General features: G+C 47.4%; 15 protein-coding genes and 1 long non-coding RNA gene across 30 annotated transcripts in view; 6 read left to right on the forward strand and 10 right to left on the reverse strand.

The window, feature by feature from the left end:
* Window positions 1–3,637: 3,637 nt before the first annotated feature.
* On the reverse strand, window positions 3,638–6,436 carry VPS37D (VPS37D subunit of ESCRT-I). 2 transcript variants are annotated; one of them, XM_053995641.1, is made up of 5 exons: window positions 6,267–6,436; window positions 5,238–5,409; window positions 4,647–4,729; window positions 4,360–4,509; window positions 3,638–4,263 (listed from the first exon to the last, which is right to left on the reverse strand). In XM_053995641.1, the coding sequence occupies exons 1-5, from the start codon at window positions 6,387–6,389 to the stop codon at window positions 3,991–3,993; spliced, it is 801 nt and encodes a 266-aa protein (XP_053851616.1). In that variant the 5' UTR covers window positions 6,390–6,436; the 3' UTR covers window positions 3,638–3,990. The 2 variants fall into 2 exon arrangements, with proteins under 2 accessions (XP_053851616.1, XP_053851615.1); XM_053995640.1 differs by having other exon boundaries at window positions 3,638–4,509.
* Window positions 6,437–8,334: 1,898 nt separating this feature from the next.
* Window positions 8,335–14,300, reverse strand: LOC128817459 (fibrinogen-like protein 1-like protein). The gene is made up of 4 exons (XM_053995942.1): window positions 14,297–14,300; window positions 12,025–12,168; window positions 10,001–10,063; window positions 8,335–8,969 (listed from the first exon to the last, which is right to left on the reverse strand). Exons 1-4 carry the CDS (start codon window positions 14,298–14,300, stop codon window positions 8,335–8,337), a joined length of 846 nt encoding a protein of 281 aa, XP_053851917.1.
* Window positions 14,301–18,436: 4,136 nt separating this feature from the next.
* LOC128817460 (fibrinogen-like protein 1-like protein) lies at window positions 18,437–20,696 on the forward strand. The gene is made up of 3 exons (XM_053995943.1): window positions 18,437–18,440; window positions 18,929–19,048; window positions 20,056–20,696. The coding sequence occupies exons 1-3, from the start codon at window positions 18,437–18,439 to the stop codon at window positions 20,694–20,696; spliced, it is 765 nt and encodes a 254-aa protein (XP_053851918.1).
* A 2,050-nt stretch (window positions 20,697–22,746) lies between these two features.
* LOC128817461 (fibrinogen-like protein 1-like protein) lies at window positions 22,747–24,977 on the reverse strand. Its single transcript, XM_053995945.1, has 3 exons — window positions 24,955–24,977; window positions 24,373–24,578; window positions 22,747–23,777 (listed from the first exon to the last, which is right to left on the reverse strand). Exons 1-3 carry the CDS (start codon window positions 24,975–24,977, stop codon window positions 23,149–23,151), a joined length of 858 nt encoding a protein of 285 aa, XP_053851920.1. The 3' UTR covers window positions 22,747–23,148.
* Window positions 24,978–27,066: 2,089 nt separating this feature from the next.
* Window positions 27,067–32,072, reverse strand: SPACA6 (sperm acrosome associated 6). 4 transcript variants are annotated; one of them, XM_053995628.1, is made up of 9 exons: window positions 32,014–32,072; window positions 31,136–31,210; window positions 30,725–30,793; window positions 30,557–30,580; window positions 30,393–30,470; window positions 29,818–29,921; window positions 28,272–28,425; window positions 27,819–27,966; window positions 27,067–27,262 (listed from the first exon to the last, which is right to left on the reverse strand). In XM_053995628.1, exons 2-9 carry the CDS (start codon window positions 31,173–31,175, stop codon window positions 27,169–27,171), a joined length of 711 nt encoding a protein of 236 aa, XP_053851603.1. In that variant the 5' UTR covers window positions 31,176–31,210; window positions 32,014–32,072; the 3' UTR covers window positions 27,067–27,168. The 4 variants fall into 4 exon arrangements, with proteins under 4 accessions (XP_053851603.1, XP_053851600.1, XP_053851604.1 ...); XM_053995625.1 differs by lacking the exon at window positions 32,014–32,072 and adding an exon at window positions 31,747–32,004; XM_053995629.1 differs by lacking the exon at window positions 32,014–32,072 and adding an exon at window positions 31,493–31,570.
* Window positions 32,073–32,122: 50 nt separating this feature from the next.
* Window positions 32,123–32,580, forward strand: LOC128817244 (uncharacterized). Its single transcript, XR_008440134.1, has 2 exons — window positions 32,123–32,342; window positions 32,451–32,580. It is a non-coding gene; the product is annotated as an uncharacterized LOC128817244 (long non-coding RNA).
* Window positions 32,581–35,399: 2,819 nt separating this feature from the next.
* LOC128817240 (glutamine-rich protein 2-like) lies at window positions 35,400–41,908 on the forward strand. The gene is made up of 16 exons (XM_053995622.1): window positions 35,400–36,162; window positions 36,460–36,540; window positions 36,625–36,672; window positions 36,908–37,012; window positions 37,200–37,291; window positions 37,436–37,550; window positions 37,703–37,909; window positions 38,153–38,284; window positions 38,507–38,581; window positions 38,893–39,057; window positions 39,214–39,326; window positions 39,948–40,013; window positions 40,300–40,365; window positions 40,953–41,094; window positions 41,265–41,358; window positions 41,661–41,908. The coding sequence occupies exons 1-16, from the start codon at window positions 35,908–35,910 to the stop codon at window positions 41,837–41,839; spliced, it is 1,935 nt and encodes a 644-aa protein (XP_053851597.1). The 5' UTR covers window positions 35,400–35,907; the 3' UTR covers window positions 41,840–41,908.
* A 1,935-nt stretch (window positions 41,909–43,843) lies between these two features.
* LOC128817462 (uncharacterized) lies at window positions 43,844–52,067 on the forward strand. Its single transcript, XM_053995946.1, has 8 exons — window positions 43,844–43,906; window positions 44,415–44,768; window positions 45,051–45,482; window positions 46,235–46,390; window positions 46,630–47,515; window positions 48,314–49,042; window positions 49,749–50,682; window positions 51,911–52,067. Exons 1-8 carry the CDS (start codon window positions 43,844–43,846, stop codon window positions 52,065–52,067), a joined length of 3,711 nt encoding a protein of 1,236 aa, XP_053851921.1.
* Window positions 52,068–52,477: 410 nt separating this feature from the next.
* LOC128817239 (glutamine-rich protein 2-like) lies at window positions 52,478–58,673 on the reverse strand. Of its 2 annotated transcripts, XM_053995620.1 has the most exons (16): window positions 58,224–58,673; window positions 57,846–57,926; window positions 57,714–57,761; window positions 57,374–57,478; window positions 57,095–57,186; window positions 56,836–56,950; window positions 56,477–56,683; window positions 56,102–56,233; window positions 55,805–55,879; window positions 55,329–55,493; window positions 55,060–55,172; window positions 54,373–54,438; window positions 54,021–54,086; window positions 53,292–53,433; window positions 53,028–53,121; window positions 52,478–52,725 (listed from the first exon to the last, which is right to left on the reverse strand). In XM_053995620.1, the coding sequence occupies exons 1-16, from the start codon at window positions 58,476–58,478 to the stop codon at window positions 52,547–52,549; spliced, it is 1,935 nt and encodes a 644-aa protein (XP_053851595.1). In that variant the 5' UTR covers window positions 58,479–58,673; the 3' UTR covers window positions 52,478–52,546. The 2 variants fall into 2 exon arrangements, with proteins under 2 accessions (XP_053851595.1, XP_053851596.1); XM_053995621.1 differs by lacking the exon at window positions 58,224–58,673 and having other exon boundaries at window positions 57,714–57,763; window positions 57,846–57,885.
* Window positions 58,674–63,302: 4,629 nt separating this feature from the next.
* Window positions 63,303–71,193, reverse strand: LOC128817134 (glutamine-rich protein 2-like). 3 transcript variants are annotated; one of them, XM_053995340.1, is made up of 15 exons: window positions 70,709–71,184; window positions 70,333–70,413; window positions 70,146–70,247; window positions 69,812–69,916; window positions 69,534–69,625; window positions 69,275–69,389; window positions 68,869–68,991; window positions 68,580–68,654; window positions 68,105–68,269; window positions 67,836–67,948; window positions 67,149–67,214; window positions 66,797–66,862; window positions 66,068–66,209; window positions 65,800–65,893; window positions 65,366–65,612 (listed from the first exon to the last, which is right to left on the reverse strand). In XM_053995340.1, the coding sequence occupies exons 1-15, from the start codon at window positions 70,961–70,963 to the stop codon at window positions 65,500–65,502; spliced, it is 1,707 nt and encodes a 568-aa protein (XP_053851315.1). In that variant the 5' UTR covers window positions 70,964–71,184; the 3' UTR covers window positions 65,366–65,499. The 3 variants fall into 3 exon arrangements, with proteins under 3 accessions (XP_053851314.1, XP_053851315.1, XP_053851316.1); XM_053995339.1 differs by lacking the exon at window positions 65,800–65,893 and having other exon boundaries at window positions 63,303–65,612; window positions 70,709–71,193; XM_053995341.1 differs by lacking the exons at window positions 65,366–65,612; window positions 65,800–65,893 and having other exon boundaries at window positions 66,085–66,209; window positions 67,149–67,336; window positions 70,709–71,187.
* A 1,595-nt stretch (window positions 71,194–72,788) lies between these two features.
* On the reverse strand, window positions 72,789–77,278 carry LOC128817135 (E3 ubiquitin-protein ligase RBBP6-like). Of its 5 annotated transcripts, XM_053995342.1 has the most exons (8): window positions 77,011–77,278; window positions 76,700–76,769; window positions 75,613–75,651; window positions 75,101–75,137; window positions 74,936–74,980; window positions 73,921–74,009; window positions 73,635–73,805; window positions 72,789–73,102 (listed from the first exon to the last, which is right to left on the reverse strand). In XM_053995342.1, the coding sequence occupies exons 1-8, from the start codon at window positions 77,174–77,176 to the stop codon at window positions 73,021–73,023; spliced, it is 699 nt and encodes a 232-aa protein (XP_053851317.1). In that variant the 5' UTR covers window positions 77,177–77,278; the 3' UTR covers window positions 72,789–73,020. The 5 variants fall into 5 exon arrangements, with proteins under 5 accessions (XP_053851317.1, XP_053851318.1, XP_053851319.1 ...); XM_053995343.1 differs by lacking the exon at window positions 75,613–75,651; XM_053995344.1 differs by lacking the exon at window positions 73,635–73,805.
* A 2,052-nt stretch (window positions 77,279–79,330) lies between these two features.
* Window positions 79,331–177,103, reverse strand: CLIP2 (CAP-Gly domain containing linker protein 2). 3 transcript variants are annotated; one of them, XM_053995335.1, is made up of 21 exons: window positions 177,069–177,103; window positions 174,174–174,312; window positions 172,869–173,033; window positions 171,706–172,736; window positions 168,456–168,656; window positions 140,546–140,764; window positions 119,477–120,015; window positions 109,527–109,651; window positions 104,479–104,692; window positions 103,354–103,551; window positions 102,123–102,226; window positions 100,007–100,067; window positions 95,985–96,089; window positions 93,535–94,479; window positions 91,224–91,281; window positions 89,808–89,891; window positions 89,259–89,415; window positions 88,011–88,170; window positions 86,898–87,083; window positions 83,856–83,918; window positions 79,331–83,354 (listed from the first exon to the last, which is right to left on the reverse strand). In XM_053995335.1, exons 6-21 carry the CDS (start codon window positions 140,655–140,657, stop codon window positions 83,343–83,345), a joined length of 3,123 nt encoding a protein of 1,040 aa, XP_053851310.1. In that variant the 5' UTR covers window positions 140,658–140,764; window positions 168,456–168,656; window positions 171,706–172,736; window positions 172,869–173,033; window positions 174,174–174,312; window positions 177,069–177,103; the 3' UTR covers window positions 79,331–83,342. The 3 variants fall into 3 exon arrangements, with proteins under 3 accessions (XP_053851310.1, XP_053851312.1, XP_053851311.1); XM_053995337.1 differs by lacking the exon at window positions 95,985–96,089 and having other exon boundaries at window positions 171,706–173,033; XM_053995336.1 differs by lacking the exons at window positions 168,456–168,656; window positions 171,706–172,736; window positions 172,869–173,033; window positions 174,174–174,312; window positions 177,069–177,103 and adding an exon at window positions 158,128–158,201.
* Window positions 177,104–177,219: 116 nt separating this feature from the next.
* Window positions 177,220–185,159, forward strand: RFC2 (replication factor C subunit 2). The gene is made up of 11 exons (XM_053995547.1): window positions 177,220–177,448; window positions 178,586–178,655; window positions 179,443–179,484; window positions 179,860–179,966; window positions 181,081–181,182; window positions 181,901–182,001; window positions 182,721–182,878; window positions 183,239–183,304; window positions 183,772–183,852; window positions 184,193–184,306; window positions 184,952–185,159. Exons 1-11 carry the CDS (start codon window positions 177,330–177,332, stop codon window positions 185,060–185,062), a joined length of 1,071 nt encoding a protein of 356 aa, XP_053851522.1. The 5' UTR covers window positions 177,220–177,329; the 3' UTR covers window positions 185,063–185,159.
* Window positions 185,160–189,604: 4,445 nt separating this feature from the next.
* Window positions 189,605–205,095, reverse strand: LAT2 (linker for activation of T cells family member 2). Its single transcript, XM_053995650.1, has 13 exons — window positions 205,048–205,095; window positions 200,065–200,167; window positions 198,489–198,528; window positions 196,974–197,017; window positions 196,102–196,156; window positions 195,422–195,465; window positions 194,647–194,685; window positions 194,054–194,084; window positions 193,861–193,919; window positions 193,361–193,426; window positions 192,525–192,587; window positions 191,592–191,694; window positions 189,605–190,411 (listed from the first exon to the last, which is right to left on the reverse strand). Exons 2-13 carry the CDS (start codon window positions 200,147–200,149, stop codon window positions 190,393–190,395), a joined length of 648 nt encoding a protein of 215 aa, XP_053851625.1. The 5' UTR covers window positions 200,150–200,167; window positions 205,048–205,095; the 3' UTR covers window positions 189,605–190,392.
* A 6,849-nt stretch (window positions 205,096–211,944) lies between these two features.
* On the reverse strand, window positions 211,945–223,454 carry EIF4H (eukaryotic translation initiation factor 4H). 2 transcript variants are annotated; one of them, XM_053995417.1, is made up of 7 exons: window positions 223,350–223,454; window positions 217,873–218,054; window positions 216,884–216,948; window positions 216,676–216,775; window positions 215,944–216,009; window positions 213,931–214,089; window positions 211,945–213,810 (listed from the first exon to the last, which is right to left on the reverse strand). In XM_053995417.1, exons 1-7 carry the CDS (start codon window positions 223,406–223,408, stop codon window positions 213,674–213,676), a joined length of 768 nt encoding a protein of 255 aa, XP_053851392.1. In that variant the 5' UTR covers window positions 223,409–223,454; the 3' UTR covers window positions 211,945–213,673. The 2 variants fall into 2 exon arrangements, with proteins under 2 accessions (XP_053851392.1, XP_053851393.1); XM_053995418.1 differs by lacking the exon at window positions 215,944–216,009.
* A 1,673-nt stretch (window positions 223,455–225,127) lies between these two features.
* The window catches only part of MYBBP1A (MYB binding protein 1a), a 56,993-nt gene continuing 3,007 nt past the window's right edge, over window positions 225,128–279,113 (forward strand). Inside the window, exons 1-24 of the mRNA XM_053995874.1 lie at window positions 225,128–225,471; window positions 225,653–225,748; window positions 226,611–226,694; window positions 227,087–227,161; window positions 227,581–227,688; window positions 228,531–228,721; window positions 229,009–229,176; window positions 229,362–229,479; window positions 231,965–232,254; window positions 232,903–233,010; window positions 233,597–233,722; window positions 234,459–234,662; window positions 235,291–235,399; window positions 235,796–235,886; window positions 236,945–237,096; window positions 237,811–237,900; window positions 238,532–238,657; window positions 239,351–239,515; window positions 240,559–240,716; window positions 241,567–241,701; window positions 242,915–243,020; window positions 245,279–245,410; window positions 246,967–247,035; window positions 268,398–268,511. Coding sequence (XP_053851849.1) covers window positions 225,145–225,471; window positions 225,653–225,748; window positions 226,611–226,694; window positions 227,087–227,161; window positions 227,581–227,688; window positions 228,531–228,721; window positions 229,009–229,176; window positions 229,362–229,479; window positions 231,965–232,254; window positions 232,903–233,010; window positions 233,597–233,722; window positions 234,459–234,662; window positions 235,291–235,399; window positions 235,796–235,886; window positions 236,945–237,096; window positions 237,811–237,900; window positions 238,532–238,657; window positions 239,351–239,515; window positions 240,559–240,716; window positions 241,567–241,701; window positions 242,915–243,020; window positions 245,279–245,410; window positions 246,967–247,035; window positions 268,398–268,511 — 3,342 coding nt within the window. The 5' untranslated portion in view covers window positions 225,128–225,144. The remainder of the gene's footprint in view (window positions 225,472–225,652; window positions 225,749–226,610; window positions 226,695–227,086; window positions 227,162–227,580; window positions 227,689–228,530; window positions 228,722–229,008; window positions 229,177–229,361; window positions 229,480–231,964; window positions 232,255–232,902; window positions 233,011–233,596; window positions 233,723–234,458; window positions 234,663–235,290; window positions 235,400–235,795; window positions 235,887–236,944; window positions 237,097–237,810; window positions 237,901–238,531; window positions 238,658–239,350; window positions 239,516–240,558; window positions 240,717–241,566; window positions 241,702–242,914; window positions 243,021–245,278; window positions 245,411–246,966; window positions 247,036–268,397; window positions 268,512–279,113) is intronic.

Genomic DNA, 279,113 nt, shown 5'->3' on the forward strand with positions numbered 1-279,113 from the left:
CCTGCTTTGAGGATGTATCCAGTCCCTAGAACACAGACTGCAGCAGCAGCTGAGCTGTCCACAGCCCCTCGTGGCCTGTGCCCTCAGGGGCAGGGTGAGGTGGCAGTTTCAGCTGGGGACTTCACCATGAGCATCCCGAGGCCTTTGCTGGGAGGAGTGTGATGGTCGCAGCAGGGATTTCTTCCTCCTCAGTCTCCAGCCCCCTGGGGCCGTTTTTACACATATTCTAGCACATCCTACCCCTCACTTCCTTGCCCTGTGGCTCCACATTTCACTTGCCTGCAAGTGATGTATTGTATTCATGTTGCATGCTTGTCCTCCTCTCTCTTACCCCTGGTACCAGGTTTTGCCAGCTGTGTGTCACCAAAAGGAACTGCCCGAGGGTGAGTGGGTGATGGTGCCTCAGCCATCATCCCATGCCCACCCAGCCAGGCCTGGACTGCTATACCCTGCACCTTCACCCCAGGGGTTATTTTGCTGTTGCTCATTCCCACCCTTAAATCACTGACAGGAGACATCAAAGGGAAGCACCAAAATCTGAGTAGTTAACAGCCACTTGGGAATTTGATGCTGTGACTGGAGCTAAGGAAGTCTAAGCTCCACAGTGAAACTTAAACAAGCTGGATGGAGCCTGATGGCTCCGTACACTCCTACCCCAGCCCCTTTTCATGGGCTGATGTCCCCATAACTGCAGGTTTGGGGTGCTGAGCTGCCCCCCTCAGCTGGTGGGTGCTACAGCCTGGGAATGCAGGGTCTCAGTGCCTCATCAGGGCCTCCTCCTGCAGTAGCTGGCCTGCTCTTTGGAAAGGAAGGGGTCAAACCTGGCTGCTGGCAGATCTTTGTGCCAGCTGGGCTGGGGACATGAGGGGCAGCAACAGGGAGCTGCGGGCTGGGGGAGTCCTGAGCAGCAGTAAGGGGTGGCCATCAGCCTCCACCCCCCAAAAGGGGCTGGCCTGGCAGGGATGGGGGTGAGGGGACATTCCCAGCCCTCACCTGTGTGGGCAGAACTCTGCACCCCAGTCCTGCTGCTGGTGGCTCTGCCCTCCCAGGGAAGGGCTGCTACGGTTGGCAGCACCCGAGGACGGGGGCAGCTCCCCCTCCCTTCAGCAGCATCCCCTGCGGCCACTCCTCGGTTAATAGAGTTAATTGTTAATAGACCTCCCTCAGCAGCCCCAGTGGCTGCTCCGGGGGCCCCAGCTGGGGCACACTGGCACCCCCTTCCTGGCTGGTCCTACTCCAGGTTTGTACCCCTTTTGCACCCCATTGCCTGGGGGTTGTGGCTCATGGGATTCCCCGGGGGAGTGGGGGGCACCCCTCCCAGCTGCTCTGGCTCTCCTGGGCTGGGGGCTGCTCCTTATCCAGCCTGGCTTTCACAGAGCCATGGATGAGGGCTCTGGCTGAGCTCATGGATGAGCTCCCTGCCCAGCTCTGGCTCTAGCAGCTGGCAGAGGGGCTGGGCTGGGCCCAGGCTGCTGCCTGGCCCAGCAGAAATAAATGCAGGTGCACACCCAGTGGCAACCTTTCCTCCTCCTCCTCCCCAGGGTGAGCGGGAGCACCTTTACCCTCCTCGACTTCATCCTGCAGGGCAGGGAGAGCCACTGCGCAGGCAGGAGGGGCAGAGGGGTCACCCTGTCTACTGTCAGCTTCTGCCTGTGAGCCAATGTCCCTGCTGCCCTGTGCAGAGCCTTTTCCCCAGTCCTGGCTGGCCTGTGGAGGGCCTGGAGCTGTCGGTGGCAGTGGGCAGGCAGATACCCCTCAATCCCCAGGGATACAGGGTGCACCAGGGTGCACAGACACCCTCTGCCAGAGTTACCACAGCTGGGGTGTCCAGCCACCCACCTGGGGCCAGCTAGTGCATGTTCCAAACTGGAAAACTGGACAGACAAGCTGCAGGGTGGCAGGAAGTTCCCCAGGGCAGGGGCTCACCTGGCTTGGCAGCTTCCCAAAGCATCCCCAGGTTCTCCCCCCTGAAGTGGGGTGGTGGCCAGCCCAGCAGGACTGTGGGGTTGCCAGGGCCTGCCTAGTGCTTCCTGAACTTACCTGGGGTGCTGCAGGGCTCCTATGGACTGACAGACAGACAGACCACAGCAGCACAGCTTACCTTGGCGCTCAGACTGTCACTTCTAGTGCTGCAGCTCTCACAGACACACTCACCTTCCCCAGGCTGCAGAGGCAGCTGCTCACCCTGAGAGTCCTCATTCATGGGGCCACTGGGGTGACTCAGTACCTGCACAGGGCCAGGGAAGTTTGTCCTGGAGCTGGTGGCAGACCCACCCAGCCTGGGGCTGCCCAGCCCTGGGGAGATGTGCAGGGCAGGCACTGCCTGGGGAGATGCACTGCGGGAGCCTGGCTAGTTTTTGGGTGGCTTGGCTGCTTGTGCCCCATCTCATGCCTCAGTGCTGTGCCTGGTCCCCTGTGGCAGGGCAGTGACAGCCCACCAGCACTGCCTGTGACTGGGGCTCAGCCCAGGCAGGTGAGCACAGAGCCTGACTGGCAAACAGGCCTTTCATTGCCAGGCTGAGCCCAAAGTGGGACTTAGGAAAGCAGCAGGAGCTTTGTGAAACTCCAAATAGTCCAGTGACTACCACCTCCTCACATGCCAATAAAGGCACAGTGGCTGGTCCCCTATTTATGCCAGTTTTAAACCTGCTTTAACTGGTAATACTGGAATATTAGCCATAAATGAGGGCTGAAGTTTGGCATAAGGCCAGGTAGCCTCAGTGGGGGAGGTGATCAGACACTGCAAGCTAATGACCTGTATTTTGGGGTGTTCTGTAGCCTGAGCCAGGGCTTCTGCTGCTTGGGATGATTTCAAAGCAGTCTACATACCAGTGGCAAGATGCAGGTTGGGCAGGCAGTTGGGAAAGAGGAAAAGAATTATACAGCCAGACAGGCTCTGAGAGCACAAGAGTCTGAAACCAACCCAAATCTAAAACCAGCACAATGGACATGCCACAACAGGAAACAAGCACCCCAGGAGGCTGCAGCTGGAGGAACCAGGCTGTCCCCTGGAGGATGGGGAACACCACCCCTCAGACTCACCATCCATTGTGTGATACTAAGGGAAGGAACAGAAGAGCCTGGGATGAAACAGGCTGAGAGCTCAGGCCTCCTGTCACTTTTTCCAGTGAGGGCTGGTGGAATGGGGGAGGAGGACAAGGAATGACAAAGGGCACAATGGCCCCTGAGGGGATGAGAAAGGTGGACACAAGTACAGGCTGATGTGACCAGTGCTGCCAAGATGTGAGCAAGCCCAGCTGGCCACAGGGTATAACCCTCCATGGGGTGAGGGCTTTGCTGCTGGCACGAAGCATCTCGGGGCACCAAAGGCCTTCCCCATGTGCAGGGCCAAACTGGTCCCTGGCACCTCTCTTGGCACCCCACTGGTCCATGACACACTCGGCAGGCTCTGCACCCCTTGCAGGAGCTCTCAGCTTCTCCAGGGAAGTGATGTCCTGAGCCAAGTGCAAAGGAAAGGTCTGGGGGCTCCTCAGGCTGGAGAGCCCTCCTTGGCTGCCAGTCACCTCCAAGCCTGGCAAGTGCTCCCTGGTAACCCTTTCCTCCCTGCCTCTTCATAGCCAGAGCCAAAGGGCAGAGCACAGAAAAAGCACACACAGAGTATGGAAAGAGGCTTTATTTAGGAGCATGTGGCACACGCAGCGCTCCTGTGCCTTTTCCCTGCTATCCCTCCCAGCTAAGCCCACTGACATCCCTATGAGCCACCCACCCCCACTTCCTGTCACCATTCCTCCTGCTGTGGATGCAGAGACCTCCCCCTGGCAGCTCCCCAAATGCAGGACTCCCTACCCGGCCATGGCACCTGCCCCAACCAAGTACCTCCATCCCTCTGTGAGCACCCACCCACGTGCCTGCCCCACAGACCCTTTGGAGCTGTGCCTACACCACCCCCCTCCCCTCATACTCCTGCCCAGGTGTTCCTGCCCAGCCCCCGGGAGGCACGGGAGCAGGGACATCCCCCACCCCGCCCTGCTACCGGTGCGGAGGCTCCTGCTCCTCGTGCTGTGGCTGCTGCTGCCCGCGGCCGGGCTGGGGGCTGAGCACGGGGATGTGTCCAACGAGGCGCAGGGGAGAGCCCAGGCTGGGCGTTTTGGAGCAGGGAGATGCTGGCTGCTGTCCCAGGGCCGGGAGATGGTGCTTGGGAGGTGCAGCCGGCACGGGAAAGGGCACAACAGCCTCCGAGGGGATGAGGAAGGCAGGCACAAAGCCGCAGGACAGATCAAAGGTTTTGGGGGCTACTCCACTCTGCAAGGGGGCAAGGCGGGCTGGTGCCATGCTAGCTGGGGCACCTGGGCACCCCGCAGGGCCCACAGGGTCCCTGCCCACCTGGTCCTTCTGCACCTGGTCCTTCTGCACCCGGTCCTTCTGCAGCAGCTCCTGCAGTTTCTCCAGCTGTGTCCGGCAGACGTGGGAGCGTGTGCGGCTCTGGCAGAAGGACTCCAGAAAGGACTCGAGGGGCAGGTCCTGGGCCAGGAACTGCTTTATCTGTGCCTGTGGGATGCACAGTGGGACTAGAAAGAGCACCCCCTGGATCCTGGGCTCTTCTGCAGGCCCTGGCACATGGGAGGGCATGGAGAGCACTTCTTGGTAAGGAAGGGACAACAGCACAGGGGTCTCAGCTAACTCACCTCTGACTCTGCTTCGGAGGCATCAAGCTTGGCTTGGAGCTGGCCCAGGGCGCTCTGTGGACTCCACTTCTCCAGGTAAACCTCTGTGTGTCAGAAGGGGATGGGGCTGCCAGCCTTCCCCTGGGTACCCCTGCTGCTGGGGTTGCTGTCTTTCCCATCCACAAGCATCAGCTCCCCCACTCCTGAAACCCTCCCAAACACATCCCTGGAGCCACCTGCACACCACGGCTTCCATCCCACCCTGGCACAGGTTGCCCAGAGAAACCATGGATGCATCATCCTTGTAATTGTTCAGGGCCAGGTTGGACTGGGCTTGGAGCAAGCTGGTCTAGGAGAAGGTGTCCCTGCCCACAGAAGAGGATGGAATGAGATGATCTTTAAGGCGCCTTCCAACACAAATGATTCTGTGATTCCATGACTGGTCCCAGCTAAGGATTTGCTGTGTCATAGGGAGCATCATCTCCCACCACTCCTGATGATGGTTGAACCATTTCCCTGGGGTAGGGTCAAGAATGCTGAGCCCACCTGGACCCTCATATTGACAGGGGTTGCTCTGGATGTGCCTCAGCCCATAGGCTGCACCCCACTCACCCAGGCGCTGCTGCTTGTCCCAACATGCCTCTCGGATCTCCTGCAGCTCCTGGTACTTGATGGCCAGGGAAGCCTTCCCATCCTCCAGCCGTGGGCGCAGGGACAGATTCACCCTGGCCTGAGTGCAATTTGAAGCCAAACACATTTCCCGCTCCAGCTGTAGACTCTGGAACTGTGGGAATGGCATCGGGGCCGTGTGTGTCAGCAATGAGAGAAACGGGCAGAACCAGTCAGATCCAGCACCTTGCTGGACGGGGGGCAGTGTCCATCGGGGGTGAACCCTCTTTTTTTCTGCACTGTCTCCATCCCTCTGCTTTGCCTGGAAAGGGGGTGCATCCCGGGGGAATGCAGCAGCTGGGGCCGGGCTACGCAGGCTGGCTAAACCCGACCGCGGCAATCTCAGCGCCGGCTGCCCAGCCCCTCTGCAGGGAAAGCGCTCGGCAGAGGACATGGATGTCACGGAAGGGACATGCACCCTCCCCTCGCTGTGCACACACCGTCTGCACTCGGGGCCACCGAGGGAAGACGCCGAAATCGGGCCGAGAGCGATTCCACAATAACCTGCGCCCGTTTCCGCAGCGGAGCCGGGAGAGCGCGGGGCTCATCCCGGCTGCGGAAAACGAGACCGGGCTGGAGGGCGGGCGAAGGGCCGGGGTCTCATCGGATCTCGGGGATGCAGAGGACGGGGTTTGGTGGCCGTGGGTTTGGTGGCCATGGGTTCGGTGGCCCGAGGCTTCGGCACCGAGAGCCCCGCGCAGCCGCGGTCGGGACGCCCGGGCGGAGGTTCCCCCGCCCCGCCGGTGGACTCTGCGGCTCCTCCGGAGCCCTCGGGATTACGGGCGTCAGGATAAGGGCAGCGGGCGACGGAGCCGGGGCGGGCGGGAGACACCCGGCCCCGCAGCGCCAATTCCCGGGCCGCGGGCGGCTCCACCTTGCGCACCGGCACAGCCCCAGAGGAGCGAGCGGCGCACGGCTCGACCCTGCCGGCTGCGGGACACCGGCCCCCGGCCCCCCGGCCCCCGGCCGTACCTTCCTGCTTAGGCGGGCGGCGCGCTGCAGCCGCGGCTCGTCCTGCAGCAGAGCCCGGAGCTGCGCCGTGCTGAGCGCCCCGAGGCGGCGCGGGGAGCCGGGCGGCGCCGCGGGCCGGGACATGGGCCGGCTCCGGGATCGGGATCGGGATCGGGACCGGGACCGGGACCGGGACCGGGACCCCCGCCCCCGCCGCCGGGAGCCGCGCGCGCCGCCTCGCGCCCGCCGCCCCCGCCGGTCTTAAAGGAGCCGCAGCGGAGCACGGAGCGCTCCCGTTCCGCACCGCGCCGCCCCCGCCCGGGGACACCGGCGCTGCTCTCGCTCCGCGCACCCTGCACCCGCTGCGCGCAGCCCGAACCCTCTGTGAGCACCCTGCTCCCCGCTGCGCGCACCCTGCTCCCCGCTGCACGGATCGTGCACCCCGCTGTGGGCAACCTGCAGCCACTGCAGGCAAGCTGCACCCACTGCGGGCAACCTGCACCCGCTGTGGGCAACCTGCATCCGCTGTGGGCAACCTGCACCCGCTGTGGGCAACCTGCACCCTCTGTGGGCAACCTGCAGCCACTGCAGGCAAGCTGCACCCGCTGCGGGCAACCTGCACCCGCTGTGGGCAACCTACAGCCACTGCAGGCAAGCTGCACCCACTGCGGGCAACCTGCATCCGCTGTGGGCAACCTGCACCCGCTGTGGGCAACCTGCAGCCACTGCAGGCAAGCTGCACCCACTGTGCGCACCCTGCACCCGCTGTGGGCAACCTGCACCCACTGTGCGCACCCTGCACCCGCTGTGGGCAACCTGCTCCCCGCTGCACGGATCCTGCACACTGCTCTGTGCATCCTGCATCGGGCTCTGTGCATTCTGCACCCTCAGTGCACACCCTGCGCAGCCCGCAGCCCTCTGTGCGCTTCCCGCACACCGAGTCCCTCCTGCCGCCGCCGCGGTTTCGCTCGTCACTGCCGCGCGGTGCCCGGTAACAGCCTGGTGGCCTGTTACCCACTGGCTCAGGAGAGGCGGGAGCCGTGGGGCACCCTGTCCCTGGGGCACCCTGTCCCTTTGGGCACCCTGTCCCTTTGGGCACCCTGTCCCTTTGGGCACCCTGTCCCTGGGGCACCCTTTCACGGCTGGTCTGTGTGACCCCTTTGTCCCCTGAGGAAGGCTGCCCCACTTGGACCAGGAACTGCTGCCACAGGGTCACTTAATGTTTGCAGGGATTCAGAAACCTAGAAGAAAAATTCCAGGATCCCTCTAACAGCCATGTCTCCTTGCTCTACCAGCTTCTGGCTCTGGCACAGGAAAACTGCTCTTCCAGCAAACAAAATCCATCCTGGAGCTGCTCTGTGGATCCCCTCCCTATGCTGTGCAGATCACAGGGCCTTTATCACAGTGTAACTGGGTCTAATTTTCTTACATCCATGGGAAACACTCAAAGCTTTCTCTCTCTCCAGGCTGAATAACCTGGTTTAGTGGAAGATGTCTCTACCCATGGCAGGGGGTTTGGAATGAGATGGGTTTTAAGGTCCCTTCCAACCCAAACCAGGCTGTGATTCTATGATAAGCCTCAAGACTCCAGTCCTGGCTCCTGACATGGGATTTCTTGGGTCTCAGGGGAGAAGATCAGAGGTACAGAACAGATGACATTACTGAAAAATGAGCTCAAGCAAGCATGTTTATTGGATGCTTTATCAAACACTGCAGAGAGGCTCAGAGTATATGGAAATTTGGGGCATGCAGCTTTTTTGCTTTCTGTGAGTTCTGGAGACAGCAAGGAAACCCTGATGTAACTCCAGGGCTGTGTGTTTTCCTCCTACAGGGAAAGTACATGTGGAATCCACAAATTTCATAAGTGTTTTTTTAATTCTTGATTATGAACATAATAACAAGGAATCATTGGCAAGCACAGGGGAACAGAGCTGAGCAGAGGGGAGTCTGCAGTTGGAGAGGGGGACTGTAAAGTGGCATTTCATTAAAGCCCTGCTACCCTTGTGCTCCTCACTCTGCTCCAGAGAGGCTCACACTCTTTGGCCATACAGAGCCTTTGCAGAGCTGTGGACAGGAGGAGGAAGAAGCACTAACAATATGAAGCTGGTTTAATGAGGATAAGAGAGGCTTTGCAGTTCCCCTTGCACAGGTTGCCCCATGTCATGCCTCCCTTGTAATTCAGCCGCACAGAGTAACACGATGAATACCACCACCCGCCCTCATAGCTGTAGGCACAGTTCTTACTGTAAGTGTCCTGATCCTGATCCTTTGTAGAGAATTTCATGTTGTCGTGCATGTTGTTGGGATTGTCTGAGGTCATGGCATCCCCAGCTGTCCCATTGTAGGAGCCCAGCCTCAGCCGGTAGCCGTGGGACTCGTCCTCCACGCTGAACAGGTTGTAGTCTGCGAAGCTGAGGTTGTCTGCAGAGTCCTGGATGACAAACCTGACCTGGTAGACCTTCTGCTTGGCGATCTGGTGGATGTACTCGGTGCCCAGCCAGTACTCGGTGCGCACGTTCCCGAAGCCAAACTTGTAGGTGCTCCAGGACTCGGCCCAGGTGACCGGTGTGTCCCTCTGGTTCCTCTGGATGACGGTCCAGCCCCCGTGGGTCACGTTCATCTCACAGTACACCACGAGGTGGTGGAGCCCTTTGGGCTGGATGATGTAGACGCCGCTGTGGCTTCCACGGGGAATCTCACTGCAGTCCTTGGGCCAACCTGAGGCTGGAAAGAAGAGCTGGTTATTAAATCACTCTGAAAGGTTTTTTTTTTTTTTTGGGGGGGGGGTATTTATTTTGTGTCTATGTCCTTTTGCACGCACATTCCTAGGCTGCATTCCTGCCATGCGCTCACAGGAGTAAATAGAAATCTTGGCATGATCAATGCAAGAGTTGAGCTTCACATCTTCCTAGGACAGGATTCAAGCTGATGGGAACACTGCAAAAATGTCTGGTGAGACCAAGCCAGGCATCGCTGTCACCCAAGGACCCTCATCCAGGGTGGGTTGAGTCTCAGTGATTTGCCTGTGTCATGCAGATGATGCATCACCACAGACAAATGCAAATCTGGGGGACAAAGTCACTTGCTGGTACAGCACAGAGGTTTAGTACTTTGTCCCACAGAGAGGGTGACCATGACATCCATATCTTTAACAATTAAATCAGCCCTTGGGACCTCAAAAGGGCAAAGCCATTGTTGTTCTCTGGCCTTACCCAAGTAGCTCTTATGAGACTTCCTGACTTGTTGAATTTGATTATGGCCTTTCCATGCTCCAGAGTGTCTGTACCTCATACAGCAAACAGCTGAATATACCTATACACTGCTAGGAAGGAATTTGCTCCACTCCAAGTACCTCTGTCACCAGTTGTCCCCACCCAGGTAGGACCTATCTTTGGCCTTATGGGCTAATGTTGACCCAGCCAGTTCAGTAATTCTGTCACATCCAGTCTTCTCATTGACTGTGCAGTGAAAATAGGAAAATGACTAATCACCACTTCCCAGTAATGAAGCATCACTTTCCACGATAGACCTTTATCTGTAAAATTCCCCATGCAAAAGCACCTGATCAAGTACTGAGCCCAGGACACAGCTGACAGCAGAGTCCCCTGAGGTTGTGAGCTGTTGCACCTCTGCAGCCCATCAGAAAATCAGCATATTCCTGGCAGGAGCCAGTGCACATGTAAGACATGGGAAAGTTGTCTGAGAGCTCTTGGTGAGCCCAGTGATGGTGGAACCCCCAGCAGATGCAGACTCACCATGGCTCACTGGTGGGTGGTGGGCGATGTCCCTGGCCTGCCGGACGTGTCCATCACCATCATCTAAATTAACACAGGAGACAGGAGTGACTGTGGGGAGTAGACATGTCAAAAGCCTGCTAGGAAAGCTCAGTCTTATCCAGATGATATTTTTCTGTTACTGGTCTTAATTCCAGAGGAATTCACCAATTTCAGATATCAGCAAGTTGGTAATTTGGGGGAATTTACGTGGTGTTAGAGTGAGGCTAATGCTCTTTTGGTGGAAAGGATTTGGGCATACTGTGTAGGGGAAAACCCCTAATGGTGGTGGCAACACTGGGAAAATGGTTGTTAGAGTGCAGCAGCAGCAGTTAGGGACTTGGGAAGAAGAGGGATTAAAGAGAGGGGGAAGAAATGTGACAGCAGACACAGGAAAACTGGCTCAGGTGCCGGGAGTTGGGAGAGGTGTCTGTTCAAAAGGGAATTTGAAGGGTGTTGCTGGAAGAGAGGATGGTTTAGAATGAATTAATGCAATTCTTTTGCAAGGACATCTCTGTATCCACTGTATGGATGACTGTAAAACAGAAGGATCAGTCACAGGCTTATGGAATCACAAAAGCCATTCCTGTCCCCTCTCTAAAACAGACAATTAACCCTGCAGCTGCTGCTGTGACATCCTCAAATAACTGCTCCCTGCTTTCAGTCTCAGCTGGCACTGTCTCACTTCCTCCCTTGTGAAGTGTTTAACTTAAGCCTCTTGCACTCTGTACAAGCCCATTCCTGACACATTCTGCCTGCCAGACTTCTGACTTTCTGAATTTTGATATTGACTCTCTTTTTTACTCCCTTTGACTTTCTTTACAAACCTGAGCCTGTGTGGAGTGGGAAACACTCATGTGATATGGTCTGGAGGACTTTCCTACCATGGCATTTACTTTTACTACAGCCACATGAAGCTGTTCACTCATGTTTGTGTTGTAAGGCAGTCTGCCTCTGCTCCTTTCTGCCTTCATACCCCATCCCTTTGGAAGCACTCCTCTCCAAATCAAGGCTTTGGAATGCTGGCCTGTCTCTTCTGGCATGCATTCATGCTGCTGATGTTTTCAGAGCACGCTACCAGTGCTGTAGGTGAGAGATCACAAAATCATGGAATATCCCAGGTTGGAAGGAAGCCACAAGAGTCATCAACTCCAACTCCCTGCACAAGACAACCCCAAAATCACACCATGTTCCTGAGAGCATTGTGGAGCCCAGAGCACACATTCTTTCTCTATTCAGACTTGCAGTTCTTGCTGAACTCTTGTCTCAGGCTCACTGCTGCCTATGCTGGCAGTTTCCTGACAGGTGATCTGAAACCAGCACCAGACACTTGGACCTTGAGCTCCTCTGCCAAGCACACTTCTTCTTCCCTTGGAAGGGAATCAGCTCTTTCTGTTGTGCCACATCCCACCCACAACCCCTGTTTTTTTTTTTTTTTCCCTGAGCATTTCTTCAAGGCTTCCTCATTGCTTCTCATGCCTGTACGTTACTCTGTGCCATCACCTGGCTGATTGCCCTGTGCCAGTGCCACTGCTTAAACTCTTTGTATTAACTTCATTTATTTCCTCTTTGTATTGAGGTCTCCCTTGAATTCAGTTCTCCACTGACCTTGTGATTTCCAGAGATGAGAATTGTTCTCTATGTCCTCAAAACACACTGGGAGCATCTTTAACCCTTCTGCAAGGAAGAGCACATGGCCCACAGGACTCTGGGCTTGGTCTTGCTGCCAAATTGTCATTTCTCCTGGGATCCTGTGAGCTCTGAGCTTTGGGCTATTCTTCTGTCCCTTATGGACAGAAGAACTTCATGCCATGCAGGAGATGAGACAGGCAGCAAGCAGAGGGGGACCCTAAGGTTACTCTTGTTCCAGTAAGACACTCTTAGATCAGTATTTAGTCCTTCCTTGGTGTAACAGAGGTGTGGGCAGGCTGGTGAGGATGTAGGCTCTGTAGGATTTGACTGATCAGGACCTTGTTAGCCTCTCCCTGTTGCAGGGCCATACTTACTGAGCTGGGAGGACTCTGGGGGAGCATTCATAATGTCATCCATTGTGCCATTGAGGAGGTACAAGTTTCTTATGTCAACATCAGGAAAAGATGCTGCCAGGGCCAGCAGGCAGGTCAAAAGCAGGAGACAAAGGCACTGCGTAGCTGAAATGGGAAGACATTGGAAGAAAGAGGTCATAACTCTCCTATTGGAAAGCCACTAATCCCATTCAGAGTAAAACAGGAAAATAAAACTCTGTGTAGAGCTCCCTCAGAGCCACGAGCCCCATGTAGACAAGTTCATTTAGATGAGCTGTCCTATACACATTAGCAGGAGTCATTAGTGGTGGCACCTGCTGTAGTGGTTTTTGACACCAAAGAATCGACAAAACCTTGTCCAAACCCAAAGTGTCCATATTCAGAAATCTCTATAAAACTCAAGACTTGGGACTAGACATAACAAGCAGGGTGAACACGGAGGGAGGGGTCCCCTTTCTTCCCAGCTCCCATCATGCTCCCATGACACATTCACAGAATCCCAAAATCACTGGGTTGGAAGAGACCTTCAAGATCATCGAGTCCAACCCAGCCCCAACACCTCAACTAAACCCTGGCACCCAGTGCCACATCCAGGCTTTTTTTGAACACATCCAAGGACAGTGACTCCACCACCTCCCTGGGCAGGCAATTCCAGAACTTTATCATCCTTTCTGTAAAAAACTTTTCCCTAATATCCAACCTATATTCCCTTTGGCACAGCTTGAGACTGTGTCCTCTGGTTCTGTCAGTGCTGCCTGGAGAAAGAGACCAACCCCAGCTGAGCACAGCCACCTTTCAGGAGCTGTAGAGTGATAAGGTCACCCTGAGTCTCCTTTTCTCCAGGCTGAACACCCCCAGCTCCCTCAGTGGTTCCTCACAGGGTTTGTGTTCCCAGCCCCTCTCCAGCCTCGTTGCCTCCTCTGGACGCGCTCGAGCGTCTCAACGTCCTTCCCAAACTGAGGGGCCAGGACTGGACACAGCACTCGAGGTGGGACCTCAGCAGTGGTTTGAGCTGGGACTGCCCTGGGGCTGTGGGCAGTAAGACCCTGGGGTCTGGGTGGGAACCAGCCCCAGGCTGGGCTCTGTGTGTGCAAGCAGCATGACAAAGAAAGGCAGCACAGACCTCCAGGAGTTAGGGTGGATCTGGGGTAAATTATGCCCTTTCTGTGGTTATGTTGGTTATGTGGCTACTTCAAGATTTCCATAAGTGGACAGCCGTGGTCTGGTCTGCTCTGGTTCAGAGCACTAGGAAAAACCAGCACACCTTTTGCAGTATTCATGATTCCTAAAGAGTGGGACATTGTGGAGCTGCCTGCCCGTGGGGAATTCTGTTCCTGATAAGACACATACAGCTCACCTGGCAGATTACTGATGTGAATCCCTCTCTGTTCAAAACCAAGCAAAGCCAACACGTATTGTATTTCCCAGGGCTACCTGGGTTTGGCATTTGGCACCATTCTCTGGGATGCCTGAGAAGGAAAATGATCATGGATGCCAGCCTGGAACCACTGTGTGGAACTGCAGCCATCCTAGAGACAAACACCCCATTCTGGGAATGCTCAGAGATGTCCCAATCTGTCGTGCTGTTTACAGTTTTGCAGCAAGTCTTTTAAACACACTTCAGTCCAACTGATTCACTTCTCAGTTCCTACATAACATTTGGTGTGTTGATATACTTGTGTTTAGGGACATGTTTAAAGATATTTTTCCTTAGGGCCCCCAGGGAAGAAATGCTCCCCCCACTGCCAGCCCTTCCCCTGGGACTGGTCATGAAAAATCTGCATAGGAAGGAGATACAAATGAGGATCAGCCTCTTGTGGGTGTTCTGCTGGGGACAGCAATGTGCTTTTGAGCATCTGACCTCCAGATCTGGATACCTGATCAATATCACACATTCAGCAGGAAAATCTAAAAAATCCCTTTTCTACTCTAGATTATTTAACACTTTCTTTGGAGAACTGAAAATTGCAAAGAATGGTAAATACAAAACTTGTAAAATGGTCTGTGTGGCACTCCAGGGCTACACTGGTACAACCTGGAAATAGCAGAGCATGCAGGCTCCTGGCCCAGTCCCAGCCCAGGGCAGAGCAGGCACAGACAAGGTGATGGATTCAGCACCAGGATATCCAGGGTGTGGGGAGGACAGACCCTGCAGCAAAGTGCTGGGATATCCTGTGAGCTGCAGCCACACACAGAGGTCCCATCCCATCCCATCCCATCCCATCCCACCCCCTCCATCCAACAGCACACTCACCCATGCTGTCTCTGCGGGGACCCTGTGGAGCAGGAAGCTGGGTGGTTTTGGCCTGGCTGGAGGGCTGTCCAGCCTGAAAGTTATAGGGTTGAGCAGGTGAGGGGGTGGAGGCATGAGACCCAAACCTCAGCACTTGTCCTCTGGTTGGCAGCAGGAGCAGTGGCTTAGGGCTTATTTGCTCTCCACCATCAAGTGATCAGTCCTCAGACAATTAAATCTGTGTGTCACACAGGTAAAGAGCTTTCTCCAGAGGCAAAGCAAATAATTTGGTGCCAATAAGCAAATGCCTTAAAATAACCACAATTCAGTGTGCAGTGTTTCCCCAGGGAATGACGTTCTTGGGGCATCTCCACAGAGCTCAACTGGTAAGTAAACACCCAGGTGACTTTCACCTCCTGGATGGAAATCAAACATCAGGCGTAAATCACTCTCTTCAGAGTTGACATTGATCTCAACAGCCCCTGGGAGCCCCACAGACCCTTCAGGGAAGAGGTACTCCAGTGTTCCTGGGAAACTCAGCCCTGAACTTCAGAAAGTTCCACTCCAGTGCCTCCTGACACCCCTGTCCTGCCACTGCCACGCTGCCCCTTGTGCAACACGCACTGTGGACCCCCTGGCACCATGGTGGCCCTTGCAGCAATCACAAGGGAGTTTTGGGCATCATGAAGTGCCACTGATGTAAAATGGTCTCACTTCAAGCCCCTCTCTGTTCTAGGAGCACTTACACCATGGATATCTACAGAAAATGCCAGACCTCCCTTTTCCTTGGGATGGATGCCTGCAGTGTTCTGAGTTAGGAGGGCTCCTGCAGCCCAGCTGCCACCCTGGGCTGGACAGGCAGGGCTTTCTGTCACAGACTGTGTCCTTGCAGTGTGGTCACCTGGTCATGGACACTCCTGTGCCTGTGCAAAGACAGGCAGTGACCCTCAGCAGGGCTTCTCCAGCAGCTTCCAGCCAGCTTTTACAGGAGGCTGCAGCCCATGTAAAGATCAGGATGAGCAAAGCAAGGGAAAAGTCACAGAGAAGATTTCTCCAAAACACCCAGCTCTATCCTGGGCCCCAGCTCCTGTTCAGTGTATTTCATAGAAACACAGAATCCTGGAAAGGTTTATGTTGGATCTTTCTTCAAAGACCACCTTGTTCCATCCCCCTGCCATGGGCAGGGACACCTTCCACTAGACCATGTTGCTCCAAGCCCTGCCCAACCTGGCCTTGATCAATGTTTGGTTCTGTAACAGCCACAGTTCTGTTTGTTGCTGCATTCCAGGCTGCATCTGGGAAAATGCAGCCAGGAGGGAGAGGGAAGGGATTATTCACCTCCACAGGTGAGACAGCAGCTGCAGGGCTGGAGGGCTGTGTGGGGGTTCTCTGTGTAGAGCAGCAGCTTCAGCTCCAGAAGGATCCAGCTAAAGCACCAGGACAGCTGGGGCAGGAGTGCAGAGCATATGTGGAGATGCTGAGAAAGATGGGTTTGTCCAGCCTGGAGAAGGCTGAGATGGGATCTTGTGGCTGCCTAGAGCTACCTTGTGGAAGGGTGAGGAGCAAGTGGAATGAGGCTCCTCAGAGCACTGTGTCCTGCTTTGGACCCCTCATTGCAAGAAACAGACTGGAGCAAGTCTGGAGGCCACTGGAGGCCACCAGGTTGGTTGGAGCCCTGGAGCTCAGGACATGTCAGGAGAATTGGAGACAACTGGGCTTGCTCCACCTGGAGAAGAGCAGGCACAGAAGGGATCCCATTGCTGGCAGCAACCATCTTATGGGAGGACACAAAGAACATGGAGCCAGATTTTTCAAGGAGGTCCATGATAATGGGATGAGAAGCAATGGATCTAAGTTGGAATATGGAAATTCAAGTTAGAAATAGGGCTTTGCTTTAACATGAGTTTGATCAAATACTGGGAGAGGTACCCAGAGAGAGGCTGTGGGAGGTGTTCAGAGGCTCTTCTTAGAGGTGTTCAAGACTTGACTGGACAAGGACTTGCTTGAGCATGGCTTGAACCAGATGGCCTCCAGAAGTCCCTCCCAACCTAAACTGTTCCATCACCCTGCGATTCTGTGGAGGTGCACAGGGAATCATGAGAGCCAACAGACACAAGGGGAAGGAAGGGAAATTAGATTTTAAAAAATCAGCCTGAGTGTGTTCAAAGACAAAAGAAAAAAAAAAAAAAGAGAAGTTATGAGACCACCATTCCCTGACATTCACAACTAACCCAGATGTGACCCTAAACAGCCCATTCAAGTTTCACTGTTTTGGCGCTGAGGCCAAACCAGAGGCACCCAGAGATCCTCCACATCTTGGACACCCTGTGTCTCCAGTTCTCTGCAGACCCTCCTCCCCAGCCCTCACATCTTAGTTCTGGGCCCCACATAGCCAGCCCAGCTGGGGGGATTTGCCCTTTCAGGGTTAACAGCTATTGTGGCCCTTGTGGCCTGTCCTACCCAGGACCTTCCCTTGGGCCCGTGAGGTCAGTTTAAACTCAGCTCTAGAGCTCCAGTCCTCATCTGAGCCACACTGGGGGCACAATGGGGGACTCCAGTCCCCTCTCTGTCCACTTTTTTCTGGATGGATCTCAGACCTACTCTGTGGATGGTTTATTTCCTGGATGCACTGCTCACATCTCTGCCATAGCATATTTCCAGCCCTGCCCTCTGCCCTGTGTCCCTTCATCAAGGATCCTGGATCCAGCTGTGTTTGCCTCACGCTGAGACCACACTCAGCCCTTCCCACTGTGCTTGGACCTTGGCAGGACAGACATCTCCTCCTCAGCTCAGCTCAGCTCAGCTCAGCTCAGCTCAGCTCATCTCCTCCTCCTCCCCTCCTTGGCTCCCAGCCTCTCACCAAGCTAGCAGAGGTGACATTGAAGGGTTCAGATGGAACTTGACCATAGAATCATGGATTCATTAAGGTTGGAAAAGACCTCTGTGATCAGTAAGTCCAACTGCCAACCCAGCATCACTGTGTTCACCAACAAACCACGTCCTCAAGTGTCACATCCACATGTTTTTTGAATATTTCCAGGGATGGTGACTCAACCACTGCCCTGGACAGCTTGCTCCCTTGACAATCTTTTCCATTAAGATTTTTTTCCTAATATCTAATCTAAATCTCCCCTCGTGCAACTTGAGGCTATTTTCTCTCGTCCTGTCAATCCAGGAATCCCTTACCAGGGATCCATTATCTTGGAGAGGTCTGGATGCCACTGTCCATTGAGGCCTTCAAGTGGCACTGATTGATTCCCACAACATGGAAAGTTTGGTGGGAACCTCAGCTTGTCCCTGGATTGCTGTGAAGAGCAGGTGTCAAGCTGTGCCATGAAAAACAAGTCTGATCAGAAACCAACACAGAAGAGGAGGGTAGAAGGGCAACATCTTTATCTTCTTAAATTTGACTTGAAAAGGTTATGGAGCTTCCTGGACCCTCTGGCAGGAAAAACAGCCCTCCCAAATCATTTGTCCAGAGAGCATTTTGATCCAGAAGACAGAGAAACTCTTTGTCACATTTCTGGGGCTGAAGGTGGATCTGTAGGGACTCACCAGGCTAAAGACAGGGATTGGGAAGGAGAGTGCAAAGGGACCCACAGAGCCCTGTTTGTTAACTGGAGCCCTGGCTCAGAGATGCAGACTGGGCTGCAGGACACTGGCTCCAGCCCCATGACTGATCCTAAAACCTGCCAGTGGAGAGTTAGTGAGCAGGCACCTCTCTTGAGGACCTGTCCTCAACTTTCCAAGGTCATGCTTGGGACTGGTCACACAGACCTCTCCTCCTCTGCTAGTTTCCCTATATCCTTAAAAAGCTGGGTCTCTCCACTTCACTTTGATCACGGCTCTCTGGATTTTGCTCCAAGTGTGCAATTCACATGTAGTGTTTATGTAGGGACAGTCAAGAACTGAAATTCCTCAGCATGGAGGGGGTTATTCTCTACCTCTCTGGCTGGAAGCACGTGTGTCCCTCCCCTCAGCTGTGCCGTCATGGGATGTAGAAACTTCCTGAGCCACAATCTGCAAGTGCCTCCTTGTGCCTCTACAAATGATGAGTGTGAACACACGTGGGTGTGTGCAGTGCCTATAAAGCCAGCGTGGACAGCTGGGCATGGGAGGGTGCACCACTGGGTTCCTGCTCTGTGCAGCTGTGCTGTCGTGATGGGTGAGTTTCCTGCTCAGGTACACCTCACTCCACTGTGGTGCTGGGCTCAAATGAGACCTCACGGGGTGAGTATGCAAAGGCACAGAGAATGATGAGCAGGACAGCAGCTGTGAGTTTCCCTGGGAGCAGGAGGGCTGCCAGAGCAAAGCACCAAACAACACACAGGCTTGGTGCCAGCTGTGTCTGCCCCAGGCTAACTGTACCATGTGTTCCAACATCCTGTCGAGGGAGGTTAATGTGGAGACCTAAGCTTCACCTTGGTCCTTTCCCTGCTCAACCAATGCATGTGGCATGTGTGGTTGCTCAGGGATCCTGCCCCAGGCATGGTGGCATCTCCCCAGGAGCTGAGTGAGTGCAGGGTGTAGGGGGGTGCTGTTGGTCAGCACACTGGGTTTGGGTTTCTAGCCCTGCATGAGCCAGGACATTTCCTCCTGTCTGCTCGGGAGCAGTGCAGTAGGAGCCGTGGTGATGGGCATTTTCCTCCCCAGGGCTCCAGGCTGGGACACCCTGTCTCCACCAGGACCTTGTCCTCCTGCCCACCGTGGTGGCAATGCTTCTCCTCTGTGCCAGTGCTGGCCCAGCCGTGCCCACTGCCAGCCCCCGGAGTGGTGAGTAGCAGGCGGCGGGCACTGAGGGGCACCGAGGGCAGGGTGGGACACTCAGGGCTGCTCTGTGCCAGGGAAGGTGAGCAAGCACCCAAAGGGATGCACAGCACAGGAACTCCACACACACACACCACCCCTGGGCCGTGGCTTTTACAGCCTGGTTCCTGCCAAGTCACCTTCACCCCCTTGGCGGGTCCATGCTTAAACCAACAGGTTTCTGCCAAAACACCACAGCTTGGAAGGATTGCTGTGCCAAAACACCATGGCTTGGGAGGATTGCTGTGCCATGTTTGTGAGGTTCAGTTCCAGGAGAGATCATCCTAGCTATTTGGCTTTTTGTTTAGCTCTCGTTGGATTAAAAACATTCCCTTCCTCCCTTTAAGGGAAGATTACAATACCTGCAAGACCCCAGAGTTTCATGGGTTGAATTGGAATTACCCACAGCAAATTGTCTCCCATCAGACACAAACCAAGAAAAACAAATTAGATGGCAAATTAGTTTGGCTAGTAATTGGATAAATAAGTTTGGCTAGATAAATTATAACAAGCTGGGGGAAGAGACCCCTGTAAAACCAAGGCAGAACTAAGCCTTCTTATCCAATGCCATGAGCCCCAGGGAAAACATAAATTTTCATTTCATATCCTCATCCAGTGGAGCATTTTGGATACTTCTGGTCCCTGCAAGAGCTGCAGCTCAGTGTATCAAGGGCATATGAGCCAGACATACTTTGAGGACATAACTGGCAATCCTTGAGATTTTTTTCACCCTTCTTTCCTTGGCAAGATGTGTTAGAAGGCTCCAAATGAAACAGCAAATCATGAGAAATAGGCTCCAGAGCTCTTCCAGAGGCCAGTGGCTCAGACACCTTCAGGTTTCCTGAGGATGAGCCAGCGGAAAAGCCGCAGACCAGAACCACTCCTTTTTGTCCTGAGTCCTCACTGAAGCTCCTTGTTGTCCTGATAGACTCACGGACCTTCTCTCTCCCCCCACCCCGTGTTTGCTGCTGCAGCCTCAGGGTTCCCCCCGGACTGCAGCCACCTCCGCAAGAACAGCCCCAGCGGCGTGTACGTCATCCAGCCGGCCCGGTCCCCCCCGCGCGTGGTCTGGTGCGACATGGACACCGAGGGCAGGGGCTGGACGGTGGTCCAGAGGAACTCGCATGACACCGAGCTCACGTGGAAGCAGTCCTGGACCACCTACAAGTATGGCTTTGGGAATGTGCACAGCGATTACTGGCTGGGCACCGAGTACCTGCACCTGCTGACACAGCAGGGCACCTACAAGGTGCGCTTCGTGGTGCGGGACAAGGCCAACGTCACCCACTACGCCGAGTACGACATCTTCAGGGTGGAGAGTGAGGCCAGCGGCTACCCGCTGAGGCTGGGCCGGCATTCTGGCGATGGGGATGACTACCTGACCCTCTACCACCCCAAGAAGGGGGGCATTCACGACAACATGAAGTTCAGCACAGTCGACAAGGACCAGGACCAGTACAGCGGGAACTGCGCCAAGAGCTACGGGGGATGGTGGTACAACAGGTGCCAGAACGTCCTGCTCAATGCCAAAAACTACATTGTCTGGCCAGGATTCTGTGATAATGGTGACTGCGCATCCTCCCTCATCCTGGTCAAACCCACAGATGTGTGTTGACCACGCCCAGCCCCCCGGGAGTGTGGGGGTGCCACCATCCCCAGCTCAGTGCCCCATTCCCATGCCAGTCCCAGTGCACATCCTGCTCTGCCCACAGCTCCTGTTCTCTCACCAGCCAAAACACAGCAGCTCTGGGGTTCAGGAGACATCATCCGGAGTGCTGGGCACATGGGCAGCTTTGTCCCGTGCCATGATGCTGGCTGGCACTGGGGCTCAGGCACTGGTTTGGGGTGGGTGCACCCGCTCCCATCCTGGGGAGGGGGGCATGGTGCCAGTTCCCTTCCCCTGCAGTTGGTGAACCCTGCTTTGCCCAGGCCCTGCTCCTTCCCTGAGCCCTGCACACCCCACAGCTCTGCTATCCATGGTGGGAGGAATCAGCTGCAATAAACCCTGGAGCCAGACCGTGCTGCCTCATGTCTACCTGCACACAGGTGTGGGGGGATCACTCTGTCCACTCTTTAGGGTGGCAGACTTGGGGGAAAGTCAGTGTGTTAGGCAGTATTCCTTTCAATGGCTTGTTCCAGCCACTGCACACTGGACTGTGGCTGTAAGGCTACGATTAGCCAACAGAGCCAGCAAAGCCGTGAGCATGCACAACCCTCACTCACAGTTTGCCCCTGTTCATGGCTGGGTGGTTGCTCTGTGGTGGGAAAGAGAAGAAACCACCACAACCTGGAGTGGGGAGAGGGCAGTGGACTCCCTGAGGGTGTGAGTGAAGTGGGTCAGTCAGTCCCATCACTCCCTGCTGCAGACAGGGAATGTGTCTATGAAGTTCCCTTGTGATGCAGGGAAGTTTTAACCTGGGGCCTGAAAGAACCCACAGCTCCTCTCCTCTCTCTGTGGAAGGACAGCTGAGCTCAAGGAAGGTTTGTGGCTCGCAATGCTGAACAACACAGGAGTCTGGAGCCGAGGTCTGTGACCCAGGTCCTAGGGCAGCCTGCAGAGCTATGGCAGTGCATTGTTCCTGAGGAGCTATCGAGTTCTCAAGGAGCATTCTTTGGCAGCCTTGGAGGCACCTGCAGGTGGGCAGCACTGCTTCATGGGGAGATGGAGATATGAGGGTGCTGCTGGCTGAGAAAGGCTTCCCAGCTGGAGCTGACCTGAGAGTAGCACTTCTGGACTAAGAGTTATGTCTGCTGGCTTAAAAAGGCATTGGTGCTCCAGCCTGGATGCCCAACCTAACAGCAGGGGAGAGGCTGGACAAAGGCTTGGGGCTCCTGGTAAACAGCATTCCACCCAGCAGCCAGCCCTGAGTGATGCTGAGCTGCATTCCTGGGTCTCTGTTGGAGAGAGAATAGTTGCACTCCATGATCCTTGTGGGTCCCTTCCAACACAGAATATTCTGTGAATCTATGAGTGCAGCCAGTGAGACATGTGGTCTGTTCAGCGCTGCTAGACAACAGTGCAACAGTCAAACATCCTCTCTCTGCTCAGCATCAGAGACCACACCACAGGTACCGTGTCCACTGCTGAGCTGTCCAGTGCACAAGGTTATCACCACACCAGAGCACTTTCATACAGACCCAAGCTGATCCAGAATCTTGAAATTCTGGGATCCCTGCTATGTCAGGCTGTCTCAGCTCTCACACCGACCCAGACAGACCAGGCTTATGGTGCTGTGTGGCCCTGCAGTACTGTGTTCCTTTCCAGTCTCCCAGGTCTCTCCCAGCATCCACAAGGGTAATGAGGCAGGATGACACTGGCCTGGCTTTCCAGGTTCAACTGACCTGATGCTTCCCTTGCACCCTCTGCTTGCTGTTGGCTGTGTCATGCTACATTCCCTTTTTGGAAGATCCCCACCTTGGAATGCAACCCTCTTCTTTAAGTGAAAGTTTTGTCTCTAATTCCTCACCTGAGTTGTATGAAAAAATTTTCCTTTGAAAATTTTCCTTTGAAAATTTTTTCTTACAGAAGCCTCAGGTGTGCTTCTGGCAGGAAATGGGCAGCAGTTGCAAGGAGTTCCCAAATAAATGAAGGACACTGCAGGTCTGAAAGTGATTTTATTCTGCAGGATAAACACAGACTGTAGCAGGGAGTTGTTGTGGACAAGGCCTGCCCTGGGGTCAATATAATTTAGGTCAGGTTAGCTGGTGATGGTGGATGTTTTTCTGCTGAAAACATCTGTACCCACAAAGCAAAAAGAGAGTAAGACCATGCTCATCCAGGAGGATTTTAGGCTTCTGAGCACAGAGTTTTCTCCAGAAGGAACATGCTTGGATATTGCAGTGTTTATAAAGATGCATTCTAATAATATCCCCCCCAAAACCAACCACAGGTGAATGGCCAGAGACAGAGCCAGGAGTTCTGCTACTTTTCAGGACAGGAGGAAAACAAAGCAGTTCTTGATATAGAGGAACAGCCCTATTCACCCCCAGGGCCTCATCATCAAACGGGCCCCAGCAGGGCACTGGCCTGGCCATGTGCCACAAAGGGACAGAAGGGGGAAGGAGTTTTAGGGGTATGGAGCTGGTTTGATGAGGATGGCCGAGGCTCTGCAGTTCCCCTTGCACAGGCTGCCCCATGTCAGACCCCCCTTGACGTTCAGCTGCACAGAGTAACATGCTGAGTACCACCACCCACCCCCATAGCGGGAGGCACAGTTCCCTCTGTAAGTATCCTGATCCCGATCCTTTGTGGAGAACTTCATATTGTTGTGCACTTTCCTGGGATTGTCTGAATCCATGGCATCCTCTGCTGTCCCTGAGTGTGCTCCCAGCCTCAGCCGGTAGCCCTGGGACTCATCATCCAGGCTGAACAGGTTGTAGTCTGCAAACCTCATGTTATTTGAAGCATCCCAGATGACAAACCTGACCTGGTAGAACTTCTGCTTGGCGATCTGGTGGATGTACTCGGTGCCCAGCCAGAACTCGGTGTGCACGTTCCCAAAGCCGTGCTTGTAGGTGCTCCAGGACTCAGCCCAGGTGATATCCGTGTCCTGCCGGTTCCTCTGGATGACGGTCCAGCCCCTGTCTGCCCCGCTCATCTCGCAGTACACCATGATGGGGTGCAGTCCCACGGGCTGGATGATGTAGACACCACTGGGGCTGCCAACTGGAACCTCGCTGCAGTCCCTGGGCCAAGCTGGGGCAGGACACAGGGGGGTAGAACAAAAGCCTAGGCATCAGGACAAGACCTTTGGCAGAAGGGAAATTCATCTGGCCAGGGCACATGGGGGATAACCAGCTCTCCCAGACCAGAGAGGTCTGGAAGGGAGAGGGGATTGGCTTCAACCCTCTGTTCCTTTTCTGTAGGGAAGACCAACAGGAGTCAGCCCCACTGAAAGGCTCCACACTGACTGAGCTATGCTGATATCAGCCCAAGAGACTGAATACAGGCACCAGTGGGCTCCCTTGGGTCTCCTGAAAAAGGGGCTGCCACTACAGCAGGGTCATACTGGGAGGAAGGTGAAGAGGACCTAGCCCCTGCCTGTGACTAAAGGAATGGGGAAAAACGATCCCTTCGTGCACAAAGCCACCCTTCCCAGCCTGCACAGTGCACACACACACACACACACACACACACACACACACAGAGCCCTGCAGCCCGTGCTGGGCACACCTTCACCATCCTCCATCCTGGAGCAGGGCCAGGGCGAGGGACAGCACATGGTCCTGCCCTACCCAGAGCTGGCTGAACACGTACACACAAGACCAGATGCCCACAGGATGCTACCTACTGGTTCTCTTCAGAACACTCGATGAAGTGTTGGAGGGAGATTTCTTGAAGGTGTTTAGGCTTTGTGTGTGCACAGAATGGCCTGGCACAGCCAAGATGAGCAGGGAAGCAAGGAGCAGAAGACACTGAGCTGGTAGAAAGGGACAAGAAGAAAAGAAGAAATGTGACTGTCCCTCCCATGGCACCAGCAGCACAGTTACCAGGAGCCTGTGAGGTGCAGGAGGGCACCGAGCATGCTGGGCAGCATCAGGCTGCTCCCTGCAAAGCTGCCAAAGGGGTTGACAACCTGCCCTTTTCCACTTGATCTGCGGTGGACAAGTCAAACATGGGGCACTTTTGGGCAGAGCAAAGCAGCCAACAACTGCCTGAGCCAAGTTTCACTCCTGGTCCCTGGAGCAGGAGCCTGGCTGGGGTGAGCCAGAAGACAGGGCATGAGCAGCTGCTGCTCAGAGGTGGCAAGTGCCCCTAAAGGGCAGCGGTGCCACTGCTCCCCATCAGTGTGCAAGAACCAGAGCATGGAGCCTGTCCCTCTTGCTGAGCTGCCCTACCTTTGCTCTCCCTGTTGCTGGCAAGGAGCACCCACTTCCCATCCCTGTACTCACCCATTGCTCCCTGTGGAAATGCCTCTGGAGAGCAGAGCTCTGCAGTGCCGGTCACACAGAGGGATTTGTAGTGCCCTCTGCACTGGGCGGGCTGAGTGGGTCCTACCTCCCTTTCTGCTGGAAGAGATCAGGTTGGTTTCCTTTGCGCCTGCAGAAAACACCAGCTGAGGTGGAGGTGCCTGTGGCTCTGGATTGCAAAAAAAAGAATTCCCGTGCCAGCAAGAATCCTTGGAATGGTCTCTTCTGTGAGTGCTTAGTGACTTGGATGGAATTTCCCCGGGGAACAGCATATTTGCAAACTTTGAAGAGTATTGCTCAGCAAACACTTGAATGCCACAGCCACCTGCCAGGTGGAAAGCAAACACAGGTCTGTGCCTGCCTCCCACCACTGCAGCTGGCGCTGCCAGGTCAAGGGGCTCTTGTTTAATCTGCTCCAGTCCAGCCCAGCCTGGCTTTGGGTGGGGCAGCAGAGCAGCCCCAAGATCTTCAGAGAAGGGAACTGCTTTGGGTGGGGCAGTGATTGAAGCATTCTGGGGTGCATGACACAAGCAGAGGGTCATGGTGGAAGGGGTCTGTATCTGGGGGAAGCAGAAGTCTTGACTCTCCAGTGGGACACAGTCCTGAGCTGCAAGGAAGCTGAAGGGCCTGATGAAAGGTTTCTGTAAGGCAGGTGAGACAGTCGTGGCCTCTGAGCACTGGGTGTGGGAGAGTGGCCATGCAGGAGGAGAGGAAAGCATCTGCCCAGGAATGCAGTGAAAACAGGTGGATGGAGGCAGCAACAGGGATCTGAGCATGTACAGAGGGGATCTAAGCATGCTTGGAGGAAAAACAGAGGGGATGAGCATGCACAGGGGTGGTGAAGAGATATCATGGTGGAACCCTTTGGAACTGAGCACCCACAGAAGGGACAGTGGGATCTGAGCATCAATGGAGGTCAGCAGAGGGAATCTGAGGGTACCTGTTGTGAAAAAGAGGGATGTGAGCTTGCCCAGGGATGAAAAGTCAGCACTAAAGAGATGCTGAAAGGACCAAAGGAGATCTGAGTACTCGAGGAGGGGAACAGATGAGATCTGTGGGCACACAGAGAGAAATAGAGGGCACAAGAGTGTACAAGGGGAAAAAATAGCAAGGATCTGTTTGTGCAAGGAGAACAACACAGGGGTTCTAAGAGAGCACAACAAGGGGAATGAAGAGGATATGAAAACAGCTGGGTAGGAATGGAGTGGATCTGAGAGTGGTTGGAAGTGAAGCGAATGAGTAAGAGGGGATCCAGAGAAGCACTCAGAGGGAACAGAGGGAATTTGGAAACATGCAAAGGTAGAATAGTTTGGTTGTAAGGCACTCAGAAAGAATGGCAGGGACAGGCAGTGCACAAAAGTAGATCTGATACAATATCTGGCTGTGTTCAATGGGAACTTGTGAGATCACAGATTCCCCATAGTGCAATTTACCAGCATGGTCTAGCCCAGTTGAATACGAACTTACACAGTCCAGGTTCACAAATAGTGTGGTTTAGGGAAGGAACAGGAAAGCAGATTCAGGATGTTGGTGATAAATGCACTGTGGAGTGTTAATATGCATTATGACAGAAAGGACAGTAACAGGGATCTATTAGCTATAAATATATATTGACCCAGTTATATACACATAACTATTCCCAGGTCTGCTCCAATGCAGCTGGAGGTGTGAAGCTCAACCAGAGGCATCCCTTCAGGGGAGAAGGAGAGAGACTGTCCATCTGCTGATGTTAAGCAAGCAGAGATGCTTTCCCCTCCTCTTTTTGCCCTGAGACCCCACTTTCAGACCATAATTTTAGGCCAGCTTTGCTCCAGACATTGTTCTAGTCAGGGGCAGCCAAGGGACCCATCTCTTGTTTCTCAACCACTCCTATTGATTCTTGACCAATTTAAGGCAGCTCTAAAGCAAGTCTGTCAAGTTACTACCCTTCTCCCCCACCCTGCACCATCACCACCACTGAGAGCTCTGCAGCTCCAGCTGCAGCTGGAATGCCCACCCAGGGAAAGGAAATGCTGCCCAGTAGCCGATTTTAATGTCTGCAAGCCCAATAACCCAATATTTCTGTCACAAGCATAATCAAGATTTTCAGAACTCTGTATTTCTGTTTTAAGACTAGCACAAGAAAAGCAATTGCAGAAATTTTGGTCCTCTGGGGTGGATCCATGTGCTAAAGTCCCCTAGAGTGAATCCAGGCATCTGGAATCCTCTCGGGCACGCTGATGTCCACGTCTGCGGCATGTCTGACGGACACAGAGGCATTGCCAGCTGGCCCTGGGAGACAGGAGGAGGAATGGAGAAAGGGGGAGCAGAGAGGACACCCTGTTCCCATTAGGGTGCATGTGGGGAGGACAGGGACACATGGGGCATTTGGAGGGCTCAAGGGGCAACTGGGGGGTTCTCAGAGCAACTGATGGGCCTAAGGGTGAGGCTATGGTATCCTGAGGGCAACTGGGGTAACTGACTCTAACTGGTACCCCCAAAAGGACAGTGAGGGTTCTAGGGAAAACAGAGGAAAGTTGTAGGGTTTCAGGGGCAATTAGGGAATCTGGGGGAAGTAAAGACTGTCTGGAGTGCTACTGGGTGCAAGGGGGAGATCCTGGAATGGGCCAGAGGGCAAAGGGAGTCCCAGGAGACATGGAGGCTCCTGTGAATTTAGGAGTCCTGACAGTCTTTGGCCTACCCTTAGATACCTGGGTCCCCTTGTACTTGCAGGGAATCCCAAGGGACTGAGAATCCAGAGAGGATAGGGAGTCCCATGCTGGTCTGAAAAGAGCTCCAGAAGCATGGGGATTTTTAGAGTACAGTTCACCAGGTCAGGAGTACTCACATCAGCAGCAGAACGAATGCCATGGAGCCAAAACCCACAGCCAGCCCCACGGTTGGTATGTGGGTCAGGGGGGTCTTGTCATCCCAGTGCAGCACAGTGCTGAAGGCAGCCTCGAGTCCTTTCTCTTCCTCTATGCTTCCCTCTGATACTGTGGGGACCCAGACCCCTCAGGTCATGGGGCCCTGCACGCAGGGACCAGCTATCCCTGCAGCTCTTGCTCCAGCCACAGACCTCGCTGCCCCCAGTGACTCAGGCATCTGGGGGTCCCTGCTCCACCCCACATGCTCCCAGGGGAGTCAGGCACCAGGGAACACACGCTCTAATCCACCTGTCCACCATGAGCCAGGCGTCCCGGCACCCTGCTCACCCCCTTCCCGTGGAGCCAGGTGTCCCAGGTCCCACTCTGCTCCGCACTGCTCCCTGCCCCGGGGGCACTCAGCTGTCTGGGCTCACCGTTGAGGTAGAAGAACTTGCGGGCAATGGGCTTGGAATGTTCCCCGAGGCGACAGGCAACGGTTCCTGGAGCGGGTTCCTCAATGGTCAGACTGAAGGGCTTCTCTGGATTCCCCTTCAGCTCCTTGAACAGTGTCATGTCCTGTGTGCGCAGCTGGGGCACGGGGGGGACACCTCAGCACTGCCCAGACCACCGGGCACACGGAACCGCGCGCGTGCACACAAAGGCACCTCGTCCTGCACGTCCCCTTCGTGCTTCTTGCACTCCTGGCTGGTGCAGGTGCACACACCTCCCATCCCACGTGCATGTACACCCAGGGATGCACAACCAGGGTGTACACAACAGTCACTTCCTGCACGTGCAGGAAGGACTTTTCCCTGTGAGTGTGATGAGGCCCTGTGTAGCAGAGCACCTCATCCCCTCAAGAGCTTATCTGTTGTTTCTTGGCCAGTCAGATAACTCAAGCAGGACAATCTGTCTTGTAATGAGTTATTTTTGCACCACTGGGTTAGCACCGGTCTGGCATCTCCCAACTGCCAATGAACATCTTAATGTCGAAGTGAGACGTGGAAGGTAAGCTGGATTTCTGACTGACATCAAGTCACTTTACAACTATAAAAGTAGCAAGCTTCCATGGATTTTCCTGGAAATGTGTGGAGTTTCTCCTGTGAATAGGGACACCTATTTCCCAGTTAATCCCCCAGGGGTTGAGTGAAGGAATCTGTGTACATTATTGTAATTTTGGTGGTAAGTTACATTTGGCTCCTATTCAATACTATTTCTTTTGCTAGCTTTAATATAGATACCTTGATATAGTGCACTGTTCTATGTTATGCTGTAATCTACTAGTATTTCTTTTAGTTTTATACTGTGTAGTAAGTAATTCTGGTTAAGATATTTCATCTATTTTGCCTGTTCATTTGTTTGTTAAATAATTCCTTTTTATAAATAGATCTGATTTGCCATCATTAGGACTTTTGGGCCAAAATAATTTCAAAATAAAGATTTTAACTGTTGCCAGATTCTGAGGCTAAGGAAGGATTTGCCTTAATCTGAACCCATCTCTCTGAAAGAGTTTAAATTCACAAAGGAATCCTTTCTGACCCGCAGACTCAGCAGCAGGGCTTCTTTAATAAGCTTTGTCTGAAGCTTCCACTCTGCCCACGGCACCCTGGCACAGGTTGAACAGGTAAGATGTGGCTGCCCCATCCCTGGAAGTGTCCAAGGCCAGGTTGGTTGGGGCTTGAAGCAGCCTGGTCTACTGGAAGGTGTCCACACCTTCCAGGGGATTGGAATAACATGAGATTTAAGGTCTTTTTCAACCCAAACCATCCTGTGATTTTATGATGCTACACGTGCACACATGGATCAGCAAACACACATCTGGCCTGCTGCTCGTGTGCACCCTTCACACGAGCAAGCATCCTGTGTGTGCTTACACAGCTGCTACCCCCAGCACAGACAGCTGCTGTGGCAGCAGTCACTGCACCTACCAGAGCCCCCCTGAGAGTGACTCACACCCCTGCAGGACCATGTGTGACTCACATTCGGGGCAAACATCCAGGTGACGGGCAGGCCGGTGGGGATGTGGAAAGGCACGCTGCAGCGCAGCACAATGGTTTCATCTGTGTAGGTCCACAGGTCCTGCACTGGGAGAATTGACAGGCTCATGAGCTCCCATCTGCACATGCACTCACAGACATGATGGTGCTCCTGTGCTGCCTGCAGGGATGGGCAGATGTACACTTGGGCAGGTGCACTCAGTGTGGGACCATGGGTGAGAAACACGGGGAATCCCCAGAGATTTCTGTGGTGAAATCCTGTCCTTTGGATCAACTTTGCTCACTGTAATCTCATTATAATACTGAACACACCTCCATCCCAAAAGCTACCTGCCCCCAATGCATGACCACCTTTGCTGAGCACACATTCTGCATTTTTCTAGCCTAAGCCTTTAAAAGTGAAGTTAGACCACTTGACCTCAATCAGTACCAGAAGTGTGACTGGAGTCACTCAAGTGCCACCAAACATAAAAAATAGCACAAAAATAACCTAAGAATGGGATGAAGTTGAGGAAGATTTCCTTACCCTTAACACAACAGCCTCTCATGGCCCCATACCTGGGCAGTCCAGGGCAAACTGACAGTCCACGAAGCGGCAGGTAGCACACTGGAAGACACGGGCAGCTGGCTGGAATCCTGGGAAAGAGAGACTTGGTGGTCCCAGAGAAGTGGGAGATGTACTAGGAGACAGGGGAGGGCAAGACAGAGGGATGGGAACTCACCACAGGGTGGGATGCAGGCTGGAACTGGTGGGGAGGAAGCAGTGTCAGACTGGGCATCACTGGGGACCCACATCCTTGTAATGAGCCGTCAGGATTCAGCCCTTGCTCAGCCCAGATGGGGTCCCTGGGAGTTTCGCTAGGACAGGGGTTCCCAGGGTGTCCCCATACCTTTCCCCAACTGGCTCAGCTTCGCCCAGATTGTGTTGACAGCTTCCTGCAGAGACTTTTTCAGGGGCTCTGGTGTGTCCCAAATGTCCATGTAAGAAAATGTGCCCTCCCCCTGGTCCCCATAAACCTTTCCCAGACCCCACAGATCCCTTATACAACTCACTTTGACTCCATATATCCCTCCTGAAGTCAGATATATTCCAAATATCCCCTCAAACTCCCCAAGAAGCTGTATACCTTGAAACCCATATACCCTCAGGATTCCCCAAATATCCCTTTACAGCTCCCAGACCTTCATATATCCTCTATTTCACCTCCATCCCATCCCTCTTCAAGCCCTCCACATCCCACCCCCCTTGCCCCATGTTTCACATCCCATGTCCTATATATCACATCCCTCAGTCTGCTCACTCTTGCCCCTTTGATCCTCTATAGAATACATCGCATCCATGACGATCTCCCGAAGTTCCTCACGCTGTCCTGACCCTGGAACCAGTACAGGGACACAGGAATCAGTACAGGGCTAGGGTTGGAGTTTCAGGGATGGGAAGGTCCAGTAAGGTCTGGGGGTTTCTGGGTGTTCCTGAAGTCCTAAACAGGATTTAAGGAATACTGGGAAAGGTCAGGTGGCCCTGTGGATTCCTAAGGTCCTAGGTAGGGCCAAGGGGTCCCCAGTGTGTCCTTAGTCACGGCTGGGTGATTCTCAGGATTCCAGTCAGGTTTGGGATTCCCAAAAGTCCCTGGGGGCCAAGTCAGGACTGAGAAGACCTTGGCATGGTTGTGAGTCCCAAGGATGGAGTCCCAGGGTGAGTCCCTAGGGTCCCCAGTTTCCTGGGATCCTGTTTAATACCAGTGTGAGAGCCTTGGTTGAAATGGAAAACCCCAGAGGGCTCTGGGTGCTGTTCAGGGTGAGGATCTCCTTTGGGATGAATGTCCCTGGTGGAAAGGAGGGACCAGTCAGGACAGAGGTCCTAAGGCGGGATCCCTGTTGGGTTTGGTGTCCCTAGGGACTCATGACGTACCTACAGTGACGGAAGCAAGTGATTTAGCAGCCTCAACAAGGGCCTCAAGGCATTTTTTATGTCTGAATTGGTTGACAAAGGCCCCAGTAATGTCATGGCAAAGCCGTGCCCGCTGAATGGGGGGCCCAAAGCAGAGCAGGCAGGGGTTAACCTCAGGGAGGCAGGACATCAGGACCCACAGCCACAAGCCAGGGTTTCTAGGATGCCAGGGGACTAATACCAACATCAGGGCCAAAACCCACCACGCCATGACCCCAAATCTAGTACCCAAGTGCCTGAGTTCCTTGGACAAAGGCAGGGTTCCAAAGGTGGAACTTGGGCACCTGGGTTGCCAGGGAACTAGATAAAGTGGGAGGCCACACTCCAGCCAGCCGCACTGACCTCACACCAGCCAAAGGTGTGGGCAGAACCCAGCAAGGAATGTGTAAGCCTCATGTTTGAGCAGGAAGAACTGAGCCAGCCCAAGGTTACAGCAGCCAAACATGGCTGGGACTGTCTGGGGCACAGTGTTTGTATGTGTGTCCTGAGGAGATTCTTCTGCCTCTCTTCTGTATTGTACTCTTGAGCAGAGGAATGCACACCTGGTGCAATGCAAGGTATTAGATCGTTCTGCTCTCCAAAACAGAGAGGGAGAGAGAGAAACTACAAAATATTATCATTAACTACAAAGCAAAAGACTCAGAAAGCAGTTGTTGGTTTTACAGGGACAAGAGTTCCTGATGAAGGAAGCAACACATGAAAGTGTGGAGGAATGTCTGTGCTGTGACTGGAGAAAGTACACTGCAGGGATGCTTCTCACAATTATGTGTAGCAATAAAACCTTGCTGAAAGCTAGCAAGCAAATTTTGCAAAAGTGGCAGTTAATGGAACAGTCAGTGGTACTGAGAGCTCAGTAACAAATCAAGGCGGCCCAAGGTAATTATGGGGCTCTGTGGACACCTGAAGTAGAATGTATAATAAATGCTTATGGGTAATAAATAAATAAATAAATGCCTTGGGTAATAAATGCTTTTACCATCTGGAGCCATGCCTGCACTTTGATGGAGCTCTCTCCTGTGCACCCATGGCTGTTGTTGGGCTTCGCAATAAAGAATTGCCTGATCCTGAATACTACATTGTTGTTAAGTTTTATTGTGACTTTTGGCAACAGGTACACCTCCACCATTCCCCATTCTGGAGCAGTACATGGGCTAGGGATAGCACATGGTCCTGCCCTACCCAGAGTTGGCTAGGTACTGTACATGTGCACACAACATCCGAAGTCCATGGGATGCTACCTACCATCTCCCTTCAAATCATCTCCGAATCACTAGAGGGAGACTTGAAGGTGTTTAGGCTTTGTGTGTGCACAGAATGGCCTGGCACAGCCAAGATGAGCAGGGAAGCAAGGAGCAGAAGACACTGAGCTGGTAGAAAGGGACAAGAAGAAAAGAAGAAATGTGACTGTCCCTCCCATGGCACCAGCAGCGCAGTTACCAGGAGCCTGTGAGGTGCAGGAGGGCACCGAGCATGCTGGGCAGCATCAGGCTGCTCCCTGCAAAGCTGCCAAAGGGGTCGACAACCTGCCCTTTTCCACTTGATCTGCGGTGGACAAGTCAAACATGGGGCACTTTTGGGCAGAGCAAAGCAGCCAACAACTGCCTGAGCCAAGTTTCACTCCTGGTCCCTGGAGCAGGAGCCTGGCTGGGGTGAGCCAGAAGACAGGGCATGAGCAGCTGGTGCTCAGAGGTGGCAAGTGCCCCTAAAGGGCAGCGGTGCCACTGCTCCCCATCAGTGTGCAAGAACCAGAGCATGGAGCCTCTCCCTCTTGCTGAGCTGCCCTACCTTTGCTCTCCCTGTTGCTGGCAAGGAGCACCCACTTCCCATCCCTGTACTCACCCATTGCTCCCTGTGGAAATGCCCTCTGGAGCGCAGAGCTCTGCAGTGCCGGTCACACAGAGGGATTTGTAGTGCCCTCTGCACTGGGCGGGCTGAGTGGATTCTTTGAATTAACTTCATCATGTCCTTCTTTCACCCATACAGAAGACAACATCCACAGCCAAGGTGTCCAGCTGGAATGGAGCCTCCAATAAAAAAAGTGAAGAAGGCAGAGAAGCCAGTTTAATTCACGTTCTTCATTCTTCATTCATGTTCTGTATTCATGTTCTCAATTATTTCTTCTTTTCTTGTTCTACCTTCCCATTCTTATGTCATTGTTCTTTATTCATTGTTCTTATTTCATGTTCATAATTGATAGTTCACCTGTTCTTGTTCATCTTCACTGCTCTTATTTCATCTTCCAACAATCTCTTGCGAGATATATTTGGACAATAAACAGCTCAGCATTGCAAGGAACTTACTTTGCTATACTTTTCCCAAGATGTGCTGCTTATTACAAGCCTTGCCATGTCACTGGCAACTAACTTCGTTTGTCACTACTGCAGACAGCTGCCTTTGACAGTGGTTTTCTTTCTCACACTGTATGCAATAAAAAGCTCAAGAAATTAGGAATAAGAAAAAATCTTGAAAGGTGAAAAAAAGAAACCAAGGCAATAGTGATTAAAGACATAAAAGCTAAGAAGATGCGCCAGAGAGGAGTTGAAGGAGTCTCCCATAGTGACGTGTCTCACAAAGAAAGAGCAGAAGGTGGCTGACAAGGTCAGGATGCAGGAAATACATTCCCTTTCCATGTTGTCAGGTTTCCCAATGCTTGAAAGCAGATTTGAGAGTCCGCTATGGTTTATTTCCTCTGCTGGCTCATAAGTCAGCTCTGTATCTCCTCAACTACACATTGTTGCTGTAGCGCTTTGGAGCAGGAAGGACTAGGGGTGAACAGAGCATGTTTTGGAAAGGGGCAATTGGGGGTGGATGGCAGGTGTTGAAGGGAACATCTTGGTTTGTCTTCCCCCACAGTCTTGGGGACATTGGCAGGAGAAATTATTTCATTGTCTTCTTTATGGACTGTCAAGCTGACACAAAACCTGACGTGGAGGAAATTGTACAAAGGCTTCCCCCACGGAGACTCTTTGCCCTGAACTCCAGAGGAGAAAGGAGTCTATGCCCCAACAACCCTATAGCTCAGCGAGGGGCTCACGGGGGTCCTCCTGCACCTGCGGCACGAGGAACAGCAGCCCACTGCTTCCCTGGCAAAGGCTGCTCCCAGTGGATGCTCCAAACCAGGCCCTGGGTTTGCTGTGCCAAACCAGCCAGTAGCCACATCTGAAAGCCAGGTGAGAGCAGCAGGTTGGTGATTCTCTCACAGGGACTGAGCTCTGTGGGGCTGCTGGCCCTACCCGTGGCCTCTGCCCAGAAACTGCTTGGGGGATCCCTCTCTTGGTGAGGAATCAAACATAAATGTACCCTTTGGGCTTCATCTGGGCCTTTGTGGTTGTTGCGGTGCCCTGCCCGTGGTCACTCCCACTGACAGTTCACTGCACAGCAAAGGCAGGCTTAGTGCCTGCTCCACAATGCAGGAAGAAACTAAGAACATGAGATGCCACAGACAGGACACTGACACAGCAGATGAAGAACTGGTTTAGCTGTAACTCAAGTCTTAAACTGATTGAAAGAAAAATAGTGAGGCCTCTCCTGTCCTGTGAGACTTTCCAGTGCTTTTCAGTCACTAAAGGGCTCCAGATGGGCTGGGGAGGGACTTGGCACAAGGGCCTTGATTGACAGGACAAGGGGCAACGGCTTCACACTGCGAGACAGCAGGGTTAGATTGGGAATTGGGAAGAAAATCTTCCTGCGAGGGTGGTGATGCCTTGGCACAGGTTGCCCAAAGAAATTGTGTCTGCCCCATTCCTGAAAGTGTCCAGGGCCAGGCTGGATGGGACTTGGAGCAACCTGGTCTAGTGGAAGGTGTTCCTGCCTATGGCAGGGGATTGGGAAGAGAGAATCTTTGAGGTCCCTTGCAGCCCAAGTCATTCCATGACTCCATGACTTCATCAGTCTGTGACCCAGTGGCTCGCAGGGGTGAGCTGTGCTGCCTGGCAACGGGAGTTGTGATGAAAAGGGGCGTGAGCAGAGCAGGCTCCAGTCCTTGGATGGACAAGGAAGGAGGAAGGAGCCTGCTGGCTACTCATCCTTTTTATTATTGCTTTTGCTCAGCCCTGACAGAGCCAGCTGTTTAGGAAGGATTGTGAGAAATCAGGGACAGAGTCCCTGTCTGTGTGTGCAGACATGGCAACATCCCTGGACACACTCAGCCTCTCCCAGATGCTGGATCTCGCCATCGGGATGCCCCAGAAGGGAGCCATTCACTTTGCAGCCTTGCGAAAACTGCTGCAGGCCGTGCTGGAGCACCTGGACGTGCAGTACCTGAGCAGCCAGGAGCCGTGGCCGGGCCAGCTGAGTGGCCCCTCACTTGCTGACCTGGCCACTGACATGGGAAAGATGAAGAGGGAGATGGAAGACTACAAGAAACACATGTCCAAGGTAGAGGCTCTTCCCAGCCCCCCGGGGCACTCCCCCACCACACAGCCCCTCCCCACTTCCTCAGACAGCAGTGCTTGGCACTGCCCTCACTGCCCCGGCACAGCCCCTGGCAGGGGCTCTTGGCTATCTGCATGGGCTTCAGTGCTCTGGCACTGAGCCGGGCTGGGGCAGGTGGCACTGGGACTCTCCCTGCTCACCTGGATTGCCACAGGCTGCCCGTGGCAGGGCAGGGCTCTTTGGGGTGTTGCTGCCCTGGCCATCACCTCTGACATCCCTGTTTGCTGGACTGTTTCACAGGTTCTTCATGAGGAGATTGGTGGCATAAAGGCAGAAAATTCCCGCATATCAGAGGATATTAGGAAGATCCAGAAGAGCCAGGTCTGTGCAGACCACTGTGCTAGTGTCGGTTGTTTTCCTCACAGACACTCAACAACTTGCCTCTCTCACCATTTTCTCCTACAGTCCTCTATGGCAGGGAACATGAAGAAGATCCAGGAGATGCAGGACAAGGTGAAGTGCTGCTGGGAGCAAGTTTTGGGTCTGAGACAGCAGCCTCTGCTGGCTGGAGGCTCAGTACCCTTGGCCCTGCTAGATGCATGGGCTGTGCTGCCTGCAGAGCCCTGCCAGCCTGGCTGAGCCCAGCCCTCTGCTGTCCCCATGCTCCACAAACCACAGCAGGGGTCAAGGCCTTGCAGGTCCCCACTGACCCTCCCAGAGGCTCACTGCCATCACTCCTCTCTCCTAGGACACGACTCTCATCCAGGATCTCCATGAGGAGATTGACAAGATCAAGACAACACAGATGTGCATGGAAGGAGACATAAAGAAGATTAAGGAGTCCCTTGCCTTAGTGAGCTGTTGGGCCGTGTAGTCTTTAGGCTCTCATGGGGAACTTCAATGTGACTCCAAGAGCAGGGTTTGGGGTCAGGCTGTCAGGACTGGGTGGGGGGCCCTGGGGCTTTCCATGTATCTGAAGGGCCCCCATGCTGGGACAACAGGATGTCTGTGCCCTGACTCTACTGTCACTGGCTTTGCAGATGAAGAAGATGGGAGAGGACCTTAAAAAGCTGAGGCAGGATGCAGCCAAGTGGAAAGAAGAGAGCAGTAAGGAGATCTCTCAGCAAATTGAGTAAGAGGACAGCAGTGGGTTTCCTACCCTGTGGGGCTGCATGGGAGTCCAGGTGGTCTGGGAGCATCCTGGTTTGTGGGCACGGGACAGTGCCCAGCAGCCCTGCAGGGGTAACCCTGACCTTGCCCCCGTCCCGCTGGCCAGGGCTTTGCGGCAGGAGACAAAACGTGACCTGCAGAAGATGGGAGAGCAGCAGGAGATGAAGAATGCCATGCTGGAGCAGCTGGTGACAGAGACAGCCAACAAAGTGAACGAGCAGGTGAGGTCCTGGGGGAGCACTCCCACACCCCGGGCTTGGTGCACTCGTCCTGGTGGGGTTACCGGCCATATTCTCTGACTGCCTGGGGCCACCTAGCATTGTTGATTCCACTCATCCCATCTCTGAGCCAATTTCTTCTGCCTGTCCTGCAGCTTGGCGGTACAGGAGAGACAACTGTGGGCCTACTGGAGGAGCTGGAAGGGGAGAATGGAGACTGCTCCAGTTGCACCTTCAACATCAGAGCGCATTTGGGGAAGCTCCTCCAGCGCTGCGAGAAACTCCAGGAGAAGGTGGAATGCCTGGAGTCCCGGCAGATGGCCATGGGAAAGCTCAAGAAAATGATGAGGAATTGGGGCCAGGTAGGCTGTTGGCAGCATGGGGGACTGAAGACATCCCCCAGCTGGATGTGCTGTAGTCTGGGGGAGGCCCAAACTGCCCAAATTGGCCTGGACCCGTCAGCAGCATGGACAGAGATTAAAGCCTTGATGCAAACCTCCTGTTGACACTGAGAGCTCATGGCCACTGGCTGAGAAATGCGGGTCGGCCCCGGTGGAGCAGCCGGACTCCCTTTTGCTCAGTACCATGTTTTTCCTTCCCTGAAGCTGGAGCACGACCACGAGCGGCTGCGCTACATGGAGGCTACAGTTGTACGGATGAAAGGAGACTGCGAGAAGCTCAGCTTTGTTTCTGGGACCCTGCAGAAAGACTCTGAACAAAAGCAGAAAGCAATCGAGGTGTGTGGCTGAAACTCCTGTGGTGCCAGAGCATGCCCCAGGCACTCTTTGTGATTCCAGGCAGGGATCACAAGAATGCCTCCTGCCGACCCTTTCAGCACTGTGCTGGTTCAAAGTGTCTTTCCTTGAGGTTTTCGGGCAGGGGGAGTGGGTTATGTTCTCCTGGCCAGGAGGCAGCTCCAACCTTGCTGTGGTGTCATGGGTTCCTTTCTGTACTGAAAGATGCTGTTCCAGTCTCTGGAGAAGCTGCAGAAGGAGAAAACAGATGAGCAGGATGTTTTGGCAGCAATAGATGTGGTACAGTCTCAATAGGCCTCTGTGCCTGCCCAGGGGTTCCCCGGCAGGGGGACAAATGCCCCTTGTCCCGTGAGGGCTGGGTGACAGAACTGGCCTGGGGAGGGAGAGTTTCCTGAGCTCGTGGGGTCCCTCACCCTCCAGATGGTGGGACCAAATTCAGCAGGGTGACAGGGCAAATGGGGCCACAGCACCCTGAAAGGGGCATGATGGCCTGGAGGAAGCACTTCTCCCTCTGCCCCTCACGTGTGCTGGCCCTGCCTGTCATTCCTCATCTCTTTCCCCACCGCTCTCCTGCCATTCCCCTCTGCTAGAAGGCGGACAAAGCTGCCTTGGGCAGCAAAGTCAATTGTAGCCAATTTGAAGCAAATATGGAGCGTCTGGATGAGAGGATGCAGGAGTTGCAGAGCCGGATTTCAGACCAGGAGCAGCACTTCAACACTATGCAGCAGCAGCTCAACCTTGTGGTGGAAGAAAAGGTGAGGGGTACCTCTTCCCCACCATGACAAACTGGCACCTTTGGGACTCGACAGCCTGAGGCAGCATCCCTCTGAGGATCCCCCTCCGGGCTTTTCCCTGGAGAGCTCCATGTCACATCCGGGGGCAGCTGGCTGAGGCTGTGCACGTGTTCACAGCTGGATCGCCTGGAGCTGAAGACTTTCAGCTCCCAGATGGAGGACTCCTGGAGCAGGAACATGGAGGAACTTGAGAATAGGCTGATGCGTGAAAACGCTGCTGGCATTAAGAAGTGAGTGTGATGGAGATTCTGATGGCTTTGGGGACAGCCATGGTCCCGTTCCCTCCAGCTGTCCCACATACTGCTCGTCTGGTCCCCTGCCTTGGGACCAATTCAGCTGCTAAATGAACCACGGGCATGCTGATGAAGCAGCTGCACCTTCTCCTTCCACCAGCCGCAGCTTCCACACAGGAAAGGAGGCATGAGGACAGGGCACCTGCAGGACAGAGCCCTCTGAAAGCAAAATGGGGCTGTGGGTGCAAGGGCTCCCAGAAGCCAGGGTGGGAGATGGCAATGCCCAGGCAGGGCTGTGACACACAGTGTCCCAGAGCTGGGTCGTGCCCTGCCCTCCTGGCCGGGCAAACAGGGGACTTTGGAGCCAGAGAGGGGCTGAAAGGGCCGCAGGGGCTGCTTGGGATGGTGACAAGGGTGCCTGTGCCCTTCTCCTGGCTTCAGCCAGCACCTTGGGGATGGGGAGAAACAGGCTCAAAGCCCACGGTTCACGCTGCAGACGCCGTGACCCTGTGCAGTGCCCTGCCCAGCACCCGGCTGCTGCCAGCGAGCTGCTGCCTGTGTGCGGGCAGGGCTGTGGCCCCAGGAGCTCAGGCAGCCCTCTTCTCCCACGCTCCTTAGGCAGCTGCCAGTCCCTTTCACGTGCCTGTCCTGTGACCGCATGCTCACCGTGCAGGTTCCTGGCCAGTGAGTAGCACCAGTGCATCGAGGGCAGCGGGGCTGTGATGGGGGGAGATGGGTGCCAGCAGTGACCGCTCTGCGGGCCACAGGGGTGACACTGTCTGCTTGGGAGGCTCTGATGTGGGGAGCCCCCTCTGCAGCCCTGCCATCAGCAGGGGTGTGGGGACTCATCCCAAGGGCTACAGGCAGCAGGATACCATGGGGTACAATCCTCTGGGGTTGGGGGTGCTGCCTGCAACAGGAACAGCTTGTTTGTCCCCTGTCACACACCTGTGACTCCTGCCCTCCCCAGGTCCCCCAGGACACTCCCGTATTTGCAGCCGCTGCCCCCCAGCAAGGAGCCACAGCACAGCCAAAGGTAAGGGCCCTGAGGACACATCCCCAGCTCCCGGGGTACAGGCTAGCCCAGACACAGCAAGGAGGGCTCTTGCCTGGGCTGGGGCAGAGGAGCTCTGGGGGGGTGGGCAGGGCAGGGGAGCAGAAGGCAGCTGTGGAGGGCCACTGCTTCCCCCAGGTCTGGAGGGTTTTGCATTCCTTGCCTTGCACTGCCCTAGCTGGCCCAGCTCTCTGTCCCAAGGTTGCTGAAAGCACATCTGATGAGCTGTGTCTGTTTTCAATCTGAGCTCAGGCTTGGTGGGCAGATGTGTGCCTTCTGTGAAAGGCGTTCCCAAAACCAAGCCCTGCAGCTGGGACAGGCCAGCTCCTGCCCGCTGGTGCCCTGTGCACATGGACCTGCCACGGCCACGGCCAGCAGACCTGGCTGTGGGGACAGAGGCAGCAGATCCAGCCTGGTGGGATGGGCTTGGGGCTCCTGCAGCAGGTGGAGCGCAGCTGGGAGGGACATGCCCCTGCAGGCAGCACTGCCAGTCCCCTCCCTGGCACAGCAGGGTGCTGCCTGGGATGCCACAGGGCTGGGCACTGAGTGTCCTCTGCCCCATCCCACAGGAGGCTGGTGGCCCATGGCAGTGTCCCCGGTGTGCCACTGAGCTCTGGGGACCATCAGAGCAGCAGCTCCACGATGCAGAACAACAAGGCTTCCCCACAGAGAATAGGTCAGCCCCAGGACTTCTTGACAGTCCAGAAAAAGGTAGGGATGGTGAAGGTGGGGACACGGAATGGTGACTGAGTCTCGATGGCATTGCTGACTATCCAGGGGGAATCTGTGCCTTCAGTCTCCAGGCAGACCTGGGTAGGGAGGGTTATTAGGGGAAGCTGGATTGGGCCCTGCATTGCTGCCAGCTGCTCTCTCCTCCTCAGCCCAGTGTGACCCAGCTGCTGGACAGAGATGGACACATCTCAAGGGGCCGTATTGACCAGCACCCTATGGCGATCAGGACACAGCATGCATCAGGTATGGCCCTGTTAGGGCATAGGGGTTAGCAAGGACAGGGGGCTGATTATCTGCTGGGTACCAGCTGTGGGATGAGCTCTGTGTGCAGAGCTGGGCAGGTTGGGGTGGGGCTTTGGGCTCTGGAAGGGGCAGAAGCAATATGGAGGAGAAGGACTGGCTCATGGGGCAACTGAGCTTGGATCTCTTACAGTCTCTCACTAGGCAGGGGACACTTGTGCTGGCCACTCCTGAGCCAGCAGAGTTGCTCCAGCCAGGGGCAGCCCCTGGGAATGAGGGGCTCACCCTTGCCCTTCAACCCCCAGGCGCTGCCGTCTCACGAGAGCACCGGACAAGCACAGCCCCCCGACACATCTCATGGGCACCAGGGCTCGTCCAGCCTCTCCAGCCCCGCCGGACATCAACAGCCCCCAGCCAGCTGGAAAGGACTCAGCGCCCAGTGCTCGATCTGGGACATCTTGTCAGAAGCGAGAAGCGCCTGTGACAGTGGTGTTCAGAAATATGGGTTTTTAGTTGTACTAAGTTAATAAAACCCCTTAAAGTTGTAGGCAGAGCCTTGTCTCACCAGCCTCTCTCTTCCCCGGGCTCCCTGATGCTCCTTAAGCTCCTTCCCCCCTGCTGTGGCTGTGCCACCAGGCTGAGCAGATCGAGCCCTGGGCCAGGCCCTGAGGCTGCTGCTGGTCCCGTGGCGCCCGCGGGGCAGCTCTGAGCATCTGGGCCTGCTGTGGCAGCAGGAGCAGCCTGCACAGCCCGCTGCCCTGATGGGCTGGGAAGCCACGGGCAGATCCCCCTAGGGACCGGCTGGCACTGCTGGCGCTGCTGCTCCCGGGTGCCGGCCGAAATCCTTACAGGCAGCCCTGACGCCGACTCAGGAGCTGCTTGGAGCCGTGCCCGACGGCCGGCCCCGACCCCCGGCCCCCAGGTGCCCTCGTCCCTTCGTCTCTGCACTGGGACATTCCAGGCTCATTTGTCAGCTTCCTCCTCCTCTTCCTTTCTGAGCGGCAGCGTTAGGGGCTGGCCCAGCACGGCCTGGCAGCTCCTTGCCCACAGCTCCTTGTCAGGACCCAGAGCTGCTTTCCAGCCAGGCACCCCCGGGCGTGTCCCGCAGCCTGGGCCGATCCTGCCCAGTGCCGGCGAGGCCCTGCGAGTGAGCTCGGCCATCCCGGGCAAGAGCAGCTCTCTAGGCGGGGGAACACAGCAGGACATGGGGGGACACACAGGAACACACGGGGGACACACGCTGGGCACCGCTTCCCTGTGTCCCCATTCCCGCCAAGCAGCACCGTGTGCCGGGGGCTGGGTCGGATCCGAGCACAGAGGAATGTCCCTGCTGTGACCAGAGAAAGGACACTGCAGGTGTGTGGAAAAATTCACAGTGCCGGAGGTTTATGCCCAAAAGGGTGACTGAGAAGTGCTGTAATGTTATGTGGGAGGGGTTCCTGCTCTCCCTTGGGAGGCAGCAACAGTTTAGAAAAAGGTTGCCAACCAGCTGCTGCTCTCCACCCCAGAAGAGCTGTCAATCAATGTTTAGCATACTCCCCAGTTCCAGAAAGTTCTGTTATTCTGTTACCCCCATTGGCTCCTCTTAGAATACCACTCCTCCTCTGTACCCCGATTAGTTCTCTGTATGTCACCCCACTCTGTCTCCCCCCTTTACCCGTTGCCGTTGGCTGTTTTGTACCCTAACCACACCCACTTCTTTGCCCTTAATACCCAGCCCCGCCTTTCCTCGGGGCTTCCGGAGTTCGCTCCCTTCTGGAGAGTTCGTGCCCCTCGTTTCACCCTCCTGTTCCTGCGACGCTCCTAAAATAAAGACTCTAGGAATAAAGCCACTTCGGAGCCCTCTCGTCCTTACGGTGGAGCTATCCGGGTCCCGCCACATCCTCCCCGCGGACCGGCCCTCTGAGGGTTTTCCCCCGGACAGGCTGGGCACCCGGGTGAAGCCCGGAGGACTTGTATTTTAATACAAGTGGCGTCCCGAACACGGCAACCACTGCCCTGGTCACCGAGGAGCGTCTCCCGTGAGCGTCCGGATCCGTGACCCCGCGCTCCGGGATTTCAAGCGCTGTTTGCCGCCTCTTCCAGGGGCAGCTGTACTTCGATTGTTAGAAGGCTTCTGCCTCCTGGCGCTGCTGACAACTCGTGGATATCCGACCCTGCAGCTTCGGGGGAAGCACCGGATTTCACGAGACCAGCAGCACTCCACCGCCCCGCCACAGCTTTCTTCTTTTCGCCGCATCCTGTTGTTGATGAGTTTCGCTGTTCGAGGCGAGCAGCTGACGCAGGCTTTTTCTTTTCTTTTCTCCTTTTTTGCTTTGGCCGGGGATCTCTCTTGCAGTGGGAAAAAATGGGCAACCGCCTTTCCCCTGCACGACGGGAGTTTTATATCCAAGTTAAGTCCGCCCTTGTGTTGGGGAATGTTTCATTTAAAAAAGGGGTTTTAAAATCTTTTGTTAAATTTATTTTTCAACATTTTCCCGACGTCGCCATGGACGACGTCTTTTCTGTTTCGTTTTGGGGGAAAGTTGGACATTACATTTATGATGTTCAGGTTACGGGGAATTTTAAAGTGGGGAGATTTTTTCCAATTTATGATTCCATTTTTAATTTAGTTAAATCGAAAGGGGAAAGTTTGGGTCCCAGTTCTCCTACCCCTCATTCCGCCCCCCCCGCTCCTAAACCCACTTCCCCTAAGGATGGATCGGGAGACAGATCCTGCCAGAATGAGGCACAGGGTTGCTGCCGTCTCCCTGCTGCCTCCCGTCCCACCCTGTCCTCTTCTTGTGTTGGGACTGGCCACCCCAGCACGAGCCCTACCCATTCCCTTGTTCCACGAGTCCCTGACCCCAGTTATATCCCCAGTTCTATCCCCAGTTGTCATGGTTGTTCCAATGCTGTTTTAATACCTCAAAATGGCGATGGCCTCGTGGCCGGTCGCCACACAGCACAAAAGGGCGCCTCTTCCTCCTCCTCCTCATCCCCTCGGGTTCCCGCCACTGTAACAGCTCTGCCCCCTCTGTCGGTTGCCCGCCCCCGCATCGGGTCCCGCCCCCCATCAGGCATCGATTTCGGTGACGTCGGGACCCTCCCATCCTGCCTCCCTGGCCACGCCCCTGGGTGGGCCCCTGGTGGGTGGGACAGGCCTGCCGGAAGGCCACGCCCCCTCTCATGCCGCTCCCGGTTCCCACGCTACCGGAACCGGAAGTAGGCACGGCCGGAAGCAGGCCATCTTGGCCTGCAGGGTCTCCCGGCACCGGGACCCACCGGCAAGGGAGAGGCTCCGCGCCATAGCCCGCCCTGCCTCATCCTCGGAAGAGGATGAGGACAGTGACAACCCCTGGCCCACAGCCAAGCCGGGGGAGGGCTGGGCCCGGATCCGGGCCGAGGCCATTAAGGATGGGGACCTAGATCTCGCAAGGGATCTAGGTCCATTTGCGGCACCAGTTGTGCATAAGAGGGGAAAAGAGCCGAGGTGGGAACAGTTACCATACACTGAAGTAAAGGAGTTGAGGAGAGCCACAAAAGATTATGGGAGAAATTCTCCTTTCTTTAAAAACATTTTAGATCTGACCTTTTCGGGACATTGCCTTATACAACATGACCTTCGCTATATAGCGAAGGCCCTGCTGTCCCCCACAGAATTCCTTCTGTGGGAGATACATTGGAAAAAATTGATTAAGCCTCTCCTAACAAAGTATGATCTCAGGGAGGTGTTAGGAGATGGCGCAGAGGGACTTGAAGCTTTGGCAGAGGAGGGGGAATTTAGCAGACCTGAGGACCAAATTCTCCTTCCCGAGAATTTGTTAAGTGACATAAGGGACGCTGGGAAGGAGGCACTGCTGAAAATCCCCGATGGTACCACCCCTCTCCAAAACTTTTCATCAGTTCTTCAAGGCCCTGATGAAACTTTTATCAAGTTTGTGGACAGGTTAAAGGAGGCCATCTACAGGCAGATTGAGAACATCGAGGCCCGAGAAGAACTTCTGCGAAAGATGGCCCTGACCAATGCCAACCCGGAGACCAAGAAGATCCTGAGGGCTCTTCCCCAGGATCCGGAGCCTACCATCGCTAAGATGGTAGAGGCGTGCACCAAGGCGACTTCGATGGAGCAAACAGTGGCATTTGCGGTGAGCAAAGGGGTGGGGGAGGCGATGGTAGACCTGATGAACACTCGCTGTTTCGGCTGTGGCCAGTTGGGCCACATCCAAGCGAACTGCCCACACTGGCCGCCAGATAGGTCTTACCACCCTTACAACCCCTCCCCGAGACCAACATACAGGAATCCCCGCTTCCATCGGCCGGGAAACGGCAGGCAGAGCGCGATGAAGGGCCGCGCCATGACACCAAATGGCCCGTCCCAGAGCCCGGGGCTGCCATCTCTCCCGGAGAACCACGGCCCCAGCGGTACACTTCTCTGGACATCCGCAGCCAGGAGGACGGGCTCCGGCTCCTCAGAAGAACCAGGCAACTGAACTGCGCCGGTCGCCAAGTCCTCCGGACCAGCCTTCACGTCATGTTTCCAGATGAGGACTTGGTTCGCATCCCGGCGGGATTCCTGCCACCGCCCTACTGTGACTACCCCACCACTGTCTTGCTGTTAGGAGACACCGCCAACACGCCGGATGACCTCACCATCATCCCAGAGGTCGTCTACTTCGAGCCGGGGACAGAGCTCACCGTCTCCGTGGTATGTTACCACCCTCCGTTCTCATTGCCTAAGGGGTCTCCTTTAGCCCTTTGCTACATCTTGCATGTCCACACAGAAGACACCGGCATGGACCTTTCAACAGACCTTTCTTCAGATTCGGACTCTTCGGCCTTTCTTGTGCAAAACGTAAGCAGACAGAGACCTATTATTAAGACTTCTTTTGTTTTACAGGGAAAGTCCATCTCACTAGACCTGATGGCAGACACCGGCGCGGATGTTACCATCATTCCCCAAGCAGAGTGGCCTCGCGACTGGGAACTGGTGTCCCCTTGTGGCACAATCTCCGGCGTGGGAGGTGCTGTCAATTCCCGCCGGAGCAAACATCTGGTATGTGTGGAGGGGCCGGAGGGTCAAGTTGCCACAATTAGGCCTTTTGTGGTAGCTTCCAACATCAAATTGTTAGGTAGGGATGTTTTGTCCCAATGGGGTGCCCGACTTGACATCCCTAGTCCTGCGTGGGATTTTTAGTCTGGGCCACTGCGGAGTGCACCTCCCCACCGCTCAATTGGAAAAGAGACACACCCGTGTGGGTGGACCAGTGGCCCTTACCATCTGAAAAATTAAAGGCGCTCAATGAACTTGTGGAGGAGCAGGTGCGCCTCGGGCATTTAATACCTTCCGCCAGCCCCTGGAACACACCTGTCTTTGTGATTAAGAAACCCGGCAAAGACAGGTGGCGCCTGCTCCAAGACCTACGCAGGGTTAATGATGTCCTCGAAGATATGGGCCCCTTGCAACCAGGCCTTCCCTCTCCCTCCATGCTGCCCCGGGATTGGCAGCTTGCAATCCTTGACATCAAGGATTGCTTCTTTAACATCCCTTTGTATCCCGGAGATGCTCCCAGATTCACCTTCTCGGTTCCCTCCATCAACCGAGGAGAGCCATATAAACGCTATCAGTGGACCACTCTGCCCCAGGGATTGAAAAATTCCCCTGTGCTCTGCCAAACTTTTGTGGCTCAGGTCCTTTCCCCGGTCCGTCGCCTCTTTCCTGAGGCAATCTTTTTGCACTACATGGACGACATTTTAATTTGCGCCGCTGACACGACCTACTTGAAAGCGGCCTTGGAAAAGACAATAAAGACCATCAAGGACTCAGGATTCCAAATTGCGGAGGAGAAGATCCAGCTGTCATCCCCCTGGAAATATTTGGGCTTCCTGATCACGGGAAGGACCGTCGCGCCCCAGTCCCTCACCATCAAGGACAACCCTCAAACCCTGCGGGACTTGCAGCAGCTCTGCGGCACCATCACGTGGATCCGACCGCTCCTAGGACTCACCACAGAGGAGCTGTCGCCGCTGTTCCAACTGCTGAAAGGCGACGGCGACCTGGCATCCCCACGCCATCTCACCCCGGATGCCCGTGAGGCCCTGGAGAGAGTCGCAGCTGCCATCAAGTCCCGCCAGGCACATCGGGTCGTGCGGTCCCTCCCCATCAACTGTGCCATCTTAGGTAAGTCCCCGAACTTACATGCCCTCTTATTCCAGTGGGACGACAGCCAGAGGGACTCACTCTTAATCATAGAGTAGTTGTTCCTCCCACATCAGCCTGCAAAAACGGTTACACCTTTTCTGGAATTAATGTCAAAACTTATTATCAAGGCCCGCCAGCGCCTCCGGACCCTCGCAGGGTGTGACCCAGCATGCATCTACTTACCATTAAATTTGGACCAATTGGATTTCCTCTTACAAACAAATGAAAATTTACAGACTTCGGTAGACAGCTATCCTGGTCAAATTTTAATACGTTATCCCAAACACAAACTTTTTAAAGACACCTTGTATTTGGCCCCAAAATCCTACAAAAGTAAGATTCCATTGAAAGGTGCTCTCACGGTGTTCACTGATGGGTCAGGTAGATCCCACAAGTCAGTGATCACCTGGAAGGACCCGGACAGTCAGAAGTGGGAGTCTGACGTCCAAATAGTTCAGGGTTCCCCCCAGATCGCTGAGCTTGCAGCGGTCGTGAGAGCCTTCAAAAAATTTCAACAACCTTTCAATCTCGTCACTGATTCGGCATATGTGGCCGGGATAGCAGAAAGGGCTGAACATGCCCTGCTCAAAGAAATTCACAACAAAACATTGTACAGCTTGCTCTCAAAACTCATTTGGCTTATCTCACACCGGAAGCAACCGTATCACATTCTGCATGTTAGGTCACACACAGACCTGCCAGGTGACATCACTGAGGGAAACCGGAGAGCAGATGCCCTGGCAATGCTGGCCACCTCCACCTCTGTAAACCCTACAGTTCTAAGACCCACCTTGCCAGATGTCCACATGCAGGCTAGGATGAGCCACGCCTTTTTCCACCAGAATGCTCCGGCACTTTGCCGTCAGTTCAAAATCTCCAAGGAGCAGGCGCGGGCCATCTTAGCCACCTGCCCCAATTGCCAATCCCACGCCTTACCATCCTTAGCAACGGGGGTTAACCCCCGGGAATTGGGGGCATTGGAAACCTGGCAAACAGACATAACACACTTTCCCTCCTTTGGGCGGCTGAAGTACATCCATGTGTCTGTAGACACGTTCTCGGGGGCAGTGTTTGCCTCCACCCACACGGGGGAAAAAACAAAGGATATCATCAAACACTTATACATGGCTTTCTCCACCTTGGGTGTCCCTAAAACTATCAAAACAGATAATGGACCAGGGTTTGTGTCCAAACAATTCATGGAATTCGTGCAACAATGGGGCATTGACCATATTACAGGTATCCCACACAACCCTACAGGACAATCAATTGTGGAGAGAAAACATCAAGAAATTAAAAAACTACTAGAGCAGCAAAACGATTCGGCCCTTACCACAAGCCCTGTAGAGGGGTTGTGCAAAGCCCTATATGTTCTCAATTTCATGAACTGTTCAGACCGCGAGCCAAACCCCCCGATACTACGCCACTTTCACAATAACACCAGGGCGCAGTTGAAAGAAAGACCACCAGTGCTCGTTAAAGACCTTGAGTCCAGGAACATCAAAGGTCCGTACCCGCTGATAACATGGGGGAGAGGGTATGGCTGTGTCTCCACAGAACAGGGCCCCAGGTGGATCCCAGGCAAGTTTATAAAACCATACCGGGAAGACATCGTGAAGGAAAGCCACCCCCCGGACCACTCCCCCGAGACGACAGCTCCAGCCGATACCACCGTCACCTGGAGTCGGAGGAAAAGGAAGGGAAGCAGACCCATCGACACCGCCACAAGGACTCTGATAACTAATCGATACTTCCCACCGGCTTGGATAGTTTACCCCCTGACCCCATCCCCAACCATTCCTTACCCTTTCCTGTCCTACCACTTTCCTCGCTCCTCTTACCCTCACACCTGACCCCACATTTTTTCTGTTTCAATGTTAATTTAAACGGGGGAGGATGGGGATTTGAGGGGACCCTTGGTCTTATCTCTTTTTGTATGTTCGAGTTACTAGATTACCGACCACCCAGATGGCAATTACATCAGCCAGAACACCCCGCAGCGACCGGCTTCCTGCAGCTGGCTTTGTCACCATCTTATGGCTCCACCTGGCAGGAAGCTGGCTCGTGCCACAGCCCAAGGAAAACGTCTGGGTCACGCTGGCAAAGTCTATAGGACAAGAACAGCTTTGCATGGCCATGGGCAGTATAGACAATCCGTTGTCTACATGCCTGGCGGGAGTCCCCCTGTCCGAAAATGATTTTCCGTTCACAGGGATGAAACTCAACCCGGCGGACTCCTGGATGAGTTGGATGAGGACACTACCACAGGCACCACAGGAACCCCAGGAATTGGACCTACTGGGGTCCACAAGGGTCCACTTTTGTATTCGGTTTTATACTAAGGCCCCACAAACAAAACCAGGGCAAAACATCAAAGACGTAACACCAGCAAATAGAAAATACATCAATGAGTGGTGCAATTACACAAGCCCTGTGTTGTCCAAGTCCTACCCATTCCCTAAGGAGCTCCCTCGGGGTGTGTTTCTCATCTGTGGGGACAGGGCGTGGGCTGGGATCCCCTCCAGTACCAAAGGGGGTCCCTGTAGCCTTGGCAAGCTTACGACGCTAACCCCCAATAAAACCCAAATTCTGGATTGGAAGAAGAAAAGTCAATTGGCACGCAAAAAGCGATCGTATGGTGAATTTGACCCAAATTGTGATTCAGAAATTTATGATTGGAGTGAGGGAAAGAGGGTCGCCGCTTCTATTTTTCTACCATGGTACGCGGCAGCGAAAGCCCTCGGTGAGATTTCTCACCTGGGGTGTTGGATGAGTAAGCAGGCCAACGCTACGTCTGCCGCATTGTCAGACCTCTTGGCAGAAGAAGAGACCACCAGGCACGCCACCTTACAGAACAGAGCGGCCATTGATTTTCTGCTGCTCGCCCATGGCCATAGCTGCGAGGACTTTGAAGGGATGTGCTGCTTCAATGTGACATCGAAGAGCACATCCATCCAAGCCAACATCCAGCGGATCCAGGTGTTAGTCAAAGACTTAAAGACTGAAACCAGGGCTGTGGATGCGGTGAACAAGACCTTCTCCCAGTGGGGTGTTCCTGGGTGGGCCGTGCCAATCGTTAAAGGTTTAATTTGGATTTTGATTATTATTTTCTTAATTTCTGTAGCCTCAACTATCTTTAAGAAAATGTTAACGAGGAATTTGGGGAATGTTCTTTTAATAAATCAGAAAGGGGGAGTTGTGAGAGGGGTTCCTGCTCTCCCTTGGGAGGCAGCAACAGTTTAGAAAAAGGTTGCCAACCAGCTGCTGCTCTCCACCCCAGAAGAGCTGTCAATCAATGTTTAGCATACTCCCCAGTTCCAGAAAGTTCTGTTATTCTGTTACCCCCATTGGCTCCTCTTAGAATACCACTCCTCCTCTGTACCCCGATTAGTTCTCTGTATGTCACCCCACTCTGTCTCCCCCCTTTACCCGTTGCCGTTGGCTGTTTTGTACCCTAACCACACCCACTTCTTTGCCCTTAATACCCAGCCCCGCCTTTCCTCGGGGCTCCCGGAGTTCGCTCCCTTCTGGAGAGTTCGTGCCCCTCGTTTCACCCTCGTGTTCCTGCGACGCTCCTGAAATAAAGCCTCTAGGAATAAAGCCACTTCGGAGCCCTCTCGTCCTTACGGTGGAGCTATCCGGGTCCCGCCACATCCTCCCCGCGGACCGGCCCTCTGAGGGTTTTCCCCCGGACAGGCTGGGCACCCGGGTGAAGCCCGGAGGACTTGTATTTTAATACAATGTTATTCAAATAAAGTGAGAGGCCATGGGGTAGTTCCCATGGGGACTCCCAAATTGTGGGGGGATGCAGCCCACTTTTAATCCTAATTTCCCAGACACATCACTCTCTTCCTTTCCTCATTGGCTGAGGTACAGACTTCCCAAATCGCCTGCTCTGTGTTCCACTCTACTATGCACTTTCCTGCTCCCCGCTTTTATTTTTCTTTGTATAACAAAACACTATTCATATTGTATCTTTGGGGTTTTTTCTGTTAATTCAGCAATTTAATACAGCCTTGGCTTAGGTAAAGTCCCTGTCAATTAGTAACGTTTTCCAGAACTGATAATTTCTTCCATTACTTCCCTATCTCTAAATCAATGGCCCTATCTACAAGCAGATGCAGAGTCTGTTTGTAAAGACACATTCATTTTACACCTTTCACAGGGATGCTCCTCACATTGTTGTTTGGCTATAAAACCTTGACGAAAGCATTGCAAATTATGCAAAAGTGGCAGATATGTAATAGTCGGTGGAACCTTGAGAGCTCAACAACAAGGAAAGGTGGCCCAAGGCAGTTATGGGGCTCTCTGGCCGCCTAAGTAGAACGTGTATATCCCTGGCTAAAAACGCCAATACCATCTTGAGCCACGCAGGATCGGCCCAGGCTGCGGGACACGCCCGGGGGTGCCTGGCTGGAAAGCAGCTCTGGGTCCTGACAAGGAGCTGTGGGCAAGGAGCTGCCAGGCCGTGCTGGGCCAGCCCCTAACGCTGCCGCTCAGAAAGGAAGAGGAGGAGGAAGCTGACAAATGAGCCTGGAATGTCCCAGTGCAGAGACGAAGGGACGAGTGCACTTGGGGGCCGGGGGTCGGGGCCAAGCGTCGGGCACGGCTCCAAGCAGCTCCTGAGTCGGCGTCAGGGCTGCCTGTAAGGATTTCGGCCGGCACCCGGGAGCAGCAGCGCCAGCAGTGCCAGCCGGTCCCTAGGGGGATCTGCCCGTGGCTTCCCAGCCCATCAGGGCAGCGGGCTGTGCAGGCTGCTCCTGCTGCCACAGCAGGCCCAGATGCTCAGAGCTGCCCCGCGGGCGCCACGGGACCAGCAGCAGCCTCAGGGCCTGGCCCAGGGCTCGATCTGCTCAGCCTGGTGGCACAGCCACAGCAGGGGGGAAGGAGCTTAAGGAGCATCAGGGAGCCCGGGGAAGAGAGAGGCTGGTGAGACAAGGCTCTGCCTACAACTTTAAGGGGTTTTATTAACTTAGTACAACTAAAAACCCATATTTCTGAACACCACTGTCACAGGCGCTTCTCGCTTCTGACAAGATGTCCCAGATCGAGCACTGGGCGCTGAGTCCTTTCCAGCTGGCTGGGGGCTGTTGATGTCCGGCGGGGCTGGAGAGGCTGGACGAGCCCTGGTGCCCATGAGATGTGTCGGGGGGCTGTGCTTGTCCGGTGCTCTCGTGAGACGGCAGCGCCTGGGGGTTGAAGGGCAAGGGTGAGCCCCTCATTCCCAGGGGCTGCCCCTGGCTGGAGCAACTCTGCTGGCTCAGGAGTGGCCAGCACAAGTGTCCCCTGCCTAGTGAGAGACTGTAAGAGATCCAAGCTCAGTTGCCCCATGAGCCAGTCCTTCTCCTCCATATTGCTTCTGCCCCTTCCAGAGCCCAAAGCCCCACCCCAACCTGCCCAGCTCTGCACACAGAGCTCATCCCACAGCTGGTACCCAGCAGATAATCAGCCCCCTGTCCTTGCTAACCCCTATGCCCTAACAGGGCCATACCTGATGCATGCTGTGTCCTGATCGCCATAGGGTGCTGGTCAATACGGCCCCTTGAGATGTGTCCATCTCTGTCCAGCAGCTGGGTCACACTGGGCTGAGGAGGAGAGAGCAGCTGGCAGCAATGCAGGGCCCAATCCAGCTTCCCCTAATAACCCTCCCTACCCAGGTCTGCCTGGAGACTGAAGGCACAGATTCCCCCTGGATAGTCAGCAATGCCATCGAGACTCAGTCACCATTCCGTGTCCCCACCTTCACCATCCCTACCTTTTTCTGGACTGTCAAGAAGTCCTGGGGCTGACCTATTCTCTGTGGGGAAGCCTTGTTGTTCTGCATCGTGGAGCTGCTGCTCTGATGGTCCCCAGAGCTCAGTGGCACACCGGGGACACTGCCATGGGCCACCAGCCTCCTGTGGGATGGGGCAGAGGACACTCAGTGCCCAGCCCTGTGGCATCCCAGGCAGCACCCTGCTGTGCCAGGGAGGGGACTGGCAGTGCTGCCTGCAGGGGCATGTCCCTCCCAGCTGCGCTCCACCTGCTGCAGGAGCCCCAAGCCCATCCCACCAGGCTGGATCTGCTGCCTCTGTCCCCACAGCCAGGTCTGCTGGCCGTGGCCGTGGCAGGTCCATGTGCACAGGGCACCAGCGGGCAGGAGCTGGCCTGTCCCAGCTGCAGGGCTTGGTTTTGGGAACGCCTTTCACAGAAGGCACACATCTGCCCACCAAGCCTGAGCTCAGATTGAAAACAGACACAGCTCATCAGATGTGCTTTCAGCAACCTTGGGACAGAGAGCTGGGCCAGCTAGGGCAGTGCAAGGCAAGGAATGCAAAACCCTCCAGACCTGGGGGAAGCAGTGGCCCTCCACAGCTGCCTTCTGCTCCCCTGCCCTGCCCACCCCCCCAGAGCTCCTCTGCCCCAGCCCAGGCAAGAGCCCTCCTTGCTGTGTCTGGGCTAGCCTGTACCCCGGGAGCTGGGGATGTGTCCTCAGGGCCCTTACCTTTGGCTGTGCTGTGGCTCCTTGCTGGGGGGCAGCGGCTGCAAATACGGGAGTGTCCTGGGGGACCTGGGGAGGGCAGGAGTCACAGGTGTGTGACAGGGGACAAACAAGCTGTTCCTGTTGCAGGCAGCACCCCCAACCCCAGAGGATTGTACCCCATGGTATCCTGCTGCCTGTAGCCCTTGGGATGAGTCCCCACACCCCTGCTGATGGCAGGGCTGCAGAGGGGGCTCCCCACATCAGAGCCTCCCAAGCAGACAGTGTCACCCCTGTGGCCGGCAGAGCGGTCACTGCTGGCACCCATCTCCCCCCATCACAGCCCCGCTGCCCTCGATGCACTGGTGCTACTCACTGGCCAGGAACCTGCACGGTGAGCATGCGGTCACAGGACAGGCACGTGAAAGGGACTGGCAGCTGCCTAAGGAGCGTGGGAGAAGAGGGCTGCCTGAGCTCCTGGGGCCACAGCCCTGCCCGCACACAGGCAGCAGCTCGCTGGCAGCAGCCGGGTGCTGGGCAGGGCACTGCACAGGGTCACGGCGTCTGCAGCGTGAACCGTGGGCTTTGAGCCTGTTTCTCCCCATCCCCAAGGTGCTGGCTGAAGCCAGGAGAAGGGCACAGGCACCCTTGTCACCATCCCAAGCAGCCCCTGCGGCCCTTTCAGCCCCTCTCTGGCTCCAAAGTCCCCTGTTTGCCCGGCCAGGAGGGCAGGGCACGACCCAGCTCTGGGACACTGTGTGTCACAGCCCTGCCTGGGCATTGCCATCTCCCACCCTGGCTTCTGGGAGCCCTTGCACCCACAGCCCCATTTTGCTTTCAGAGGGCTCTGTCCTGCAGGTGCCCTGTCCTCATGCCTCCTTTCCTGTGTGGAAGCTGCGGCTGGTGGAAGGAGAAGGTGCAGCTGCTTCATCAGCATGCCCGTGGTTCATTTAGCAGCTGAATTGGTCCCAAGGCAGGGGACCAGGCGAGCAGTATGTGGGACAGCTGGAGGGAACGGGACCATGGCTGTCCCCAAAGCCATCAGAATCTCCATCACACTCACTTCTTAATGCCAGCAGCGTTTTCACGCATCAGCCTATTCTCAAGTTCCTCCATGTTCCTGCTCCAGGAGTCCTCCATCTGGGAGCTGAAAGTCTTCAGCTCCAGGCGATCCAGCTGTGAACACGTGCACAGCCTCAGCCAGCTGCCCCCGGATGTGACATGGAGCTCTCCAGGGAAAAGCCCGGAGGGGGATCCTCAGAGGGATGCTGCCTCAGGCTGTCGAGTCCCAAAGGTGCCAGTTTGTCATGGTGGGGAAGAGGTACCCCTCACCTTTTCTTCCACCACAAGGTTGAGCTGCTGCTGCATAGTGTTGAAGTGCTGCTCCTGGTCTGAAATCCGGCTCTGCAACTCCTGCATCCTCTCATCCAGACGCTCCATATTTGCTTCAAATTGGCTACAATTGACTTTGCTGCCCAAGGCAGCTTTGTCCGCCTTCTAGCAGAGGGGAATGGCAGGAGAGCGGTGGGGAAAGAGATGAGGAATGACAGGCAGGGCCAGCACACGTGAGGGGCAGAGGGAGAAGTGCTTCCTCCAGGCCATCATGCCCCTTTCAGGGTGCTGTGGCCCCATTTGCCCTGTCACCCTGCTGAATTTGGTCCCACCATCTGGAGGGTGAGGGACCCCACGAGCTCAGGAAACTCTCCCTCCCCAGGCCAGTTCTGTCACCCAGCCCTCACGGGACAAGGGGCATTTGTCCCCCTGCCGGGGAACCCCTGGGCAGGCACAGAGGCCTATTGAGACTGTACCACATCTATTGCTGCCAAAACATCCTGCTCATCTGTTTTCTCCTTCTGCAGCTTCTCCAGAGACTGGAACAGCATCTTTCAGTACAGAAAGGAACCCATGACACCACAGCAAGGTTGGAGCTGCCTCCTGGCCAGGAGAACATAACCCACTCCCCCTGCCCGAAAACCTCAAGGAAAGACACTTTGAACCAGCACAGTGCTGAAAGGGTCGGCAGGAGGCATTCTTGTGATCCCTGCCTGGAATCACAAAGAGTGCCTGGGGCATGCTCTGGCACCACAGGAGTTTCAGCCACACACCTCGATTGCTTTCTGCTTTTGTTCAGAGTCTTTCTGCAGGGTCCCAGAAACAAAGCTGAGCTTCTCGCAGTCTCCTTTCATCCGTACAACTGTAGCCTCCATGTAGCGCAGCCGCTCGTGGTCGTGCTCCAGCTTCAGGGAAGGAAAAACATGGTACTGAGCAAAAGGGAGTCCGGCTGCTCCACCGGGGCCGACCCGCATTTCTCAGCCAGTGGCCATGAGCTCTCAGTGTCAACAGGAGGTTTGCATCAAGGCTTTAATCTCTGTCCATGCTGCTGACGGGTCCAGGCCAATTTGGGCAGTTTGGGCCTCCCCCAGACTACAGAACATCCAGCTGGGGGACGTCTTCAGTCCCCCATGCTGCCAACAGCCTACCTGGCCCCAATTCCTCATCATTTTCTTGAGCTTTCCCATGGCCATCTGCCGGGACTCCAGGCATTCCACCTTCTCCTGGAGTTTCTCGCAGCGCTGGAGGAGCTTCCCCAAATGCGCTCTGATGTTGAAGGTGCAACTGGAGCAGTCTCCATTCTCCCCTTCCAGCTCCTCCAGTAGGCCCACAGTTGTCTCTCCTGTACCGCCAAGCTGCAGGACAGGCAGAAGAAATTGGCTCAGAGATGGGATGAGTGGAATCAACAATGCTAGGTGGCCCCAGGCAGTCAGAGAATATGGCCGGTAACCCCACCAGGACGAGTGCACCAAGCCCGGGGTGTGGGAGTGCTCCCCCAGGACCTCACCTGCTCGTTCACTTTGTTGGCTGTCTCTGTCACCAGCTGCTCCAGCATGGCATTCTTCATCTCCTGCTGCTCTCCCATCTTCTGCAGATCATGTTTTGTCTCCTGCCGCAAAGCCCTGGCCAGCGGGACGGGGGCAAGGTCAGGGTTACCCCTGCAGGGCTGCTGGGCACTGTCCCGTGCCCGCAAACCAGGATGCTCCCAGACCACCTGGGCTCCCATGCAGCCCCACAGGGTAGGAAACCCACTGCTGTCCTCTTACTCAATTTGCTGAGAGATCTCCTTACTGCTCTCTTCTTTCCACTTGGCTGCATCCTGCCTCAGCTTTTTAAGGTCCTCTCCCATCTTCTTCATCTGCAAAGCCAGTGACAGTAGAGTCAGGGCACAGACATCCTGTTGTCCCAGCATGGGGGCCCTTCAGATACATGGAAAGCCCCAGGGCCCCCCACCCAGTCCTGACAGCCTGACCCCAAACCCTGCTCTTGGAGTCACATTGAAGTTCCCCATGAGAGCCTAAAGACTACACGGCCCAACAGCTCACTAAGGCAAGGGACTCCTTAATCTTCTTTATGTCTCCTTCCATGCACATCTGTGTTGTCTTGATCTTGTCAATCTCCTCACGGAGATCCTGGATGAGAGTCGTGTCCTAGGAGAGAGGAGTGATGGCAGTGAGCCTCTGGGAGGGTCAGTGGGGACCTGCAAGGCCTTGACCCCTGCTGTGGTTTGTGGAGCATGGGGACAGCAGAGGGCTGGGCTCAGCCAGGCTGGCAGGGCTCTGCAGGCAGCACAGCCCATGCATCTAGCAGGGCCAAGGGTACTGAGCCTCCAGCCAGCAGAGGCTGCTGTCTCAGACCCAAAACTTGCTCCCAGCAGCATTTCACCTTGTCCTGCATCTCCTGGATCTTCTTCATGTTCCCTGCCATATGGGACTGTAGGAGAAAATGGTGAGAGAGGCAAGTTGTTGAGTGTCTGTGAGGAAAACAACCTACACTAGCACAGTAGTCTGCACAGACCTGGCTCTTCTGGATCTTCCTAATATCCTCTGATATGCGGGAATTTTCTGCCTTTATGCCACCAATCTCCTCATGAAGAACCTGTGAAACAGTCCAGCAAACAGGGATGTCAGAGGTGATGGCCAGGGCAGCAACACCCCAAAGAGCCCTGCCCTGCCACGGGCAGCCCGTGGCAATCCAGGTGAGCAGGGAGAGTCCCAGTGCCACCTGCCCCAGCCCGGCTCAGTGCCAGAGCACTGAAGCCCATGCAGATAGCCAAGAGCCCCTGCCAGGGGCTGTGCCGGGGCAGTGAGGGCAGTGCCAAGCACTGCTGTCTGAGGAAGTGGGGAGGGGCTGTGTGGTGGGGGAGTGCCCCGGGGGGCTGGGAAGAGCCTCTACCTTGGACATGTGTTTCTTGTAGTCTTCCATCTCCCTCTTCATCTTTCCCATGTCAGTGGCCAGGTCAGCAAGTGAGGGGCCACTCAGCTGGCCCGGCCACGGCTCCTGGCTGCTCAGGTACTGCACGTCCAGGTGCTCCAGCACGGCCTGCAGCAGTTTTCGCAAGGCTGCAAAGTGAATGGCTCCCTTCTGGGGCATCCCGATGGCGAGATCCAGCATCTGGGAGAGGCTGAGTGTGTCCAGGGATGTTGCCATGTCTGCACACACAGACAGGGACTCTGTCCCTGATTTCTCACAATCCTTCCTAAACAGCTGGGTCCGTCAGGGCTGAGCAAAAGCAATAATAAAAAGGATGAGTAGCCAGCAGGCTCCTTCCTCCTTCCTTGTCCATCCAAGGACTGGAGCCTGCTCTGCTCACGCCCCTTTTCATCACAACTCCCGTTGCCAGGCAGCACAGCTCACCCCTGCGAGCCACTGGGTCACAGACTGATGAAGTCATGGAGTCATGGAATGACTTGGGCTGCAAGGGACCTCAAAGATTCTCTCTTTCCAATCCCCTGCCATAGGCAGGAACACCTTCCACTAGACCAGGTTGCTCCAAGTCCCATCCAGCCTGGCCCTGGACACTTTCAGGAATGGGGCAGACACAATTTCTTTGGGCAATCTGTGCCACGGCATCACCACCCTCGCAGGAAGATTTTCTTCCCAATTCCCAATCTAACCCTGCTGTCTCGCAGTGTGAAGCCGTTGCCCCTTGTCCTGTCATTCAAGGCCCTTGTGCCAAGTCCCTCCCTAGCCCATCTGGAGCCCTTTAGTGACTGAAAAGCGCTGGAAAGTCTCACAGGACAGGAGAGGCCTCACTATTTTTCTTTCAATCAGTTTAAGACTTGAGTTACAGCTAAACCAGTTCTTCATCTGCTGTGTCAGTGTCCTGTCTGTGGCATCTCATGTTCTTAGTTTCTTCCTGCATTGTGGAGCAGGCACTAAGCCTGCCTTTGCTGTGCAGTGAACTGTCAGTGGGAGTGACCACGGGCAGGGCACCGCAACAACCACAAAGGCCCAGATGAAGCCCAAAGGGTACATTTATGTTTGATTCCTCACCAAGAGAGGGATCCCCCAAGCAGCTTCTGGGCAGAGGCCACGGGTAGGGCCAGCAGCCCCACAGAGCTCAGCCCCTGTGAGAGAATCACCAACCTGCTGCTCTCACCTGGCTTTCAGATGTGGCTACTGGCTGGTTTGGCACAGCAAACCCAGGGCCTGGTTTTGAGCATCCACTGGGATCAGCCTTTGCCAGGGAAGCAGTGGGCTGCTGTTCCTCGTGCTGGAGGTGCAGGAGGACCCCCGTGAGCCCCTGGCTGAGCTATAGGGTTGTTGGGGCATAGACTCCTTTCTCCTCTGGAGTTCAGGGCAAAGAGTCTCCGTGGGGGAAGCCTTTGTACAATTTCCTCCACGTCAGGTTTTGTGTCAGCTTGACAGTCCATAAAGAAGACAATGAAATAATTTCTCCTGCCAATGTCCCCAAGACTGTGGGGGAAGACAAACCAAGATGTTCCCTTCAACACCTGCCATCCACCCTCAATTGCCCCTTTCCAAAACATGCTCTGTTCACCCCTAGTCCTTCCTGCTTCAAAGCTCTACAGCAGGTTACGGGGCTTGCAATATTATAACTTTTAATTAATTTTTAAAATAAATCTTTAGCAGTGTAAGTTCAACTTTTAGCCAACAGATAGCTAAACTTCTTTTCAGAGAGTGTTATTATTAGAGTTTGATTGGGAAAATCAGGGAAACTTTTCGTTTTGCTAAACTAACACTTAAAAGCTTCAGTGAACAAAGCTGAAAAGTGGACACGTAAAATGCAGGATTTACAGCCCTCCAAGGAGTTGTTGCAGAGACCAGAAGACAAAGAGGAGATTAATAAATAAAATTCAGTAGATGCTGGATAACTCCATACCTTGGAAAAAGATAATAGAGCGGCAGAAAAATGTGGGCTAATTAGGATGAGAAGCAAGACATCTCTAACCAATAGAGGTTAGAGTACTAACTAACAAAGAGAATTATGTGATTTAGAATGGATGACCATTGATTTCTTTGTTTGCTATAAACAGGTAACTAAGTGAAACCTTTTGTGCCTGTGTGTGGCTGGAACTACCCGCCCCACATGCCCTGACCGGCACAAAGTAACGCCTAACTCGCCAATACTAAAACAATCGTGTTTGAGGATTTCTTTTATCCTGGTTTTGGTGTCTGTTTCTAGTGACCCGGATGGAACCATGCTCCTTCTTTTGCTCCATGGATTCACGGGATCGAGAGGACTCCAGTGCACTCCGAAGATTTTTCAGGGAGATCCTCCAATGCCCTAATCCAGTGAGTTCAAGGCAAAGACCCCTGGGATTTCAGTAAGGTAGTTTCAGACCCACTGTTAACTCCAGGGGGAGGAATTGTGGTAATGGCAAAAGTGGGGGAAGAGGCTGAGAGAGGGCATGCTCAGAATGTTCAGCAGGGAATGCTGGATCAATATTTCCCTCCTGCACATCCCTGGTGGGAGCAGGTGGAAAACACTGTCACCGTGTTGGTGTGGACCAACGGAATTCCAGGGAAATCAAAACAGTGGAACCAGTAAGGATTCAGCTTGAGCCTGACGGAAGACTGGTTAGGCAGAAAAATTTCTCTTTGAAGTTAGAAGCTAGAAGAAGGTTAGATGAATGAATTGCTAAGTTTTGCAAGATGGATCGCTAAGGGCACGTGAGTCACAATATAGGACACCTCTCCTGCCAGTAAAGGAGCCACATGCTAATGAACACAGGCCGGTACAAGATGTCAGAGCTGTCAGTGAAATCCTGTGAGACTTAGACCCAGTGGTAGCAAGTCCTTATACACTTTGAAGCCCAATTAAGGAAGCTGATGAATCCTGATGAGTCCACTGTTGTGGATGTTAAGGATGCTTTTTTCTGCATTGCCCTTGAAACTGAAAATCAACTCTTGTTTGTCATTCAATGGAAAGTTCCTTGATGGGCCATGAAACCCAATTGAAGTGGAGCATTCTTCCTCCAAGGTTCAAAAATCACCCCACATTGTTTGAGAACTGTCTCCATTTGAGACAAGTCAGGAGGAAACATCTCCTAAAAGACAACAGGTTTCGGCACTCCCTCCCACAGCAAGAAATTTTTTTGGAGGAAAGTGAAAAAAGTTGTTTATTTAACACACGGAGTGCAGGCAGGCACGAAAAACAGAATGAATAATGTTAAATATTCAAACCTTCTCGCTGCGGAGAAAGCTGGTGGGTTCACAGTTCTTTCTGTAGGAGTGGAGTCTGGAGCCAGGACACCCGTCCCAGGGCCTCCCCTCCGGGCTGGGGCACAGGGCTCCCGGTGATGCTCTGGTGTTTCGGGCCGGGGAAAAGCCAAACAGTTCCAGGAGAAAAAGCCACAGTCCTGGAAAAACTTCTTGCATTGTCAAACAATCAAGAATCCAGCTAAAAGCAAAGATGTACTCCCTCTGTCCATGCTGCACAAGACAGCTGAGCGAGCCTGGGGGAGGATGTGAGAAAACCACACCTCTCTCAGGCCTAGCTTAAAGTTACAGGACCCATGTCTGGGCATAAAGCAGACAATAGGGGCACAGTTTCATACTGTCACCCCAAGACAAGAACCAACGGGCAAAAGAATTGGAGCTATGGTGTTGCAGTTTGAATTTATTTTATGGATTCCTTGTTAACTGGTTCATCCTGTTGTACCCCCATGTTCTCCCTGAGTTTGTTTACCCCTGGGTTTTATTTTACCTTCCCTCAAAGCTGTCCCTCATGCCATTCCCAGCCCCTTGGTCCATCTCTTTCCCTGCCTGTCAAGGCAAGCCACGCCTTGATTCCGGAACCTTCTCTGCCACTTAAACCTTGGGCCAATCCCTGTCTGCGGCGCCCCTTTGGAATTCTCCTATTCCTGGAAGCCCCACTGGCCCATGTGACCCATCCTCTCCACCCTCCTGCCCCAACTGGCCCCAGACACTTGATGTACTCCACTCACTCCTCCCCGGAGGATTCCCTGTTGGTTAGCTGTTTGTATCCACCCCCTGACTTGTGTCTGTACTACACCCCTTGCACAGGAGTGCCTGGGGCTCTTTGTCTCAGCTCACTTCACCTGCTGTAAAGTGTTCCTTGTGGAACCTCGAGACGGAGAGCCTCCTCCTTTCTCCTCTCCTGGTCCCTGTTGTGGCTTCTGTCTGGCACCTTAGAGCAAGTGCCACTAAAGGTTCAGCCTCAGGTAAATCCCCATACCGAGGCAGTTCCCCAGTCCTGGCGAGGCGCCGGAGTTCTAAGAGCTAGCCAGGGCTCCGGCAGTCACTTCAGTATGGGAAAAGGAGAATGAAGATATCACTTAGCTACAGTGTGTGGGTGACCTTTTAATTGCTACAGGAACTCAAGCTAGATGCGTTAAAATGACCCTGAGATTCCTGAACTTTTTGGGACTAGCCAGTTGCAGGGTATCCAAGAAGAAGGCCCAAAGTGCCAAAGAGCATGTTCTGTAGCTGAGGTTCACCATTTCCCAGGGCCAGCAAACCTTGGAACAGAAAGGATGGAGGCAATTTGCCAAACTCCAGAGCCAAGGTGTGTTTGCAAGTTAAGAACATTTCTGGGAATGGGTGGTTGGTGTAGGCTCTGGGTTCTTAATTCCGGCCTATGGTAAGGCCTTTATACGCGGCCTGAGAAACCCCCAAGGAGGTGCTAGACCAAGGAGGTGCTGCAGTGGACTCCAGAATGCCAGAGGCTTTCAGAGACCTCAAGAGAGCTGTAATGTCAGCCCTGCACAGGCATTACCTGACTTGACCAAGCCTCTTGAGCTGTTTGTTCAGGAACACTGAGGTTATGGACATGGAAAAGGGCCATAAGATATATTTCCAAACAAGTGGACAGTGTAAGTTACAGGATGTCCTGGCTGCCCTTGACTTGTAGCAGCAACTGTCTTTTTAATAGAAGAAGCCCAGAATGGACCACGGGCCAGAAAAGGACTGTTCATGGCCCACCCTTTGTCCTCTCTGTTCTAGGACAAAAAGGAGGCCACTGGTTACCCCCAAGTCAAATGCTTAAGTATCGAGTTGTCCTGTTGGATCAGGATGATGTGGAGCTGCAAAGACATCTTTGCCTTGCACCCAGCCATCTTCCTGGAATCTTTACCAGAAAGAAGCTTCACAACATGATTGTCTTCTAACTATGGAGTGGCTTCGCTCCAGCAGAAGAGATCCTCTGGTAGAAGATCTGGACTGGGAATTGTCCAGAGGTGGGAGCAATTTTGTGAGCAAAGGAAAGCAGAAATTTGGGTGTGCAGTAGGGCCCAATCAAAGGCATCCCATTATCTCTTACCACCTCTGCACACAAGGCTGAGCTGCTCACTCTCTGGCAGCCTGCAATTGTCTCAGGGGAAGAAGGGGAACATATGGGCTAATTCTAAGTGTGCATTTGGAGCAGCACATGCCCATGGAGCTCTCTAGAACAAAGGTGGGCTCCTTTCAGCACGAGGATCTCCTGCCAAAGGTGGAGACATTATCAGACAACTACTGGAAAGTGTTTGTGTACCAGCCAGCGTGGCTCTCATGCCTTGTAAAGCTCATCCATTTGGAAATACATCAATCAGTGGAGGAAACCAACTGGCAGAGGAAGCTGCTAAAGGGGTGTCAGAGAAAAGCATCATAATAGTTGCTGCACCAAAATGTGTGACCTTTCAAATGTAACCCCAGAGTAACAAGCCCAAGATAAAATGCTGGCAAAATCACATGGCCCTAGATTTAAAATACTACGAGTTTTGCCCAAAAGTTTTATTAAGTAGTTGAATAGTAATTATTGCATTTTAGTGTCTTCAGTCTTCCTAAGTATTCAATGATTTAAGTGGATGTAATCTTAAAAGAAACAATTAAGATCACTTTCAAAGAGGGGAATTGTTGGAAATGATATGACTTTCTAATTCACTATTCCAGTTATTTGTTTTCATTAACTCTGTTAATAACAGCTTTACTTAATCATAAGGAGTGCAGTTTTCCGCTGGAGCATGTAGCAAGACTTTGTACAAACTGCTAGTAGTGGAACACCGTTTGGGAAAATCACTGAAACTTTTAAGTTTTGCTAAACCAACCTTGACGTGATTCAGTGAACAAATCTGGGGTAGAGAAATGGGGCTGAGAACTGGACACCAGGAATGCAGAATTTGTAGACTGTGAGGACAAGTTGTGGAAACCAGAGGTAAAGAAGAAACTTAACAAAGAGAATTCAGCTTTTAGTGTACTGAAGACAATATCTGGGAAAAAATTAAAATCATAAAAAGACTGGAAAGTGGACTAATTACCATTGTTATCAAAACCAGTAAGAAGCAAACACTTTCATTTTCATATGAGGGATTAGGCATTCTTTACTGCAATGCCAGATGTATGGGGGATTACTGCACTCAGCGTACATGCCGTGTACAGGAAAAGCTCCTGTTTAAATACTATGTTTTGCATCATATTGATAACTTTGCTCAGAAGAAACATACCTATGACAATAATTTCCCCCAAGAAATTCACATACATTCCCTCCCCTTAGCACATGCTTTCTTCTGCCCTGGGAGTCTCTTTGGCAGTCCTGGGTGCTTGGTGAACCCACAGTCATATCTGACCACCTGGTGAACTGGTGCTTCTCTGCAAATGAGGAGAAAAGTTGGTCTAGCTGGCCACTTATTCAAGTTGTGAAACCTTAGATCAATGGATTGTAGTTTCACTCCCTTCCTCGGCCGATGTTTCTCCTGGTTTTGATAGTGTAGTGCCAGCTGGTAAAATGAGCATAAGATGGAGTGTTCATTGGTAAAATGAGCATAGGATGGAGCCTGCCGGGAGCAAACAATTCTTCATCTGGCAACAGCATGAGAATTGAGAAATCAAAGCCAAAAGCAAGATAGGATATTAATTAATGAAGAGAAATATGTAATTTATAGGCAATGAGCATTAATTGCTTTGCTTAAAATACATAGTGAAAAGTTTAGAAAGTGGGTGTGCATGCTGAGTGGAGCCATTTCCATGCATCCCGGTGCTGGGAATGAAGTGATGCCTGATTGCTAATAGTAAAAACAGTGTAAGCCAGTTTGATTTATCCCTGTGTTTTCAGTGACCGTGGGAGAAGGCTCTGCCTGTCTTTCTGAAGGTTTTTTTATTAACTGAATAAAATGAAAAATTATTTCTCTGACAACAATTGTCACAGCCTTTTCTGTCTGCTGAGAAGATGTCCCTGGTGGAGCACTGGGTTCCCAGTCCTGCCCGGCTACTTGAGCGCTGTTGAAGTCTCACGGGGCTGGAGTGGCTGGAGGAGCTCCGGTGTCCTGGAGACGTGTCGGGGGGCAGAGCCTGGCCGGTGATCCCGTGAGGTGGCAGGGCCTGGGGGTGAGAGGCAAGGGTGAGCCCCCAGTCTCCGGGGCTGCCCCGTCTGGGTCAGCTCAGCCAGCCCAGGACGGGGCAGCAGGAGGGTCACCTGCTTGGCCAGAGACCCCCAGGGACCAGGTGCAGACCCAGCAGACAGCCAGTCTCTTCTCCCCCTGATCCCTGTGCCCTGACAGGGCCACACCTGGCTCATCCAGTGTCCTGGTCAGCACAGGAAGCTGGTCATTCCTGCCCCTCGGGATGTGTCCACCCCTGCCCAGCAGCTGGGTCACTCTGGGCTGGGAAGGAGAGAGCAGCTGGCTGAAATGCAGGGCCCAATTCAGCATTCCCTAGCAACCCTCCCCAGCCAGCTCCCCCCGGGGAAACTGAAGGCACAAATTCACCCTGGATGCTCAGCATCACCCTGCCAGTCCCCATTACACATGCCATGTCCCCACCTTCACCATCCCTACCTTGTTGGGGAGGGTCACGAGTCCCTGCAGAAATGCCTTGTTCCGCAAAGAGCCCTGAGTGGGTGGCAGTTTGAAACTGCTGCTCTGATGGTCCCCAGAGCTCAGTGGCACACCGGGGACACTGCCATGGGCCACCGGCCTCCTGTGGGATGGGGCAGAGGACACTCAGTGCCCAGCCCCGTGGCATCCCAGGCAGCACCCTGCTGTGCCAGGGAGGGGACTGGCAGTGCTGCCTGCAGGGGCATGTCCCTCCCAGCTGCGCTCCACCTGCTGCAGGAGCCCCAAGCCCATCCCACCAGGCTGGATCTGCTGCCTCTGTCCCCACAGCCAGGTCTGCTGGCCGTGGCCGTGGCAGGTCCATGTGCACAGGGCACCAGCGGGCAGGAGCTGGCCTGTCCCAGCTGCAGGGCTTGGTTTTGGGAACGCCTTTCACAGAAGGCACACATCTGCCCACCAAGCCTGAGCTCAGATTGAAAACAGACACAGCTCATCAGATGTGCTTTCAGCAACCTTGGGACAGAGAGCTGGGCCAGATAGGGCAGTGCAGGGCAAGGAATGCAAAACCCTCCAGACCTGGGGGAAGCAGTGGCCCTCCACAGCTGCCTTCTGCTCCCCTGCCCTGCCCACCCCCCCAGAGCTCCTCTGCCCCAGCCCAGGCAAGAGCCCTCCTTGCTGTGTCTGGGCTAGCCTGTACCCCGGGAGCTGGGGATGTGTCCTCAGGGCCCTTACCTTTGGCTGTGCTGTGGCTCCTTGCTGGGGGGCAGCGGCTGCAAATACGGGAGTGTCTTGGGGGACCTGGGGAGGGCAGGAGTCACAGGTGTGTGACAGGGGACAAACAAGCTGTTCCTGTTGCAGGCAGCACCCCCAACCCCAGAGGATTGTACCCCATGGTATCCTGCTGCCTGTAGCCCTTGGGATGAGTCCCCACACCCCGGCTGATGGCAGGGCTGCAGAGGGGGCTCCCCACATCAGAGCCTCCCAAGCAGACAGTGTCACCCCTGTGGCCCGCAGAGCGGTCACTGCTGGCACCCATCTCCCCCCATCACAGCCCCGCTGCCCCCGATGCACTGGTGCTACTCACTGGCCAGGAACCTGCACGGTGAGCATGCGGTCACAGGACAGGCACGTGAAGGGAACTGGCAGCTGCCTAAGGAGCGTGGGAGAAGAGGGCTGCCTGAGCTCCTGGGGCCACAGCCCTGCCCGCACACAGGCAGCAGCTCGCTGGCAGCAGCCGGGTGCTGGGCAGGGCACTGCACAGGGTCACGGCGTCTGCAGCGTGAACCGTGGGCTTTGAGCCTGTTTCTCCCCATCCCCAAGGTGCTGGCTGAAGCCAGGTGAAGGGCACAGGCACCCTTGTCACCATCCCAAGCAGCCCCTGCGGCCCTTTCAGCCCCTCTCTGGCTCCAAAGTCCCCTGTGTGCCCGGCCAGGAGGGCAGGGCACGACCCAGTTCTGGGACACTGTGTGTCACAGCCCTGCCTGGGCGTTGCCATCTCCCACCCTGGCTTCTGGGAGCCCTTGCACCCACAGCCCCATTTTGCTTTCGGAGAGCTCTGTCCTGCAGGTGCCCTGTCCTCGTGCCTCCTTTCCTGTGTGGAAGCTGCAGCTGGTGGAAGGACAAGGTGCAGCTGCTTCATCAGCATGCCCGTGGTTCATTTAGCAGCTGAATTGGTCCCAAGGCAGGGGACCAGGCGAGCAGTGTGTGGGACAGCTGGAGGGAATGGGACCATGGCTGTCCCCAAAGCCATCAGAATCTCCATCACACTCACTTCTTAATGCCAGCAGCGTTTTCACGCATCAGCCTATTCTCAAGTTCCTCCATGTTCCTGCTCCAGGAGTCCTCCAGGTGCTTACGGAAAGTCTTCAGCTCCAGGCGATCCAGCTGTGAACACGTGCACAGCCTCAGCCAGCTGCCCCCGGATGTGACATGGAGCTCTCCAGGGAAAAGCCCGGAGGGGGATCCTCAGAGGGATGCTGCCTCAGGCTGTCGAGTCCCAAAGGTGCCAGTTTGTCATGGTGGGGAAGAGGTACCCCTCACCTTCTCTTCAATTGCATCACTGAACTGACGCTGCACCTCATTCCAGTGCTGCTCCTGGTCTGAAATCTGGCTCTGCAACTCCTGCATCCTCTCATCCAGCTCCTCCATGTTCTCTTCAAACTGGCTGCAATCAACTTTGCTGCCCAAGGCAGCTTTGTCCGCCTTCTAGCAGAGAGGAAAGCAGGAGAGCGGTGGGGAAAGAGATGAGGAATGACAGGCAGGGCCAGCACACGTGAGGGGCAGAGGGAGAAGTGCTTCCTCCAGGCCATCATGCTCCTTTCAGGGTGCTGTGGCCCCATTTGCCCTATCACCCTGGTGAGCTTGGTTTCATCATCTGGAGGGTGAGGGACCCCACAAGCTCGGGAAATTCTCCCTCCCCAGGCCAGTTCTGTCACCCAGCCCTCACGGGACAAGGGGCATTTGTCACCCTGCCTGGGAACCCCTGGGCAGGCACAGAGGCCTATTGAGACTGTACCATGTCCATTGCTGCCATCATGTCCTGCACATTTGCTTTCTCCTTCTGCAGCTTCTCCAGAGACTGGAACAGCATCTTTCAGTACAGAAAGGAACCCATGACACCACAGCACGGTTGGGGCACAGCCCAGGATATGGGAGCATACCCCTCTCCCCCTGCCAAAAACCTCAAGGAAATGCACTTGGAACAAGCAGAGTGCTGAGAGGAGATCATCAAGAGATGCCTTGTGATCCCTGCCTGGAGACGTCTTGGGGGATGCTTCGACCCAAAAGGGGTTTCAGCCACACACCGTGATTTCTTTCTGCTTTTGTTGAGAGTCCTTCTGCAGCATCCCTGAGGCAAAGCTGAGTTTCTCATAGTCCCTTTGAATCTGCAAAAACTTGGCTTCCATGTGCTGGCTCAGCTCCCGATCCTGCTCCAGGGATGGAAGAAGAGAAGGTGCTGAACAAAGGGAGTCCGGCTGCTCCACAGGGGCAGACCCACATTTCTCAGCCAGTGGCCATGAGCTCTCAGTGTCACCGGGACGTTTGCATCAAGGCTATCATCTCTGTCCATGCTGCTGACTGGTCCAGGCCAATTTGGGCAGTTTGGGCCTCCCCCACATTACAGCAAAGCACCACACAGCATGAGGATGTGGCATGGACCTCCAACATGACCAAGCCCGGGGTGGTGGGAGTGCTCCCCCAGGACCTCACCTGCTCGTTCAGCTGGTCAGCTGTCTCTGTCACCAGCTGCTCCAGCATGGCATTCCTCATCTCCTGCTGCTCTCCCATCTTCTGCAGATCACGTTTTGTCTCCTGCCGCAAAGCCCTGGCCAGCGGGACGGGGGCAAGGTCAGGGTTACCCCTGCAGGGCTGCTGGGCACTGTCCCGTGCCCGCAAACCAGGATGCTCCCAGACCACCTGGGCTCCCATGCAGCCCCACAGGGTAGGAAACCCACTGCTGTCCTCTTACTCAATTTGCTGAGAGATCTCCTTACTGCTCTCTTCTTTCCACTTGGCTGCATCCTGCCTCAGCTTTTTAAGGTCCTCCTCCAGCTTCTTCATCTGCAAAGCCAGTAATGATAGAGTCGGGCACAGACATCCTGTTGTCCCAGCATGGGGGCCCTTCAGATACATGGAAAGCCCCAGGGCCCCCCACCCAGTCCTGACAGCCTGACCCCAAACCCTGCTCTTGGAGTCACATTGAAGTTCCCCATGAGAGCCTAAAGACTACATGACCCAACAGCTCACTAAGGCAAGGGACTCCTTAATCTTCTTTATGTCTCCTTCCATGCACATCTGTGTTGTCTTGATCTTGTCAATCTCCTCACGGAGATCCCGGATGAGAGTCGTGTCCTAGGAGAGAGGAGTGATGGCAGTGAGCCTCTGGGAGGGTCAGTGGGGACCTGCAAGGCCTTGACCCCTGCTGTGGTTTGTGGAGCACTGGGGACAGCAGAGGGCCGGGCTCAGCCAGGCTGGCAGGGCTCTGCAGGCAGCACGGCCCATGCATCTAGCAGGGCCAAGAGCCTCCAGCCAGCAGAGGCTGCTGTCTCAGACCCAAAACTTGCTCCCAGCAGCACTTCACCTCGTCCCGCGACATCTGGACCTTCTTCATTTCCTCTGCCGTATGACGATGGGCAGCCTTTAACTTTGCAATCTCTTCTTGATGCTGGGAAATAGCCATGGTCTAGGAGAAAGCATTGTCAGAGACAAGTCTCTGGAGAATGAGTGTGGGAAATATGACCTTGAGAACCACAGTGGTCTGCACAGACCTGTGTCTCCTGGAGCTTCTTCATGTCCTCTGATATGCGGGAATTTTCTGCCTTTATCCCACCAATCTCCTCACGAAGAACCTGTGAAACAGTCCAGCAAACAGGGATGTCAGAGGTGATGGCCAGGGCAGCAACACCTCAAAGAGCCCTGCCCTGCCACGGGCAGCCCGTGGCAATCCAGGTGAGCAGGGAGAGTCCCAGTGCCACCTGCCCCAGCCTGGCTCAGTGCCAGAGCACTGAAGCCCATGCAGATAGCCAAGAGCCCCTGCCAGGGGCTGTGCCGGGGCAGTGAGGGCAGTGAGGGCACTGCTGTCTGAGGAAGTGGGGAGGGGCTGTGTGGTGGGGGAGTGCCCGGGGGGCTGGGAAGAGCCTCTACCTTGGACATGTGTTTCTTGTAGTCTTCCATCTCCCTCTTCATCTTTCCCATGTCAGTGGCCAGGTCAGCAAGTGAGGGGCCACTCAGCTGGCCCGGCCACGGCTCCTGGCTGCTCAGGTACTGCACGTCCAGGTGCTCCAGCACGGCCTGCAGCAGTTTTCGCAAGGCTGCAAAGTGAATGGCTCCCTTCTGGGGCATCCCGATGGCGAGATCCAGCATCTGGGAGAGGCTGAGTGTGTCCAGGGATGTTGCCATGTCTGCACACACAGACAGGGACTCTGTCCCTGATTTCTCACAATCCTTCCTAAACAGCTGGGTCCGTCAGGGCTGAGCAAAAGCAATAATAAAAAGGATGAGTAGCCAGCAGGCTCCTTCCTCCTTCCTTGTCCATCCAAGGACTGGAGCCTGCTCTGCTCACGCCCCTTTTCATCACAACTCCCGTTGCCAGGCAGCACAGCTCACCCCTGCGAGCCACTGGGTCACAGACTGATGAAGTCATGGAGTCATGGAATGACTTGGGCTGCAAGGGACCTCAAAGATTCTCTCTTTCCAATCCCCTGCCATAGGCAGGAACACCTTCCACTAGACCAGGTTGCTCCAAGTCCCATCCAGCCTGGCCCTGGACACTTTCAGGAATGGGGCAGACACAATTTCTTTGGGCAACCTGTGCCACGGCATCACCACCCTCGCAGGAAGATTTTCTTCCCAATTCCCAATCTAACCCTGCTGTCTCGCAGTGTGAAGCCGTTGCCCCTTGTCCTGTCATTCAAGGCCCTTGTGCCAAGTCCCTCCCCAGCCCATCTGGAGCCCTTTAGTGACTGAAAAGCGCTGGAAAGTCTCGCAGGACAGGAGAGGCCTCACTATTTTTCTTTCAATCAGTTTAAGACTTGAGTTACAGCTAAACCAGTTCTTCATCTGCTGTGTCAGTGTCCTGTCTGTGGCATCTCATGTTCTTAGTTTCTTCCTGCATTGTGGAGCAGGCACTAAGCCTGCCTTTGCTGTGCAGTGAACTGTCAGTGGGAGTGACCACGGGCAGGGCACCGCAACAACCACAAAGGCCCAGATGAAGCCCAAAGGGTACATTTATGTTTGATTCCTCACCAAGAGAGGGATCCCCCAAGCAGCTTCTGGGCAGAGGCCACGGGTAGGGCCAGCAGCCCCACAGAGCTCAGCCCCTGTGAGAGAATCACCAACCTGCTGCTCTCACCTGGCTTTCAGATGTGGCTACTGGCTGGTTTGGCACAGCAAACCCAGGGCCTGGTTTGGAGCATCCACTGGGAGCAGCCTTTGCCAGGGAAGCAGTGGGCTGCTGTTCCTCGTGCCGGAGGTGCAGGAGGACCCCCGTGAGCCCCTCGCTGAGCTATAGGGTTGTTGGGGCATAGACTCCTTTCTCCTCTGGAGTTCAGGGCAAAGAGTCTCCGTGGGGGAAGCCTTTGTACAATTTCCTCCACCTCAGGTTTTGTGTCAGCTTGACAGTCCATAAAGAAGACAATGAAATAATTTCTCCTGCCAATGTCCCCAAGACTGTGGGGGAAGACAAACCAAGATGTTCCCTTCAACACCTGCCATCCACCCCCAATTGCCCCTTTCCAAAACATGCTCTGTTCACCCCTAGTCCTTCCTGCTCCAAAGCGCTACAGCAACAATGTGTAGTTGAGGAGATACAGAGCTGACTTATGAGCCAGCAGAGGAAATAAACCATCGAGGACTCTCAAATCTGCTTTCAAGCATTGGGAAACCTGACAACATGGAAAGGGAATGTATTTCCTGCATCCTGACCTTGTCAGCCACCTTCTGCTCTTTCTTTGTGAGACACGTCACTATGGGAGACTCCTGCAACTCCTCTCTGGCGCATCTTCTTAGCTTTTATGTCTTTAATCACTATTGCCTTGGTTTGTTTTTTTCACCTTTCAGGATTTTTTCTTATCCCTAATTTCTTGAGCTTTTTATTGCATACAGTATGAGAAAGAAAACCAGTGTCAAAGGCAGCTGTCTGCAGTAGTGACAAACGAAGTTAGTTGCCAGTGACATGGCAAGGCTTGTAATAAGCAGCACATCTTGGGAAAAGTATAGCAAAGTAAGTTCCTTGCAATGCTGAGCTGTTTATTGTCCAAATATATCTTGCAAAAGATTGTTGGAAGATGAAATAAGAGCAGTGAAGATGAACAAGAACAGGTGAACTATCAATTATGAACATGAAATAAGAACCATGAATAAAAAACAATGACATAAGAATGGGAAGGTAGAACAAGAAAAGAAGAAATAATTGAGAACATGAATACAGAACATGAATGAAGAATGAAGAACGTGAATTAAACTGGCTTCTCTGCCTTCTTCACTTTTTTTATTGGAGGCTCCATTCCAGCTGGACACCTTGGCTGTGGATGTTGTCTTCTGTATGGGTGAAAGAAGGACATGATGAAGTTAATTCAAAACAGTCCCTCTCCCCGCTCGTTTTCCTCTGAAACTTGGTTTGGGTGTTTTCTTTCCTCTCCATATGCTCATGTGAAAGCATCTCTCAGCTCCTGCCATAACACTGCTGCCCATGGAAGAAGTTGGTACCATGGAAAAGCTCCTGCTGCCAAGGCAGAAGAGCAGCTACTCTGTGAGTGCAAAAGCATCCAGGAGGGTCCATCTCTCTCCACTCTCCTGTGCCCAATGAACTTCCTGAGCTATGGATGGATTTTGGACTCCCTGCACTGCTGCCTCAGGACGATGGATTTGTCCTGTTCTTGTCCTGTAGTTGTTATTTCCTTGCTTGTGGAATCTGGGATTTTTAGATGACCTCTGGGATGGATCGGCTACAGTGGCAACACTCCCTGCCCCGAAGGACAGGTGGTGGCCAGGGTGGTGGCTTTGCCACTCAGACATTTCCCCATGGCTTCTCTCAGTCACTTTTGGTCAGTGCAATTAAATCCATACTTACAAATTAATAATTGGGATGGCATATTTCCCACTGGGAGTAAGCATTGCTCCCTTTGTGTTGGGGTCCTTCACCTCCACCATAAAACTCATGGGAATTCCTGAGCTCCTTTTAAGCCTAGGAACAGGGCTGGTAGATGATGATGGAACAGGACCCAAGGGTGTCTTCAGGTCACTGCAAGTGTTTGGGGGTAAAAAAAGAGGAAGGTAGGAATGTGTGTCCCTTGTCAGAGATAAACGTGATTTTCCCATGTTCTTCCAAGACCAGATTTGACCTTACCAGCACTTACTTGAGGGGCTCATAGTAACGGCAGGACTGGATCATCATGGCTTTGATCTTGTCCTCCTCTGCAGCATTGGCCTCAGCCAGATTTGGGGTCTGTGTGACAGACACATGAAGAACACGTTTGAGCCTCCACAGCCAAAGACAACAGCCTCCATGCAACCCAGGAGAGATCAACCTCTTGAGATTTTGCTTTCACAGATACTCCTTCATAAAAGCAACCAATTCAGAGATTTAATAAATGGGTGTTTCATGGACACAGAGTTTTTCTGTACAGGAACAATATCCAGATCCACCTCTCTGGAATAATTTCCATCAACATTTACAGAGAAATTTACAGACACTTCACCAACGTGTTTGAACCCAAATGGTTTACAAAACACAACAAAACCCCACCAAAACATGTCTAGGAATAGACCCAGATGGCACTTTTTACAAAGTAATAATAATACTAAAATAATTTACACTGTCTGCAGTCAAACAAAGGAGATTGTGTACCCAGACCCCAATTTGTGTACAAGTGCAGCAACCAAAGAACAGATCTATAGCTGTCATGGCCAAAAATTCAAAATTCAAGCCTCACAAGTGTTCTTGTTCCAGAAACGTTTGTTTTGGCTGCTGCAAACCTCCCTGAAATGTCCATAACTTACAGTCAGTTCAATTCTTCTGTACACATTTGTACAACACAAACTGTTAGTTTCCAGTGAAAAGGTGATGATACAAAATGGGAAACAGGTGCTGAAGTGCTGCTGCTTTGGGTCTTGAAAAGGAGTAATGCTGCAACATTATGTTGGGGCTGATAAGGTGCTCCCCCCTTCCCTTTTCCCAACCTGGGGAACTTCTCTTTCTGGGATAGCATTACAACATACATGCATTTTAAACTTACAATAAACACTTAAAATTATTAAAAATACAGTTTTGATCACATTACCACAATTATCCAGCTGTAGATCACAGTATAAGATTTTAAAAGACTAAACAAAGGATTTTTTTCAAGTACTTGACAAAGAATATCTCTGTACCTTAATGAGCTGGGCCAGAGAAAGAGGGACAGAAGAGTCAGAAATCTGTTCACAAAAGAATTAAACCATATTCAAGTTCAATGTCCAGAAAATTAATACAAGGCTGCACTGTTTAGAATGAAGTGCAATGTGTAGGAAGAAGTGTGAGGCTGGGGTTTTACATACTGCCTTGGATGTTCCCCTCACTGGCTCATTTTGGTTCCTGGCAGAAGAAATAGATTTGATCAGAACTTAAAATAAAGCACTTGGACCCAGCATCAAGCAGTGAAAACCGACAAGAACACCTGAACCTCAAACCATTATGTTCTGATAGTTGAGTGAATGTGGAAATTTATTTGTCTTCATAAACTCTTCTCTATTGGTACCTTCAATGCAACTAAAACAAGGCCCCAAAATCTCATTTCTACGGTGTCACCAATTACACAGGAGTGTAGTTTCTTAGCCAGAACAGTGACAGTGTCAGTGCTCAGGAGTGCAAGTTTCTTTCAGTGAAAAAGAATCCCTCCTCTGCCAAAGCAATAGCAGAAGTGCCAGCAGCTCCGTCTCCAGCGCGGTGTTTCTCTGTGGGGGCCCAAGCCCTGTGTTCAGATCTCTGCCATCCTTAAGCCACGACAGGGCCAAAGCGCCCAGTGTGCTACAGATGCTACAGTGACTACAAATAGTGGTAGAAAGGTCACCTGGAAGCCTTTCCTATGGGTTGATGAAATTTAGGAGCTCTGTGGGGGGAAAAAAAAAGAGTCTTAATTGGCAGAATTTCCTTTCAGGTGATCTTGAAAATGCAACAATATTTTGGGAGCTATTTATTACATTTGCAAACTTGCTGAGATTCCACATACTCAGTGATCTGTGTCTGATTCAGGTCCTCAGGAATCAGACACACAACCCCTGTGACAGCAGATCCTCATCCCTCCCACACATCAACCACTCTGCCAGATATTTCTGCCGTGTTTCCAGCTGGAGGGACACAAAGCTCCTCTGCCTGGGTCACTGCCATCGCTGCAGCTGCACAAGCCATTGTCTCGTGACCGTCACACACAGGAACTGATGGCATCTGAGTACTGCCAGCATCCATCCTCTCACTGCAGGGCAGCATCACAACACCAGGGGAGGGCCATCCAGCACGAAAGGGAGGATGCTGTGACAGGGCAGCATGAAGCATCCGTATTTGCATTAACCCCAAACCAAAGCCATGTTTAGAAGCACAACACTGAGGAGTCCAGAATTCTTGGTCTCTCTTCTACAGACAGGGTGTAAAAGCCCCAAATTTTGGGTTCAAGATACCTGCCAGATACCCCACAGTCCCCAAACCCACTTTCCCCAGTGGAAGAAATAGTCAAATACTGACAACCAGACACTTCTCAGATGGGAGCACATTAAAAGTTTATGTCTAAGAATATGTAATTGTTTCAGTGTGTACCTGTCATTACTATAAAGCCAATAAAAGCAAACACATACAATCTGGAATCTCCTCATGTGGAGGAAACAGGATCTGTGACTTGGCTCTCAGCCCAGTCATCCCAAGAACAAAACCATGAGAATCACCTTAGGATTTACCAGTGTTGGAGTTTGAACCCCATGTCCCCACAAACCTAACAGTGTGAGTCTGCTTTTGGAGCAGGTAGATTAAAATCTACCCCATGAAAAAGGAAATTACCAGCAGCTTTGACCAGATGCAGTCCAAGTGCCTCTGCAAACCCATATCCAGAAAAGAAGTTCACACCCTGACATCTCTCACAGGGAATGCAGTGCTTCGTGAATACTCACGTAGCTCGAGCTGGGACTCTCTTCACGATCACAGAGACATTCTTTGGGATCTGTGCATCATCGGAGTATTCTGAGAACAGCACAAATGCAGAAAAAGTATGAGTCAGTTGGGAAGAATGGATATGGACATGGAATTACGTGGCACATCATAGAATCCCTGGAGAGCTGTAAAAGTCAGTTTTGTATGCACCACTGTGCTTTCCCACCCAGGCTTTTGTCCCCAGGGCAGAGCAGGCTCCCAGAGCCTGTAGCGCTGCATGGCTGCTCTGCGCCGCTGCCCCGGGTGGCCCTGGGGCTCAAGCCCCACTCACCTTCGCTGGTATCAGCTTTGAGGATCTGCAGGTCGCAGTTGGCCACCTTCAGCCTCTCACGGGCCATGATCTGGCGCTTGAGGTCACCCAGGGAGATGCTGTGGCCATGAAATGTGACCACGTCGTAGCTCAGCTTGGAGGAGAACTTGTAGTGGACACCTGACATGGCCCCGCAGTCCCAGCCCGGCCTCGCTGGCTCCCAGCCCTGACCTGGCTGGGGGGGCTCGGGCACCTCTGCCTCGCTGTGCTGCCCAGGGCAGCCAGGACAAACCCACGGCGCTGCCACGAGCGCCGACAGAGCGCCGAGCACCCACCCAGAGGATTGTGACCTCGTGGTGTGGTGCCGTGGAGCCATAGAAGCCCCAGAGCTCTGCTCAAAAGGACCATCATTATCTTCAGCACACCCGGAGCACGGCACAGCGCACCATGGTGGTTGCACCGAGGAAGGCTCCGCCTCTTCCTCAATTGTCCTTTCTGATGAAGGCTGGATGTCTTCATCGCTGTGCCCTTTTCACCTTTCTCCTCTAGGCATGTGCAGTCTCTTGTTGGCTGTTTCAGTGATTTTCTCACTGGTTTCAGCAAGCTCTGTTCTTCATTTTTGCAAGTTCTATTCCCTATATCTTGCCAAGTTACATCCTGGGTCTCTAGCTTGTGACTAAAATTTGGTAGCTGCTATATTGGTTACAAGGTATCTTATTCTTGCCCAAATATGTCTAGGCACAATGCTTTTAACCCTTTCACTCCCGAGACCCTGCACTGCACAGGGAGCTGCTGGAGAGACAAGAGTGCCTTACCTACCTTGAAAAAAATAAATCAGGGGATATCAGGGATATCTGCACAGACTCTGTTACAGCTCTGGAATAAGGCTGCATGGACAGTTTTCACAGTGTTGTCATCAGGCACCTGTAATTTTCTTGGGGCTTTGCTCTGGAATAAAACCAGAACCTGCAAAGCTCAGCTGCTCTTGAAAAGAATTTAAAACTTTCAGGTAATCTTGGTAGAGGAGAATTTTAAATCCAGGAAAAGCAAGGGCCAAGAAGCAAAGGGAAAATCATTCCAGTTTTTCCCTGTATCTTAAGCAGTTGGCAATACTTTTCTATAAAGGAACTACAGCCCCTGGATGCAGGGAAACATGGCAGGAGATGGATGTTCCCTTGCTATATGGGCAGTGCTGAGCCAGGGCACAGGCCACAGGCAGTCAAGGAAATTCCCAACTGAGAGGTTGTGCTATGAAAAAAACACCAAGCCCTGGCATTAATCCTTCCAGTCCTGCCTCATGTGTAACTCCATGATGCTCAGAGCATCCACATGGACATGGTGGGAGCACAGGGACAAGAGAGGCAGGGGCTGGGGGGTAGCAGCTCCTCCTGGACTGATTCACTGCCATCCCCATTTCCATGTGTTCTGAAGGTCTGTGATAGATGACCTGGAAGGAAGGAGGATGACCCAATCACAGTCCATGCAAATTGAAGGTGGCACTGCTCAAACAAGTCTGGATCAGTGCTGAGGTGCAGGGAGGTGGGTCTGGCACAGCACCCTGCAGCACTCCTCACCTCAGGGCATTGTGGATATGTCAGCGAGGGACTGGGGAGACAATTAGACAGAAAATAATAATGGATTAATAAATAGCACAACCACTCTGAGGCTTGGGAGATACTCAATGGCAGGAGCTGCCCAGCCAGGAGATGGTGCTGGGCTTGGCTGTCCCCACCTCTGGCATGGGGTGCACAAGAGCAAATGCCACTGTGCCCCAGCTCAGCTCATCCCCAGGACAGCTCTGCAGCCTCCCAGCCACTTGCAGGGCTCAAACATAGATGGCTCAAGGCCACTGCTGGGGCCCAGGGCAGGGGGAACAGTGTCACAGCCCTGTGGCCCCAGCCCCTTCCAGCTCATGACACTTTGTGCACTGGGAAGGAAAAGTGGCCAGCCCCGGTTCCTGATGTCAGTTTATAGGGTTCCCTTGGGACTGTCAGGGCAGCACAGATTTGAGGTGGGGGCAGCTTGGGTCTGGGAGACATCCTTGTTTATTTGGATTTTTGGAGGTGTCTGGCCACTCAGGGCCACAGGCCCCTGGAGAGAAATTCCAGCCCTTTTCCCTTGGAAAGAAAAGTGGCCAGCCCAGGTTCCTGATGTCAGTTTGTAGGGTTCCCTTGGGACTGTCAGGGCAGCACAGGTTTGAGGTGGGGACACCTTGGATCAGTGGCACAGCCTCGATTGTTTAGATTTTTGGATATGTCCGGCCACTCAGGGCCACAGGCCCCTGGAGACAAATTCCAGCCCTTTTCCCTGGGAAAGAAAACCCTGAACACGCCCCAGCAGCCCCAGGATGCCCAACTTCAGCCACAGAGTTTATTGTTTAGTAGGAGCTCACCACACCAGCAAGCCAGGACAAGGGGGATGGTACATGAATACAGATGTGGAGGAGTTACACAGACAGATTTGTACAGCTTTTGTACAGAGGAAGAAAATGAATCAAATAACAAAATAGACATTAGCAGTCAAACTTTTTTTTTTGTCTTTTTTTTGTCTCATACTAACAAAATCTGATAGCCAAAAATGACTAAGCTACAAAATTGTAATACATACTGTATGGGTAAAAGGTTATCATCCATTTATACATCTAGTATAATCTTTTTTCTGGTAACTTACAGGAGGCCTATAGGATCTCAGTGTATTAATAACTCCCTACAGATAGTGCTGAGCTGCTAAAGCTTCTGAATAATGGAGTATTTGAATTTTCATTAAGACTTTTACAGTGCCATTTGCACCGTTTTGTTTAATTAAACCCTTATGCATCTCTACTGCAAGTCAGAGGTGCTGCTGGTGGCTGGGGGGAGGCAGGAGCTGTAAGGCCTTGGCTGGCAGCTTGGCACCTGCCATTCCAAGAGCTGTAACACCCAGGCAGCTTGGTACCATCATTCCATAGGGCACCAGCATGGTGCTGCCCTTGCTCCAGCTCTCTGGATGCTGCAGGAGGGATAAAGCTGACATTCCCAAGCAAGACTGATTCTTTTCCCCTTTGGTCTTGAGAAACAAAGGAATCAATACTAAGTAGTCTCCATCCCAGAGGCTGTTTTTTCAGTGTATAAGGGCTCAGGTCTCAGCAGAAAAGCATCACTAAGTGTCAGGGTAGTGCCACTGGCTGTGGGGGCTGCTCCTTCCCTCGGAGTCCGTGCTCCAGCTGCGTCACCTCCTGCTCCCCACCCTGCACCGGTGCTCAGGACCCATCTCCAGATGGAAAACCAGCATGGCATTCTCAGGCTGGGAGAAAGGCTGGGGAAAGCACAGCCCTCCCTTACCAGCTCTTGGGGATCGAGGTAAGAGCAAGGCTGGAGCCAAAGGGGGAGTGAAGGCACAAACAGGAACCAGCCTGGATCAACAACGGGACAAGGGCGCATCCAGGGCCCCGTAACTCTCCGAAAGAACCAAGCCAGTAGGACCAAGTATTGTGAAGTACTTTATACACCACCACATAGGTAAAAATAGCACTTAAACTTACAAATAAATAGAGCTGATGGGGAATCTCCGCCTTGTCCTTTCCAAGTTTGTCCCTAGTATGGTCTCTTACCACCTCAGAAGGGCAGCCAGAGGCTGGTGCCCTGGGGAAGCCTGTGTTAATTTTGGAGAGGGAGGAAGTGAGTGAGTGCAACCCCTCCTGGCCCCTTACACAGGGCTGAGCTGAAGCCCACATGAGCACACAAATATCCTGTTGGCATTGTGGATGGTCATATTTGGGACCATCCCATGGACCTACACCCTAGTGGGTGGGGGGCTTCAACCCTCAGCCCTGCAACACAGTGACCACAGAGCCTGCACAGAGAGCCAAGCAGTGCCAACAGCTCCTGGATGATCCTCAGGACCCAGCACAGTCATTTACAGCCAGAGAAGACCATCAGCACTAACTCTGAACCTGGTCTGCACCCCTCCTTTCTTGTTCTGCATTGTCTCCTGGGCTGAATGGGAAAAGCCACAGGTCTGAGGTGCTCTCAGGGGATGGCCCCTGGGAAGAGGCAGGAGCCAGAGACTCTTCCAGCCTGGCAACTTTAAATCTCATCAACAGAACCAAATACATGGTCCCCATGGGGACTCCCAAGGGATCCCACTCTGTACAGAGCCAAAAGGAGGTGGAAAACACAGATATCCCTGCTACAGGTGAAGGCAGCTGGTCACAAGTCACTAGAAGGACCCATAAGGGAAAATAAGTTACAAACCAGAATGGGCTCTTCCTCTTGCAGGTGCCCAGGGAAACCCACAGGGTCTGCAGACATGACTTCAGAGACCATCCAGCCAACAGGAGTATTTTTGTATATATCAGCCCTAAATTCTTAAAAATAGCAGTGAGGTATTCACTATTGGGGGCTGTAACAAACAAAAACTCTCTCTGGGACTTTCCAAAATCACTTAGAAGATGAATACTCAACCAGGAGGGTTTTGGAGACCACTCCTACAATCCCTTGGGAAACTCCCAGAGCTAAGCAGATGTGGCAATCTTCCTGGTGATTTCTAAGAGCTGAAGAAACACTTCCACAAGGCAAGATGGAATCCTACATTAATTATTTCCACCTAGTTTGATCCCATGCTCTGCCTCCTGCTACCACGTGCGAATTTCATCTGTGATTTCTGACCTGTTTTATTTCTCTGAAGTCCCCTTCCTCTCCCATCCTCCTCTGAAGGACAGGAGATCACCAATCCTGCATCAGGTGAGAAGGGTCAAGCATTCAATGTCATCCTCCTCATGGCAAAATTACAGTCATGAAGTTCAGGTCTTTCCCAGGCTGCTTCTGGCTGCCCATCTTTCCAAGCAGGAGTCTGGCAACCCACTAAGAAAAAGTGACACAACTTTGTGGGAAATCAGGGCAAAAAAGCAAGGGAGCTGATTTGCCATTGTGTTCACCTGCTGGGGGTCTGGCTCAGACCTCATCTCTCATCTTGTCCTTTCATAGATGCTCCATCATAGCACAAGAAGACTGGAGGAGTTGGGCACTAACTGGGAAAATATTGCTGTGACTGTTCCCTGTGCTACTGAAGAGTCAGTCAACCTGAGCTGGGCTCTTTCACACCTTTAAGAGCATGTTGTCATCTTTTTCTGCCCTACTATCTTTTGGGAACTGTGGTGCAAAGTCAGAGTAAAGCCTTGAGAAGAAGGAACAAGATCCCCTGCTGGTATGGACACAAGAGCTGTGTGCTCTGGTCTTGGATTGCCTCTGCTCCAAATACTCACACTCAAGTCATGCACAGAGGATTGCTGAAGCTGTCAAAGTCAGACTCATAGCAGCACCTTCACCTCATCCATCTCGGGTAGCAGGGGATGGGCATCACACTGAAGAGCCAAGGACAGCTCTGGGAAGCACCAGGCAATCACAGTTAGCTGTTAAATTGAACAGGCAAGGAGGGAACTGTTTGTTCAGTGTGTCTGTCCTGCAGCAGTGCTGACTGCCCCCAGCATGAAGCTCCAAGGCCAGCAATGCTGAGATCCAGCATCTGTGGAGTCCTGAGCTCAAAACAGAGCCCATGAACCCCCCAGGATTGAGGGGGATCAAGCTGGACAGCTGGCTATGGCACAGGACTGCAGCAGGCCTGCTCAGAGATCTCACTGCAGGAAGAAAGGCCAACTACACCCCGGCAAGGTGTGCCTGACCCCAAACTCAGAGCCACCACAGCTTGTTCCCCAAATGGCAGGGGAGAAGAAACAAAATAAATATCCCTCTGAAACTGGATTATTTCCCACGACATGCTATAATACAAGAACTAAGTGCAGCCTCTGCTCTAAAACAGTGATGTCTTCCAAAAGGGAGGAGGGGGAACATGTCCCCAAACCTCACATCATCAGCCCAGCAGGTTTCATTCACTTGTGCAGGTCCTCAGGACACCAGGGTGTGTGGGAGGGAAGGGAAAGACCCCGTGGGAAGGTGCAGCCTATGGGCACATGCTTTGAACACCACAGGCAAATCCCTTTGCAGCTCCTGTGGGGTTGCTGGGACCCGCCGACACTTCAGCCACAGGTCAGGGCAGCTGTCATCCAAACCATGTCAGCTGGTGGGACAAGGGCAGCTCAAACAATACAAGTTCCACAGTCAAAACCAATACAAGTAAGAAACTAAACCCAGAGAGGTCTTTCTGCTCCCTCCTGGAACAATGGCTGTCTTGGAAAACTGGACTCTGGGATTGTCCTGATTACATCACTTAGTACATTTTAAACATTGTCCTGCTTTAAAGTGAAAATAACTGTGTGTGGTCTTTTGGAGGTGCTAAAGCCAGATGTGGTGTTGTTTTTCCTGACTGTGCAGAGGAGCTGATACTGGCGTGAAATGATCCTTTTCACCTCTTCTCTATCAGAGCTTCTCCTAGAAGAAAACAGATCTTGTTAGGCAAAATGAGGACAAGCACAGAGGCTTTTTTTTGGAAGAGGCATGGAGTAGAATGCCCTCTGCTTTGCCCAGTATGGGTAGATGAAGTCTGCTGTGGGAGGCCAGGACAGCATGTCCCACAGGTGCCACCCATGTAAAGGGGACAGCAGAGAGCTGAGGCTGAGCAGGTCCTAGCAGGGGCTGCCAGGAGAAGTGTGACACAGCACTGACCCAGGAGACAGTGGGGAAGTTCCCTTTGCACTGCACCTCTGTGTGCCCCTCACCACCACCTTCTCCATGGCTTCAAGGGGTTTCTAGTGAGGTCCTCACTACACTTGGGAACTGGAGTTGTGCAAAGCCTCTTGCTTTTGCTGTGAGAATGATAGAGTCAAGCTGTGTTGGCAGAACTACCCCCAGCCAAGTGCTGTCCCCACCACATCAGGCAAGAAACCACACAAAGCAGATACTGTTTTAAACAACATTCTGCTCAAAACTTACCTCTTGCTTGTGAGATTTATCCTGCTGGTGAATCCCGTTAGCAGACCCAGAATTTCCAACAGTCTGCAATGGAAAACAGACAACACTTAATGAAGAGGGACACAGATCCTGGTGGTTTTGCTTACAAGCACTGAAATTTGGCAAGACTGCCTTGTCCTTCCTTAGCTGCCCACTCCACACAAGGAAAGGAGGGTGCAAAAATCCCACCACACTCCTGGGAAGAATCTTCCTGCCCTCTGCACCCTGGCTCAATCCCCCTGAGCCAGCTTGCATCCCTCCCAGCTACCAAACATCCCCCAAGCTCCTCATGGACACAGACCCACTATTCACCCCAGCTCTTAAATACCAAAACCCAAATCCAGCCAAGGGCAGTGTTAGCTGCAAAGCACAGCATACTGAACATCCAGCACTGAAAAGGACGTTTGCCATTTCCCGTTTCCCATCTCTGGGGACAAGTCTGGCAACCAGGACACGCTATTCTATCTTTAAAAAGCACAAGAACTTTTAAACATTTATAATGTTTCTCTAAAGAGTAGTATGGAGCCTTTCAGCTTCCCAAACATAGTACAGCCAGCACAAGCAAGAGAAGAAAGCTGCAGCCTGAAGGCCCAGCATTCCCAATGCTGGGTGCTTGGGCCTTGGCAATCAGAGTCACATTTGTTGGTGAACTGCTGATGGCATTTTGGGGAGACAAGACTGCAGAGTCCAAGAGCCTCGGTTTCCTTCCTCACTGGGACCATGAAAGTGCAGAATTAACCCTACAGGACAGAGGTTTAGCTTGATCACGAAAACCAGGCAGAAATGCAAACTAAGCTCTGATAAGAGACTGAGCTGTTTGCCAGGCAGTGGATCCTACCTGGATGGCAAGAATATTGCTGCTGCCAGGGCTCAGCACCTCCCACCACAGGCAATTACCTGTCTGCAGCTCACCCAATCTGGGCACTGACCAGACAGCTGATATCAAAAATCAGGCTTGAAGTCTGGTCTCGGAATATGGTCACAATAATGAACAAAGTGGTGCAATTTGCTTGAAATTAAATAAAAAGCCTCCCAGATGGAATCACTAAAACTCTTCAAGAAAAGAGTCTGAGTGCCAAATCCTTGTTATTTCCTGAAAAACTGTGGGTCAGGCATCTCCCAACAAAAGAAGAAGGCAAAGATTTTCTTTCTGCCAAGGCAAGATACCTGGGCAACAGCTGCTTCCATCAGAGAGGACACAGGAGGTTGGAAGGCGGTGCAGAATGAGTTACAGTGGGCATGTGGCTTCTGGGGAAGAACTATCAATTCCCTAACTATTGCAGCAGGATTTGTTTGGACCAGCAATGTCCTCAGCCTCAGCTTGAAAGCCCCTGGTTAACAGTTTTCCTTCACAAGGGAAAGGGCGAACAGATTTCAAACCGAAACTAGGAAGGTTTGACCCAGACCTCCCTGTAAATAGCACTTTAGAAACCTGACATCAACAGAAATTTGAAGCCTGCCTTCCCACAGTAATCCTCTGCTTCTCTGCACCTTGGATTGTAGTTGAAGACATAATGCTATTCTGTCATGTCTCTACATTTTCTTAAGCATGAATATATCAAACTAATACCAGGGATATCTTAGCTGACCTCATAAGGTCTGTTCTCATTCACTTCAGGTAAGATTAGTCATTTTCTAGAACTGGGGAATGGGTAATTACCACCTGCACAACTTCTGGAGATGGGAATGCAAAAGGGAAGATTTCCCTTTCTCAAGAGACTGCATTAAAGCAAACAGAGAATAACTTTCCCCTCCTGTAGCTGCCAAGAGATGAGGCTGCATTTGCATTTGACACATAGCAGTTACATCAGAAGTCACTCTGGAGGTCCTGACAGGATTATGACACATCCTGGACTGCCATAAACATGTCAGCACAACTCCATCAGTCCTGCCTGGTGCTGGCAGATGCTCCACTGCAGGATAGAGAGACTTGTGTGCAACACACAGATGTTCAGTGAGCCAGCAGATCTTTCAGGGTTGCAGTTTTTACTTTGCACCTTCCTGACCACTGCCCATGCCACTGCAATGCAAACAGTATTTGCTGTATCCAAAAGATACAGTGGTGGGAAGAGAAGGCTTGACACCCCCCAGATTTCCTAACACAGCATATCTCCACTTGCATCAGTGAAAAAATGCTCTCTGCCCATTCTGTGGCTAGTGGCTTGTTCTGTACTACCCTAAGGTATCTGCTTGTAACTCATTCTTGCAAGAGAAAGACATTTTTCAGCTGAGAATTTAAATGAGCAAGTACAAGAGAAATGACAGTGCACCTGAGCTCCAAAAGCCACTGCCTATTTGCAGATCCAAGAGAAAATACAGCTAGAAGAATATTCAAGGACATGAAACACAAAGCTTGACACAAGGGGCAGGTCACTTTGCAGGAGGAATGAGTGAGGGCTGAGACTCCACAGGTATGAGATGGAAAAGCCAAATGTTGAGAGTCAAGCTATATGTACCCTTCAGTTTCATAAAGAAATATGTAAGACAGGCAACAGAAGCAGCTTTTCTTTAGTCAGAAGAAACAAAGGGAGATCAGAGGAAGTGGTGGAAAGAAGACAGAAACTGGAGTGGGAACATTCACAGTCCATCAGCAAACTCACATCAGACACCAAAGTGGTAAGAGAGCTGGTAAGAGAAATGGAAAGCATTTTCCCAGAATCACCTGCAAAGTTTCTGCTTAGGGACACACAGATAAATCTCACAAGGAAGAGGGATGCCAGAAAAACCTCACCTCTGAGTCATGAACACATGCAGCCAGACAATACTGTACACATAAAGAACTGTTACTCACAGCGCAACTTCCCCAAAACCCCATGTTTAGCAACCATTCTCTGGAGCACAGAGGCATCTGTGCTTACCAGCTAGCAGGGATTTTACAGCATTAGGCTACATCTGGCAGAACAAGGCCTTGTCAGGTTGTTCCCAGCAAAGAGGAGACTCAGCTGATGGCATCACCCCCTGAGCACAGGGCAAGACCCCAGGGGAGTGATGAGGGCTAAGCAACCCTGTTTGCTGATGTTGTACCTGTGTTTTCTCAGAGGAGAGCCTCATGGCTTCCATGAGCTTCTCCATCTGGTGTCCCTGCTCCAGCGCGTTGCGCAGCACGTCCTCGGTGCTGACGAGCCGGTGCTGCAGCCGGATCACCTCTGACTCTGAGGAAGGGTCGATCAGGGAGTATCGCCGCTGGTCCGTCACCGACTTCTCCTTGTCCTTAAGGCACCAGAGGGAAAACAGGAGATGTTATATCAAAACCAACAGCTGCAGAAAGTCAAGGTAGAAATCCACATGATGCCTAGAACCACGCTGCGATTTCAGCAGCAGGTGGGGGCAGAGCACAGCTCCTATGAAGTGACCAGAAGCAGCTCCAGTTTGTTCCCAGCAGTGCAAATCAATTATTGACATCTCAGCCACTGGAGGACGCTGAAGTACACGGGAATTTGAGGATACTGCCTATTCTTGGATCAGAGAATATGTAAAACACATGGGGTGGCTGAACGACCTTCAGTTTCTCCCACAAATTGTAGCCCTATTTAGCCATGGATCTAAAACCTGTGTGAAAAGAAAAACACTGGAGAAGGACACAGCAGGCTACAGCTTCCTCATGAGGGGAAGCAGAGAGGCACACACTCATCTCTGCTCTCTGTGACCAGGGACAGGACCCAGGGAATGGCTGGAGCTGTGTCAGGGGAGGTCCAGGTTGGAGATCAGGGAAAGGTTCTTCCCCCAGAGGGTGAAGTGCTGGGCACTGCCCAGGCTCCCCAGGGCAGAGGGCATGGCCCCGAGGCTGCCAGAGCTCCAGGAGCCTTTGGACAATGCTTCCAGGCACATGTGATTGTTGGGGTGTCCTGACCAGGGCCAGCAGTTGGACTTGATGATCCTTGTGGCCTTTCCAACTTGGGATATTCTGTGCATTCTGTGACATACGACATGTGGATATCTTTGCTGCATAATGAGGTGCTGCTAAGCCAGGCCACAGCTCAGTCACTGTCAGGAGAATTCCCATCAGATGCTCAGCAGCACAAAAGAAAACACAAAGACCTGGAGCAAGAGTGAAGGGCTCAGACCCCCCACCCCCCGCAGCAGTACAGAGCCCTCCCGCCCCTAGGCCGTGCCCAGGATGGGTTTCAGTGCCCTCACCAGCACAACCAGTTTCTCTCGAAGCCCCTTGATGTCATCCTTGAGCTTCTGCTCCTTCAGCCGCCACTCAGCTTTGTGCACCTCCCGGCTGAGGTCGCGCTCGGGCCCCGGGGAGTGCCGGTTGGCCTCCAGTAACAAGGCCCTCAGCTCGTTCAGGCTCCTGCAAGCAGCAGCAGGGAGAGATGAAGACATTCCCAGAGCCCACATACCACTGCAGCCCTGCTGTGCTCCCTCCCACCTTCGCTGCAGATCCAAAGTGTGAAAAATGCATATTTTATGATTGGCTTTTTGCAAATATTAAAATTAATATTATATGTGTAATGTTAGAAAGTTATGTTGTATTAATTCTCTTAAGTGGTGTGTTAAATATAGCTTTAGGTTATAACATAATGTTAAAATAGAAACTATGTATGTGGGGATTTTTTTAAAGGAATGAGATACTCGCTTTGAGATAACAGTCACAAAACACCTAAATCTTCCAGAGAAGAGGAATTTATGTTTTTCTTATCAGAAGAAGCTAATTTCTTCAGGCCTTGCTCAGACTCGAAGACACCGTGGGGATTAGAAGCAGCTGACTTATACCAGAGAGAGTTTCTTGTTTTAAATAGAATTCATGCATAACCATGAAATATGTATGAATATGCATCAGTGTATGGTTTTTAAGAGTTAGTCCTTTGTTCACAAAACATGCTTGCCGTGGCTTAAGTGCCCGGGAGCATCCGTAAATCTTTTTATTGTCTTGTAATTGTCCTAACTCTAAATTTAATACTCTAATTGTATTACTATTTTTATAACCATTTTATTATTATTAAACTTTTAAAATTTTAAAAACCAAGTGATTGGAGTTTTTCACACAAAAAAAAAGGCTAGTGAGCAAATCTGAGCCAACTCCCACCACTCTTTTCTTGTCCCACTTTGGCAGCTGAGAGCCGGCACAGGCCCTGCCTGGGAGCAGGGCAGCAGCCAGCCCAGCTGGCTCCTAGGTGACTTCATTCAGCATCTACACTGAACTGAGCTGCCCTGCAGCTCCTGGCAAGCACTGAAAGGGCAGTGTCTTCTGAGAATTCACAGCCTCTAGTTCTAACCAAATTCACACATCAGCATCTCTAAAGAACTGAAAGCTGTGGGCTGGATTTCAGCAGTGCAACCCTACATTTCCTCTGGTGGTCATTACAGTACCCAGAAGGAACATGAATATTCACAGAGCCCCTCTGTCTGCAGCTCTGTCCTCCAGACCAGCACACTGACCTTTCCTTCTTGAGCAGCTCCTGGCTGATCAGGACCAGTTGCCCTGAGGCATCATGTGTTTTCTTGGTCAAGGCTTCCAGTTCTCCTTCCAACCTCTTCTTTTCTTTGAATATCAAATCAGCCTTCTTTTCTGCTGTTTTGCATTTGTTTTCCAAAGCTTTGAGAAGCAGAGGATTCAGGGGAAGAAAGGTCACTTAGTCCTTTACTTACATCCCTACTTTTTGCCTTTTCCCAATTCCTACTCCTGAAAGCATAGACCTGATTAGCTCTTGACTGGATGTAGTTAAGAGGACACACCCAGCTTGACTGACTTCTGCTTCATTAGCTTTACACAGAAACAAGCCCAAACCCTCCCTCACAGGACACGAGTATCTGCTGCAGTTTGTGTTCGATTCCTGAATTAATTTCTACCAGCAATAGCCATTCAAAAACCAGCAGCATCATGTTTTACATCAGCCTATTTCAGCTCTGGGCTCTTGTTCAACACCAGGCTGTAGGACAAGCAGGGAAACATTTCACTCCCACCAACACTGGATTAGGGAAACTTACCACTTACTTGGGCCCTTAGAGTTTCAGTCTGGGTCACCAGGGATGACACCTCTTTGTCTCTCTTACTCAGCTTGTCCTGGAGGTCTATGGGGGAATGAAAAGACAAGGATGAGAGGCTTGGAAAATGCTTTGTGCAAATTGGGAAGGTGTCAGGTGCACAGAATGGGTCAGGGTGCAGTGGGCACCAGGGTGGTACACTCCTGTTGGCAAAGAGACACTGCATCTCACCACACCTGGAGCTGGGATGCACTCTGGGAAGTTGTATCAGACAGGGTTAGGAAAGCAACCTCAAAGGAGGAGGGGGAAAAGGCAATAAAACATTAATTTAAAAAACCCAAAATGAACTTTCAGCACATTTCTTTGTGTCACCTCCTACAGCGGAAGGCAGAGACTGTTTCCAAAGACATGCTTTCTGGAACTGATGCATTTCCATGCTTGGAGCTGTAGATCTGAAGTCTGATGCTTTTGTGGCTCAAATCTGACCTGGCTGTTTTCAGAACATCTTTCTGGGATTTATTCAGTGTGGAAACAATGCACACGTGGACTGAGCACTGGCTGCTGGATCTAGTTAAGATCTGCCATCACTAGGCAGGAATTTCCTGTCAATCAGCAAACAATTTGGTGTAGAAACATATTTTGGTTTGGAAAGGAACTTAAAGATCATCTTGTTCCACACCCCTGCTTTGGGCAGGGACACCTTCCACTATCCCAGGCTGCTCCAAGCCCTGTCCAACCTGGCCTTGGACACTTGCAGGGATGGGGTATAACATGGATGTGTTCTACAGAATCCCATATCTGCAAAGACAGACGAGGCTTGTGAACAATGCCTGGCTTGCACTGAGGGCAACGGAAATAGGACAAAATATCTCTGAATCCAGCTCTGCTATGGCTCAGACTCTGTTACAGCTCACCCTCTGTGAGGGGGCTGAGTGCAGTTCAGGTTGAAATACACTTTATACAAGTTTCCTGAGTATATAAGTCTCACATTTTGTCAAAAGGATGGATTTGATTTAAAGTAAGCTTAATAAAAAGTAATTGTCATTATTTGAAGCCAGTCACATTAATATCTACCATTATAACTCATCTCCTGTGAGCAAATAACATTTAATGTCTGAATTTTACCTGCTGTAAAAATTTGTGATGGGATGGAAATGCACCTATTCACTCAGATTTGTCTCCAACCTGCACCATCTGCATGGAGAGTATCTAGCACAGGTAAAAACATCCACCCCTGCATATGCCCAGCTTGATTAGAAGGAAAAAACAAATCCAGACAACAAATGCCATTTGGCAAGTTTTGACAGATGAAATGTCTTCCTAAACCCCTGCCATGTAGCCATCCCTGCAAGAGCAGAAAGTCAGAAGAAGACAAAGTGTATGAGTCACTAGAACAGGGTAAAAATAATAGCTCCATACCTTCCATAGTCTGCTTCATCTTTATCTTTTCTTCTGAAATATCATTAGTCTCAATCATCTGGAATAAATGTAAAATATAAGATATAAACTACCCCTTTACCCAAAGATAAGCAAAAGTTAACAACCAGAAAGCCCCACCCAAAGCAGAAGGTATCCCATGTCCAATTTAGGATGTTTTACATCCTTCCCAAGAGGGAAATAAAAGCTTTTTTGAGGAGCCACTTGTCCAGCTGGGTACTAGTGAGGCTGACCAGAGTGCCCACACACAACACACAGCTGGAGCACAACAGCAGGATTTACCCAGGAGGGAACAGAGCTCAAGTTTTCCCCCACAAGTTCTGGTTCAGCTCTACACACGCAGAGGGATGGAGGAGCTGCTGTCCCTCAGACCAGGCACCTCTGGTCAATCATGACAAATACTCAACTGCAAATGCTCTCCAGCATGCAGCTTGAGACCTACCAGTCAACAAATTCCTCAACTTCTGTAGAACCTAGCTATGCCAAACGTTATAAAAACATTGATAAAATAGTAATTTATTAGAGAACTAATGCATTCATTAAAATAGTAACAAGCAAATGCTGTGTCCATACAGGGGATTCTGCTTTTTTTCCCCACCCTCTTTTCTATATGGCAATGAAAAGCCAGAGACTACAGAGTTTCCAATGCCAAGCTTTCTGTGGCAGAGGCCACAACTGAGCCCTTCACACCTCTTTCCATCCAGCAGCCTTTGTTGGGACCTCAGCACATGCCCAGACCCAGCAGCTGCTGTGGCCACCACAGTCAAAAGCCCCAAGGTCAGTTCTCTGAAGCCTGGGCTGTGGGACAAGTCAAACAGAAGCAAGAGAACCCCCAGAGGACAAATATGCTTCCTGATGTACTTTTGGTATGGAAAAAACCATTTAACTACTCCTGGGAAGCACAATTGTGGCTCTCCCTTGAAGGTCTAGGAAAGACTGTCACAGGACACCTATGCTTGTTTAAAATACTTGGACAGTGAATACTGCAGTCACTTGAAATTAACTAAGACAATTTTAAATAGAACTTGCCCCATGATACTCAAAGGCTTTCACCCATGCATTTCTTCCCATATTCTCCTGATTTTAATTGACACATAGTTGAAATAATTACTTCAAGACTTCCCTGGTTCTAATCCAATATCAATATCCCCCAGAGCCCTTCCATTTATCTAAAGGGCTCTGGAACAAGCCTCCAGCTTCTTCTTTTCCATTCATTCCTGTTTGAATATTGGCTATAATGTGTTACATGTTGTAATAATAACCCCTTTTTCCCAGGGTCCTGGCTGTACTTATTGTTCCCAACTGTCCTTACTAGATGAAACATCCTGGAGCAACCCTTCAAACACTATTAATGCTGGAGATTCCTCCTTGGCCTTTGTTGTCCTCAGTGTGCCTATTTCCAAGGTATGGAGTTCTGACTTAGACAACATGGAATTCACGGGCTTAACTTTGCTCCCTGGAGGTGCAACTGGTTTCAATGGGGCTGTTCACATTGGGAAATTAAACACAGGCATTGAATTCATTTCATTGGCATCTCTGTCTGGAACAGAAACTACATCACCAGTGAAATTTCAACCCAGTATTCTTAAAATGTGCACATTTTACAGCCTTAGACACAAAGGCCACAGTAAATTGACCCCTTCATATTACTACTCTTATATCAGCCTTCCCTGGTCTCATATTCAGTCAAGCATTTTATTTCCCCAGCCTGGTGCCATTCTGACCTTTGCTGGCAGCTTTTTCACTATAACCCTCAACATCAGCATTTCCTGTCTCCCATTTGTGCTGTGAAGCCCCTGCCCTGCTGTTGACACACTCCCACCCCATCCCACAGTTCAACCATTCACTGCACCTCTCTTGCTCCAGGTGCTGAGCAAGGTTGTCTCTTTGTCCACCCTATCCTCCTAGCACCCCCAAAGAGTCCTGCCCAATAGCACACCAAGACTGCTGCAGCTCCTACACCTGCACTGTAGGAATGATGGTTTTCCAGCTCAGAACTCTGCTTGCTCAGGATGAGAGCCCACCCTGACAAACCATGACAGCCCTAGTCTGCTGCCACAGCAGCCTCCAAACTCAGGTGTGGCCCCACTTGCTCCTTTTTCCTGATTGTCCCACTGTCCTGGCTTTCTAAAGTGGAAAGACACCTTCAGCATGGAGATGCAGTGCAGAAAGAACAGTGTTAGTGGAAGAAAAAAACATCCAGATATTTGAAGCCTCAGAAAACTGCACAAGGCAGCGGCTGAGGAGTTACCAACAGTGATAATTAACAAGCAAAATGACCCCTAAGTCATACATTTGCATGCTGAGAAGGATGCAGGGCCTCCATGGACTGCAGCTTGTTCTCTAAGACAAGCACTTTTTCCTGCAATCTTTGGATTTCCTGTTTGCTGTGGGCTTCTGTTTTCTGTAATGTTTCATAGTCCAACATCTTCTTTTCAGCCAAAGATATCTGCTCTTTCAAGAAAGCTATTGCTTGTGTCTGATCTGTATATTCACCATGAAGTTTCTCCAGTTCATGCACCCTCAGCTCAGCATCTCGACACTTGTCCTTCACATCTTGGAGCTCAAGAAGGTGCTGACTGCTTTTGGTTTCCAGTTGCATTTTCCAGTTGCTGTTGCTCTTTTCCACTTCATCCAAAGCCTCCTGCAGCTTCAGTTTGAGACTCTCTTTCTCCTTTATATGGACAGCTGTCTCAATGTCGTGCTTTGCTTTCAGGTTCTCCAACTCAAGCTGGTGCTCCAACTTTATGCTCTCCACCACTGCCTTCAGCTCCACAATCTCCTTGTGCTGGGTGTCAGGGCCTGAGTTGAGCGTGGCTTTCAGGTCCTCCAGAGACTTCTGGTGGTCAGAAGCTAACGTGTCCAACTTGGACTTCCAGTTGTCCATAAGCCCCATGTTCTCATTAGTGGCTTGCTGAACTTTATGCTTTAGGTCAACAATCTCCTGCGAGTACTTTTCATTGACAGATTTCAGCTTCTCCATCTCCTGCTGGTACTTCTTTAGCGTCTTCTCGTACTTCTCCTTCAGCTGGCTGCTCTCCTTCTGGTGCTCCTTGTTGGCAGACAGCAACTGATCCCGCAAGCGAAGAGCTTCCGACTGCAAGCCCAGGTTGTGCTCAGGGGTCTCTGCTTGGTGGGAGCTCTGCAGGCACTGCCGGAGCTCGTCCACCTCGCTGCGCCTGAGGCTCAGCTCCTCCTCCAGCTGCAGGATCCTGGACTGCTCTGCCACTGTGGTCAACTGCAACATGACAGAACACAAGGTCAGTGTGCCTCTCATCGCCACACCTTCCCCTTAATAAGCATTCTCCAGTGGAAATAAATCCAAAGTGCATTAGTCAAAATTCAAATGAAGAGGTAAAGAATACCTGGTACCCTCCAACCTGAGCACGGTTTTGTACCAGGGTAACCAGCACTGACAACTCACAGTTATGTCTGTGCCAATTGCAATTTATTTTTCCTAATACAAACCTCTTGCTTTCCACAGAAAAACACCTTGGAAATAACCCTTGAAATTCACTAGGGAGCAACAGTGGTTTATGAAAAATAATGTCCTGGAAGGGCATTATGTTTCCAGACCAGGCATCTTGCCAGATGATGCACAGAGGAGATGTGACTGCACATGCAGGAATTTCACAAGCATCAAAACCAGCATTAAGCATATCATGTTTCCTTTATTGCTCAGCAATCCTCAGCCTGCAGACCTCTCTTCTATAACAGAATTTGTTTACCCTGGTGTAAAAAGGAAAAGGGATTTTTACATACGAGTACTTGTTAGAGTTTATTAGCAAAGTCAAAATAACAAAGGAGGCTAGAGGATGCAAGACAATAAATCTGGCCATGGTACACATTGAGTTTAAAGGCTATGGATCCATGTTTTGCCATCTGAATGTAACCTGGCAGGGCTGAACTCCCTGCAAGTCACAGGAAGTACAGGGTGCTGCCACTATGGGTGGAGAAGAGGATGAAATATTAGAAAAAAGCAAAAGAAACAAGGAAACCAAACTCCAAGAAATCAATTTCACTTCAATTGCCATTTGCCCAGCAGCCATCAGCCCAGGAGGCTGGTGGTCATTATTTTAGATGGGCACAGGGGACTTCAAACCATCCAGGCCCTTTGGAGACCCTCCCATTTGTGTTTTCTACAGCTCTCATACCCATTACTGCTCACTGCAGCAAGTTTGCTGCTTCCCACACCACACCAGCATGAAAAAGCCCTTTCCACATCTGGCTGCTTTTAGGATTCCTCTGGGCAATCTGTCCTATTGCAGGCACAGCCAAGGATCAGAGTGGGCCCACCTGCATCCACCAGTACCTTCCACTTCAGATGGCAGCTCCCACAACTGGCAGGGGAGACTGGAATCTTGATTGCAATGTTATTTCCTCTTACAGCCTGGGGGAGGGCTCGAGGCAGAATGAATTGTGCAGAGTGTGAATATTATTGGGATATGTTAAGTGAAAAATGAATTGTAAGAGCTCATGTGTCAGATGGTGGCGTGGGGCAGAGAAGCAAACTCAGTCTGAGAAACAAGTTCCCCACAAGAGAAGCAAAGCTAGAAATCATATCATACTACTATTTCTGGGAAAGAGAGCAAATAAAAAACAAACAAAATCAAGGAAGCTTTAGTTCAAGCCAAAATCAATCAACCCCACAAAAACCAAAAGAAAGAAACCCAAAGCAAGGCATCATGAGCACCAGGGCAGTGCAAGCGCTGTCTGCAGGCAGGGCAAGTGAGGGTGCATTACCCTGGTGTCCTCTAATTCTCTGAGGAGTTTTTCAGCCTGTGCCTTCTCAAAAAACAGGCTCTGCTCGAGCTCCCGAATTCGGGCATGCTCCAACTGCGTCTGAGTCTGGTCACACAGAGAGAAAAAAAGAACAGTGGAGATGGGAGGAAGGGAAGGGAGAGAGAGAAAGAGAGGGAGAGAGAAGGCTGCAACATCATCTCCAGCATACAAGACAAGGAAAGGCCGTTCACAACAGGAAGAGAATAAAAACCCAAACAAGGAGGAAAAATCCAGCCAAACAGAAAATGGTCCCTACGGGATTTTACATAGTACTCGTAGTGGCTCTTCACAGGAAAACTGAATCTGTGATGGGAAAACATCCTTCTGCATTAGAAACCTGCTCCAGTGTCTTCCTGCATCAACTTCCTAAAAAGCAAAGCTCCCACCAGTACAAGGCCCTTGTACACAGTGAATACAAAGACATTGCAATGATTCTCCACATTTTTCCTCAAGAAGAGTCACAAGGTAGACTGAAAAGAGTTGGAAGTTCCCGTCCTCTTTTTGCTCTGGAGACAGTGTGAATCCTACACTGAGTGGGAAAAAACACCAGGCCATACTGTACATGGCATGTTGTAAAACAAAAAATACACTGCACTGAAGAGATCAGAGAATTGAGATCCCAATTTGTTCTATAAATCAGGGCTTTGAGTTTGAATAGGCCTGACATGAATTTCAAAGTGACTTTTTTACAGTAAGACTTCCCTAATTTTGGCACAAGAAAACAGAATGTTTTTGGTTGGTTGGTGATTTGTTTTCAAGAGGTTTTTTTTTTGTTTTGTTTTTTTGTTTGTTTGGGTTTTTGTTTGTTTATTTGGGTTTTTGTTTGTTTTGTTTTGTGGGTTTTTTTGTGGGGGTTTTTTTGGTGTTTTTTTGTTTTTTTTTTTTTTTTTTGACAAATTATTCAACTAAGCACAAGAAGTTCACGTTATCTACCCAAATCCAGGAGCACTGGCTCTGGGCATTGCTTCAGTGCCTTTCACTTATAAAGCTGAAGAACCACAAAGCTGCACTTGGTGGCAAAGCTCAGCACTCCACAACCACCAATGTAATATCATGTAAAATTCCCTATAAATAAAAGAGGAGAGGAGACATGGGAAGGTGCATGCACACTCTGGCCTTCGCATTTTTTTAGCTTACAAAACCCATATTTTCCTTACAATTAAACTTAATTAGTCTATCAAGTTAAAAAATTAATCTAGCAAAAGGCAAGCAAACCTGCTCAGAACCATTTTTTATCCCCCTTTTTCCCCTTCATTTTCCATATAATTATTTGCTTCCTCCCTCTTTCTATTAGAGCCAGTTTTAAGGATTTTCTGCCCTTGCCTACAATAAAGCAAGGCTTGACTGGTTGTGTACAAATGATAGAAACAGAAGTTTAAGAAACAATCCATGTTTTATGCTTGCAAAATATCACTGTACATGTATTCATAGATGGTGACATAACTGCCATTTTTATTCAGATGGCTCTGTATTTTATGTATTTTAACCCTGAAGGAGGGGAGGAAAAGATGTGGATTCAAGAGCCCAAATATTATCAAAACCCCAAATTATATAACTTAAGTGTAAAAGCTGGCTTATTGCATCCTAATAAAAAAAAAAAAAAGGCATTAAATAAATTAAATACAATTAATTCTACTCCATGTAGAGCCCTAAGATTCACATCTCAAGAGGGAGCTCCAGGATTGATTTTACTAAAAAGAATACATATTCCATTAATACCAATTAACTAACTGGTCTGGACTTCTCAAAGAGATTCTCTCCAGGCTCCTGAGGTTAACATGCTCAGTCATGCTCTCAGTCCCACCTGATATTCTTGCTCAGTATCTATTAATCCTGCTATTCTCCAACTCTGGAAAAACATAGGAAAATACAGAAAAAACCCAAGCAAACAAAAAACCATGGGAAAAAATAGATTAACTGTTTTACAGTCCGTAAATCTTAGATTTACATTCGATCCTGTATTACTTTATGTAAGTTGGTTTGCTAGTACTAGCCAGTATGAGTCAGAACCTTAAATCCAAAATTTTCTTCCACATTGAGGAAGCCCAGATATGAATTTCACATTTACTTGTAGCTATTAGCCTTAAATTACTGTTCACAAATTATAAACTGAGTTCCCACTGGCATTCAAGACGTGCTGCAGGATCCGGGAGATGAGCATGAAAGAGTTCCTTGATGACGATAATATTTCCTGCAATCCATGTTTTTTTACCACAAAAGTCTTTCCTGAAAGCTTTTCCTACATTAGCTTTTCATCTTTCAAAGCTCTTGAAAGCTTTTCCTGCATTTGTTTTTCATCTCCCAAATCACTACAGCATCAGCTGCCAACCAGGATCAAAATTGGGCTGAATTCATAACTACATTTCAAGGCTAAATCCACAGCTGCTCTATCAGAGGTACAAAACCTTGATCTGTACCTTCAGGCCCCAACATATTTTTTCTCTAAGTTAATTACTTGCTTCTGGAAAGCTTAACTGTCTCCACAAAAAAAGCAGGAAGGTGAGAATTAACTCTAGTGGGTCAATCATTCAGTCTGAGCACGCAAATTAGGCAGACAAGATGTAAAATCTGGCCCCAGCCAAGCCCTCTGCCAATGCCTGTGCTGGGACTGATGCTGGACTCATGGAGAGCATGCCAGTTCCCTGGATCAGAGGAAATCAAGCATTCCTAAATTATTTGTTCTTTTGTACAGACAAGCATGGAAGTGAGGACAGGACCATAATGTCCTGCTGAAAGTTTGGCCACATCCCCGTTGCAAAATAATTCCTTCCCAGCCCAAAGGAAAATTAAATCCAAGACTGTGAGTCCCAAACTGATAAAGGGAGCTCTTATCCACAGCAGTTTATCATCTTGCTAACCATGGTGTTTTAAAAAAAAAAATATATATCCATATATACCCTCTGGCCAACCCTGGTCCCATTGCCATAATTACACAGCCAGGCTTAAACACTTGGAGCTTACAAAGGGACAGTTCACTGCTCTCAAAGGGAATGATGCATGGATCAACCACCCTTCTCTAAAGCACTGTGGGAAAGCTGTCAGCTCAGGGATGAAGAGAAATCTGATTTTGCTCCCCCAGAACAGGCATGAACTGCACTTGCTGTGCTTCCACAAAGGTCTGCTATCAGTGCACTGCTAATTTACACCCTGTCAAACATCTCCTTCAGCTTCTGGATGAAGAAGAGAGGTTTACGCTAATGGATCACAGCCACAGCAACATACCCATTTCCTAGTTTTCCCATTTTCCTGGGCTTTTATTGCTATGAGTGACAGTGAAGCACAGGAGCAGGGCCCTTGACATTTTTGGCTGTTACTAACCTGGCACTCTGGCTAAAGAGACAGAAAACTCCCTTGATTTACATTTGGAGAACAGAGCCTTGTTTCCACAGAAATATTTTCTGTTCCTTTTTCCCCATGGAAAAGCCTCCCACTCAAGGGCCAACATCACTTCATCCCAACATCCCTTCCAGTTTGCACAATGTTCACTGCAACAGCATCTCTGAGCAGCAGCCCCTCCCGGTGACAGGGTGTCAATCCTGGTGTCAAACCCACACTCGTGGGCAGTGAATCCCACATGAGGATACCTCAGGATACACAGCATTTTGGCTGGAATTAAACGGCACCAATCAGGAGACTCCGTGTGCCCATTAGCTGCTGAGAGCAGCACACCACAGGGACAGGAATTGAACTGTCAGTTCATTTCTAGAGTGGAAAAATGTATGTTTCAACACATTCAGATACAGATTTTAACATGGCTTGGCAACTCAGAATGACAGATTAACTCCAGGCAGCCCCAAGTGTGAACAGCAATTGGGCACCACACCAAAGAACAATCCTCACAGTTCACACTACAGTGTGCACAGCAGGTCCAAAGTCATCAGTAAAGTATTGTTAGAGGGGAGCAAGAGGTGGCAGAAGTCACTCAACTGAGGCCCCACATGCAACTTTGGATCCCACATTTTGGCAAGATCATAAGGAATTACCTCCAGGTCCCCTTTTGTAATGGATTCTTCCTCCACACGGAACTGCAAGTCCTCCACTTTCCTGGGGAAAGAAAGGGACACACAGAGCAATCAGGAACACTCAGCTCAGCACCCTCTGTTTAAGCAGCCATTGCACACGAGCCTTTCCACTATTAACCAAGTTCTATGGATTACTGCAACCATCAATGGAGAGGTCATTAACAACAAATGGAAAAGCTGCCCAAAAACTACTGATAAGCTTTTTGTGCTCTAAAACTACCCACCCAATATTCAAAAATCACGTCACGGCCTGCAGAATCCAACTCTGAGGGGAGAGGGATACAGACCACCTTTGGATACAAACAGCTCAGCAGATGCTGAGCAGCAAGCCCCATGGAGCAGGACAGTTATAAGCAGCTTTCCACACACAAACGTGGCTTTTTTGCAAGGTACATCCCCTCAGACACACAATTACTGTTCTCTGACACAGGATCCTGAAAACAAGCAAAGCACCAAAAGGTTTCACTGGATTATTTAAACCTTGTTATCCTGCAGCTGAGCACTGGTCAATTCCTTTGCCAAATGCTCAGGTGTAGCAGTCAGAGGCCCTGAAAGGCCTCCATGGCGGTCACTAGCCTAAGATAAGAAATGCAGAGTCATGATGAGTGGAACAGAGCTGCCCCTCTTCCGCACATCAGAGCCCTGTTATCTCTCTGGAAGGCTATAGGTCGTACTCTCCTTGACCCCAGCCACTGGACAATTTCCAATCCCCCAGTACCCAACTTAAACCCTCACCTCTGCCCAGTTCAGCGGAAGAGCTGTCACTGGAACCCTTTGCAGAAGCTGCCAATAAAGACAGCGCTGCAGAACTCCACACAGCCTTCACCTCTCTCCATCCCTGCATCTGTCGAGGCACTTTGTGAGCACAGAGCTGAAATCACTAGAGCTGAACTCACTAGAGCTGAAATCACTCCACAAGTGCACACAAAGTAGCCAGTGGCTCGGAGCTGGCCCAGGGGCCCAGGCAGGCTGTGCCTCACCAGCACAGTGCTACCCGGGACACCTACGGCGGCTGCTGCCCCGGGGCCAGACAGACCCCCGGGACCCCAGGCTGACATACGCAGGGTCCATACAAAATATCCCAAGAGAACTGGATCCTCTGCCTCCTTGGCAGAGGGTGGGAAACTGTGAGCTAACCTGACAGACAGAAGAGCCTTCCCCACAGACTCTACAGGCCAGTCATGCATAAATGCAATAAAACCACACACATTAACAGAGACATGCCGAGGAAACCCTTCTTTTTTGGAAGAGAGAAGCCAGTAACAGTAGAAAATAGTTCAATTTTCTGCTAGACTCATTCCTCTTTTTCTCTTTACTGATTAAAAAAAAAAAAAAAAAGGCTGAGGATGTTTAGTTAGTAGCCAGATGTAAGGACTATGATTCTGTTACAGATAAAAATAGCTGTGAGTGTACGTAACTAACTTCATAAACAAGCTTCCTCATCTAAACCTCTTCTAATTAGAGGAGGGAGGCATCTGTTGATATTTAGAGGAAAACTCAGCTGTCTTGGGTTAAAGGGCCTCCTGGAGCTGGGAAACCAGCTGCCTACCAAGAGCATGGGGAGACTTATGCATGAAAGAACATTTCATCCTCAGGAGGGGCATCAGTAATTGAAATCAACACTTGTTTTCAGTTATTTAATACACAGAAATGTTTTTCTATTCCCACTGAAGAGTTTAATTATACACATGGAGTACCTGGACTCCAAGAATGACATACAGATCTTTACTCTGATCCCAAGAGGAAATGTATGCACCATGAGATATGCATGGATGGGGGCCTCTGGCATGTGGGGAGATGGCGAATCACACTGCTGTACGGTTGCACTCCAGTTTGGCTTCCCTTCCTCACAAAGAACATCCTCAAGATCAGCCCATCACAAATGGAGGGGAAGAAGGGGACTTCAGCAAATCCAGGCTGTGATTTGCAGGAGGGTCTGTGATGGCCCAAGGTGCAAATGCCTGTTTATGATCCAATTTATATTTCACACTATATCCTTAATTCAAAACCACCTGAAGGCTTCCTTGCTGTCCATACATGACTTCACCTCCCTCACACCCATCCACTCCTGCTTTACCTCTTCTCCTCTTCCAGCTGGTTCAACAGCTCAATCTTCTCCTTCTGCATCCCATCCACCAAGGCTCGTGCTCGCTGGAGGTTTCCTTCTGCCTCTGTGACATACTGGAGCAAAAAATGAGCCCGAGACACAAATGTTAGCCATGCCTGAAGTAGTACAAAGCTGTTCAAGAAAGGGTCAGAACTAGGGAACAGAAAGTTTTGATCATCTGTTTCAGAGGATGCTGTGGTAAGAGCACATTTTTTAAACAGCTTAGGATGTAGGGATCAAGACAACAAAAACTGCTCCGTCTCCAGCAGCTGTAAGTGATCCATGCTTCAGTCCCTCTCTGACCGGACCGTTTTGGAGACTCCAGCTCTGATTAGAGTTAAGAACTTGAAGCCTGAAAAGTTCTGAAAATCTGGTCAGAGGTTACCAGTGCAATTCAGCCCCAGTCATGAAGCAAGAGAGATATTTCAGACTTTTGTTAATTCATTTGTTACTGATAATTACTGGAAAACACAATACACAAGAAGAATGTCAGCTTGCAGTTGATTTCCCAATTTCTCCTGCATTTCTGACAGGCAGGTGTGACCCACCACACCATGCCATCCCTGCTCCCAGGTAGCTTACTTGGCTTTAAAAGCATGAGTAAAGAATTTAGGAGAACAGCAGATGATGAAGAACTATATACTGACAAATAGCAGAAGCACAAATCTCTTTAAGCATTTTAATACATAAAATATCCTCTGTACAAATGCTTGTGCAACAAACAAACACACACCAACCTAATATGATCAGCCTGTTTTCCTTCCAGATTTCCTGCCTTTATTAATGTTATAAAAGCATCCTCTCTGGTGGAAAAGCAGTGGCATATGAACTGAGCTGATGTTCTCAGCACCATAAAATCACTGCAATGCAGTCACAGCCACGGCCAGATTCAGTGGCTGAGGGGAACAAATTTGCCTTCCACTTGCATTTCAGCATTGGAATGTATTGATCCACCAGACACAAACTATCTACTGCCTCTGATCTGGCACAGGCATTTTCCTGCTCCTGGCTCAGGGCAGAGATAGCACATGTGACACTGGGAGAGTAGAGAAAGAGCCTCAGCTTAACTCACCACATAAAAGGCAGAAATTCAGAGCCCAAGTTTCACACACAGTGGTAACATTATGATCTGACACTTTCAGGGGATATGAAATATTCAGACATTTGAGAGCTAGTGATAAAAGGCCCTGTCAGCTCCTACCTGCTCATGCTGGGCCTTCATGATGGCAATCTCCTTCTCCACCTCACAGATGTGGCTGGTGGCTTTGGCAACCTCTGCCCGCTCCAGGTCACGCTCTGCCAGCAGCTGCTCAATGTGCTGCTGCTTCTCCTTCAGTGCCTCCTGCAGAGCTGTGGTGCCAGAGATCTTCCGGGCGTAGCGAGAAGAGGTCTCTGTCAGCTGGGAAAGAGTTAAAAAGAGATGGGGTAAAGCTGTGTCCTTTCCAGTCCAGAGCAGCTGAAGTCCCCTGTTAAATCTGGAATGCTGCTCACCTAAGGATCATTTATTCAGCTGAACAGAGCTGCAGTTCCAGCTCTGGGCCCTACAAGGGAGGCTAAGTCTGAGAAACATCTGGACAATGCTCACAAGCTCAATCGCTCTTCTGCACTGCAATGAACACAACATTTCCCAAAGGACACAACATGGGGTGGGAACTGGGTCAGGAAAAATTTTCGTGCATTCTATCATCTGCCTTCTTAGATATTGATGGCCTGCACTGATGAAATCCCAAAAAGTGAGCTCAGCTGGGTAGACTGATCTCAAGTGGAGACCAGTATGGGGTTATTTGATCCACTCCCAGGAATGACACTGCACCCTTGTCCCTAGCCAAGAAGGCTGTGGGTGTTCTGCAGCAACACCACAGCAGAGCCAGAACTTTTAATAGTATCACTGCCTGCTCTGCTTTCTGCCTGCTTCAGCACCTGCCAAAACCCCAGGCATGTGACCCAGGACATTGTCACCCTTCACAATGAGACAGCCACAGTAGGAGCTTTGCACAGCTGGTCAGTGGAGCAGCATGACTATGTGAGACTGGAAAGAGTGTCCTTTTTCTGCAGGGATCCCTTATAAACCTGCCCTTGACAGCAGAACTGAGATTCATCCCACTGCAAATTGCACTTCAGGCCCTTCAATGGTCACAGTTGCTTGGTGTCCATTACTTGGAGGGAGACTCTGTGTGAAGTGGGTAACAGTCACACACTCCATCCCTCTCACCTCATGAATGCTGAAGGAGCAGCTGCTCTGAAAAAAAACCCCCAACCCTCCTGCTTTGTGAAGCTGGGTCACAAAGGTAGATTGAGGAGCAGAGACCACGCAGGTGCTACTTACCAGCCCACTACGGCTGGGCCTGCCGCCGACGGACGAGGCCACGGAACTGACGGAGCTGATGGAGGAGCTGCTGGGGCTGTGGGTCAGGGCTGACACCCCCATGGCCATCCGCTTGCTCTTCTTCGCCTTGGCAGGGCTGGTGGATGGGAACCCGATCCGGATCACCTTGTGGATGGGAGCAAAGAGGCCAAACTTGGGTGGGCACTGAAAGTACCTAGAATACAGGAAATGCACCAAGTGAGAAGTGGCAGAGCAGCCATCTCACCCAAGCCTTGCAGAATGGCACTGCCACACAGTAAAAAAACCCCACAGCTCATCTCTGGGTGCTTTGCTGTGGCATTGCTTCCTGTGTACAAGTAGTTGGATTATTCTCCTTTCCTGCTTGTAGTACTGGCAATCTCCCTGTTTGCATTTGTGGTGCTTTAGCAGGGGGACCTGAGGTAATTGCCAAGCACTGGATGCTGTGCACTTTGATAAGATGCCAGGAAAGACACAGCTGGTAGCCTGGAGAGCACAGATCCCAGAACATGAACACAGCCACAGCACACGCACTCCTTCCTCACCAACCAACCTTCCCAAAACTTGTGTGTGCTCTTTACCCTGCTTTGAAGATAGTGATGTAGTAAAGTGTGTCTGCAGGGAGATGTCAGAAGATGGACAGGGCTCTACTCTGTGCAGCTCAGCAATGAGACAAGAGGCCATGGGCAGGAAGCTCCAGCTAAAAATTAGGAAGAACTTCCCTGTACAGTGACCAAGGCCTGAACAAGCTGCCCAGAGAAGGTGTGCAGATATTCCAGAACCTTCTGGACACAATACTAAGCCATGTGCTCTGGGATAACCCTTTCTGAGCAGGAAGGTTGGACTAGATGACCAACTGTGGTCCCTTCCAACCTGACCCACCCTGTGATTCTGTCAAATTAATCTGAATCACACAGTTCTGTATAAATGTTCCACAGGGCAAAAATCTTTCCTACCAAAACAGGAGAAAATGGCAGCTCAAACCTTTGAAGCTAAAAATACAATTACAGCAAACTCCTCCAGCATGTGCCACCTCCTTTGGGTGGCAGAGAAACTGTTTCCTATGCAAACAAACTTGGAAAGATGAAAGGATGGAAAAGGGAGGATCAAATAATTACAGTGCATGGTCTCTTCCACAACTGCAGTGAGCCCAACGATTCTGTCTCTCCAGACCCCTCTTCCAGAATAAAAATGAGCCACAAGTCAGTGTCAAACCCTGAAGACTCCTTCAGGGCCTTGGCTGACCAGCATAAATCAATGTTCATTTGCTGCTGGCCAGCTGCACTGCAGCAAGAAAAACCAGATCACCTCCAGTATTGTGTTCCCCTAGTTTCAGGGGAGCAGCCAACACAAAAAGCTCCTCTAAGAGCTTTCTCCCAGGCCTCCCAGCAAGAATAGGACTGAATACTGGGTCATAAAATAATCTGTCCTATGTTAATATAAAAAAGCAGGTTCTAATAACTAAATTACACAAATCCACTTTTACTAGCACAAGTTTTCTCTCTCTCCAGATGTGACCAGCTGTTTCCCCAACTCCCTTTTATTCTTAAGTGCTGGCAGCCATACAGCTGTGTCACAGGCAGACCCCTGTGTACTTGGGAGGCCAGGGAACAGCCTGACCTCCAGATGAGAATAAAATTAAATTTTAAACATCAGCTCAGATCTATGTTTTTTCTATAACAAACTTTAAACAACCCCTCTACAACCCCAAATCTCGCAGCCTCCTCGACTTCCTGCCAACACAGGCCCTTGGGTTTTACAAACCAGCCACACCACAGGCTGACCTCTTGAAAACCTGCCAAAGCCCTGCTCAGCATCATTTTCCCAAATTCCAGTAGGCACAGTCAGGCCAACAGCCCCTTCCACAGCTCTACGTGCTGTAAGCACAGACTGGTACTTGTGGCTGCACAAGAATCCCAAATGTTAATTCCCTTAAAAGCCTCTGACAGCTCTTAGCAAGTTCAAATTTGCATCACTATGTCTGCCCATTTTCTTTCAGTCCAGATCGAAAGTGGTTGCAATTAACTTTTATAATTCAGAAGCAGGGACTGGGTCCAAACCATTTGGTAGAAAAAAAAAAAATCTACATGAAAACCAAGAGCTGCTCTCACTGAGTGTGGAGGAGCTCTGTGCTCACATTACAGAGAGGAAACAGGGCAGAAAAGTGGTGCTGTGATGGCAATGCAAACTGCAGGTGGAAAACAGCACAGGAAATGTTGAGATAGACGGAAAAATCTTCACTGTCCAATGCTGACAAAAAATGCAAAAGTAAAAGGTCTGGGCAGTTTAGTGAGCAAGGACTCTGACTGGAGCAGAGAGAGAAGGGAGAACAGTAAAATAAGCAGGTAACATTTAAATTACTAGAGATGAGTACATGGAACTTGCTTGGCTTTGTGGAACTGACACCAAACCAGCACCTCTGTAGTCTCCTGTGCAGACAAGAAAGCAGATGCAGCAAACCTCAGCGCAAACCAGCACCATCTGATGTACAGAGGGGCTCCCCACAGTGATACCCTGTCCCCTGGGCCACTGCTACTGACCCACAGCCTGCAGCAGCCTTCACTGAGGAGCCACAATTGCCAGGAAAGCTGAGCCCTGAGGCCTTCCCTTGCTGCATATCCACACCTGAACCTGCAGGAAAATCAGTAACCCACTGTGGGAAATGAATTTATAGAGAATTCTTAAAGCCTGACAGGAGGCTCACACAGAGTGCATCTGTATGCAAACCTTGAGATGAGAAATGCTGGCTTAGAAATGCCATGGAATAGGACAGACATTGTTAAGAGAGAGACAGAACTAGAAAGAAGTTTCAAAGGACAGCCTTACAAATAAGATTAGATACTTTAGAGAAATAGAACTGTGAAAGATGCATTGTAGTAAGACCCATAAGGGGTAAGTTTAGATGATTGGCTTTAAAGCATTTACAGCATGGTATGACAAAAGCTGATAAGCCAAGAAATGCTTACAGTGTATTGTAATTAGGAAATAGTTGGCTTCTGATTGTGGTGGCATGAATTATAACATCTGTATTGTCTCATCCTTCACATGAGACTAAAAATAGAATAAAAGTTTTTAAAAGGCCTCTCAGTTACCCCATCTCTGGGCCAGAAAAAGACATAATCCAACAAGCCGCGACAAATTTTAGCCAATTCACCACCAACTCAAGTGGAGTTGCCTATGACAGCAAAGGTGGACAATGTCACCAAAGGCTCCATGCTACCTCTACTGCTACCACCAGCCTCGGTGCCTTGAGCTCCAGTTTTGGCTTCACTCTCCTTTTGCAGCTGCAGCAGGCAGTGCTGGGCTTGCTGGCCAATGCTCACTAGATGGCAACCATCACCAAAGCACAGACTGCAGAGTCCTGGACAGCCTCTGCCCAGGGCTGATCCTGGCAAGGCAAGATCAGGACAGCCTCAAGAATTCCATGCTGCCACAGCACACAGGGAATGCTGACTGAGAGGTACCTACATGTGCCAAGGGAGTTGGTTTGACTGTGTTAGCTTCTCCAAACCACCGCTGCTAAATGGGCACCTGCTACAAGAAAATCAAAGGCTGGATGAGGGCTCGAAAGGACAGACGTGGACAATGCTGCAGCCTTGCTCTGAACAGTGTGAAACAAAGGAGAAGCCTTTGCAGACAGGGCACCCACCAGAACAGCCTCAGCCAAGATGCAGCAGTTTCAGAAGACAGATGACATCCGAAAGTTGGATTTTCAAAGCACAGCAACAGAGGTAGGAGGATGAGAGGCAGACAGCACTACACTCACATCTGCCTTTCACACCTTCCATATGCACAGAGACAATAAATACTTTCTGAGCACCATGAAGATTAATCTTCCAGATAGTTTGAACTGTATGATAAAGAAAGCAGGGACTTGCATTCACTCCATGATTTATTCTCTGCCATCCTGGTTCTTTTGTTTTGAGAACAGGCTGAAACTCAGCCATCTGCTGCCAATCATTTACTGCTTTCTTGCCCTGACATTGAACAAGACAGCTTTTCTCCTAATTTAAATTAAAGCACATGGCTGCTGGACAAAAGGCTTATTACAGAACCTGAGATCTAACAAGGCAGAAACTCTTAGCTCCTCGGTTTCAAAGTTATAGGTTAGACTTGATGATATCAAAGGTCTTCTCCAACCCAGTTAATTCTGTGAAATATAAATCTCACCTCTAAAGCCAGTCTGCCTTCAGAACCTCCAAGAAAGCAACAGTATTTCCCACTTAAGGAACTTGTGTAGGACAAGGAATCAGTTGCACCTGTATTTGAAGCCCAGTCAGAGCTGCTGTATAATTCAGATTTGAACACCACCAATTTCAAGATCTAAGGCCTGGGTCATTCCATTAACTAAATTCCACATGAACAGAAAGAGCTTCCCAGCAAGCCTGTGAGATGTCCCTGCCTAGTTTTATAAGTACTAACAAGGTCTTTTTTGGAAAAAAGAGTGGAGGTGCCTAGGGAGTCAGAGGTGGTAAGATCAATCAGCAGACACCTATTGCACTACAGAATTAATACAAGGACAGAAAACAAGCACCAACTCTGGAAATTTCTCTGGAAATTTGTTCCCAGAAAGAACAGAATAAAACATTAAGCTGAGGAGAAAAAGTAAAATCTTTGTCTTTTGTAGCTCTGACAGGGTAACTTAAGAACACAAGAAGAAAGTTTATGACAGGAATGTGTGGTAGAAAGCAGAGCTAATACAATCAACAGAATCAGTTTCTAGCAAAAATTAAATCCCACTGTTAAGTTCTCTCCTCTCCCTACTTTCTCCTGTTTCCTGAAGCCATTCAGACTCCTCCTTCACAGAAGTTATGTGATCCTGCTTTAAAATGGCCCAGTGATGAGGTTTGTATTGATCTCCCTGCAAGGCAATCTGAAAACCTAAAAGACTCAAAATTAGACACTTCCTTCCAGCCCACAATGTCCAACCAAGCACAGCCCTAACTCTCCTCCCGGGCCTGATGGCATTTGCCCCCCAGGCAGCCCAGGAGGTGTGCAGGACCCGGGCTGGGGCTCAGAGCACACAGTACCTTGTGCCAGCAACTGCCCCATCGTTCTTCCCCAGGGGCTCATCCAGCTCCACGCCACACCACTCTCCTTTGGCAAAATCCGTCTCTCCCACGTAGCGCACCACTCCTGTCTTTGTGCCGCCGACCTGTCAGAGATAAGATGTTTGAAGATATTTAGATAAGAGGATTAGAGATGGCAGCACTGTTGTAGTAACGGGCCCCAGCCAGGTAATAATTATTACAGACTCTATGATTCACAGAAGGCTGATCAATCTCTATTTTTATGAAGAAACCCATTGTTTTTATAGACAGTTATGACACAGCTGGACTTGATTGGTCCTTTAATTAAAGCACTATCACTATTGGTTAATTAAGAAACCACCCTTTGGTAAGCAAATCTCTGTAACACATTCCACATGTTCACAAGAACAGGTGCAGCAAGTGAAGAAAAGAATTGTTTCTCATTCTTTTCTCTGATCTTCTCACAGCCTTCCCCAGGACAATGCCTGGGAAAGTTGTGTGTTGCTCTCTGTGGCCAGAGAGCTGCTGCCACACAAGGGGACTGAAGCTGGGACAGGTATTTAAAAGAAGGGGACAGACACCTGTATTTTCTGTTTCAGATCTGATGAAATCAGCAGACAGTTCTCACACCGAGTTCTAACTAATTGGTATAAAAGCAACGTATTTTACCAAATATAAAATGTTATTGCTTTTATAGTTGTTTTGGGAAAAACAACAACAACCAAGCATAAAGCAGCTAAAAGTTTCTGGGAGTTCAAAAAAATGGAAACAATATCGAATAGTTCTCACACCAAGTTCTCCTAGCACTAAAGCTGTCTTTCCAATAACTACAAAGTGATTTTGGGACTGCCTGCCTGGCAGATATCAGAATAAATATAATGAAAACATATTTCAAGGTGTTAATTAATTACACCAAGTTACTTATGAGGCCACAAAGGAGTTTAATCCCTGCAGGCACAGCTCATACCTGCCTTGCCTGGAGAACCATGACCTGCACTGACAGGTTTTCAGCCCTGTGCTCGTTCAGCCAGCAGTTTTGGGCAATACTGGGACATGACAGCAAGAGGACAGCTGAGCCAGGAAAGCATTCATTAATCCTCAGCTTGCTCCCAGGATGTAGAAAATGCTCAAAATAGAGGTGCTCCACTTTTATCTACACTGCCTACAGCAACAAACACTGCTGACAAACTGCATGGGAGTGGGGCTCAGCTCACTGCCAGGCATCCTCCAACACAGGTTTTTTCTCCTACCACGGAGAAACAAGAATAAATCACACATTTTCCTCCTGAATTTACACTTTAAATTCTTAAAGTTTGCAGCTTACTGAGGAGACTCAAGGAGGGCAAGCCAGGAACCCTGGGAGCTCTGCTTTGATCATTGCTCTGAGTGTGGCACTGAGCAGCAGCTGCCTCTGCTCTAAACACTCCCACTTAGACACTTGGGCTGAGAAAAGGAAGATAGAAAAGGAGGGTGGTTCTACAGGTTCACACTTCAAGTAAATTAGCATATAATCTAAACCTTTTTAGCCTATCTCTGCTAACGCCTAAATTCAAGGAAGAAAGCTTAAAAATAAGTTTAAAATTAAATTTGCAGCTTCATCCTGAATGACTTGCAGTTATTAATTTTCTTAAGACTAAATTGAACATTAAAAGGTATCAACAGAGTATTATTTCCTACAGAAAACAGTGAGAGCTGAATGCAGAAATCTCTGGGTTTGTGTATTTCAGGGGAGGAATGTTAGATTTATCAATTCTAAATCCCTAAAAATTGCTTATGTAAAGGAAAAAAGAGTTTTCCTAGATTAAAAATACCTGCACCTTTATGGACTAAACAGCACAGCTCTGAAGTCTGGGTCCTACCTCAAATCCTGGGAGGTTGCAGCATACAGCTTGAGTTAGTTCTCTGGAATTTCTCTCTCTAGGGATTCAAAGCATTGCTGCTTACGGAAGAAAATCTTTGGGGATGTTGTTCTCTTTGCTACAGGGTAGAGTAAAATATTTGCCAGCAGGCAAAGGATCGTAAGAAAAATTTCTGGTTCTACTTTGTGCCCAGGAGTAAAAAGATAATTCAATTTCAGTATTAGGTACTTGGCAAGTTACTGATTTGAACAGTCACAGTGAGTTCTTCACCTAACACTCACAGTTAAATGCTGGTTCCTATTTTGATTGATTTGAGTTTATACAGATTTAGCCTCTTAATATTAATGTAATGATTTAATGCCATTCTAATACATTTCTTTAGCTGCAAGTTGAACTTGATATAAGTGCAATTAATCATAGGAATAATTCATAGGAACTTACCATTGATGGTGTGCCCCCTCAATTTTATTTTTATTGAGTTTTAATTCCAGATATTGAGTCAGATATTTCCTTTACCACGCCATATGACCCTGACAGAGTCTCATGTAAACCTTAAAAATCCAGTGAGCTCCCTGTATCAGTGTGACTGTGTGGCATCTACTGCAGGGTCCCACTCTTCCACCCACACAAAGAACCACTCAGGTATGTCCCCATTAGTATTATATATTTAAGAAAGCTTTTTCCAACCAAGAGAGTAAAAACACTACCCCTACTGACATGATATACAAACTATTTATGCCAACACTAAAACTGTACAGTAAGAGTGCAGGACATGCTCCCAGCCAAAAGCCCCATGTCAGAGAACTCTAAACACAGATCAGGTCCAAAATTCCCCTGAACAGCCACATGATTCCCTCCTTCCAGAGTAGTGTATTCTATTTTCACTTTGGAGCTTTAATTATTCTGCCACCCTCTCTAAAACACACCCTGCCATCAGCACCATGTTCTCCCCAAGCCAAGGCAGACACATCTGCTCTCCAAAGCCTGGGCTCCCCACAGTCCAGCTGGCAGTGCAGTCAGAAGCCAAGATCAGGCTTGCATGCCAGTGCTTGAGCCTCTTGCTGAACTTCCCATCTTTTGGCAGGCATGCAAAAACTCTGATGGATGGAGAGTCCAGAAAGTTCTCCCGTCTCAGACATGCAGATTTGTTCAGCTAATGCTGCTAAAATAAATAATGCTTTGAGGAAGCCAGTCAGCAGGTTGTGCCTGTGTATGAAATGGTCTCATCAGAACAGAATGTTTGATTCTATCAAACCCTTCAATAAATTAGAGGTATCACCTTGGCAGAGGATACAAGGCAGCCAAGGAAGGTAGTAATGGCATGGCATAACTCATGGGAGCTCAGAGCCATCCCTTGGATACCACTATCTGTAAGCCAGGTGTGAACAGCAGCTGAGCATGGATGGCTCCTATGGCATGGAGACCAGAGGATTTCAACCTAGAACATCCCAGCCCCATGCTGGCATCAGTGCCACTCCAAGTCATAAGTTTCTCTACAGGTAACTTGTTTGCATGTCTCAGCCTGGCCCACTGGTCAGTCACAGCCACATCTCCAACATGCCCAGTGTCTGGAGTGAAGCAAAGACAAAGTGGAGAGGGCAACCCCTCTCTCTGCTAAAGCCTGAGACAGCACAGAATTAACAAGTATCAGCCTCAGCTCAGACATGTCATGGCTTCTGCAGTTGACAAGTTTCGCTAAAAAATGAACAAAACTCCCAAAGCTTTACTTAGAAGCCTTTAACAGTTGCCTTACCCAAACTATTGCTGAGATTATTCATGCCCAAGAGAATGGGATTTTACCAAATATAAAATGTTACTGCTTTTATAGTTGCTTTGGGAAAAACAACAACAACAAAAACCAAGCATAAAGCAGCTAAAAAGAGTTCTTTCTGGAAGTTCCAAAAAATGGAAACAGTATTGACACAGTGATACTAGATTTTTTTTGGTTTGGACATTATTTTGACCAGTGTCAACACTCCCAAGATTCTTCACTTCAGGTAAAAACACTTAAGGTTAAGTTTAAACAAACTTGTGGTAGCCCTTCCTCTTCAGCTGGAGTTGAGCAGCCTCCAAGCCACACGCCTTGGAGCTCCTGGAAGATTCAGTTCCAGACTGAAGCTCCCTGCCCCTTTTTCATGCCTTTAATCAAAGATTACTTTGCTGACTCATCCATTTCCCAGTGAAACATTCCCAGTAGTTTCAAGAGACAGTCTAGGTAGGGCCTGACCTTCACAACAAAATGAAGCCGAGGATATTTAGAGGATATTTAGCAGGTCTGTATCTACTGGTGAGTCAGAGCAGCAACATGCAGTCATGGAAGGACATCACACACCTTCCCTGCTAATTGTGGTATCACTGACACCACATTTTACTGTGCTTTTCCCATCAAAATGACAAAATGGGATCCAGACCAGTATCCTAGGACTGAAAAGACAATGATGCTAATCCTTCCTGACATTGCCTTCAACAGAGCTAACCTATCATTTAAACAATTTACCAGATTAGCAGCAGGACAGATCTCAGTCTGGCTGCTGTGAGAAGCACCCCCTCCAGCCTGCGTCTGCTCTTTGCTCCTCACAGCCCTGCTCTTTCTTGCTCTAAGCAAGAACCACTGGGGAGCTGCCCTCAGCCTGTGGCCTGTGGGCATTGCTTTGCTTGCAATACACTCCAACACTGCTCAGGAAGAAGAAAATAAAATTCTCTGTGCCTTTCAGGCCAACAGAGACTGTCTCCAACCATATCATGCACATTCAGGGGTCAGCAATAGCTGAGACACCTGCTTGATCATATTCCCATGCAGAAATCCAGAGATAACACTGTCCTTTCTGTTTAACATACTAATTTACCCATTTAAACTGATTTTGAAAGTTTCCACAAGACAGGGCTGCTGACCAGAGGATGGAGGTGGGAGCACAGAGTGCCCAGCACACGGACAACCTCCTCTGCAGAGCTCCCATGTCCCGTGCTGGGCCCCAGCAGAGCCGTGGGACTCTCCTGCTGCTCACCTCTGGAAAGAGGAAGGAAGGGGGAGGGGGAAAAGAGCACACACAGGACACTTGCTTCACACTCTGAGGACCCTCAAGTACTTTTTGAGTGCAGCACATCAGCTTATTCCACTCTGTTACTGGATGATGCCAACAAGAACTTGGTAATCACCTTTACTGGACAAGTGAGGCTTGTTCTGGGTACAGCTGTACCTGCAGGCTCTGTCCAGTCTGTAAACTGGACCAACCATCCTTTCCCTTGGGGATGAATGGCTGGGTTTATTTCCCCCTCCCCATACTCATCCACCCACTAAAGGATCCTATTTCCACCCAAGCTGAGAGAAGCAGGAGCTGTTTTCCCATCATACACAGTTTAGCTCCTCCAAGCATTGAAAATCACCATACAATACTTGATTTACAGAGGGTGCTTTTGGCAAAGGCACAGGCTGTGGGTCCAGCTACTACAGATCACCTGAAATAATGCAAGGGGGTAAATGTGGCCATCACATACTGGGGCTGTGTCCCAGCTACAGCCAGGGCCAGTGTTCAGCAGCTGGTGAAAGGTGGGGAACTGGCTTGTGGTCAGGTTTATCTGTAAATACAACTTCACCTCCATGTGCAATCAGCAGCTTTATCTGATTGAATAAATACCATGTCATCTGAGAATGCCAGAACTGGCTTTTAAGGTAAGGGGAGAAACAGACAGCCAGGAATTACAGGCCAGCCCTCTGTATGTGAAGTACAGGAATTTTTATAGTTTCTTTTCATCCAACCACTCATCTTTGTGCCTACCCATCCCCACAGCACAAGTCAGCATTACACAGCAATGAGTCTGACAGCACTGCTGATGCAAGACATTTCTGTGCATTTATCTGTCAGCCACCAGTGAGAAAATAATATCCTAGGGAGGTGGTGGAAGAGGAAAGCCTGGAATTACAGCTTCCCCTCCTGGGGCTGTCTCTGATACCAAGCCTGCCTGTGTTATTAACACAGTTTGCTCCAGTACAGTCCACTTACAGCTCCTATTTAACTACAGATACTGCACCCAGCAGACAAGGGCCAGGCAGTGGCTCAGCCCAGATGAATGGTTAGGAGGGTGTGCACATAACCTCTAAGGGTTAATGTGGCAGCAGGGCAGAGCAGTCACTTTGGGCTATTTATTTGTTTCACTGCATAGAAACAGGAAGGTTTAGGTTAGAAGGGACATAATGTTCATCTTGTTCCACCCCCTGCCATGGGCAGGGACACCTTCCACTAGCCCAGGTTGCCCCAAGCCCCATGCAACCTTGCTCTGAACACTTCCAGGGATGGGGCAGACACAACTTCCCTGGACAGCCTGTGCCAGAGCCTTGCCACACTTACCAGGAAGAATATTTCCTAATATCAAATCTAACCCTACTCTGTCAGCCTTTCCCCCTTATCCTGACACTACACACTCCTGCAAAAAGCCCCTTTCCAGCAACAATCTCATATAGTGAGGAAAGAGCTCCAGCTAGGAGTCCTAGATGTTTTCTTGTCTCTTGAATCCTGCAAACATCTGCACTTCCCATTGCCTGTCACAAACTTCCATAGGGACAGAGATCCATCACTCCCACATTGCCATTCTGCTACACTCTCTAGCCATGACACAGCAATTGCTGGAGCTCTAAGCAGGCAGTGGAATGCTAAGAATCCTGCCTTGATAGAAATACAGAATGGGATCCTTCCTTCTTTTCTGCCTGGTCAGCAATAAGGGAATGTGTCTGGTGATTGTCTGAAAAAGGCCACAAAGGAGCACTGCTGCATCTCTAGGACTCCACAAGCTGGGACAGTTCCAATGGTTAACCTGGAAAATAAAGAGCAGGAATCCTTCCTTCATGACACCTTGCATGCCTTTCCAGCAGTGAGGCTTCAGTCTCAGGCACTGAAATTGCTCATGGATTTTGGCAGCAGAGCAGTGAGTTGTCTCTGCCCAAGGAGAAGGGCTTGGGCTGCAATTCTCCTGCCCAGGGAGCTGCTCAGGAAATTATTTCTCACTCAGGAGGTTCAATGCTTTCTGCAGCTCTGGGCTGGCCTAGCAGGGCTGTGGCAGGGACAGGCAGGGGGGATACTGAAGAAAGAACTTGATTTGTTTATTCATCAGTGCTTTCTGTCATTTGCCAGAAGCCAGGGGCTGCAACGCACTGGGGGCAAAAGTAGTTTGCAGCAGACAGACAAGATGATTAGAACCACACACTCAGGGGGAAGGCCAGGATCCATTTTCAGCAGCCCAGGCAGGCTCCACACAGCCCTGCCCAGCTGAAGTGCTGCTGCTCCAGCACTTCCACTGGCTTTGAAGACCTGCAAGTTCCAGCAAAAATCACAAACCTGGCATCCATCCAAGAAGTATCTGGGGCAATACCCCTTGGCAATTGAACCAGCCACTGGGATATACCCTGGCCCTTAAACAGCCTTATTTATCACTCCATTGCAATGCTGAACTGCACAATCCCAGTTAGGAAATACAGGCATGGCTGAAGGGCAGAATACCTATTCTAAGAGGATTTTTTTTTAGTTTAAATTATTTTTCATTTAGGATGACATATAATAAACCACCTACTTCCCCCACTTCTTCAGATAGCAATGGCATCTAAAGGGAAATGAGTTCAGCTGCTAAGAAGGCCTCTCCACAAAGAATGCAAAATATATTTTCTTAGGCAAAAAACCAAGCAGAAATTCCTCCCAGGCAGAAAATGCTCCGCTGCTCTGTTTCCAGCCCTTCTTTCCCCACAGAAAGGCAATAAGCCAGTCTCACATAAACAGAACTTCAGCAATTATCTCATTTCAGGAAGCTCAGCTGTCACTAAAGCAAAGGTTAATTGTCCCACATTTATTTGCCAGACTTCAAGAGATGAGTTCTACAACATTAGGGTGGATTTTTGCAATTTTTACATCTCTGGGAAAAAGTCAGAGTGCCAAAGGCAAATATTATCTAACTCTTCTAATGGAAAGCTTCTAATGGAAAGCTGAAAGTCACTTTCTGCAACTGCTGGAAAGTCAGAGAGAGTCTTGGAACAAAGTAACCTGAAAACCAAAAATGTCTTCAAGCTATAATGGACTTTAATGAAGTTAAAGAAAGGCTTTTCAGTTTTCATCAGGAAATGGCCAGACTGCAGAGAGCCAGGTGTCCATCTGGCTGACCTGGAAGGGTCCCCTGCAACCTTGTGCTCCATCACAAGCAATCACTGAAAACATGTCCTCCCTCATTTGAAAAGCCTTTGGTGAATCCCATACATCTAAAAGCCACTCTGAAATAAAAATACACTCTTTCAGAAAAGGAAACACTGAGAGTCATAAAAACAACTAAAACTGTACCAATCCGTAGAGGATGAGCAAACATTTGCTCAAGGAATTTGAGGCAACTCAGGTTAATTCAGAATTATTGTTTATGTATTCCAATACCCAACATGATTAACTGACACCTCCCATAAGTAAAATAAAAGCTGCCAAGGCAAGCACATGTGAATGAACCATAACAGCAAATTATTTCTTCTTGCTATTATCTGTTCTTTTCCTGGATGCCTATGACTGTGTGCAAACAATTCCTCATGTTCCTGTAAGCTGAGCATTCCTGCTAGAACCAGTGAGAGACTAAACTTAATCCAGGCTCACTCTTTTGGAGCTTTTTATTACACTAACAAATCACAGCACAAACTTTATCTAGTAACATCTGAGGTGGATAAATGAACAGGGTTAATTAACAGGTAAAGGTGACTCTGACCAACAGCCATGGCAGCTTGCAGCTTTGCACACCCTGGATAATCTGAATCCCATTTAAAGTTATCCATGTGGTATTGCAGCTGGTTCCAGTACCAGCAGTGGTTGTGGGGGAGGGCAGACAGACTGGACATCTGTTTAATGACAGGTGTTTGGTAGAACTGGCTCCACAGTCTGTGTGAATCAGGAGTGTCTGTAGGGACTGTCAGAGCCAGTCTCAAATGTCCTTCTGGGACTAGTGTTGGGTTGTCCAGTAGTTTTTATTTTAGTTATATAAAATCTAAACAATGTAAAGGTAGTCTATTCCAAATAATGAAAATAACAGAAATCAGATGTGGATAACTCATCCATCACAACAGTGATCTCTCCCAAAGTCCTGCCATCTTCTAAAAATTACTGGAGGTTCCTTTCTGTACAGGAAAGGAGTTTGTGTCACATCTGACATATGAAAACTGAACCACCTGAAAGAGCAACCCAGGAGAGATTCTTGCAAGTCCTTTCAGACTATGTCCACCCACATGCAGCAAGACACTGTTGCAAATTCCTTGAGAGCCTAAATAATACACTCCATTATGAACTATCACTAGATTAGAACATAATGAATTATTTTGCTTCTATTTCCCTTATATTTCAGTTGTTCTCTCTCTGACATCTTTCTACAGTTCAGGACTTGTCCAATACAAGAAGTACTTTGGGACATGCTCTCCTACACCAATGTGAAAGACAGACATGTCCAGAAGACACAGCATCCCAAAATAACAGTGCAGATATGCTATTGGGCACAAAATGAGTACACAGAGCTTGGTAAGTTCAAAAGAGAAAAAGACCCAGTTTTATTCAAACATCTGGTATTTATAGAATTCCAAAGGTGACCGTGGGTTGGAGGATTGAATTACCACCTCTCCAACCACACTGGTCCAAAGATCAAGCAATCATTTCTCTCCACCCACAGAGAAATATGTAAACTATTCTATTTATACATTAAGTTGTGTGGGATTTATTTATACATTATTTATACATTAAATTTATTTATTTATTTATACATTATTTATACATTAAATTTATACATATACATTGTGTGGGAACTCTGACTCTCAAATATGTAAACATTATCAAAAGGCTAAAGAAGTTTTATGAGAACTTTAAAACTTTCAAAAGAACTATAAAAGAAAACTCAACACTTTTAAAAATCAGGACAACACAGATGTTTGATGCCTACTTGGCCCAGACATCTCCCAAGACCATGCTCCATCCCATACCTCACCACCAACCCTGTCCTCCTTTTGTCTCCTCCTGAAGCTGACCAGGAACACTCAGCAGGGGGACAAATCCTTGTCCTTTGCCATTCCAGGGGGACCCACAATCAACTCACCAGCACACGATCTCCAAGCCGTAGGTCCTTCTCCCCTTTTTTCACCGACCCGCTGTCCGAGAGGTTGGATCCAGACTCGTTGCCCGTCTTCATGGCGCTGTTCAGGACGCTCTCCCGCAGCGGGATCACGCGAGTGGACAGAGGTGGCGTGGCCGTCCCCGAGTGCAGTGACAAGTTCTGAGCCGTCAGGGAGTCCACGGAGGGGGCGTCACTCCCTGAGCCCTCGGCCACCGGCTGCCGTGTCAGCTTGGATGGTCGCGTAAAAATCCCCTGCAGCGGCTGGCACTCAAAGTACCGCACTCCTCCGACAGAGCCGTCATTCTTACCCACCGGCTCATCCAGAACAACCCCTGCCCACTGGCCTGGAGCAAACTGCGTTTCCCCGAGGTACTGGATCACTCCTGGCTTCACTCCATTCACCCAGACACGTTCGCCCACCACGAAGTCTCCCAGGAAATCATCGCCCACCTCGGCAACCTTTGAACCCGGCTTCTCGGTGCCGGTGGTGGATGTGGTACCCTGCTTGTGTAATGGTGAGCCTGTGGATCAAGGAAAAAGAGGTTTTGGTATAAGGACAAGTCCTAGAAGGAAGCCAAAACACCAGGAAAAGGCATTTACAGAAAGAAAACATCTGGGACAACAACTTAGATTGCAGGTGTATGCCCTGTGAAGATTAAACCTGAGTGATGCCATTACTTACACACCTTCCTCAGTGTTAATCTGCACAGATCCTCCATCTGCTGCCCAGTTTCTACAGGTCTCACACAGAACATAAAGAAATGGCCAGTGTCTTCATCCCCTTTACAACACCTCAGCCCCCTCACAACCCCAGATTGTGGATAAGCTCAAAAGCACAGGAGTGGTGGCAAGTGCTTAAGGACCAGAGAGGGAGCCCAATGAACTGCTGCTTTGCAGGAAGAAGCCAAAGTCATCCTTTTACACAAAAAAATAATCAAAAAATATTTTTATTTTTAAACAGTGTGAGGCACTGATGTTTTAGTACTTGGCATCATGAGAACCCCATTGTGTGTCCCACTAACAGCTCCTGTGGGACCACACAGTGGCTTCCACAAATCCCCCATTTTTCCCAGCTGCTGGTGTGCCCTTTGCTGGAGCAAATGCAGCAGCAAGCAGACACCTGGGGTATGTTCAGTATAAACAGCATCTACAAACCTTCATGCACAGCCTTGCAGGGTCACACAATGTGCATGGAACCCAATAACCTGGCAATAAAGAGTGCCCTTTTTCCAGCATCAGCCTTCCAGCGATTCTCTGCTGCCTGGGGAAGGAAAACTGCAGGTGATGCTGGTATTCACCGTTCTGCTCACACTCTCCAGCAGAATCTTGATTGGCCAAACTCCCCATAATACAAAAGAGGACCCTTAAACATGTGACAGCTGCGTGAATGGGAACAGAGTCTACCCAAGCAAATGAGACAGCAGTGACCCAACTCTTGCTGACCCCACTGTCAAACCCTCCTGTCACCAACTTTGGCCTTTCAGCCTGGGCCCCAGGCAACAAATGACAAGAACAGGTGAACTTCATTAAAACTCTGAGGGTTAAAGGGGGAAGTTGAGTAAAGCCCTAAAACAAACCACAACAGAAACTAAGGAAATAAGCTTGCAAAATAAGACCCAGCTAGTCACATACCATGGACCTTCAGCCATCCTCAGCTCTCATTAGCCCTGAGGTCTCAGGTGTGGTTCTCCCACACAGCTAGTGTAGGGGGTGTTTGCAGGAGGCTTGGTCCCACATATCCTGTGCTCAATGAAAGCTCCCTGGACTCTTCACCCCAACTTTCAGCTGAAGTTTCTGGGTGCCACCAACTAGAAAACTCTAAAGCAGAGCCAGGAAAAAAATTTTATTTGCTACCAGAGAAGGCTGGCAGAGGACACCCTGAGTAGCTGCAGAGACAAGCCAAACTTGAGTGCTTATGTGTAATGAACTGTGAAACTTGTTCAGCCTCAGCCATCACTGTGGCTCAGTCCCCAACACTTCTACAGCTCTTTCACAAGTAATGGGCCTGACAGATCAGGCTCAGCTCCTAGAAAGAGTGAAAAACATAAAAGCTCTCAGAGCAAGATACTTCAAAGCTTTGCTAGAGGTCTAGGAAAAAGGAAAGAAAAGAGCACCAGGGCAATAGCATGAAGAACTTAGTTTCTGCTAAATCATGTGTATTATGAGGGATCAATTTTGACACTTGGGTTCTTATTAGAGTCCAGAGTCAACACTTGACAAACTTCTATGGCCACAAGTTTAGGGCCCCTGGAAGCAGCACCTCTGCCTGGTCTGAACCTCATCTGAACAAGGAGAGAGCAGCAATTAAGGTGTGATTGTACAAACTCCTCTCACAAACAGAAGTATCTCCAACCAACTCCCTGGGCTCAGTGGGCTAGGGCTGGAACAACTCTTGAGAAGATCAGCCAAAAGGGACATGCACAGCATAACACATGGGGAATGTTCAGGAAAATCCCATGATGGGTACAGGAAGGACAGTAAATACTGTCCCCAGCTGTGTGAATACTGTTCCCAGCTAAAAATGTTGGTGGCAACAGAGCTCCCAGCAGAGCTCAGTCAGCTCCTAGGGAGAGCCTTCTCCTGGCTTCTGGACCCTCCTTGGAAGTTTCCTCAGCCTGATGTGATCATCAAGAAGTTTTGGGGGCTTTTGGACAAATTTCTGGCATTTAAGCTTGTGTCACTCTCAATTTTGTAGGACAGTACACCAAGATGAGCTCCATCAGATGGACAGCATTACATCCAAGAACCAGTTTCACCTTAAAAAAATTAAACCCAAAGACTATAAGGATGCTTAGAGCTCTTGGTCTTTACTTTAAATAAAAAGAAGTGTGAAGGAAACAGGGCTCCATCCATCTGAACTATAAAAACAACCATAGGCAAAAAATAAGGCCATCATTGTAATTTGAATGCTTAATAGCACAAGACAGTAAAGCAGTCAGATTAGCAAGTTACATTTTAAGAAGACTCTAAGTTAAATAACCAAAGCTGGCTACAGGGGTTTATCACCAACAAGGTCTGTGATAGGTAGGAGAATAAATTAAATTAGAAACACAACTTACAGCTTGGTTTTGTGCCTGGCAGAGCACCCTAACACACAAAGATTGTGCCACTGACACGTCTGTGCACACGTATCCACCGTGTCAAGGACAGCCAAACTCAACCTACCGTACAGGGAACTGTAAGCACATAAAATCTGGGGGGCTCTGCTGCTATATTAAGAAGAGATCAAAACTGTTTTCCTAGTCTTACTGAGCCTGAGTTTCAGCATAATTCTTGATTTCAGGTGTTAGTTAATGGTGAAGATAGAGGTCACATTAACTCTCACAAGCACCTCTGCAATGTGGCTGGGATAAGCAAACCCTTCAGCAGCAAAGCTCAAGCAAAGAAAGGCAGGAAGGCTGCCCAAGGCTGAACAAACAATGCAGCAGGATTTAAAATTGCATTTAGACTCACCGTATTTCACTGCAAGAGCAAATACCTTCAAAACTGACTTGGACCAGCAAAAAAATAAAGAACAGTTCATTGGATTCCTGATGCAACACTGTCTTCCCCCAAAAGCCAAAATTTTAGTGGAACTTTACACAATCTTGTTCATTCTAGGTGCCTGTCTGATAAGCAGGTATGCTGAAATACAGTAATTGCATCTCAGGGAAATAATCTCATTCCAGGCTCCTGAGCAGTGCAGGCAGAAACATCATTATTGTTGAGCATGAAGTGAATTATTCAGAAGTACAGGATGTAAATAAGGAACTGTCTGAAGGTTCACCTTGTTTATTATGGTAGTGTAGAAACTTGTGTTTTACATGGCTTTCATTACCCACATATGAAATAATAACCACAGAGCAGTTAATGGGCTTTGGTGCAGCAGCTTTTCAGAGAAGCCAAGAGTAACCATGATCAAGTTGAACTCATTTCTCTTGGGTTTTACTAACCCACTAACTAGATGGCCAGACAGCATCCCAAGTAATCTAAGTAAAATAAGCTCTGATCCTCCCAGGTAGGTATCTGGTCACCAGCCTTTCAGAAGGCAAATGGTAGCAATGAATAACTTATCTTCAATCCCGTGAGTATCCTAAGATAGCCCAAAAGTGAGAGCAGCTGATGGCACTGCTCTCAGAGACCTGACATTGGCATTGCCACTCTCCAAGTATCTCTTACAGCTGAAGGGAAAGCCACCCAAGAGGATTGCCATGAAAGACTACTGAGCTTTTCCAGCCTACAGGCACCTAAGGAGTTGGTCTATTGGTCTGTGTCACTTGGATTTGCTGTTTTGAAGAAGAAAAGTCTTGTTCTAGTCAGACTCCCAGATAAATGTCAACGAGTTCCAAAAATCTCACTAAGAAAAAAGTTCCAAGAAACAGCAAACCAAGGGTACAGATCTCAGGTATGAAACTGAGAAGAGTTACACAAGAGAGATGCACCCAACAGAACAAACTGGGTACTTTCTACTCCAACCCTGCCAGTACCTGCTGATGCCAACCAAGAAGCCACAGGAACTCTCTGGAGGTCACTACTAGGCCTCTAACTCAGTAGCTCACCTGGAAGCCAGGAACGAGGAAGGCTCTTCCTGCTTGATCCAAGAGGATCTCCCCGTGCTGCTCTGTCCAGAACAGACCTCACTTGCTAGTCAGGACTTCAACAGCAGCAGCTGCCTTCCTCCTCTCACTGGGACCAGGCTCCAAGACACAACAAGCAGTGAGCAAGGATTTCTTCCACTCAGGCTTTCCAACTTTACAACCCTATTGTGTTCATTAGCTGGCTCATTCTTTTTGGATTAAATGGGTTTCCTGTAGGTCACAGCTTCCAGGGCTGAGCAACAACTTGTAAATCAAAGTCACACAGAGCATCCACTAAATGCACATTTTATCCAGCTCCAAATCTCTGCTTTCCCTTTGCCCTTCACATAGCCTACACATTAGCCACCACTATGGCAAGCCTGGTGCTTAGAGCTCTTTTTGTAAACTCATCCCACCAATTTTAGGGACCCACGCCGACAGGGCATCAGTACTTCAGGAGCCAAATTCCCACCAGCCAAGAGCTGGAGAGGTTAAAAGTTTAACTGAAGTTTCAGCCTGTTCACAGGGCTCTTGTTACTGTGTCAATGAAAGCCATGTATCCAAAATCCCTTGAAGCACAAGGGCTTCTGCAAAAAGAGCATGGATTCTTCCAGCTCTTGGAAACTGCTGTAGGAAGGAGTGAACAGAAGCTTTGTATAGTACAGAAGCAAGAAACCCCTCCTCAAGAAAGCTCTGGAAACTGAAGTGGGAGGAAGAGAGCACTTGCTCTGCAGCACCAGCAGGAGTAGCTTTCCCTGCAGGATCCTGACAACATGTTCAGCCTTGTGCTATCTTTAAGTCACATCCACTGAACCCATCAATCCCCTCACTCCCTCCACATCCTTCGACCTCCCACAGCACTCCAGTTGCTCATTTCTTAACACCAGGCAACTGAAACAAAGGGGAAAGGAAACTTGTATCTAAAGGGGAGGAGGGAGAGGAAGGGAAGAGCAGTTCAGCGTGAGAAGCAGTGCTTAGTGAGTGTTGCCCATGTATTTCCTACTCCCTGCAGAACCCTTTTGTGGTCTGACTGCTCCCAAGACACATGCCAGGCACCACAACTGCCAAAGGACTCAGAAATGCAACAGCCTTGTGTGTTGCCATGGGAATCAGGAGACAAGTAGTTAATTGATGAAATGGAGGCACACTAGATTTAAAAGAAAGAGGAAAGAAACAACAACAACAACAAAAAAACTCAAAAACTTAACAACAAAAAAACCAACACAAAACCACACACAAAAAAAAAAAAAAACAACAACAAAACAACAGCAAAAAAAACCCTAAAACCACAACTAAACAAAAAAAAAAAGGGAAAAAAAAAAAAAAAAAAAAAAGAGAGAGAGATTCCAGAATAGCATCTTGTGTCAGGGAGGAGGGAGAAATGAGCACAAACATTACATTTACAGAAGAGCTTTACAGTGGCCCTACAAGAGGTCTTTTTCCTTTTCTATTTTAATTTTCAGAGGTTTTTACCCTCAAGCATCACCACATCACAAGACAGCCTGACATGCAGCACAGAGCTGTCCACCCAATCCCAGCTGTGTTCCCTCCCATGGTAAACTTCTCATGCACTACCGAGCAACAAAAGGTGCCCCAGCCTGGCAGAACTGCCACTGGCACGAGACTGAAGACACTTCACCCTCATGTCACTGGCCCCTGCTGTAGATGCCACTGACCTGTGATGGGGCAGCAAGTTGTGCAGTCTGTGAGCATCTCTAAGTGCAGCCTTGCAACCAGACTGGTCAAAAAAACTTTTGGTGCCAGCTCTGCTCCTCCCAGCCCGGGCAAGACTTCAGGACAGTCCTGAGACCAGGGGACTGTAATGCCCATTTGAAGCCAAGATTTTGTCAGTTGGAAAACCCTACTGCTGGCCACAGGGGTGCCAGCTCAAAGGAATAAGGTCTGGTTTTACTGCCACAGGGATTATGCAAGAGCCTTGGAGTGCTAGAGCAGCCTGGCTCACTGCTTGGTTCAATGCTCAGATGATGAGGGGGGGATGACACTCAGACACTGTACCTGCTCAGAGCACCTAGCATCTGTGGTGGATGATAATACTCCATCCAACAGCCCACTACCCTCCACTGTGAGCTGGAGGACAGCCTGGTCTTGTCCTTACAGCCTCATCACTGTCAGCTCCTGGTGCAGTGGTTTTTACTCATCTATTTATACTGCTGTTACTATGAGCTTCTTTGGGTCTGCAATGCTATTTCATCTCCAAGCTTAACACTGCAGAACCTCACTGATGGAGAACAGAGCTCATCAGAGCTTCCCCTCAGAGGAGGACAGTGCAGAACATCTGCTCCCTACCACCTACAGCAGCTTGTCTGCCAGGTAAGATAGGGGGCACAACCTGCTGCACCTCCAGGAGCTGCCACCTGTGCAGAGGGGACAGGGATTCTTCCCTTGGCAGCATCAGCAGCAGCCACACAGGCAAAGACTCCCGTGCCTGCTGCCTCCACAGCTCTCACTGATGGTGAGGCCTTGCCACATGGAATTTCTAGGTTACCACATGGGGATTTGAGCTTCTCAAAGCAACCTGGATTACATAAACATGATGCTGTCAGCAATCAGGTGAAAGCCAGCCCGTTGCAACATCAAAATTTAAATTATTGAGCACAGCAATGAAGCAGCTGTTTTCTTCAGGATTTATCACAGCCCTTTCAAACTGCAGGATGAGGCAGAAACAGAGAGGGAAGAGGTACCTGTGAGGAAAAGCAATACTTTGCAGACAATAGCCAACTGCCTGGCAGCACACTGTGGGAGGAAGGAGCCACAGAGATTTGTGGCTGACTTGGAAACAACAGCTGAAAGCTCTGCAAGTTCAAAGCTGAAAAACTGGGGCTGTGATCTGGCACAGAGGCAAGCTCTGTATCTGGCACCCTGAAAATCTACTGTCCTGCTGCTCCCAGGAATAACCCCAATGGCATGGATATTAAGATCTGATACAACTTCAGCATCCCTGTGTTTAGCTCCTTTGAAGAGAAGAGGCATAATCCAGAAAGAAAATTGCAATGAGGAGAAAGACAGTAAGAATAAGAATCATGAATGAAAAGCAAAACCGAGTAAGGACCACTGCAAAGATATCTTGCACTGAATGGAAGGAGATGCCCATTGAGACAAATATTTGCCTCCAAAGAGGCAGCTGGGAAGGGCAGTGAACCTCACACACACATCCCAAACAAAGGCATTCTTATAAAGGTCTCATTCAAGATGCTGACTGGCACAAAATCTGCTCTGCCACAGCCGAGATGCACATTCCTGGTGCCTGCTAGAGATGGGAGGGATGGAGGAGCTAGGGGGTTACTAGCTATGCTAGATCAAATCCACTGTAATTCTGAAAAGAAACAAACATATATATATTTATGTGTGAGGATTTAAAGGTTTTTTTTCAAATAAACAATGGTACTCAACAAAATATGCAAAGCAGATTGGTTTTGGCAGTACAAGGGAGGCAAGTGAGTAGAAGAAAATGCACAACGCTTCTTTCACTGAGGGATAATTACTTTGCAGCATATGGATGGATCTATTCATCTCAAAATTGCAGTTTTAATTTTTATGTAATTATTATTTTTAAAACCGTATTCTTTCAACATTCACTTTTCAATACTCCAATTAACATTTTCCAAGCCTTAAAACATATATATATATATAACACCTCTGGAGAAGCACTCTGTTTTCACCAAAAATAATGAAAACAAAAATCCCACAACTTTAACAGCTTTGCAAATTTAACAAAGATTGAAGCACCCATATCTTCTTCCTCAGCATGTGCACCCCTCATCTCTAGAAATAACATACAGGCACATTTGCAAAACTAGAATTTAATAAACACCAGGTTAGTATGTTAAAGTAACACAATGTGTATTACAAAATAACAGTTTCCATTCTTCCTTAAATAAACAATAAAATCACTTCAACTAGAGAATATTCCACATAGAAGCATTACTCACTTTAGTCACCATAACTTATTCTGACAAGAAAATATCGTTTTCTCTTCAAGCAAGCCCTTAGCTCTAAAGACTCACTAGGTTTTGTCCCACTAGCCCCATAGCCAAACTGGGTTACCTCGCACAGACCATTGCAAGTAATGAAAGACTTAAGGGCAGAAAGGAGCATTAGAAAGCAGCCCAGGGTAACCTATGAGATGGCCCTGAGAGCAAAAACAGCAGCTGGGGAGGGGATACTCACAAGAAAGGCTCCTGCCCTGCACGGGGAGCTTCCTTCCACCAGCCTGAGTGAACGCCCAGCTCACACTCACACGCGTCCGCAGAGCTGCAGTCACACCATGTGTTCACTTCTCCATGAAACCAGCACAAAAGCTGATTTCTTGGAGTCTTTTCTTTTCAAAGAAGCATGGAGAGGAGCTCAGGCTAAAGCCCCATGCCCACAAACCCCAGCACATACACACACACGCGTGCACAGGTGTCTGCCGTTCTTCAGCTGTGCGAATCTGGAAGGCACAAGTGTGGTTTGGGGGCTGCTGTGATGGAAGTGAAGACAGCTGCTCTCAGGGAGCTGAGCCAATGACAAACAGAAAGAAAAGGAGGCAGACACAGGTCTTTAATAAGACATTTATAAACGATTTCCCAGGCAGAATGCTGGCACTAGCACAGAGAGAGCAACAGTCTTGGGATCGTTCTGAACTGGAGAAATTCATCTTGAGCACCAAACACTGTAAAGGGCAGCCAAGTAAAGCATAGTGCTTTCCCCCCACCAGAAGAACTAACTGAGCAGCAGGGTTTTGAAATTTCACAGCCTTTTTGCATATTGGAATTTTGCTCAAGCATCATTTCCACACAAAACCCACGTGGATGGACTCTGGGACCATTCCTACAACACTAACTGAGATGAGCAGCCAAGCAGTACATTGCTCAAGCAGGTGCACACAGAAAGGCCACTGACTTAGTCATTCAGAAATGATAGCATTAGCTCAGTCCCAATCAAATGGAGAATAGAAGGCACCAAAGAGCCTGGCTTTGGCTGGAAGCCAATTATTACTTTCTGATCAGACTGAAGCCAGTTTAGGGGATCCCAGCAGCTCCCTGTACTGGGAACAAGATGCAGCAGAAGTTGCTGTGTGTGCATAACTCAGGGTATTTACTCATAGGACATAACCTGAGCAGCCATGCACAAGCAGATTGACAGTACCTCTAACAATCCATGGGAAAGAAAAGTTAAATGACAGGAAACAGTCTAGTTTGGCTCCAACTTTGGCACAGACTGCCTATGGGCACAGTATTTACTCCAGCTATGGAACAAGCATTATAAGCTCTGGTGTATCCTCAGAGTGCTCAGTGATCTGGTTATCCCAGCCAGGTCAGATTAGCTCGAGTGCAGAGCAGTATTCCCCTTGATGTGACAGGTGATGAGCTGTGCCACTCATACCTGTGCTCCCACTGCAGAGGCCCACACTCCCCCAGCTCAGGCTTAAAGCATCCTTTATTTGCTACATTTGTGCAAGTGGGAGCTCAGGTGTTCTGCTGGCACCATGCAATCTCCCCATGAGAAGGGCTAGACACGTGGCAATACAGCACAGCAGTAAGATCTCCCTCACTCCTCTTCTCTTGACAGATAACCACTTCTCATTTCTACCTGCTGAATCTCAGGAATATTTCATTGCTACAGCCACAAGCTTTTCTCTGACTTTCTAATTTTACTTTGCCCTGCTTCCCTCTGGCAGGAGTTGGGATAATCTTCACAGCAACTGCTCCTTACAAGAGCTGCCAGCCTGCAGCCACAAAAGGCATTTCCTCATGCCCTGTCTGCAGCTACTCTTGAGGGGAGAAGTAGAAAAACAACACCTGACATAAGAATAAGGGAGGATGCTTTGTTAGCTCCTTATCTGCATGCTGAGAGACTGGTTTTCAGTGTGACCAGCTATGCTGAGAAACGGCAGAGTTTGAACCACTGAGATGGTACCAACAGACACACAAGCACCAGGCTTTCTCCCCTGTAGTTTTTACCCCCTCCTCAGTAGAAACATGGCATCAGGACAACTGCACCATCTCTGAGTCATCCACCTGAAACAGGGAGATTCCAGGGGCCATCTGCAGCACCCCGTGATCCCAGAGGAACTATAGCAATGGTAAAAATGACCACCTCATAACTACCAAGCAAATTTGGGCACAATCCTGGAGCTGCACTGTGCTAAACACAGCTTTGATTCATCACTCCTTCAGCCATTTATTTCTCCAGCCATACATCCATGCACAGAGCAGGCTACACAGCACACAATGCACTGATTGTGCACAGCCCCACGCTACGCAGAATGCAGAGTGTGTTGGGCTGGCTTGGCTTTGCCTAATCTAATAAAAAGGATATTTGAGAGCAGATTAACACTGAGTCATCTACTTCATTCCAAATACCTGGCTTAAACAGCTAAGTATCCAATTCAAAAGGCAATGAGCTGTACATGAACAGGCATCATTATCATTTGCAGAAAAGCCAAGTCACCTATTTGCAGTGGATGTCTTTTTTTTTTTGAAAGTAAACATGACCATGATCCAGATCTGATCCTAAAATACATGAGATATGATACAAATACTGATCCCCACAGCACGTGTTCTCAAACCCAACAGATCTAAGCTTCAGTGACCACCAGAAATGACATCTTACACCATTCCAGGAGCAGTGGTGGGGAAATTGATGATGTGAAGTGCGAGATCACAGATAAAGCTTGGGAGCTGACAAGTTGAGCTGCACAGAAGACTGAGCACACACTATGGTCCCATTCCCAGTTCACCTTACTAGTATGGTGTACACCTCACTCACATGTGGACCAACTCTCTCTCATGCCAATTCTTCATCACTTTATCAGATAATCAGTTTTAGACTTTTATCTTCTGAACACCCAGCCAGGACAGAATCAGTCACTAAGGATGATACCCCCAAGCCCTTTTAAGGGTTCAGAATTTTCTCAACATCATACCATCTTCACCTGAAATTCTGTTCAAATCTCCATAAAACCCTTCTAATTTCTGGCAAGATTTTTTTTCCCCTGAGCAAATACCTCCAAATAAAATATTCTGTAGAAAGTATTTCTGTGAAATAAGTTATACAGCAATACAAAGGGCTCCTATCGTCTTCAGGGATATGAATCCTAAAGAACTGTGCAGATTTAAGTGTGAAATAAGACAAGCATGTGCAGGACAGAAAGTTACCCTATAGCTCAATGACTGCACACCCTCAGCCAAATTCCAAAGGTACTAATGTTTACAGACACAACACTTCAGTCGGTGGAAAGGATGAGATGAAGTGGCATCAGAGAGGGAAGCTGCTGCTCCTGTGCCAGGACTGGGAGGACAAAAGGTCAGAAAAATCTGCTGGCCAAGATAACTTCCACTTTCACCTCTGACTTATAGGATGACATGGGCAAGACCTACTGCTTTGTAAGATAAGCATATAATATAAGCTTTTAAGATAAGCATATATTCTATTTGCCATTGTCGGAGGTGGGGCAGGTATCTTCTCTTAAGTCGGGCAGTTTTCTTATCTCCCCTGGGGAGATATCTTCTGTTAATGGGCTATTGAATGGCTCACTGCATGACTGATAAAGTTACATCATCCCATTGTGAGATGCCCCACCCAGAGGGAGGAGCCAAACATCCCTACCTGCATAAAATCAGCAGCTCAGCCTCTTCACTGGATTGCCAGAGGAAGACCAGGCCTGTCTACTCTATCACCAGACCTTCAGAGAAAACTACACCTTTCTACAGGATCATCGCTTCAGCCACATTTCATCTGCCACTCCAGGAGGAGCATTCACCACTGGACTATCACTAACACCCTGACTCCTCAGGGTGTCAGGTTTCTGACTCTATCAGTAGTTTTGTTTGTACTAATTACTTTTTTTTTAAATTTAGCTTTTTCCTAGTAAAGAACTGTTATTCCCATTCCCATATCTTTGCCTGAGAGCCTTTTTATTTTGAAATTGTGGTAATTTGGAGGGAGGGGGTTTACCTTTTCCATTTCATGTGAGGCCCTTGCCTTCCTTCACAGACTCCTGTCTTTTCAAACGAAGACATGCTTTAAGTTGTCTTTTGTGTAAAACATGGGTAATACTTGTAATAATTTGTCACAGCCTTCAAGCTTTACAGGAGGTGGTGAGGCATTCAGAGTCTTGAACAGAGAGGTTTCATGTGTGCATAGGAGGCTTATAATTACAGAAAGTGAGAATGACGTACAGCTCCTGCTTGGTAGGAATTCCTCTAGCAGACTGGGAACAGCCCTGTAGCAGAGTTTACTCCTGCATAACACTGCCCTACAACTGGAGTGCTGGCAGTGCACTACCTCACACAAATTAACTCCTGAACCTTGGTGCAGCTTCAGCTTTTAAGAGGCACTCATGGCTAAGTTCATCACTGCCTTCCTCTGAGACCATTTAAAAGTCACCATTCAGAAACATTTCCTTTCTCACAAAGAATTCTGCAAACACATGCATGGAGTGAAGCGTTCTGCTGCATCCTCTGGTCCACAGTCCAGATGTAGCACACAGGACACACATTTACTGTGCTGGAAAACAGCATTGCCAAACACATTTTGTAGCAGAGAGACCAGCAACAATATTTTGAATAGAGCTGCTGAAGTCACAGACAGCTCAATTTTGACAACCCTTATTATTTTAGAGTGAGTGTTGTGATAACCAGTGTCTTCCTACAGTTCTCACTCCTGCATAAAAAACAGTTTCTCTCTTTTATGGAAACAGGATATTAATTTACTTACTAGCATCTTCATTAAAAAGTAAATATCCTGCTGAACTTAAAATAAATAGAGAATAATATTTGTATTCTAAAAGTTTTAAGGCTTTTGTGGAGATCAAGTCACCTACTAGACTGCTTGCAACGAAGATGCTCACATGCAGGGTCAGTGTGCGATGGTTAATTCCAACCTATGGCAAATATTATGTACCAACAGCCTGATGCCACTTGAATTCTGCAGACTCTCATCCCAAATCCATCTATGCCAAAGGGAATCTTTCCTTTAATTTCAATGAATACTGGCTCAGGTCTTTAATGATTAATCTGCTCTAGCTGGATTAGTGCAATTGTTGGAGGCAGAACATGCAGGAGCAGATCACTCCTGCATCCCTACTCTGATGGGCATAAGCACAGCTACAGTGATGCTTCTTCAGACTTACCCCAGCCCAGCTGAATAGTATTCAGTTCATTATATTCCAACCTCCATAAGCTGAACATCTGTGGGAAGCAGATTTTCTTTCCCTGCTGTTCTGTGAAGAGCTACAGACAGAGAGAGCAGGAGGGTGTCTGACCTCCATATGTCTTTGGTGTGTGCTCATGCCTCATCCATAATGAACGAGCTGACTATTAAGGATTAACTACATCAAATCCTTCTAAGAGTATCTAATCATTAAGACAATTAAAATCAGACTCACAGTTATCTCTATATGTTACCTATAAAGCTGATAAAACTAAGATTGATTCAATGCCATTTTATATTGCTTGGAATGCACTGAATCACCTCTTGGGAGAGGAATGCCACCAAAGGTATTTCTTCCCTTTAGGAGGGGAACCAGAAAGGGTGGAGGAACCATCCCCTTCAAAAACCCCAGTACAAAAGGTATTTCAGAGTGCAGGATGGCAGGCAGGGCAGCTCATGAAAGGTATGTATGAGCTGAATGCAAGCCCTGTGCAAATAGTCAAGTGGTTGGTCCACAACCAAGCCAGAAAACTTTGGCATAGGATATGCCAGGAGGATGAGAACAAATATGCAGGGTCTCATGACAGCATCTGTGTCCTTGAATGACTGGATTTGTATGGAGGGACATAACCACCCCACAGGGCACTTCAGCCAAACCCCCAGCAGTGATGAGGGGACACACTCAGGCTCTAATGGTCCCTCAGCAGAGCTGCTCCCATGGCTGCTGCAGTTCCCACTCCTCAGCTGTACCTCAGCCCTGGAGCAGCAAACCAGCAACTCTAATTTGCAGTTTTTCCTGTTCAGCCCCTGAAAACAATCTTGTTTTCTTTCAGATACCTGTTAACTCCTTGACCAGGTGACTGCCTGTGCAGACCTGGATCCTGCAGCTCTGGGTACCAGTGGAGTGCTAATCTGCTGACACTGAAACAGAGGCATTTGATCCTCAAACACCTCCCTGGCACCTCAACCTCCTAATTCCCCAAGGATCCGAAGACACTGTGTATACAGAGCCATTAACATAAAGCAAGAGCTAATCAAACTTCACCACCACCAATGACACGTTTCCAGCAGGATCACTAATCCCAGGCTTGCAGCATGGATTTAATTGAGGACAGTTCTCAGATGGGAGCTGACAATACTGATCACTCCATGAGGCCTGATGCAAAACAGCAAAACCAAATGTTTGCTAGAAATAATAGCAGCCTCTGGCCCCGTGATGTGGGGTCTTCTCTCTCAATTCACCAGCATACAACACCCCAAGTTAATATTAATCAAGAGGCACAAAGCCTTTGAACAGACAAGAATTAGGTCCCTATGTCTGTGCCAGTCAATCAGCTGCTCTGGACATTACAATCCTATTTCTTTTGTTGCAGGCAAAACAGTGGTTTAGTGTCTTTAATATTTATTTGGGAATTAGAATTAACAGATTGATACAAAATCAGAGAGCCTCAGCAGTTTCTTGCAGCTTTATTTAAAAAGCCTGTGTTAAAATGCCACCAAACTATCAATAATTACCTGAGAATAACCTCCCCAAGTTCTCTCTTAATATCGAGGCATAAATTCCCCAGGAAGGACACCATTCCTCCCACTGTTTTTTACCACAGAAAATTCTAGAAACAACAGAAATTGCTTCTTACTGCTATGCATTGAGCCAATTTAACTTAAAAAACATCCTGAGAAACTTGAGGGGTGAACAACTGATTTCCAAGTTAATTTACCAAGATGTTGCTGTTAACACTGTGGCAGATAAATAAAAAGGAATGAAGATTTTCCACTGGGAAAGGCAAGAGCAAGGCAGTAAATGCACAAGAGAGCTAAGGTGGTGGTGAGATTGAGGGTCCTCCAGCAGAATTGAGGCAGGTACAGATCAAAAGAGACCTGGTCACAGAATTGCTGAGTCTCACACTAGAAGCAGCCCTCAGAACATAATCACATTTCTAGAAAATAATTTTTTTAAAAAAAGTTAACCCCCCCCATGCAAACTCAGCCCCAGGGCACAGCAGTAACTGTCCCCCAGCAGGGACCAGCCCCAGCCCATCAGTACCCAAACCCCAAATGCAACGAAGTAGGACCCAATACCCAGCTAAGGCTAATCAAACCCTCATTACAGCATATTTCAGTTTAATTACCCTATGGAGCCAGTCATCCCATTCTCTTTAATGGCCCTGGGAACGCTACAGTCTGCTTCACTCTTATTTTTGATGAACAAAAGCAACACACAGTGTTTGCAGAAGCAGACACTGTGCCAACATTATTAGCCTTGTGCATTTATTCTTCATGAAAAATAATGCATGCACACTTATATGAAAACAAGAAGGCATTGCCAGGCTCCCAGCAATATGCTGTATAGTTTAGCTCTCAAAGCATAGTTTTTGGCATAAAACTAGGTAACTCCTGAAAAAGAGTTTTGATATTGCTAGCATGCCTAAATATGAAATTCATGTGATAGATACTTGCACTTGCCCATTCAGAAAGACAGGATCCATCTGTAAAACCCAAGGTCTATGCTGGATTCTGACTGGATGCACATAAGTTTCACAGAAAACTTAGTAAGTTTGGGCTTTTTTTGCCTCCAGCACTGAAGTCTCAGTGTTGCCCAGCTCCATCTGCAAATACAAATATTTCTTTTGTCCTGTGTCTTTTGCTAGATTTTTTTTTAATTGAACAAGAGATTTAAGAACCATAAACAAACACTGGAGCCAGCTGACAGCCAAATGAAGTATGAAAGGCAAATTTCTCCTCCAACCACGTTATCCTAACACTGTTCTGAGCAGACAAAACCCACTCTGAAATGGGAATGCTTCTCTTCCCAGCAGCTTTCACCTGTTCCACCAGCTGGGAGGGCTCTGTGGGTCCATTCATCACAGCTTCCATTCTCTTTCCATCTTGCAAAAGCAGGCTTTTCCAGGAGGAGGGTAGGAAAGGAACTGAGACATATGAACTTTGTAACAAGAAATCCAAATATTATATTGGGCCCTTTACCCGTGACCCACACCTTTAGCACAGAAACCCCTCTTGAATGTGGGGTCAAGAGCAGTGACTTTCTTCACTTGAAACATGGGAAATAAGCCAGTACATTTGTGGGAAATCCTCTCCTAAGGCAGCTAGAGATGAATTTTCAGTCTGGTTGAGGAAAATAGTTACTGCAAAGCAGCAGAACTTATGTTTTCCATTGTTCCAGCTTTAGAGGAGAGAAGGGAGGGGCATAGCCAGCATGGACATTACTCAAGGCTAATTTCTTCCAGGAGTCCATGCCAGCTGCCCACTGACTTTCAGTGGAAATGGCAATTCCTGTTTCAAAAAAAAAAAAAAAACACAACCACAGCAAGCCAATGTACCTAACCCAGACCACCACCACTCTTAAAAGCTCTTAAACCCAATGGCTCTGTGAAAGCACGAGCTCAGGTAAGGAGACACAACAACTCTCCACTCAAGGAAAGTTCAAAGAGGACACAGGACATTCCATGAGCAGAACTGACTCTGAATATATTTTCAGGAAAAATAACTCTGATACAGCATGTGTGACAAGCTGGCTCAGTGTGACTACAGCACATTTGGACTCTATAGAAACCTACTGCCATGAATTGTGAAATTCTACAGACATGCACACACAGCATCTCCCATCTGCATCGACCCTTTTTCTGCTACATAAGATGTGAGCTGTCAAGAGTACATGGAAATGTTGAAGAGAAATCTCCATGCCTGAGAAAGGAAGAGAGAAATGAGAGACAGATAAGAGACACTTGACTCTCTACAAAAGAATATGAACAGAACACTAGGGAAAAGAGAAAGGAGAAATCAAAGCAACTTTCTGTATTCCAGAGTAAGAATAAAGGGAAGTACCTCCACTTGCACTTGTGCAGACAAGATTGATAAACTTATGGGAGGGGAAGAGGATCAAAGTGTGAAGCTTTTAAAAATTCATTTGCAGCTAATGGCTCTGACATATCTTAGGTACAACTGGAGAACAGGCATCTTCTCTTAACATGCAATCTGAAATTCTCTTAACATGCAATCTGAAATTATCCCCATTTGGGGTCTTCCTGAGCTAGCCCCAAGCTCCCAGAGCCAACAGACTGGGCACTGCTGCAGTTTAATTCTGTGTTAGATTTATGGTTCTTTTTGCAACTACATTTCAGGATTTTGAGATTTCTATCCTCCACCAAGGTAGCAAATTCATACAGATCAGTGTTGCAGGTTTGTATTTTATAACCCAAACCACTTTGGTTTTCTTCCACCAAGCTCCAGAAAATGCAGTCATCTCCTTTGGCTTTTCTGACAAGAGGTGGGTAAGTGCAGAGGCAAGGAGTAAGGCAGAAGTTCAGGGGCATGTAATGAATTTTTGTGGAGTCAGGAAAACTTTGTCAGCCTCCCAGGAAGCACTTTCAGTGCACAGACACAGGTCATGGAGTTCATGGTTTCTCTGCAGGTCTTCTCAAACACCTCACACAGAGACTCCTTCATACAACTTTAAGACCTCATAGTGGCCCAGATCTAATTAATCCCAGGAAATGTAATGATATCCTGCTTCCATGGCCATCTACCACCAGATTCGTTGGCTGCAGGCATCCCCAAAATTCATGTCAGTGTCTGCTATGGTCAGGGTTTCAGTGATGTGGACACTTGGCTCTGGAACAGAATTAAACCACTGTAACACAAAAAAAAAAAGAGTATTTTCTCTTGTAGTTTTCCTCTCCCAAAGGCTGAATCCCATGACTGTGCTGTGGCTGGGCCCCACAGCCAGCACAGATGCTGCTGCTCTCAGAGAAGGGCACATAGGCAAGTCAGTAGGATTTTGGGATGCACACTTTGCTCACAGATTATCTTTGGGAAAGAGAGGAGCAAGAGGCAGCTGGCCAGACTTTTGGAGAGATCTGCAGGAGGAAGAGCAGGTGCAGGCCATGCAGGGACACAGCTCTGGAGCAGGACACTGAGCAAGAAGGTGCCACAGATAACACCACAGCCCATGTTGGGCTGTTAGACACCCAGCCCATGTTGTTTAAGTAACCCCACTGTGCTCTGTTCTCACCTTCCAGGTAGTTATGGCTCTGTGCTGTGCTTGCTCCAGCAGCTCCACAATTTCCAAAAGCCTCCTGTGCTATCCTGAGAGGCAGAGGAGCAGCAGTACTTCTGTCACACAGCACCAACCCACCATCACAAGACTTCTCCCCTTCTCCATGCCCACTTTTTTCCAGGAATAAAACTTAGAACTCCTCAAGCAAAAGGTCAGGCTTCATTTGGAGCCACACTGGGTACTTGGCTGCACATCCCTTGGTGACAGATGGCTGGAGCTGAACAAGGCACAAAGGAACTCCAGCAAACAGGCACTGCATTCAGCCCAGAGGTTGCCTTCACCCTGCCACTGCCTGACCCTTTCATACCACAAGACATGCACCAACTGTGCCTGCTGAGTTGCCACTACAAAGCCTCTGGGGGGAAGAGAGGCCTCAGATCTTTTCCCTCATTTTGATGTTTTTCATATGATTAAAATCAACTGAAAGCAACTCCATGACACGCTACAATTATAGATCCAGACCAAAGCACCTTGAGAGAGTCACAACAGGGAGTTAGAGAGGCACATCACTGGAGTTCAGGTTCATTTCTCAGTCACAGTTGAGGGCATGGAGAAACAAGGGGGAAATTCAGAAATACAGGATCAGAAGAATAACTTCAAAATACACAGCCAAACCTATCAAACTCTTCCTTTGTCAATTTATGCTTTCCTCCAGGAAACAAATAAAAGGATACTTCAATATCTCAGATTTGGGCACAAAATAAAGAAATCAGGTTTTCTAATATTAAAACCCATTCACACAAAACTGCAATCCAAACATTTGTTAATATCCACACACAGGGCCAAGTCCTCAGCAGCTCCTTTCCAGTTCCTAAAGTGCTGTATCACACCAAAGAATCTGGAACTCTGCCCAGGACCTCAAGCAGTGATTGGCCCCTCAAAAAAGAGGGGGAGATGTGCAGATGTGCAAAAAGCCAAGTTAGAGCTGTGGCTTTTACAATACTGTTTGGGGAAAGAATTTACAGTGACAGAGGTTATACATACACTATTGGTCACTGGAAGAAGAGAGAGCTCAGCTGGAAGAATCCATGAGCAAAACATAACCTCTGATGTGTAATAAGGGAGCAGAGTCAGTGGCTCAGCAGCAAGTAGAGTCTGTGTGAACATCCTGTCCAGAGGTTGTGCCTGAATCACCATCCCAATATGCCCAGGCAAAACAGGAACCTCAGAAATGGTTTTTTTTTTGTTTTGATTATATAATTAACACTTCTGCATTACTCTGACAAGAGACAGCATTGTCTGGTGACCCTCATTTTGCAGTGTTACTATCCCAGACTAATTTGTCCGAGCATGCTAAAGTAAATTTTGACCAATATTATCCCCTTGATTAAAAACGCTGCCCAAGAGGTAAAAAGTTTTCCTGATTCTGCTAAATGTTCTATATTTTGGAGACTGAAACATATAGCAAAGTAACCAGGCATGTAGGAAGTGACCTGAATTATAAGGGCAAGAGGTTGTCAGATCCAAAGAAGCAACCAGTGACCTTCTCAAATGAAAGTGTAATACAGTGAAAGTACAAGTTTTGATAGAATATACATCCTGATGTTTCCCCAGAAGCAAGAAGAAAGCCTTTTTTAACAAAGTGAAATGAAAAACATGACATACAAAACTCCCATCTTGAATATTTACTAAATTATATATAATTTTTAAGAACCCACCATCCAATAAGCCAGAAAAATGAATCCTAAGCAAAACACACCCTCAGCTGCTTTTGAAGTATTAATTATACTGATAAGGGCAGTCTGCATAGCTTATGTATACACTGGATATAGATCAACAACAGCAAGATGTGCAGGTATGTGAAGGTAAGTCATTATTCAAATCCTAGGGCTTCAAATGTTTCTGTTTAAACAAAGGCACTAATTTGACATAAACACACAGGCCAAATCACCTTAAGTGCTCAGTTATTACCCCTACATCCTCACAGGCCAATAGCAGTGGCTACAGGGCAGTGTTTAAGGTCATGGGGGAGGTTCCCAATCTGCCCAATTAACAGCCCTTCCCCTGTCAGTGTCTGTGCAGGTACCTCTGTCAGCCCTAAACATCAGGGGATCCATCTGTCTCCCACCCACTGCACAACTTGCCAGTTCTGTGCATTACTTGGGAGAGGGAGCCCTTTTATTCACCCTCTTACACTTGTTTTGATCCATCAACCCACATACAGATGGGGAATTTCACATCCCATGGAACACTGGCTCCTCTAGTCCACTGCCTCCATGCCAGGCAATCCCTGGGGCAGCTCCTGGCCCTGCATGGAGCCCTTACCTTCTTTTGAGCCAGAGGTGACAGCAGCTGTGGTGGTCCCCGACGCCCGTCCCACAGGGCTGGAGTGCTTCCCAGCCCTGCCTGGGATTTTAAGTCCACTTGGTTTCAGCATGATTCCTCTCCTGTATCTCAGGCTCCTGCTGCCAGTGTCTCAAGAGCTGTCCCAGTGTCACTGCTCAGGCTTCTTGATGGTGCACCTCTTCTTCCATGGTCACACACCTGGGAGAGAAGAGCACAAAGAAATCAGATCGAGAGCATGGACCAGGCTCCCAAAAGCAGTGCCCAGCTCTGTCCTCACAGCCCTAGAGGAGTCAGAACCTTTCATTTCTTCCCCTATAAAACATGGCTGGTCATTTCCCCCATCTCCCATCTTCATTTTACTTTTTTTTTCATCAATATCAAAGTCTTGGGCCAAAGGTGAAAATTCCCAGAGCCATTCAACAAGAATGTAAATACAGTTTGGGATTTGAGTAACTGAAATGGTTTTGACTGGTTTTAAATTCTAAAGCCTCAGTTCAGCACCTGCCAAGCCTCTGTTGTGCTGTCAGAACCCTGACAAAAGGCACCACCCTTCATGCACAGCCTTGAGTCTCACCAACCTTCAGGGCAGCCTCTCCAAACTGGCAGGAGAAGGAAGAATGGAGCCAGTGCCTGAGATGGGGTTTTCAGCTCCTTTCCTTAAAGACAAATCCAAAAACTAACACAGAAAAAAAGGCATTTGATCCTATGGATTTACAAAAAATTTGGAAAAAAAAAAACCCAACAAGATTTCCTGATTTCTTTTTTAAGCATAACTCTACCAACAATTCATTAGTGAAGTCACAACCCTTCCTTATGTCATTCCCTTCCCCAGCAGGCAAATGGAATAAAACCTCCAAATTCCTTGCAAGGATGTTGCATCAACAAGCACAATCTTATGACACGAAAGGAAAAATAAAGGAAATTACTAAGTTGTTTAAAAAAAAACCCAAAACAGTAACATTCCTAATGGATAAAGAAAAATAATTTAAAAATTGAGCATATCAGCCAAAAGGAAGCTGAGGCTGGAAATCAGCAGGCTAGGATGTGGAGGAAAAAAGGTGGCAGCAGAGCAAACCAGGGACAATGCCAACCTAACAGCAAGGAGAGCAATGCAAGGACCAGCCAGAAGCTGGGGACACTGCTTCCTGGGCAAAGGAAAGAGGCAGCACCCCTGAGAATCAAAGATTTACAGATGCTGCAAGGAGGGAATTGCAATATCAGGATGGGAAATGATTAAAGCATGAGTAAGGACTTGAACACAGGCTGGGTCAGAGCGAGCAGAGGGCTGGCAGGGCTCCAGGAAAAGCTGCAAGCAGACACAGAGGAGGGAAAACCACAAGGAGAATTCCAAAGCTGTATTCCTAAGAGCTCACAAATATCTAAAACACCAAAATGCAGTAAGAGTCAGTCATCCTACATCAGCTTAAAGAGACAAAGAAAGGAGGAATCAGCAGAGGCATCCTGGGGAGGGAGCCTGAGCAAAAAAACTGAGGGATCAAGGCCTTTTCCCCATGTGCCCACAAAGGGGTTCAACACCTGGGGTGGATTCAGACACCTGCAGATATTCACCTCACACAGAAGTCAGGGCTGGATGCCCCAATCACATCACCCACAGCAGAAAAAACAGACAAGAGCAAAAGGTCTTCTTAAGGAAGAGAAAACCCAGACTTTCTGCAGCAGAGCTGGCAAGGAACAGCTGTCAGAGCTGGACAGGGGCTGCAGCTTCCAGCTCTGTTTAGCATAAAACAGGGAGACAAGGAACTGAATCTGGAGGTGAGAAACATTGATCAGCCAGGTTCCTGTTATCTGTCAAGCCATCAGATGTGGCATCTCCCACCCACTCCATCTCATACTACACATTTTGCCTGGGGCTGGCTTTGGTTTTACAGACAAACTTGATTTCTAACTCTTCTGCTGGCAGGTGATGTGCTCTAGCTAAAGATCTCCATCCTGAAAGTTTGCCCTCTTCACAACATGACCTTACTCCTGAATTGACTCATTATTTGGTCCTACATTTTGGTTACAAGGTTTGATGGTGTACTCAGGATTAAGCAGCCTGGGGCTGCTGGTGCTTCCACACAGCTGGTTAAATTAACCAGGAATGTGGATTAGAAGATAAAAAGTCACAGGGAAGGAAAAAACAGCAGTAGAGGAAAATTTAAGTAGGAAAAGGTGCCAGAAGAATAAAAGGATTTTATAGTTTTTCAATCTCCTGTTAGAGAGCATCTCTGGATCCTTAACTTTGCAGCCAGAACCATATAAACTTTAGGGAACAGTGAATTTAGTGTGTTCCTCTATTTTGCTGCTCATCTTTGAGGAAACAGGAACTTCAGTTCATCCTCTCTCCACATCTCATTATCCCTAAAGATCAGCTGTCCACTCCCATTACAGGATATTGTGATTTTCTGCTTCTTCTCAGGACAACTGGATATTTTTACACTGGGGAGAGAAATAACAGGAAGTATATTCCCACCACATGAATATTTCTGCCAGAAATCTTTACACAAACACATTTGCTTTCAACACACTAATGCTAAACCCAAATGAACTCCACAGGCTGCTAATCATGCTCCCCTTGGAACAGACAGATGCTTTTATCCTGAAATACGACCAGTTCATGGCCACACTCACTGGGGTCACAGATTCAAAAGCTTCTCAAATGCCACTGGGAGTCACAGCAGGTCCCCTGCCTGGCTGTGCCCATTGCATGCCAGCTGATGGGGAGGGTCTGATGGGCAAACTCATCTGAAGTGTCACTGTCACAAGCTGCAGGCTGGCCACAGCCAGGGACAGCTGCCTCAGCACACCCCTGCACATTCACCATCACACAGGGAAATAAGGATGAAGTGGAGTAAACTTTACTATAAATGCAGTTTGTCAGTACTACACAGATAAAAATAAATGTCTGGGAGGCTTTTAAAGAAGTCTGTGCGTGCTGCTAGGGACAGATACTCCTTCTCTGTCACCAGTTTCTCCCCCACTTCAACACAAATATATATGAACAGATTTTTAGGAAGCTCTGAACACTGAGCTCTTCCAAATGACACCATTAGGTCATCCTCACCACCCAGAGCAATGCTGCCTGAGCCATCCTAGTCCACATCAGTTCCTGGCCGAGTGATGTGGCTTTTACACGGCAGAAGTACCCTTGGCCTGGGACACAGGCCAGTATCTCCACAGGGCACTGCCCTGCTCCATTAGCAATAACAACGTGTTCTGAGCTCCCATACAGAACCCTCAGCTTCCCAACGGGCTCTATTAGCAGAGCCCTCCTGAAAAACCTGCTTCCAGCTCTTCCAAAAAATCTGCTTCCAGCAGGAGAGGCTGAACACAGGCAGATATGTGGTGTAAGAAACACATGAGCCATCCTTCTTCCCTGATACTGAAATCTGCCAGAATAGTCTTTAAGCTTTATTCAGAAACTTCAGGGGAACAGAAAATTTCTATTCTCTATGTGATTTATCATTCCTGTATTTAGCCTGCTATCCCTACAAAAATCAAAGGCAGTCCATGCAGCATTAAAGACCTCTCATTGATAACACCCAATTTAAAAATTTTGAGGGAACAGACATGCAAAAAAATAAGATCCATTGAACAATACAGTCCAAATTGCAATAATAAAGTTTATACCTAAAACAAAGCTCAGAGAATTGCAGTAGCAATTTTCTCACCCCAAGCAGCATCAAAAGTAGCCTTAACACAATTAGACCACATAGCGTGTTAGTTAAACAAACACACTCATGCCATTTCCTCTACACTGAGCGACATGTTAACAAATATCGACAGTGCAAAACAAGCAACACTTCAGAACAGGGTGGCAATTGATTATTTGCTGCTATCACATGGGCATGAGTGTGAAGAAATTAAAGAGATGTGCTACATAAACTTGTCTAATCACTCAAAATCTATCCATGAAAATATAAAACAAATACAAAACAGCATCAGCAAATTGCAAAAAGTTACAAGATCCTAGTGGAATAATTTCATCAACTTTTTTAGTCTCTCACCAGTGTAGAGAGAGCTTTTAAAAATAGCATTTTATATTCTTATAAGATTTCTAGTTCTTTTACTTATTCTGCCGTACATTTTTCTATGCATTCAGCAAGTCATAGACAAAGTAGCAAAGCAAGTTTTCTTAGTGCAAACAGGAGGGGGAGATGTCAGAACCCAAGGTGTCCCTCAGACACTCTTGGATGTTCCAGGTCCAGGTCCAGGGCAGAAGCCTCTGAGACCCTGGCAGGCAGCTGGAAACCCCTGTGGCTTTGAATTTGATCCATGGAACAATTTACCAACCTTGCAGGAAGAACAAGAAATCACAAAAGTTTAGATATTATAATAGAAGTAGTCACAAAGTGAAAGGAAGGATTTTTGAGTGCTGTACGGGGGGGTTTAGGCCTTGTACAGAGGGGTCTGAGTTTTGTACATGGGGGTCAGAGGTTCTAAGATGGAGGGATTTGGGCGTGCCCTGTCCTCCTTCTTTCTCCTTCCTATTCCCCATGTTCTTGGTGGTGTTGGCACTCACAGATTGGTTTAGAGTAGAAAGTCACTGTTCAATATAGGTGATAGGCATTGAGGAAAAACTATAAACATTTAATAGGTAATGTGTGATATAAAAGATGGCACCAGCCCCTTGGGCGAGAGAGACGGAGAGAGACGCAGAGGGAGAAGGAGTAAGAGAGAGTGTCAGGGAGTGTGTGTGCCTTGAGATAACGTGCAATAAACTGCCTTGAGACAGGACGACTGAAGACTACTGAGTCTTTCTTTGAAGGCCCAGGTTGGAGGAGAGACTTTACCACCTCCCGGGGTCACCCCAATCTTCTTTACAGTGTAAAAAGGCTACACTGTAAAGAGAACCTTCTTTACATCTCCAGTGCCACCAGCTCTGCTTATTTTGTTTTTATTTATTTTACAAGATATAACAGACAAACAAGCATTTTCTAGATCTCTGCTAGATTCTTCCTGCAGTCTTTCCATACCGGGATGAATGGTTCTGTCTGTTCCCACAACCAAGAAAAGCATCCCAGGAATGCACAACATGAAACCCTGCTTCAAACGACCAAAATATTCTCTTCCCCATCTTTCCACCAGAAAAGGGGACAGCTGAATGTGAGTCACCTAGGCTCAGAATCACAAAGGGGAACTGTCTGGGGGCGATTTTATTATGATATTTTATGTACACATCGGCTTTATGCGCAGAAATGTCAGGGGTGTCTGTAAGAGGAGCCGGGGCGGGGTCGGAGCCTGGGAAGGCGGGCTCCGTTCAATCGCTCTCTGCAGCGTGCTCCGGGGAATGTGTCACACACGCCCCGATTCAGAAAGGGGAACTGTTTGGGGGTGACTTTCTGATGATACTTTATGTACTCAGCTGCTTTATGCCCAGAATGTTGGTGGTATCGTTAAGAGGGACAGGGACGGGGTCGGAGCCTGGGATCGCCGGCTCGTTCAGCCGCTCTCTCCAGTGTGCTCCGGGAAGGCTGCAAGGCTGCCTTGTTCCTCTTGTTGGATTGGGCTTTTTGCGAGCTTGAAGCAAGAAAGAGGTTTTCTCTTTCCTACCCCTAGCCTGCAGGCTGTACCGGGAATCCTCCTTTTTGTTTGTTTTGTTGTTTTGTTTTTTTTTCCGGAGACCTCGGAGGAGCTGAACCACCACGAGAAAGGGCATTAAAACCCACGAACTTCGGCTGCTGCGAGGAGACCCACACCAGATATTCAGCAGGTTTCCCATCTGCTCTTCTCCGGCCTGAACTCCTCTTCCTTCCCACAGACAAAGGGACCCATCACCATTTTCCAGGCCATGCAGTCAGCCCCTGTCTTCTTCTTGCCCAGGCATTTTTGACTTTTTTTGTTCTACTGTGGGTAGGTAAGTTTCTGGGAGTTCATATCTAGCCATTATTCAGTCCTTTACCCTCCCTCCAAATTTTTTTTTTTTTTTTTTTTTGTTAATAAACAGTTTTCAGGTTTCTTTTCCCCCACTAGTTTCAATTTCTCTCATTGGCAGAAGAAAAGGGTGTTACTGGAGGCCTTTTCTCTTTAGAGGAAATGCTCATTCCAGAGCGTAATCTCCTGAAATTTGTCTCCAAAACTGAGATGGGAACTGTTCTCAACTAAGTACAGATGTACAGCCAAGAAATACCTTCCACCAGGAGCAATACATCTGGATACACCTGGCCAGCACCATTGCATCAGAGAAGCACCCATTAAAAACAAACAATTGGAGGTGCTCAAATTCTTTCATAAATGTGGTAGAGAAAAAACACAAACCAAGGTCTGGAAGAAAAAGTCTTTGGCAATACAGCTTATCCACAGACAGCTCCTCTGCTTCATCCATCCCTCTTACCCTCAGGAAGGCACACGAGTACTTGCTTGCCAGATGGAATAACATCTATTCAGGATGGCAGTAAGTACCAAAGCAGACACCCAGACCCAGCACACTCCCCAGAGGGAAGCCCTCACGGGTACATACACAAAATAAGGATCTCTTCACCTCGACTTACTATTGTAAAATACAGGCGAACCCGGTGGGAAGAAATGACGATGTCCAACTCCAGTTCAGAAGGCTGAATGATTTCTTTATTATAACTATGCTATAATACATTAATATGCTATATAAAGGAGATACTAAAACTACAAACCTACTTGTTCTAACTACCATATCTACCAACTTGTGACCCTCTCTCGAGAGTCCAGCACAGGTGGGTTGGATTGGCCATCAGGCTCAAACAATCCTCACCAGAATCCAATCAAGCAATCACCCCAGGTAAACAATTCTCCAAACACATTCCACATGGGAAAAACAAGAAGCAAAAATAGAAATTGTCTTCTCTTTCTTCTCTCTGTGCACCTCTATGAAAAATCCTGAGAGAGAGAAGAATGTCCCTGTGACAACTTAAAAGAACTGCAAGATACAGGAACATGCTTCCAGACACCAGCCTAAGTTGGCCTGAATCCCATCCTGTGCCTGGTGCTTCCTTCTGGCTGGATCTGGATGTAAAAAGTGTTTACCCAACGTGACACCCTGGGCAAGGCACGGGGATTTCACTGTAAGAGCAGACCCATGTAGAATTCCAGCCAGCTGTATCTGAATACTGCTCTAACACTTTGGTCTAGATTTAGGTTTCTAATTTTCTGAATTTGAAAATTCATATGTAAGAAATTAAATTTGAATTTTTCAGTCAGAGATGCACAGACCATTTTAGGGATGGGGCCCATAGGAAAAAAAGGTAAAGAAACAGCATTTAATTATCAGACTGAGGGAAATCGACAATCATGTTGTCTGAAAGGTTAATGATAACAACAATCCAGAGAAGCAGGACAACACAGTTTTTTAAAATAATTTTGACTTAAGCAAATAATCAGTGACTTCAGAGACAGCTATTTGATAGGGAAAGGTTAGCACAAGCAGGTCTCTGTTTTTACCTACTCCCATCTGAGATGACTTTCTGAGAATCAATTGCTTGTGCCATTATTTAAACACTATTCCATCCTTACTCATGTTCATGCTAAAGATGAGGAGCACCAGGGTTTGGGATGCAGCACATTTGCAAGTGGAATTTCAGCCTTTTTCAGGACTATCATGGCTCAATCTACACAGAGACTTCCTCTAACCTCCAAGAGACTTCCAGGTTTCATCCTTGATCTCTGTCATTCTCTTCACAATCACTGGGTTTCATCCCCAATTTCTGTCAGAGCCTCTGTGACTCTGGGTGAGAGCAAACCCACCTTAGAAGACCCCTAGAGCCACCCCTGCTTCCCCTCTGAAAACACCACTACTGAGGGCAGAAGCCTTCAGCATCAGGCACTGTACACATTCAAAACAGTATGTGAAGCTCAACATCTCCCTCAAAATAAAATGCTAGAGAAGAAATTGATCTCCTAATCACTGGGGGAGCTCTGCACTCACTTCAGTAAGCACACAGAATAAAGGCAAAAAGCTTTCAGAGACAAATCTGGTATTCCTTTATTAGGCCTTATATAAAGCCTTTACTGGCCTAAAGAAACTGTGATTTTTATTTTTTTAAAGTTATTTCTTGTTTCTGAGCATTTGGTTGCATCCACTCCATATTTCCAAGCTTTTCTGCACCTTTCCCACTCCCAGGAAAATGAGATTTTCAGGCAGCAAATCCCCATCTCCTGGAGTTCTTACTCCTGGATACATTGCTGCCAGTGTCCCAAGAGCAAGGTTTGGTGCCCCAAGCTCACAGCACTGACCATGCTGCAAAGATGGCTTAGGGATTTCAAGAACAGAATTTTGCCTTGAACTCCAAATCCAAGGGCCAGACTTGAAGCGCTCAGTCTTGTGTGAAAGGGACAGGAAATGAATCCCATCAGAGACAGGATATGATAACACCAAACTGCAGCTTTGCTGATAGAGACAGAGATTATGCTGAGAAGAAAAGGCAATTTTATCTTTTAATTCCTTAAGATGCTCCATCCAATCCAAGGTAATTGTGCCATTCCCTTCTCACTTCTCTGATTAGTTACTCCTGACAAGCCACCAGAAACCCATTTCTGAAGCACGTGGCAGATTAGGACTAAATCCTTGCACTTAAATGAAGAATAGAGGAAATGAAAGACACTCATTTTTAATTAAGGTCAGACTCTATTCCAAGAAAACCTTTCCTTTTCCCATAGAGGGAATGGAGACAGAGTACTGCAGGGATGAGAGGAGCATACTGCTCACAGTTACATGTAGGGAAAACCAGGGAATCCTGTCAGCCATCAGGTTTTTTCTCTCTTGCAGAATTCTCTCTTGGAGAATTCAAATAAGTTTTCAGCCATAAAGCTCCATTGTCACTACATAATTTCCCTGACAAGTGTGAAGTGTTGTTAACCTCTACAGAAGGTGTGTTTAGTCTTCTTGCTCACTCAAGTTTTGTAATAATTAGCACAGAATGTCAAGAGAAAGTCTACAGGACTTTTAAATAAAAGCTCAGGTACTTTTAAAACTAATTCTAACCTCTGTGATAGACTAAACATCCTGTGATTTACTTCTAAAACAAGATTTTTTTTTTTAAAGGAACAATATGCAAACCCCTCCTATTGCACTCGAAAAACCACAATGCAAATCCTGAGGCAAAGTGCAGAAAAAGCTAAAGTACATTCAAAGAAGTAATCACATAAATTGTGGAGTAATTTATGGGCTGGATGAGCTTGTGCTTCTCACGCTGGCAAAATGCCTACTGAGGACTGATACAGCAGATAGCAACAATTCTGTATTAACTGCAGAGCACAGCTATCTCTAATTTGTGGGAAAAATCCTGGACATGGTCTTGGTTCTGCATGAGTTTCTGCTCCCTAGAGTTCATCCCTGGGGGCAGGGGACAGTGTCCCTGCAGAGATTCATTTGGGGCACGACACCAAAGCTGCAGGCTCACACAGGAAGGGAACAGAATGTACACAGAGGTTTCACAACTGCTGTCCTGCAGGTCAGTTCAGACTTGATTTATTGCCACTCTATTCCATTAGAGAAGGAGGCTTTGATAAAATCCAAGTTTCCTATTCACAAAAAGTCTTATTTGTCAAAAACAGCATCTGGAAGAGAAACATGAGGAGAGCAAACAAAGTGCAGGAGACACAGTGACACATGACATATATATTCCAGTATAATGGCTTGGTAGTTTTCTACTGGAGAAACAATTTCTTTAATTAAATATGAGCTATACAGCAACCCAGCCATGCTATGCATGCTGTGCAGAGCTGCAGAAGGATCTGAACTTTCGGAACTTCCTGGCTTTTGACTGCTGATTTAACACAGCACTAAAGTTCACTCTGGCACTTTATCTGTTACTAACTGGAGTTCAGATTAATACATATATTTTAACTTGTGCACTTCTATAATCTAACCTCTGTCCTGAACTTTGATTATGAAACAACACCAGGACTTGGGTCCCTTCTGCAATCCTTTTTGTGATGGAGACCTGGTCATCCCAGGATGAAACAGAAGCCTTGCCCTGGGCCACTGTCACTGCAGGTGTAACATCTACAGAATCTCCTCAGAACAACCCCAGTGCAAACACCAAGGGAAACCTGACCCTGCCTCTCCACAAACTGCCAAAACCTCAGGCAGGGGTGCAAGATAGGAATCCACAACCCTGCCCCTGCTGCAGCCCCTTTCCATTAGTTCTGAAACCACTGTACAAGATAGTTCATTCCAGTTTCAGCCTCTGCTGCCCAGGAAAGCCCCCAGCAGTTGCCAGTCCTGATTTATCCAAGCCAACCTTCTGCCCACGTACCTCCTGTGCCCTTTGCACAACTCTGACACCCTCCCATTGTGCCCAGCTCCCAGGAGACAGCTTTGCCCTTTGCCTGCCTCCTCTGTGCCATTTGGAGCAAGCAATGCTCCCCTTGAGAAGTCCTGAGATATGAGACTCACCAGTTCCTGGGTCATCTCAAGCCTCCTCACTTGAACACAGTCTGTTCTAGACACGGGCAACCCAAAGTGCATGCTGCATCCCAGGCAATCTCACCAGGCCAGGGACAAACTTTATGCCAAATACTATAAGCTAACATAATCTCATTCCTTCAAACAAAACAACTGTTCACAAAAGTTTAAAGAATAATTAACCCACCTTTACACTCTGGGTGTTAAGATAGAACAGGAGGGAAGCTAAAAAGTAAATACAGACCATGGTAGAACCAGCTGGGTTGGAAGGGCCTCTAAAGATCCAACTTCCAACCACCCATAGCTAAGCACTGACAGCCAGGGCTCCTGCTTCCTTCTTCCACAGGGGTCACTGATGTCCTGGCTGCAGACAGACAGATGGGAACAGTACCAGTCTGTCAGCTGAGGGGATTACACCACTGGTACCTCTTGAAAGATCTGAGGTCACCAAACCAAAGACAGTCAGCAGCAGCAAACCCATTCTCCCTCTGGGACACCAAGTGCAAAGCCCATCCCCTCTACCCACACAAGCATCCTGCTTCCTGTTGCTGTTCTGATGGCAACAGAGCAGTGCTGGACACAGTTGCTCCCAGAAGCACCCTTCTCCTCCTCCCTGCTGATTCACCAGCCCAAACTCAGGCTTCCATTTAAGCAGATGACCTCTGGGCTATGTGCATTAATTGCTGCTTTCTCCTGAACCTCTGTACAAACACTGCCAGCCCTCACTCACACTGGCATATCCACACAGCTCCCACACAAGCAGTGGTGCAGACAAGGGGAACAGTAATCTGGAGAGTCTGCTTTCAGTCAGTATGTGTTAATCATGGAGTTTCTTAATTTACCACCTGTAACCTCACTCATCTCACACAACAGGAATCTGGATAGCTCATCGACTTTAAAGTACAAGAAGAAACACATCTTATTCAAATTACACACTTATCATATTCAAATTACATCCCTATCAATGACCAAAATCATAATTTTGGAAAGTTATAATACTGACATGCAAGGTCCAATTTGATACGCTATTTCCTCCTGCCACACAGATCCTTTTTCTGCACACCTCACACCCTGCCTTGCAAAAGCCAGTGTTTACTGTGGATTGCACCACGTGGAGAGAGGCAAGATCCCAGCTCAAAGCCTCTGGGCACCAAGCCACAGCAGCACCAGAGGATGGCTCCCTAGTACAGAATACATGGGGAGGTTGGGGATTGCAGTTTCTAGGGGATGAAAAGATAAATCCCCACCCTATGCAGTCAGATTGCACAGCAGGTGTGGAGACTCAACATGCCCACTCCAGGAGGACCTGCTGGGCTGGCAGGAACAGGAGAGGTTGCCACATCTGGGTCAGGCTGTCAATCCCAGCCTCCTTCCACAGCAGCAGGGACCCAGCAGGAGCTGGGGTGCTCCATAGCCTGGTTTCAATCAGCATCCCGACACTGCCATCCCAACACTGCCATCCCGACACTGCCATCCCACTGAGAAGCACACACAACCAGTCCATCATGTGTAGATGCCAATAGCCAAAAGGAAAGGGTCTGGATAAACAGATCAGTGCTAAAAATAAGATTTAATTGTTCATATCTCTGGAGATAAGAGCGATGCACTCAGCCTGCAAGCAGGTAGGCAGGACAGATGGATCAGCCCACCGTACTCCTGGAGTACCACAGCACTATGTGCTCCAGCTAGAGCTTTAGAGTCACCACGTGTCCTGGCTGCTCCTTCACTTCTCACAGAAACAGGCTCTTTTTATACTACTAATGCAGGCAAAGCCACAACCATGATTTTGTACAGGAATCAAGATATAATCTCATCTAGCCAGGCAAGTACAGTGCCCTTTCAAAAGCAGCCTCCCTACATCACAATGCAGAGCAGTGGCACAACATCTCTAACTCAAACTGGTCATGTTTCAGCCAAAAAGGAAGAGCAAAAACTGAGTTGTCACTTCTAACAATGGCAAACAAAGCTGCTGGCACCCTGAGGCAGAGTGCAACACAGCACTCTGTAAACCTGAATCATATGATCACCAAAAAGGAGCATTTGACTTTGACATTTCCATGTAAGTGTGCTGGAAGTGCTCCTACACCTTCCCAGCACCTAGCCAATGTGCTCTGGGGAGATTCAGAGATTAAAAAATGGAATAGTGCTTGCAGATGCTTCAGAGACATAAAGATTAAGCTTGCAGGAGGCATTGATATTGCCAGTATCATTTACTAGAAATATACATAAATATAGGTACACATATAAACAAAGTTTTCCTATGGATGAGACTCAGCAAGTTCAAAAAGCTACTACACAGGCCCCAGTAAAAACCCAAATAAACAGACACATAAAAGAGTGAAAGGCAAAACATCCTTCCTCCAACAGGCATCCTCTGTCTCAGCAGCATATTCCACACAAGCCTGCATTTTTGTGCCATATTGTCCACCATTAAATCTCCATTAGGGATGGCTGGTGGATGGGTCATCAGCTAAACATGCCAAACTTACCAGCTGGGAAAAAAAAGTCCAGAGGAAAAAAAAAAAAAAAAAAAAAAAAAAAAAAAAAAAAAAAAAAAAAAAAAAAAAAGGCATTTATCCAAGGTTGCAGACTGACCTGCTCCAATTTGCATAGTAAGGATTTCAGTTATAAAACAAATAGCTAAATGTTAAATATAGCCAAGGAGGAGGCATTATTCACCAGGGCCAACTCTGTGCTGATAGGAGCCACAGAGGTAGCACAGTACACAACATACAACAGCCAAATACGAGGCTACAAAGCCCATTAAACACAACTGGAGAGGCCTCTTTTTCTAGGGAGGTTTGTTCTGCAAGCAGGACAGTCCCTGCATCCAGGAGAGGAACTTGCAGGTCACGAATGTGAGTGTTCACAAAGAATGGGAAAGTGTTGTTTGTTTCAACAGGCAGCTGCTTTTTGTGCCTGACAGGCTACTGAAAAGTTTCCAGTACTAATTACAGGACACAGAAGTTGTCAATACATGATGCAACAAATAAATAGGGGAGGAATATGCCAAAGGAAGAAAAAGAACAGATCAGCCAGAGAAATCCTTTGTCAGTGACTATGTCAGATGCTGGTGCCTCAGGCTGGAAGCCTTCACTGCCCCACCAGAGGATGTGCTGCAAAAAGTTCATACTGTAAAAGAAATTGTGTTGCTTTGTCCTTTGCACAGAAACAAGCAGATAGGCAAAGTGACAATGACAACAACAAAACAAAGGGGAAAACATGCACTACAGAAAACAGTTCACACTGAGCCAGGCTGCCCAGAGAGGCTGTGCAAATTCCTTCATTGCTACATTATTCTTTGAAAAATAAAAATCTTCAAACCTCTGCCTTGAATGACAGGTGAAGACAGATCCAATCTGGAACAGACAGATGGATCAAATGACTTTTTGAAGTTTCTGTGAAATCTTTCCAGTGTAACCAATATCCACGTGGTCTTTACCTACACTATGCAAGTTATTCAGTAAAATAAAATAGAATTTATTTCGACCAAGAGCTCTGGCACAGGGAATACAATTTAATTTGCATTACCTTTTCAAAGGAAGCATGTGTGAAAGCACAGGAAAGGGATTTATAAGGAGCAGAAAGGGATTTAAAAGTTCCAAGATCCACATATCCAACATCCCCAGTGCATTTCATTCACAAACCTGAAAGGAGGTCAGAATTACAACATCCTTTTTGGACCTGGGAGAAGCAGTAAGAAATTATTTTTCTCAAGACTTCTGAAAAAACAGTGGCAGAGATGGCACCACAATCTCCCTGAATATCTAACCCATCAAGGCACTTGGGAAGTCCTTCTGAAATGTTTATTTTATAGACACACAGTATAAATACTTTCAAAAATAATTATTCGGCTTTCACAGGCACAAATGGAATTATCAAGGGAATCAACAGCAGAATTCAGAGCATAAACTCCCAAAATAAACCAAAGTTTAGATTCCCTTTGTGCTTCAGTATGCTGGGACGAGGAGATGGAGACTCCATGACAGGCTCAGAAACTGCAACATGGAATTTTGCCAGTCTGTGCCACATTCCTCTGCAACTATGCAGGTGATTAAATGTTAGCTCAATATAAATAAATAAATGAAAATATCACTTTACTTCAGTGCCAGTTCAAGTCAGCATCATATTTAATTCCATCATTCTGAAGTAAAAAAAAAAACAAAACAACAAAAATATGAAAAAGTTTGCTTTTTATCTCTTCACACATCTTTCTTTGCTCATGCTGCATCTGAACCAGCCACAGCTGTTTTATAGACATAGTTTCACTTATTTAGAATGGGATAATAAAAACTGTACCAGTGTATGGGAATGATTTCCAAAAAGTCTGATGCAGAAACATTGTAGTTTGCTGTAGGTTTTATTTAAAAGGGGTTTCAACAGGATTTTTTTTCAGGAATAGGAGAAAGTATCGGTCATATGCACAGAAGTAATTTTTCCACAACAAGAGCTACGGCACAATCATATAAAAGCAAGAAATTAAATCCAGCTATGGGAAGTGCATTTGCTTTGTCCTGTTTAGCATCACACTCAACAGAGCACACAGACTGCTCTCAGCAGAACAGGGAAAGGCTCCAAGAGCACGGGGGTGCTGCAGAAAGAGACTTTGTACAATGACACACTGAGAATTCTGTGTGTCTCCATCAGTGTCAGCCACGGAGAAAGAGCTTCCACGTGGGATAAGATAGGAAGGATCCACATGGAGAAGACAGGAATGGAGTAGGACACAAAAAAGACCAAGCCCAATTCCTTACTCTAACCTGGGCTTCACGGACAGTTCATCTTTATTCAGCAACTTAATGTGGTTCCTTTAAAAAACTGACCAGTAAAACAAAGCCCAAGTCATGCTGGAGTCTGACATCACCAGTACTATGATCCAAGGTGCTCTCCCTGGCTAACAAGACCTGAAATTCTACCATAAATACCACAAGAACAGTGATAAAAGAATTACAGCCAGAGACTGATTACTGGGCGCATTTAAGTCAGCAACAGAGGAAAAAATAGTGCTCTCAACCCATGTCAGCAACTTCCTTGGTCATTCTTGAGCCCTTGGGAGATGGACAGGAAAAGAATCACATTTATAAAAGGCATTCATTAAAAAACAGATCTCTCCATAAATATCTACAGATATCTCTATAGATAAGTGCACGCCAGTGTCTAACACAGGGGTAGCAACAAGTCACATTCAGGTCTAGCTACCCATACCTGGGCTTTCCCACAGCTTTAAAAGTATCTAAACCTTGCCAGGCATTGTACTCTCTGCAAAGTGGTACCAACACCATGGACCTGGGGTATGGAACTCACTTTATATACTGTCTCCTTTCCTCACCAGAATTACAAAACACCCTCTCGGGGAAAAAAAAAAAAATCCCCAAGTTTCATGGACAGAGGCAGCATTTTGATAAATAAAATCAACAGCCTCAATCAGGAGGTGGAACACATGCCATGATCCATTTTAACCACCCAATAACACAGTGGAAGAATCAACCTGGATGTCCTTACACAGCCACATCCCTTGGTACCAGAAAACCCCTCCTCTGGGTTCTCCATCACCTCTTCTGCCAAACCAAAAAGCACAAGTGGGGATAAAGAGGAAACACACCAGGAACTACTCCTTGCTAGAGTAGATTGTGGCAGCCTCCAAGGCTAGAGAGCCCATACCAACCCTTGGCCTCAGTAGATGATCCCATCCATACTGATTCTAAGAGCATCTCCTGAAGAAACACAGGAGGTTTCCCTTAACTGAAGGCAGCCCCACATCTCTGCTCCTGGGATGACAGACAGGCTCCAGCACAGCCTCTCCCTGCTGTGCTGCAGTGGCTGGTGCTAATGTTGTCACTTGTGCCATGTCTCAGAGCTGAGCCTTTGAAGTCCTGTACTCCCAGGGATTTCTGGTAGGCAGTGACAACTTTCATGACAACACAGCTGTTTGACGCAGACTCCCTCCTTCCTAATCCCTGGCAGGCTCTAACAGCAGGCAGGTAATTTCTTAAAATGCTGTATCTCAGACCCAGCTGTAAGATCAGGAGCTGCACTGTGTTCAAAAGCATCGCCACACCAGCAATGATAGACCTGTGCTGATTAACGGGGCTCTCTTGGAGCACTGATGGGGAGAGGAATGCTGTTATCAGGCAGCTGGGCAGAGGCTAAGGCCAACAAGCCTAGCCAGGCACCCCAAATATAGCTCCATCCACATGCAGACCAGTTCTTGAGTTGCAAGTCACCCTCAAGGAAGCACTTCTAGCCAGCAGTAAAGGATGGACTGGTAAAACTTGACATCCATTCCAGCAGGATGAGTTTCTGAGACAAGGTTTGTAGGCCTGTGAGACTGATGCTCAACAGAGCAGCAAATAACACTTGGTGCTGACACAGTGCTTTGTCTCCCAGTGCTTCCAAAACGCTGCTGCAGCCTGTCTGGACACTGTGGAGATAACAACTTATATCTCTGCCTCCACCCCCGGATGCTGCCCCAAACATCCTTTGCTGTTTTGTGTCAGGAGATGCAAGGGGCAGAGCCCTCTGCCTGGCTGCTCATAACCTGAGCACTATGCCAATGCCAGCAGCTCAACCTGGGCCTTCCTGAGAAGCACATCTTGCACCAGACAAAAAACCCACATCAAATCCTGCAGGATGTGGTACATGTCAATATCTGGATCGCTAAACAAGAAAAACCGAGCGAGGACACTGAGCCCAGCAGGCAGTCAAGCTTCCCAAAGACAAAAGACAAATTTCCTCCCATTTCAAACCCAAAACTCGCTCGGCATCGAGACGGATGCTGACACCCACTCCCACCTCCGTCTCCATGGCATCAGGCCGCTGCCTCCCTGGCCGCTCCAAGCGCGCGTTTACCGTGACCCAGGAGCGGCGAGCGCCCGCCCCGCACCCTGCCCAGGGCTCTCGGTGGGTGCGCGCCCCCGGCAGGCCCGCACCCCGCCCGAAGCCCTCCCGCCTTCGGCGGTGCCGGTGCTGCCCAGCCGAGGAAGCCAGCCGGGATGCCGGCCCGCCGAGGATGCTCGGTGCCTTTCCCAGCCCAAGGACAATGCGCGCGGCGGCCGAGCCGCCCATCGGTACCGAGCGGCGCATCCCCGCTGCCCGGGCTCCTCCCGCACCTTCTCCATTCATCCCTCCTTTGTTGTGCCGTGGGCTGGCCGGGCGCTGGCGTCCCTCCCGCTGTCCCCCTTACCCTGGGGCTGCCCGGCGGAGCGGGTCGGGGGGCTCGGTGCCACCGCAGGAGGCGAGCCCGGCCGGCAGCCGCCCTGCCACTCCCTGCGCGGCCGAGCGAGAGCCGGGAGGAGGGAGCGGGGAGCCGGGAGGAGGGATCTGGGCGGCGGCTCGGAGCAGCGGGGGCGGAGGAGGATGCGGGGCCGGCACCGCCGCTCCCTGTCGCTCCCGGCTCACGACCGGGCCCACACGAACAAAGGGGCCGGTCCGGGGCCTCCCCGCGCCGAAATCCTCCTGGTTGCCGGGCCCTGGCGCCTCCCGGAATCGGGTGGAAGGGTGGAAAGGCAGCGCGGAGGCTCCTCCTGGCTGCCCGCAGCCCCGAGCGCTCCTGCCCTAAAATCGGAAATAATGTTAAGATCGCCTTTTGCTCGCTGGAGCGGCCGCCTCCCTCCCCGCGGCACGGGTAAGGAGGAGCTCTCCAGGCACACCTGAATTTAGGTGGTAGTGATTTTGATTGATACAAGAAGGGAAGGGCAGGAGGTGTTTCCAGTTAAAAAAAAAAAAAAAAAAAAAAAAAGGCAAGACCCCCAATTGGCCAGAATTTAACGGGGAACGCAGCAAAGAGAACACACCTGCAGCCTTAGAAACTCGTTCATTCAAAGCAAGGATGGCCGGGCTGAGGTAGTGGTCATCACCTGGCCTTCACCACTTCCTGCTGTTCCCTCCCAGAACCCTGCTTGGGCTGACATTGCACGGAGATACAACGGAGCAGGGCCATACAATCATTTAGGTTGGAAAACCCCTTTAAGCTCATCGGGTCCAACCACTCCCCCAGCACTGACAAGTCCACCACTACTCCATGTTCCCAGGTGCTAATTCTTACACATCTGTTAAATCCCTCCAGGGACTGTGACTCCAGCACTGCTCTAGGCAGCCTGTGCCAGGACTTCATAGCCCTTTTGATGAGGAAATTTTCTACAATATCCAATCCAAACCTCTCCTGGTGGTACTAGAGGCTGTTTTCTCTTGTCCTGTCCTTTGTTCCCTGGGAGCAGAGCCTGACCCCACCTGGCTACACCCTCCTGTCAGACAGTTGTGAACAGTGAGAAGGTCCCTCCTGAGCCTCCTTTTCTCCAGGAAAAGGAGCATCCCCAGCTCCCTCAGCCACTCCTCATCAGACTTCTGTGCCAGACCCTTTGCAGCTCTCCTGCCTTTCTCTGTACATGTTCCAGCACCTGTCTAGTGCCTGTGCCCTCAAACTGCATCCCTAATTTAGACAGGAGTGGAAGTGCTTTGCACAAGGGCCATAACTCTACTCAATGTACTTTATTACCTCTACAGACACCCACATCACCCAAGGGGCAGCCCAGTATATTTTGCACATCAGATGCTATGGTGGAAAGCCCCAGGGTATGCGGAAACAGAGGAAGCTCCCACCCAGCAGCAATCCCCAGATTTGTTGCTGTGACACTGCTCCGTTTTGCCTCCGGGAGCCCAAAAAAGCAGAGATAGAAATGAAGAAGATGCAGGCATCAACGGAGAGAAGAATGGAGCTGAGGTCAACTGAGCATCACCCAGAATATAAGATTTGACAGTCCTGGTTTTAGCAAGATGATCCAGTCCCAGGAGGCAGCTGCAGGCATCCTCATTTTTCATCTTGCAGAGAGGAAGCCAAAGTAAGAAGTGAAATGGCTGGTCCAAGCCAAAAATAGAACCTGAAGCACCTGACTTCAACGCCTCTGCTTCAACTGCTAGTTAGCTGCATTTTCCTGACATTTTCCTACATCCAAGCTCAAGTCATTGCTTTGCAGTCTGTATACAAGAATTTTTGTCTCCTCTCCAATCTATAGTTGCCTAGGGAGACAGTATGGTGCCAGGAGAAGAGTGAGATGAGAAGGTGCCTATTGAATCAGGCTTGGGCTCCAACAGGACTTCTCACTTCTCCATCCAGCTCCACCTCTGATTTGCCAGCTCAGTCAGTCCCTATCCATAGGTCCAAGTCTCTTTCCTTATCCAAATGATGGTAGAACAATGATGGTGACCTCACTTTGTGAGACTAACAAGAAGCATTGCATGCAGACATGCATTTGGTAAGAAGGAGTATAAATTTAAAGGAGTTCTGGGGAAAAAAAATCCTCTTTAATATTTTCAGGTACTTCAGGGTAGGATTTCAAATCAAGAATTGCTTAGAAGTTAAACCTCATTTTTGATCAATCGTACAATTTTATGCTCAATTTTATATACACTAATTTGTTCTTAGTACAAATAACTTCCACATAAATGTTTAAATTACAGCTCTGGTCTACATGACAAAGAAGGTCAGCAGGTCTGGGGTTATATTTTGCCTGCAAATGTGGTACACGCAGCAGCTCTGGGAGGAGAATCAAGCCCACTGGCTTCAATGCGATGAAGCTAGAAAAAAGTTCACAGCTCTTGCAGTCATTTCCTTGAATCATTTTGACAAATCTGCCTCTCTGACTAAACTTTCTCTGGGGAATTTCCAGGGAGAGCAAGAAAGATTATCCAGGGACAGAGCTCTGGCAGTGATGTGGCTGAAGTGCCTGTAGATTTGAATTTGTGTCTTCTCTCAAGTGCTCTCCCACAAAGCTGTCCCTCAGCTTTTGTTGTACCTGCTTGTCACAAAGCTTCAGGATGACTATAAATGTTGAAATGCTATCATCCCACAGACACTACTATTTCCCAGTAACCATTTTTTTATTCACAGGGGCTTATGTGCAGGCAAAGAACCCCTCACTGATGTCCTAGACAGGGAGAGCACAGGAGACACGTAAGTTTCAGCCTATGAAGATGTGAGGACTTGTTAATTTTACACAGATGAGCAGAATAATGACTTTAATTAAACCATTATGTGTAGAGAGCTGGTCTGTGATCTCTGACATCTCTGGGCTATCACATTTTCCTGATAGTACTCTCTACTACCTTCTTGTTTTCTGTGATATGATATATATCTTGTTTTGAAAAGTGGCTTCTCACAGATAGGCAAAACTGTCTTCACTTGACTGATCCATTACTGTGATTTGACAAGTATTTGCATTAGCTGTTGGGATCTCTAAAAAGCTTCACTGCTGTTTTCTTTTAAATTACTCTGACAAACAGAAGCATTACACAGACAATATAATGCAAAAACCAAGGGAATATTCATGCCTGCATCTAGGGAAACAAAAAGAGCTAATATTTTGTGTTTTGCTGTTATCTATATTGTTTAAATAAAGACAGCCAAAATCTTCAAGTATCGTTCCATTTTATTCACCAGCATCAGAGATAAAGCACCTCTCCACAAAGAGCTGGTGAGACACTCAACTTGTCACATACCAGTAAGTTACCCACCCTAATGCCCCAATCCTTCACTTGTTCTCCAAAGGCAGCAACCTTTTAAAGATGACAGTTCACATAAAGGCCACATGAAGGGCTGATATCAAGACCCCAGATGCCAACAAGGGCTTGAGTTGAATCCCTTCATTCTTTTCCCTACCACAGGCCTAGAAATCCCTGCCTATGTACTGTGGGAACTGAGTGGTGGCAGAAACGATATTTGAAAATATTGCACAACTTCATTACTGTCAACTTTCAGTTATGTGATTTCCAGCACCTCAAAGGTGCAGCCACAATGACAGCGTAAGCTCCTACTGTTCATTCAGGCTGACACTATAAAGAGCCTTCTGCATCTGGGGGCAGAACACAAAATTCCAGCATTGGTGGGAGGAACAAGATTAAAGTAGTGATCTGAAGAAAAGCTGTTTTTTTCCTTTGATTACAGAGCTGCTGAAAGACCTTCTTATCTTGAGGATCAGTGGCTGCTTTAGGCCTTAGTCATTCTAGGCCAAGACTAAAGTTCAGAAACTTCTTATAAACAGTCTTTAAATTAAAATTAAGATCTTGCATGGTTGCAATGATTCAGCCAAGTGTGACGTGTTTTCAGGCATTTGTTATCTGACCCAGAGCCACCACAAAGCCTCTAATATCCAGCAGATTCTGTTGTATGTAGATAGGTGAGAGAAACTCCTCATCTTCAGACATTTATATCCAAGTCAACTGTCTAAGCTTTCTATGTAATGAGTGCAGAGGAACAGGCACTGGGGTAGAATTCCCACCATCGTACTGCAGACCTAAAATGGATTAATTGCTCGCTAACGATGCTCCCTTCCATCCATGAATTAAAGAGATATTTGAGAACTAGCCAAATGAGATGTTTAAAGTTAAGTGATGACAGTCCCACCCATCCCCCTTCCAGAGACACTCAGCACAGCTAATGGTGCTTATTTGGGTACACATAGCTCAGAGGTGTGTGTTGGGTACACTCTTGTCTGAAGGCCTCACTTTGTTCTGTTTCACTGGAAGAAATGAGGCTGTTGGCCAGGATTCAACATGGGCAAGGTCTGGCTCCAGGACCCTTTAGGGGAACACCCTTGGCTTGTACAGTGTGCTGGAAAGTGCTTTGTGAAGGCTTTCTACCAGCTGACTTCTGTGAGTTCCTGTATATTTCTTAACATAAAAGGAAGTGTGGGTAGAAATATGTTGAAGGATCATGGCAGTTCTCATTAATTATGAAGATCAAGAGGAGCTCTTACTGCTTTTTTAGTGTGTTTCCTATACTGAAATTAGTGCATTAGCTGTTACTTAAACTCCAACCATCAGTATAATTTATTCATTAACACAGCCTAGTTCCTGTTGTTCCACATTTTGAAAGTAAACTACCTTACTGCAGTAGCAATGATTCCAAGGAATGTGGGACAGCACTCCACACAAATACAAAACAGTAAGATAGATCACACTGCATGACTGAAGAAACAGTGCCATTTTCATCACAAAGGCTGTTTCCTGCCCATGAGCCCAAAGGCAAGTGGATGTTCAGAGAAATTCAGCATCCATTAAGTGGAGACCTTCTGAAATTCTGTGTGTGTCCAAATGCCCTATGTAAATTCACACTGGCAGTGGAGAACTTGGAATAGCTCTTTTATTAAGTCAGTAGATTATCATCAGTCATTCGTCTGAAGATGAAGCTCCTCTTTACAGATGAAGTAAATGAGAGTAAATAGAGAGGAGAAATATCTGTGAACATAGCTGTTCATTCAGCTGAAACAGAAATGTGTTGGTTGACATCTGCATCACAACTGAGTCAAACATCTACAACAAAGCATGACTGAAAAAAAGTAATACAGGAGGATCAGAGCATGGAGAGACTAAAGGGAGATTTGACAGTAATAAGCATAACATCTTATTCAGGGGCGGCAGGGAACAACACAGCAAAAAACCAGAGGTTAAGTAGTGAACAAACCATTCCAGCACAGTACCACATATTTATTTTCCCTGTTATTGCCCTAAATCTTGTTGCTTGTCTAAATCAAGACTAAAGAGAAGACTGTCCTTTATTAGTTCATTTTCAAAGATCAGGGCAACTGCCAATTGCACTTACCCAGGCAAGTTTCCCTGCTTTTTGGAGGACACATGGAACTATACAGGGAATTATCAGAGGTTTATAAAACAGGCTATGCTTCACCTAATCAATAGACTGTAGGACACCACACTGGGAGCTCTAAGGCTGGCTTTCTTCTCTGGATTGAATGTGTATAAAAAGAAGTGCATGAACTGAATGAAGAACATCATAATGCCTTGTCCCATGGCACAAGGGCCACCATCTATTTTTGAAGGTATACCTTGCCAAGCCCTCTCTCCACAGATGAGCCAAATAGAGATAAAAGAGACTCGTAAGCCTCCTGACCTCAAAGGTGAGCAAAACCCACCTTATTTTGTAGACTTGGAATCAAATTTGAGAGGGATAAGTTTATTGTCCAAGGGCCCCCTAACACACAGAATCCAGGTAAGCAGATCCTGGGCATTATGATGTTCTTCATTCAGTTCATGCACTTCTTTTTATACACATTCAATCCAGAGAAGAAAGCCAGCCTTAGAGCTCCCAGTGTGGTGTCCTACAGTCTATTGATTAGGTGAAGCATAGCCTGTTTTATAAACCTCTGATAATTCCCTGTATAGTTCCATGTGTCCTCCAAAAAGCAGGGAAACAAAGATCCACCATAACGGGGCAACTCTGCATTTTTCCAGTTGTCAAAGCATCATGAGCATGCCCGCAAACTCTCCAAGCTCAGTCTCTGTGCATTGCAAGTCCAAATTCCTTCTGGATCAATATTTTTCATTGGATGTCAAAAAATTATTCCCCCCTATATACCTCTTCTTCTTGTCACCAAGAGTGTCAAGATTTATTGTGTTCTCTGACCTCATCAAATAAGTTCTGTAACAAACTGGGGCCAGCCTGTACTTGGTGAGAAAAAATTAAAAAGCTGTTTATTTCCATGTTGTTTGGGCGTTGCCACAAAGACTATTTTAGACCCAAAAGAAGCACCAGATGTTTTCTAGCAGAGCTACAGAATGCACTGTGAGAGGCAGGAGAATCCTGTTTCCTTTTCATGAACTGGAGCATGATAGAAGATCAAGGCTGAGGGACAGGAGCCAGGATGAAAAAGTTTCCTACCTCTGTCCAAGACTTCAAAAAAGATTTCAGTACCTACAACTAAAGTTGTGTTTAATGGGGAAGGGGAGGGAAACGAGACTTCAATTTTGACACTTAAGGCAGGCTTTTAAAATGTTGTCAGCAGGCAGTGCCTGGACGTGGTTTGGATTGCTGCTGTGGCTGTGGGCACTGACCACTGAAACATCCAGTTCGGTTTCTCAGCCTTTAATTCCCAGAAAAGCAAAACTATCCTTTAAAAGGCTCTGACACTGTAGTTTAACATAGGGAACATTTTCCAGAAGATCCTAAGGCACACAAGAAACAATCTTTGTAACCACTTGCAGATGAGAAAAATTGGAGCATAAAGGCTCACAGTCCCATGCAGGATCACCTACAGTCCACTGATTTCCAGTCACTAAAGCAGTCAGTTGGACCCAAACAGGTTTGTGTAATGGCTGTGATGTAAGTCTCACAATAATGAGCTCTGCCAGAGCTGTATGTGAGGTATGGAATAGTAGCAATTCTCCTGTGTAAGGCAGAAGGAGTCTGGAAAAGGTAGGAGGCTGTTAACAGTACAACTGCCCTCTGCTTCCTGCCAAGGGATATTTTTAATTAAGGAGAGGTTTCAACCAAAGACCATGTCTGATGTAATTTAAATACCACAGTAATGGGCAGAGTATAAATACCCAGCCCAAACCCTCTGCACATCATGTCTCAGTACTGATGGAATAGGCTGTTATCCTGTCACCAAGAGAGCACTGGAGAACCATCCACTGATCCCTGCTGTCAGTTCTCAGTATGATGGTAAAAGGTTTAAAGAAAAGGTTTATAAAAAAGAGGTCATTTCTTTATGCAGAAATATTATCAAAAGGTTTCTATAAAGGGGGTTATTTCTTTATGCAGAAATATTATGTCCTGTGACAGGAGAGTAGCAAGATGCCCCAGATGACCTCACTCACCAACTGGATATTGCTGCAGGGACTGCCAGGAGCAAAGGGCAGCCTTGACTCCCAAAAATCCCAGCCTTACTCTAAACAGATGTAGAAAGGTTGAGACAGCTTGATGCTTTCCCAGGTGTTCCTTTTCATTTTAGAATGTTTATTACAGCAAATCCTTTATAACATGGATTTTGGCTGTCACATGCCATGATATAACCCAGATCCAGGAACTTGCACACACTTCTTCAGTTTCCTGTTAATTTAGTTGTATTAATTGCACTACATAAATTACATGTGTTCCAGTAAGAAAGAATTACTGTGAAAATGCAGCCAGCATGGCGTTCTATAGAGCACTGTACAGTGACACATGAGAATTGGATCCTAATCCATTTTTTGGTTTTACTGCTGGTGTAAAATGGAAACTCCCTCAGCAACTCAAGCAGTCAACAACTGCTTTTGCAACAGCAAAAGAGAAACAATGAGATACAAACTAACCTGATCTGTAAAGTGCTTTAACTCATCAGAATGAATATGGAAGGCACACATCAAAATAGCTAATGCTGCCTTCTCTGTTCCAGTCCTAAGTACTGACAGACGAGCTCAATATAATATACAACAAATACAAAGTTAATAAGTGAAAAAAAAACCCAAATGTAAAGCTAACAAGTGGGAAAATACAATTAAGGTAAATTATCCTGTGGAATTCAATACCAGAATATATTAAAGGCAATTAACATAGTTATATTGTAGCAGTAACAATGTTAATTCTAATTAAAATATAAAAGTATGAGATAACTCCTGAAGAAAAGTAAACTTCTCTGAACAGATTCTAGGATTGCTGTAAATCACACTTAAGGTTTGTTTCTCTTTTCTTTGAGCCTGTGGTAACAGTGAACTTCTCAAAGGGGGTGTTTGCCTGAACAGGCATCTGGCCTGTTCCAGTCAGTAATTCACCTGTACTTTTAATTTCACATCCTTTGCAATACTTCTAAGAATGTTTGTGGTAACAGAACAGAAATAGCAGGTTACTATCTGAAACGTTTATTGAAGAAAGGAAATAAATTAATCTAACCTTTTTTTGGTATGAAAAACACAAATATTAATTAAGCCATGTAATGCCCATTTAGCGTGCTAAGAAAAGAGATGAAGATACTTACAAACTGGGCTTAAAATGTCATGGAAACAGCTGTCCTCCCAACAGACTGAAATTCATTTATTTGTTGTATCCAGGCAAGTTTGACAGAGAAACCCCCTGCATTCATGCCTATGTATCACACCAAAAGCTGTGATTTTTAAGCAGACTATAAAAACCAACCCAAAATCCAAACTAATGATTGTACCTTGTTGGGTTGTTTTGTTTTTGTTTTTTGTTTGCAAGTGAGGTGGATTATTAATACTTTGTGACATCAAGGTCGTAAAACAAAACCATATTGCACTTCCAGAGAGAATTGCCTTGCAAATGACATACTGCTGTGACTTTCAGGTCCCAATAGTCAAGGAGTTGAAGTGTAACAATTTCCCCACTTAGAATACCCAGCTCATGCAAATCCTTCTTTACAGACATGATAAAGCCCTGAAGCTGTTTCCATGGAACATAAAAAGGATATTAGAGATAACCCCTGTAAACAGCACTTCAAACTTGCAGAACAGTTACACTCTCCCTATCCCCACATTGCTTAAAAAAAAACATATTGCTGCATTTAAAGACCAGTTTTTGTCCCTGATAGATCTAGAAGTACATAAGCAGGTCAATTTGGGCAGCAGATGAAAAGAAAGTAGAACCTTGTTGGATTCACTCCATCATTCCTGCCTTGGGACTGTGCTGTTTTGAGAGATGTCAAGTGTATGAAAAATCTTGTAAGCCTATATCCCAGAAGCAGACAGAAGAGTGAAATACTTCTGTACCAGTGTGGGCTTGCAGGAGGCAGGCGTCATTCCCAACACAAAACAAGACCTGTTCCACAACAATTCTGCCATTTGTTTGCACAGGAAATGTGCCTGGAGACTGCCAGAGCCAAGGCCTCGGCAAGGACATGCTGCCACCCAGCTCTCCTGGAAGCCCTGATCTCTGCAGCAGCAGTCTGCAATCCCTTCTCAGCCCCACAACCCACATCCCACAGCTGGCTCTGTATGGGCTTGTCTGAGTGAGAGAGATGATTCTGTCACCCATTGCCATGAAACTTCATCCAAGCACGCGGTGCTAGGAAGCATATTGTGCTCCCAGCCTGCTGAGTTCAACAAGGAATAGCAGCCCAAATTTAGCTAAAGTCATAAATCCAGGTTTAACTGCACCTACAGGAGCTATCTCCAGGAAATCAATTAGATTAATCAGCTCCACAGCAAGTGTGCACTGCTGTGATCTGGCTTGCAGGTTCATAGTTCCCTAATCAGGATCAAGCCTTTCCCAGTGTTTTATTTTTTGAGGTGCAGTGGGATGTCATTAAGAAATAGCATAAGCTTATAGTTTCTAAACCCTTCATTTCTTCAATAAAGATTCACTTTGCTGCAGCACAGGATTTTCTAATTATACTCTTCCCTTCTACTCTGTTTTCCAGCTGCATAAAGAAGTCAAATACCTTACTTACACTGACTGATGTATTGGGGAAATAAAGTCTACTTCTGGCAGCTATCTTTTCCATCATTCACTTCCATAAAATTCCAGTTCTAATAAACTGATTTATAACCTACAACCTAGACCAGGTGAGGTGTATCTTGTTCCTCTGTATACCTTTCACTTGATGTGCATGTGTACATACAACATGCTGTAGCACTGTATCCTGAGGTTATTTTCTGTAAGTAATATTCCCATTCTGAGATGAGGCTTACTAAGCACAGTTGTGAATATTACAATGCATTAAAACCAGGGAAGTTCATAAGGGGCATTTTGCTTTATTCTGGTTGTATTAGGTCAAACCATCTACTCACAGTTAAGCCCAGTGAAGCTTCTGGCAGATAATCTGTACAATCAATCCCATTTGTAAAGCTGCTACAGATGCATTTTACAACCAAGATTGTGTTTGCAGCTCTGCATTTCTCTGTTCCACTCCAACAAGTCTCCTACAGTGAAAGAACTCGGTGCAGGTGGCATCTGTGTTGCTGTATCACCCACCAACAGGAGATGAACCCCTGGAAGGCAGAGAAAGCAACAGCTCAAGCCCAGCTCACATTCACCCTAATGACAATATGCAACATTTTGTGACCTTTCAGCACCTTTAATACCTTATGCCATAACATTTCAGGAGGTTTTAAAATGGGAATTCACTGATCAGACAAAAAGGGATGTCTCTGAAAAACAGTATAGTCACAGAGGACTTAGAGCACATAGTTTATACAGCCCTACTGCTTGGGAAGCACCTTGCTTGACTAAGAATCCTCCTCTAGTGCAGCAATAAATAATATTTTACATTAATAACTGAAATACTGCACAAATGTCTTGAACAACTTTGTTTAATTTAAGAAGTGGATGAAATAATCAAATAATCACCAAATATCCATTGTAGGGGTGGAAGAATCTGCATTTAATGTTTAGGGATTAATATTCTTCGAAATCTAAGACCTTTTTCTGAGCTACTGGTCAACTTGTATTTAACCAAACCTATAAAGTGTCATACACAAATACCCTGCATGTACAAACATGTAAATATATGCATATAGGCATGCTTATTAATATGCATAAACCCTGCACAAATGTAATTGTTTAAGTCATTAAAGGAAGAAGTCAAATGTGTTCAGTATAGGGAATAAAGGCCAAGCTTCTCTCTTTTTGGGCAAGACATTTCAAACTTTCCTGATTTAGTTTTGCCACATGTATATTGGCAGCATCTTTTTTCCAGTAAATGTGCCACCTGGATTAAACAGGTTTTTAGCCATTCAGGTAAAGTTTCTACCAAAATGTCATTGATAAGCATACCTGCAGAACTGGAAAGCTAAATCTCAGAATAGATTTGGAAACAATTACAAAAATACATCTACAAAACTGACCTGTTCTTAGCTGACATGAGTACTGAATTCAGGGACTGTCTTAGGAGAATTATTAAGAATTCAGAAATGGTCTGGGAATCAGTCTCAGATCTCAACTCTGGTACCAGTATAACAGTAAAAAGAAATATCTGCATGAAAAGCTTTGCTTGGCAGCCTGGAAATCTCTAGGACAAATTATGTTTAGGAGATAATAGTTCCTAAAGCCCAGGAAAAAAAAAACATAGTAAATACCTTTGTATTTACTCATATGGGTAAGAAAGTAGTATTTTATATCCCTTCACTTCATCCATTACGTCTTCAAAGTAGGAGCTCAAGCACAGTAACCAACAAGGTAAACACTACTATTTAATATTATTGTTTGCATATCCCGTCTATTAACTCTGAACAAAGTGCCAAGACAAGAGGAGCTGCAACAAAAATTAAGCTACTGCAAAAGAATCTTGATAAACTCTTGAAACTGATAGAAAAATCAAGGTGTGATTCAGCTATGACAAGAGATTGTACAACTCTACATTCATCTGGACAAAAAATAATAAGAAATAAAAGGTGGGGAAGAGACTGAAACCCAAGCATTAGCCATCAAAAATTTCAGTTCAAACTGAAATGTTTTAATTCCTTAGTTACAAACTGCTTGAAATAAGGTACTACAAAGTCAGCTGTTCCTCAGTATTGGCTCCAGACAGCACAGCTCACACTGCAAACAGTCACTGGACTAAACCCTCAAGCCCTTTCCTCTCTCCTCTGTTCTCTTTGTCAGTGAGGCCAGAGGCATCAGCAACCACAGCAATAAAAAGCACTGGCAGTGGTTTCCTCCCTTCATGGCTCCAGGAGAACAGCTCATCTTTTATTCATGAAAAACGAGGCCTCTGGAGGCCTAAGGAAAAAAAAAAAAAAAAAAAAAAAAAAAAAATACAGGAAGCAAATATTTCTTGGGGACAGTTGGTCACAGGCTGGCAAGTGTCCAGGACATCAAGAAGGAGGGGCAGGGGTGCAGGATGGAAGCATGAAAGCTGCTTTCCTTCCAGCCTTCCTGCCATGGTAGGAAGGAGGATCACAAAGGGCAAACTGCACCCAGAATGTCCATGTGGTGACCCAGGAGGGAACACACTCAGCTGGTGTCCTGCAGTGGGGATCCTGCAGGGAATCACTGCCTCAGAGGGGGAATCCAAGATGTGCAGTCAGCACAGATGCATTACAGGATGGGATCCATCCAAGTTTAGTTAGGAGAGCTTAATATTTACCCCAGCCACTTGCACAAGCTGTTGCTTTGAATTTTCTGGATAATTCCTTTCCCCACTTTGCCAGGCTTCACTCATGTCCCAAAATTACATCACTCTAAATATTGTTTTGCAAGTGCCTTTAAAATAGGACTAAAGGCCCTTGCAAAACTGCCTTTAGAAGTGCCTTTAGAATAGAAAAGTGCCTTTTAGAATAGGACCACACCTGAGGCCAGAATAAGCACCTTAATGGGAAAAGAGATCTCTTCCCAGATAGAGAGAACACCCTCTTCCATTTCCTTGTGTCCCCAATAACAGACCACCCTTGTTATCAGTAGAGAAAACAATCCTCTGCAATCCTTTGCTTGCCTGAGAAGATGACATGAAGGTGCAGATGTCGTTTGTCATCTCTAGTTGTGTGCAGAGGAACAACCATCAGTCCCTCACAGCTCAAACCCAACACCCAGCACTGGCTGTGCCTCCCCTCAGGGGCCTTTCCATCAGCACTGATTGGTTCTGAACTTTAATTATTTTGCACAGGACACTAACAAAAATTTTCTGAGAAGCCTGAGCTTCCTGTGAATTCTGGAATCTTAAGGGAAAGAAAGATGTTACCTGTTACTTTCTGTCAGACTTCCTAAAAGATGACACATGCAGAAGAGTTATCTCTTGAAAACTACAGAAGAAATGTAATATTTTACATTAACATGCCTCCTTCATTGCTTTAATTACTGCCTAATGAATTTTAGCCCTCAGAATACCTCCCCTGTAGGGCTGAGCAAATGAGAAATAAGTCATAGCAGGGCAGTCAGAATGAAAGGAAAAGGAAAAAACAACACAATAAAAACCCACACACATGAGGAGAGGCAGAAAAATGCACACAGAGATCTGAAGATAATAACTCCTTTTTTATTTTTGTTATTTTTCTCACATTTTCTATCATGAGCACTTTAAATCAAACCAGACTCGACCCTTACCTTGACCTTTGGCTAAATTCATCCCTTCTGCTTTAGGAACTTGATGGCTTGGAATACAGCAGCTCTTCCTTCTGACACTTCTAAACCCATGCTTTGCAGACTTGAATGAATCCAGAGTTCCTCAGCCTGGACTGGAAGTTAAATCCTGGGCTGTTGATAAACAACAATACTATTGCATTTCCATCTGTGACATGTACAGAATGAATGCAGATGAATGTTAAGATTTATTTTGTTACATTCAGCCAAACAAGGTCTCTGATGAAGTTCTGCCCAGCATTTAAGAGACTAGATGCAGCTGAAATGGGTTGCATAATGTCATGCAGTACCAATTAGGGGCAGTCAGTGGAGAATGCTCCCAGACTGCTAATGCAAGGAATGAGCACAAGAAAGTACAAATGCTGGATGCACCCTGGCAGTATTGTGCTGTATCTGGCTACATGGTGTCTGACCAAAAGTCAGGCAATACTGTAACATTAAAAAGTACAATTCACTTTATATCAGATTTGTTGCAAATTTCTTTTGAAGTTTCTGATAAACATAAATCAAGCCAGTCCACATTCCCATTTTTATGGGAAACAGAGACCAAGTGTTACATCTGAAAACACAAAGAGAATGACACACTAGTAAAAGAATGGATGAACCCATATTGCCTACCTCAATTTCAAACTCTTGAATTGTACCATTCATCAGAGCCCCCAAATAATTCCTCTGGTTCTGCACCAGCCTGGGGCTTAGTCTTCAAGCAGAAAGCTCAAAGAGCCATTAGGTTCCTTCTTCTTTATTAAGATCCTTCCTCTTACACAAAGAAGCCCCAGTAAGCACTTACTCTGCAGGATGCTCATTGCAACATCTACATTTGGCAGTAAGTCATGCACAGAGTCACTTTCTCAGCTTCCTCAGTGAAAAAGTGAAGGCTGTGTCCTCCCTGGAGGCAAACAGAACCCTGCTGCAATCACTAATGGTGACATAAGATCCTGACACGGAGGAGAAAAGGTGGTGCTCCATATCAACTGCAAGTGCTCCCAGGGAGGCTGCACCAGAAGAAAAGCATGGCAAGCACAAAAGATCGTTCCCCTCTCCTACACTTTCAGCTTCATCAACCGTGTTAGGAGCCAACAGCTGCATTTTGGCATCTAGGAAAAATGCATGTGTAGAGAACTTACCTGGTTTTGCAGACAAAACAGGCATTCTAGGAGAAAGTAAATTCTCTTGGATTCTCTTGGGTGACCTGTGTGGCTTTAACCCCGGTGTCCATACTCCCTCTACTGACTAAAGCTGTAACCACGCGGCTGGACTTGGGCTGGACACTCGTTGCTCTCTATTACGTGCTTAAAGAAGAAAAAGAAAGGAAATTTCAGTCACATTTTCAGTCTTAATCATCCAAAGGGCAAGAGAGTAGGACTGGCTAGTCACTGCTGCTGCATCCTTTTCTTATAACCTAGTGTAAAGCTCTGAACAAATACCTCAACAGAAAAATCATAATAAAGCTTCTCTGGCTTAAAACAGCTCTTAAGACCAATTCTTTTAAATATTTTCAGATGTTTCTAGAAAAGAACTGTAAAGATGTGCAACTTTACAATCTCCCAGTAGCAATGAGCTGAACTTGATCTTTCCAGCTGCTCTCTCACCATGACCTGTGCCTTGCCTCACTTCCAGCACTATTCATTTCCTGACTGCAGATGTTGGTGGCACGCTGCTTAAAATTTTGTGTGGCAGCATTAAAAAAAAGATTTAAAGGTACTTGATGAAAATGTAAGAAACAATGAGATGCTGCAAATAAAAGTGCTCAGGTGTCACTTTGTTTTTACTCAGAGTGTGCTGGTGAGCTGCTGTTCCTCTGCAGCTCTTGGAGATGGCACAAGAGTAAGGATGAGGCAGTGGATGGGGAAACAAACAGGGAGATGGCCATGTGCTGATGAAGAGAAAATGTGGGACCTCAGCCATTACACTTAGCAAGAGATTTTAGAGGGTACCCATAAAATAGCTCAGCACAGCAGTACCCCCCAGGGCCATTGCATGGATAAACACACGAAGAATGGCCAGGGCTCATGATGCTACAAGAACAAGGACAAGTTAATACCTGCATATACTGACAGCATCCTCCCATTTTGCTCTAGAGCTCAAGCACAGCAACTCTGCAGGAATCAGGGCCCCTGACAATCTTGGGTGCAGACACATCAAGCCCAAGAAACCTCTTAATCCAGTGATGCCCTATTTCATGAAGCACCAGCCCAGCTTCCCTTCTAACAGCCCCATCATTACTGTCACTCCCACTATTTGTTCTTGTTCTGCTCTCTGCTTTCAGCCTCAGTGACCACATGATGAAATGGTTGGTAGATGAGAATTCATTCCATTCTCTCCAGCCTAGCTGTGTGAAAGGGAGAGAGCACAGAGAGGGAACAGCCTGCAAGGGGAGTGCAGACTCCACACATCCCTGGCAGAGAGGTGATCTGTGCTCCATGACCCACTTGTGGCCGTCAAAAAGCAGCGGCTGCAGCTGGAGCTGAAGCTGTAACTGCAGCAGTGGGGCCAGCGGTGCACAGCCCAAGGAAGTCTGCACTTCTCTTAATACTGCAATTTAAGATCTCAGCCCTTAGCCTTCTAGACCTGCAGGATAACATGCACAAGTGTTAACCCTAACAGCAACAGTAAGCTGAATTCATAGATTTAACCCAAAACAACCTTGAATAGTAAATGGTTCTCCCCTCTGTCCCGAAACCACATATAAGAAATTTTTATTACTGAATATACAGATCCATACTTTTTGCTAACAATTGCTTGAAGTTAATTTCCTCTCATGCTTTATTTCTATTGCTTTCTGGGTTTTACACCTCATATCATCCTCACTCTTGCTTTTCACTGTCTTCAGCTACTGCCTCACTTTTAGTGTCTTCTAATTTCAATTTTTTGTTCAAACTCCAAACAAGCCCCACTCACTGTCACCAACCGTAGCAAGCAAAACAGCAATTCTTTCGCCACAACTTCTGCATTTACCCAGTTCTCTGACAAAACATGTTGTGCTGGGCTTTAGTTTCCCCATGGGGACTAGAGCTGGTCTGAGAGGACCTTCCATATGATCTGTAGAAGACCTGTTCCCTACACCTCAAGAATCTGCAGCTACGACTTCCTTGCTGCTGGGCCAACTGCAAGATCATGATTTATTTCTCTGACGGGGGTCTCCACTACTAGTACTAGATGCTGTTTGAATACACTGAAGAGGATCACTCCCATTGCTGAACAAACCATTAGCAAAAAGCCCTTCTCTGTACTCTATGCTGATTACAAGTACTTAGTAATCTTTTCTATACATCTTTTGGGGTGTGAGGGAGAAAGGTCTGAAAGAATCCTCTTAAATTCAGGAGTATTCTCCTTTCAGGATAACACAGTACATCTGCATACATGTGTATTTAGGCATTGCTGATGACACATCAAAAGTTCTGCTATTTCAGCATTGAATTTGGAATTCATTTAACTCTGGGTGTATCCTGTGATCTCAACTGTCAGACTACAATAAGAACTGTTCAGATTTTGGGACATGATGGGTTTTAAAACTTTCAGCTCATGTGCCTGTCCACCTGCCACATATCCCTAGCAATATCGTTGTGCCTTCAATAAATACTTGTTCTGTGTTTGATAAACCACTGTGAGAAGCTCCTGCCTACACTGGGGCTGCAGCTCTTTAGGAGACCATGCTCAAAACCACATTTCAACTGTTAGCAGAAACATATCACAAAATCTGTCATCAGGCTCTCTGCAACAATTCTTATCATTAGCCTTTCTTATTGTCCTTTGAGTGCTTATCAGCAGCAATTCCACATGTAGAGTGGTAGAATTAATGCTAGCCAGGAAAATGATATCTTATCTAGAAGCTGGAACTTCCTAAGAGCAGAACTACTGTTTAATTTGGCAAGAAATCAAAACATATCCAGGGTGCTGCACTGACAGGCTGTTATGACCAACAGTATTTCACTGTCTCATGTTGGGTTCTGATGAGCACTGCAGAAAATGAAATCTACAGACAAGAGTAACAGAGTGAGCAGAATGAGTTTGAGAATTACAGGAACAAGCAGTTCGAACACCAAAAAAGATGCCAACTCTCCCCCTCATATGCCATGTAATTGTGGTGATATTTAATTATCTTCTTTACCTCCAACGGAGGTGGTCAATCCACTGGTGATGTTAAGTCAGCCAGGCACATGAAAGTGCAGAACAATTCCAGTTTTACCCTTACATAATAGTTATCCCACAGCCACTAGGAACTACTACAGCTATTAAGAAAAATAATGTGCAAAACAAGATTAAAGCACTTACCATAAAAACTCAGATATGAGACTGCACTTTGCAAAACAGAAACTTGACCCTCCAGAGTTTTAGAGTCTTAGGAGAAACTCATTAAACTCCATCACTGTCAGGCCATAGGCAGAACCACTTTTACAGGCTGAAGGCAAATGCTCATATGTCAGCCTCAAAATACCAGTAACAGGCACTGACAGTAACACAGCAAAACAAATGTTGTGATGAGTAAGAGGAAGTTACTCCCTCAGAGGAGCATCACTGCTCACACTGAGCTGCAAATATGGTCAGTTCTGAGTTCCTGCCTCACACCAATCTTAAATTAGAAACACTTCCCAAGGAATCAGGGCCCAGACTGAAGGACAGATGCTCTGTCCACTGAGCTAACACAAATGTCATTAATTATGTGGAGCATAAACAGAGCTGAAAGATGTACCAAGGCCACAGTAACTACTGAGGTTGAAAATCAGTACTGATTTCCAAATTCTAATGCTATAGAATCAACAACCCAGTTCTCTGTCAGGGGCTGGTAGCATGTAGGGGTACCAATGAGCTTGGTACCATAACACCTCATCAAAATTGTAAATAAAGAAAAAAAAAAAAAAAGAGTCTTGATGTAGGTGGATGAGCCACCTTTACTTAACCTAGAAAAGAACATTTAGAATTATAGAATCTCAGAATGGTTTGGGTTCGAAAGGATCTTAAAGTTCATTTCATTCCACCCTCTGCCATGGGGACCCTTTCCAGTAGACAAGATTGCTCTAAGCCCATCCAACCTGCCCTTGAACACTTCCAGGAACAGGGCAGCCAGAGCTTCCCTAGGCAACCTGTATACATTATATGTGTTCAATAAACAGAGCCAGAATCATCCCCCGACTATAACATAACTGCTTGCAGTAATTTGCAAAGCATCTTCTATTGTTTTCATTTTGAGGGGGCCGGGAAATAGAGCTAGATAGAAAAAGCAAAGGTTTAGACCCCTGAAATGCAAACATGTTATGGCTGTTACTGCCTTAACACGCAGTAGGGTAGGGAGCCCAGCGAGTCCAAAGGGACGAGCACAAGCCCACCCAGCCGAGCTGCGAGCGGCCTCCCCTCACCAGCACAGCACTGCCCTGGCACAGCACGGCCCGGCCCGGCCCGGCCATCACGGGCCCGGGCTGCCTCCTCCCTGCCTCACTGAGCAGCCACAGAAGCCGGGGCCCGGCTGCAGAGCGCACACCCCGGCTGGCTCCGCCGGCCCACCCCGGAGGCGGGCCGGCAACGCGGCCCTCCCTCCCCTCACGGCGGCGGCAACGGGGAGACGGGCCCGGAGCACCAGCTGCGCCACCATGGAGGTGGATATGGCGGAGGACGAGAAGGCCGGGCCGTCGGCAGGCGAGAAGCGGGGACCCACCGACCCTGCGGGGGCCGTGCCCGGCGGCGGCAGCGGCCACTACGAACTGCCCTGGTGAGCACCGGCAGCGGGCGAGGGAGCGCGGCCGCCCTGAGCCGCCATGACCGCCCGCCGGAGGACGCGGGGGCGGGGCGAAGGGCGGGCGGGGTGCGCGGTGATTGGTGCAGAGCGGGGAGGGAGGCGGGACTGTGTGCGGCAGAGCCAATGGGTGAGGGCGGGGGGCTAGTGGCGGGAAGGGGGAGGTGTGGCGGCCGGACCCGGCCAGACCCAGACCCAGACCCAGACCCAGACCCAGACCCAGACCCAGACCCAGACCCAGACCCAGACCCAGACCCGGCCCCGTACCCGTACCCGTACCCGTATGTCCAGCGCTGTCCCCCGGTGCCCGCCGGCGTGCAGGAGCTCAGTCTGGCTCGGAACCGGGGACTCTGCCTGCGCCCTGTGACCTGCCCCGTCTGTTGCCAGGGCTAGGAAGGCAGGAATCACTGTTATGGTTATAACCAGCCCTGGTTTGGGTTGGAAGGGACCTTAAAGGCCATCGCGTTCCAGCCTCCTGCCATGGGCAGGGACACTTTCCACTAAACCAGGTTGCTCCAAGCCCCGTCCAACCTGACCTGGAACAGTTCCAGAAATCAATAGTGAAGAAAATCCCATTGTTTTCCTTTGTAATGCAGAGAAAGCCAGCCCTGCACTGTGTTGACCATGGGACAACACATAGGATGGCTTCTCCCCTCAGGCTGAGGCACCGAATTCCTGTTCGAGTTGAATATTTTTTTCCCTCCTTTTGCTTTTTTATACTAATGGAAGTAAAACCTGTCAGGGTGGTATGGCCCTGGCACAGGTTGCCCAGAGAAGCTGTGGCTGCCCCGTCCTTGGAAGTGTTCAAGGCCAGGTTGGACCTGGAGCAGCCTGGCCCAGTGGAAGGTGTCCCTGCCCATGGCAGGAGGCTGCAATGAAATGGGCTTTAAGGTCCTTTCCAACCCAAACCATCCTGGGGCTCTCTGAGTCAGTGATTAGTGCTGTGGAATTCTGTGTATGGCAATGACAGACACCCTGCAGCACTTGCACTGAAATCATGTCCAGCCGTCTTTGTCCTGTGCTCTCTTAGCATAATCCTCCTTGTCCATCACTCTAAGACTCAATTAAAGCATTATTAGATGTGGTGAAGTGTGTGGAGTTTTACTTTTACAGGGTGGAAAAATACAGACCCATGAAACTGTCCGAAATAGTTGGAAATGAAGATACTGTGAGCAGGTTGGAGGTGTGTAGCTGTCCCTGTATCTTTTTACAGGTTATCTCAAAAAAACATATTTTTGCATAGATCCACTATTGTATTTTTACAACCATACTTGAGTATGTGGAAGAAAGCTTCCTGATTTGCTTTTAAAATTACAAGTTTTACATTATATTTGAGTGGTGTGTAAGGAAATATGCCTTCTTCAATTGGGATGTTTAAATTGAGCATTTGATACAGTTTAGATAATTTGTAGCTGTTACAGTAATACTGTTTCAATTAATAAATATAATTCGTATAATACCAGAAAGAAATATAATAGTTTGTTTTGGAAAAGAAATGTTTGCCATACCAGTTCTTCCCTGAAAGTCTCCAAGATGATGTTGGATGGGGCTTGGAGCAGCCTGGTCTAGTGGAAGGTGTCCCTGTCCAAGGTAGGGGGTTGGAATGAGATGGGCTTTAAGGTCCCTTCCAATTCTAACTATTCCAGGATTCTATAATTCTACAACAAATTAATCTGTGAACACAGTATTTGTTAACAGAAAGATTATACTAGCAAGTATGTAATTAAAACAGATGCAAAGGAAAGGCAAGAGTACTAAAGACCTGTGGCATTAAGTGCTTTTAAATATTTCCATATTATTCTAGAGGCTGATTTCTAATAATTCAATTTAAAAAAACAATGAAAGCAGTGAAGTTCAAAAAATTAAAATAGGAGGGGGAAAAAAGAAGCTTGTTTCTGATGCTGAAATAGAACAGAATGGAAACTATTTGTTATTGTCTTACATAATTTCTTTTTATCATTCTTTCTTAGGTCTTTGCAAAAGAGGGGAATGTACCAAATATTATAATTGCTGTGAGTATTGCTGTGTTGTGCTGTATTTGAAATCTAGCCAGGATGGCCTCCCAGTACAGATGGGCTTTGTGCCTGAGGGTACTGGTGAGGGAGATGTTGGTTGTGTGGTTGTGGAGCAATGTTCTTGGTAGAACACACAGGGAAACAAGTTTAAATCTACCTCAGGTGCCTGCTGAAACACATCCTGTGCTTCTCCCTGCAGCATATCTCCTCTGTTAGGGGCAACATCCTGAGCACAGGCACAGCTTCCAGGCTGATGTGTTCTTTGAAGTTCCTCTGTTGCAGCCTTTTTCATGACTGAGGAGATTTGTAGAGGGCACAGCTTAGAAAATTTCATTAAACTCACCAGCAGTTCTTGTACTGTCACATTTTTAGGGTCCTCCAGGAACAGGTAAAACCACCAGTATCCTGTGTTTGGCTCGTGCTCTGCTTGGTCCTGCATTAAAGGATGCTGTTCTGGAGCTGAATGCCTCAAATGACAGGTGAGAATGAATAAACCTCACCAAATTTTTAATGAAGAAACCAGTTTGATAGGCTTAATGCTATAGTAAAGCATTTAAGACTTTTTTAATGCATTATTTCCAACTAAAAGTTAGGCAATCTTTGGTGTTCACCCATCAACACAGGTAGTATTCCTTGATGTTTTATAAACTTTATAGATACTTTCATATGTGAAAATATAAACAGATAGAGTGCAGAATCCATAATGGTACTTTTTTCTCAAATTTATGTGAAAGAGTTAAGCTTCCCACTGCATTCATGAGGATTCAAGAATGAAAAGTGAATAGGTTGTTTATAGTCAAACTCTTCAGTACTTAGAGTGAGAAAAATTAGGGTTATAAGGGCAGCTGAGGATTAAAACGTAGGATCAGGGTGTTGGGTGTGTAGAGGACACTAACTGTACTCCAAGGATCAGGCACTAAGGGCTGATTATATTTCCCAAGTTCTGTTCAGACCCATCCTGAAGTGTTCTGACATTTCCTGGTAGGTTTACACTTTACCTACCCTGTTAGTATCACTTACAGAAGAACTACAGAATCACAACATTCAAAAATGTAAACAGAACAAAAAAGTAAAATCCTTTCTTAATAAAAGTAGGTCTTTGAACAGACTCTCTCTAGGAAGAGACTCTTGAACACTCTCTCTGTGTTGTGTTGATATGATTCAGTCTATCCAGCTGTTTTTCTTAAACTCTTCTGAGCTACAGCTGGGGGGCTGTGGGTGGAGCTGTGGGAAGAACTGGCAAAGCAACCTTAAATGCTTCTGCCTTTGTTTATTTATTACCCTTGTGCCAAACATAAGTAATTTTGTGGTGGTACTGCAAGTAAGGTTACTAGCTTTGTGTATATTTATATTGCTACTGTTAAATTATTTTCTTCAAGACCCCCAAAACCAAGGATTGTTGATGTTTGAATCCAAATCAGTTGGACAGTCTGGCTTGAAGCATGGTTCCACAGCAGTTGTGCTGAAACAGCTGAAGGGGCAGGAACAAACAGTGGTAGAACCAGCAGCACTTCAGCTGCTGTGGCTGCTGAAAAAAAATCTATTCTGTATTTTCACCCAGCTTATCATGAATCAATTGAATTATTTTTCCAGAGGCATTGATGTTGTAAGAAACAAAATCAAAATGTTTGCTCAGCAAAAGGTCACACTTCCAAAAGGTCGGCATAAAATAATCATCCTTGATGAAGCAGACAGGTATGTTGTTTTTTCTTGACCTCAGCTCCTGTGTGAAATGTGCTGCATCTCTCCTGTCTGTAGAGCTCCAGTCTTGGACAGTATTGAGTGTTTCTATCAAGCTGTTCAAAATATTTTTTTAGGAAATGAATATGGATTGAACAGTGATGTTATGGGAGCAAGAAGAGATCATTGCTTCAAAAGAGATGCTGAATATTGACACAGAATGCTCTGGTTAGGAAACAGAGCAGTTTACTGGAAAGGTGCCCCATCCCTGCAACTGTTCAAGCCCAGGTTGGACAGGGCTTGGAGCAACCTGATCTCATGGAAGGTGTCCCTGTCCATGGCAGGGGTTTGGAATTGGATAAGATTTAAGGTCCCTTCCAACCCAAACCATTTTGTGACTCCGTGATTTCTTCTCTTTGGACAGAATTTGGCTCATGTAGAAAATTTCACTGGATGAAAAAGGGACATTCTCCTCCTCCATATTCTTAGCAGTGTTTTTCAGAGCATTAATGATTTCATTTTGCACATTATGGAGGTCTCAGTGACTGCCTGCGTTGAAGGGTGGTTTGCTCACATGACTAGAAAAAGCTGCTTAGTTAATTTATCAAACCAGAATATTACAAAGCACAGCTTAATATCAGTGAACTCTGAAGCTTGTATGAAAATAGTTCTTAGGCTACACCTGTGAGTGAGGGAAGGGCAAAATCTGCCCTAACTCCTTGTCTCCCCTCAGCATGACAGATGGAGCACAGCAAGCATTGAGAAGAACAATGGAAATTTATTCCAAAACAACACGCTTCGCACTGGCCTGCAATGCCTCTGACAAAATCATCGGTAAGTGCTGCTGCTTCCTGGCTGTCCATGTCATATGTTCTCCATACTGCTGGCTAACTTCCAAGGCAGCTTCCATAAATAGCTTGATCCACCTTGTTGCAAGAAAGCAAGGTACTTCTGAAAAATCAAGCCACCCGTACCTCAGCAGATAAAAGAGTTTATGTGTGTAGTCAGGGAACCCTCTGAGCAGCCGTTTTTGATGGGTAGTGCCACATGTGACTGCAGAAGCAGATTTCTCATGCTTTGGGCTTAATTTGCATCAAACTCTGCCACAGTTTAGGATGTTTGATGTATTGTTTACTAGGTATTGAAACCTTTTTGTCATTTCTGAATCATAATCTTAAGTTTGCCTATAGGTGAACACATTGCACCTTAGACTTCTCTTGCAAAAATAATGTGATAAACATCTATATTCAGGAATCTAGGAGAACAGAGAAAGCTGAGCTTTATATATTATATAATTATATAATATATATATTTAATATAATATTTATATATTTCCACATACCTGGGCAAACTCCATTAGCACGTTTGGGCTCAAGGGAAGGACTATAACAATTGTATGTGCTTAAGGAGAGGCTGTGTTCTGCTTGGAGCTTACATGTCCTTTTTCTTTAAAAGACATAAGAATTGTTGGAAACTGAAATGAAGATGTATGTGGGGTTGTGGGGTTTTTTGAGAAAAAGAGAGAGAAGCTAATTACACATCTCTGTCCTCAGAACCTATTCAGTCTCGGTGTGCAGTGCTGCGTTACACCAAGCTGACAGATGCACAAATACTTGCCAGGCTACTGAAAATTGTTGAGAAAGAGGATGTAGCATATACAGATGATGGACTAGAAGCCATTATCTTCACAGCCCAAGGTGATATGAGACAGGTAAAAGGAGAAAGACAGTAAAACAAAGGCTTCTGTTTAAACCAAAAAAACTTTTGAATTGCAGCTCTCAAGGATTTCTCTCTGGAGAGGTAAAGCAAAGGAGGATGTGAGTTGTGGCCCAAGAGTAACTAAACTGTTTGGTTTGTGAGGGTTTAAAATGCTCCTTAAAAATGAGTTGGTGGGAAGCGGATACCAAACTTCTGTGAGGAAATAAAGTCAGCATAAATTTGTGAAATTATTTTCTGTTGTTCAATGGAAAACTGCTTATTTGGCATCATTTCCTGAAGTGCATTTCATCCTGAGGAGGGGAGTGAGAAGTAGAGCACTCCAGAAAATAAAGTCTTGTTTTTTCTTTCACAGGCATTAAACAACTTACAGTCCACATACTCTGGATTTGGCTTTATAAACAGTGAAAATGTCTTTAAGGTCAGTAATGGCTGAAAACAGTTTTGCCAGAAGTTTAGTCCTGTGGCTGTGTGAGATTCCATTGGACACATAAGCCTTGTTGCTAGTTTGCAGACAGCCCTGTGCATGTAGCAGTTAGAGCATTAGACTTTAAATAGCCCATGTGCAGTTTGAAAAGACATCCCTAATGGCATGTCTGAGACCTTTGCAGCTCTCTCAAAGCACACAAATCCAATAACTGCTGGGAAATTTCAGGGATAACTTGGGAATCTATTGCTTTCTCGTTTCATGCTGTTGAGCCTGCCATATAGAAGAACTACAGAATCACAATATAGAAGAATCTGAAAAGTCAGATTATTTAAAATTTAGTCTGTGTTACGGAATATTTCTGATTCAGTACTTCAGCTCCATAGAAACTTGGTGAAAATACCAGAAGTTTAATGCAAAGTCTTCTGATATTTAAAGTGTAATATTTCTCTTGGATACAGGTATGTGATGAGCCTCATCCTCTGCTGGTGAAGGAAATGATACAACACTGCATAAATGCAAATATTGATGAAGCATACAAGGTTGGTTTTCATGTCTTGTCTTCAGTATAGTCAGGCATTATTTCTCTACAAATTTTTTTGTTTGCTTTGAGGAATTCACAACGTGTGTTGTTTTTTAAGATAAGGGCAATACCATGTAGATGATTTGATAAACTAAATCCCTTTTGGGCAAGAGTTTGTTCAGATAAATAAGCTGACAAGCAAAAAAGGAAGTTGTAGTGAAATTAATTGCTAGATGTTTGAGGTTAAATCAGCTGATAAATAGTACCTGCAATTTCAGTAATTATATACAGCTGTTCCAGAAGTGAATATCCTTGACACACTTGGCAGATAAATGGGGTTTTTTTTCTTGCCTGCACAGATTCTTGCCCACCTGTGGCGCCTTGGATACTCTCCAGAAGATGTCATTGGCAATATCTTCCGTGTGTGTAAGACCTTTCAAATGCCAGAATATCTGAAACTGGAATTTATCAAGGTTAGTACTAACTCAGCTCCTGATGGGGCCTTTTGGGCCTTTTTAAGAAGAGGATGTAATCAGGGGCAGCCTCAGGGGTTTCTGTTTAAAATATGTTGTATATTAGCACAAAGAAAGTGCTTCTTGACTCATTACTACTTTATTTCCCACTGCATCATCAGTTTCTCAGTGAGAAGTCACCTGAAGTTTAGAATCTCAACACCCACAGAAGTGGCAGAAGTCACTTTAGTGATTACCTAAATTAATAGCAGATGTCGTGCTGAATTTATTAGTTATTTCAAAGCCTCAAATAACTTACTGAAAATGTTTTTCAAGTGCATGCTTGATTCTAGTCCAATAGATAGTAAAATATTAAATTAACAGCGAGTTGACAAACAGCTGGTGATAGTGAATCACTCTTCATATTTGAAACCTGTCCTCATATGGAGCCACCTTGCTTCTTATAAATGAAGCAGGGAAATACAGGCTTTGATTTTAAAAAGAAAAGGCATTTTAGTTCGTTTATAGGAGTAGATACATTCTGTGAAGTACAAGTGACTCAAAGCTGGTCTTTTAGCAGTAAGGGATACATTCTGTTTAGTCATTAGTAACATATACACAGACTGGGGGAGTAAACAGAAGGCTTGACAATGTCTCTGTCACCAGGAAATTGGGTACACCCACATGAAGATAGCAGAAGGTGTGAACTCCCTTTTACAAATGGCTGGGCTGCTGGCCCGGCTGTGCCAGAAGACTGCAGCCCCTGCAGCCAGTTAGGCACCTCCTCGAGCCTTCTGGGAGGAAACCAGGTTTGGCTGTGAAAATGTTTCATACTTTTTTATTTAGACCAATAAAGCTCTAAAATTTACTTTAACCCACGAAATTGTATGTGTTTTATAAGCAGGATAGAAGAGAGGACTGTGACAGTCCAGAGCCATTGAGGTCTGTCCAGTGTACTCAGCAAAACTGCTTATGTCCATGGTATTGAGACCTAAGCAGGAGAAACAAAAATGGAATCCTGTTGTTAGGGATTACACTTCAAGCCTGGTCATGAGTGATCTTACCAAGACCAAGAAGGAATTTTTTTTGCACAAAATACAGCACTTACTGAAGTTATAACTGAGACACATTGAGCAAGTGCTGCTTTGTCCTGTGGATAGGGAAGGTATTTTCACCAAACATACAGGAGAAATATTACACATTTCTTAATGGTGCCACTATATTTTGGATATTCCTTTTGTAATCTTTAAAAAGCTTTACTAAATTCTGGGATGCTCTGCATTTGAGTTCCTTTTCCTGTCCCTGCTTGTCCGGGTTAGGTAATGTCATAGTTTCAGCCTGCCAAAAAGCTACACATTCATGTTTGTCTCCAGTTTTGGAAACACCTTGCCAGTGTAGATGGGCAGTTAAGTGTGACATGCAGAGAAAGTAAATATAAATTGAATTTGACCACCTAATATGAGATGTGAGACTTGTATCTCCAAGCAGATACATCTTAATATAATTAACAGAATCACATAATCACAAGGTTGGAAGAGATCTTTAAGATCATCGAGTCTAACCTATACCCCAACACCTCAGCTACACCTTGGCACCGAGTGCCACATCCAGTCTTTTTTTAAACACACCCAGGGATGGTGACTCTGCCACCACCCTGGGCAGCCCATTCCAGTACTTTATCACCCTCTCAGTAAAAAACTTTTTCTTAATATCCAACCTAAATTTCCCCTGGTGCAGCTTAAGACTGTGTCCTCAGGTTCTGTCAGTGCTGCCTGGAGAAAGAGCCCAACCCCCACCTGAGCACAGCCACCTTTCAGGAGCTGTAGAGTGATAAGGTCACCTCTGAGTCTCCTTTTCTCCAGGCTGAGCACCCCCAGCTCCCTCAGTGGTTCCTCACAGGGTTTGTGTTCCCAGCCCCTCTCCAGCCTCGTTGCCTCCTCTGGACGCACTCGAGCGTCTCAACGTCCTTCCCAAACTGAGGGGCCAGGCCTGGACACAGCACTCGAGGTGGGACCTCAGCAGTGCCGAGTGCAGGGGCAGAATGACCTCCCTGCTCCTGCTGGCCACACCATTCCTGATCCAGGCCAGGAGCCATTGGCCTTCTTGGCCACCAGGGCACACTGCTGGCTCATGTTCAGTCAGCTGTTGCCCAGTGCCCCCAGGTCCCTTTCTGCCTGGGCACTGTCCAGCCACACCGTCCCCAGCCTAGAGCATTGCAGGGGGTTATTGTGAACAAAATGCAGGACTTGGCACTTGGATTTATTCAACTTCATCTTACTGGACTCTGCCATCCATCCAGCTGTTCCAGGTCTCTCTCCAGCAGAGCTCTCCTACACATGCTCCCAGTTTGGTGTCATCTGCAAATTTACTGATGAAAGCCTCAATCTCCTCATCCATGTCATCAATAAAAATATTGAACAGAACTGGCCCCAGCACAGAGCCCTGGGGGACAGCACTGGTGACTGTCCCCAGCTGGATGCAGCACTGGTCACCACCACTCTCTGGGCCCGACCATCCAGCCAGTTCTGAACCCAGCAAAGAGTGCTCCTGTCCAAGCCGTGGGCTGCAGCTTTTCCAGGGAATGCTGTGGGACACAGTGTCAAAGGCCTTGCAATTAAGCATGATCTGGTTACAGTAGTCGCACAAAAGAGTGCAGAGGCACAAGTGGCTGGTGCTTGCACTTCACTCTGCCCATTTTGTTGATGATTTCCACCCCAAGTGTTCAGTTCCCCACTGCAGCAGTCTCAGTGCGAAATGGATGTTTCCTGGCAGCGCCAGTTGGCTTCAGCCTGGGGATTGGTCCTGCACTGAAGCAGGGCCTGGGCCCCTCCCGTTCTCTGACAAGCCACAGGGGTCACAAGTTTAAGCAGAAAGAGCTGGTGGCATTGTGACTTTCCCCTCAAGTCTTCCTGCAGCTCCTCTGGCAGAGCCTACAGACAAACGTTTGTGATTCAATGTGCAGGAGAGCAAGGAAATTGGCAGCTGCAGTGCAGGGAATGCAGCAAACAGCACTTGGAATAATGGATGTAACGCTCAAAGTACATTCTTCACTAGATACGTATTGAACTTAGACTTTGGTTCCCACCCAGTGGGTTACTATCAGCCCAAACTCTATTAAATACACAACTAATAGTTTAGTACTGGGGCTTGAGCTGCTGAGTTCTCTACAGACACAGCATCACAGCTTTTGTCCCCAAAAACTTAAATAAGGTTAATTTTCCTTTGACTGCACATCACAGCCAGCCCACTCTGTCTTTGCTTTCTCCTTAAATGTGTTCATTGGAATGGGGAAGGAAGAGGTCTTACCATGGATGTTTCATAAACCAGAAAACACCATATTTGGATGACTCAAGGCCAGTCCTTACCTTGTGGGATGTGCCTGCCCACAGTGGTGATGCCAGTGGATGGGTGAGGAACATGAAGGGTCATGGTTCCTGTTCCTACCTGGTTTCAGAGGGTTTCTTCTCAACTGTATTCAGTAGCTGCATTTCACAGCTCCAGTTTGGAGCAGACTCTCCTCTGGGCTAATCCTTTCCAGCTCTGCAGGGACATAATCACACTCACTTTTCCTAAGAAGAGGACTAGTATTGATCCCAGAGGCCGCCAACACCTCCTGCTCTGGGAACAAACCACAGGCATTTGTTTCCCCTCTGAGTGCAGAGCTGCTGCTTTTCAGCACTTGGCACAGACTCCCCAGCTCCATTTTCAGAGCTGCACCAGCCAGAACTACTTTTCTAAAGCACCTTAAATTGTAAACAGGAAGTGAATTTCTCACTTAATTGCCTACCTAACGTGGGGAGAAGTGGACCCAGGGGAGATTAAGTCTCCTTTTGGTTCAAATTCAATTCTTTAGGTTCAAACAACAGTGTCTAGCAATTCTGGCTGAGCACCAGAACCCCTTGCACACCTAAAGCCAGTCCCAAAAGGACAGCATGTCAGTGAACACACACATCTGTACTCACTCATTGCAGAGAAAAACAGTGAGGTTGTTCAGAGCAAGACTAATAACAAACATTATTGATGAGAGTTCCTGAAACAGTCCCTGGATACCTTCCAGTGTAATGAGATGACTGGCTGAGAAGTGCTCCAGAACCTTTACAAATGCCTCACTACACCTCACTACAGCTGACTGCTCTGGAGAGCTGCAAAGGGGGATTTGCTTGGACCCCAGTAAGTGAAGGGAAGATTCTCCACATCCAGTTCTGCCCTGCCTGCTTTGGCTCCACAACTTTCAAACCCAGGCTTTGGCAATGGGGGAACCTTGTACCAAGAAAATCTAACTGGTGCAATCTGCCTCCCTGCTTAGCGAGGAGAACAATAAATCTTGTATTTTCATGTTCTGACCATGCACTGACCTAATGCCTAGAACTTTCTGGAAGGTCTCCAGCTGTATCTGTTGCTGTATGCCAAGGATCTGTCACTGCTGCTAATCTCCTATTCATGAATGGCTCCCTTGGCTGGGAGATGAATCAGCAGTGGGTAACATCACCAGACATCACTCACAACGAGCTCACCCTTGCAGTGAACAATCCACAGACTGCAGCACTTCATGGAAAGTGGAAGCTTCTTCAGGTGCTGAGGATGAATCCCAACAGTCTCATAGCCCTCTGAGGTCCAGACACAATTTCAGTGACAAAAGCACCCTTTGCCTGCCCGGGAGCCTGTGCAGAGCCAGCACAGGCTGTCACTGTCTGTGCTGCTGGCTCACGGGGACCCTGCTGCCATACATCTGTGCAGCAGATGTATGCATTTTGCAGAGCATTCGACCTTCGGAAAACCTAAGGGTGTGAGGAGAAGCTGGGCTGGGGTGGGCAGAAAACCAGGCTGTAGCTCCCTGCCTGTGTGCATCCCTGAAGTGCACTAGATTTCTTCTGTTGTAAAAGTCCTGTGGAAATTTGTAGCATTTGTAGGACCCACTAGCAAACCTTCTCCTGAGCCAAACTCCAACCCACCCACCATTTCAGCTACACCAGTGGTGGGCACCTGTGGTCTCTCGTGGTGGTTCTGCTAAAATTAGAGCCAAGTCATTTGCTGCAGGAAGCACCTGACATCCCTTCTCCCACACCACAGCTCTCTAACCCTTAGCTCCCCTTCTCTGCTCACTCACCATGAGTGTGGGCTGTGTTTTTTTTCCTGAAAGAGTTTTCTGATCTGATTTTGAGGAAGAAGGCTTTTAATGCATTTTCTCCCCATAAGATCCTGCACGTTATTCCTTGTCACCTCATGTCCTCCCATTTCTGTGTCACCTGATCATGCAGTCATCTATCATTGCAAACCATAGCAAAACACCCCATTTGCTTTGGAAGCTTTTCAGTTTTAATAAATAAGTGTTCCAGAACTGCCACATCTGTACATCAGGGCTCAGGAGATAGGGATTCTGTTTCTGGGATGATGCTCCAACAGCCATTTGAGGGACTGGTACAGTTTCTGAGGCTGGTGGCTGTGGGTCTGACTCTCACAGTTGCTGCTGTTCTTTGTATAATTTTAAAACAGATACTGAAACATGAGGAAAACTGCTATAGACCAACACTTGGAATTACATGCCCATGGATAAGGCAGGCATTTAATCCTCTTTAGCTTTTGTGAACAGGTTGGAATCTCATTCAGCTCCAGACAACCACTGCTGTTATAAACACCACCTCTGCCCTGCCAGTTCCTCTCACGTAGGAAACTGCTTCTATAGGAGAGCACAGGAACTAAATCAGAACATAATCCCTATGGTTTAACACCATGGTGCATGAGTCACCCTGACAAATTAAGTAGCTGGCTCCATTACTGCTCAGCAAGTTAAGGATTCATTTCATGCCTGACAGGAGAAAACATTGTCCAGACTGGCCATCTTCAAGTGGACATGCAGGGAAATGAGATTGGGATGAGGAGCCTGGGGCTCGCCCATGGTCGCTGGGGGCAGAGTGCTCTCTCCAGGTGCTGGTTTGCAGTTGGACTCCTGTGGGGCTTCAAGCAGTGCAGTTCTTCTTTCAGTAGCACCCCTTCTATGTCACTGCAGGCACAGTTTGGAGAAGAGGTTTCACTGAGGGATGGAAATCTCCCCTCTCCCTGTGTGCGTGTTCGCTGGGTGTGCTCTTACAGCTCAGCAAAAGATTTCTTCAGACTTTATGCAGAATACTTGAAATAAAAGGAGAAAAAACAGTGAGTCCACTGACTTTTAACCCCTGCTTTCAGCTTAACTCTGCTGCCTGCTACATTTTCTTTCCAGGAACAAGAAATGACATACACTACAAAATGTCCATGTCTAAGCAGGAACCCCAGTCGTGCTCCTGGAGGATGATCCCTGATCGGAGCAGGAGGCACAGAGGCACCAGGAGCCCATTTCTCAGTTCAGCCTCCCTTGGTGGAGAACTTCTGCTGGCATTTGTTGGTTGGACATTGAGATTTCAGAATATTACTCTGCTAGCAAAGGCTACAACAGAGGCATCATTATAATGGCAAAAAGATGCCTGGCAGCAAAATATGGTCAGGTTTCTCAGGCTGAGTTTTCCCATGTCCAGCTATATCCAGCAGAAGCAAATGCCCTAGTGTGCAGAATAGGATGACTCTGCTTTGCATGGTGGGGACAAATCTTCAGAAAGATCTGATTTTGGGAGTCTGCCCCATGCTGGTGCTCACACTCTGGGCAATATAAAACCCTGTAAAACTAGAGCAGCTGGCACGTGGCATAAGGACAATCCCAATGGGCTTCCCTAGGTGCTCAAGAGGGTAAAAACCCAACAAGGAGAGCGATCCTGGCCCCAGTCCATCTCCCAGCTGGAGTCCTAGTCCAGACTGGAGCAGGGTGACCAGCACTAACCAGCACATCATTCACTGTCCCTCAGTGTCATGCAACCTTCCTGCAGCTCCCTGCAGTTTTTTTTACTTTATCTGCCTTGAGTAATTCTTTATCGGCAGCATCAGGCTGGTGGTGATAATGGGGCAGGATGTGTGGTCTTAGCACAGCAGGCAGGGCTCAGCTGAGGGAATCCCTTCTCAGAGCAGGGGGCTCTGGGTGTCCCTGTCCACAGCATGTAGCAGTCCTGGCTCCAGCTGCTCCAGGGCACTTTGGAGTTCCTGTGCCTGTTGGAGGAGGGCAGCGCTGGAGCTGGGACATGGACTTGGACAAATTTGTCTCCATGGCCCATTTTAGTCAGCTTGGGATCCGCCAGAGATGAGGCACTGCACAGGGTGAGCTCCTCACACTCCTCCACTGCCCATGTGAGCTGCTGTGCTGGTGCTGCCAGCAAGGGCAGAGCTCCAGCTGAACTCCCTTTGGCATAAACCAAATCCTCCCACCCTACGTTAACACACCAACCATTTACTCTGTTTCTTCCTTTGCTCTGGTAGCAGGGCAGGGCCTGACACAGGACCCGTGTTGATGTAGTCTGGCTCATCATCCAGGCTTTCTGTCACTGGGGCTGTGGGTGAGGATGGGAAGCACTTATCAGTGAGTGGTGTAAAAACACACAATGTAAAAACACACAGACCACTGACACACCATGTGTCCTGCCAATATTTAGCCTTTGCTGCTGACATATTTTTGTGCCTGGGCTAAGAAACTCAGATCAGTGTCAAGGTCTCCTTGAAGAGGCTTCAAAGTGATCACAGCAAATTTGCAAACACTCTGGGCAGCTCTTCAGAGCCAAAAAATATTTTATCTGGAGAGTATACAAACAGGAATCACTTCTCTTAGACAATTTTCACACCAGAGACACAAAGCTCTTAAATATATGTGTACACTCCCCACTGTCCCCCAGGTCAGAACTACCCTCATGCTTCACAGGAAGTCACATGTTAAATTAAACTGTGGCTAAAAGGCCATCTTGAGAAATAGGGCCCCTGACTAGAGCAGGAGTCCAGGGCTGACCCACTGGGTGTGTGCACAAAGTTCTGTGGCACAGGGGATTACACAGCTGTGCTTGCTCTGGGGCATCCGCAAGTGTAAGAGGATATAAGACCTGAAGAGCAACATTTTTCTGTATCATCCCATGGTCAGGGTTTAGGCACAGCCTCCCAAAAGGTGGCCTTTTGAGTACAACAGGCACCACATCCCAACAGAGCAGCATTCAGTTACAGGAGTGTGTTACAATTTGCACATTGCCTTGGATATTTATCATGGACAATTGGGGGGAAAATTAACTCAAGACACGGGTGATGGCTGCATTGCCCTTGCAGGGTCTATACTGGCCTAGTGCTCCAGGCACTCTGCCCATATGCTCCAAACAGCAAATAACAGCTGAGAACGTACCTTGCCCTTGCTGGAGTTTCCATGTGAGTATTGTCATGCTGTTCTCATAGTCTACAGCCTCATCTGTGACAAGGAAGAGTTTGGACAGGGTGATACTGAACAGCAAATGGACTGAAAAGGGGCCTTTGTGAAACCCCCTCCTACCACTGCCCCCGGGCGTGCCGTGCACGAGGCTGAGCTTCCAGCCAGCACAGATCTGCTGATGCTGCCTCGTCATTTTTCCAGCCCTGGCCACGTGCCTGGATATCTGCAGGCACGGATGGGGATCAGACAGGTCCCTGCTGCTCCTGCCTCCTCTAATCACTCTGCACAAAGCCAGGCAGGAGCAGGGCAGGCTTCAGCAGTGCAGAAAGCGTGTGTTAACTCACAGAAGGAAACAAAACTCACTTCCTATTTTGATTGCAACACCCCAGGACTGACGCTGGAAGCCCTGAAGGGACACTGTGGTCCAGTGTCATCCTCCAGAAGCTTCCTGGCTTCAGCCTTCTTGTGCTGGATTTGGTGACAAACCTGAGCTAGGGGCTAGTACCATAATCATCTTGGCTAAAACAACACTAAAAACCTAGAGATGCAGACCCCAACGTTCCTGAATTGCTGCAGAAACCACCAAGTCAAAAGCATCAGGGTGGAGGTATCACTATGTGCATTTTCCTGCAGAAAGGGGAAATATTCCAGGCCTGCTCTGTGCCTGCAGCAGTCCCTGTGGGCCAGCTCCATGGCACAGAGCTGGTGGGAAGAGCTGAGCTGTGAACAAGCAGGTTTCTCTTGGCTAGGCAGGTCACCATCCTTCTCTGCACTTTGTGCACACACATGACCCGTGAGAGCAGCACACTTACCTGAATCAGAGCCCTGAGACACTCCAATGGTGACATTTTCATAGGAATAGCAATCCTCGTCTTTCTCTGATGGAGAGAAGAAAGAGGAGTGACAAAGGACCTATGGAAGTGTAAGTGACCTGGGAAGATCCCTCACCACCTGCAGGAGGGGGCTGTTTCCCACAATGACATGTAGATTAGCTAAAAAATTGTTAGTCTTAGTGACAGCCTGTGGTGACCAAGGGATGGAATTGGGTGGTCACTCCTACAGGAGCACAATCACCAATGGTTTTGGGCTCTCCTGTTTATAGGCAACAGATGGACTGATAGGGGCTTGGACATCCTTCAAGTCCCACAGCTCTGCTACACCCTTTTAATTAATATGTCCCCTGGACCCACACTTGCTTCAGGCCGTACCCAGTGATGCACAGACCTCAGCAAGAACAGTCTCACGAGCTCCCTGGAGCCATGGGACAGCCAGGCTGGATGAAGGAACCTACCTGGCTTGCCTGGAGACCTACCACGGGGTGGTTTGAAGAACCTGGTGCAATTGTAGTAGTGATCCAGAGACAGGGGCTCCCTGTGAGAACAGCAGCACCATCAGCTCCTCCTGCCCAGCACTGGCTTCCCAGGCTGAGCTGTGGGAGCACCAGGACAGCACTGGGACCAGTATGGCTCCACTCCACCGTGCTGGCAGCAGCACAGGGTACTTACACATAGGCAGTATCTTCTTGCAGGCAGTTCTCTGCAAGAACAAGGGTTTGCTGTCAGCACCCCACCTGAACAGCCATCCCTGGGCACAGCTGGACACCCTGCCCAGCACAACCACAGCTGACATCCCCAGCAGCCACAAAGCCCTGGCGCAGCCCCAAAGCCCATCCACAGCAGAGCCAGGTGGCTGGAGCACAGGGAGGTAGCCCTGATCCACCCCTGGTCCTGGGAAAACCCCGGCTCACCACTTCTCATGGACACATCCTGCCAGCTGGCAGGAGATGGGGAATATGCTCCCTGGCTTGGGAAAGGAGGAGAGCACAGCCCCACACACCAATAATCCTCTTAGGGCAAGCACCAGCTCACACTGCCCTGGGAGGAGCAGTGGGCTCGGGAGCATCCGTCCCCCTCTGCTTTCCCATTAATCAGATCAGCGTGTGTCTTACAAAGCAATCTCTAAACTGACTGAGCCAGAGCTCTGCCAGCTGCAGTGCTGGCTGCCTGTGTGCTCCCTGCCAGATCCCATCTCCTGGGACCTCCCAATCCCTCAGCAGCTTTCCTTTCCAGACCCCCAGGCATATGGCTGCAGCATTTACCTGCCAGGAAATTCTGGTACCTGCACTCGTCCCTGCTCCCTGGGGACAAGAGAGGGGCACATTACACATGAACTCAAGCTGAGTGATGGGAGCAGTTTGACAATGGAGGGAGGCACCGAGCAGCTCTGAGGTCAGGGGACATGGCTGCAAGGTTGGACACTCCAGGGTACAGGAGTTAGGACAGCCAGGGGTGGTATTTTAAACAATCTGTGCCTGTGGCTCTAACCAGGACTGGTCAGCCACAGCAGGGCGAGCACTGGGCTTTAAACTCAGACCCAAGATAGACCCAAATTAAGATGGAAGTGGACCTGTTGGAGCAAGTCCAGAGGAGAGCACAAAGATGCTCCAAGGGCTGAGCCCCTCTGCTGTGGAGACAGCCTGGGAAAGCTGGGGTTGTTCAGCCTGGAAAAGAGAAGGATCTGGGGAGACCTTAGAGCCCCTTCTAAAGGACAGAGGGACTTTGGACAAGGGCTGGGAGTGGCAGGACAAGGGGGTATGGCTTCCCACTGACAGAGGGCAGGGTTAGGTGGGATATTGGGAAGAGATTTTTCCCTGTGAGGATGGTGAGGTCCTGGCACGGCTGCCCAGAGCAGCTGTGGCTGTCCCATCCCTGCAAGTGTCCAAGGCCAGGTTGGATGGGGCCTGGAGCACCCTGGGATAGTGGAAGGTGTCCCTGCCCATGGCAGGGGATTGGAAGGAGATGATTTTAAGGTCTCTTCCACATCCAACCACTCTGTGGTTCATTGTATCTGTGCCTGTCCCAGAAGCTGCTCACCATATCCAGTGTGATGGGAAGCACTGAGCTCTTCAGTGGCTTTACTGAAAGAGAGAAAAGAGACCTAAAATCCGGGGTCTGAGCAAACCCTACCAGCAGTTACACACCATCAGAAGGACCATGCATGAAACCTCCCTGTGAGGCTATCAAGTACACACATGGAGCAAGGGGAGATTAAGAATTTGGAGTAAAATCCCAAAATGGGAATAACTATGCTTGAATATTGCATCAGAGTTACAATGGCTGTGTAGTTACTGGGGATTTTGGTGATGGGGAGAAGGGGATTTATCACACCAAACTGCTTATAAGTGAATAATGGCCATTTCTTTTCCATGATGTATCTGCTATGTACAGCCACAGCTCACTCTCCTGCGTTTGATTTAATCAGTTGCCAGAAGAATGCAGTCATACTGAACAAGTCCAGGAAAAAGTCTAAATATACTATTGAGCATCAACAAGTGAAGCAACCTGATCAAGTTGAAGATGTCCATGCTCCTCACCAGGAGGTTGGACTAGATGATCTTGAAAGGTCCCTTGCAACCCAAACTATTATTTGATTTTAAATACAGCCCAAGCCATATCTATAGGGCCAAGAATGCAATCCCAAACGTTCATGTATGTTAGGTGAACTTCATCCAACCTTGGCTTTAGAGCTAGATTTTATTTGGGTTTTTTCCTACCTTGCTATTGATAACTTTTCAGGTTCCTTACTTTTTTCCAGCCTTCGGGTTGCAACTGGCAACAACAACAAAATTCTCATGTTAATTATTATGGCAGCAGCAAATATGTTAAAGAGCACAGAACATCCACCAGAGAGGAATCCCTGGGACTGGCAGGCATTTTCCTAATGCATCCTAAAATAGCTACCAGATTGTTCCTTGAATGTTCAAAAATGACCAAAACAAGAAACAACTAGAGAAAAAGCTGGTGTCTGTGCAGACCACAGAGCTTGCAAACGCTCGCTGGCGGAAGCTACAGTCCCAGCTGCTGCCTTGTCACCTACCGTCCCCCAAACCCGCTTGAATCGGGGGCCATTCCCCTCCCTCCACACTGCATGGTCAGATGAAAGATTTGTAGAGGGGTTGAGGGGCTTGGAACCAGCCGAGTCCTGGGGCAGGGCAGAGCCATCTGCAGATGGACACATTGCACACGGACCTGGCAGCCGCTCGTTGTGACATAAAACTCAAAAGTTCAGTGCTGAACCCAACCTGCTGCAGGAAGCAGTGAGGAGGGATGATGGATGAGTCACTCCTGTCACCCACACCTTCATTCTCACAGGGTGCACAGCATGGTTCCAAGAGCCCCAGCAGCTGAGGTGTCACTTTTCAACGACATCGCTCTGGTGAATCATTTTCAATGCAAAGGGCATTTTTTCTAACTACAGCTCAGAACTCACATACCTAGAAGCATCTAAGGTGGCTTGGACAATACAGGTCTCACCATTTCATGGCCTGGCTTCAAGGTGACCCTTTGAACATTACTTTCCCCCTGTTCTATGCATGCAGGGCCCTCACACCACGAGGCAGGAGCCACATGCAATGCTCATACTCACTGGTATGGGATCGAATCACCTCAAATCTCTGCTGGCTTTCAAACCTGGAAAAAACAGCAGGACAACCTCAGCTGAATTTGGGGGTTTATGACAAGGAAAACAGATACGAGAGACCTGACTGTTTGGTGAGTGGAGGGCAGAGAGCACCATGCTGGGCTCTGTGAGATGCCAAGCTGCATTGCTCAGCATGTCATGCAGGGCCTGTATGAGCTGGGTGCATCTTTCTGGACTCTTCTTGATCCTTAAAAGGCAGGATGTAGTCTAGGACCACTGGTAGAGCAGCCAGCATCAGCAAGGGAAGGATCCAGGGATGAGGAAAACATCATTTAGGATAATTCTCATTCTGATGCTTCATCCACCAAAGGCGAGAAGAACCTTTTTACCCATTAAAAAATGGATGTTCATGCATTAAATGGCTTCAAACTCCACTGCTTCACCTCCACTGCTGCCTCTGCCCCTCCCATCATCCCTCATTATTAACATGAATAAAATAATGTTATCAATGATAACCTATGCCCAGTAACCTCTTTACTTTTTAGTTAATAGGAGAGCTGCTTTTCAGAGCACAAGAGAATTCAACACCTTTTCCACTGCAGGTGTTTCTACACAGCTACTTATTAATTCCAATTTTGGGAACCCTTTCCCCCTTTTTCATTGGGGTTGCCCCATACCCAGCTGGGATTCATGGCCCAAGGCTGTCAAACATAGAGTCAAACCACTTTGCTTGCAAGACACCCAAACCACACCTCCAGAAAGAGCACACAGCACCACAGACCTGAGCCCAAACCACCTAATCCAGGTATAAATTTCAAGAAGTTGGGACAATTCAGCAAGAGTCTGTGAGAGATGGAGCCTGTGGGGGACAGAGCCTTCAGTGGCTGCTCCATCAGTCCACAATGGATCACTCCAGAGCTTTTCCCCACAGAAGCAAAACCCAAACCCCTTGGAGGCCTCTGCAGAGCCACATTGCATCTCCTATGACAAAGCTTACAACCCAACTTTGCTTCTTTTAACATCATTTACTGTGGTTTGTCTGTTGCTGAAGGAAATAAGGGGCAGTGCACGTGTGTACACTGCATTTCCTTAATTTCTTGTGCTGCAGGTCAGTGGTTGCTCTGGTACATGGTCCAACCAGCACCAGCCAAGGGCAGGGGCTTCTTTATGAAGTAAATAATCTTTCCATCTCATCTCAGGGCACAACAGAACAGGATAAGAACTTGCCCTTCTCTCCCAGACCTTTTCCAACTAGTAAATGATTCAACATCACAGTCAGCTTCAGTTTCATTTTGGATTATTCTCTGTAAAGGCATCGCCCCTTCAGAAGCACCTTGGGCTGGGGCACTCTGCCTTGCATCCCATCCTGGCATTATTTTATTTTATTTTATTTTATTTTATTTTATTTTATTTTATTTTATTTTATTTTATATAAACCCAGATTTCAGCTTGGGTCTGTCTCTGGGGCTCACCCTGGGTGAGTTGTTTGGGGGAAAAGCACGATTGGAAAAGGCAACTTACTGGTTCCTCTGCTCATTCAGCTGTGTCTCCCGTTTGGTAGCTGGAAGACAAAGGAACAAAAAGCTCTTAGAAAGGATGATTTGGGAGTTAGAGATCAGAAAGGCCAGTAAAATATATTCACAAAACTTCTTCAGCACGTCAGGACAGTGGAGGCAGTGAGCAGCAGTTGCAGTAGGGTTTTGATGAAATTTTTGAAACTATGTTTAAATTGTGGTTTTTGTCTCAACCTCCACAAAGCAAAGCAGCCGGTCCTGCCCCCAAACCCCAAACTGCAGCCTCTCCCCCATTAAAACCCACCCAATGCTCGGGGAGGGGCTCAAACCCCACTGGGTGCTCACTCTATTCTCTATATGAATTTACCCTCCAGACTCCCCTTCCTTGCCCACCCTTCTGTCCCAAATCTGCAGGATTTGTGTAACTGGAGCTAATCTTCCCACGTGGAGTCCCAAAACCACCCAGCAACATGACCATGTAGAGGGACCTCAGTGTTACATCGGCCCCAGGGAAGAGGGAGCTTCACTTTTAGGTGTTCCTTCTCTCTTGGTTCTCTGTCAGAGCCTCTTCCATGCTCACGCTGTGGGAGCATCCCTGTGGAAGCCTGTGAGAGCCTACGGGGGAGAAGGTAACAGCAATGCCCTGGAGAGGTGCACTGCAGGCACCAGGCACTCCTCACAGCTCAGGGTGAGGAAAGAGGCTTCCCCCATGGTGCCCTGCAGCACTGTGTTAATTTATCCTGGTTTTGTCCTCCCCACTGGCTTTCCCTACCCCTTTTACCCTATATGTTCATGTTCTAGCGAGTTCTCCCTTCCTTCCCTGTGTTCCCACTGGTTTGTGTAACCCCACCCATCCACCCTGGCATTCCCTATTGGTCCCTTCCCTGTGTTTATACCCTGGACCCTCCTTTGTCTGTGTCTTTGGCCCCTGGACCCTTCAGTGTTAGACTCTAATAAACTCTTGTTGGAATTCCATGCCTGGACCCTCCTGTGTCTTCACTGTTGAGCTGCTTCATGTCTGTCTGTCTGTCTGTCTGTGTGTGCTGGTGCTCTCATGGCTCCCACCCGCTGGTGCTGCACGACGCTCTCAGTGAAGGTTGTGTCCACCACCACCAGGGACCACAACCCATCCCCTGAAGGGCAGAGGTGGTACCCAGCTGAGCAGAGCCAAGCCCATGCAGTGGGGTGGACATTCCAAGAGGGAAGGCCAGCCAGGGCGGGCAGCTGTTGCCCTGATTTTTAAAAGTGTTAAGTTTTCTTTTATAGTTATTTTGAAAGTTTTAAAGTTCTCATAAAACTTCTTTAGCCTTCTGATAATGCTTACATATTTCTACTGGAGTTCTCATGCACTGTTCATGTAAATAATGATTGTTCTGCATTCTTCTTTGTGGGAGGAGAGAATTGATGGACTGTTGGTTTGACCAGTGTGGTTGGAGAGGTGGCAATTCCATCCTCCAATCCACTGTCACTTTTGGAACTGTATATATTGCGAGGGCAGAAATAAAACTGGGTCTTTTTCTCTCTTGAACTCAGCAAGCTTCTGTGTACCCATTTCGTGTGCAACAGCGACAGGCAGCACTTACCCCGGCGCTGGCACCTGACGCAGAGGCTGACGGCCGCCCCGAGCAGCATCAGTGCCGCGGCTGCCCACAGCTCCAGCTGCACCATGGCCCAGCCAAATCCAGCCTGAAACACACGTGCGGGGGACCCCGTCAGCTGTGGGGGCACACAGGGCTGTGAGGCCACCCCTCAGAGAGCTTGTAGCCCCAAAAAGCCAGGTGCTGTTTGCCCTCCCACCCCCAGGGAGCCGGGAGGCTGCTGAGGATGCAGAAGGGACTTTGGGCTTGTGGCACAGGGCAGCAGAGGCGCTGCCCTGTCCTGCACTGCTCTGAATTACTCATTCCCAGTCCCCAAACCCACCCTGCTGCCATCAAACGCTGTCAGCAGACAGTAATTTTTTAATATCTAGAAGAGAGGGCAAAAGGGAGGCACTAGGGAATATTTAAAGTCAAGACCTTTGCACAACGTGTTCTGGCTCTTTCCTGCAGCTCAGAGTGACTCCCAGTGTGAAATTCCCCATGTCTTTTCCTGCATTGAGCTGGCTCAGCCACCGGCTCTTCCCCTCCTTTCCATGACAGGCTTTTTCACAAACAGCAGCTAACATTTTTTAACAATCAGCACGATCTGGCTTCAACTTCTTCCTTTAAAATACAAAACATCCTACAAATATCACAGAAAGCAGCCTGCTGGCACTGAGATGGATCATTTAGCCCATTCCTATTCCCCAGGGTGAGATTTTCTTTAGTTACAGATTATTTTAATTTATTTTTGTTTTTAATCAACTTTCTTTTTTTCCCTTGAGTTGGAGAAACTTCAACGTGCCAAAGGCCAGTACATCACCACTCTGGCTGGCAGGAAGTTTTCCTGCTGCCTACCTTCAGCCTCTCTTACTACAACTTTAGCCTGTATTAAATTGATGAATGGAGGAAGAAAGATATATTATAGCAATTGATAATTAAAATAATTCAAAATAACAAATGCCAGTAGCAGACAATAGAAAGCAGCAGCTTGATTCTGCCCTGCTCAGCACCTTCTGCCTCTTCTTGATTAAAGTGGAATAAACAACATTTCTCTGCCCAAACTCCGCAGAACTTTGGAAGTTGCTCTGACAGCCCGTGGATGTCGGAGAAAACCCAAAGCCTCCCATGGCAGCTGAGCCTGTGGGGGCTGAGCACCTTCCTCCTGTCCCTGCCAGGCACTTGGAGCAGCAGCTGAGCGTGTTGGTGGGAGCTTTGTGGTCCAGTTTGCATTGAAGTCTCAGCCCAGTGCCACGGTCCTAGTTACCAGGGCAGAGTGAAAATAATCATGGTGTAAATCAGCATGGGGCAGGGAAAGGAGAGGAAGAAAAGTCCCTCATTTCCACTCAGGCAGACCTTGAGCAAAGCCAGAAGCAATGGTTTGGTGTCAGCATCTTCTCACTGGTTCCCAAACACCATATGGCTGTCCAGAAGGGACCTCACCCTTTGCTTGAGAACAAACCTCTTGTGTTCCAGGTTCCCTGGGCTCTCCAGGACCTGGCAGCTACCAGAACTCACTCTACCATGGCTTTGCCTTTTACAGGCCCCCAGAGGCCTCTCTTTCCCTCCACAGTGTTTTTGCAGCACTTTCTGAAGAAGATGAGATGCATTATTCTAAATTTCATTGCCCAGACCTCCATGCACCCACCCTAGAGGTGCAGGACCAGAACCCAAAAGAGCCTAGTCAAAACCATGTGGTTTTCCCCATCATTTTTCCTTTGCTCAGCATCCCCCATGGAAATCATGAGCTGTGGATCATCTCTAAAGCATCTCCAAGAGGCAGCTGAAGGAAGTTGTTCCAATGCTGGTGACTAAAATACAAAGAGCTGCAATGCTGCTGCTTTGTGGGCTTCCTGGCTTTTCTTCTTTTTTTCTTCTTTTTTTTTTTTCTTTAAAGTGAAAGCAAGGCAGAGCTGAAGACACCTGACAACACTGACCTAGTTTGTCCTGTTGCACAGCTTCTCCCTCCTTCTCCCTTCCAGAGCCAGTTTTATTTTGGTCACGGGCAGTGAGGCAGCAAAACCTGTCTGCTCCTGAGCCCCCACTCACCAGGGACACAAAAAGTGGTTATTTGAGGGTTGATGAACAGGACATGGTGTGTCCCACCCCATCACAGCTTTATGCCACAAGAAAGCCCCCAAGTCACACACACACCAGCCTGAAGATCATTTGTGCTCCCCAATTACCCAAGTCCGTGGAAAATCCCTTCTTTTGGTACAAGCCCTGCTCTGGTAAGGAGCTGACAGAAGGAGGTGATGAACAGATTTATGACAAGCAGAAGGCTGGAAGCACTTACTCACAGCTAGCAGGATATAAATAAAATATTTGGAAGGCAGAATGTGCTTCCCTGTGCTCTGCCTTGGGGAGTTGGAGAGCAGAACAGACAGACTCGAGCCATGGAGGTCTCTACACAGGAGGACGTGTGGAGTTCATGGATGGCCAGCTAAAGATGCTAAACCCAAACTTGGGGAGAAAACACGTTCCCATCCAGCTTAGGAGTAACACTCGGATAGTGTTGCAATGCCCTGCTCTGTTCATGCACTTCTCTCTTCTCCTTTTGCCTGTTTTTCCCCTTTTTTTTCTGAGGAAGCCGGTGGGACCAGGGCACACTGCGTGCACCATGACCCCACAAATCCCTCAGAAGCAGCTGCTCCAGACAAGCATTTCCTGGGAGAGCAACACGCTGGAGTCTGGATACAGCTGTGGTCTCCTCATCTTCCCAAACAGGGGCTGCTCCTTCTCTGGCCTCAGATATCTTTAGCAATCAAGGAGACAGACTTTTTCTTACTAAAAATTTTGGAAAAATTAACGAACTTGCAAAAGTTTATCTACTCTGTGCCAGGTCTTGTCTTAATTTAAGGATTCACTCCAGTAACAAGGCTCACTATGGAGATCCAAAGGAAGGAGAGGTGGTTTTATCCAGGAAGACTAAAAGGTCTTCTGCTTTTAATTGCACTGAAATGGAGAATAAGAGGACATGGACACTCACTGTCCATCTGTCCAAGAGCAGCACAACAAACTGAGAAAAACTTTTGAATTTAAATAAGGCAATTCTGGCTTATAAAATGAGTGGATCTAAGCTGGATTTGCACAGGCTAGAAATGAAATTCCTAGTGGATGGAAAGTCTGGAACAACTTCCCAAAAGCAGCAGAAGAGGCACAAAGCTCACTAAAAAAACCTGCAAGAGCACTTAAAGTGAACTTTAACTTTTTGCTGAGAAACCAGGAGAGTGAGGAATGTGTTGATGTGGCCTCAGCAATGCCTGGTTTTCCATGAGATAATTTCTGATGAAGACATTTTAGCCCTTTGCAGATGTCAAGCCCACCCCTGAGTTCACATTGCAAGATAAAGACTAAAATAATGTATTTATATTATGTATTTAATGTATTTATATTATGTATTCTATCTATCAATCAAAAAATACCCAAAAGGCAAATATAAACCAGTCACTTTCTCTCCCCTGCAGTTAAGTTTTGTGGTCTGCACCAGTTTGCAGTAAATTAATTCTAATTCAGGCTGGTAGGATGAGTCACTGCTATGAAATATGAAGTGGAGAATGTATTTAAAGACTCACCATATGAAACTCAGCACACTGACTTGTTGAACAGATGCAATATTCAGCTTGAGTCAATGTCTCTAACGTGTCTAAGAAAAGCAGCTCCACTTTCTGCTTGCCTGTGTGGCACAGATTGCCACAGAAAGTCCCATCAATTCAGAAATTAAAGTCTCAGACCAAGGAAGCTCCTGTGGCTGGAATGACTTCAATGATCAGCACTGAGCCTTCAGAAAAGCTCCTTTCCAGAGGTCTGCACATCTCATTTCCTACCAGATTTATGCCAGTGTCAGGCTTCTTAGGAAGGCTGCTGCCATAGAGTTAAAGTCTTTTTACAGCTATTCAGACAGATCAGGCTTTCATGCCAATAGATGCATTTCAGTAGAACATAGGATAAAAGGGGAAAGTTAGAATTGATACACCAACTTCCACATAGATTATAACTTTGGAAAATGCTTTTAAAAAACCTTGGGTGGAAAATACGCTGCAAAACCCCAATCACACCAGGCATGGCAGCACAAGGAGGTAACTCACAGACATATCTTGTATTTGTAACTGTTCCAGGCAGCACTGAAGCCTCCCAGCATCATTAACCTCCACTGGGAGCCCCCATGTTAGCAATAGAGGCAACCCCTGTGTAACTACGGACTCCAGAACCACGAAAATGAGCCAATCTCACACAAGATTATCCCCAAATTATCCTCTTCTGCTAAATTATCTGCCTCGTGGCCCATCTTACACCGAACATTGTTCACACAAGAGAAAACTGATGCAAAACCAAATCTCCTTCTATCTAGAATTAGCTATTTCAAGCACTTACATGCAGTGAAACAAATACATTCATATCCATGATGCCAGTCAGCTCTGAAATCAATGGAAAACCCAGGAAGTGTTGTTTGAATCAGCTATTTTTAAGAACTGGGCTTTGGAGGGGGAGCAGCGTGGGCTGCAGCAGTCCCAGAAGCTACAGGCAGGAACCAGAAGAAGGACCATGGAAGGATGAGGGAAGCTCAGCACAGACTGAATCTTCCAGAATATTTTAGAAGATGTGAATACAGAAATAATGTAATTAAACCCACGCTTCCATCAGCAGATGGATGAGGAGATGTAAAGTACAGTACTGTAAAACAGGCAATCCAGGTTGTGTGGGATGGGCTCATCTCAGGTCCAGAGGGCTCTAAATGCTGCTGGGAAGAGCGAGGTGGAAATTCCTACCTTGGAGCTGGTGATGGCCAGGAGCAGCAGTGAGGAGGGAACATCCACCATGTTGCTTTTCAGAGAGGCTTTACAGGGATGACCTTGGACCTCTTTAAAGGCTCACCGAGGTCTAACGTGGGATCTCTGAGCCCATGGGACACCCCACTGTCCCCATAGGAGCCCCAAGCACCTCCGGGCACTTTCCTCTGCCCATCCCTCCCTCCCTCACCCACCTTACCCACAGCCTCAGCTGCTGTCCCTGAAGTGTCCCAGCTCCTCCAGCACCTCCAGCTGCCGGGGCTGGAGCCAGTTCCTCCAGGGCTCGTTGCAGTTGCTGGTTTCCTGTCCCTGTGAATCACCAGCCCCAACATCCGCTGCCCGGCGGCGGCTGCTTGTGGCTCTGAGACAACGCCTGCACAAACCCACTGGGGTCACTTTGTCTCCTGTGGGGAGAGGAAGAGGCTCGGACAGCATGGGACCACACACAGCACTGAGGCCACTTCCCTTGAGGTTCAGGTGCTGTTGGTGCCCCACAAAAGTTGAGGCTTCCTTTTAGCAAAGAGCCTTCCCAGGAATAACGCTGCGCACTGGAAGCGGCAGGTGCTGCCAGGAAAATCTCAAAGCAGGCACAGCAAACTGCAATCCCTCTCTGGGTTTTTATGGCAAAGATGGTAACAAGTTACAAAGGCAGCAAACAGCCCGAGGTCACTACTGCTAATGGCCAAAGCTGGAGCTCCTGTCCAGTGCTGTAAGAATAAAACCAGTTCTTATGCTTCATCATAATTGGCACAATTCCACTGCACTCTTAAAAAAAGTAATTCCTCGAATTTTTTGGTGCTTGAATGGAATAAGGAGGGATCATGAAGTCCCTATTGAGAATTTCTGTATTGGCTTAAAGCCCTGTCACAGTCCATGAAAGAGGGATCCTGCTCCAGCACTGGGGAAGTCTGCACACACACATCAATGTGCAGTTGTGCAACAATAGTACAAGAGCCACGGGGTGCACGGGTTACAACCATAAACAAAATGTTTCATGCTGCTCTCACTAAGGTTCTACAAAGCCTCTTTTAATGTAAATTGTTCAGTAAAGGGAAATTTTGTTATATTTAAATTAGGGCAGCCACCTACACCCAGCTCTCTGTGCAAGAAGGTGACTCTTCATCATAAAAATTATTTAGGAGCTAACTGGTTACGATTTTTGCAACTCTGGGATGAAATCTGGCTATCAAGCTTTCAGAGGAAATGTTACTTCAATAAGATAATTATCCACTGTATGTGCAAATAGACTTTCTCTCTTCCAATTCTAACCTGAGATGCAAAAATAATGCACCTTCCAGAGTCATTCCCAAACAAAATCCAGGTGCTGAAGCCTAAATTGAAATCAGTATAATCTGAACCAAAGATAAAAAGAGGCAGACTCAGCTTTTAATTGCTCATATGGTTTCTAGGTGGTCTCTGTGTAAAAGACATTGCAAAATGTGAAATGTTTTTTTCAGTGCCAAAAGAGTTGTTACAAAATTGGCATTTCTAGCAGAGGTCTTAGTGATTACAGTTTATTAACAGCTTTCTAGCAGGGTTTTTGCATGTTCACATATAAACTGACAACAGAAGTTTTGCAAAAGAGTTCTTTATAGCAGTACTGATACTCAAAATATGCTGGAGACATTTAAAGTTCATCTTTTGTACCCAAAATGAATTTCATCAGGAACAGCCACTGCTGAAAACGGTGCCACATATTTGTTTACAGGTTCTCTGGTGGGTCTCAGCTTCAAGTGAAACTCAGTGCTGTGGTGTGGCTGGCTTGGGCTGCACCTTATGTTAGTCCCCAAATTGTCCCCTGAAGCACCATCAGCCTTCTCCAGGGCAGGCAGAAGCTGCTCCTGTGCCCAAAGAGCAACGCAGCAGAGTCACCCCAGTGTGAAGTGACTGCTCTTGGGCAGAGTGATCGATGCCCTTCAAAGGCATCAGCCCTCTGGAGAGGCCAACCACCCTGACTGGAGGGTAATTCCTGCAGCAGCACATGCCTCTGTGTGGATCCTATCTCCCTTCTTCACATTTCTCCTAAGAAGGGCTGCATGTAAAGGTTTAGTATGAGTCCTCAGTCCGAGCACTTCCCAGCACAGCCACAGGTTCTGCTCTTCATGAGGCCGGACCAACTCTCCTCCAACACACACAAAATGACACCTCAGGTCAAACCTAGCTCAGGAAACCAGGCTCTACCCTCCTGAAACCCCTCTGCCTCATCGAGACGTGCTGCTAGAAACGATTTCTGATTTGACAAAAGGAGCAGCATGTTTTTATCAACTGCAGTAAGTTATAGAAACATCACATTGTAATTTCACGTGTTCTTTTCAAAGCTCATCCATTTCAACTTGGGATTGTTTTCCCCCTAGAACATAGTTCCTACTCCTTCAGGAAGGTTCACCAGTTAACCTAATCCACTTTTTCACCTTTTCATACAAAGCTGACAGGCTGCAGAGAGATCTCTTGGGTCCAGAAAACTCACTAGAACCCATCTTCTACCAGGCTCAGCTTACCTGGGCCCTGGGAAGCCAAATGCCCTGAGGGCTGATTTACATTCTTTCAAATAAAGGTGGGGGCTGCTCAAAGACCAGCTGACTTTGCTTGAATCAGGTGTTGTGTGACTAACACTGATCAAAAATCAGTAGTGAAACAAGGACTGGAAAAGAGGGTATCAACTAAACCGCTTCTTCTGCACAAACACACCCAATGCCGAAAGGTTTGAAAAAGCTCCAACATGTTTTCCAAGCTCCAAGAGGCTCCAAGCTGACCAGCTTTGCAAGTCAAGCATTGCTGTGCACCAGCATCAAGCCCCTCTTGCTTTGGGACAGAATGAGCATGTGTTTCATCCCAACCACTAATTTGGGTTACAATGCATTCCATTTGTTTAGCAACATTTTCACAGCAGCTCTAACACAATCCACATCTTGGAGGAAATTTTCTGATGTGCTGAAGTAGTGCTGGATGGTTTTGTATTCACCTAGAAACTTTTCTCTCTGCTGGAGTGGAATGAGCTTTTCCACAGGCAAAGGGGAAGTGCTGCCTCCTCCCTTGCCCCAGCTGCAGGTTGGCTCTCTCTGAGCTGAAACCGAAAGTGGCTCCGTTCCTGCTGAAGGAAAATAAATGCTGCTACCACCCAGTGGAAAGCCATCTCACAGCCAGGATGCCTGGGTGCTTCACAAAACTTGGGCCAAGTAAACTTTGCAAAGACTAATCCCAAACATCCCTCTGGTACAAAGCTTCCCATTCTTATCCTGCTGAGTTCATCCTTGTGGACAAAATCCTTAAATTTGAAGACAAAAACCTAGAAGGTTTGAATGCTTTTATTTGAATTTTTATACAGCAATACAAATTATACAGATTTGTTACAGTACAGATTTTGCAGGGGTTTATAGAGGTACTTTGTGAGTTTTTGGTTTATTTAAAAGAAAGAGGCAGATCTCGGGAGCACGGTGACATGAACAAAACAATCTTGTGGTAGGAAGCAAATCCTGACCACAGGGAACACTAACCTGGCTGAAACCTACTGGGCAGAAAGGTGGTGGTAGCATTCCCAGCAATAACATCCCAAAAACATCAACCCTGGGATACTCTAGAGCTTTACACAGGAATTGGTGAGCACACAGGTAAGAGGGTTGTTCCTGTAACAGTGCTGGAAGTCCTCGAAGCCCTTGGATGTACTTTGCTGCAGAGGGGACAGAAATGAGGGAAGCTGATGTCACACTGAACCTGCTGCTGAGCAGGTGATGTCACGGAACAGAGTCGCTGCCACGATGGAAAAGGAAACCAGAAAATGCTGTAGATTTAGTCACTCAAACAGGTACAGTGAGATGAGGAACAAGATTTCAGGTCTAATGCTGACACCACGTGCCCACCAAGACACCACCAGAACCTAATGGCTCGTGTCTTGTGTCCACCTCAGGCTCCTGTGAGCACACACCGGAGAACAACAGAGCTTCCCTGCGGGCCCTAATGCACAGGAGAGGGGCTGAACATATAATGTCATCAAGGTATTGCTATTACTAATGTGCATCAGGCTTGAGAATCAAGTGTCTGGCACTGAAGGATTAAAGCCTTTCACCAAGCAGGGTCAAAAATATAATTACACCATCCTAAATGCTTCTATTCAGTTTGGTTTAATACTGCTACAGCAAGTGCTATCACAAACAACAGAATAAATTACAGATTATATAAATAAAATGCACCAAATAAAATAAATTATATAAATAAATTGCACCAAATAAAAGATGTCTCTCTGCCACTTTTAATATACTTCATTCCTGCAGTGGCTAAGTGGCATTTAGGAGAAGGGAGTCAACTACCAGATGAGAAAATTCCACTCTCAGCTAGAAATCAAATTCTTTTTCAGTCACAGAAACTCCCCTTTCTAAAAATTTAAGACAAGCAACACCAACTAAATTGCATCCTGAGAATCCATCCCAGGGAAGCCCTTGAGAAGTACAAAGGTAACTGTATATTCTACACCAGAATATGCTGAAATAGGCAAGCAGTCCCTTTCCTTCAGAGCCTTTGCACTGCACTGGTAGTGAAACACAGAAACCATCAGAATGTAAAACATGAACTTAACACAGATTTCAAGATGCTCAGTGTTAACAGCTCCTCTACCATGATCTTGCTGTGAGTGCAAATAACCACGAGACGGCTTCTGTGCACAGAGAGGGGATGGGGCTGGCACAGAAAACCTGTGACAATGTCTTGGAGCCAACCTGACACACAGAGCTTGTGTCCAAAACACACCCAGGGGACCAGGGGGTTTCCAGCAAAGCCACTCTGAGCAGATTTGTCCAAAGCAGGCAGCAGGACAAGGGCTGCTCTGCAAGCTGCAACACGCCAGCACTCTAGTTGAAGAGGTTGCACATATATTCCAAAATTTGCTGGCTTTAGTATTAAATCTTTCCTATTGCAATATTACAGGATTTGCTCTGAAATTCTCAGTTTTATCATCTTTCCTGAAGGTAAGTCAGCAGCCAGTACTACAGGTAGCAAATGCTTCTACTAGACTATGTACTAAAGTCAGGATTGAAACTATAACAGTGTTCTTAAGTTAGAAGTATCAGTATCATCCAAGACTGCCCTGGGACAGCAAGCTTGGCCACAGTCATCATCAGCCATGGGACACCTGGAGAATTTCAGAAATTCAGCCAGCACTGAAGATTTATAGCAGACTGGTGAGCAAGTTGTTGCTGCTTTAGGAAGGCCAGTAAGCCACACTCAAGGACATGACTTTAATGTGACTCTACCATCACCATCCCATTATTTGAGTGTGTGAACACTCCTCCACCTCATTCTCCAGCCACCAGAACAACCTTGACAAGCCACAAGCACAAAGAGCCCTCTCAGAAGTGGCTCCAGGTTTACACAGCCCAGCGAGTGGGCAACACACCCGTGCCAGCACTTGGTGCTGCCCTGAGGACTGGGATGAGCTCTCCCAAGGCCATTCCTGGACTCAGGAGTTCAGTGGGGGTTATTTTTTGGTGGTTGACAGCAGAGCTTTGCAGCACATTAAATGCTACTGTCCACTGCTGCAGTGTCCAACAGCTCTTCCAGACTCCCACCTTCCCCACTTGCTGGAGTAACATTGCAAAGCACTCCCTACAGTAGCAAAGCAAACTCTGTTCCACTTCCAAAACCTGCCTGGTGCCTTCCTGCCTTCAGTTTTGTTTATTTTTCTAAGTTTAAGCTGGAAGAAAGCACTGCACAGCTACCAGAAATAACTCAGTGAGAACATGAATAGCCACAGAGTGAATGATCCATTTGCTACACTGCTGGTACCTCCTCAGTCTGGGCTTTGCCATGCCAGGCTTAGTTCAAGCAGCAGGTAAAGTTAAGCTTCACAGGTTAAACTTCAACTGCTTTTCCTGGTAGGATGGGAAGAAAATAATCTTGCTTCCTCCTACAAAACTTAAATGCCACATCCATATATTAAATATATTGTGTTAACTGTTGACAAAAGCTGGTTAGATAAGCTTCTGTATAGGAAAATGTTCATCCACTGAATTTTTGAAGGAAAGAATGAAAAAGAATTGGAGGAATCTGACCCTGAGCCACATAGGAAGCACAGTGTGGAAACCAGACAATGCATATGAAAAATTCCTTTAAAAAAAAGACACAATGATTTTGGGATCAGGCTGCATTCACTGGTGGGGAACCCTTAACCAAACCAGTATTAGCAGATACAAAAAAAGACATCTAGAACTAAGATGACCCATTTGCCACCTCTCTCACTCATCAGGGCTCCTTTTCTCCAAGAGTGATGAAATCCAGCAGCATCAGATTGACAGAGCAGCTGTGTATAAGTGTGGCAAGAGCTGCAGCAGACCTACTCTCACCCAGCCCTACTCTTCCACACTCCTCAGGATGACACACAGGACAGCCAGGTGCTGGCCCACCCAGCTCCAGTGCAGGACTGGGACTCTGTTCAAGCTGTGGTAAGAGCAGGTCTAAAGAGAGGGTGGACTGAGTAGCTGGAAGCAGGAACACTTCCCATCCTTCCAGGCTATGGAAAGCAGTAAAACCAGCAGGGAGGTCAGAGCTCATTTCCTCAATAAAAACATGGCTCTACCTCTTTCAGCTTACCCTGCAGTACATACAGCCACAGGGCAGCAGCCTCCTGCCTTAACCATGATGCCTACGGGAAACAGGTCAGTTGGAAAATTCTGGAGGAAGTTGGCAGAACAGCAGCAGTTGATCCATTTACTGTCTCAGCACAAAGCCCACATGACACTGCTCAGCACTCACACTGGAAGGACACATCCTGCCTGCTGCCAGCCACAGGGCAGCAGCACCCACCTGGAGGAGCAGAGCCTGATCAGCTGCAAGACCTGCAAGCTCCACGAATTCCAAACCCCACCTGGCAGCCTTAGCAATGCACTCAAGTGACACTGAAGTCACAGGACAAAGAAGTTGGGCTCATTTCCACCCATAATTAATTTTTACTTCAGTGTTCCAGCACTCTTTAGATTAGATTCCTCCCCTTTATCTTTTCCTCTTTCCCCCCTTATTTTGTATCAGAATGGAACAAATTAACACAAAATTTGAAAACTGAGGGGGGGGGAACATGGTAGAGTAGACTCAAATAAAGACCAATGTTAAATATTACTTAATGTTTTCTTTTATTTAAAAGATCATTCACAAAATACCATATCCATAAATTTATTTTGTTATGAAGCAGAATGTGCTAAGTGTTTGGAATTCTTTTTTTTTTTTCTCCTTTGTTTTTACATTTAAAAGTCAATTGTCTTGACTAGAAGTGAGTTTTTATATGGGAATTTGTTCTTAAAATCTTTTCCACATTGAAGATGTAAATAGATCAATTATTGGTTTGGAATACAACCACACAAATGCATGTCTGTCTTAAATTAAGTATTAGTGTTAGACAAATGGTTCTTATCTCAGAAGCAGATTAAGTGAAAGGCAGAAAGAAGGAAAGAGTAGTTCTGTAAATTGCTGGGACTCTGACTTACAATGGGAACCTTAGTGAAGAAATGCATCACTAGCAGTGGTGCTGGTAGTGGGGCAGCCGTGCTTCCAACCTCCTCTTCTAAGTACTCTGGGGTGCTGGCTGGTTTATCTGAAGGCTCTCAGCACTGGCAATATGGGCCCAAGCTTTTCCCACACACTGCACATGTCCAATCTTCAGTGTGGTAGAACCAGGTTTTGGATTAAAACTTAATGATTTCTCCTTTTGCTTCAGCCTCCCCTCCCTCCTCCCACACAACACTGACAAGAAACATTTCAAGGGAAGAGAGGTGTAGTAACGAGATACTTTTTACCCAAACTTCTACATGAGAATCTATAGCAGAAAGATTTCTAATCTGCCCATTTTCAAGGTATTCTGAAAGCTGAGGTCCTAAAATTGTACCCCACTGGGCAAAGAAACACAGGGAATAGTGACGATCAAATACTGCATGGCAAAGTATACACTCCTTCAACAAAAATAAAAAAGTCAATTTTATTTGTAGAAACTTCATTTAAAAATTTACCAAACATGTAAAACCCAAAAAAGTAAGCAGAAAGAGCCAGTGAGCAGTTGTGCTCAAACAGGCATGGCTTTGCAGCACTAACCTTGAGCTCAGAGTTGTAGTAGCATCATACCATATGGAAGTCAAGAGCCAGCAGGAAGAGGCTGCTGGCAGAGGCTTTATCCATACTGATTCCACCAGCTATTCACCAGGCTTGTCAGGCAAGGCATCCATTAAATTGATTCTTCCTGGCAACCCATGTGAAAGGGCAGCTGCCCCCTTAGTTTAATAAGGGGCTCTGCTGTGAACAGTGACTATCACCAATTCTCATAAATGGTATTTCACTACTTGGTTAGAACTGTAAGTTTCTGTTCAACTCATCTGAACTCTTCAGTTTTCCTCTTCAGAGCCACAGCAATACAGAACGAGACATGCAAGTCAGAAGAGGAACGCTGAGGAAGTAAAAGGAAACAATACAGGGAAATAACTAAGTCTAACCTGTGCTTCTAAAGTAAAACAAACCCAGAAAGGAAGAAGTGAAGCAGCACCTTTGTCCAGAGACCTCCACACTTGTGGAAGCAGCCACACTGCCTTATCTACTGGCAACTGTGCTGCTTGGAAGGAAACAGAAGAGGGAAACTCAGCACAAAGCAGGCACTAGATACAGCAAAGCCAAGAACGTACTAAAAACCACTTGTTAACAGCTGACATGCATTCACAAGCTCTGTGTTTTCGGTTTCAAAGAGGACAAATACCAGATGGCAGGAATGGTAAACTGCAGGGTTGACATTCCAGCAGAGCTAGTCACTCTGTACTGTCTTGCTTTTTCTCCCGCCTCCCCATTCCCTCTCAACCCCAAACTCAGTCGTGTTCTTTTACTACTTCCTCCCGGGGCTTGGCTCCTCCAAAGATCGCAGAGTTTGGATTGGCTACTTGATTGAGGGGAGTATCGACTGTTCGAGGTTTGAGCTGGAGTCGGGGTCGCTGTGCTCTTTCCTCTGAAAGGAAAAACATTCCACTTGTGATATCTGCCTGGGAAGGGCAGGAGCTTTAGCCTGACAAAGAAACCAGAGTCTCCTTTGTGGAGGAAGGCCAAACCACACACAGTAGGAGTTTACCTTCTGTTGGCTCTCTGAAGTCCATGGAAGACCCACGAAGGGGAGGCCCATCTCTGAAGCGACCAGTGCCACCACTTCCCATGGAGGCACCTGGTGGTCGCCGGTCTCCAGGGCGGGTTCCTCTACCCCGACCTCCCAAGAAGTCATCATCTTTGAATCCTGAAGATGGAAGACAGTGAATTTAAAGAGCATCTTTTGCAATGTATTTCATCTAGATTTATCTGGATGACTGGAAAACCTTGCTAGTCACCGCTGTCAGTCCAAGGTGATGCACTGAGAGCCTTTGTCTGCAGACAGATTGTTTCACAGAGCTCTAGCACCTTCTGGAGGCGTTGTTCGAGTTCCATTTGAAACCAAGTATACTATGCCAAGTTCAGAAAGTGCTTTATCCTCTTAGAGGCTTATTAGAGTGTTGGAGAGTGGGTCAAGTGAGTTTAAAATGTTTAAAAGTGAACCTTGGCTGAAACTTGAATTTGTTAACATCATTAGCTGAGTTGAGAGACAGCACTACAAGTACTCAGAGTACCTCCATAGCCAGATCATCACACTGGCTACAGCCTTAGCATGAAATAGGCAGAAGCAAATTGGAAAATAGCTGGGGAGTAGTGAAATACACTTATAAAACAGAGTAAAACCCCAGGGCTGTTTAGCTGTACTATAAACTGACCAATAATTTACTAAATTAATTAAAGGGGTGGGGGGAAAAAAAATAAATCAGACTTTAAACTGACTGCATTTCTTCAGTTTATGTATCACAAAAAAAAAGTAAATCAAGAACTATTTGTCGCTGACCAGAGTTCCAGTCTGTACCAGTGACTACCCTTGAGTATCTCTCCAAGCCCCCACTGCCTGCATTTCAGTGCGAGGAGGACACTTCAGGCTATCAGCATAAAGAAAGGGAATACACTCAGATTTTCAGAAGCTGCCTGGAAGAGAAAGTTGTTCGGTTCCCAACTGAGATTTGCCTTTCCACTTCAGTATTTGGCAGACTTGCAGAGCTGTCCCTTACTTACTTCAGTGCCAAACAAGCCATCTTTAAGGACTTGATCTAGAGCAAGGCTGTACAACCTGAGGAGAAAAGCTTCCATAGCAGCTAAGACTGAAATGCTGAACTTTTGGCTCACAAATCACTCATCCAGCATTTAACAGGCTGAAATGCATCCACATTTGGAGAAGCTGCCAAAGAAGGTACGAAGCTGTGACACAGAATGCTTAGCTCCAAAGGCAGGTTAAGCGCAGCACTGCAGCAAGCTCCTCTCTCCAGCAGCATGCTCCAGTCCATGCTGGGGGCAAGGGCACACTTTGCTTCTCCTACATCGTTCATTCCACTCACGCAGAGACCAGACATTGCAAAGTTGTACTTGCCAACATCTCTCCATCAGAAAATGGACCAAACCCATGAGTTCAGAGGACAAAAGCAATTGTGTTAATGGCACCCTGCATTCTAATAGCTGGAACTGACTGGAAGTTAAGAGCAAATCCAGTGGCTCCATCACTACCTTCCACTCAGCAAGCTCAGTCACTTGCTGCACCTGCGTTACCAAAACGGGTCTAAAAGTTCAGCAACATTTTGCATTTACAAGTGCTTTGGAACACTAATCTGGACTTTGGAGAAGTCAGTTACTTCAGGAACACACATATAATGACATGACATCTCCTTGAGAAGATGAAAGCCTCTGCTCTGACAGACTATCAGCCTTCCTACATGATCTGTTTCTGCTACTATTCAGAATTTTACTTCGTTGTATGCTTGAGAAATGCTTAAAACAGAAACCCATAGGCTACACCTGGACAAGAATTCTGTCATTTACGGTTGTTTCATATAATTTTCTATTGAGACACTTTCCTCTCAAGGCAATGGAAGACTGCCCATGAGGAATCCCACCACAGCTGCAGGATGTCTAAGCTGGTACATACAGTAGATTCAATCAAACCAGTAATGGTGGCAAATGAAAATGAGAACATTTCAGTGCCTTTTAGGCTTCCTATCTGTATAAGTGTTAATACTGATACCAGAATTGAAGTCATCTCTGGAATCCCATCCACCTCCTCTGGATTCTCTGGAACCTCCTCCCATTCCTAGGAAAAAAGCCACAATTGTGTTCAAGTCTGAAGCTGTGGGAAAGACTGAGCAAGGGAATACCAAACCAATGTTTCAGTCCTTCAATATTCAAAGTTACGCTGCTGGAAAATCCTTTTCTTTCGGTACTACCAAGTTCCATTGCACAGGAACAAACAGTCAGTTTAAGTTAACCAAGAATAAGTGGCCAGAAAAGTTTCTTTAGTACACATTCAATGGAAACCTCTGGTGAGTCCAGTTCAACCAACCTTCAACTACAGGCAAGAATGTTTTTACACTGGAACAAGAGACACACTCCAAAAGAAGCACTTGTCTACATGTGCTTATTCACTTTTCATACATCATCATAAAATAGTAGCAGATCAGACTGCTGGGCTTATGATTGTCCTCTGCAAAACACAACACATTATTAGGGGTATTGGTCTCACTTCCTGGGTTAGGAGTGACAACACATCCAGCCTTTGGACACAAAGCACAGCTAAATTTCAGACACCTCAGGAGCAGCAGCAGCAGCTGGTTAGAAACATACATATTTACATACAAAATTTCACCTTTCAATATAATCTTTACGTTCACTTGCATGCCTTATCTTAGCATTAGTCAGCACCAGAAGCCATAACTACAACCATCATATTTAAGAAGCTACTTAGGAAAATGGAAGTCACCTCTGTCATCAGGCCCACCACCTTTTCTGAAGCCAAAGCCACCTTTATCCTGTTTCCTGCCTTCTGCTATGTCCACTCGGAGTGATCGGTCACCCAAAAGCTGTTAAATCAAGGGGAGAGTCTGTTCAGGATGTATCATAAGGGCTGCCAAGGAGTTTGAGACTTAAGCTTGTCTTTAATTTTACAAATTAATTGCAAGTGTACTTACTGCACCATCGTATGTAAGAGCTTCCTTGAGTGACTCCACCTCATCGAACTCTACGTAACAAAATCCTGTAAGAAACAAATCTCAAGTTAATAGCACTTTAAAAGGCCTTTGTAAGAGGCTACTCCTTCCTGCATGCCTGCTAATAGCTTCCCTCTCTTTTAAACATGAGTTGTGATGGGCACATGCAAGATGCACATGGTTTAGAAACTCATAATCATCAACAATGAACACATTTACCTGCACCTGTTAATGATGGGGCAAATCCTGAAACAGAACTCTGGGCACTCTGTGAATACCAAGAGCCTAATTCCCTTTTCCACAGAGTTCTCATTATAGATTAGATCTGACCTATGCCTTCAGACAGTTATTCAGCTGAATACTGACATTTCATTCCTAGAGTTTTTCAACAACAAATTGAAATACTTACGTGGTCAGCAATGTGATTTTGTGTAATCACATCATTTAGTGGATTTACTCCTTTTCAAAGGCCCTCTGTTATCCAAGGTAAGTCTTTTCACCCCATAAAGTAACTTATAAATATAGTCCATTTCCTCCAAACAAGACCCATAGCAATTGAATTTGCATCCTTTAAAGCAACTGCCTGAATGGGTTATCTACTTGCTTTTTCTCCCTGCCTACTAAAAAAAGACAGAGCTGAAGCAATGGGAGTCTTCTGATGTAAAGGAATTACTTAATACTTAAGGTCATAGGATTTAAGTGGGTCAGCTCTGGTAGAATTCATAGACAAGGTTTGAGAAAGTTCTTTTATGTCAGGGCAAATACTGACTCCTCACTCAGGTTACTCTGTATCTCAAGATGATGAAACAATGACTCTCACTCAAATGATACACTTACATATTAGTGAATAAAAAAACCTGCATAAGTCAACATAAAAGCAGAAAGCTGTGCTTTAGACTGAAATTCCCTTTTAAAGTGACTTTCTTTCCTACTAATTTTTCATCTATCACCAAACACCTCTGAAAACTCACCTTTAAATTTGTCTGTTTCCTTGTCTCTGACTAGTCGTACGCTCCTTATGCTGAGATCCTTGAAAATGGCATCTATGTCTCCTTGGACAGTGTTGAAGGGCAGATTTCCCACATATGCTGTGAAAGGGGGTTCTGTTGGCAGCTCTTTATTTCTGCGGGAACCAAGGCCACCACCACGAGACCTGTTGGAAAAAGCACAGTTCCTCTGGACCTGTCTCCCAGCACAGCCAGTGCAGTCCATTGCAGAGCTCAGATGCTCTCTTTAGCTGCAAGTCCATTTTCCCACAGCTTTGGTTAGTTTTTCTATCCTTTACCTTGTACCTGCCACCCGAACTGCTGGTCAGCTCCTTTCCAGTATTACCTAATGCAGTACTTCAGTGAGAAACTGAATACATTACCAGGTGAATTCATTAAAGAAGTGGTGAATTAACTTCTTAACCCACAATTCATTAAGGAAAGCAACATAAGGTTACCTCTAAGGTCCCTTATTCAAAAACATTACCTCTAAAAAAATTTTAGAATCAATTTTAAGAATAATTTATGGCAACAAATAAATACTTGTATGGCACAGGTTTGACAGCTTATCTGGAAATTATGCTGGTTCCAATGCTTTTAACTAAAGAGTATATTACCAACATCCACTCCACAATCATCCAAATTATCTCAGCAACATTTAGCTTAAGACAAACACTTTCCCCTTTAAATCTGAAACTGTGGCCATAACTGCTGGATATCTGGACTGGAATGCTTTGAACACAAAATAAATTTGGTTGAACAAGGGGTTCTGAGGCAGAAAAAAATCACGTGCTCTCTGGATGCTTACTTCTTTTGTCTTGTAAATTACAGAGGTAAACTGGGTGGTCTTTTCCTGTCTTGCCCCTCAGTACCAGTTAAACTCTTGGCACTGCATGCTGAGGAACTAAAATGTACCAGCTAAATTCTTTACTGTACTAAAGTAACACATCTGTGTGAACTTCATGAGGAGCCCAATCTTCAATAGCCAACTTGGAATTTCTGTACAGAGAGCAAGGTATGTACAAGGCAACCTGAAGTCAAAGCTCCTAGACTTGTACAGGATGCCACTGGTTCCAACACCATTTGTCCCACATAAGCAATCTCTGACCTTTACCTGAAATATCTACTCACTACTCTATCCATCTTCCCTTTATCACCTTCCTTCTACTGGGCTTTGCTTGTGTCTGTTCCTTTTCCCTGAGGCTTCCCATGCATTTAAAACCACGATGGAACACAAGCTGTACCAAAGTAGGATCTGCCAATCTGACATGGACCAATTAAATAGCTGCAGAGTCCTTCCTAAAATTCAGAAGGTCAAATAATTTTATCATTTCCTTTTATTCTGGCTGGTTGCATGCAGTCAAAAACTTCATTGGGCAAGCAAGGTACTTAACAGTAATTTTTTTCATTGAAGAATAAATATTTTACTAGTAATGAATCAGATAATGCATTAAGATTGAATAAGATTCCTTAACTCTTCCTAGGTGAGCCTGTCATTTGTGCCTTATTTAGCAGCTCCATGCAAGAATAATTTGTCACCATCACTATCAACATGCTGCTAAATCTACTTGAACCACAATCTACATATCTTTAATTAGCGTCCACCCAGGTTTGCATTTTAGCATTTTTGACAATATTCCTCATCTGCCTTTGTCTCATTAACAAGTCAAAAACATACTGGAGAACTAAAGCTGTAATAGTTTTGAATTACTTTAGTCAGAAGACTGAGTTTTAAGGAGGAACTCAAAGAAAGCTCAGTTGCTATTCTAAATAATCCCATAATACACAGAATCAGTTTCAGGCCTTTGTCCTTATTTATCATTTACAGCATTAGGAACAGCTATGAACATACTATACATTTAACTTGCATCCAAAAAAAAAAAGACAATCTGAATGTTTAAGTCCTAAGGAACATCAGAATTGAGTTTCAAAGGAGCATTCTCTCCTTGTACATATTCTCAGGACATTCCCTGAGCTGCCAGTCACCTAAAAACCCACCCTGGAGTTGAGCCCACAGCCAACAAGGTGATCAGGACAACTGCAAAGAGCACTTTGCCAAGCTAGGAATGAGAACAAGGCTGGAAATACAACTTCCATCAGCAACCTCCACTCAGCTCCATTTGAGCCACTTCTAAAACCACACTCTCAATCCCCAAAAGGATTTTCTGTGCTACAGACAAACCTCTTTCTACAACAGTGCACCAGAATTTCATGGGCTGCATGTGTGGAAATCCATGCCCTATTATGCAATCCAGACTGATTTTCAAGTCAGAAAATTAAATATTCTACTTCAATTTGATATTAAGGCTTTAGTTATCAAATCTGTAACTATACCTTTGGTATTTTAGTTTCCATTTGAAGAACAGGAATGTCAATAATAATGAGTTTCAAACCAAGTTTCTCACGGAACTCAGGTATAGCAACAGAAAAAGAAACTGTTTCTGTACTTCCCTACATTTTTTCCAACACTGAAACAGTGAAATAAAAAGGCTGACTTCAGTAACCAAACAATGAGATTGGAAGAAGATTCTCTCATTTGCAATGAAGTAGGACAAAAGTAAAAAAAATAACTGAAAACACATCTGAACTAGGCAAACCAGAGTTCTGAATGAATATCTGCATTCCCCACTCTAAACCTCTGCTTAGACACAGTTAGGTAATAATAATTATTAGATCATCTTACTGTGTGACTCTGAATGACATGACTTGATTTCCTTCTCAGAAAACCAAAGCAGAAAGCTGAAGAGGAAAGCTTGCTTCCAGCAACACCCCCATAATTAAACTCTGGTGATCTGAGTTAATGACATTGGCCATATTGGGAAGAAAACAACTCAACACCCATTTTGAAGCTACTCTTTTGCAATGTTTAGTTACATCTCCAGAAAAGAGTATCTGCCAGAAGTTCAAAACGAATGATATTTTGAAGCCCAGTATCTGAGTTAAACAGCCTTTCCCTAGAGATCAAAGCTCAGGATTTGCCTTTTGCACAGCACCAAGACAATAGCCTACCCTGGGTTCTGACATTAGAGCTTTTCTGGGGCAGCACAAGGATTAGCAGGATGACAGTGCCAACCCTCCAAGACCAAAACACTAAATTCAAACCCAATTTATTCAAGCAACCCAGGACATGTTTGGAGTAAGTATCAGATGTCTTCAGCAAAATGCTTACCCAAGCCTAAAAGTCAGGAGTAATGTTTTAATGCTAGATGGGAAAGACACAGGATCCAAGCTGCCAGAAGCACAAGGACTAACGCCCCATTTTCACGGAACTGTGCAGCACTTCAGCAGGTGAATCTTAACCTTTAGTAGGGTGCCCAGCAGTTCAAGCCACACCTAAATAAACAGCCTAGCAGTGAGTTAGGAGTGGTAAACACTCCCCTTCTTTCAACTCTGACAAGCTCCACAGTTTCAGTTTCTCCTAAGCCTTGGTATACTTACCTACAGGTTTTCCCGTCAAATTTTGGGCTCCAAAATACTTTCTGAAAAGCTTATAGAAAGCCTTTTGTCATTTATGTCAGCATCACATTCTTCACCAGGAATAAAGTGACTTCTGCATCCCCTAACATTATGATTCAGCTTTTAGTCAGTGCATCACTAAACATCTCAGGTGTAGCAAATCCCATCTCATCACACCAGTCATATCTTGATGCTTTTCCACCATTATTTTGATGATTATGAGAAAGATAACTTCCACATGTTAGAACCTGTTGGGCACAGATTTCCCATCTGTCATACTGAAATCCTGTGCTCACTCATTGTGTACACCAAAGGTTATGCAAAATGCAACATCCACAAAAACTACTGCACCTCAGCTGAGCTTACACTATTCCTACACTCCTAGAGTGCCTAAAAATGAGCAGGAGCCACTTCAAATTAACATGGGATTCTTTAATCAGAACCTTCAAGAACAGTCATGTTTTCATTACACTTCATGTATTACAGGACTTCATACAATAGACATAGAAACTAAATTGTGAGTTAGTTATTAGTAACTTAATTGTGATAATGATAAATTAGATATCAGTATACACTGGACTCTAATGTTAGTAGTATCTAATGTTTAGAACTACAGGTACATTAGAATAAGTACATTTCCTTATCTGGAAAGACATCTACTAATTTGCAGGATGCCTCTAGTTTATCAAGCAGGGATCCACATCTTCCCTGGAAGCCAATTTAAGTTCTCTTATAGGAAACTAAATAACATTTTACTACTTCACAGAATATGCCTACACTGACTAGGATACACTGTGCAGCAATATCTGAGTTCATAATGAGTCAAGTATCACTTTAGGCTGTGGGCAAGGCTATTTTGTTACAGAATTTAAAAAAATAACAGAAATGCAAGTGGCTACATCATCTGTTTGCTCTGGGACATCTCTGAGTTAGACACAAAGGGTATCAGTGCATGAAAATGAGCTTGAAAAACTTAAAGTGTCAAAGTACTTCCAAAGACAAGAAAAACTTACTGCTGTTCTAACTCCAGCAGCTCCTCCCTGCTGCCTAAAGAGTCTGAAACAAAACCAAGTTATTTATCTAAGAGCAAAAAAGGGCATGAATACTTTTGATCAGGAAATAAACTCTGGAATATTAGATTCTACAGTAATACACTTGTGAAGATTTGCTCACAAAGAAGTTTATTCCACAGACTTATGCCTACTGTTTTATTTCAGAGCAACTTGTAACAGCACCAGCCTACAAAAAAATCAATTATTTGACTGCACCTTCCCAGCTTGATTTAAGACAAACTTCTAATTACGGGTTATTGTCTCTGTAGCTCCTTCCCTAAACAATCTTCAGCAAAGAGACGGAAACAAGCCTGATTCCTCAGGATCAGGGATTTGCAGTCAGCACCCGGAGTCCCGGATAACGCAGGACCGCGGCTCCCGGCGCTACTCGAGCGGAGACACCACAAAACCCTCCCATTTCCTCCCGCCGCAGGCACCACAACGCTGCCCGCTCCCGGGGGCGTCTCGTCCCGCCGGCACAGCGGCCTCCTGCCCTGCTCCAGTCCTTCAGGGACCTTCCCTCCGCCCATCCGCACAAGCTCCTCACGGCCTTCCTTGGCTCTGGCCCAGCACCTCCCTAAATCCCCCCTCCACTCGCCTCCGGGACGGCGGGAACAGCGACACCCTCCTCCTCCCGCCCCTTCCGAGCCGCCCGGCCCTGAATCCTGCGGCGCCGGCCGGAGCAGCGCGGACACGGCCGGGACCCCCCAGGAGCGCAGCCCGCACCCCGCCGCACACAGCGGGGCCGGCGGAAGGGCACCCCCCGCCCCGGAGTAGGGCGGGCGGGGAGCAGAGCGAGCCCAAACAGTTCCCAGAGGCAGCGCCCCCGTCCCGCAACCCCCGCCCGCCATCCCCGCGGCCGCGCCCCCGCCTCGCCCGGCTGAGGCCACTGCTCCCCGCTACCGTCCCAGCTGCGGGGGGGGAGCCCTGAGTGCTGGCCCCGGCCCCGCTTACCCGCGGCCGCCGCCGAAGCTGCTGTAGGCCCGGTCGTCGTAGGGATCGTAATCCGCCATCGCCGCCGCGGCCTCGTCCCCGTGCGAGCGTGACAGGACCGCGCCCGAGGACCCCGCAACGCTTATATACGGCGGCGCGCGGGCCGGGGCTGCCCCGCGCGGTGCCTGCCTCCAGCTCCCCGCCCCGACGGGGCTGTCCGCGCTGCTGCCTGTCGGGAGGTGCCCCGCGCGGCTCGCTCCCGTGGGCTCTGGGACGGGATCTGCCCGGGGATCCGGTCGATGTCTGCTCTGGGATCTGCGCGGGATTTGCCCGCGGCTCCGCCCGGGGATCTGCTCCGAATCTGCCGGAGGATCTGCATGGGATCTGCCCGTGGATGTGCCCGGTGTCTGTCGGGGATCCCCCCGGGGATCTGCCCGGGCTGCGCTGCGGTGACGCTCCGGTGAGCGTTGGACGCTCCAGTGCTGATCCAAGGCCAGCCCGCGGCTCTGATTGCCCGAGTATCCCGCTGTCGCTGCGGGCAGGGATCACAGAGCTCATGGAAATGGATCCTGCTCCGGGTGTCACAGTCATCCACAGTGACCACAGGAATGGATCCTGCTCCGGGTCATTCCCTGCACTCCCGCGGGTGTCTGGCAGCAACACGCAGTGTTCACAGGGCTGCTGGAGGATAGTGCTGGATTTTATTGCAAATTATGACAACGGGCTGTACCCGGGAGTTCCACAGTCTCCTTAAAAAATACCATTTGTACCAACTGGTTTGTCTCCTTTTGCCAGGCCATAATTTAATGTTTTCTAATAACACCACACGACAGATTCTCATACGATAACCAACTACGCCCACACCTCGTGTCCCCGATCCTGCGCTGCCGATCCTGGCTCACCCCGCGGGCTTTGCCCCTCTGTCCCCGTCGCCGTCGAGCCCCGCGGAGACAGGATCCAGCCTGGATCCTGGATCCCAGCCTCCTCCAGAGACCCGAACCGGGTGAGGGAAGCCCAGGAGCCCTGGGGGCAGAGGAGGACCGAGGAGTCCTGCGGAGGAGTAGGGCTGGGGGCCAAGGTGCTGAGGGGAGCGGGGCTGTTGCAAAATGTGGAATATGTCAAGATTATCTTAAGTAGTAATGTTCTTTAATGTAAGATCTTTGCATACTTTCAGCAAAAAAGGAGACCCAACCCGTGGGGAAGGCAGCAGCCAGCATCCCTTACTCAAGGACATTCTGGAACTAATGAGCATTAAGGATGTAGTAAATTCGGATTTTGGCGTACGTCTGTGTATACTTTGCTAACTTAGCAGAAGACTCAAGGTCCGTGTATCCCATAGCTGGTCTATGTTTATTACAATTCTAAAGACTCTGTGAAGACCCTTCCCCTCAGCATGTGGGGAACTTCTACGAGTTAGCTGAGGTTATGCAACTTGTAAATTACCAATCAATCCCAATATACGGGCAGTACTTGGAAAGTTAGCAATTCTGCACTGAGTATAAGAAATGGTGTGAAAAGCCCGGTGGGGTGTGCTGGATTTGTGGAACAGCACCGAACACCGCGGCTCGTGCAACTCTGAAGTACCAATCTCTGAAAAAAAAATACTAAACTCTGAAAATTCAATGTGTCCGTTGAGTGTGTCACGGTCGGCTTGTGGCACACCGGGAAAAGCAGTCCGATTTTGTGGGATGAGGGGTTGAGGGAGCGGGGTGGGAAGGGCGGCCATGAGGGGAGCGGGGTCTGAGGGGACACGAGTGGGGCCGAGAAGAGCTGAGGGGAGCGGGGCTGAAGGGCCGGGAGGCGCTGAGGCGCGGCCATGAGGGGAGCGGCACTGAGCTACCGGAGGCACGGAGGAGAGCGGCTCACTCGGCGGCCGAGCCCGTCCCGCGGCGGCCGCGCTGCCCCGGAAGAGGCGGAGCGGGCGGGCGGCCCCACGTGCGGCAGCGGTGGCGGCATGGCGGGGATGGAGCGGATGGAGCAGATGGAACCGCGGGGCGGCGGCGCGGCGGTGACCGACCCCCGCGGGGTGCTGCGGCAGGGCCGCGCCTTCCTCGACTTCTTCTGGGACATCGCTAAGCCGGAGCAGGAGGTGCGGCTGGCGGCCACTGAGAGCCTCCTGCGGCACTTGCGGGAGGGCAAGAAGGTGAGGCGGGGGCCGGAGGGGCGGTGGGTGCGGGCGGGCAGTGGCTCATCACACGGCGCATCCCTCCGCTCCCGCTCGGGAACGCGGCAGTGCGGACGGGGCACGGGCCGGGCGCGGGCGTCTGGCGGCCGGGCCGCGCTCGGAGCAGCCCGGACACCGCCTAGCTCTGTCTCTCTTGCAGGATGATGAACTCAAGTACACCCTGAAGCGGCTGGTGGAGGGACTGGGAGCCACCCGCGAGGCCGCCCGCCCTGGCTTCAGCTTGGCCTTGGCGCAGGTCGGTGTTTCCCAGCGCGGATCAGAACCGTCGGCAGCCTCTCACCATGCTTGGGGTCACTTTTGCTGTCTGTGCAAGGCTGGAGGGCTCCCTTCTGGCTGCTCCTGTGTGTACATGGGAGGGAAGGCTCTCAATAACCGTAGTTTTAAATGGTGCTACTCTGCTTTAGAAACTTACAAAGTTATGAACGATACCCATATATATAGTTATGAACTATAGTTATCTTATAGTTATGAATGATACCAGTACATTCATACTACACATTCTGGCTTCAAGGACCATCCTTGATTTACAAATTTTGACCAAGTTTTCAATTATTCTGTGTTTAGTAGTATTACTACTTCTTGAAACTGTCTTGCTCTTGGTTTTGGTTGGTTGATGTGGGATATCTGCCCTTCCTCTAGACCAGGTTGCTCCAAGTCCCATCCAGCCTTGCCTTGAACATTTCCAGGGATGGGGCAGCCACAGCTTCACTGGGCAACCTGTGCCAGAGCCTCACTGCCCTCACAGGGAATGTTTTCTTTCTAATATCTAACATTAATTGGCCTTCTGTCAATGTGAAGTCATTCCTCCTTTTCCTGGCCCTCTGGGACACCAGAGTCCCTCTGCAGCTCTCTTGGAGCCTCTTTAGGCACTGGGATAAGCTCTAATATCCTCCCTGGAGCCTTCTCCAAGCTGCACAAGCCCAGCTCTCCCAGCCTACTTCTATACATCTTTACTGGTGTGGTTGTCTTTATTCTAGCCTGATAAAGCAGCACATCTGCTGCTGTGCTGAACAACTCTTCAGCTCTATTTTAGCTTAACCTAAGATAATGTCATGAAATGGAAGCACTGCAAACAGCTATTCCATCTCTCTCCTCAGGTTTTGCAGGCTTTTGAGGAAATTCCACTGTGCAGCATTTTGGAACAGATAAAAGAAAAACACAATCTGGAAAAGGTGAAAAAAGTAAGTTAGCTCATGGGAATGTTTGCCAGCTGATACTTTAAATGAATTATTCTCTATTCTTTGACATCTTGGTGTATAGTGTAGCTCGGGTTCGTGTTAAAACAAGTAACTACAATGAAATAACAAATATTTCTAAAAATTACAAGTTGATGACATTGTCATCTGGCCCTGTTTTAGGTGAGATTTGTCAATGTGATGAAGAGGTACTCTAGGACAGTTCTTAAACATTGTGTAGCAGGTTGCTTTTCAGTATGTTCTCTTCCCATGGTGGGGTGTTCAAGACTGAATTTTCCTGCCATCTTGCTCCACTGATTGTGTAGTTGTGTAGCTGCATGTGAGCTCCAGCCTCTCAGGAAAGTAGATTTTAACCTAATTTTTTTTTCCCCTTTCAGAAACTTGTGAGAAATGCTGCTTTTGGGAACTTTTTTGGAGTGATGGCTCTATTCCAGTCTGGGCGGCTTGTGAAGGTAACACTGCTGTCCGGTGTGCCAATTCTGCTTCTGGGGCTTCTGATGTGGAAAGAGGATTGATAGAGAAGGGCTGGGTCACTGGGTAATGGATGCAGTGGCACTTGAAGCATCGAGTTCAATTCATTTCTATTGTGTCATCCATGGACTCTTTGTGCCTTTTTAATGTCTGTTCCTGAGTAGAATGTAGGAACTGTGTCAAATAGTACAGGAGGCTCCTACCTCTCGTGGAAGGAAGGGATCTGTTGTCATATCCAGCTGGAAAACACAATTTTGGAAAAAGCTGAGTGACCAATCAAGAAACAATTGTCTTTCTTATTACAAGTAGGCATAAACATCTGAAGAGTGGATTATTACCTTAGCCTTCAGATTCATTTCTGATACATGTCCTCTGGTTTTGGCTTATCTTTCCTTCGTAGGACCGGAAAGCTCTGCTGGAGAGCATCCAGCTTCTCCAGCAGCTGACAAATCACCAAACACACCTCAGAGATCTCCCACGCAAAACTCTCATTGACATCACCTCTGAGGTACAGGCACAGCATGCGGGCTTGGAGCTTGGTGGGGTGGGAGAAAGAAAGGGCTTGGCTTTGGGGTCAGATTTTCCTTTAGTTTGTTAATAGCTGGAAGTTACAGGGGGTGTGGAAGAGTGAGTGTAAACTGTGGGAGCTGTCCCTAAATGGCTGTGGGCAGATGCTTGTGTTCTGGGAAAGGTGCTCTGGTTTAGCTTAGTTTGACTTCATTGTGGACAATCCCACAGCCTGTTATTTCCCATTTCACTTCCTTGGATTATATGTTAGACCATGTGCTCCTATGGACAGACGTATGCTGAAAACTCTGAACAGCAAACCAGCTTTTTTATGCACCAAGCCTGGGCCTAAGGTTGAATTTTGGGCTGTTGGGAATGAAATGATATAGGGACAAAGGAGTAAAAAGCTCATATGTAGTAAAAGAAAAGAGTTTATTTCCTTTTTTTTTTTTTTTATGGATATTATTTGTAGACATGAAGACTAGCAGTGTTAATAAGAACAGAGAGTTTCCTTGTCCCTGGGTTGCCCGGCTGTACAGGCAGAGCAGTCAGACAGCAAGAGAACAATTGCAGCTGGAGTCAGTTGACAGAATTACTGTCTGATCACAGCATACTGTCCTACTCCCCGTGGTTAAGCACCTGGGACTGTCTGGCAGTCATGAACACATCCATTATTTATTTTTCGTTGTGTCACCATGAAGACTATTTCTAGAGTTTCCAGAGCACTGCAAGCTTTTAGTAAAATGTCCTCCAATGCAGATACTTTAATGTGCTTACTTCACTGCAAGTTAGTAAAATGCCCTCATATATTTCTTACATGCTCTCACCCTCATTCCTGTCTAGGTACCTGAAGCTGTGTTTGAGGAGGTCCTGTTTGACATCTTGCAAGGTGACCTCTCTTCAGCCTTCACATCTCCAGAGAACCTGCACCTTTTGCTTGTGGGTATGCAGAAATTCCCTGGTGTTCTGAAACCTAAAAAGCTGAAGAAGCTGTTTGGCTCACCTACTGTTGTAAATAAGGAAAATATTTCCAGGTAAGTTTTTAAATAAGGAGGTTTAAATGAACATTATTTTCCACTTGGCTAGCAGTGAGAGAAATGTGGCTGTGATTCTGATTCCTGCTTGCATTTGCCACTGCTGGTGTTGCTAAGGGTTAGGTGTTAATTGTTATGCAGGTTCCCAAGTTATAGTTGTGTCATTTCTCCCAGGGGGCACAGCCTGCAGTTCTCAGGAAGTGTTCTGTCTTTCAGGAGGATGAATTTGGCCTTCAGCAATTCCCTTTCAGGTCAGATCTCTCACATTATTTTATTTCTTCTTCTAGACTTGTAGAGCTTCTGAAAAGTGCTGCCAAGTCTGAGAAGGAAGACAAGAAATTGCCCAGTGTAGTCTTTGATTTGCTACAAGTTGCACTGAAGGAAGGTGCCTTTGAACTCTTCTGGAATGAAGTTGTGGAGAATGGGCTATTGAAGGAGAAGTCAGGACCTGTGAGGTTTGTTTTAGCATACACTGTTTGTGGTTTCCCATGTTATCCATCTGTTTCTTGACCCAGAGGTTTTGACTTCATCTCCCTGCATGCTCCTGTACCCTGCCCCAGCACTTCCTCTCTGTCTTGGCCCTGTGTGTGGATTTACTGCTGTGCTTTAGTCTGAGGGAATGTTCTTTGTTCCCACTCAGTTACATGTGCTACCGATTGCTGGGCAGTGCTCTCCCCTTGCTGTCCATGGAGCAGCTGCAGGCGGTTCTCAAAGGGAAGGTGATGCTGCACTATGGAGAACACGTGGTAGCGACTCAGGTAGGTCTTTGAACAAGCTAAAGGCCATGTCTTGAGCACAAGGAAGTCTCTGCCCCACTTCTAGTTTCAAATCATCTTGTATAAAAAAAGTTGATGTAATTTTAGACCTTGAACTCTAACTAAAAGCAAAGTTGTTGTATGGCCGCTGGTTGCAATGGACTGAGTGTAGCCTATGTTTGATTGTCATTGCTTATTTTAAGGGTATGGAAGCTGTTCAGCACTGTCTCACCTGCTTTCATTGCTGCTAGCAGGAAAGCTCTAATGATGGGGGAAGCAGAGGAAGGGCAGCCCTCAGCAAATTGACAGTATCATGTGTTGTCCTTTAACAGTCCCTTTACTTTTGTGTGTCCAGAAGCTCCTTTTTGTTTATCATTGTGCTGGGTGTCGCATGAACATTGGAAGGCAAAGACAAAAAGGGACAACTCGTGCTTTTGTTTGTTAGTGCTTGTTTCAATAAGCACATCTGAGGTTTAAGCACAATATTTATTTGGAATTGGATTTTTGAGCTCCTCTTTCTCTACTGCGAAGCCAGCAAACAACACAAGCCTGCAATAAACACAGGAAAAGTAAAAGGGGAATACTGATAGAACCAGCTTTTAGCTTGGCTTTTTGTAGTAACACAATCCCAAACTTCCTATGTGTGCCCAGAAATAGTTGTTGTATCTTGGGAGAGATGGGTCTGTGTGATCATTTTGTTCTGTTATCAGAGCAGCCATAGGTGTGTGGGTTTGCTCTGCAAATACTGCATACCATGGTGCCTCCCTAAATGGACCAGCTTTCTCTAGGATTTACCCAGTGGCTTAGTAATTTTCCTATTTCTTACTATTTGTGCTTGTTGCACAGTAAATCAGGCTGTAATCTTCCATGTGCTTCAATTTTTTTTTATTTGGTTCCTGTTGAAATGTACAAGTCCCCTGAAGACAATGAGACTAAATGGAAGAAGCTCCTAATATTGTTGATGATGAGAGAGTAATGATGAAAAGATCTTTGTTTGAATTTGATTCTCGTTTTGGGGTTTGTTTTGTTTCTTGGCATATGTTGTTTGTTTCAAGAAGTAAATGCTATTACCTTGTAGTTCCTTATGGGATTCTGGTGATTATTAGAGATGGAGCTAGACAAAGCTGGAGTCTGATATTTACTGGTAGTTATCTTCCTAATTCCACTTTTTTAATCAACAAGGGAGTAAATAAACCTGATTCACTTGAGAGGTGATTGATGAACTCCCTGTTGTCAGCTGTTAGCCTGTTTACAGTGTCTTTTCTGGAGTTTTTCTCCCAGTTTTCATATTGATGCACAAGTACTGAGTTCTCCAACAGTGGAAGCAGGAACTTGCTCAGTTGTGTTTTCTATGAGATTTCTTTTGGGGGTATTTATGATATAATTGGATGGATTTGTAGTTAATTACAAGTTTATAGCCCCTTTATTTAAAAGAACAGTATTCCCTAGACTTTTGTTACTCTTTCTGCTCCTGCCAGGTCACTGTATTGAATGTGACAGTAGACCACAGGAGTTGTTTTATTAATTTAAAAAAAGTGTTGGACTTTTGGAATGAGACCACCTCTTCAAGATTTCTCCAGTTAAGCATTTATTTTTTTCTGGAACAAGTTGAATGGGATTAAACATTGTGGGCTGTTAAAAACTGTAAGGGAATGGGCTGCATGGTGGAATGGGACATGTCCTGGTGGTCTCTATGCTGCTGGACAGTGTCCAAGGCCAGCAGCCTGCCACCTGTATGCCTTTTGGACCAGTGACAGGACTGAAGATAAGGCTTGTCACAAAACAGCCACACCTCAGGATATGAGTTTTAGCTTAAACATATCAACTCCCCCTCCTTTCAGAATGCCTCAATGCTTCTGAGACACCAGGGAGAGTAGGTGGCATTTATTCTAAGCCCTATGGGTCAGCGAGCTCCAGGGCTGCTACATGAGACTGGAATTGATGGTGGGGAATTGCCAAAACTAGGGAAACTCTAAGGCAGATGATATGAGAAACATCTTGGAACTTTCACCCAAAATAAAGAGTTGATCAGCCTGGGAACTCACTTGCACTGGGCAGCGTGTGATCAATCCTGCTGAACCCTCACTGTTCTGCAAGGCGCGCATTACAGGGTTGATGTTGGTACATGGCAGCATTCTGTGGTTGCTTACAGAGGCTGCCTCTGTGACAGGACTACAAGAGGTGAAGTTGATGACTGACTGTAAGTCTTAGAACAAATATTCAGGCTCGTGACTTTAATTTACTTACTGCAGCCAAATTCTTACATGTGATTTACACTGCAAGTGTTCAAGGCCAGGTTGGATGGGGCTTGGAGCAATCTGATCTAGTGGAAGTTGTCCCTTCAGGCCCATGGCAAGGGGTTGGGATTGAGATGAGCTTTGAGGTCCCTTCCAACCCAGGCCATTCTCTGGTTCTATGATTCTTATTTACAGAGCCATTCAGTCTGAGTGTGAAGTTCCTGACCTGCTTCTTTGACTATGTTTTTCAGTCTCCCCAGGGATTTAAGTTTGCTGCAGAAATGGAGGGATATATAGATACATTTCTGAGTGGCTGCGATGACCCAGAGAGGCAACTGGCTGTGATGATGGGCTTCTCTACCCTTACCAATCAAGGGAGGCCAGTGTTGCTGAGTGCTTCCAGGGTAGTCAGACACCTGCAGGCAGTGGCCTTGCAAAAATACATCTCCTGGCTCAAAGACATGTTCCTCAGGCCAGACTTGGACTGTTGTTTAGACTTCTCAAGTAACCGGCAAAAACAGAACCGGCAAAACGCAGACACGTGAGTACATGGGTATTGCACCTTCCTCTCAACATTTGCTGCTTCCCTCGCCATGAGTGGACTATTGTTTATTTCCTCTGTTTCAGAATGTTTAGCCCCAGCATCTTACTCTTTCACTGGGGTAAAATTCAATTCTGCAAATTCTGCAACCATATTGAGAACCAGTCAGCCCCCCCAAAGCAGACTGGATCACCAAAAGAGCCTTTTCTCTTCTTTTTCTAGTCCTGACAATTGCTTTGGAGAATATGTCTGGTGGTTTCCTCTTTCACTACAGCTCCTCAGGTCTTTGTAGGAATTGTACCTCTCTTTTATCTGTGTGTTAGCCATGCTGGCATTCAGGCTAGGTTGTGTGTTACCTGGCACCTGTAAACCTCACTCTACTGACTGCTGCACTTCTTGAAGTGGTTTTTGCTCATCTGCAGACTCTCTCTGGGGTAAATAGATCGCCTTTTGCATAGTAAAAAGCAAACTTGAGAAGATTATATATCTTTTTTTGTACCTGTTGCTTTGTTACTACATAACTTTGCTGGTTTTAGTGTAAAGCCTCTAAATATCTGAAAGTCACCTCTTGATGCAGTGGATTGTGCAGTGTGTATTTATGTTGGGTTAGTGTTCAAACTGCTGATTGTGCCCACCTTCTTATCAAAGAGCACAGCAGAAGATTGCTCGATTGAGAAGATGGATCATCCACCGACTGGTTAACATCACTGAAAGTGCCACAAGAAAAGAAGAGAGCCTTGTGATGGACATTGCCAGGTGAGACTGATGTAAAGACACATGTGCTTGGGATAATTCTGTGTAGCTCAACAGCAGTATTCCAGATAAGCTGTACCCATGACACTAGGCAAATCCAGTAGTGGAAATGCTCCATAATAAATCATTTAGAAGACTAGATTTTGTTTTCAAAATACTTTCTGCATGATCGAACTAACCTGTGTCATAAGTAGTTGGCATTTAAAATCACATCAGTCCCATTTATTTTTAATAATTTTTCCATTTCTGCTTGCCTAAACTGCTTGAAGATACTATTTTTAACATTATGTCTTAATAAGTATTTTTCTGTTGCTTAAAGTGTCTTGGAGAGTATCACCCACATCTGACGGTCTTAGTATTGTGTTTTGTGGCCTTAAGTGTTGGTGCTTCACTTTTGTGAAGTCCTGAGCATCCTTTTCTCTTCTTTACCCTGTGTATCTCGAGAAAAGAGTCTCATTGTAAATAGTGCTTTTTTCAGTGCTTGGGATTGCCTTGAATGTGGAGCTGTTTGGTTTGCATGCATGGGTTGATTTTGCTTTTTTATGACAAATCTGGGTTTTCATTTTGTTCCTATTTCTGTCTATTGTAGGTTTTGCTTCTTCCATGCTTTCTTTGTTGCTAAGAAGAAGAATTCCCAGATAGCTGAGGCTAGTGTCCTTCCATCAGAGCCCCTAAATGAACGGGATCATACGGAGACAGAAAACTACTTCTTTGGGTAAGGATTTGATTGCATGCTTTAAGCTTGGAAATTTTGCTTTTTTCCTGAGGATAAGATCAGCTTGTGAATGGTGGGTCAAGAAGTTTGGAATAGTAGGCTGCTATTGGAGCATTTCTTTGACTCCAGCACAAGGAAATGGCTTTTTTTATGGAGATGGATTTTTTCAAAGATCATGTTTTGTCCACGACAAATGAGTTTATATGAGATGATGAGTATATGTGAGATGATATGGCAGGTGTGGAGTTGAGCTTATACTGGTTTTTCCCATAGTATTTTCATTGCCTCTATTGCAAGCTGGAAGGGGAAGGACCCAAGAGGGAGGTACTGGGGTTGTTCTGGTGGCTATTGGCTTTCTGGCACTCTGTGTGCAAGGTGCTGGTGACTCCACAGCCCTCCCTGTACTAAGGAAGATAGAGTTGGTAGTAGATGTTTTTTGATGATTGCCAAACCTCAGTAGAAGAAAAGTAGAGGACATGGTGGGATGCAGAGTGAGAAGCAACTGAGATTAAGTGTCCTTGAGAGCACCAGATAGCTTGGGGCCACCAAGATAATGAGCTCTAGACTACTATCTTGGCTACACGTGTGGGTTGAAAGTTGGGCACTGTCAGTCTGGGCTGCAGTGAGTGACCAGAGCTCTGGGATGAGAGTGTTTTGCTGGTGGGTACTATTTTGGTAAGTAGGAGCAGGCCATTTGGTTCCTCTGACAGTAACAGGATGGCTGTCTTTCTTGCAGGTTACTTCAGACATTAAACACCCTGCCTGTTTTGGGGGATACAGCAAAGGCTGCAGCCTTGAGAGAGAAGCATGTCCATGGTGTGACTGCAGATGGGAAACTGTGGATCTTTCTCCTCGTTGAGTATGCCAACAAGCTGCTCTCCAGTGAGCATGTCAAAGCTGTGAAACCTTTTACCAAGGAGCAGAAGGATATCTGGGAGAGGTGAGATGCTTGGGAAACTGGGTGCTGGGTTGGTGAAGTGAGAAAGGTGGGAAAGCCCTGGTCTTTGTTTCTCTTTAGGACAGTAAGAGTTGTTGTGTTCTCTTTGCCTCGTGGTGTTCTGGTTGCTGTAGCACAGCCATTTCACAGGCAGTGGCAGTTCTTTTTCTTGCCTTTGAGTATCCTGCACGCATGGCTGGGTTTCAGAGAGTCTTTCTGTTTCTTTTCACCCCATTCCTTTCTTCCTCTTCCTTCTATGTGTTAACTATGTGAAAGCCAAGTCCTTTTCTATTTTTGTTCATTGTCCTTCTCCCAAACATGATTGTAACAGTCTGCTCATCTTTTCTCTTAATAATGCCTGTACAAACTTCTCAATGATTCTTTTTTGAGTTTGATTCCCCAGCCTAGCCTTGGCTGTGGTATTAGGAATGTAGTCTGTGCACAACAGACTCACATTCAGTCAGATACTATTATTGGGTTAGGATTGTATACTAAAAGAGTATCCAATGCCAATAGATGAAATGTTAAGTACACAAAACACTACTGTAGTTTTGGGCACGTTTTTAGTCTGATCATATGAGATTATTTGCTGTTTTAATTGTGAAAAACTCAGAGAAGTTTCTTTCTTCAGAACACTTCAGTCTGTGAAGAATCTGCAGAAGAAGGAAAACAAATCAGACAGTGCCAAAGTTGGTGCTTTCCAACAACTTCTGCTTTCAATAGCCATTCATCTTTTCAAGGTGATGAATATTTCTGTAGTATAAAATATAAATATAAATAATATAAAAGCTGGGCTTTCTGAACACCAAGATGGGGAGTTTCTTTGTTCAGAGATCCAGCCTTTCAGAAGCTCTGGCTTCTGAAAATGGGCAACTGGCAGCGAATAAACTGTGATTCTTACACTGTCTGTAGACATGTAGTGGGCAAAGCTTGGCCTGACCATTAATTCTGCCCTTGATTTGCTGCTGACTTGAGCAGCAAAAACTTGAGGGTTTTTTCCTGCAAAAGAGTTGTAGTAGTTGGTTGTAATATTTGTACCTGTTTAGAGTAATCCTTAGATTTGGAGCATATTCCTTCTGTTGTTGTTGGTAGTGGGGAGTTCTGAGCCTGTTTCCTGTCTGCTTGTGATCAAACAGAATCAGTCTGAAACAGTGGATGTTCTGAGCGACCTTCTGAACTGCACAGAGAGGGCGTTCAGCAAAGAAGCCAAGAAGAAGAAGAAGACTGGTGAGTTCTTCCTACAAAAAGAAAGGGAGTGGGATTGTTAGTGCTCTGTCAAAGATAGAAGATGGCAGTTCTGCGTTAGTGAAGCACTCTGCATTGGCTCTGACTTGATGCACTTACCCCCAGGAGAATCCTTTCTTCATTTTCTTTCCGTGGTGAAAGACTCTTAGACTCTTATCTAAGTCTTCTGCTCCAGCTATCTGTCTGCACTGTCAATGGATTGTGTTCCTGTGTGCCTTGGAAAGGAGAGCTGAGCTCCCCAGCTGCCCTTGTTTGGGTGAGCACTCCAAGGCTTGGAGTTCATTCTCCTTGAGGCATTGTTCTGTGCGAGCCAGTGCCTGGTGGTGAGCTGGTGGTGTCTGCCTGGCAAAGCTGTGGGCTCGGACACCCAGCAGGCATGAAACATGTTTTTTTCTTAGCTTGAGTTCTGAGCAAGCTAAATGTGTCCTCTGTGTATACACAGCATGTTTGGACATGGAGGCTGGTCCTTGTTTAGGGCCTGTGGACCCTCTAGGCTGGGACTTGGCCAGGAAAAAAATTGGCGTGATCTTTTGATTTCAATTCCAACTGTGGTCTTGTTCTCCTGAAATCTGTTTAAATCAATTTGAGGGCACTGTGAAAATAAAAGCTGTAATTCTTTGGTGGTTGGGTTGGTTGTAGAGCAGGATTCCCAAACCTTTGGACTAAAGGACGAATTTCAAATGCCATCACTTTTCATGGGCTGTTGTGACTTCTGATTTCACTGGAAACACTATAAAATGCATATACTTTTGCTGACCAGCTGTCAGGTGACTGGCAGAACTGCTAATCTAAGTAATGATTCAATAAATAGTAGATTTTGTTACCTGGTAAGCCTTTGCAATGGTCAGAAGACCATTTCAAGCATGTTTCTCCCTGTGGTTTCTTCCTCACAGCCTTCTGGTCTGTTGTGTTGCTGAGTGGTACTTTTAAGAGTCAGCTAGAAAGACAATTTTAATTTTTATTTCTTGGTGAATTTTTCTGTAGTTTCTTACTGATACACCAGTGCCTCTTCCTGTCATTGTTTGTTTGTTCCTGTGCAGACAACTCGGAGCCAGGATGGGTTGAGGTGATGGTGGAAATCCTTCTCTCCCTCCTTGCCCAGCCCAGCCTCCTCTTACGTCGGATTTCCAAGAGTGTGTTTGTATGGATATGCCCTAACCTGACCAAGAGGGGCTTGCAGCTGATCCTGGATGTAAGTGAGGCACTAGTAGGGCCTTGTACTGTTTGCCTGTTTTGTCCTTAACAGCTGTATGTACAAGCATATCTCGATTTTGGGTTTAATTTAAAGTCTACTTGATTTAGGAACTGTCCGATGATGTGTGATACTGAATTTGAACTGTAGTTTAGAGAGAGCTGGGGCTATTTTTTGTTTTTGTGGGGGAGGAGTTTGGCTGCTTTTTTACAGGAGCCTGAGATCTGCTAATTTCAAGCTGTATTATTTGATAGTTCTAGGCTGAAGAAATTCCTGGGTCAGTTTATATAACTGGTAGATTTTATATGCGAGTATAAATGGTAACACTCCATTTTTCTAGAAAGGTACTTTTTTCATAGAGGTGCTAAAAATAAGTGATACTAAAAATCTGAATTGGTCATACCACTAAGAAAGGTGATGCCTACTGAGAAAATAATATGTGGATTGCAAACATGGGCTGTCAGCTACTTTGTGATGAACTTAATACTTCATTTGTAACAAACCAAGATGTGCGATGCCACCAGCCTCTTCAATTTTCTCCCCCTTTTTTGTTATTTACAGAAAGAGCTTGGCATGTTAACAAGCAGAAAGTTAATGCCCTTACTTAAAATTCCATTATTCAGCTGGTTTACTGTGCTGAAATTTCTGTCTGTTGTACATAAGAAATGATTAAAAACAAAACAATGAAAAAATGCGAGTCCCTTTTTTTCATAGGTTTTTGACCCTAACCAAGAGCAAAATGAAGAAGGTGCAGTTGTTGTGATGGAAGAATCGAACAAAAAGACCAAATCTGCCCAGGACACGGTAATTGTGCCATTGCCAGTGACAAACACTCCTCATATCCTCAATATTTAATGGCTCTCCTGAACTGTGTTAATAGAGTAACATAATTTCTCTGTTGGAGGAAAATGGCTGTTATTCTATTAAGATTTATTTTAAAGGTTCAACACACAAATGGCTGGTTGGAAGTGCATGCTTGAGTCTCTTGGCCTGCTATTGTAAGTGTGGCTGGTTGAATAGATGCCTTTCTGAGAAGAAGTAGCTGCATCCTGAAATGAGCACAGGCTTGTCCTTTTTGCAGCCACAGGCAGAATGGTGGCTGTGATGCACAGCCAGCTGGATTCCAGATCTCATGTTTTTAAGGACTGTAGAGATTCAAGTCACAAAGCATTACAGGCATCAGCAGAGAGGAGAGTCAGATGGGAGCTGTTCCTTGGAAGCTTCTCGTTGATACTTATTTAATGTGACAGAGAAGTCTTTATTATATTCCACTTTTAGCTCTTGTGGAGACCTAGTACCCCATTATCTGAGGTATCTGTGCTTGGATCTGAGGGCTAGAAGGAAGGCAGTTGGGGAGGGGAGGGTTGAAGTTTTATTTCTGAGAATTGAGTTGGGCTTGTATGGTGGGCTCAGAAGATGAACTTTCCTTCCTTAGGATGAAGAAGGAAGTGGGGACTCCTCAGATGAAGACAACACTGACAGTGAAGATGAGGAGAGTGAAGAAGTTGATGATAATTTTCGCAGTCAGCTGATGAAAGTTCTCCAAGCAGGGAATGCTTTGGTATGTTTTCAGTGCCTACCTTGATACAGATACCAGGAGGTTGGGATGGTGAGAGATGATCCAGTAACCCTCATCCTGCCTGAACTCATGCAGTCTTGGCCCTTGCAGCCATCTTTGTATGGCACTTGAAACAGCTCATGGTCTTAGGTGAGCTGTGGGAATAAGTCACTTGTCCTTTTATTTATTGTTCATATGTCTTAAGCACTTTAGCTTGTTCAGTCTAGCCTGACACAGCTTGTGCTCCTGCCTGTAATAAATGAGATTGATGAGAACTAAAGCACTGAGATACTGTTACGTGTGTTGGCTGGCCTGTGTGGAGGAGTGCTCCCTGAAGGCCACTCTGGAGACTTACTGTAGCAGTGATAGAGTTTGGTTTAATGATCCCAATAAAGGTTGCAGGCATAGCAACATATGAACCTCTTTAGTGAAGGAGGAACAGCACAGAGGGAGTCAGGTCAAAATTTCAGCCTCTTTCCTCTCCTGATCCTCTCTACATGTTAATGCTGTGCAGCCAGATTACCTGATGGGAAATATAAGTGAGATTTCTCATGGGTCTGAGCATCTTCCTCCTACAGTATTATTCTGGGTTAGCTACATCCCTACCTGAGTCAGGTCTTGGCTCTGGTTCCCTCCCCACTGTCCTTCTGAAGTATATGAGTTGATGTGTTGGGTTTTCTTTTCTAAAAACAAAAGGACGGAGATAAGAGTGATGAAGAGCTGGATGATGAGGCTATGATGGCTCTTGACAAGAACATCTCAGCCCTTTTTGCTGAGCAGCAGAAACGGATCCAGGCGAAGAAAGATGAGAAAGACAGAATGCGGAAAGAGAAGATCCTGCGGAGGGATTTCAAGGCTAAGGTGGGAGACAAGTGTTTGGTGTGAAGACCTCTGGCTTAGTAGCATGTCACTTGAAGCCTGTGCATGCTGTGAGCTACCTGACACTAAACAGCTTGGCATTCACTTTGTCATGAGCTCCTGGAAACTGGGACTGGATTGTTCTGGCTTTGTACAGCACCTGGCACAGGACTCTTGGGGTCAGTGACTGGGGCTTCACAGGCCTATTTGAAAACCAGGATTGTGCTGTGAAAAGTACACCATCGTTTTCATTTGCTGATTTGAAATGCTTAAATTGGTAAGATCCTTTCCTGCAGCTACCTAAAGATGCCTGTCAGTTTTTTGGGTTTTTTTTTGTTTTTTTTTTGTTTTTTTTTTTAATTAGACAAGTTTGGTGTTTCTTAATGAGACATGCATAAAATGCTTCAGGTCATTTTGCAACATGAGCTTTTTTTGCCAGTAAAATTGGGGATTTTGCTAAACCCCCTGGTTGGTTGTGACTGTAATGCTGAGGTCAGGCCGCCTGGCGTCAGCATGGACCTTCTGGGGCATTCCAGCATCCAGGGACAGCTCCAGCTGCTCCCAGACAGAAATGGGAGTCAGTTAGCCAAGGCTGAATAGAGAAGTGAGCCAGTGGCTCTACTGCATTTCCCTTCTGATGCTGTTCTATAAAAAGGCTGATTTTATGCTAGTGCACTGTCTGTAATTCAAGGGGGGCTTGCAGAGCTGTCAGTCAGTGGTGCTAACAGGGACCTGTGCCAGGTTAGATTGCCTGCAGGTCTGGCCAGGTGACACTGATTCTTGTAACTGTTCTTTCTAAATGGTGTCACTGCATGAAATAAGAGTTGGAACCAACAGACAACTCTTAATCTTCAGTTTCAAATTTTAATTTTCAGTTTACCATGCCTTAACATTAGAAATGATACCAGAATGTGTACAGATCTCAGCTGTAAATAATTTTCTTCAGCTCCCTCCAGCTGCTCCACAGCCTACTGGTAGGTGCTCTGGGTAAATCCATGTTGTTTCCCTGTCTGCTGTACTCCTCACTTGGATAACTGTGTTTGCAGGTGTTGGATCTGATTGATGTGTTCCTGATTAAGCAAGCAGAGAACCCCTTGGTGTTCGATATCATTGAGCCCCTGCTTCAATTGATTGAACAGTGCATGAGTTCAGACTCTGACAAGCAGGAGGTTGACTTCCTCCAGAAAACAGCTAGTATCTTCAAGTAAGTGTCCTTAGACCTCCAGGTAATAGACAATGGCTTTTGATAAACAGCTGTGGTATTGGTTGAACAGCAGGAGCTGGTCTTTCTAAGGTTGAAGGCAATTGCTATGCTTAGAGATTGTGTAGGTTAGATTACCAACACCACACACATACACAATGCTTAGTCATAACCTGCAGGAAAGGAAGTAGGATCTGGATTTTCTAGGCTAAAGGACTTGAAGTGTCAAATCTGTTTGCAGGTGGAAGCCTCAAGAACAAACAGAGGTATTGCAGGTATGGAGCCATGTCACTGAATACCTCCGTGGGCCTCTGACCTCTGAGTCAGACCATGGAACAGCTCCCAAGGCTTACAGAGCTGCTGCTGTGGCTGGAGCAAACTCTGAGCAAGTCATTTCTGAGACAGGCAGAGAGCAAATTCTCTGTTCAGGGCCAGAAGCGAGGGATGATACCAGCTAGACGGATATAATGCATAGTGTGTCACATGTGTCCTCTGTGCGCCACTTCTTGACATCCTCAGCACTCTCTAAAGCATTTTCAGTGCTGCTCTCTCACCCCAGTTGAGAAGCAGTTGTGAAGTAACAAGGTTTGAGGTAGTCAGTGCCCTTTGTGGGAGCTCTGAAGGAAAGTTGTCTCTGATGCCTAAATTTGTGTTTGAAGGTGAAGAGTGTTAAGTGTCTTCACCCTTTTTGCTACAGCCATGTGCTGCCCACAGCTAGCATTGCTTGCTACCACTCACTGTGTTCTGGTTTTGCTCCCACTCACCCTGATAAAGTGATAAGTGTTCCTGGTCATCTGCTCCCCAGAGCTCTGTCTGTAGCCAATGGCTTTGGATTTGTTTTAATGCTGTGCAGGAACTCGCTGTGCCGCAATAAGCAGTACTGCAAGACAGTGGCCTCCCTGCAAGAAGATGTGCATGCTTTAGTGCAGAGACTGGTCAAGAAAGCCTGCAAGCACACCGACTCTGCAGTGGCTCTCTATTATTTCAGGTGAGTGTTCACAAGGAGCATCCCTACTGATGCTGTGAGATCTGAGCAGGTGTGATGTTTTGTGTTAAGAGGTTTGGGAAGCAAGAGCCTTGCAGAAGGCTTCATACCAGCATCTGTGTCTTACATAAGGACTAGTCAGTCCTGGCAGTCTGAAGCATTTTCAAATATGTCTCTTTTTTGGTGATTGTCTTTTATAGCTTCTGTGATACAGAAATGGTCTGGTATAGTGTTGTTGCTACTGGTGGGAAATGCATTCTTGAGGGTTCCTCTGGGAGTAATACAGTGTGTGTGCTTCAGTGGGGGATGAATGTAATTCCTAATCAACCTGTGATGATTGTTCTTTAACTGCAGTCTCCATGATAGCACAGTGAGAGCAATAGCCATCGAGTCCTGACAGTATGTGCCAGTATTTTCTCCCTTCCTGTAGAACAGAGGAAAATTATGATAAGCCAGATATGTATTTGTTAGAAAGATAAGTGATCTTGCTGTTCTGTGATGTAAATAGGAGTGTTATTTACCAGCAGGCTCTCTTGTGACATGCAGCCAGTTTCATGAGGGCTTTCATACTCAATCTGGGATTTTTCAGCTCAGCTGTGTGTGCAGTGGGTACCATGTTGCGTGGTCAACCCAGTGCCATTGGACATTCTTGGCTGTGCAGCACATCCACCCATGGCTGTGCAGGAACCATGGTACTTCTGGCAACATGGGGCTGGCTGTGTATGCTGCGTGGTTCCCTGAGAGCTTCCCAGCAGTGGCAGTCCTCAGTGGAGCAGTGCCCAGTAAATACTGCATTTTCTACAAGCACAGAGCTCTGCATGCTCTCCCAGTGGAGAATTCTCTAGCCTGAGTTCTCCAGCACATGGCAGCTGAGGCTGAGGCCATGCTGCAGCACTGGCTGAACTGTGCAGGCTCAGAAATCCTGGGCTAGGTGCAGAACTCCTCCAGCAGTGCCAGTCAAAAGCATGAGCTTGAGGACACCAGGCTGACAATGGGGATATCTGACTGTGATGCACATAATGAAATGATTCAGCTTCCTAAGATTTCTTTGTCATTAGGTCTGGCCAGAGTGGGTTAGATTGAGAGAAGGGACCCTCTCAAGTTCAGTAACCATCTTCACTACTGAGTGAGCTGCCTGCACCCCTTGGTCTCTGCCCTTGGGTAGCTTCACTGTGGCACTGTGGTAACTGCTGTGTTCTCCTGTTTTCTTTTGTAGTGCCTCGTTATACCTGCTCAAAGTGTTGAAAGGAAACACATCATCAACTCTTCCTCCCCCTGAGCCCGAGAAACAGAGTGACAGCAGAGCAAAGCAGGCGTGTCAGGTAAGACATGAGGCTGCTCCTCAGGATTTTTTTTTGCTGGTAAAGCTGCATTACCTGGTTCTGCTGGTGGTGGGCCTTCCTTGTTCATTGTCACTGGGCCTGCTGCTTGCAGGTACCTATCATTACTGATTTCCATGACACTGAAAAGTTCCCCATCCCTTTCTGGCCCTCACCCTCCTGGCTTTCACGTTTTCCTGCCTGCTTGCCCATAGGCACAGGGGTTGCTGATTCAGTGGATCCAGGTTGATATCCAAAGAAGCCTCTTGTGTATTTGTGCTGTTCTCCTCCCTGATTTACTGTTTTTTCTATTAAACTCCTGGCAGTCACTCTTGAGTTTCTTCCAGAGGGTGCTGAGGAGCAGAAAGACACAGAACAGTGGTGGGTGAGAGTAAACACCTATTCTCTTGAGGTTTGGGCTAAGGTGAAGAGTGTGTGGAGCAGCCCTGCCTGATTTTGGTGGTAGTTGTTTGGAGGGAGACTTCATGTGACTGTGCTAGGGGTGTCCATTACTAGGAGACCCTTAGTCTGATCCCCTTTCACCTACTGTCTCTGCTGCATTTCACAGGTCTCAGAGTATGGTGACCCTTTATATTGGGCAGCCCACTCCAGTCACCTCCACTAGAAACATAGCAAGCAGTGTCTCAGTCTCACCAGTTGACCCTGGCCTTGCCTCTGAACCCCTCAAATTGATGACAGGAGTTAGTGCCTTAATCTTGCTGACATCCTGTGGGGTAGAAAAATAAACAGAGCTCCCTCATGCAAATTAACACACATTGAAGTATTACTGGAGGCTGAAAAGACAGTCAGTGTTTCTAGGGCTTAGGGAGAGGTGGAGGGTGTTAATCCAAGTAACTCCTGTGCAGTGCTGGGCCTTCTGTAAAAGTAAAACAAAATGGGAGATCTGGGGGTAATACAAACAACATACTTGACTTTGAGGCTAGAGTAAGGCATGCTTCACAGCATCCTTGTGCAGTTTCACAGGGAAGTTTCACTGCTCTTATTCCAATGGGGAGCAGAACTCTGGTCCTGAGCAGGCAGGGACAGAGCCAGCAGCTGACATGAGCTGCCAGTTTGAGGGAAGTGACAGCTCAGTTCATGTAATGCTGCTGATGCTGACATTGTGTTGAGGCGAGGGAGGTTTTGCAGTGGGGAACCAGAGACAGAACTGTTGTGTGTTTCCAGTGAGCTGTGCTTTGTGAGCATAATTTGGAGCTTTTTAATAAGCAGGAAAGTGGAACTAGAGCAGACACTAGGATGTAGTAGCCAAATTTATGGAAAAACTATAGAAGAATTTTTTTTCAGTAAATGTATGCATGTATTTCCCCTGCAGATGTGTGTGTCAAATAAGTGTTAAGTAGAGACACTCAACTAGAAAAACTGAGGTAATATTTCAATACCCATCTTCCTTGTTCCACTTCAGCTTGTGTTCAGCACTGGGAGTTTGACCTGAGAATGGGACACCAGGTTACCTTGGCTTTAGATTTCCATGGGGCCATGGAAAAAATCCTTGGGCAGAGGTTCACTGCTGTGAAGATTACAGCTTTTTCCTCCTGGGCCCTAATTTTTCACTCTTCCCAAAGAGCAGTACTTCCCTAGCAGTACGAGAACAGTCAGGAATGTTGGGATGTAGTGCTCCACACTTGGCTCTTCAATGACTCCTGTTTGTTTAGATCCATGTAGCCTGAGCAGGTCTCAGCTGGTTGCTGTGTGTCTGGGATTCTTGTTCCCCACCAGAGGGGGATATTGGAGCATGGACACAGTTTTGGGATTGCTGGATCCCTGATCAGTGCTGGGTCTTGTCTGCTGAGTACCTAGGAGTCCTGGACATAGGTGCTAAGTGTATGTAGATACAGGTATGTACATACACTAAAATCTGCAGATACAAGTAGCTCTTCAGCTGAGAACAAACACCATGTGCACAGCCCAGCTACTGCACCATGGGTTTGCAGTGCCCTCTGAGCCTCGTGTACTAGATGTGCCAACCACAAACCGAGAGCACAGCCCACACTACATGGAGTGTCTGTAGTCCTGCTAAAAAGCTGTGCTGCCCTTCAGTGACAAGGTCATATGGCTGTCAGTGTCTGGGAGAGCACATCTGGGGCCCACTTGGCTGTTTATTCGTGGTTCTGTGTCATATCTCAAGCATAACTAGTTGTTGGAAAAACCTCTGTGAACTGATGAAAATTAACTTATTTGTTGTTAGTGATTCATTCTTGTGTTTCACTGGAAATGCTCTTGTTCTGTTTTCTTCCCTACAGCTTTTGAACCCAGGCTGTTTGAATGTGAAGAAGGTGGCTGTTATCTATCAGCAGGCCCTGACCCAGTTCCTCAGCAAACGGAACAGTCCCCTTACATGCTCCATGTTCCATGATCTCTTCAAACGCTTCCCAGTAAGTGCTGCTGGCTGTGTGCTGTGTTGTCTTCTGCTGGCTCCAAAGTAGGATTATAATTCTGGGCAAAGTAGGAAGAGAAATTTCTCTGCTTTATTGCAGACTTTTGAAATTGCTGTGAGGTTTCCTTGGGTTTTCACCTGCTCAAACTTTAAAACTCAGACTCAGTTTTTATAGCAACAGTGCAGGAGGCCAGGATCTCATTTATGGTTTGGACTGGGATACTGCATGCAGAAAGCAGGTGAACAGCAGGCTGCTCTTTAAAACATAGCCTAAGAAGCTCTAATTTTTTACCAGTATTCAAGACAACATGGATGAGCAAGGTTTGCACAAAGGCAAAACAGGTCACCTTGTCTGAACAACCAATGTAGCTCCTGTCCATCTCTGCTTCCACTGCATGCTCAGTTTCTCAGTTTTCTTCCAAGAAGGCTGAGGAGTATAAAGTCTAATTGGAATTAGACTTCTAAAATTAGAAATCTAATCTTCAAGCCTGATATTCAGACAATGCAAGTGTCTGAAATGTTTGAGGAATTTCCTGCAAACTTGACCCAAGCCTGGGGCTGGTCTCTTCTATGAGGACAGCCAGTTTTTAAGAAACAGGCCATGAGCCTGAATGTCATACAATTCTTCAGGAGTTTTTAGGTCACAGCAAGCTAGAGACAACTGCCAGAAGCCCTTTCTCAAAACCTTTTAGAATTGATGTCTGACATGAGGGTGGGAGGAGATGTAGGCTTGTGTAACTGGGGCAGGATGCTTTCAGGCTCTGAGGACTCCATCCAGGAGAGACCCCATCCTCTGCTGGCCAGGTTTCTTAGGACACCAGCCCATGATGCCTCGTACATAAGTCTGAGAAATGGAGGGAGAGCAGGACTGTGTGTTGCCCACATGGACAGCAAGCTTTAGAAACCACCTGCACATCTCTAAAGCCTTTGGATTCCATATAACTGCTCCTTGTAGAATTATCTTTTAAAATCACCACATCCACATGTCTTTCTAAATACCTCCAGGGATGGTGACTCAACCGTTTCCCTGAGAAGCCTGTGCCAGTGCCTGACAACCCTTTCAGCGAAGAGATTTTTCCTTATACCTAATGTAAACCTCCCCTGGTGCAACTTTAGGTCCTTTCCTTTTGTCTTGTCATTTGTTCCCTGGGAAGACACCAACCCACACCTGGCTACAACTCAACATGTTCTTCTTTGCCTGGGACTGGGGGTTCTGCACAAAGTGAATTGACACTACAGAAAGTGTCAGCCAGATGCAGACTTTAGTTTTCACTTGGCAGAACACAGGAGGTGGAAAATGCTTGCCTGATTTTTCCAGGTGAAAAGACGTGAAGAGTTTTGCTGCTGCTTTTTGTTGTGATCAAGATTTCACTCAGCGCTGGTGTGAAAAAAGCTGTTAATTTTCAAATAAACTGTTGCTGATTTCTGGGCACTTCTCTTTCTTGTGTTATTTTCTTCTTACTCAGGAGGCTGTGTAAAACATAGACTGCTTTGCTTGAAAAACAAACCTGTCAGCAAACCACTAATGAGAGACTGTGTCTTTCTTTGTTACAGATCATGTGTAAGCCATTAGTAGATACTCTTGTTGAGTTTATCACAGCAGCAGCCAGGCAACATCAGCAGGTAAGAATGAAAGTAAACAAACAAAGCTCTATAGCAGTCAATCAGAGAAGTAACTTAAACATGGCAGCTCAGATGATTTTTTAATATGTTTATAATATGCTTTTAGGGCTGCCCAGTTTTGGAAGCGGCTTCTGGGGTAGGGGCAGAGATTTTGCAAATACTGCCTTGCTGCTTCAGGTGTGTGAAGTTGTGGAAGTGTCACACAATATATCCCCAGTTATGGGGGCTCTTTGGTAGCATCTCCTTTAAAAACTGCCTGCAGCTTTCAGGGTTGAGGTCTTATTGTGGTATGGGTTGACTACAGTTGCTTATTCCTTGATTACTTCCTTCTTGGTAAGATGTTCCTTGGTATTAATGGAGTATGCCTTAGTCCCTGCCTCCTCATGCTACCTCGAGGTCAGGTTCTTGAGTCTGTTCTGTGCCTTGCTAGCTGTCCTGCATTTTAAAGTCTGTGTGCTGCTGTATTTCGTTTAAAACCACCTGTACCACAGATCTGATTTTTGATGGTTGGTTGCCTGTGCCTAACACAAAATTAGTGGAGCCTTATCAATAAAACATTGCAGGGTGAGTGCACAGCTCAGTGTTGCTGGAGCAGGGAATGAGGCCTGCCTGGATTTTCACTGCAGTGGGGGGGCCTTCCACACAGTTAATAACCAAAACCCCTCTAGGCCAGTAGCAGTCTCAAACTTTCCCACCCCCAGCTGTACCCTGTGTCTGTCCCCTGCAGAAGTGCATCCTAGATTGATCTGATCTTCCTGTGTCATAAATAGCTGTTTTGTTGTTTCTGATCATTGGAGGGAATGTGAAGGGGTAGGTATGTGTTTACAGTAGGGCTGCTTTACATTGTCAGTGTAAATTGCAGTTCAGACTGTTTTACCCAACAGGAATGGCTTTGATTTAAAGAAGACAAAAAAAAAAAAAAAAAGTGAATTGAGCTATTAATAATTATAATTTCAGTGGATGGTAATAAGGATGTGTTACACAAACAACAAAATTAATTGTAAGGCACATATTTGATCCCATCCTCAAGAGACCAGAACAGCATCCCAAGCAGACAGCTCCATTGTGTGGAGTTTCCATTATCTTTGCTTCTCCACAGGGAATAGCATTCTCCTTCTACCAGGGCTTCCACCAAGCTGCTTTAGCTTTGTTTGCAGAGCCTGTTTGCCTGTGGGTGGGAGGAGTAGGAGACAACATGTGGAGTGTGTGCGAGCTGGGTACAGAACATGGATATCCTGCTGTTCAAACAAAGGCACATGGAGAGTGAGCTCTGGAAAACCTGTGGAGCTTGGAGCTGCAGCTTTACATTTTTTACACAGTGCTTCCTTTTCAGGAATTCTGGCTTCCCAGCATCAAATGTCCAGTTTGTGAGGTTTTCAGTTAAATTTTCCCACTGATTCTCAGTGTAAATGTGTTTTGGTGGTATCCTAGCAGGTAGGGTAGAAGTCAGGCTAGGTGGGTATATGTGGCAAAGTGATATGGGTAAAGCAGGGGGGTAACTTCTCCCTGGCAACCTCTGGGAGTATGAGGTGGAAGGACTCAGCTTCCAAAAGGGCTGTACTAACTCAAGAGTCCTGAAAACACCACAGGTCTCATGGTACTCTGAATTTGACCAGCCCTGATGACTGAGAGGCAAGTGGCGTGGTTTTCTACTTTTAGCCCTAAATACTGGCTTCTAAACATTAAACTAGCTTAGTCCCAGGGACTGGAGGCTTAATTCCTGTTCTAACACTCCTCTTGTTAGTGGTGATTGTTCTGAGTATGGCTGTTGCATCTGTAGGAACAGCTAATCCCACTGGGATTCTGACTTCCTGGCTGTGCAGATAGCTTTAGCAGGGTGTCCCAGGGCCATGCCAGGTGGGAAGAGCCATGATCTGCACGGGAAGGTGGAGGCTCAGCTCTGGGCAGGTGTCTTGTGTTGGCCTGATAACAGACCCTGGGGCTCTGGCCCAGCAGGGCTGCTGGCCACTGTCCCAGCCAGCCTGGGGGAAAAGGAGATGCACCTTCAGGCTGAGCTTTAAGGTAGCTTTAAGGTGAACAAAATGAAAAGTGATTTGTGAAGAGGATGTGAGGGGGCTGTTCCTTCCTCCTCACTCTATATACCTGGAAGTTTGTGAGAGCAGCATGGAGCCAGGGAGTCTGTTCCACATCTCCTCTCGGCCAGACTGGTCCTTATTTTTAGGGCCTCTAAGTAAGCTGTTGTGGCCACTGGCCTACATGCCCAGCTCTTACTTCAAGAAGCTCTGCTCTTGCTGGGGCCTCTAGTGTAAAGTTAAACTTGTTCATTAAGTGATTCCCCTGGACCAGCCTGGCTGAGGTTGTTTGCAGAACATTGTGTACAGCAAGGCTTGGGCCTGCCTGGGGTCTGGTTAAGAAACAGCAAACCTGGACTGCGTGTGCACTGTTGTTCCTGTGCCTGCTGCTGTGGGCTGCTGCAGGTGTGTCAAACTCAGTTTTTGGGCAGAGGTAACAGGAGCCATTCAGATGCTGCTCAGCTGGCACTGGCTTGGAGAGGAGCAGTCTGGCCTCTCCAGCCCCAGCCCTTAGTCCTGGGGACCTCAGTACCTGCCTGCTGCCCAGGTGTTTGTGCATTTACATCACAAAATGGGACATGAGGATGATTTGGCTGAAAACTTACCTTGCCCTTGCACACATAGTTTTTTTCCCCCTTTTACCATGTTAAAGTTAACTTCAGTCAATTCACTTACAGCAGAGGGACAGTCTGTTCAGGGGCAGGAGTGTCTAGGTGAAAGTTGTGACTTATTTCATCAGAGGCAATGCTCTTTAACATGGAATTATGACTTCTGTGAAGTCAGTACATGAATATTGTAAAGGAGAGGCTGTATGTGGACTGTTGGCTGTAGCTGATGACCCAGGCAACTGGGTCTTGCACTGCTACAGCCTTTTTGTGCATCCTTTCTCCCTCAGCTGGTCACCTCTAAAACCCAGAGAGCAGCAAACCCTCAGCAGCAATGCTGTGTCTTTACAAGCAGAGGTGTTTGTAGCTGTTGGATGGGTGTTACATGTTTTCTGGGAGCTACTTTCCTTTGGCCCTGGGTGTTTGCTGTAGAGTAGGGTGTTCTGGAGATATTCAAAGGTTGCATCTTGATGCAGAATTTAGCAAAAGAAAAGGAAGCTTTTACAACTTTAGCTAGTGTGACTGACATTGTCAGCCCTTCTCCTCTGACACTGTCCTACATGCCTAAAGGAGCAGTAACGTTGTTCAGCTCCATGTTGAAGTAATTTGTGAGATAAAACAACACTTAATGGGGGGTTAGAGCTCTCCAGGCAGTTTTAATTGTGGCTCACAGTGATAGGGTTGGTAGATTTTTCTTAGCAGTAAACTCAACCTGTGTAACAAATTTTAAACTGGAAAGGTGAATTTGCAGTGGTCTTACTGAGATTGAAGCTTGTACCTGTGGCCAAGTTCTGCTCCTCTGATGTTACAACTGGGGCACAGATGCCTGCAAGAGACAGTAATGCAGCAGTTTCCCTGGAAAAGGAAAGAGATGGAGAGATTGGTGTTATTTGTGAGTGGGGAAACAAAGGCAAGGGATGTTTGAACCAGGGAAGGGGGGTTGTCATCCCACCCTGAATTCATTTAGTACCTGTTTAAACCTCTACAGGAGAAAGACACAGGATGTGTGTGACAGTGGATCTGCAAAACCACCTTGCCCCAGGCAGTTCATGCTTCTCAGCTGGACTTCTCAGCCATTGTGAGTCCACACTGGCTGCAGGACCCTGTGACTCTTGCTCTGCTAATTCAAATGCATTGTGCCTGTGGCAGCTGGTGCTCTGAGTGCTCAGTGATATTGGCTGGCCTGTTTTTAAGCTCTGCCTTTCTTCAAGTGGGAAGTTTAAGTCCCAGACATGCCTGTGTGAAAGTTAAAATGCTTCAGGCTTTAAAATGAATAGTGTTTGGTTGTCACTCATTTATTGAACTGAGAAATTTGGTGAGTTTTGTAATGGTTTGGGTGGATTTTTTTTTGTTTTGTTTGTGGGCTTTTTAATTTTCTTTTATTCTACAGTAGCAGTTGGGATCCCTTTCACAAACTTTTGTTGATACTTGCCATCCCATATGTATTTTAAACCAACATATAACTTAAGGCTTTACTGTCTTCTCAGAATATGGCCTGCCTCATCCCTGCCATGTGTCCTTGCAGTGTTCTCTGTTGTAGAAAGAAGTGACTAGAAACTATACAAAATCACTTGACTGCAAGCAGCAGCTGTGAAGCTTTTCAAGAGGACCTTTAGAGTGGGAGAAGTGCTACAAGTTAAAGTAAAAAAAGGAAGAAAGAGGTAAAGAATGATGTTGTAGTGCAGTCTGATCTAAGTTGTTGAATGCAGTTCTGCAGACTGAGGTCCTAAGAATCAGTCACACTGTGACCTTGTCCTTGCAGAAATGTCTTCAGTGGTAGGAGGTGGGGCCAGTGCTTACATCACAATCTTTTGGTACATCCAGGCAGGTGTGAGAGCTTTCCCTTACAGACAAGGTGCTGCACACAGTGAAGTGCAGCTACCCTTCCTGGAATGCCTGTCACACACTGGTGCTCCCAGTGGCTCAGGCACAAATGGCAGCTGGGGAAAGACACCCCAGGGATAACTGGTATGGGAAAATGACAAGCCATCACAGGTGGAGCTTGCATTATCCCTTTGAGTTCTCCTGGTGCTAGTGAATTGTGGTAAGTGTCTGGCACAGATGATCTCACTGGCAGTGCAGTTGGCCAGCAGAACGTGTGTGATGCTGACAGCATGGGGGAGGCTTGTGCTGTTTCATGGATGAGGGATGTTCCTGTCAGCCTGATGTCTTCCACAAGCACTAAACATATTCTCTCAAATTCTGTTTGGAGAAAAACGTGTATGAGCTAGTCCTCACTTCCTCTTCTCTTAGGACAATTCATTCTTACTGCTGCAGTTGCTTTCCAGGAGACCTTGACCTTCAAATTATTTCCTTGCTCCTGTTTCAGTGGGTGTAGTGTTGCTCTTTCAATATGCACAAAAGCCTGTTTTTTTAGTTTGTGCTGATGGAGCATAAACCAGGCATCAAGATGTGTTTAATTTAATGATTATTGCATGACTCAGCTACATACCAGAACCCTCCTGAGCCTTAGGTGAGGAATGTCTTCCTGGTTTATTTTTAGCTGTATTGGTCTGATGAGCAGAGCCACAGTAACATCTAATTCTGTAATTGTGCAGTCCTGGGCTCTCCCTGGGCTGCAGCACAAACCCCTCAGTGCTGCACTGGTAATTGTGGTGAGGTTTTCACTGCAGTATCCCCCCATTCCCATATATGAGGACTGGATGAGTCCGTGAATTAATGTTTCTACCCTAAAAACTCTCTGTGGGCGTGAGGATCAGGTGGAGAGGGAAAACGTGTGGCTCACTGCACTGCAGTACCCAGGTGTGCTGCTGATGCAGGCTCCTGCAGGCAAGGGCACCTGCCAGCTCCCAACTGGAAACAGGCTCTGGAGCACTGTGCTTTTCCCTGAGAAGTCCAGCTTGTTGGCCAGCAGTATTGGAACCAGTTTGGAAATGAGCACTAATAAATGAAAATTACTACTGCCAGGAGTAAGGTGTTGTCACCATCTTGCTCATGGCAGACACTTAAAACCTCTTCTAGTGTGAAACTTTTTCCATGGGTTTACAGAAATGGTTTCATATCCATCCCTTGTTCTTTTTCTTTGGGAAAGGCACTGGGATTGTACACATTAACACAATTGATAAGAGCCTCTGCAATTACTTTTGCACTGTGGTCACACATCCATTTGAATACATTCCTGCCTTCTTATTTACATTCAAAGCTATATTGATGGAGGATGTTGCAGTAGCTGCAAGCGTAATGAGGCTGTATTTGTCCATCAAGTGAGTTTATTTTCTGTGATTTGGCTGGAACTCTGCAGGGCTGATGTAAGTGCAGAGCTGTCATGAAACTAATAAAAGTAATTTTACTTAGTGTGGAAATGAGAATGGGCACTGAGACAGAGTTCAAAATCATCTTATGTCATACAGATTCATTAGTATTTCAGAATGTGTTTTTATAAAACTGTCTGTGACAAGGAACTCTTTAAGATCTATCTAACAGAGAGTGTATTTTAGGTAAGTTGCTAATTAATCTTGGTGCTTTGGCAGTCTCCCTAAAGGGATCAAACATATATAGATATAATTTTGCAGAACTGAAGCAGGTCTGTGCCAGAGCTGCCATCACCAGAAGAGTAAAATATGATCCCAAATTCCTGCCAAAGAGGTCTAGGCTGGTTGACAGTTGTCCTTCTGAACAGTTTATGTTCTATGTAAATATCTAAGTTAAAAATTAATTAAACTTTAATACAGCAAGAGCAGTAAAAGTGCTGCAAAGCCTCAGAAGACAGCACCCCTCTGTGTGATTGTTTGGGAGTATTTCACTTCGTGCTGGGGGAGATGAATGGATCCCCACATTAATGCACCGTGCCCTGCCTGTGTGCTCATAGATAGCTGCCAGCAGGTAGTAGAGGAAGAGCTTGTTATGGAACATTTTGCATAAGCTGTTACTAAAAATGAAGCAAAATAAACCTCCCCAGATAAGAACCAGTACCAGTTCAGCTCTACCTCCTTTGCATGAGGAATGAGCACTGGGCAGGCAACTGGTGAGAGCTGAGCAATAGGCCATGAGTGAAAGGCTCCCTTCCTTCAGAGCATCCTCTGTCCCTTGGTGCAGGTCAGACACCCTGAGCCTGTGTCCTCTGTCAAGGTGGTCAGACCTTCAGAAGGTGAATTGTCCCCAGGCAGTGAGATCCAAGGGATGCAGTGCTGGAGAGGCTGTTGCTTGTTGAATCCATCCTTTTCATCTTCCTTGGTTCAGTATGTGCCCTCTCCTCAATAAAAAGAAATCATTTGCAGCTGGAAAATCTATGTCAAACTGACATGCTTTGGCCCCAGACAGTGTCCTGTTCCTGTTTTTGTTTTGTGTAAGTTGATGGTCAAGGAGAATCTGTGTTTTGCAAGGTGAAGCTGAACTATGGGTGGGTTCTTGGACATTTTTGATGTATTTCATCACAAGCCAGCAAAGCCCTGTGACATGAACTAGCTCTAGATATGTAAACTGTCCACTGAAGTTGAAGGGAGAGCAGTTGAATGCTTAAATGCTTTGCTGGGTCAGAGCCAGAGTGCTCTACATTTTTGTGTGGAGATTTTGAGTTCCCAGACATTTAGGATGATTGTGCATGTGGATTATTGCATCCCAACCTTGCATTTTTGAGAGCATTTCTTGCAGTGGGATTGTGCAGAAAAAACATTTTCCTTTGGTGAGCAGGAGAACATTGACAGCATCTATAAATAGTCTCTGCTGTTCATTGGAAAGGTGTCTGATGCCACAGCAAAACGTGTCTCCTTGAGGAATTGCTTTCTAAGCTGTTTTTCTCTTTTACCTGTGTGAGATGGTTGAAAATATAAAAAGGTGTGTTGAAATTTTTCAGGTCCTCCTGACTGTATTTAAAGCTGAGTGCCCGAAATCCCGTGGCATGAGTTTTCACTTGTATTTGCATTGAGAACTTGGTGTGCTCATGGTGTATTTCAGTTCAATGTGGGACCCCTGTCACTGAACCTGCAGGGTCCTTTGGGAGCAACATGCATGTTGTGAGCTGTTTATGTTTGTTTGTTTTTCCTTTATACAGTTTGTTTTTGGTTGTTTTTTTTTTTTGTTGTTGTTTGTTTTTTTTTTGTTTTTTGTTTTTTTTTTTGTTTTGTTTTTTTTTTTTGTTTTTACTTCTTGGTGCTTTCTAGTGGCCTCTGTCTTTTGCCAGAAGTGTCTAGCAAACAGTTGCCTGCATTGCCCACAAACAAATCCATAGTGATACCAGCATTAATTGACTGGCACAAACATTGCCTTATTCCACCATACTCAATGTAGCACAAGCAGAACATGAAAAAGCTTTTGTTTTCCTTTGTTGTGATTCTGGAGATCTAGGCTGTATTTATTCTGCTAACTGCTGTTCAGCCGATTGTGTTGATGATCTTGTAGCAAATCCTCAGTAATGGAGGAAACATTCTAGTTTGTTGCTGGGAAGAAACAAGAAAATTAAAAGGTCACAGAAACTAATTATTGCTGTAGAGACAGCTGCTGGTAAGAGCTGTCCAAGGAGGAAAGTGCTCCAGAGCAGTAACAGCCCTGCATGTAGGATGGACTTGCTGAGTTAGTTCTAAACCATATTGCAGTGATTTTCCAATTCTGAGTAATTTCCTAGCCTACTAAATTAAACTTGCCATCTTGCCACATGGGGAGTTTATAGTTTTTAAAAAGTGAGTTGATAGTTTTTAAAAAGAGATTGAACCACCCAAGTGTGTTGTGCTCAGCCTCCCAAACACAGCCCCTCCAACAGTTTGAGGAGTAGGTGTTTGTGTGGAGCAAATGGGAAAAGTTTGCTCAGAGACAAGGTTATTGCCATGTATTTAATAATGGCATAACAAACACAGGAGGGAAAGAATTGGCTGTGGTGTGAGAAAATGAGCTACTCTCAGTCATATGGACTCAAGATATATTAATGTTGCAAAATATAAAAAAAACCCAGAATAGAATCCTGTTGAAATTCTGGGGAATGATTTATGTTCTCTTTACAGTAAGATCTTGGTGTGGGAGTACTAGGAGGTGTGTTAGAAGGGTGTTTTGTTAGCAAGTGAAAAAAGATTAGGGCTTCTGCAGCATAAAATGAAATGCCAATCTGGGCTCTGCTCACTGACAAGGATGTCCCCAAGTGTTTGTGTACCAAGTGGCAGGTCCATTTTTGTTGTAGTATGGGGGTGTGGGAGTAGTGGGATTTGGCTGCTTCTCTTTCTGCTCTCCCTTGGCCCATTTTAAAATGCCACTCTGCAGAAGTTGAAGCCCAAGAAAGGAGTTCAGGTATCTCTGCAGGATTTCTCAGCAGCCTCCACACAGAAGAGGGTTTCCAGCCCTGTCCCACTTCTCAAGGGGACTGTGCCCTCTGTCTTGTCATCCTGCCTCTCTCAGTGGATTCTGCAAAATGAAGAGGTCTGCTGGTGAGCATCCAAAACAAGGAATCTGCAAAGTTCAACTCAGTACAAGTTCCATTTTTTTTTGCTTAGCAATGCTTTTTATTTCAATATTCCAAGCTAATAATTTTACTGACATGCAAGTACCTTTTTTTTATACTGTATGAAGGCTAAACTTCAGTGGTTGATGTTTGAGCGAATTGCAATTCTAATTTCTCATTATCTGCTGCTGAATGTTCTCAAAAGATGAAAACCTTCGTTTGTGCAATATCAAGCCTGGTCTAGTGTATCAGGGGCAGCAGCTAAAAGCACACAGTGCCTAGGCAACATGGTCTTTTTTTAAATGTGTGCTGCTCTTAAATCTCCTCTAAATTATTAAATTAGACTTTAGCAAAGTCTCCTTAAATAGGCTGCATTATGCTGTAGCTGCCTTCTGAATTGCCTCAAGAAAATCCTATTGCAAGTCTCTTCTGAACTGAGGGTTTTGCTGTCCAGAGGAGACAACTGGATTGGAAAGTGTTGGGAGGAGCAGTGAGGGTGAGGCAACTGGGGACAGTTTTGGTTTTGGTCTTACCAATGTGTGTGAGTAACTTGAGGTGTCAGTGGAACCTCTTGGTGTTCAATACTACAATATATAAGTAATAAATAAATAGAAGTTGACAATTCCTCAGTTGGGGGTAGGCTGGTTTGGGTTTTTTTTCAAGAGGAAAGCCAGAGCTGAGAGAAAGGAAAGTGTCCCAGACAGTTTCCTGGGAGCCTTCTTGGTCATGTTTCTTTGAGCCTCAGATGCTGCAATGTCCTGCAAGAGTCTTGGCTTTGATTTCTTAACAAAAGAACATTTCTTGCTCTGATGTTTAGAGTGAGAAACTTGTAAAAGCAAAGTAGAAGTGCTCCAAAATAAGCAGGGTCATATTAAGAAACCAAATTGTTTTAGATTATTTTTTAAAATTGTGACTGTATCTTTAACTTGGGAGAGAAGAAGAAAATGGGCATATTTTCTGATTATTATTTTTAATGTGGGAAAGGGAGGCTTGGTTGCATTCCAGAGAATCCATTCCTGTTCTTTTCTCCTCTGCTCTCAGTATGTCCCGTGGTACCAGTATTCCCCACCAGGGTTTCACTCCTGTAACTGTGCATTACAGGAAGAGGAAAAAAACCATCAGAGCTCATGGATGCTAATTTGTGCTCTGCTGCTGATTTATCTTGTGTCCTCATGGCTCACTTAATTATGGCATCTTTTCATTTTTCAAGAATTTAGGGTAATAATATATTGACTTTTTTTTGGAGCAAAATATTTAAACTGATTGGCCTTTCTGATATGGTAAGTGGTTACCCCAGGGAGAAATGAATCTCTGTGTTGACCAAAGCAGCAGTCCAATATCTGGATTGCTGTGTCCCAAGGGTCTGCCTGTTGGCCTCTGTGAATGAAGAGCACAAGGTTTTCCCCAGCCCTGAATGCTCATGAGGGGTGATTTTAGATGATTGGCTTTAAGGCATTTACAGCATAGTGTGGCAAAAGCTGATAGGCCAAGAAACACATATAGTGTATTGTAATTAGTTGGCTTCTGATTGTGATGGCATGAATTATAACATCTGTATTGTCTCACCCTTCACATGAGACTGATAACAGAATAAAAGTTTTTAAAACTCAGTTACCCCATCTCTGGGTCAGAAAAGGGCTTAGTCCAACACTCACCATTTTCTTGTATGCCAGTGAAATACTCAGAGCTGGTATCTAATACCATCAGCCAGGCCTGGCCCAGGGGTCCTGTGTATTATTTTATATGTTAGTTGTTTTGACTGCACAAGTGTCCTGCAGACCCTTTTTCTGAGGCAGAAAACCTGCGAGTGCAGCCCAGTATTTAACATGCAGGTATCCTCTGAAAAACTGCACTGTCAGATCTCTCTGTGGGTAGGGACTCCTCTCTACTCCCTTTAAAATATAGCAACTTATTTGTATCATTGCATCTTGTTAGACTGTGGTGACCATAGGGGAAAGCTTTAATTTTTCTTCTAATTAGTTTTTTGCCTCTCCTAGCTGACAGCAGAGCAGTGCTGAAGGAAGCAGGTGCACCTGTGCACTCTTGTATTGGGCACAGATGTCCTACTGCAATGAGCAGACTCTCCCAAATGGCCCCTCTGGTTAGTGAAGTGCAAGTTGAGGCTTTTCCTCTGGCAAGAACATCCTCCAGAGCACTGTTTGTAGGAGAACCAAGCATGGAAAAAGTCCATTCCTTGGCAGCAGAGAAGAGAATGTGATTTACAGAGTCCCTGGTTAGACAAAGTAATGATGGTTTAGGGCATGAAGAAACCTGTGTGACTGAATGCTGTAGATATGGTCTGCAGGCTGTGTATATAATCTGCCAGGACTGCTAGTCCTGGGATTTCTGCTGTCTCAAGTACATTTAAAACCCATCTGTGGTGACTGTGTCAGTGAAATCAATGAGTATCTTTACCTGTAGGGTCTGGACTGACACAACTCGTGCAGGTGCAGCTGCATTATATAAAGGTGGTTGGTGTGGGGTGGAGCTCAATCCACATTTTCAGCCAGACTGAACAGCAGTGGTTACAGTGCTTGTCATGCCATAACCATTTTCAGGTTGTGGAGGAGGAGGAGTATGTGCCAGTGTAACTTATGGGATGAAGTTTCTGTTGTCTGTGCTCAGTCACAGCAGAATGAAGTGAGCAGCTCATCTGATCAGTCAACTGCTGCTCTTCAGAGCCCTGGGAATGGTAGTGGATAATAACAGTTTGCTTAGCTTCTCCTTGCTACTGCCTAGAGCAGGACATCTGAGCCACAGGTGAAGAGGTTTATGAGGGTTAATAAAAGTAGAGAGGAGAGGGGAGTTAGCAGGAGGGGTAGGAAGATGGAGATTCCTTCACAGCCAGTTTTGTCTCTGCTTCCTGGAAGCTTTGCTCTTTTTCAGAAGAAAAGTAGCAAAACCTGAAACCCAAAAGTAGAGTATCCAAAGTAGGGACCAAGGTCTGATCTGGCTCCACATCCTGTGGTTTTCCTCTCCCTGCAGGCACTTCTGCTATCTTTGAGTCTTGGTCTTGGCATGGAGGTGAGGGATCCAGTTCACCTGCCACTTCAGTAGGTGATGAGCAGGTGATTGCTTTTCCATTTTTTCCATTGTTGAGATAGTGACTGGGAAGTTGACCTGCACTGGGAATGTCTGTATGGATGTATGTTCTAACAGTCCCAGGAGGACACAAACCCCCTTTTGTTTGCAAATTGCTGTTCTGCATGTTTAAACCAGCCAGAGAGAGGGAGAGGTTTGGGAGTAAAAGTTAAACCCACAGAGTTCATTCATCATTTTTGTGCTTAAGAAGGCCTAAACAGATTATCTATATGATGCTGATGGTCAAATGAGCAAAACATGTCTTGTATGGCAATTATTTTCAATGTACTAATTATATGTAAGCTGTTGTGAGTGGTTTAAAGGTTCCTGCCAGATCTGTGGAAATCTGCATTTTTCCTGGGAAGGAAGAACAGGTAAAGATGCCTGAAGCTGGGCTGCAGTGCAGGTTGGCTTGTTCCAAACCACTGAAGATTGCAAGAGCTTGATGACATAGGATGTTTGGTGGGAGTACACTGAAACTGCCTTTCTTGTCCAAGGTTGTAAAATGTGATTTAAATGTCACTTAAATGCTTTACCTGTTGTAATTAACCAGCCTTGCAAAATTTTTCTCATCCATTTGTCAAGGAACTTAATTTAAGCTTTAAATTTGTTTTCATCACTTTTTGGCACAGACAATTTTATTCCTGAGCTCATAAATCTCCCTTTTTTTTTTTTCTTTTTTTTTTGGCAAGGCCAGACTGAGGGAGGAGCCTGCTTTCTGGCCCAGAGCATGATGTTTGGAGCACTGTGAAGGTGTGGGAGCAGGGGATGGTGGATGATGGCTGGGGGTTTCTGATAAGTTTTTACTTCTGCATTCTGCTTTGATCTCTGTTTCTGGAGGCAAGGCAAACCTTTAAACTGTCATCTGTGTCCTGCTCGTGTTCTGCTGACCTTAGACAGCAACATCACACCTTGTCAGGGCTGGCTGAGGGAATGCCTTGAAAAAGCCATTTCCTTAGTCGAGGACACTGGGTTGTAGCAGGAATTACTGAATTCAGCTCCAAAGCCAGGTGATCATACAGGAGATGTTTTCATGGTCTTCGTGAGGAGTGTGAGCTCCCTGTGACTGTGCTTTCAGGCACCAGGAGCTGACAATGTCCTTGTGCCAGGCAGGAACAGGGTGCAGGGAAGGCTCTTCTCAGGTCCCTTAATCAGAGGGATGACAGAGTAAATTTGGGGTAAAAATTGATGTCTAATTTTTAAACCAAGAAATAGTTGTGTTGTTGCTCAGGTGTCCTTTCATGGGCAGTTCTGCACAGCTGAACATGCCAGCCACGTTCTCCTAACAATCCACTTATCCCAAAAGGTGTGAGCACTTTCCATACTGAAACCTTTTAGAGAGCTACTAAATGTCAGTCTTGGCTCTACTATTTGTGTGTGCCTTCTTTCAGTGGTGGTAAATGAGAAAAATTAGCTTGTGTTACCAAAAATAGTTTTCTTAAGCCACAGCCAGGGCTTTGTCTTATCCTCCCTCCCTGTTAGATTTGAAATGTGTATGAATCACATCTGTGTGCACATGCTGTGTGTGAGATACTGCAGTGACATCTTGGGGATTGAGGAAAAGTGATTTGGCAAATGTTTCTTGAGTACCTCTGGCTTTCACTTTCTATACCTAAAACATTCCAGTAAGTTTTGTATGTTTTAAGTAAATAATTGGTGTTTGATGCTTGTTCAGTGAGGATACATGTTAAGGATCTTGAAGCATAATTTCTTGTTTGTACTTAAATTTGGAAAGAATCTTGTTCTGTCCCTCTTTTTGTCTTCCCCCAAGGAGGCCATGGAGATTCTCCAAGAGCTGGAGCCCCTCTGCTCTGGAGCCAGGCCAGAAGAGTGGGGGTGTTCACCTGGAGAAGAGAAGGCTCCAGGGACACCTCAGAGCCCCTTCCAGTGCCTAAAGGGGCTCCAGGAGAGCTGGAGGGGGACTGGGGACAAGTACCTGGAGTGACAGGACAAGGGGAATGACTTCCCACTGCCAGAGGGCAGGGATAGATGGGATTTTGGGAAGGAATTCTTCCCTGTGAAGGTGCTGAGGCCCTGGCACAGGGTGCCCAGAGCAGCTGGCAGCACTTCTCTGGAAGTGCTCAAGGTCAGGCTGGATGGGGCTTGGAGCATCCTGGGACAGTGGAAGCCCATGGCAGAGGTGGAGCAGGATGGGCTTTAAGGTGTCCCATCCAGGCCAAACTGTTCCATGATTGTATGGTATATACAGCATACATGATACATACAGCCCTTGCCTCTGAACAGCCTGCTGGGAATGGGAATTTGCTGTGTGGAACACATCCATTGTTGTGGTTTATTGTCCTATCCCTCTCATAATTTGTCCTTTTGAATAACCTTCAAGGCTGAGTTTCTAACTGGGACTCAGCTCCCAAACCAGTATCAAACAGACTTGTAGCTCGTGGGTTCAGAAATACTCAAGTGGATGAATCAAACACGGTTGAAAATAAGAAGCCTTGAAACTCAAGACTGCTCCATTGGAGCCTTTGTCTTCATCCCACATCCAATGGGAATGTAAAATTAAAATAGTTTGACTGTATGAGCAGAAATGGGGGTAGATTGGCACTTGCTTCATGGCTTTGGATGCTCTTTTTTTTCTTTTTAAAAAAGCTGTAAGAGTAATTGGAAGAGGCTTTTGCTGTGGTGCTCTGGATCTCCTGCTCTGTGGTAATAAATGACAGATTGTTCTCCTGTAACCAATAGTGTAAGGTGGAGTTTTTGGATTTTGGAGTGGGTTGGTTGGTTTATTTTAAACATGTAATAAATTGCAGGTAGCTGAGGAATTTATTTCATAGTTTAATTATTTACTGAAATTCAAAGAAAACTTATTTAGGATTTCCCATATTCTTGGTCTCTGTTCTTTTACACAGCTTTCCTGGTAACATTTGTCACAAATGCAGCATGTAATTCATGAGATTGCAGTCTCAAAGGGCTTGGGAGAATTTCTAGAAGTGCAATTATTTTTTGCCATATCCCTGTTGCTGTAGAATAGTCTTAATGCTGAGGATTACACACTGAGAGCTGCTGTTTTATGCTGTGTGCTGGCACTAAATCAGATGTGCTGGCAGGGCAGGCTCTGTGCCACAAGGGAGACATCAGTGCTCTGAAATACCAGTGGCCTCTCTGGTGTGATACCAGCTGTATATTTTTGTCTCCTGGACTTCCAAGAGCAGTGGAATGTTGATACTAATAAAAATCCTGATGCTTCTTCACTTCTGAAAATGTATTTGAGTTGCACAAACCTGTAATTTTCCAGGTAAAATGTTTTCTTTATATATATATATATATATATATATATATATATATATATATATATATATATATATATATTTAACATAAAGGGAATGAGATGCTCTTGCCACACTGGTGACAAGTTTCATGTTGATAAACTTTGTTCATGCTGCAAAAACAACAGGCAAAAAGATGAGAAAAATCCATCTTCATGTCTTTGGTTAGCATTTAAACTCCCCACTGCTTCCTTTACAAAGTGTAAGGAGATGTGATAAGCTCTTAATACTGTCCTGGATAGGATTTAATGGGAGTTTCTGTCCTGCCACGTGCTTCAGACAAGCCAGGTGAACTTGCTGCCTCTTTCCTGAAAGCTGGAATTGGCTGTCAGGGAGTTTGGAAGGGTTACTCAGCTGTAGCCTGCAAACTGCTTTGGGATCACCCAGCAGAGCAGCTGTGTGAAAACTCAGAGTTGGGGTTTGGTGTGTCACAGTGCAGGAACATCTTAAGGTTCCTGCTCCTGTGGTGGTGGCTGCTGATTTCTGTGTCTTTTCTCTCAGGAGTGTGCCTGGGTGGCAGGTTTTTTTTCACTTGTTTGCAAAGCCACCTACAGACAGTATCCTCAACCACCTGGGACTCAAAAGTGTGTATTTTTGCATCAGAAACAAGTGTCCTTATATAAACAGAGTGCTTTTCTTTGGAAAAACAACTCTGAATTTAGGTCATGCCTTCATCTCTTCAGGATTGCAAACAGAATCTCTGCAGTATTGCAAAGGCTTATTTGTTTTGTTGTTCTTCTCTTTCACAACTGCAGTGATTGAAAACATCTGGATCTGTTCCCCTCCATCCAGCTCACCTGGCTGGTGACTGGGGAGAGCAACTTCTGACCTACTTGTGTTGGGTACCTGCTTTCAATAGGAAACCAGTGCCTGGATTGGTAGGGCTTTAATCCATTGCCATATTTAATGGTTAGGCCAGATGTCTTGTCCTTCCCCATGCAGGATAAAGTTGGGTTGTATGCAAACTCCACTCACACTCCTTTTTAGTTTCTGGTTAAGATGGGTGAGCACACCTGGGAATTACCATAACATCTTGGTTACTGCAGTGGGCACATTGCCTGTTTCAGAAAGAAATCACAACCATTTGCACAGAGTGGTATTTTGTGTAATTGTAGTAGATAAGAGAGAAATGACCAAAGGCACAGAAAACCTTAGGGTCAGCACTGCCCTTAGTTATTGTTTGTTCTCTGCTCCCACATGGACTGATAATGAGCCTTTCTGCCTTATTTACTTGTATGCTTGATAGATATATGTGGGAGTCTGTAAGTGTATCTACCATGCCTGCTTGAGTAGACTTCCCTTGTATTTTTTTTTTTTTTACTATTTTTACTATTTCATAGTCTTTTTAAAAACTGACATTAAGGAGAAAATTTTTTGATTAGGCAGTTGGGTGGCTTCTAGTGCACAGGATGCACTGCAGCATACAGCTCCCTTTAGAAAAAGCTCTAATCTGGCTGTCATCTGCTTGTAACTATTCTCACACATTCTCATTTCAGAGACTGTGCATATGGGGGGGATGACAACCCTCTTTCCTGAACTGGACTGTAGTTTGGTAGCTGGGACTCCTGAGTCTTCTGCTATTTTTGTCCATTTGTGAAGTGTTGATCATACTTGGCTCTTTCATAGAACGCTCTGTCAGGAGCACAGCAGGCTTGATTTGGCACTGAGAAAATGCAGAGACTCTTCTATGATATTCTTGGGGACAGTATTGTTCTGCCAGCCTCCAAAATTGCCAACTGTTTGTAAGACATTCTAAAATACCAGTGTTGCTGGGAAGGGCAGGAGGAAGAGAGACAACTGGGTTGTCAACTGGTTGAGCTCCAGCTCTGTGCTGGATTTTGTGGAAGTACTTTCCAAACTTCAGATTGCTGCTGGTCTGTGATCTGATGGTACAACATGCAGCTGGTCATGTGTAAATGACACATAATGAATATATTAAGGGTAAATGATGAGCTGTGAGAAATTACAAGGGTTGAAAGTACTGATGCAAAGATTTGAACTAGCTGGGGTGGCTTGGCTCCTCCTAAGGTGCTCTATGTGTGGTTTTTTATTTTAAAAGTCTCAAAGAAACCTCTGCATCACAGAACTGAACATAGGTAAATTTTGTGACTATTCTTCATTTCTGAAAAGATCTTTCTGTATTCTGGTATTGCTGCCACTGTTTGGTGGTGCTCCAGTGATGTGTTTCCAGAAGTGGCTGGGGATGGGAAGATCCTCATTCCAGGAGATGGCTTCAAAAATCCCCTGAGCAGTCTCATTTTCTTTTTTAGGCTATTTTCATTAAAAACATTGAGTGTTTGCATTCCCAAAAAGTGGGATGTGTTGAGTTGGGCAAGAAAGTGGCTTGTGGTATCTCTGGGTAGCCCTCTAAAGCAGGTGTGGGGTGATGAACGTTCACTGCCATGTGCATGGATGTCACACCTCTAACATGCTGGCTTCCAGCTGCATTGTGTCCATGTATTTGAGAAGATAAAACAAGGAAAATAAAATGCAACAGCAGAGCTGTTTCTCTACCACCTCAAGGAAATGGCTCCTGAGAGACTTTGGGTCTCTCCTTACTCTTGAAAATTGCTCATACTCTTAGCTCCCCTTATATTAGGTGATAAAGCAAAGCTTTTTTTGCCTGGTGAAGCTCCTGAAGGTCATGAAAGTGATTGCTCTTTGAATGTTCAAGATCCTTTTTGCAAATCCTGCCAATGACCATTGTAGGGAGCTATTCCATGCCCTTCCAGCCAGTGGGTTGATGTTTCAGAGCCCTGACAGATGAATTGTGGCTGGAAAGCCATTGCTGTAGACTGTTGCTTTCCAAGGGGGGTGGCAGCTTTGTGCTCCTGGTTGCTAGATTGTTTTCTCCGGGTAATTTGCCTGTTAAGCAATCTTCTGATGACATTCAGGATCCTTCTTCATGTGCTTATGGATGCTATGACTGATATGTGATGGTTGCACCACCTTCTAAAGAAAACTTGGTGCCCCTCCTGGTTTGGTTTGAATTTGCTGAGGTGGGATGGCATGAGCAGGAGGATTGAGGAGTTATTGTTGTTTCTTATTTGGTTTACCCTTGGAGCAGGATTGAAGAACTTGATTCTAGTTTTGATTCTGCCCCAGATGTTTTTGGCCGAGTCCACTGATGTCAGTCCCTCTCCCTGTGGTTTAACTTTTGCTGTTGAACTGTTCAGTTTGCTGTGAAAGAACAGGCTGTATGTTAATATCTGCTCTAGGAACAGAGAAGTCATTGACTCTGGGATGAATATGATAACCTTAAACTACAGCATAGCATGATACTGACAACCCTGTAGGTATTAGTGTCATGTTTACTCTCTGACTGAGATGTTCTTAAGCCAACTTTTATTTCAACCAACAAGTAAATATTTTTTGTTGTTTTAAATGGGAAAAGTTGTTTGTGCTTAGTACTAAATTATCATTGGTTTAAAAAAACAATCAGGAAGAAATAATAATGTTGAGTAGAGCAATAGCAGTGTTTTAATTACGTGAAACTCAAAATGTATTTTCACTTTACTGGAATCTAATACACAGGCTGGAGGTGTGAAAGCTCTGAGTGTGACAGAATTACTAAAGAGTGCTAGCACCAGCCAGGATCCTCAGATGATTGGGTGCTCTGACTTCCTCATTTATGTCACACAGAAGGGAATGCTCAGTGGTTTGGGATCGGTTTTTTTTTTCCCTTTCTTTTAAAATACTTTTCAAGCTTAGTGATTCCTGACGAGTAGGTCCCATCTGGGGACTGTTCTCAGTGTACTGTATAGTGAGTCTCAGGTCTCCAGAGCTCCCATTCCACTGGACTTTGATTTCCTTCCAGTTATTTTCCTCATTAGCTTGCCGTGCTCCTGCCCACTGCTGACTCGAGCTGCCCCTTGGCACTGGTGCCTCTGGAGTTAACCTGTGGTCCTGAGATATCCAGGATACCCTCATACAACCTTTCTCTCTTTTTACACCCACTTGCAGTATAAATGTGTTTGTAATTGTTAGAGAAGAGCTGGTGCCTGAGGGTTTGTGACCCTGCCTGGGCCTTTCAGAATGAATTACAGTCTTTCATCTACTCCAAGGGTCACATTCTCTTTTTAATTGCACTGAAGTGACTTTCCACTACATTTGGTAGACACATGCCATCATTTGTCCTGTAAGACACAGCCGTCCCATAATTACAAGGAATATGTAAGCCTGCCTGCCTTGAAGATGGTGTTAGGGTGTTCTCTCTCACTGAATGAGCATAAATCTTCTGACGTGGTCTCACTAGTTCCCTGCTGCATTTTCACCTTCCAGTGAAGAACAGATTTCTGTGTGTCATGAAATCTCTTTCTGTTTGGATAATTCTCTTCACTGGCCATACTGGTGCAAACTGGAGGTAAGCTCACAAGGATGTGTGACATTATCTGTTGTGAAACAGATACAAGTGCTGATACTTTTCAGGGAGCAACCTGTGTTCTAGTATCCATCTGTCCCAGAAGCCTGGAATGTGTTGTGTAGGAAACACAGACCTCCTTGAGCTTGTGGTTTTCTGTTTGACTGCCTACAACTCTGGCTGGTCATACTGCTCCCAGGAATTCCAGGGATTTCTTCTCTTTGCTCACTTTGAATTATTCAGTGAATAGCTCCCTAGAAATTGAAACCCTAGAAACCCAATAGAAGTTTTTAGCCTCCTGCTCAATGTTTTTCAGGTCGCTTCTGTTTGACCCCAGGGGGTCCCTGGAGGCCAGGTTGGGTATCACCAGGTTGCTTTTATCCTTGAGGTCTCAGAGTTTTAATCTCAATGATGTCTTTTGTAAGGAGCTTTACAAACTTTGCTCATTTGTTTTCTGTGATATGTGGTTAAAGAACAGCAGCTGTTGCTTTCTTTGGATGAGATTAGCTTTTGTAAATCCTTCTGATTTTTGATATTTGTAACTGCATTCAGTTTTGGTCTGTGTGATGGCAGCTAGAGGCATCATTTTTTTCTTTGTATGAGTAGAATTTGCTCACTAACTCTGTGGTGCTACAAAAAATTCCCCCTTAAATCCTCTAAGCTATTTGTACTAATCCTCATTACTGCATTTTGTGCATTTCTCTATTTTGCCTTTGACTAATGCTGCATTTTTCTCTTGTACCTAAGAAAGCCTTAAAATAGGAATTCTGGAATAGAAAAGGATATGTAAGATATGTAAGAAGATTGCAGATTACTGTTGGTTTTCTAGTGGTGATTCTTTTCATTGCTGTGTTAATGTAGAGGCTTAATGAGCAAGTTTGACTCCAGGGCAAGGCCCAGTGCTGCTCTGAACAGCCGTTCCCATCTAGTATTCCTTTGAAATGGAGCATTTGCTCTCCTGCCAGCTTTTATTTTTATTATTTGTGCCTATTGCATTGGTCAGGGCACAGTAAAGGGTGCAGTCACTCAAAGGTGCTGCCTGAAAACTTGGGGAGACTGACATTGATGCCCTTGCAGCAGCTGCTGAAGCATATTTTGGATATTTGTGCCTAAATCTAGAACTGTAATGATTCCTTCACTCCCCTTTGACCTTCTCTTTTCTATATGTGCATTCAACCAAAACCCACCACCCTGTCTTCTGAGGGGTGACTCTGTATTGAGCTAGAGAATGTTTTCAAACAGAGCCTTTTGCTGAAGGAGGGCAGGTTTAGGTTGGATATTAGGAAGAAATTCTTCCCTATGAGTGTGGTGGGGCCCTGGCACAGGTTGCCCAGAGAAGCTGTGTCCAAGGCCAGGTTGGATGGAGCAGCCTGGGATAGTGGAAGGTGTCCCTGTCCCTGTTGTGGTCCCTGGCAGAGGGCTGGAATGAGATGATCTTTAGGGTCCCCTCCAACTCAAATCAGTCTATGATATACTTGTTTGGTGAGGATATGCAGCCTTTGTAAGCTGGCCTCCCCTGGATGGTGTGTGTAGCTGTTTACTTCAGCAGGGTATTTTCATTGCTAACACCTTCCCTGGAGAGTTTCATGTTCTTCTCTCCCCTTTCTCTTTCAGGCCATGGCCTGTCTGCTTCTCCACAGAGTTCTGCTACTTCATGAGCTGAAGCTCTTTGTTACAGAAGAGGAGTGGGAGGAGCTGATCACCAGAAGCATCAGCCAAGTGACAGAGGTAACAGGCTCAGCATGTTTGAAGTACAGATGACACCTAATGGATGCTGCTCTCATTTGTCTGGTGCTTGGTCTCAGAGCTGCAGTCTGGGACTGGGCTCAGCTTAAGTGGTCTTAGAGACCTTGTCCCTGATGGCACCAGCTCTGAGTAGTGCCTACTGGGCTGGCAGAATTCTTGTAACACTACTGTGATGTTCCTGGTGCAGCTCAATGAGGCTGTGTATCAATGAGATCCAAGAGACAGAGCTTGAACTTTAGGGAATTCACTCATACAAATCAATTGAAGGTGTTAAAAAAAAAAGAGGAAAAGAAAAAAGAATGGAATGTTATTGTGAACACTAATTTCAGGACATGTCATGCAAGTTCTGCATTGGAATGAACTTCAGGGCCACAAAAGTAGAGCTGAGGTGCACTGGACTTGTGACTCCTGGTGCACTGCAGGCCTTCTGGACCAGACTGCCTTGCTAATATTGCTCATCAGGGAAACCTTAAAATACATTGGAAAATCGTTTGTACAGAAGAAACAGTGACAGAAATTGCAGGGCTCCTGAGTCAGTGGCAAGTGCAAATTGTACCTGAGGACAGTGTTTGGGTGCAGCTGTTCTGTGGGAGATGATCTGTAAGACAGGAGGTTGAAGAAGCAAATGCCATTCACTTTTATTCTTGTGGATTGATGTGGGGGGAACCAAGCAGCCAAATTAATGTTGTGATGTGGCAACTAAACTTGATGACATGGGAGATTCCAGTCTTGGAGTTTCTACGTAACTGTAATAATGACCTCTTTCTAAGGGTAGCTTTCATTACTTACTCAGATGCTGGCTACATGGTAATTTAGGCTATTCTATAATTTGCTGTATTGAAACAGAACAATTAGCTCTGTTTCTTTCTGTCAAGGGGGAACAAAATCTAAGCAGTTTAAAACAGGAAATTTAAAGATGTTGTTTATAATCTGTATCTTCAGTTTCATTAAACACTTTTTATTTAAAGATTACATCAGGTATCCAATGGGTGGAGTTAGGTATGATTTTGTTTTTCAGCTACATAAAGCATGCCACTCCTCCCAACCTGGTCATTTCCATGTTTCTCTCTAGCAGCTGAATGCATGCAGAACTCAGTGATTCACTGGGAAACCACAAACATTTACAATGCCTTTATGTTGTTCTTGTCAGGGAGAGTTTAGCAACTTGCAATCCAGCCAAGATTATGATGAGCTTTGCTACTAAAGTTTCCTCAGTGCCTCTCATTTCTGTGGTCATGTGTGTTTAAAGAAAAATTCCTGAGAAACCCTGTCAGTTTGTTTGGGTTGTCCAAAGTTTACCCTGTGGGCAGGAGGCCTCCCATATTGTTAAGTGGCAGTGGCATATAGCTGCTGATTCTCTTTTTGGCCTGAGAAAGTCCTGAGATAACATTTTTACAGACTGCTGTTGGTGTTCATACATGTGAGGGTTTTGTCTCCCTTCCTCCTGCTTCCCCCATTACTTAACCCAGCTGGTGTGGCCCTGTGGGGCTGGGGCAGCTGCACATTAAATATTGCTGTAGTGAGAAGGGGTCAAGGACTTTATATTCCACATAAGGGTTTTGATTCATAACCAAAGGCTGGCACTTGTGCTGAAAGACTTTCTAAAGCTGCAAAAGAAATGCTGTGTCTTTTTGGTGGTGCAGAAATGCTCACTTCTTTGATTAAGAACTGTAAAAATACGTAGTGGCTCTATGGTGTAGTAAAACAATACAGTGTCACTGATCTCTTTTAAAGATGGTAGAAAATCTCTTGTAGTAGAAGTCAGAGGCTGGGAACTGAGCAAATTTAGAATCTGTAGAAAGTATGTATTTGTCAAAGAGAGTATTCCACCACTGAAGTAATTTGCCGAAGGGTTTATTAGCCCTGAAATCTCCAGGTGGAAGCTGTGTGCTTGGCTGACAGAGAAGCTGCAGGTGGGTAGAAGTTCCTGGCCTGATGTTGAAGTTATGGGGTGAGTTTGTTTGGGAAGAGCTTGGACTAAATAGCAGCCCTTTCTGTCACTGCTGTCCTCACACACTCCTGCTTAGCTGGAGGACTGGGAGGATGTTTCCAGAGCTCTGAGTTCTCCTGCAGCTCAGTCTCATCCCTTTTCTTCTGAGACTAGTTTCCATGGGCCATTCTAGGTCAGCTGTGAATTTAGAGGTGAGTATGTAAGTGAGTAGATGCTGGCAGATGTGGGTGCTTACCTGTGAGAGCCTGGACTGGAAGCTGTGGCATGCTGTGGAAAATGATAATATTTATTGCCCTGCCTCTGGTTGAAACGTCTGCATTTGTCATTGGCCATTCCTGCCACTGTCCCTCACAAATAGCTGTTTTAAGAGGAAAAAAATTATAACTGTGAATATTGTACCTTTCTTTGACCCAGGGCGAGGTTTGCAACTCTAACTGATGTGCTCTTGTAATTCAAGTGGTGCTGTTCCTCACAAGGACACTGTCACCTGAAGGCTGTGCCATACCCTGTGTCCTGGGTCACATTTGCAGCTAGGAGGCTGTAGCTCCCCAGGTGCAGGACTGCCCTGGCAGGCTTAAGGCTGTCAGAGAGGACAAGATATTATCTCCTGGTGTCTGCCTGCTTATCCTGTCTTGCCTCAGGGATTGCACTGCATACCTGCTGAGATCCCTTGCTGAGGAGCATCCTCACCAGGGAAATCTGGGCTGGGTTAGGCAGTGATATGAGCTGGAACTGGGAAAGAAGCAATGTGAGACAAGTGCAGTCTTGGATATCACTGAATTATGCAGGCAAAGCTAAGAGTCAGATGAGGGAGAATCAACAGCCGGGAACATTAAGTGAAGAGACAGATTCCTGAAATAGCAGCTCTAGCTGCTGCGAGGCAGTGGCTCTCGTGCTTACATAAGCTAACTTGACCTTATTTGTTCCCAAATTGTTTAAGCATGCTTATAAAACATACATCACGGCCGTGAGGGATCCATGTTTGCCCTCTCCTCACTCAGTGAGGCAGGTCTGGATGTCCCACCAGGTACTTTGGAGCTGACTTCTTTGTGTGAGAGCCCTGCTTGCTGTTCGTGCTCTTGGCTGGTACTGCTGGGTCACCTGGGCAGAAAGTGTTGTCCACAGCCCTGCACTGCAAAGGTGAGGAAGGAGAAAACAACTCTGACACAGTTTTGGCCTCCCAAATCCTATATAGTTACTTTATACAAAGCAGAATCTTGCTACAGTTGTTCAAGTCTGTTCTAACTGGTGATCTAGATGGCTCAGTTGTGTTCATGGTATAAAGAAATAAAGTTGCTTCATGTTGTAAGTGACAGAGCTCACCTGGGATGCTGAAACATTTGACAGAAACATCTTCCTCTTGGAGAGCTTTGTTCTTTATCAGTTGGTCTTGAAGTGCTTTACAAAAGAAGTTCAAAGCACTGAGTTGTTGATGTAATGGAGAAAGTATTTTGCAGAAACCCAAGACATAATGGATTTGGTTTGCTACAGCTGTTCATCCTGTTTTACAGGTGACACTCCTTGGCTGGGAGCTGAGCCAAGAATCTAACTTGGGTCTCCTGAGGCATCTCAGAGACCCTTTTTGTGCATGGACAATCTGGCTGTCTCTTAACTTGGCTTCAGAACATCCCTGTGTGTTGGACAGTCATCTGTGTCCCACCTCATCTCTGCTGACTGTGAGGCTGCCCTCAATAACAAATGAAGCAGTTGCAGAGCCTGAGAGATCCAGTTCCCCATTCCATACAGGAAGCTCTCACCCAGTTTTGGTGAGGGATCTCTAGGTTTGCTGCTAGGGCCCCCACACACCTTTTCACTCTATCCAGCATATCTCAATTTGATTTTTCAGCTCTCCGAGTTGTCGCTGTAGGCACGCTTTGGTGTTTGCTTACATTGTTAGATATATTTATGTTTTCTTTTTATATGTTACAAAATTGCTGTCTTGGCTCTGGAGCGACCTGTACCAATTTTTTAGTAACTCACTGACAGATTGAGGGCAGGAAGTTCTAGGTTCTGGATACATAATTTCATTACCTGTTTTTGTTATCCCTTTCCTAGGGGCCAGCTTGCCCTCCTGAACTGAGGTGTTCTGTGTAACTCCCAGCTTATGCTGAAACTCCCAGTTATGATGTGAAAGTCAAAGGGAGTGGGAATAGTCCAGAAAATACGTATTTTGATGGTTGTGAGCTTCAAAATAGAACAGCCCTCAGAAAAATGTTGTTAAAATTGCTTTCTTTGGCTTGAACATGGTGATTTCCTGAGGGTTTCCTTTCTCTTTCTTCTGCAGTAAGTACATCATAAGACAAGACAAACTTTACTGCTGATTTTCCCTTTGCTTGTTTTATCAGTGTCATAAGGACTGGGCAGAGCAGACAGGGTTCCAGTTGGCTGTTTGAAACCCACATGGGATCAGGGCACCCTGCACTGTGAAAGCACTGACAGAATCCAGTACCTAGGTTCAGTGTAAGACCAAAGCACTCCCAGTCACCAGTTCTGGAGGCTTTCAGATAATCACACATAATCCCAATGGGATGTATCTGATGCCTCCATACACTTAGGTGGTTGCTTAGGCTTGAACTGGGCAGGCATGGATGAGGACAGATAGGGAATTACAAGGCCTGGGAAGGGATGGCAAAGATAACCCCAAAGCTCTTTTCCATATCATGTGGAAGTTCCTGTGTGCTCCCCGAGGACCATTGTTGTACAGCATTCCAGGGTTTTGTTAATCTGGTGTTGTTCAGCAAGGGATTTAAAATAACTATCTGGAGCTACTGAGAATGTGTAGGGGAGGGAGGGATACACTATCTGGCCTTCTAGTGTAGACATGCCCTTAATTTCTGAAGGGCATCACATTTGATTATCAGTGTCTTAATTTGTAGTGAGATAAATTATTAAAGTGGCTTCATCAAATCTCTAAAAAAGCCATCCTTCAATTTTTTTCCTTGAAGACTGCCTGAACCTTTATCTGTCCATCTTTATAAATTCTTAATTCATTGCCCTTTCTCAGCCTCTTAGCTTGTAAAATGAGGCCAGTAGTGATTTAACTGATAGCTTTCAGAATACTGGACATCTCTGTGGAGACTTGCTTTTCCTCTGTTCCCTCAGCCATCCTGTGTGGTTTATTCCTGCTGCATTTTCATATGGCCTTTGGAAAAAAAATTAAGATCGTTAAACTTGGGAAAGTGTTGACATTTTCTGTGAGGATGGCTTCTGGATTTTTTGTCTCCTCCCTCTAATAACTGCCAAAATAAACATCACCAGAAATGTCTTTATTTACACCCTTCAGCATGTGGGTCTGCTTAGTCCCCTGCCTTCCCTTCTTCTCAGTCAGGGGCAGGCAGAGACTTGGTGGTTCCCACCCTTTGGGAGCATTTCTTCATGACTTGTTTGTGTTAGAGATGCAAGGAAGTAAGTTTTGAACATTTATACTTTCAGTCTTCAGAAACTTAGTGAGAGAAAATGGATGGAGGAGGGACTGTCAGTGCTCCTTTTCTGCTTTTAAGTGCTCCCAGCAGCAGCTGCTGCTGGTCAGGTGAGTGGTGTGACAACTCTCCTTGTGTGCCTGTTACCTGGTGTACATGGAGTTGGAGATGGATGTGGCTCTGTGGATAGATGAAAACTGGAGTGATAAGACATTGTGCTCTTCCTTCCTCTCTTCTTTGTCTTCCATGGTTTAGCCCTGAGTTCTGGTTTGGGATCTATTGTATAGAGAATATTATCATGAGAGGAAGTATTTGGGGCTGGCGTGTCTGGGTTTGGGAAGCTCAGAGTTGATTCCTGGCTCTGTCATGGTTCGTGTGGCATCATGTTACTTGGCCTCTGTGAGATGGGGGAATGATGCTGGCTTACCTCTTTCCTCTCAGGAGAAGCACAAGCAGAATGACAGGTGAGGGGGTACTGAGCAGCCAGCATTCTGTATGGGGCAGTAACAGGAGCTACGAGCACACAGAACACTGCAGGCTTTCAGCTGGTTCTCAGTTTTTGCTCAACCTCTCAATAACACGGGAAGGCTCTGCCCTTCCTGAACCTCACCTGTCTGGTGACATGGGATATCTTGTGCCTTGGCTCAGGTACTGGACATAGCCTTGTAAGACCCCAAATGAACTTGCTGGGCCCCTCTGGGTGTGATTCTACCACAGGGTCCTGAGCCACACCACAGCAAAATCCCAGGCTGTGGCGTTGCTCTGGGATCCTGATGCAGCACGGAGCTGGGGCACAGCTGGGAGCTCAGACCTCTGGTACTCCGTGGGCTGGAACCTTTGCTGAACTCTGCTGCTGGAGAAGAGGCTTTACCTGAGGAGCCCCAGGCTGTCCAGTGGTGTGAGGTGGTGGAGGGGTGTGTCTGCAGAAGGACCTGGTGCCATGTCCAGCCATAAATCCACACACTGATCATCAGCTCCTGCTCTGCTCTGTGGGAGAAGGGCACAGGTGGAGGCAGTGCAGCAGGAATGGAGCTGGCTGGGCTTCTGCAGCTCTCAGTGATGGATCTGTCAGGCTGATCCATGGAGGGGAAGGGCTGCTTGTTTCAACTAGGCTGAAGGACATGCTGGGAATGCATAAATACAAAATGGTATTCAAACTTCCAGCTGGGAACTGAGCTTGTCTCTGGTGGCAGAGCACTCTGTGGCACTTGGAGTTCTGCTGTATCTTGTGGGTCTGGGCTGAGCGTGTTCCCCAGTGGTCCCTGTGAAAGGGGCTGAGGTGCAGGCAGGTGTGGATGTGGAGACTTGCAGAACGATTGCATGGCTCCATGTATCAGCATATTGCCATCTCCCCTGCAGGGAAGTTGGGCCTTGGCTGGGATGCTGACTTTGGCTCTAGGTGTTCATACAGCACTTCTGCCTTCAAACTGTGTGATGGCTTTCAGGGGAGTTTTGGACTTTGAGCTGTGTGGTTATAACTACCTGCCAGCTCTCTGTCCTACCTGTGTGACTGAATTACTGCAGATATTCACCTCCTGTGCTCTGACTAACTTCTTTTACACTTTGTGAAGATGGGGAAATGCTGTGAAGTGCAATGTGACAGGGAACGAAGGCTGGGATATATCCATGTGTGATACAGGAATGAGTGAGATAATAAAACCTACTGATTGTTAAGATGCTGGCAGTCTGCAGTTCTTCTTGTAGAAATCTGAGAAGCAGAGAACTTTGGATCCAGGAGTGCCCTCCTCCAGAAACAGCCAGAGGCTTTTGGAAGCAATGTGTCTGACATAACAAGACAAAACCATCTCTGCCAGCTGCATCCACACAGGGTGAGGCAGGAGCTCTATTGCTGTGTTGGCTTGAGGTGAGATGGGAGTTCCAGCTGTGAAAAATGCCTCCATAGTTTTTCCTTTTGGAAAACTACCTGCCCAGATCTGCTGACAGCTCAGATGTGCAGACATGATTAACCATCACACAGGTATTGCTGAGCTGGAACTAACTGAGATACTCTGTGAAATGGGACTGGCTGTTCCTGAAGCAGCAGAGTAAGAAAAGCAGAAAATGGGAGAAAAGCAACATAAATCAGCAAGTGATGCCAGTGTAGCAGTTGGGTATAAATCATGAGGCCTCTCTGCTTTTAGTATTGTGTAATTGGGTTGTGTGACCCTTGGGTTGGTAGTGCTTTCACAGAGGCCAGGGAGTTGGATACCTCTGGAACAGCACATGGCAGAGAATCAAGGAATAGGTGGTTAGACAAGTTCTTCTGGGTTTTCCTTTAACTCTCCAGCACTGACCTGTAGCATAGCTGGAAGCAAACCTCTGCTTTGTGCCTCAGTCTTGCTATGTAAAACACATCTTTAGCAGCCTTATGCAAGTGTTTGTGATCTGATCAGTGTTCAAGGCTCTCCCAAGGGTGCTGCAGAGGACTGAAATACTACTTGTCTTTTAAAGGCATGTTTGCCATCTGTTACATAATAGCTTTTGCTTTGATTTTATGGTTGGATGGTGTACATTCCCCAAATAAAATCAGGCTAGGCCTGTAAAATGAGTGACCTCTGTAGCTGGGGTGGCAGAGCTGATTTCGTCTCTGGAATCAGACCTGAGTGAGGGAGCAGAACAGTGCATGCAGACAGTGGTTGGTGTCCTGTGTAGCAGGAAGTTTTATAATTACTTGAGATTAAGTTATATAAATTATTAGGAAAGCTGTTTTTGATTTCTGGACCCAGTTCCCATTGAAGGGGCTTTGGATTTCATTCCCTGGGATCAATTTCCTCAGGCTTGCCAGCAGTCCCAGCCCAAAGTCAGCTTCTTTTACATAACCAGAGTGAGCATGTTTGTGTTGGTGTCTCATGCTAACACAAATCCCATTGAAGCAAACAATACAAATAACACAAATCCCATGGAAGCAAATGCTCCATTCTGTGCACTCCCTGCTATTGGGAGAAGAATGAAGCAATGCCTAATCAAAGACACCATCTCATGCAATGCTAATGGGAAGTGCTCTGAGTGCTGAGCTCAAGATAATAAGACTCTGGGCTGAGCAGGAATTGGGCTCAAGTCTTTAGGGAGGCTTGACTGTCTCAACCTAGCACATACAGAGGTGGTGGTGGTGGTTTTGTGCTTTAGTAGCAAATTTGTTTTACACATTTTGTAGCAGAAGGGACAGGGAGGAGGCATTTGTTGAGAAACAGTAAAACTTTATCTGAATCCAGCTTCCTTAAAGCCAGTCCTTCTCCTGGGCTAGAGAAAATTGTACAGTCTGTGGGGATGAATTATCTGCTGCTTCTTTGGCTTCTCCACTCACCCTCCTTGTTCCTTCCTGGTCTTGGAGAGCTGTTTTAAAGGGATCCATTTCAGCAGGGAGCTCTTTGTTTGCAGAGCATCTAAATTGTACCAGTTTGCTTCTGGCTGTTTGTACTGGTGGAAGTGTGGTTGTGTTTCCAGATTCATGCAAAACACTGCTTTAAATATAGATGTTTATTCACTAGACTAGTGATGTTTTCCATCTCCAGCTGGGCCAGCCACTCTTTTCTTTCCACAGGTCTGCATGAATTTGGTTGGGTACCCCCCACTAGATGCATGTCCCAGTTTCCCCAGCACCTGGGGAAAAAAAAACCAACAGAACCCTGAAAACTTGTGTATTGCTGAAAATCAGCCCCTCAAGTGTTGTTTCAGAGCTACAGAACTTTTCTGTTGACATCAGTAGGATTTATTTCAAACCCTTCAAAGCATCAGGGCAGCAAGAACAGGCAGAGCCAAACCAGCATGATTTAAATGCAATTGTCCACATCACTCATGTACAGTGAAGAGAAAATGCAATTTATTTTTAACACTTTTTTAATTCTAAAGTGTTTGTATATTGAAAAGATGAAATGAAAGTTGACTTCACTTTGGCTCCATCTCACAGCACTGCCCTGATTCTTCTTGTCCCAAGGAGCTGACAATCCATGCTGATTTTCTCATACTGTGAACTTGTGCACAGCTTAGCAAAATAAGGATCTCAACCTAATAATCTCTCTGAAAGGTGATCTAACCACAAGCAAGACCATTAGCCTGGCAATATTTTGTTCTTCAAATCACAAAGAAAAATGTTTAAAGAAAATGTTTATGTAATCAGTCTTTTTTGTTTATTATTATTTTAATATTAGTGGTAAGCCTAATAAACTGAATGTGCCTGACCTATGGGATGTTATATCCTACATGTGAAGATTTTTTTTTTTCCCAATCGCACCCTCTATATTTGTCTCTCTTTTTACCTGGGAGACTTCAGAGCTGTGGAATTGTGACCTTGTAGGCTAATGACAGCTCTGGAATAGAGTTGCAGTGCATCTGTCTATATCAGGAGAGAGTAATTAGCAAGTTATTGATAGTCAGATGAAGTTGCAGCTTGAATTCCAGCCAGCAGAATGGCTTTCTAATACAGGGCTTGAGTGGACCATCCTGAACAGGAAATAACTGTATCATTATTATTTTAAAGAGATACTCCCAGGGTGTGGAGCATGTACAGATTGTGAATAATTCTACTTGAAGGCTGCTGTTTTTACAGACATGTTACCTTGTCTCCCCTCTTTCTATGCTAAAAGTGTTCCCTACACTCTTGCTGGCCATCATTATTTTTTCTGTTGTGTCATTCCTGAAAGAATTTGCTTTGGGGAATAGATTTCCTATGTCTCTCAGTGTCTGCAAGGATTTTTAATTTTATTTGCCAACTTTATGCTGATGTAGATGGAGAAGAGTTTGCTGAGTCCTTAAATTGTTTCCCATCTGCTTGGAATACAGGATCTGTGAGAGAACCATGACATACCACTGCTGGGTACAGGTTTGGGGCAGGGGCTTCTCAGCCTGAGGAGCTGAGGATGCTGAGCATGGGATGGGCTTTGCCCCTTGGCTGTGTTGAAATGTCCAAATTCCAAGGAAAGGAGAGCTTGGCCACAAGTGCAGCCTTCTCTAGAGGAACAGGCTTTGATGGGACATGCCACTGTCTCCAGCACACTTGTCCCTTCAAATCCTATTTCATATTCGTGTGATCTGTGTGGGGTTTACTGTGGTGTGTGCCCACACAGAAATGGAGTGGGCAGGAAAAGGACCATGCAAGCAAGGATGAAGGACCAGATGCAGGCAGAAGATCAGAGCCACTGGGCCACCTCTTTGATCCAGCTGCCTTTTTATGGCTATTTTCTGCCCTTTTTGTAAATAACTGGCTTTTATTTGACC

Source organism: Vidua macroura, chromosome 20 (assembly GCF_024509145.1).
Source record: "Vidua macroura isolate BioBank_ID:100142 chromosome 20, ASM2450914v1, whole genome shotgun sequence".
In the NCBI taxonomy this organism is placed as follows: domain Eukaryota; kingdom Metazoa; phylum Chordata; class Aves; order Passeriformes; family Viduidae; genus Vidua; species Vidua macroura.

Coding starts and splice junctions, on each gene's coding strand:
- VPS37D (XM_053995640.1), bottom strand. CDS start 6,389: ATGTCCCGGCCCGCGGCGCCGCCCGGCTCCCCGCGCCGCCTCGGGGCG. Junction 4,730..5,237: donor GGACAAGCAGCAGCGCCTGG/GTGAGTGGGGTG, acceptor TCTGACACACAG/AGGTTTACCTGGAGAAGTGG. Junction 4,510..4,646: donor CCTCCGAAGCAGAGTCAGAG/GTGAGTTAGCTG, acceptor TGCATCCCACAG/GCACAGATAAAGCAGTTCCT.
- LOC128817459 (XM_053995942.1), bottom strand. Junction 10,064..12,024: donor CCCAGAGTCCTCCCAGCTCA/GTAAGTATGGCC, acceptor GTGTTAATTTAG/ATGATGGTGATGGACACGTC. Junction 8,970..10,000: donor CCACCCACCAGTGAGCCATG/GTGAGTCTGCAT, acceptor TCTTCTTTCCAG/CCTCAGGTTGGCCCAAGGAC.
- LOC128817460 (XM_053995943.1), top strand. Junction 19,049..20,055: donor CACTGCCAGCCCCCGGAGTG/GTGAGTAGCAGG, acceptor TTGCTGCTGCAG/CCTCAGGGTTCCCCCCGGAC.
- LOC128817461 (XM_053995945.1), bottom strand. CDS start 24,977: ATGGGTGAGTACAGGGATGGGAA. Junction 24,579..24,954: donor GGTGAGTACAGGGATGGGAA/GTGGGTGCTCCT, acceptor TGCACCTCACAG/GCTCCTGGTAACTGTGCTGC. Junction 23,778..24,372: donor GAGTGTTCTGAAGAGAACCA/GTAGGTAGCATC, acceptor GTCCTGCCCCAG/CTTGGCCCAGGGACTGCAGC.
- SPACA6 (XM_053995625.1), bottom strand. CDS start 31,996: ATGGCGTGGTGGGTTTTGGCCCTGATGTTGGTATTAGTCCCCTGGCAT. Junction 30,471..30,556: donor AGCCTGCATCCCACCCTGTG/GTGAGTTCCCAT, acceptor TCTCTTTCCCAG/GATTCCAGCCAGCTGCCCGT. Junction 27,967..28,271: donor CAAGTTCTTCTACCTCAACG/GTGAGCCCAGAC, acceptor GGGTCCCCACAG/TATCAGAGGGAAGCATAGAG.
- LOC128817240 (XM_053995622.1), top strand. CDS start 35,908: ATGGCAACATCCCTGGACACACTCAGCCTCTCCCAGATGCTGGATCTC. Junction 36,673..36,907: donor TCCAGGAGATGCAGGACAAG/GTGAAGTGCTGC, acceptor CCTCTCTCCTAG/GACACGACTCTCATCCAGGA. Junction 38,285..38,506: donor AAAAGCAGAAAGCAATCGAG/GTGTGTGGCTGA, acceptor CTGTACTGAAAG/ATGCTGTTCCAGTCTCTGGA.
- LOC128817462 (XM_053995946.1), top strand. CDS start 43,844: ATGGACGACGTCTTTTCTGTTTCGTTTTGGGGGAAAGTTGGACATTAC. Junction 44,769..45,050: donor AGGATGGGGACCTAGATCTC/GCAAGGGATCTA, acceptor CTCCTAACAAAG/TATGATCTCAGGGAGGTGTT. Junction 49,043..49,748: donor TGAGTCCAGGAACATCAAAG/GTCCGTACCCGC, acceptor TTCCGTTCACAG/GGATGAAACTCAACCCGGCG.
- LOC128817239 (XM_053995620.1), bottom strand. CDS start 58,478: ATGGCAACATCCCTGGACACACTCAGCCTCTCCCAGATGCTGGATCTC. Junction 57,927..58,223: donor ACAAGAAACACATGTCCAAG/GTAGAGGCTCTT, acceptor ACTGTTTCACAG/GTTCTTCATGAGGAGATTGG. Junction 53,122..53,291: donor TCTTGACAGTCCAGAAAAAG/GTAGGGATGGTG, acceptor TCTCCTCCTCAG/CCCAGTGTGACCCAGCTGCT.
- LOC128817134 (XM_053995339.1), bottom strand. CDS start 70,963: ATGGCAACATCCCTGGACACACTCAGCCTCTCCCAGATGCTGGATCTC. Junction 67,215..67,835: donor AACGCTGCTGGCATTAAGAA/GTGAGTGTGATG, acceptor CACGCTCCTTAG/GCAGCTGCCAGTTCCCTTCA. Junction 65,613..66,067: donor TCGTGACCCTCCCCAACAAG/GTAGGGATGGTG, acceptor TCTCACCCCCAG/GCCCTGCCACCTCACGGGAT.
- LOC128817135 (XM_053995342.1), bottom strand. CDS start 77,176: ATGTCAGGTGTCCACTACAAGTTCTCCTCCAAGCTGAGCTACGACGTG. Junction 75,652..76,699: donor AGAGTCCCAGCTCGAGCTAC/GTGAGTATTCAC, acceptor TTCCCCCCACAG/AGCTCCTAAATTTCATCAAC. Junction 73,806..73,920: donor CGTTACTATGAGCCCCTCAA/GTAAGTGCTGGT, acceptor AAACACTTGCAG/TGACCTGAAGACACCCTTGG.
- CLIP2 (XM_053995335.1), bottom strand. CDS start 140,657: ATGCTGAAACCAAGTGGACTTAAAATCCCAGGCAGGGCTGGGAAGCAC. Junction 109,652..119,476: donor GGCTTGGAGATCGTGTGCTG/GTGAGTTGATTG, acceptor TATCTCTGACAG/GTCGGCGGCACAAAGACAGG. Junction 100,068..102,122: donor CAGCTGGAAGAGGAGAAGAG/GTAAAGCAGGAG, acceptor TTCTTTCCCCAG/GAAAGTGGAGGACTTGCAGT.
- RFC2 (XM_053995547.1), top strand. CDS start 177,330: ATGGAGGTGGATATGGCGGAGGACGAGAAGGCCGGGCCGTCGGCAGGC. Junction 177,449..178,585: donor GGCCACTACGAACTGCCCTG/GTGAGCACCGGC, acceptor TTACTTTTACAG/GGTGGAAAAATACAGACCCA. Junction 181,183..181,900: donor ATCCTTGATGAAGCAGACAG/GTATGTTGTTTT, acceptor GTCTCCCCTCAG/CATGACAGATGGAGCACAGC.
- LAT2 (XM_053995650.1), bottom strand. CDS start 200,149: ATGGTGCAGCTGGAGCTGTGGGCAGCCGCGGCACTGATGCTGCTCGGG. Junction 194,686..195,421: donor TTCCCATCACACTGGATATG/GTGAGCAGCTTC, acceptor TCTTGTCCCCAG/GGAGCAGGGACGAGTGCAGG. Junction 191,695..192,524: donor GAAACTCCAGCAAGGGCAAG/GTACGTTCTCAG, acceptor CCTCACCCACAG/CCCCAGTGACAGAAAGCCTG.
- EIF4H (XM_053995417.1), bottom strand. CDS start 223,408: ATGGCGGATTACGATCCCTACGACGACCGGGCCTACAGCAGCTTCGGC. Junction 216,010..216,675: donor TGGTGGGCCTGATGACAGAG/GTGACTTCCATT, acceptor CTTTTTTCCTAG/GAATGGGAGGAGGTTCCAGA. Junction 213,811..213,930: donor CTTCAGAGAGCCAACAGAAG/GTAAACTCCTAC, acceptor TTTTCCTTTCAG/AGGAAAGAGCACAGCGACCC.